The sequence below is a fragment of the Neomonachus schauinslandi genome, chromosome 7 (genome assembly GCF_002201575.2).
Source record: "Neomonachus schauinslandi chromosome 7, ASM220157v2, whole genome shotgun sequence".
Lineage (NCBI taxonomy): Eukaryota > Metazoa > Chordata > Mammalia > Carnivora > Phocidae > Neomonachus > Neomonachus schauinslandi.
The window spans coordinates 137,581,552-137,822,963 of record NC_058409.1 but is presented as its reverse complement, the minus strand read 5'-3'; the positions used below and the strand labels follow the sequence as shown (position 1 = coordinate 137,822,963).

At 44.0% G+C, this 241,412-nt stretch overlaps 3 protein-coding genes across 6 annotated transcripts in view; all 3 read right to left on the bottom strand.

Annotated features, from left to right (window-relative positions):
• Positions 1-59,224: 59,224 nt before the first annotated feature.
• On the bottom strand, positions 59,225-72,461 carry ZNF622 (zinc finger protein 622). Of its 2 annotated transcripts, XM_021702497.1 has the most exons (6): positions 71,689-72,461; positions 70,635-70,898; positions 70,243-70,405; positions 67,170-67,282; positions 60,729-60,872; positions 59,225-59,510 (listed from the first exon to the last, which is right to left on the bottom strand). In XM_021702497.1, exons 1-6 carry the CDS (start codon positions 72,305-72,307, stop codon positions 59,383-59,385), a joined length of 1,431 nt encoding a protein of 476 aa, XP_021558172.1. In that variant the 5' UTR covers positions 72,308-72,461; the 3' UTR covers positions 59,225-59,382. The 2 variants fall into 2 exon arrangements, with proteins under 2 accessions (XP_021558172.1, XP_021558173.1); XM_021702498.1 differs by lacking the exon at positions 60,729-60,872 and having other exon boundaries at positions 59,260-59,510.
• Positions 72,462-79,513: 7,052 nt separating this feature from the next.
• RETREG1 (reticulophagy regulator 1) lies at positions 79,514-205,523 on the bottom strand. 3 transcript variants are annotated; one of them, XM_021702540.2, is made up of 10 exons: positions 196,180-196,284; positions 183,464-183,691; positions 171,630-171,736; positions 165,517-165,547; positions 90,904-91,030; positions 88,320-88,404; positions 85,957-86,094; positions 85,081-85,145; positions 84,712-84,838; positions 79,514-82,001 (listed from the first exon to the last, which is right to left on the bottom strand). In XM_021702540.2, the coding sequence occupies exons 3-10, from the start codon at positions 171,688-171,690 to the stop codon at positions 81,508-81,510; spliced, it is 1,128 nt and encodes a 375-aa protein (XP_021558215.1). In that variant the 5' UTR covers positions 171,691-171,736; positions 183,464-183,691; positions 196,180-196,284; the 3' UTR covers positions 79,514-81,507. The 3 variants fall into 3 exon arrangements, with proteins under 3 accessions (XP_021558215.1, XP_021558214.1, XP_021558216.1); XM_021702539.2 differs by lacking the exons at positions 183,464-183,691; positions 196,180-196,284 and adding an exon at positions 205,102-205,523; XM_021702541.2 differs by lacking the exons at positions 183,464-183,691; positions 196,180-196,284 and adding an exon at positions 196,104-196,118.
• Positions 205,524-228,788: 23,265 nt separating this feature from the next.
• MYO10 (myosin X) overlaps positions 228,789-241,412 on the bottom strand; it is a 209,187-nt gene continuing 196,563 nt past the window's right edge. Inside the window, 9 exon segments of the mRNA XM_021702489.2 lie at positions 228,789-230,266; positions 231,557-231,748; positions 234,192-234,644; positions 235,027-235,147; positions 235,926-236,062; positions 236,854-237,061; positions 237,651-237,948; positions 238,435-238,558; positions 241,026-241,183. Coding sequence (XP_021558164.2) covers positions 230,165-230,266; positions 231,557-231,748; positions 234,192-234,644; positions 235,027-235,147; positions 235,926-236,062; positions 236,854-237,061; positions 237,651-237,948; positions 238,435-238,558; positions 241,026-241,183 — 1,793 coding nt within the window. The 3' untranslated portion in view covers positions 228,789-230,164.

The window sequence follows — 241,412 nt, the reverse complement described above, 5'->3', positions numbered from 1 at the left end:
GATGTCCCTCACTTCTTACTTAAGTGTTCTTGCTCCTCATACCACCACCATCAAGCTCCAGGATATTGTTTTTACCTTTGATTTTTTCCATGGGGAGAGTCAAGTCAGAGACTGCTGAAAAGTCTAATTCTACAAGTGAGCATCAGGAAAAGAAAAATTAATTGATTTTAAGTACATCCAGGTTTGGAATTGAAAAGGATTCCTAGTGGCAAAGCCAGAGTATTAGGAGAACTTTCCAACTGCCATATATAAAGACCCAGTAAATAAAGTGAAAGCCATATCAACTGGTGAAAAGAATTCTACATAATAGTAGTTTACAAGTTGGATTAGTGGGCACCTGGGTGGTGCAGTCAGTTAAGCATATGACTCTTGATTTTGGCTCCGGTCATGATCTCAGGGTCGTGGGATTGAGCCCCGTGTCAGGCTCCATGCCCAGCGGGGAGTCTGCTTGTCTCTCTTCTTCTGCTCCTCCCCCTACACACTCTCACTCTCTCAGATAAATACATAAAATGTTTTTTTTTAAAGTTGGACTGGCCATCCATGAGCTCTAAAGTCAACAAAGGGTGTTTTATTAAAACTCACATGGAAACACAAGAAACAAATGACACACCAAACCAGTGTGATGGAATTGTTCAAAGATGTGCGCAGAGTCCACAGGGAAATCAACAAGGGACAGTGTTGTATCATTCTAGGACTTAACTGGGCAAGAGGAAGCGTAGTTGTAAAATTCCTGACAGGAAGTGACAACGACCACCTGCTAGGCTGGTAGCCTTCAGTAGAGCAACACAGCAAATCTGTGGTGACTTTGCAGGGAGAAAGCTGAAGCAATAGATGCCTGGACCTCCCCCTCCTCCTGCTTCCCAATCTCCTAGCAAGGCCCCTACTCCTACTGGTCAAAATCACCTAGAAGCCAGAGGACAAGAGACTCACTGATGCGTCCACTCAGATCACCCACCAGGGCCCAGAGCAAGGTGGAGAGGGGGAGAATGAATCTAGAAGAAGATATCCATGTAGTTACTTTAATCCCCATTATCTCTATTTACACTTCCACTACTCATTTTTATTTTGTTTTTAAGTAATTTCTACACCCAACCAACATGGGGCTCGAACTCACAACCCTGAGATCAAGCGTCGTATGCTCTTCCAACTGAGCCAGCCAGATGCCCCCACATCCCCCACTCTTGACATGCAAAAAGAAATCTTGAGAGTTAATCTAGTCCAATCTCTTTAACTACAATGTAAACTCAAGGATGGCGAAGATTTCCAGTTTTGTTCACTGCTATAGTCCCACTCCCTAGATTAACACCTGGCACGTAACAAGTGCCTAGTAATTTTTTATTGAATGAATGAATGGTTAAGGTCATACTACCAGATAGTATCAACTGTAAGATCCAGATTTCCCAAATCTCAATCCTGCATTTCTTCCTTTATTCCCTTTGTGAACATAGCATAAGTTTCGAGCTGTTTCCCCACAAGTGGTGAAGGATTTGTGAAAATCCATTCATACTGTTTGTCCCAATTTCCTTTGAGACAATGACAGGTTTTTTTAAATTTCTTATTTACTCTCCCTAAGTGTTCTTGTCCAATCTCATAACATCAATTCTCACCTCTGTGCATGCTCCCAAGATATTTCTCTCTAGCTCTTAAATTTCTTGGGAGCATCTGAGCCTAGGGTTTCTTCCAGTGAAGGGTTCTCAGCCCTGACAGCACATTGGAATCACCTGCAGCTTTTACAAAATACCAGTATGCTGTCTCCACCCGAGAGAGTCTGAGTTAGCAGTCTGGCTGCAATCCATGCACCCAATTTTCTTTTTAACAACTCGGGGATTCCAGTGTGCCCCCAGAGGTAAGAAACACTGCTTCATCTCTTAAGCTGTACAGGCCCAATATCTTTTGGGTTTTTTGTGATGTCCTTGTTTCTGTTATAGATCCGTTATTTCCCAGTTGCCCATAACCAAAACCTTGGCGTTCTCCTGGACTTCTCCCATCCTCCTTTGGGTATTGGCTTGCCATATCAAGAAGCTTTAACACCAGGCATTTTCTCCAATCCTTTCCCTGCCTGCCATCAGTTCTGTTGCCCCTGAATTGGGGCCATCATTTCTTCTACCAACAGCAGCACAGAGCAGATGTTCTTGCAGCTTCTAGAAGTAAGGCTGCCACCACCAGTCATCTCAGCAGTGCCCTTTGCCAGCTCTGTGACCTCAACCGAATTACTTAACCTATCAGCAAGGATAAAAGAACCTGGAACTGAGTGGATGCGCCGCAGAATTTTAGTTTTCATGCTCACGAGCAGGTTCTAAACAGCTTTTCCTGCCTCTTGTGCCTCCCTACACTAGTCTACACCAGACATGCAATTCTTCTCCGTGGTTATTTTCTGGAGTCATCTACAGAAAACGACCATGGTTTCCCAGTGGCCATTAAATTCAGTTCAAACCATACCCCCCTTCTCTCCAGCAGGACCCCTGGGATTTCCTCCCTTCCTCTCGCCCACTGTCTTGTGGGACCTGTGCAGTCTCCTGAGAGGGTCCACACCTTCCTTTTGGGACTGCCAGTCCCTTCACCTGAAATGGGCTTCCCTCTCTTCTGTCGAAATCCTATTCCTATCTTCAGAATTGGTCCTCCTCCCTGAAGCCCACACTGCCTATGTGATCATATCATAGTGTGAAGCTTATCCTCATCATGTGATCATATGATCACGAACTCTTGGTTCCCCCATAGTCCTCTGTCTGTACTTTCTTTTTGTCACTTAACCTAGCCTTCAATTATACTCATGAGGGAACACTTAATCGTCGTCACAAATTAGTTATCAATCTGATGAAATGCCCATCCCTACCCCATAGAGGGGCTCAGCTACTGCACAATAAATATTTGTTGCTGTGAATTGTCCCTCATAGTCAATGAGTACCTTGGCAATGGCATTGGCTTCTGTTTAACTTAAAATATAAGAAGCAGAACATGGATAGAAGACTACGGACTTCCATTGTAATGAGCATCTTCTATGTGCTGGGCACATATGGTGTGGGTCACCTTTAATCATTATTTAATGGGACTCCCCAGGTCTCAATTAAATAAGCCTTGCAGGTATTCCAATGCCTTGCAAAGTCAGCTTCCCCTTTGGTGGCTTGTCCTCCCTCCTAGCAATGTGGCTGCAGTGGGACCTTCTTCGTCTGCCACACACACAGCTATTTATTCCTGAATCCCGATTGCAGACCTTGCTTGTCTTTCCACACGAGGGCCACCAGCCTCTGTAGCCATACATCCTGAGAAGGGGGTTTGTCGCCAGGACGCACCCTCCCCTTCACTGTCAAATGATATTTGTCTCATTATCAGCAACCTTGTAAGGAGATATTATTAGCCCCATTCTATTTAAAAGCTCCCAGTATGAAGTGTGGTAAAATCAAGATAATTATTTTGCTAAGGTGGCAGAATCATGGGTTATCTTTTCCTTTCATTTTTTCCCTATGTTGATGTTAAATTATTGTTTGCTCACCAAAAAAAAAAAAAAAAGAATAGGCCCAGTAGGAAACTCAAGGACTTATCCCACCTGTCACAGAATAGTATACCAAGTATTAAACACATAGAGGAACAATTTTTAATTATATCCCCAGGACTCTAAACCCTACGATTGTTATCGACAATCACCTCCAGGCTGTCACCTTTGCCAAGAAAGCGATCAGCTTATGGAGGCCAGGGGATCTTTCCATGTATTTGCTTTCACAGTGACTTGCAGGGCCCCAGGGGACCCATCTCCACCACTCTCTTCATTGTCATGTGCCCTTTTGCTCATTGCAGCCACATCGGCCTCTGGCTGGTTTTCTTTTTAATATTCCTGACTCCCTGGGAGCCAGGACCTTTGCCCTGGCAGCTTCCTCCACCTGGCAGACTCCTCCCCCAGGGGACCTCACGCTTCCCTCCCTGACCTCCTCAGGTCTTTGCTCTAGCAAGACCTTCCCTGAGCGCCCCGTGTGAAACATAACCCACCCGCCCCTCTTCATCCCTTTCAGATGCAGTCACTCTGGAATATTCACTGCCATGCAACAGGGACACCATGAGAGCAAACCCTTCTATGGGGCTCACTATATGTGGCCTCGTTCTGAGAGTCTTACAAACACTATCTCATCCAACCCTCACAGCAACGATGCAAGGGGGGCGGTCCCCTAGGGATTCCAATTCGCAGATGAGGAACCTGAGGTGCAGGGATATTAAGTGCTTTGCCCCACGTCACACAATATTCAGTGGTGGGGCCAGGGTTTGAGCCCTGGGAGGTTGGCTGGAGACACCAGTTTCACCTGCCATGCTCCTGTTACTTGACCTGTCTTTTGTTGATTTCGAGCCTCCTCCCACTCTAATGTAAGCTCCACGAGAGCAAGAATGTTGACTTTTTTTTAAATTGCTGTATCCCCAATGCTTGGCACAGTGCCTGACCCATAGTAGGTTTCAAATAGATATTTGTCTAATTTATCAGTTAATTGATATACATCTCTAATACCTACTTCAGTCACTGGTATATTCTTGCATATGTATTAAGTGCCTAGTAAATATTTTTTAACGTGAAGTAAATCCCTAAGGGACATTTCCCTAACCATATTCCCCCACTGCCCTGCCCAGGGAGGAAACATATGATTGAATGTTAGAACGAAACTCTATTTGACTTTTGACTGAGGCCCCAGAGACCAGAACACAACAGTAAGTGTCAAGGGCCCCCCACATTCCAAAGCAATGATTCAGGGCAAATGAAGAAGGTTTGAGATTCTTTTCCAAAGCCAGATGAGCAAGGGAAGGTCACAGAGAGAGGCTGGGTTCTACTCTGCTGTCTGGTATAACTCTCCTCGGCGACAGAAACCAAATCTGACAGCAACGGCTGGTTCCGAAGAGAGGCCTGTCAGCTTCCATCTCTTTCTCTGTGCCTGGCCTCCAATGCAGACAGGAGCCACTCCACAGCACCCAGCCTCAAAGACACGCACCTGCTCTCAGACTGTGCTCCCCAGCTCTCTCCCCAGGACAACACGGGACGCAGAGTGAGTCTGACGCTCCCTCTCAGCTATCTGCCTGTTCTGAAATATGCTTTCATCCACATTCACCCGATTCATTCATGCCCAGCCCCCCAGGTCAGACTCCCCATCCCCGATGAAGACAAGAATCACGATGAAGATCAGAACCATTTTACGGCAGTGCCTGCCAGCTCCGGGAACGAAGCAAGGTCAAAGCACGGAATCAGAATGCCTCCAGCCTCTTTATTAACAGGTTTGCTTAGTGACAAACTACTTGAGCTGGGCCTCCTCCAGGCTCTGCAGCAGAGCTCAGAGCTCGGACTGAATAACAGTTTCATTCACTGAAGCCGGGCAGCCTGCCCTTTCCCGGCACACCTCTCCAGATAACTGTCTCCATCTCTGGGCAGCTGCCGGCTCGCCTCACCATCTGCCAGGCTGGTCCTCGCCCACAAGGGAAAGGAGCCCATGGTACAACATCCAGCAAAGGCCCCCGGCAAGACGAGGATTTGCAGGATCAGCGGCGCTGTACTTCCACATCCCACACCTCTTGCTGGAAGCCCTTCCTGATCGCACCTGTTGACAACTGTCCTCGTGCAAGGCTCTGCACATCCCATGCATAAGGGAGCACCTGCCACCCAGCAGAGCTGGGACGCCAGTTACTGACTGCAGCCCCTATGGTCTCCCTCTGCCTGATGCCTTGCGAAAGGAAGGTCTCCACCAGCTCCGCTCTCTTTGGGTGGTCTACCCCGTCATGACGTGCCCCAGAATCACCTGGGAAGAATTTGCCACTAGGGGAAGAACTGGGCCAAACTGACTTGGTTGCACTCTGGTTGCATGTCTGCCTAACAGAAATAACTGGGACACGATGTCATCTACAGGATTGTGTGGTTACTTTAATTGCCAATTTGCTTCACGGTATGATTTCTCCAGTGAGGGAAAGTCGGTATAGAGAAATGATGCTGCCCCAGATACCCAATTAGCCAAATTCCTATCAACTTGGTATCTGTCATAGGGCAGAATGTCTGCCATTTGATGGAGAGATGGGGACGCAGGAGGTAGAATGGGGAAATAGGGATAAAGGTAGGATAATTAATTAAACAGACCAATTTGCAATCAAATCAAGGTTATGATGAACATGTTCCTAATGCACTGTTCAATAAAAAACAGAGAGAAATGTGCATTTTCTAGCATACTTTGGACTTCAATAGGACACCCAGAGAGGTGGCTACAACACTCTCGAGCTAGTCAGGTAGCGTTTAGAATGCTGAACAGAAACTTAAGTGTCTCCCACAGTGTGAGAGAAAGAGTCTAGCAACTTCAGTGCCATCCTTACAAAAACGCATAGGGCCAGTCTGGAGGCATTGGGACTGGAGCTGAGTAATGAAATCCCTCCCAGGCCTAGGCTACTGTTGAGGAACAAAATGCAATGAATCTGGTGTAGCTGAGTTACGATCCCACCCAGGAATCTATGGGGGTAGACTCTCCAAAAGGCCAGGAAGGCCAAGAGCACAAGACCAGGCGCCAAGGGAGCCCTTGGCCTTGCTCTATTCTGAGGCGGCAGGAAGTAACCCACACCCCAATCAGTGCTCTGTAAATTTCCCTTTTCACTGCAAAATGGAATGATAAAAAAGGACTGGCAGAAATAACTCCCAAGCCCCTGCTTCCCAAACGCTGGTGGGTCAGCAGAATCAGCGTCCGTGTGCAAGGAGCGAATTCTCTTTAGGGGCTCACCTGGGCAGGGGAAGCTCTGATTCAATATTTACATTATCCAAACCACTGCACTTTAGAGCACTCTTCTGACTCTGCGGCTACTCTCTACTTCCTTTTCCTGTTATGTACTTTCAAGATGCTAATTTATTTATTCATGCTTCGGTGAGACTTAAGTTTATGATGGTCAATAACCTGACATGGCTGTTCAGTGATGCAGGCTCTCTGCTGGGGAGCCCTGCCAAGCTGGGGAGAGAGGCTCTGCTCGCTGTGCTGGGGTTCTCTCTCCACTCCACGGACCACGGACGCGCCCCTGGCCACCAGCTTCCCTGTGTGTAGCACGGACTTCGGTCCGCAGCTCGCTGAGTTGAAACCATGCAAGGTACTTTCCTTCAGACAAGAAGACTGACTAAAGCCAAGACATTGGAGGCCATTAACGCTATCTCCATCCATTAAGTAGGCTAGGAAATTACGGATTCCTTTCATTGAACTTCTTTACATAAACTGAAATACTCACAAAATGGGCGTAATTGTAGATTACAAAGTACAACTGATTTTCCAGCTTCAGTTCACCCACTTTAAAACATGTTCGTGCTCAAACGTAAATGATGTATTATTGGAACATTATGTCACAGTCTTTTTCTAACCTTAAATAAAGTGCATCCTGCATCATTGGCAGAATTTCTAAATGGACTTAACATTTGTGATTAAACTATGATCTTCCATCTTGGAGATCAACGATATAAAAAGGAATATCCTGACCGGAAGCACATGGCTACCCAGATGTAGGGAATGGCTTGTTTCTGAACCACAAGCTTCCTCCTGACCCCTGATTCCCCTGGGAATTCTTCAAGCCAACTCGGGTATCTCCCCTGAGCAAACCCCTCAGAAGGAGCCGGTTCCAATAAGCCTTCTTTATTCTGATCACACTAACTGCTTTATTCCCTTGCACCCAGATCTTAAATAACCTTGCTTCTAAACATTGCTCCCATTCTCCTGTCTCGTTCTTATTTTTATCAGTAACACTTCCAGCTTCTAGGAAAGCATCTCAGACAAGTGCTTCCAGACTTGTCCCTCCTGCATCCTCTGCCCAAACGGAGCACGGATGCTGGGCACCACTTTGCTCACAGATGCGTATTGTGGATTTCTCTTGTGTCTGTACTTTGTGAGCACATGCATGTGTGCGTGATGGTCTCTATCTGATTCACAGATTCAGGACTCCCATTATTCACATCGATGTCTCTGCTCTCCTAGGGCCTCTAAGAGGGGGAATGATCAAGACGATGTGCTCATCAAATGAACTGAATGATGGAGAGACCCTCACGAAATCTTAAAACTCAACTCCAGAGCCATCCCTCTCCTGTTAGAATGAACAAGCTCATGTTAGAATGAAATTTTATTTCATTTGGGTCTTTAGAGCACTTGATTCCTCCTTTATTGTAGCATTTATCACCCCCTCGGTCTTGTAATATATCTAGTTGTGAATATTTCTCTCCTCTCTGGGCCAACTGTGTATGCCTGGGCTAGCTTTATGCATATTCTCCCTAATCCATGTAATGATCATTCCATGCAGGTATTACTGTCTCCATTTTAAAAACCAGAAAACTGTAGCTTATAGAAATTGAAGTAGTAATAGGTGCCTGGGTGGCTCAGTTGGTTAAGCAACTGCCTTCGGCTCAGGTCATGATCCCGGAGTCCTGGGATCGAGTCCCGCATCGGGCTCCCTGCTCAGCGGGGGGTCTGCTTCTCCCTCTGACCCTCTTCCCTCTCGTGCTGTTTCTCTCTCGCTTGCTCTCTAATAAATAAATAAAATTTCTTTAAAAAAAAGAAATTAAAGTAGTAACAACAAACAAATAGTGGGTAAGTGGAGGCAAGATGTTGCTTGCAAGGTCATACTTTTGCCCCTGTCCTAGTGTTTTCCATCAAAAGAAGCAAACCCCATTAAACACTCCAGACCTCTTTGTCCCCGACTCCTTCCTCGGGGGGAATTGAGTATTTCCATGTGATGGTTTATTTTTTTTATTTTTTTTATTTTTTTTAAAGATTTTATTTATTTATTTGACAGAGAGATAGAGCCAGAGAGCACAAGTGGAAAGAATGACAGAGGGAGAGGGAGAAGCAGGCTCCCCACTTGAGCAGGGAGCCCGATGCGGGGCTCGATCCCAGGACCCCGGGATCATGACCTGAGCCGAAGGCAGACGCTTAACCATCTGAGCCACCCAGGCGCCCCCCATGTGATGGTTTAGTTGGGAAGGGGAGGCACGCTTTTCTCTTCTCTCCCCTACCTTTCCCTTCCATTCCTTCTCTGCAAAGAACGCTGATCTCCTCTGCTCCTTATACCCTAAATCTTTTGGAAGTAGCCCCAGCTCCTGTGGCCAAAGGCATGCAGGCTTGTAGTTGGGGGGATATAACCTCAAATGTACCAATATCCGGCACCATAAGTCAGTTATCTTAGGAAGAAGACAAGGAGTAGAATTTTGGAGAAGTAGAATATATGTAGAATGATTGAGTCCAAGAAGTGGCTTTGAACCTCTGATTGTAGCACACAAGCAGGTATTTTGACCTCAGAAGTTTGTAGATGCTTCTACACAATGGTTAACGTAGTCGTGCAATTGGATTTTATGTACTACAGGCTGGGCAGATCTTTATGCCTCAGGCTACACAGTATTTGACCTTGGTACGTCACTGCAGCTTACGCCAGCTTTGTCCACAGGCCATTGACAGGCACGGTTGCTTGCATGGGGCCGGAAGTTGGTAAGGTCCACAGGCCTCAGCAAGGGAAGGCACAGAGCACCATAGCCGCCGAAAAGCGCAAGGCCTCCCATGGTGGTGGCGAGAGCATCTCAGCCAAACATGAGTCACACAGAAGCCCCCCCATAGATGTGCCTCATGGGAACTTTGTAAGCCAACCCTGGTGCTGCAGGTCTTGGCAAAGGTGTGGGCCATTAGCAGGTGAGGGAACCTCCAAGCACAAGTGCCTCAGCTTGTCCTTGACCTCTACCTAAGTAGAGGTCAGCCTTACCTAAGTAGGCACAGCCAAGGCAGCAATCCAACCGTAGAGAAAAGAGTGTCCTAGACATTAGAGGGCAGAACATATTTGCTGTTTGAAATGACTGTGCTAGAGAATCCCAACTGCATGGCAGAGCACTGAGTGCAGTTCCAGATTTAAATTGTTGGCGCCAGGCACCAGCAGGCAAAGCGAGTGGGAAATGTAGCTCGGTAGGTTAGGGATCTACGGGATGGCAAAAGCAGAAATGTCAACTAACGGTAATGGGATTTATAATAATTAAAAATCTCTAAACTTTGCAAGAAAGCCGCCATGCTTCAAATGCCGCTCTTACGCAGTCTATGTGGATTTTCCTTTGAGATGTGCCCTTGCTGGGAGGATTTTGTCCCCATCAAGCTTAAGTTCAAATCTCATGGATTTCAGACAATTAGCGTTTTCTAGAGAAGATGGAAGCCAGCGAACCTGCTCCCAAGTTTGTCTGATTCTCTGCTATTTCCTGGGGCAAATTACTTCTCTGGATTCTGGAAACCTGGTTTTGCTGGGAAGAGCTATCCTTGGAGTCAAGGATTGGCTGCTTTTCTCAATTTAGCAGGCATGGGGTCAGGGCTGTGATACCTGGGTATGTTCTATGAACTCTTTAAACTCTTTAAAAAGAAAGGTACTTGGGGATTTTCACTGAGCTAACACCACTCCTGAAGCTTAAAAGGAACGATACCCAATCCAGGTAGATAGAGCTCAGGCATCTCCCCAGAGCACAGACCTCAAAGGATGGCCAATGACACCCTCAGGGGGTCTGCCAGGGCAAAATGATTGTCCTTTCTTTTCTTTTCTGGAAACTATTCTTAATAAGGGTAAGATGGGACTTGCTGTTGTCATTTGCTGGCGCATGCACTGCTGGTGCCCGTGGCCACAGGCCACCCGGCCCTGCTTGTAGTCATGGAGTTCTTCACTACCCTGCACTCATGAAAGAAGTTTTAAGTCCACTTTCCCTTAAGAACATCCTTGACAAGGGGCTGCCGGGATGGCTCAGTTGGTTAAGCGTTCAACTCTTGATTTCGGCTCAGGTCATGATCTCAGGGTTGTGAGATCGTGCCCCCACCGGGCTCTCTGCAGGGTGTGGAGCCTGCTTAGGATTCTCTTTCTTTCCCCCACCCTTCCCCAACTTGCTCTCTCTCTCCTTAAAAAAAAAAAAGAAAAGAAAAAGAATGTCCTTGGCAAAACTGTAAAAATTATTAAATGTATTAAATTCCATCCCTTGAGTACACATCCTTTTAATATTCTATTTGACAAAATGGAAAAGCCACATAGAATTCTTTTGCTATGTACCAAAATACAAAGGTTGTCTCGAGGACAAGCACAAGGGCAATTGTTTCAATTCAGAGCTGAACTGGCCTTTTTTTTTTTTTTTTAAGACCTTATTTATTTGAGATGTGGGAAGGGGCAGAGGGAGAGAGAGAGAGAATCTCAAGCAGATTCTGCACTGAGCATGGAGCTAAAGCAGGACTTCCTCTCACAACCCTGAGATCATGACCTGAGCGCAAATCAAGAGTCAGACGCTTAACCGAGGGGGTCCAAAGGCTTTTTTTTTTTTAAGGAATATTTTTTTTTATTGAAAGGAACTCTTATGGTTATTCAACTTGGGTGATTGGCACCAATCACTCAAAAATGAGCAAAGAGCCTGTCAATTCAAGGAAAACAGTTGACAGTAATTGTCACCAATGATAAAAGTTAAGCTATCAGCAAAAATAAGAATTTTTAAAAATGTGTTATCCACCACCATGAGCTTAACCACTTCTAAACTTAATGATTTCTCTGATGAGATGGTGGTAATACTAACAAATGTGATTCTTTTAAGCTTACTTATTTATCTTAAGTAACCTCTACACTCAACATGGGGCTTGAACTCTCAACCCCGAGATCAAGAGTCACAGGCTCCTTCAACTGAGCCAGCCAGGCGCCCCACAAATATGATTTCTTGATACTGAATAATGAAACACGTCAACATTCAGGAGATCTGGCTAATTCAATGAACCAATATTTTCCAAATGACCAAAATATGATTTTAACAAAATTACACATGGGTAAAAAAAGATCCTTTCAAAATTCAAGATAGTCCAATGGATTAAAATGTAACAAAGTATGAAAAGTGCAAGGATAGGGTTTCAGATTCCACACTGAAACTGACCTTTAAGAAACTAGTGCTTACCAAGTATTAGTGTAATACCAAAGAAGAAATTCCACAGTTATCCCAAACAGGTATGAAAAATATACCTGTCTCTTCCAACTGTGTATCTGTATCAGGCTGGAGTTTCCCAGATTTTTCAACCAAAAGAACATATTGCAACAGATTGAACGCAGAAATGGCTGCAAGAACCCAGATGTCACCTATTAAACCAAACATTAAAAAAATCTGCAAACATGTAAAAAAAAAAGTCACTCTTTTTCACTATATATTTTTGTTTTAGAAAATAGAGTTGTTTTATAATAAATATATGTTAGCTATGTCAAATTGTAATGGGTTTCTTTTGTTATGTTTAAATGAATTTATGGGTATTTTTAAATGTCTCTGTTTTACTTTCCAATATAATTAACTTTGTTAAGTACTTCTGAGTTCTCAACAATTGTTCAAGGGACACTGAGATGAGAAATTTGAAAACCACTGTCCTAGGCAGTAAGAACCCTCCAGCTAAAACAGCCAAAATAAGAAATTGAGAGATGAGGGATCTGTATAATATCTTTCAATTTTTGACTCTCACAGAAAACAGAAGTGACTTCCAGATGTTAATTCAAACTTAATTAATTAATTTATTAATTAACTTTAACTTTAATTAAGTTAATTTGAACTTTAACTTGCAAGGGGATTTAATCTTTGGACTCTAATTTCCTACAGGGAAGTTTAGAATAGGAGAGGGTTTGGAGTCAGAAACGGGGCATCTACGTTGTTGTACTGTATTATTGTACCTTGTTAGGAATGTTGCCCTTGAACTTCATCTCAGAATCTCTGAGTTAGAGACACCAGAATAAGCTGAATGGGACAATGTACCTGGAATGGAAGATTGCATTTTCAGCCTGGGGTTCAGAGTAGCCTTGGCTTTCAGTTTATTAATACATCTCTCTAACTCATTCCAGAGGGTTCTGGGAGCAAAGTCTGCTGGGCGCGGAAAATCCAAGATGGTCCCCAAAATACAGTGGTTGGTACTGGGAGCAGCATTAGGAGGGTGCGAGCCTGCTAATCTCCTCCCAGATGGGGAATGACCACACCTTGAATGGACTCCAGGGCCAAATGCTCCTCCTCGGCTCCTAAAGTTGCTTTCATGCAGAGGGAACGTCCTTAGCATACACTCTGCCTTTCATCACCCTGGGATTCACTGTGCCTCGGGGCAGGTGGTCTGACAAATCTTGGTGGTTTGGGAGTAAGACATTTTTCTGCTGCTGCTTCTACTTCTTTCTTGGGAGTGCCCCAAGAGTGTGAGTTCTGTTCTATCCTAGCCCCACTGAGTGGTGTAAAAGTCTGCCTCATTTTGAAGTTCTGACTTAGGAGGTCGACTTGCTCACAGATAAAAGCTACGTTCCCCAAAGCCATCTCATCAGTTAAAGTGGCGATGTACTGTGTCTTCTTACTTTGTCTTCTCTCTCAGGTAGTTTAAAAGCCAGGCTAGGAAATGAAAGTTAAATATCGGGTCACCTCAGATACCACAAGAGACTGAACCTTTCCTTTGGTATCAGCTTCTCTGATTTTCCTATTTTGCCTGAGGAGAAGCCAGCCGAACAGGCGTACACTGGGAGACTAGGCATTCTTTCCAGGAGAGACGTACCTTCAACACCTCCTCTGAGCATCATTATTGTATTTTTCATATCAGGTAGTTCTGTTTGGTTCTTTCCAGATCTACCTGGTAAATTTTGATCTTTTATTTCTTCATTCTATTCTCAGACCTTTCTTTTATTAAAACATCAAACATACTGGTTCCACATTCTGCTTCTGACCATTTTCATGTCTAATGGCTTTGCAAATCTAATTCTGTGCTCTGTTTCTTACTGCTGACTTTTGTTTATAATGGATTGTTCCTGCTTTTTTTTTTTTTTTTTTAATTATGAACTCATGTTCTTGGAAGTTTATCTATGGGGCTTTCCTAGGCCATAGTTTAAATTGTTGCTCTTGAGAGTATTTGCATTTGCATCTGCCAGCCTCTGGGGGGCACTACCAAACCAAGACTACTCTATATTTTTCACGCCCAACCAGGCAGAAGGAATTTGCTCCCCAACTCTTCTGATAGCAGACTCCGGGTTGGAAATTATAAGTGGAAATTTCCTCTAATTCATTGAAAGCCAAGCTTGAGAAAGGATGTGTCTCCAGTATGTGTCTCTAACATCTTCATCAGCAGAGAAAATTTCTTCTACTTTAGAGGTATGCAAGAACTCCAGCTTGACCCCCTTTCCCTGTTTGGGGCTCAGGCTGTGTGTCCTGTTCCTGTGCATTGGTCCCATTAAAACCCAGGAAATCGGCACCAAGCTTTATCAGACACTCCCCGGGCACACGCTGGCTCCAGCCCTATGTTGCTCTTTGGGTTTGTACTTTCACAAAATTTCTAGAAAGATCCTGAGAAATTCTTTTACTTCTCCCGGCTTAACCATGCATTATTAAAGATGTGAGAGGTTGAGTTTTGATACAGCATTTTTAGGCACGCCGTCCCGGGAGAGGTCTCTCTGAACATCTAAACTGCCACAATGTACAAATTGGAAAAGCTATGGTCTTGTATCATGCCCCAAGGAAGATAAATCATTTACTTACGCCTTACGCTTGAGATGATCAGTCAAGAAAGAAGATCGGTGGAATAAAAGAGTTAAGAAGGTCAAGTTTTCATTTGTTCCACATGGTCTACCACAAAGGGACATAAAGGAGAGCTCAATGGTCTGGAGACAAGTCAATACTTTAGTGTTATTAGGAAGAAATAAAGTGTCAAATCTTAAACAAACAACAACAAACCACAAAGCTGAATGTATTACTTCCTTAAATAAGGGACAGTTATGCTGGATGGGCATCATCTCCGAGAAAAGTAGGTACCTGATCTGATGTAGGGTATTCCACAAGCAGGAACGTCAGGGATTGGTCGGGGGGAGGGGGGCGGCGGCTATCAGAGCCAGGAGTGGGGTACTGTCAGCTGGAGAAACATAGTTGCTTAGGTGAGACTTGGTGATGGATTCACTTTCAGAGGCCTGGTCACTGGAGCAAACCCAATGGTCCCTGTTGGCTGACTTTCCAAAGTGAAAGGCTAATGCTGATTGTTGGCTTTCAGAAGCACATCCACTGGGGTCAGTTGCTGGTTGATTAAAAATGTTTAAAACTAGTTCTGATAGCTCCATGGCTATAGAATTCTCTCCCCCTCTCTCTTTTATTTTTTAAAGATTTTATTTATTTATTTGAGAGGGAGAGAGCACGCACAAGTAGGTGCGCACACGGGTGGGGGGAGGGGCAGAGGGAGAGAGAGAGGCAGACACCCGCTGAGCAGGGAGCCCGATGCAGAACTCGATCCCAGGACCCTGAGATCATGACCTGAGCTGAAGGCAGACACTTAACTGACTGAGCCACCCAGGCACCCCTCTCTCTCTTTCCTTTATGAAACAGTTTAAATTTTGGTGGCGACTCGTTACTATTGCTATGGAATAGTCATTTCCTGGGAGTACGGGAATTTTTTGTTGGCAAAAGAAAATGATCAAGAAAATGATGCAATAATTTGTAGAACTAAATCTCAACACAATCTCTGTATTTTTAGATAGTACAAAAATCCTCAAATTGGAGTTAACAAACAGCCTCAATTAACCACACGTGTATGTATGTACTCATTCATTTTGTGAGAAAGAGGCAATGACAAGGAAATGTTATGTCCTTGGGTTGACTCAGTCTCTCATCTTCTGCAACATCACTGCATGATTCAAAGTGATACTTGGAAAACGCACCTTGTTCACAAATCATAAAACAAAATCCTCAAATCACAAAATAAGATTTCGATCATTGGAACAAAGTCTGTGTAGCAAAGGAAGAAAGGAGATGTGCATCCCAGAAGATTTTTAAATAAAGTCTCAAGTAAAAAATATTATGTTTAATACTTAATAAACTAGAAAAGTAATATATCTGACTCATAAATACAGAGAACAAACTGGTGGTTGCCAAAGGAAGGGCAGGTAGGGGTGCTGGAGGGGGATGGGCAAAATAGGTGAAGGGGATTAAGAGGCACAAACTTCCAGGTATTAAAATAATAAGTCACAACAATGAAAAGTACAACATAAGAAGTATAGTCAATAATATTGGAATAACTTTGGATGGTGACAGATGCTCACTACACTCATCATGGTGAGCCCTGTGTCGTGTATATAAATGACAAATCACGATGTGGTACACCTGAAATTAATATAATATTGTAGGTCAACTAAATTTCAATTTAAAAAATAACTAAAATATTTTAAAATATTAAAATTAATATTAGTAAAGCTAAAAAAGTATTTAAATTATTTTAAATGTACAATAATTTAAGAATTTTTTTTAAACTGACATATCTGCTAAATGGGATGATACTGAATCCACATTATGGCATAGCTGTGAGGACAAAATTAATCAATAAATGCAAAGTAATAATAGTGACTAACATTTCCCGACCACTTACTATATGCTCTGGCACAAAGATCAAAGCATGGTTGCTGCTTAGTCAATGCAATTGTGTATTTTTATTATTTAAAAAAAATAATTTTTTTTATTCTGACCATAATTTTGGATTTGATTTTAGATATTAACTATGGATAACCCACTTTGCTTCCCAACTAGGAAAAAAGTGTCATCCTCTGCTTTGAATGACGGTGATGTGAAGTTTCTGGCCAACACGTGGGTAAACTGTAGTTTGAAGACTTAAAATAATTCATTTATCCTCACCCAGTCCATTAGACCAGGTAAGAGCAGAGGAATTTATGCTATTTTATGTGTCAGGCAATAATTCACTGAATTAATTGAGATGATCACTTCTGACCCAGACTTCCTTTCTTTAGATGCCCTAACCTCTTTACTTGGAGTGGTAGGGGGTAGGATATACTTTTTTTTTAAGGACTGTCAGAAAAGACTTACTATTTCAATTGGGAGTCGAGACAGCTAGAATAAAAGCATTGTTTAAAAGGAGGCAAGAAAGAGGCTAGGGGAACAGCTAGTAAATTTGCCTGGATGGAGCGGGGAGTGAAGCAAGATAGATACTCTGAGTGCTTGGCAATGACTTGAGAAATTTAATGCGGGTTATGATAAAATGGTAAATAAGCATCTTTGCTGGAGTGATTTCAGCATTAATATGTACGAATAACTGAGAAGCAGATGGTCTAAGGTGATCCTGGAAAACCTAGACACTTCTTACAATGATAGTGAAGGGGTCACTTGGTAACTGATTTTTTTTTTTTTAAGATTTTATTTATTCATTTGAGACACAGAGGTACAGAGAGAGAGAGCGAGCATGAGCAGGGAGAGAGGCAGAAGGAGAGGGAGAAGCAGGCTCCCCACTGAACAGGGAGCCCGATGTAGTGCTCGATCCCAGGACCCGGAGATCATGACCTGAGCCAAAGGCAGACGCTTAACCGACTGAGCCACCCAGGCGCCCCGGTAACTGATCTTAAAAGGGAGTTTCCTCATAAACCCTCCTCAGGTCCTGTAGACAGAGTATGTGCCCTGGAGCCCAAACTCCATGGCAGTCAACCTAAAACACAGGTGCTGAGCTCCATTACACTCCAATCCTGGACCAGAGTAGAATTATTAAGGTAAAATTTATTCATAGATGAATGGCTGGGGTGCCTGAGTGGCTCAGTGAGCTAAGCCACCAGACTCTGGATTTCAGCTCATGTCACTATCTCAGGGTCGTGGGATTGAGCCCTGAGTGGGTCTCCATGCTGACTGTGGAGCCTGATTGAGATTCTCTCTCTCCATCTCCCTCTGCCCCTCCCCCTGCTTGCACACCCTCCCTCCCCCCACTTCAAATAAATGAAATCTTTTTTTAAATGTCTAATTTTAACAACTTAAACAGTTTCATGTTGTTTCCTATCTTAGTCAAATACTCTGTGATTAATATGTGAAGATAAACCTCAGCCCTGTTTCTTAACCAAATGATCATAAATTCTATATTTATTACATCAGGAAACTGAATTCTTGGACATTCTTTGTCTCACTGTCTGTCCTTGCTCATACCCCCCCCCCCAAGAGGACTGCCCCAGAAATTTACAATAAACTGTCTTCCAGGAACTAAACCAACTCCTTAGTCTGTGAATTATTTTCTGTATGTTGTTAAAGTATAACTTAGTTTAACTCAGTATGTTAATTCATTAGGTATGTGTCAGGCTCTGTTGACTTTTTCCCACAAAGGCCCAAGCTCCACAAAATTAAGAGGCAAAAATAAAGACAAAACCCTTCTCTCCCCTCCAAGTTAGCTAATGTGATATTAAATTACCCCAAAATAACATTTCCTGCTATGAGGTTTCTCAAGTATGTTAAGAATATAAAAATAGCCTTGCCTTCATCCTGCATGGAGTCATGGTGGGAGGGGAGCAGGGCCAAGGGCTGGAGTTTAAGTTAACTAGGAATATTCTGGATGGTACAGTTTGGTTTTACATACATACGATTGCTGGCTGAGTGCTGATTGCAGATTTATGAATAGAGCAACTGAAAAGACAGGGTTTCATTTGCCAAGCTGTTAATTGAGTTTACAATTGTCAAAGTAACTGTCATTTTGATTTGTACATAAAACCAAAATGATAAAGACATCACTGAAAAAACTTCTTGAGTTTGTGGTTACATAAAGAATAAGCTTGGTGATCTGCAGATTCGGTTGATTAGATTAGCTGAGGCAAACTTTATGATTCATCAAACCAGTTGTTTTACGGAATTTACTGCTGATTCATTTTAGAAAATGAGTATGTTACTCTGTACGTAGGACTTAAATTGCTACTCTGTATCCCACCTTTGCCTTCCAAGATAGGTAGGGAGCTATAGGCCTACTATTTGTTACCGGCTACAATTTCTATTTGCCTCCTGATCCACCTCTGACAACCCCAGGGAAACCACATTGAATCAACGGGGAATCATTATGTTGTAATCAGTAGTAATGTCATGAACGGCTATGAGACATTGCAAACAACCATCTCAGGATGGGAACAGAAATGGAAAGCAGGGAAATAAAAGTGTCAATTTCCAGATGGGTGAGAGAGGCCTCCCTATTGTTTCTGCCCAATGATGGAAACTGTTATTGGCTCAGATGGATATTAAGGAACATTGGGGAAGTAGACTTACATCACTACAAATTAATACACACAGTGACTGGGAGTGTTAATTTGTTATCAATGTAACTGCATGAAAGTTATCAACGTAATTTCCTCTGACAAGCGATTCATTCTGGAGGAAAACAAAACGAAACTATGAAGCCTCTGTGGTTAGTTACCAGGCATCTGCAAACTGGTTTTCTCCTTCTCCCACCCAATCTGCAGGTATTCTAGGCTAGCTTGATAACGCTAATGGTATGCAGAGGGAAGGCTGTGATTCGCTAAGACATATCCTCCTGTAGAAACACGGCAAGGTTCATTATCACTTATAGAAAGTGTCTCCAATGGGGTGACAACTCATGTTATAAATAGTGTTTCCAGAGATCCAGAAACAAAATGAGCTGGGCTTGGCATTTGAAAACACACTGCAGACAGACCAGGGTGAATTAGTATGCGCCACAGAGTTATCTCAGCCTCCTAATAGTGCTAACATTTATTTTCATTTAATTGAATGACATCTGGGAGAGGAAGACAATAAGTATAAAAGAAGGAAATTTGCCAGATAGAGAGAATTCAACATCCTGACCCATTTCAGCCTCTCCTGGGAGACCTTTGTGTTAGCACTTCAGGAAGAGAAGAGGGGAGGCACCATCTTCCTTCTGGTCTTTTGTTGATCCCTTGACTTGCTGTTTGGGCCACAGACTAAGGCGAGTCATTCTGCGTAGAGGGAGGTTTCAGTGGGGAGAGAAGCAGAAATGGAAGCTGTCCTCTCTTATCTATTTGCAAGGGCTTTATTTGAAAAAGGCTAAATATAATTGAAGCTAATATTATTAGTGTGCATCAACTCAGATTTTTTTAAAGATCCATTTGTTTGATACATTCATTTTCATAAAAGCTTTTGCATGAGTTTGATGCTTTTAACTTTCACTCTATTAACTGAAAGTGGTCAGGAAGAAAATGAATATTCTAGAGCAGCAATGGGTTCCTGTTTAAAGATCACTACCGATCTCTGACGTATATCCCCAGAGTCATGTTGTTTTTTTAGGGCTGTGTTTCGATACCAAAGAAAGGGGACTGAACTTCATTCTTAGAATGATGCCCCTCCCTGCAACACCCTACATTGAGAAATGCAAAGGAAATGGTTTGACAATTTTAAAAGTTCTTATTCCCTTCATCTACCAACAGTTAACAGTTTGTCTTAATGTTTCTGAAAACTTCTTTTATTATTATTTTTCTTTTCCCCCAGCCTTCCTGCATGCATGTCACTGAATTATGAAAATAGACATCAATGATAGCACAGAGCCCAGGACTCACAGAGCCTCAAGTATTGCTAGCTGTTCTCCTTAAGTGATCTTAGCTTATGTCTACCTAACTTGGCTCAGTTGTATGATTGAGGACTGACTTGCTTTGAGATCAGACCAGGAACTAGGGCCAAATGAATGAGGAAACAGTTGACTTGGCACCAGCATGGTGAATAATGAACAAAGACAGTGGATTCAGAGACTAGAACACCAGTTTGAATATTTAACAGCAACATGACTTTGGGCAAGTTATTCCAACTCCCTGAGTTTCTGTTTCATTCTCTCAACAAGGTAAATAATACATTGTAGGATATTTTTGAAGATTAAATAAATACATATGTATCAAAATGGAATTAAAAATATATAAAACCCTACTATAGTATCTGGCACATAGTAAGAACTTAATAAATATTTTAATTATTTATTTAAGAAAATCACACACTATAGTAATAAAATTACTAAAAAGAAAGAAAAACAGTGATGTTTTCAGTACACATGCCATGGAAACTTCTTTTTTTAAAGGCTGCAGGTGGTATGGCCCATCAGGAAAGCAATTGGATTTCATGCAAATAAATGTGTCCTGCCAATTTCACTATTTGAACAAAGTAGAAAAGAGAGGAAAAATGGCCATCTATTCAAGAAAGGAGGAAAGGAAAGGATTTTTAAGTGTTGAAATGTGTTCTCAAATAAGCCAAGTGCTTAGAACAGGTCAAATAAACTTAAGCTTGAGATACTGTGATTTATAAGAGGTATGTGTTTGGGCTTCTCCACAGTTCTTGGGCTCACAGCTCCCCAAACCCTTGGAATTTCCTAAGTGTTCAGAGTAATAAAGGTATCCTTTGTTAACAAGGTGACTTTTGGATCCCACCTAAGCATGGGGGCTGGATGCTGGGGGAACCAACCATGTGACTAGAGGGTTGGAACTTTCCAGGGAGGGGAGGGAAGCTGTTTGTTGGATCAGTCACCAATGGTCCATTACTTAGTCAATCATGACAATGCAGTGAAGCCTCCATAAAAACCCAGAAGGATGGGGTTGGAGAGCTTTCCAGTTGGTGAACACATGGAGATGTGGGGACCGTGGTGCCCTGGAGAGAACAAGGAAGCCCCTGTCTTTTCCCCATTCCTCTCCCTAGGAGTCTCTTCATCTGGTTGTTGATTCACAGTCTTTATTATATCCTTTAATAAATGGGTAAATATTAAGTAATTGTGTCCCTGAGTTCTGTGAGTCACTCTAACAAATTAATCAAACCTAAGGAGGTTATTGGAACCTCTGGTCTGTAACTGGTTGGCCAGACAGGCAACAGTCTGAGCTTGTGACTGGGGCCTGAAGTGGGGCGGAGGGGGGGTCGGGGGGAAGTCTTGAAGGACTGTGTCTTTAACCCATAGAATCTAATGCTATCTGTGAGTAGGTATTATCAGAATTCAGTTGAATTCTTGGACACCTTGCTGATGTCCAAGAATTTCTTCATGTTGTGTGTAGGGGAAATTGGAAATTGGGTCCAGGAACCCTAAAATGAAGCTATTTACAACTGCCCCTTTCTGAGTCAGAGTGTAGCTCGTTAGGGATAAAATCATGCCCTCTAAATTTCGTGCTTAAGCTATTCCTTACGTGGCTATGGATACAAGTAAAAAACAAGCTGACGGGAACTTGTAGTCCAAAAGCCTGCTGGATCATAAACATATTTTCCAAACAGCTGGAAAAGCTTCAATATTTCTAACCGTGTTTCACATCAGAATTACATCACCACCAGACTGATTCAAGGACATGTGACCTAACCTGCAATCCAATGTATGTAAACTAATACCGATTTAGTGGCTGGGCACCTTTACTCAAGGAGCAGATGTCCTTTTCCTAATTCAGCAACAAAACTCAAAAACATTTTGAATACTGGAATTAAATGAATTCAAATATGAATCTAGAAGTCCAAGTTCATATTTGGTCTCAGGGAACTGTTAAGATGAAGCCCATACCTGTTATTTGCCAAACGTTTGTACTCTCTGGCTGATTTCTAAGTTTGTCTATTAGCTACAGTGCCCTAAGAAAGAAGAGAGGGGTCTGAGCACAGGGATATCTTACCTATGTGCAGGCACTTCTGTGATTTCCAGTGGGTGTGCCACCCCCCCTCCTGCCGCTCCCTCGCCTTCTTCAGTGAATAATCATTAAGCACCTACTGTATGCCAGGCAATGCTAAGCAATCCAGGCTATCACCGTGAATAAAGGAAAGCTCTGGTCTGGGCCAAAGTTTAATTCTAGGAACCACACACCACTCATATATTTGGATACTATTACATCCTAAGAAAATCCCATTTTACCAAGCAGAGCCCAGACTCTCAGTGACAAGAATTCTGTCACTAGGTTTTGAGTTCCTCAAAGACAAAGACTATTGTCCAAACCAGCAGCTCAGTGCCTCTTACATAACATGGGCTCACACTATATCGTGGATAAAAACCTTAATTAATGTTTGAGTGGATATTTCAAGGTAGAATCTCAAAATATTTTAGAATTACAAAATATATCATAGGAGAGTACCTATAAGAAATTCTATGATTTATATTTATTTATTATATTTATTATTTAACGAATTACACTACCATAAATGGTCAAGGTTCAGCTAAGTAGAATATTTCCAAGTGATTGAACCCCTCTGTCAGCATTTCCTAAATTGCTTCCAACTCTCTCACTCCCACAACTGTAATAAGTGATATCGTTGCTTAAAATGCTGGTTTTACACCAGACTCTTACTTCTCCATTCCTCCCAAGTCCTGTTGGCTCCCCAACCTTGCCTTGATGGTGGAAATGTAGCTCCTTCCTCCAATAGACGATTCCCGGGCTTCATTTCTCTCCCCTATTATCTCTTCCAGATTACTGTTATTCACCCTCTTCAGTTAATTTTTTCTTCTTTACATTTTGCTAATTAAATGAATCCTTGCTATGCTTTTATTTTGTGAAAGAACAGCCTGAGCAGTAAGATAACTTTCGTGTTCCTTGAAATGCGTTTCCGGGATCTTGATATCATAGGAGCCTCCCTCTTTCAGGTGCTTACAGCACACACAAAGGAACTGTGACAACAGACCTCACATTTCTTTTCATTAATTTGTACAAATTGAAGCTGTTGGCAGTACCTCAACCGGTATTATTGATCATCTTCTTGTACGAGGCCCTGGGTGAGGAGCTGAGGGGCATATAAAGATGTGTAAACAAGAACCCTGTAGTCTAGAGTTTACACAATCAATTAATTCCATTGGTTGCAATCATGACTATTTGAAATCTTGGTTATGTTTATGGAGACCAGCCACCAGTATTGTTAATCCTCTATGGTTTCACTAGCCTTTAGCCCTTTAATTAACTGGACCCATGAATGTACTACACAGACCCACTTCATAAATCTTAGCCACAAATATAGTCATTTTAGAATCCTAGTTCAAAAAATATTTTGGTTCATCCCATCCTTAACCTTGAGGATAACAGGACAGAGAGCAAAGGCCATTGTCCTTGAGGACTCCCCTAAATGCTTCCCTGACCTCCTTAAGTCTATCATACATTTCCAGGGACCCTGATTTTACCAACAATTTAAGGAAAACTTTGAAATTTTGCCCTGAAAAGGTGTTGTGACACCATAGGCAAACAAAATGGGAAGAATCACAGTTTTCCATATTGGAAAATACATTGTGTTTTCCATATTGGAAAATACATTGTGTTTTCCATATTGGAAAATACATTGTGTTTTCCATGAGGCTGGATGAAAACACTTAGTATGCTGAGAGTGCTTTGGTCGTTTGGTTCTTGTGCATTACCAGGGACCTGGGTGAGATTATTATTGTCTTGGGAGACATCCTGGGGAGGGAATGAATTATGCAAATGTACCTGGAACAGAGGGCTGGTGCTAGCCTACTTGGACACAGGATCTGTCTGATTTCTCAGTGTGCAAGAGCTCAGTTATGTCACTTGAGAAAAACTTAGTTCTTGGTACTTCTTATTATATAGTCACAGAAAAAAGTCAGTCATCACTAATGCTTTGTCAACTAGAAAAACATAGTAAGGGGATATGAGAGCTGGAGGCTAATCTGAGCAGTAAAAATGTGGGTGTGCCATGGCGCATCCTAAAGGCCAGCAGCTACTGCATGTCTCCAAGACCTCCTTAAGGGGCTGCCTGCCTCTTCAGTTTTTTTCTACATTCAGTGGGATGACCAAAAAAGAGCAAATATTGTTGACTTGGAGACTCATTATTTCAGACTGATTCGTAATGAAAAAGAAAGGGTTTTGAGAACACAGTCTACTACAAAGAGATGTAAAGCGATTAAGTCTCAGTTTGCATGAAACTCTCCAGGTTCCAGCAGTAAAAATCCCATATTCTGGAAAACCCCAGTCCCAGGCAAACCCAGATGGTTATCATACTAGGAGGTGTAGATCAGAATTTAGAAACCCAGGGGTGAATGGATAGCTTTTCCTCTTGAGGTGAAAACAAGGGCTTCTTTAGAAAAGGTTAAAAAAAAAACCAAACTGGATTCATTAAATTAACTCAGTGTGTCTTCATTGGCTTTCTTAAAGTAGAAATGACTAGACTAGAATGACTTCTCTCAAACATCTAATCCAAGGCAAAGCTGTGATGAAGATGGGGTCTGCAAGCTGACAAGGAGTTCATCATGATGGATGGGATAAGACTTTTGTGACTTAGCTCACGAATGTGTGTTGAACATTCCAGCATTAATGAGGAATAGCATTGTCAGTCATTTTTCTTCTCTGAAAAAATTCCTTGATGACTATTTTCTTGATGACCAATGAATCAGTTACCCTTTCAGCCCACCACTTGACCTGTATGAGTCAGAGTTCTCCACAGAAACAAAACCCATAGGATGTGTGTGGGCGTGTGTGCATGCATGCATGTGTGTTTGTGTGTGTGTTGGTGGGCAGGAGAGAGGGAGAGAGAGAGAGAGAGAGAAACTGATTTTTAAGGAATTCACTCACTCAACTGTGGACGCTGGCATGTCCAAAATCTGTGGGGTAGGCAGGCAGGCTAGAGCGCCAGGAAGAGTTGCAGTTCGCCTCTGAGGACAGCTTGCTACTAGAATTCCCTCTTCCCCCAGGGACACGGCCTTCAACTACTTGCGTGAGACCCATCCATTGGCATCATGGAGTCTACCAATTTAAATGTTAATCTCTTCAAAAAAAACAAAAACAAAACAAAACTTGCCAGAAACATCTAGACTAATGTTTGAAGAAACATCTGGGTCCCATGGCCTAGGCAAGTTAACATAAAAAATTAACCATCACACGACACAAGTGGCTTCACCTCTCAGGAAGGAACACTTACCCAAGGTTGAACAAACTATGGCTGAAAACATGACATCATGCCATCTCTGTGACTGCATTCTAGGCATCTGTCGTTGGTGACTACCCAGATGTAGCTTGGCAAACAGAAGATGCACACATCATTTTTATGTGAGTCTATGTTTTCCAAATACTGTAAACCAAGTCAGAGAAGGACATTAATGGGTTCCAAATCTGATATTCAATGTCAGCTCTTTTCAGCTCAGGCCACTTTTCCAGAAATCACACTCAATTCAATTTTAACCAAAGATGCTCAGGAAGCTTCTGCTTTGCTCACTCTGTTTTATTTTATTATAACAAATAGGCCCATTATGGTTTGGAATGCAAACTTGCGTGTATTTTTAAGATAAAACAAGAGACTTCAAGGAAATGTTTTTCTTTCCACAAGCCCCATTGGGCTCTGTCTCCCAGAGACAATTCTTCTTAAACGTACATTTCTTTGCCATCAGATAGAAAAGTTGAAGAAGAATCTCTGTGGGAGCTCCAGCTCGGTCATCTTTGAGCTCTTGGCTGCCCTGAAATTTTCTGCTGGCTGCCTCAGTGAGGCTGAACCACAGGCCAAATGCTTGGTATTGCTAGGATGGAACAGTTTCAAACTCCCTTCAGCGAGGACAACAGGGACACAGTTGGGCTTATTCATTCTTAACCCAAGTAGGCAAAGGAGTCGGCCATGTCTGCTGAGCAGAGACCTGAGGTCAAGTTTGCCTTAGCACCTTGCCCTCTGCCTGAAGAGAACAGAGAGAGACAGGAAGTATGAAGCCTGTGTAGCAATCCATCACTGATAAATGAGCTTACAACACATGCACTTAGCAGGGGATATCTTTGACTTAGTGTTTCCAATAAAACAACAGCATATGAGAGGCGCCTGGGTGGCTCAGTGGGTTAAGCTTCTGCCTTCAGCTCAGGTCATGATCTCAGAGTCCTGGGATCGAGCCCTGCGTGGGGCTCCCTTCTCAGCAGAGAGTCTCCTTCTCCTGCTCCCTCTGCTCATCCCCCTCTGCACCCTCCCTGGTTGTGCTCGCTCTCTCTCTCTCAAATAAATAACTAAAATCTTAAAAAACAACAACAACAGCATATGACATTCATTCATCTGACAAACATTTTTGGAGCACTTCTTATGTAGGAATACTGCCCTACTCGGCACGTTGGTTAGGGTATGTATGGGTCATGCTCGGTCCTTGTCCTCAAGACTGTTTGTTGGAATCCAGACATAAAAGTATGAAGGAGAAACATCCGCAGTGGGCTTCATCCTAAGTGTGTTTGTTACATAATTGAATTTGATCATACATTTTAAGGCTTATTGAAAAACCAATTGTAGAAAGCCTTTAATTTAAAATGGCAAAACTCAGTGATTTCCTCCTACTGGAAATTTAGAGGGGGAAAAACCCTATTATCTAATAATTATCTGCATTAAAAATGCATCAGTAATCAATCTTCCTAACATCCGGTGACAGCTACACTGCTTATTTAAAAAGCAACACAGCCTCCTCTCCGCGAGCATGCTTTTTACAGTTCTTCTGAAAGAAACTCACGAAGCTCAACAAAGAAGAAAGTAAACTGCTTTACAATAAATTAGTATGTTATAAATACAGGAACGCTGGGTGCCTGGGTGGCTCAGTTGGTTAAGCGACTGCCTTCGGCTCAGGTCATGATCCTGGAGTCCCAGAATCGAGTCCCGCATCGGGCTCCCTGCTCAGCAGGGGGTCTGCTTCTCCCTCTGCCCTCTTCCCTCTCATGCTCTCTGTCTCTCATTCTCTCTCTCTCAAATAAATAAAATCTTAAAAAAAAAATTAAAAAATAAAAATAAATACAGGAACGCTTTGCATAATATTTTAATGGCTATTTTAATTTATGGCCTAATGCACTGCTGCCCAAAATATCTATTGCAGAAAAACCAAAGGAACATAGCTCTTGTCGTTGGCTGGTAAACTCTAGAAAGAACATCAGCCACAGCGGGCATGCCTCCTCCTTGAACCAAGGGACAGAGGTTTCTTGAGTCCCCGGCAAATGGCATGTTCCTCCTTCCTTGAAGTCACGCTGCCACGGTCAGGGGCAAACAAGAAAAACCTGGGCCTGCGTCCCAGGTCCAACCCTTCCTGGAGGTGTGACCTTGGGCAGATCTCCTCTGAACCTCAAGTTCTCTATCTGTAAAATAGAGGCATTAGCACATACCTCGAGCCGCGGGTTCACGCTCTCTCCCCAGGCTTGCGGGTGGCCCGCCCCTTGTTGGGTAATTCTGTAATTTCCCGGAGGGGAGAGCTTATCTCCTTGTCGGGATCCCCGAGGCCCGACCGTCTGCGCACCCTCAGTCCACCACTCCCTACTTCCCAGCCCCCGTGACAGCATCGTTACTGCTAATTTCTGAAGTTTCCAAACCTGTCTGATCATTGGGATCACCTGAAAGTCTTTCTCAAAATGTAAATCCAGGGACCAATTAATTAGGATCTCTGAAAAGTTTGAATCTGAATGCTGGATGGAAATGCGTGGGATTCAGCATGCATTTTTTTTTTTTTAACAAAATCTATCCCTCCGGTAATCCCCATGTGTCTTCAGCCTTATGTTCCATTCAAGTTCTGTTTCCCTGTGAGGAGCCCGGACCAAAGCCTGCTCTCTGCGGCCATGACTTTTGGTGACTAGTAATGTTCTAGAAACCCTGCTGTGTGGTTTTCCTCCCCGCCTGCAGTGGACTGAGTCCTCCTCCCCATGTCACAGCCTCACACCTGCTCCCAGCCCTGCCCTTCCCAGACTGTCCCATCCTCTGCACTAACTCTCCCAAGCCCTGCTTCTCCGTAAGCCAAGACAACCTTAGCCACTTACATATTCTTTCCCCTGGACCTTGGAGATCTCTGTTCCTAACATTTGGGTTCATGCTTGGCTAGTGCCCCCATGCTTGGTCCCATGCTTGGCTCTGACTCTGGGAAAGCACGGCTCCTGTCCCCCAAGGCACCGTCCTCTGCACCTTCACCCCACATGGCGTAATCCTTCTAATTAGCCGTGTAAATCCAGAGCAGCCCTTTGCCTTTCCCGACCCCACCCTAAATGCCTCCCATCCCTTACCAGGAGCCACTACTGGGGCACCTTAAGCCCCCAAAAGTAAATCCAGCCTGTCTTGAATTTTCCTGCTAGTGCTGAGTCAATGGAATATAAATGTCTCCTTGGCAGGAGCCTCGGGAAAAGCATGAGCAATCCTTGAATAGAGACGACCTGCCACTGCCCACATAGCTGAGGACCATCTCATTCAGTACCCAGACCATCTGTGACTCGGAGTCAGTCATCACTGTCACTTTACATTTGTGTACTTTCTTCCTTTCAGCAGTATTCCCTGGGCACTTGAAATACATCACACACACACATACACGCGCGCGTGCGCATGCTCTCTGAATTGACAGGAAGTGAATCAAGGCATCGTGTGTGTGTGTGTGTGTGTGTGTGTGTGTATACATATGCAACTCTTGTGCCAAAAGAAATAAGCCTGGAAACAGTGCATGTTTGTGAGGAGGGGGCTGCCTTAGGCACAGCTCCAAGGAGAATGAGTATGCAAGCAAGTAGGGGGCAAGAGTGTGGTGGGAGGTTTTCAGCTTCAGGTCCTAAGTCTTCAATGAGAAGTAGCTCAGGGCCGCCTGGGTGGCACAGTTGGTTGAGCGTCTGACTCTTGGTTCTGGCTCAGGTCATGATTTCTGGGTCTTGAGATCAAGCCCTGCATTGGGCTCTCTGCTCAGCATGGAGTCTGCCTGAGATTCTTTCCCTCTGCTCCTCCCCTCTCCTCTCTCTCTCTACCAAATAAATAAATACATTTTTTAAAAAGTAGCTCAAACAATACAAGCATTTATCCCATGAAGCAAGAAGACTCGAGAAAGGGTGATTCCCAGTTTGGTGTGAAAATTCAGCGATAACATCCAACACTCTCCCATCTTTTCACTCTTCACAATGTTGTAATGTTTACCCTCGGGGCTGCAAGGTGGCTGCCAAAGATCCAACCATCATATACAGTCGTAATAGCATTCAGTGAAAAACACTGGTGCTTCCTTCCACAAATCTCTTTTATTAGGGAATCAACTTTTCTTAAGATCCCCTCACATACACAGTCATATCACATCTGTTTCTCTTAGGTTCCATCAGCCAGGACTAGCTTCAAGAGTCTTCAGGAGAATCTAGTAATACATCTGGCATGTGAATACCATTGTGAGAAGCTGGATCTACCAGGAAATGAGAAGCCATGGGGCAGAGGTAGGGATAGCATGGCTTTTGAATAAACAGCCAGTGTTCTCTGTTCCAGGGGCTCAGGACTGGATGAGGAGGAGGATGGGAGGATTCTTCCTGCCTGAACCCTGGATGACCCCTCTTGGTACTACTTTGGAAATTACTGTCTTCACATATCTAGGCATACCTCAGAGGCAAAGGTCCAGACACTCAGGTGTCACTATTTTGGGTCATTATTTAAGGACATCAAAGGCATTTTGCATCTTTCTAGGCACGAGGAGAAACCTGGAAAGGCATTCTATTCTTAAGGGCCTACACCACATTGAACCACAAATTCTGCAAAGGCCTGTCCTATTCAGTGAGGGTGCTCTAACAAAAATACCACAGACTGGTAGCTTAAGCAACATAAATTGATTCCTCACACATATGGAGGCTGGGACGCCCCAGATCAGGGTGCCCGTATGGTCTGGTTCTGATGGAGAAGTCTCTTCTATCTTTTACAGATGGCCATCTTCTTGCTATGTCCTCACATGGCGGAGGACAGAGAGAGGAAGCAAGTTCTCTTGGGTCTCTTCTTATCAAAGCACTAGTCCCATTCATGAGGACTCCACCCTCATGCCCTAATCGCCTCCCAAATTCCCTACCATCACATTGGGGTTTAGGATTTCAGCATATGAGTTTTGCAGGGACACCAACATTCAGTCCATAGCAAGGCCAAAGTAAAAAGAGGAGAAATAGGTGCATGTCTAGACTCACAGCTCAACTGCTGGTTAACTGGGTAGAGACTACTGAGCATACCGAAGAATCTCTGAGATTCATCTCGGTTTCCACAGAGGGTAGTTGAACCAAAAAAAAGGGAATGAAGGCATCGACTACAGAAATTAATTTCACTCTGGAGCTTGTGAAGCCTGCAAATTTGTGGATAAGGAGAATTAACAAGGAATGTCAGCAAGTAATGGCTGAAGCAGGGGCTTAGAAGTCAGAATCTGGGCTTGAGTCCAAATCCTGGCTGTGGATCATGGTGTGACCTTGGACAAGGCCCTCTGGACTGCATGGGCCTCCCCAAGCACCGTTTAACAACACTGGGCATGTTCTGTGTCAGCCCTGAGAGGCAACGGGGATTATTCACAAACAGGGCACTAGCAAATTCAGGCGGAACAGAAATTAGCAACTGTAACACTCACAGACACACCAGTGAACATTAGGCAAGACACTGCAGCGTTTGGTGATTCTGCCAACTGTTGAGGCTACTTCCATAGAGAGAGGAAGGGGGCCCTCTGCACCCCTCTAACCCTCCTCGCACACTCCACTGCCCCTCCTTTCCTTCAGCTCTCCTGCACCTGCTTCATGGGGTCGGGGCATGCCCGTGCTTGCTCCCTGAACCCCCGATGCTCTTCACCTGCTTGGGGCTGTATGCTGTACCCGGACTCTTCTCTAATCTTTACACCTCATCAAGACTTACCTCCCCTCCACACCGTGACTTCCGGGACTGACAGCTCACCTAACCACTGTCAAGCTAAGGCACCACTAATTGATTCATGGTCAAGAAGTGCCCCCATCCTCTCCTCCCACCTCCCAGTAGCTACTTTCACTCTAGATCTGCATGCAGGAAATCAAGATGTGGGAGAATTTCTACTGTCCCTGAAATCATTACTGTGTCTGCCTGTAGCTTGAGCAAGATTTCTCTTGAGAAAAGATCATTCTTTTGCTTATGGGCAGTGTAGCAAGAGTGGATAAAAGTGTAGGCTCTGGGGGGCAGGCCACTGGGTTCAAATCCTGGTTCCATAACTTATTTACTGGGTGAACTTGGACAAGTTATTTAACATCTTTGTGCCCACATTTTCACACAAGAAATAGAAAAAGAGGCAGAGGGGGGAACAGGGATTATAGTAAATACCTTATACCGCCTGACACAAATTCATGTGTTAAAATCCAAACCCCCTACGTGATGGTTTTGGGAGGTGGAGTCTTTATTTAGGTGGTGATAAGGTGTAGACGAGGCATGAGGGTGGGCCCCCAATGATGGGATCAGTGTCCTTGTAAGAAGAGAAAGAAAGACCAGTGTTCCTGATCTTTCTCTCTCCCTCCCATACTCTTTCTCCTCCCGTCCCCTCTCTCTCTCTCTCTCTCATGTGAGGACACAGCAGGAGGGCAGCCACCTAAAAGCCAGGAAGAGTCCTCACAAGACCCCGACCATAGGGGCACCTTGATCTTGGACTTCTAGCCTCCAGAACTGTGGGAAATAAATGTCTGCTATTTAAAGCACCCCGTCCATGGTACTTCCTTACGGCAGCCCAGGCTAAGACGGGGAGTTAAAGCATGGTGATAGACTAGAAAGAAAGGCATTGATTATGGAAAGCACTTACAAGCATCAGTCAGATGCTAAAGCTTTATTGGCAATAAAAGGAGGCACGGAGTCTGCTGATTTGGGTTTTTTTTTTTAAATATTGCATATGAATATTACTTATCTTGATTACTAAGCTTGTTGATGCCCCTTCAAATTTTGTGCCCCAGGTGAGTGCTTTCTTCATCTCACCTAGTCCAGCTCTGGTTTCTATTCCTTGATACCTGGTAAGAGCTCATTGACAGTTGTTACTTATGGACTTAAAGACGCAAGACGGCAATTAAAGATACATTACAACACGCTTTGTTGGTGGGTATTTCCTAATTGGTCTGGGGAGGAAAGCCACTTACAGATCCCTATCCTGGTGTTTCTGGGTCATTTACTTCTCATTGCAAATGACAAACAGGTCAGAATGTGATGGAAATAGCATAAGTTGTGCCACAACCTGACCCAAAAAGATACATGACTTGTCGTGATGCAACCAGACTAAATTCAGATGGAAGGTTTGGCCAGATCATCAATCTCCATCCAAATCCTCATGGCAAATAGAGAGCAAGTTCATTATGGTCCTTTTTTTTTTTTCCCTCTGAGTCACCTGCCTCATTAGGGTTGACTCCTTGCCTGGTCTTCTGATCTGGGACCTACAGAAAAGATTCTCCCTTCATCCTACTCCCAGCCTCCCACAATAGACGTCAAGGCTGAATATGATGGGCATTGTGACAAACATCACCCAGGCTATTTCTCCAGATGATCCTCCTGAATTTATGCAGGCCTTTTCTTTCAGTGCGTTTAAATCACTTTCCAATACCCACATATCTTTACAACATCCCCTGCATTGGTCAAGAAAAGACATTTCTCATCTAAAACTAATGATGTAATGTATGGGGATTAACATAAGAATAAAAAAAAATTAAAAAAAAAAAGACATTTCTTCTACTTTATAAGTGAGAACACTGCGCAAAGCAAGCTTAAGCCTCATCTAATCAATGCATAATGGGGCAGTCCAAGCTATTCATGGAGGCCATGATTCTTGTCTTCTTTTAACTAATCCCCTAATCCACCTTCCTATCCTCACGGTGCTCTCGCCTCCAGGATTTGCATATGTAGAATCATAGTTCAAGCCGATTACAGTAATTCCTTTCAATATAATGATATGCATCCTTCAATTATATCTAAGAATGGATTTTAAAGACATGCGAATGTGCTTATATAGTATTAACTAAAACACACCTCAAAATTATAATATTATCTCAAATTAGTGAAATATATATCACATAAAAGATTAATTTCTAAGTAAGATTCATGATGATGATTGAAGGGTATATAATATTGTGGTTAAGAGGGCAGTTACTAGGGGCACCTGGGTGGCTCAGTCGGTTAAGCGTCTAACTCTTGGTTTTGGCTCAGGTCGTGATCTCAGGGTCATGAAATTGAGGCCCACATTGGGCTCTAAAATAAGTAAACAAATCTTTAAAAAAAAATAAAAGAGGGCAGTTTCTAGAGGGAGCTGGATCCTCAGCTTGGCCACATCCTAGCTATGACCTTGGGCATATTACTTCACCTTCATTTTCTAATCTCTTAAATGGCAATCATGAAGTACCTATCTTACAAGTTGTAAGAATTAACTAAATTGATATATTCAAAACACTTAAACCATAAATTGATTTATTTAAAACACCTATAACGATGCTGCCACGCAGTAAGCGCTTAATGTTGGCTATCACCGTTCACAGTATCGAGCATATCATAAATACTGAAAAGTGGTGGCCTGAAAATTGACCGTTTACGTGGCTCGTACTCATAATATCCCAACAGGCTGTTGCCACCCTATTGTATTGTATTCTTGTCACAACACAGCGAGATAAGAAGAAATCAAATGATAACTGTTTACAAAATGACGACTAAAACTCAGTGGCAAAGAAGTCAAAGGAATGTTCCCAAGGTGACCGTGATAATCTGCTGGTGGTCCTGAGTCACCTGCCTTGGCCTCCTGACTTTGGCTCTGCCCAGACTCTTTTCTGCGAACAAGAAACGTCACTGTGCGGCTCACTCCCAGCCACTGTCCACCACACCCAAACGTTATTTTTAATCCCTCTGCACTGATAGATAATGATTCCAAATTCCAGGACTGGAGCGATAAGGCCTCCCCACGCTGAGTGCTTGGGAGCCAGACGCCATTCAGTACACCTGGGGCGGCCGATAACCGAGAGCACTCTACTGTTCGAGTTAAATTTAATTTCTCCTGCCCAGGTTTGCCTGTCTGGGCACCTCCAGAAGGATGGGGTCCTGGCAGCCCATCTTGATTCTGATGAGCTTTATCTGCACTTCATGATTAGCATTCTATTTGTATGCAAATAAGAACTTGCCTTTGTGGATTAATCGCCACAATAAATTGGAGCTCTTCCGGATGGGGGGAGGGGGTTGTGGGATATAAGGAAGTGACTTTAGAGAAGAAATTGAATTTCTTCATTTTAAAGATGAGGAATGTAGGGTTCAGGGTGACCACGTGGATTCTGCCAGAGTCTGTTGCCAGTGAGAACCGCCCTCCTAAATGTTTTTATCCCTATGTCATAACCCAGGTGCAGGTGGAAAAAACCATCACAGGTGTGTGTGTGTGTGTGTGTGTGTGTGTGTGTGTGTGAGAGACTGAAAAGAGAGAGACTGAAAAACAGGTAGGGAGTGGGATTTTTATCCCCAAATCCTTGTTCCCAAAGTGTGGGATTCGCCCCCTTGAAGTGGACATTGTGCTCAGCTAATAAGAACTTTTCTCTTTTTTTTTTCCAGAGAGGGAGTGAGCACAAGCACCAGTGGGGGGAGGGGCAGAGGGAGAGGGAGAGAGAGAGAGAGAGAGAAGCTCAAGCAGGTGTGGTGCCCAGCATGGAGCCCCACCCAGGGATCGATCTCACCACCCTGAGATCACAAGCTGAGCCGAAACCAAGAGTAGGAAGTTTAACTGACTGTGCCACCCAGGTGCCCTGTGAACTTTTTTTTTAAGTATTTTCATTTTTTAAAAGAAATGTAGATAGTGAAATTATCGACCATTTGTATTTGGTGAACAGTTTCATTTAACTGACGCTGTTAAATTAATTAATCCAGGAGGCCATTGGACAGATGTGGAAATGATGCTGCGGTGCCCTCCGTAAGCAAACCAAATGGTAAGCCCGGAAATGTCTCGGGGTTCCGAAATCCAAATCCAAGAACAAGCAATCCCCAACAGCCGGCTAGGCTTTCAGCTGTGGCCCATTAATAATTTCCTTATTGAGCTTCCACCTTTTCTCTATAAAGGTTTCTCCCCGGCTCCTGTGGGGGAGGCGCTCCTGACTTCTATTTGGGTGCTGCCTGATTCAGGTAGATTTGTCCTCAAAAAATCCCAACATTTTTAATATACTTCAGTTTATTTTTTCTAACAATATTAGAAGTGCCAATACTAGCAAATGAATGCTCAATAAATATTTTCATGTAAAAGGAAAGGGAGCTTCACAATAAAAAAAAATTAAGTTTTCTTACTGCATACAAAAGTTGTGTGTTAGGAGAGGGGGCACCCCGGAAAATTTGGGAGGTGCTGGCTGTGTCTATTACCCTGATTGTGGCGATGGTATCAAGGGTGCTTACGAGTGTCCAAACTCATCAAATTGTCCTCATTAAGTATGTGCAGTTCTTTATCAATTGTACCTCAATAAAGCCAGTTTAAAAAAGGCTAAGGAAAGCAATTATAAGTCAAAGGGAAAGATGAAAGAGGAGGTAAAATAGTTATTTGGAGCTGAAATGGGAGGGAATAAGAATCACAACTGCTTAATAAAAAGGTAAATCATTATAATTGACATCATGCAAAAATAATTATATTTATTGATGTAGGAAGGATGTTGGGGTACGGAGCCGACGGCCAAGAAAGACTTCTTGAGATGTCTTCGGTGCAAAAATGTGGTTTTATTAAAGCACGGGTACAGGACCCGTCGGCAGAAAGATGTGCACTGGGGTCATGAGGAGTGGCCCATTATATACTTTCACGCTGGGAGGGGGTTAGGGATAGTGTAAGTCCGAGGAATTTGGAAGCAAGGTTTCCAGGACCTTGAGGGGACTAGCTATTGTTAGGAAAATGTCATTTATTACCATCTAATAAAACCTTAGTCATGAGACCCTTCAGATGTATACCGATGGGTCATATGCTTGGAGGATGATTGCCAACATGTATCTTGGGGGGGTAGAGATAAAGAAGTTCCCAGAGGAATTTCTGTATGTTAAAGTAGACTCACAGGATCCTGGGGGTTGGGCTAAGATTGCCTTTTGCCCTTAGCAAGGTATTAACGTTGAGGCAGCTGAGCTCCCAGAGGAATGTCACTCGGCCTGTTTCAAGGACTTGTCAGTGGACTGTAGCTAGTAAGGAAATCTAATTTTTCTTTTGCTTTTGTTTCCCACATCATTTATAATGGCAAATAAATCATGTCCATCATCCCCACCGACCCCAGCAGGGCTGGAAAAGGCCCTAGGTGGGGCGGGGGGAAGGGCCCAAGCCCAGCCAGGAGCTCAGAGAGAACACACTTTCCCACGGCTCTCTGCGACAAGAGGGAGGTTGGGAGGAGGGACTGTCCCTGAAAGCCCGGCGCCACCACCCAATCTAGAGAGGAACCCCTCGCAGCTGGTGTGCAGTTCTTCTGGAAGGGAAAGCCTTTAGGAGGCGTAGCCTTGGGGATAAGAATGTTTATAAATGCCTGTCTTCACCCAAAGTTCAGGAGTCGTTTGGTGATCATGGCAGATGAGCTGCACTGACTGGGCTTTAGGTGACCAGATAGGCAAGCAGGCCCGGGAGGGGCCTGCATACAACAGGGCCTCCGGAGGATGCCCCGAATGATCCAGGGGTTGTTGACAGGGGCCTAGTAAAGGCCAGACGGGGTTCACACCTGCCAGACTGGGTTCACACTGAGCAGTGACCCTGGTGGGCATCCAGTTCCTCTGTTGACAGACTTGGGACCTTTTACATTTTTCGGTACCAGAATGAGAGGGAAATTGCTTGTGCAAAGGCAAGAGATAAAGGGCAACAGGGCAGTGTCCCCCCACCTCCTGCCCGCCCCGCTGCTGTCCCAGCCAAACCCGGCGTGAGCCCCGGGAGAGAGGTCAAGATAAGGTCACCATGCTCAGGGGCTGGAGTGCTCCCTACACAGAAGGCACCATTCTAACTCCCTTACATGGTCTCTTTTAACTTTCACAACAGTCCTGTGAGGCAGGTACGATTGTTACCCACAGATCAGAGATACAGAAGCCAGGTGACAAAGAGGGTAAGTAGTTCCCCCGAAGACATACAGTAACAGGTGGAACCCAGATTCTAACTGGGATAATCAAATTCATAACCACGGAGAAACAGACAACGATGCTTTTTTAGGCCTAGAGGTCCTAAGACAATGTGCCCTAGTCCTTCCAGAAACCCAGAGAACTGGAGCAGAGCAGGATCTGGCCCAAGCCTTGGAACAGGGACTGCAGTGGCCCCTTGACCGGGATTACAGAGCAGACAGGGTGAGCCAAGGAGGTGTCCATGCCCAGACACGCCTGGGCCACACACCCGGAATCAAGCAGGTGCCTGGGGGTGCTCTGGGGACATGGGTGTTGGTGTCAACACTCAGGCTCCCAGCTCCTGCAGGAGATGGTCAAAAAGAGGGGAGAGAAACCCGCTTGTCCTGTCCTTTACTCTTCGTGCTACCAAATGGCAAAATGGAAACCACTTACTAATCAGTTTGATGTCGTTTATTCAGGCAAAGCACTCCATGGATGGACTGTGTGCCTGCCAAGCGGGGGAGCACGGTTCCCAGAGGATCTGGGGCAGGAGCAAGGGTGTGGAGCATGAGAAGAGGAAACAGGGCACGACTGGCCGGGAGGTCGGCCATTTCCTCCTGCGGCGGCAGGTCCTCGTGTCCAGGCTGAGGGGAGCGAGCGCCTGCTGGAGCGCCGATGTGTGTTAGGGTCCTTGGCAGGTGCCCCGGTGAGTGCCGGCTGACTCAGGTTTGGATGTGTGATGGGGGGGCTGGACCGCGGGGGGCAGCCTCCGCTTTGTGGGCCCCCACACACCCATTAACCTTATCAATGCCTAGACCTTACCCAGTCTTATCCTTCATGAACTAAAGCCCATGTCCTCGATAACTCAACTTTGCAGCATAAAATGAAGGGGCTTATGCTTTTTTTTTTAAAAAAGATTTTATTTATTTATTTGACAGAGAGAGAGAGCGAGAGCAGGAACACAAGCAGGGGGAGTGGGAGAGGGAGAAGCAGGCTTCCCTCAGAGCAGGGAGCCCGATGCGGGCCCCGATGCGATCCCAGGACCCTGGGATCATGACCTGAGCCGAAGGCAGACGCTTAACGACTGAGCCACCCAGGCGCCCCGGGGCTTATGCTTTTATTATAAGCCCGGCTGACTACACCATCTCACATATTCAGGATAACCACCAACTTCACTGAGCCCCAAAGACATAGAAATACTCTCTGGGCTCCCACAGTGGAGGAGGAAAAGTGGGCATTCGGTGGAATGGGAGCTGTAATGTGTGAAATAGTAGGTTGCATTTACGGTTAAAAAGAAGAAGCCAGACACCTCTTGCTTCCCCTGGAGTCGAGATTTCCCACCGGCTGTGTCCAATGCGCCTAACTGCCTCCATCAGTGGGCCATGGGGGTGCTGGCTGGGGCGCCGGGCGGGGAGGCTAGGCACCCCGAGCTCCAAATCCCACCCGACTCAGGAGAGACCGGCTTCCCCACCGGGGCCTTCCTCGCGCCCGCAGAGAAAAGCAGCACATTCTCATTCCCCAGTCGTCCTGCGAGTCGCTGAGCCCTGACCGCTCCGACCCAGGCAGCTGCTGGAACATGGCTGCAGGGGCAGCGCCATGTTTAATTGCTTCCCCCGCGGCTCCCAGTTTATGGGGCCTTTGCTCTGTAGTTAACGCGGCAGCCAGGGCTGGCCTCTCCCCGCCGGAGAGCCTGCGGCCCTTGGCACAGTGTTTTCTAACGGTTGGGGGAAGATGCCCTCTCATTTGGTAAATTCTATCTGGCCTTCCAGCCCAGCGGTAATTAGTGTTTGTTCTCGTTCAATGGGCAGAGTCAAAGAAATAGAGCTCTCATTAGCTCTTGCTCAATTAAGAAAAATGCTCATCTGCCCCCATGACTCAAATGCAGCCTCGGAGCTGGAACTGCCTGATTCCATGGCTGCAAGGACGAGGTGTGTGGGGGAGGGGAGGGGGAGGGGGGTGCGTCATGCAAGCCGTCTCTGGTGCTTCCCCTCCAGTCCCAGTGACTTCCAACTCCTCCCAGTCCCTCCAGTTCTCCACCACCCAGCCACCTGTGCCACACCCCCAAAAGCACCAGAATGTTTGCTTGAGCGCTCACTAGGTACCAGGCACTGTGCAAAACAATGCACAAGAACCAGCTTGTCAGCGATGTAGATAAATTAGCTCAGTTAGACACCGTCACAAATCTCTGCCCCTGAGGGTCACAGGAAATCAAGAGTCGAACAAGAACTTGAATGAGAGTTCGAGGTGTACTCCTGACACCTAAGAACCATGTGAGCTTGGGCAAGTCACCAAAAGGAGATGAATACTTTGGTACTTGATCAGAGCAAATGGTACTAGGTGAAGCTCCGGGCTGGTCCTCTCCATTGGCGAGTTGCCTTCACTTGGTTCCCTTTCTTCAGATTACACCCAGGCAGCCGACTTCCAGATGCTGGTGGTTGGCCACTGGGCAATGGGAGAAAAGGAGAGACTGGATCAGCCAGTATAATACCCTGATATCATGTATGTGATATGAAAATATCTCCTGTGATATCTTATTTATACATTTGTAAGTTGGAGCTGAAAACCACCAGTTGTAGGTGTGTTAACTGGCATGTCCTCTATGGAGGATAATTTGCTAATATGTCAATATTCCAAACACACATACCCTTTGACCTAGTAATTCTATCTCTAGGAATTTTTCTTAAAGAAAGGCAGGAGGTTGTGCCTGGAGGACTCAGCCAGTTAAGCGTCTGACTCTTGATTTTGGCTCGGGTCATGATCTCAGGGTCATGAGATAAAGCCCTGCGTTGGGCTCCTCGCTCAGCACAGGGTCTGCTTGGGATTCTCTCTCTCCTTCTCCCTCTGCCCCGCCCCCCCCCCCCCCCCGCCAACTCACGCACACTCTCTAAATAAAAAAATAAATAAACAAACAAACAAATAAATAAATAAAACCTTTTAGAAGAAAGAAAGAAATGCAGGGGAAATGTGTGTACAAGGATATTTACAACCAGATTGTCTTTACTACACAAGACTGGAAACAATCTAGATGAGGGACTAAGTAAATTACAGCATATTCGTACAACAGAATATTCTGCAGCCATACAAACACAAGGCAGCTTCAGCTTAATTCAGCTTCATTCAAATCTCCAGGATATTATGTTACCTGAAAAAAAACAATGTGCTATTAGTGGTATATTTTTAAAAAGTGTCTATACTCATTTGCTCATAAATGCATAGACCATCTCGACAAGGAAATCAATAATCTGGTTACAGGTACTGCCTCTGGGGAAGGACTTAAGGTGGCTCGAGGTCCAGAGTGAGAGGGATACTTACTTTGCCTCTATACCCTTTTGAATCTTGAGTTGGTGCCATGGGAATGAATCAGGTGAGCCTCATTCAATCAGCTGCAGGCCTTAAGAGGCAAAGATTGAGATGCCCCAAGGAAGAGGGAACTCTGCCTCAGTACTGCCTTCAGACTAGAGTCTGCGACATCAACTCTTCTGTAGGCCTCCAGCCTACCTGTTCCCAGCTGCCCACAATTGCATGAGCCAATTCCTTAAAATGAGACGGAGAGAGAGAGAGAGAGAGATGCTGTTGGTTCTGTTTCTCTGGAGAACCCTGACTGATACACCGTCCATAGGGATGGCTCCCTGTCATCACACATCACATATCACACTTGGCATGTCTCTGCTAATCTCTTATTTACTGGTATGTGTATATACAGTCCAGCTAGCGAGGCTGTAGGGCCTTTGTAAGCAGCACTGTCTTCATCACCAATGTATTTGTAACACTCAACAGCTAACCTACACCAGGAACAAATGTTCACTGAAGATGTGTTGTTGAATGAAGCAGCAATTTTAGGGACAATAATCCTGATGCTAAATGCTTGGGTTCAGCTCATCTATAGATCAGCATCCAAATCAGCTCATTGCTGAGGAGAAATAAGAAAGGAAAGTGAAAAAAAACACACAACCCTTACCAGTTGTCTGCAATTACCAGGACACTTTATTTTATGTGTTTCTTTTTACACAGCCACCTCAAGACTTATCAAAGGCAATTCATTGTTCGGAATTGATAGGGCAGGCCACCCTTGTCAAGTTTCCACAAAGGAGGACTTAGCCTACACTCTTTCAGAATTAAACTCAAGAACTCTCTTTTGAAATAAGATATATTTAAATAGAAAAAAAATGGAAGAAAAATGTTATCCGTGATTATCACCCTCCCTTAGGCCCCAAATGTCTATAGAATTTCACTGCACATTTTAAAAGAGGAAATTATGACCCTTGACTCCAACATCAAAATCTCATCCCCGAAAATCAGATTGAATCCTAGATTAGAAACCTCTGCAGATAACTTCCACAGAAATTTTTATTATTTGTCATAGTTTTTTTTTTTAAGATTTTATTTATTTATTTGAGAGAGAGAATGAGAGAGAGCACATGAGAGGGGGGAGAGTCAGAGGGAGAAGCAGACTCCTCGCCGAGCAGGGAGCCTGATGCGGGATGCGATCCCGGGACTCCAGGATCATGACCTGAGCCGAAGGCAGTTGCTTAACCAACTGAGCCACCCAGGCGCCCCATTTGTCATAGTTTTAAAGGATTACAGATGGATTCATGTTTTACAAGTCAACCTGAATCAATCTGAATCCTCAGGTGAATAAAAAACCAACTGGTTTAGGTTTCTGATCAATAAGACTATTTTCAGTGAGCACCAACACCAACAATTCTGTCCCGTAGGAAAATTGATTTATAAGCATGTCAAATGGAGATTTTAGTTTACTTCCTATTTTTACTGCTCTGCCTTCAGCTGCCAATCCAGAAATTAGAGACTCTCCCCTGGGAGCAAGAAGGCAAAATAGTATGAGGCCTTCAGAGGTCATCCTTGAAAGCAGGAAACACTCAGCTTTGACCTGGTCTATTGAAATCAATATGACATGGCATAGAGAAAGGAAGCAGATGACAGAGTATAGTTACATCAATATTTTTCTTTATTATACAATTTGCATTAAATTCTGTTAAAGGACAAGTAGATTAAATTGACCATGAGAGATATAAAAAGAGTATGCAATGAATCACATCCCAGATGAATTTTAATCAACACTATAGGATTTGTGGTAGAGGCTTATTTTTCTTTTAATAAAGTTATCCTATTTCTTCCCATTCTAGGTTATGTGGGAAAGTATAGTATGAGGCATAAAGAAGAGATCCTTGACCTGTAGTCCCACCATCAAAAGATACCACCATTACCACATTAGCCTGTTTGATCACAGTGGTTCCCATATGCATTTTGTATAGAAGTGTGAATCCTGCTTTTTCCACTTAACGTGTTATGATAAAATAACTTTCTATATTATTGTAACTTCCTCCTTACGGAGTCTCTTATCCTCATTTTGTGAGATAAAGCCTTTTTAAGAGTCCAGAACTAGTAAGCAATGGAGCTAAGATTCTAACCTTGATCTACCAAGCTCCAAAGCCCGCACTCTTTCCACCATGTCAAAACATCTTAAAAAGAGTTGACTCCTGGGGCACCTGGGTGGCTCAGTCGTTAAACGTCTGCCTTCGGCTCAGGTCATGATCCCGGGGTCCTGGGATCGAGCCCCGCATCGGGCTCCCTGCTCAGCGGGAAGCCTGCTTCTCCCTCTCCCGCTCCCCCTGCTTGTGTTCCCTCTCTTGCTGTGTCTCTCTCTGTCAAATAAATAAATAAAATTAAAAAAAAAAAAGTTGACTCCTGGGGTGCCTTGGTGGTGTAGTCAGTTGAGCAGCCCGTCTCTTGGTTTTGGCTCAAGTCGTGATTTCAGGGTCCTGAGATCGAACCCCATGTCGGGCTCTGTGCTCAGCATGGAGTCTGCTTTAGATTCTCTCTCCCTCTGCCCCTCCCACTCATTCTCTCTCTCTCTCTAAAATAAATAAATAAATCGTAAAAACAAAACAAAACAGTTAACTCCTCTCGTCCCAGTAAATCACCTTTTGGAATCTATATGGAATCTGAAACGTACAAGATAAACCTAGGACATCTTGAAATGCAGAAAGGCAAGAAACTATCAAAGACCAAATGGGTCATGTCAAAAGAAAGCTAACTTGAATGGGATCCCATGACTCTCAAAAAGAATAACCATGTTCAATTAAAATACTCGATATATAGAAATTCATGAGTTCATAATGATACTTTCTAAAAAACTTACTAGTTGCCATCGGAGGTCATGAGGGCACCAGTTCATTGGTCTGCTAATTGATAAATATACGGAAAGAATCAAGCATTTGTCCAGCCTTTCCTATATACACTGTATTTCTGGGCAGCCAAATAATTGAAGAGAATACATTCTTCTCTATAGAAGAATTGTGGCTCACTAATGCAGGAGGAATGACAGTAAGAAAATTGCCATTTCAAGCTTTAATGAAACACTGGCAATGGTGGCTGGGAAATGCTAAGCCGACAGGCTGGTGGAAGACGGAGCGTGCTGACGTCACCTGGACTGATGATTGGCATTACTGACTGTGAGGCCACCGGGCATCATGAGTTCATGGTCTGATTCCACAGGAAGTTCACAGAATAAGGAATATTACAGCCTAAAAAAAAATTGAACTTAAATCAACTCTCACGTCTAATTACCAGTTTATAAGAGGTACAGAGACAGAGGAACAAGTTAAAAACACCACAGAGAAACAATTGTGCAATTCTAGAATATGGAACATAAAGGATAAACCATTTGATTTTTCTAACAAATGCAAAGGCATGAGAGGGAAGATGGGATGATGTAGACTAAATACTTAAGAGAGACGGTGACCATTGCAGTTTATGGACTTTATTGTTTCTTAGTATTTGAATAGGCCAACTGTAAAAGAATGACTTTGGGGAAATTTGAATATGGGTTGGGTATTAGAATATTTAGGATATTGTTATATTGGAGGATGACAATACCCAGGTGGTTATTTTTTTAAATAAGTCTTACTATTTAAATGCATATAAAGTACTTTATGAGGAAAACGGCACAATATCTGGTGTTTCTTCAAATATTCGAGGAAGAAATTGTGTGTGTGTGTGTGCGCGCCCGCACGTGCATGTTTGTGTGTCACAGGATGGGGCAGAAGTAGACATAGGTAAATGAAACAAGATTTATGACATGTTGATAATTGTTGATGCTGAGCAATGGGTAAATGAAAGTTCATTAAACTATGCTCGGTACCATCGTGTATGTTTGGAAAGTTTCTTATTGATAAAATTTAACCCTAAAAAACGATGGTTAAGAGAAACATCAAAAAACATGTAGAAATGAAGAGATTCATCACTTTCCACGTTCTGTTGGCACCTAACACTATCACTAATTTAAATAGAAAGAACATTAAAACCCTTCAGCTTAAGAAAGAAATTCAGTGAATTAAAAGATCTATGATATATTCAGTGAACATGTCTTTCTTGTTGCAAAGAAATAATCTGGAGATGGAAAGAGAATATAGGTTCTGCAGATCAGTTGCTTGTGCTCTTCTCTAAAGAGGTTTAAGTAATGACTTGTTTCAAAGATCTGATGCTGGGGATCACAGAGTGGAGCCAAATGAATTTTGAGGAGGAGGAAAAGACCACTCCTAATGGCACTTCTTTCTCGGGATACAGTTAAGCAAGCTAATAGCATTCAGGGGTTAAAAATAAGTCCATTCACCATCTGCCCACACACATTCCACATAATGACAGATGGAGATCTAATTTTAAAAACATAGTACATTTTAAAAATACTTCAGACATATCTATCCAAACAACAGATTAGAACTTGATTAAAAAATAAATAATTGAAACATCAAAAGCTCACTGAAGGAAAGATTCTGTGCAGAGATGCCTTCTCGTAGAAACAAAGCCCTTTGTGTTCAGCAAAGAGTTTTCCACTGAGTGAAACTACTAAATATTTTAATTTTCAATTTGTAAGGGAAAAATTATTTACTCTAAATCCCTGGTGTGGTTTTTTTTCCAGAAAAATCACTTTATTAATGACACATTTTGTCTAATTGTTATGTGTGACTATTCCATTTTGATGTACCTTGATTGGAAGGATAATTGATTAGCAGCTTTTAAAATTGAAGTATAATTAACATACAGTGTTATATTAGTTTCAGGTGTACAACATAATAATTTGACAATTCCATACATTACTCAGTGCTCACCACAATAAGCATAGTAACCATCTGTCACCAAACAATGTTATTACAATCTTATTTTTTTTTTTTTGTTTAAAGATTTTATTTATTTTTTAGAGAGCGAGCGAGAGAGAAACAGCATGAGAGGGGAGAGGGTCAGAGGGAGAAGCAGGCTCTCTGCCAAGCCGGGAGCCCGATGTGGGACTCGATCCCAGGACCCTGGGATCATGACCTGAGCCGAAGGCAGACGCTTAACCATCTGAGCCACCCAGGTGCCCGTTATTACAATCTTATTGACTATATTCCCTCTGCTGTAGTTTTCATCTCTGTGACTTATTTATTTTGTAACAGGAATTTTGTACCTCTTAATCCCCTTTATCTATTTCACCCCATCCCCCTCCCCCTACCTCCCCTCTGGCAACCACCAGTTTGTTCTCTGTATTTAAAAGTCTGGTTTTGTTGTTGTTGTTGTTGTTTGTCTCTTTCTTTCTTTGCTTGTTCATTCATTTTGTTTTTTAGATTCCATATATGAGTGAAATCATGTGGTATTTGTCTTTTTTTGTCTGACTTATTTCACTTAGCATCATACCCTCTAGGTCCATCCATGTTGTTGCAAATGGCAAGATTTCATTCTTTTTATGGCTGAGTAATATTCCATTGTATATATACTACATATTCTTTATCCATTCATCTGTTGATGGACACTTGGGTTGTTTCCATCTCTTGGCTACTGGAAATAACGCTGCAATAAAGATAGGTGTGCATATACCTTTTTGAATAAGTGTTTTCTTTGGGTAAATAGCCAGTAGTGGAATTACTGGATTATAAGGTATTCCTATTTTTTATTTTTTGAGAAACCTCCATAATGTTTTCCACAGCGGCTGCACCAACTTGCATTTCCACCAACAGTGCACCATATTCTCACCAATACTTGTTATTTCTTGTCTTTTTTTATCCTAGCCACTCTGACAGGTGTAAAATGATATCTCACTGTATTTTCATTTGCATTTCCCTGATGATGAGTGATGTTGAGCATCTTTGCATGTGTTTGTTTGGCATCTGTATGTCGTCTTTGTCTATTCAGGTCATCTGCCCATTTTTTAACTAAACAAAACAGTATGGTACAGGCACAAAATTGACACAGAGATCAGTGGAACAAAATAGATTGCCCAGAAGTAAATCCATATTTATATGGTCAATTAACCGATGACAAAGGAAGTGAGAATATATATAGGAAAAAGGCAGCCTCTTTAACAAATGGTGCTGGGAAAACGGGACAGTTACATGCAAAAGAGTGAAACTTGACCACTTTCTTATACCATACACAAAAACAAACCCAGAATCGATTAAAAATCTAAACGTGAAAGCATAAAACTCCCAGAAGAAAACATAGGCTGCAATTTCTTTGACATCAGCCATAGAAACATTTTTCTAGATACATCTTCTCAGGCAAGCAAAACAAAAGCAAAAATAAACTATTGGTACCACACTAAAATATAAAGCTTTTGCATCAACAAAAGGATATGGGCCCATCGTAGCTCTTCTTTTGCTATAAAATGGGATCCTTGGCCCAGAGTCACATTACAATCTCATGTCAGTTTATCAACCTATCTCATAAGCTCATAGATGGTGGTACTGATGGAGTCCCTGTGGGTGGGAAAGGGAAAGTCACTTCTTGAATGTGTGCCAATTCCCGTCAAGATACATCATTGTCACTTCCTGATTGGAAAGGATCCTGTGTAATCAAGTTGCTAACAAGTAACTAGTTGATCTCCTCCAGAAGAGAGGAGCCTCAGTGTTGGTTTCTGTTGCTACAAGTTTGGATGTTCAGTAGTGGCAATAGACGCATGAGGTAATGAGTTGACTTCATGGTGGTCCACTCTCAATAACCAGGATCCCTGATTTTGAACAAGGAAGAATGGTGAACTAAATGAGGACATGGTGGAGACCACTACCCTTGCAGTGTTGAAGATGTGATATTGTTTATCTACTCTCTTGATCATAGTGGGGAAGTTTCAGAGGCTTCCATGTGGCCTTCTTCACTACAGTATCGTACTCTATAAACCGAGGGGCCAATAAGAAGATTCTGCCAACTACTAAAGACATTCAGTGCAATGGTATCTTCAGAGATTGAACAAACAATCACACAGGAGATTTATGGAGCCAAAGAACCCACTGTGAATTAGACTGGGCTTGGATTTCTTATTACTTCCCTCCCAGAAGCCCCCCCTTTAGCAAAGGGCCCTGATGAAATATAAAAATCCTTAAATATCAATGGAGATTGCCATGCCCAAGAGTCCTTGAAATATCTGGAATTGCCTTCCCCCCCACCCCCCGCACAATAATTACCCAAGGAAATGGCCACAGATCCCTCTGGGTAAAAGCTAGGGAAATTATTATCATATGCACCTGCCATGGTATAGCAGAATCCTTCCTCAAACCAGCCTTTCCTTCAGGCAACAGGTTCTGGGTCAAAGGACTGGCTCAGGTCTGGAAATTGGCCTTTACTTTTCAGTGGGGTGTTTGTTAGCATTACCCTTGTTAGCTACCCCTCTATCTTGCCCCTAAGAACACCACATTGTATCCATTGCTCTCCATGGCCAAGAGCCTCTTGCCACTCATTACAATGGCATCCTCCTTGCTCCTGATGTTCAAGTTTTGCCACCTGGGCTCTGTCAATCTGAGATCTTATCATCCCATTGCTTTCAGGGAGCCTAGTTCTATAATGCCATCTCTTATCATTTCAGCCCTGACCCGCAGAGGACAGTCCCCGTTGAGTTTCTCCTTGATGCTTACCCCGCTCACCAGCTCATTCCTTACAGCTCTGGTAAGGGGTATGCCCTCTGGATGACTCCATGAACACAGTGAACTGGTACATTTTCCAATTTTACAGAGTATATCCACTCTGGCATGCCCATTTCTTTGAGCCTTCTGATCTTTTTCTCCTCTGTCTGCCAAAGCATTGCTCACTTATCTCCTCCACTTAGTGTGGCGCTGCCTCTCTAAGTTTCTAAGAGCCAACCAAGAGAGTGTTAAATCCTGTATCTCAGAGGAGAGTGCTCTCGTGTGGGTAAACAGTCCATTATCTAACTAAATATTCCATCCCCCTTAATCCTTAAGTTGTTCAGAATTCATTCCCATAAATACTCTTCCACTCTTGCTAGTACTTGTTGGCTAGGTCCCACATCTTCTTTGGAGCATATTCCCTTTCTTCCCTTATCAGGACCGGCACTCTTCCTGCTAGGTTTTATTATGATTTGACTCCAGGTCAGAGGTCAGCAAACTTTTCGGGTAAAGAGCCAATGAAAAATATTTTAGGTTTTGTGAGCCATGCAGACTCTATCGCAACTATTCAAACTCTCCCACTGTAGCATGAAAGCAGCCACAGACAATATGTAATTGAATGGGCATGGCTGTGTTTCAATAAAACTTTATTTACAAAAGCAGACTGTGGGCCTAGATTTGGCCTGTAGGTTGTAGTTGCTGATCCTTATTCTTGTTACTGGTCTAGTGTCCGGGGATGGTACATCCTGAGTTGGGAGCATGCTGTCTTGCACAAGGCAGAGGCTTCTGCATCATCTTCATCATCATCACCCCTCAAGCAAGGGGGCAGCACTAGCTTTTTATAGGGAGGAGGGGGCTCAGAGAGCTCAGAGGCATTTGGGGATTCAAGATTTTAGTGCATGGACACAAATGTCTGCATTCCAAGTCTCAGCACCTCACTCCCTCCCAAACAGGGCCACGACCTTGACAAAGCAGACATGCTGGGGTTTGAAAATGTCACCTTCTCTGGAGCTGGGCTGGTCTGGTAATTAAGTCCTAGGCTTGATCCTGGCTTCTTTTCTGCCTCCTGCTGCAGGACATGAGTCTTTATAAAATACAAAAAGCCCTTTGGCTTTCACATGTAGCCTTAAATGGGTGATAAATCACACCAGCCTTTCTCTGCCTTTCTCTAATCCGCTTCATAGCATGAGCAACGAACATCCAATTCCCTCGTGCTTACAATGGCCACCTCCCTTAAACCTCTCAAATACCTGGATCCTGCCCCCACCGAGGCATGCCCTCCCAGCAGTCTGCGGCAAGTCTCAGCTGTGACAGTGAGAGTGACACGCTCCGCGTGTCGGGGGCTCTCCGTACTCCACCGGCCCCCCTCTCCTCAGGATGGGGTCCTCACCGACAGCAGGCCAGCTGGTGACCCAGTTAAGAATCTCCTTCCTTGGACCATTCCTGGCACCAGTAGTTCGTTATGCTTCTCTGGAGCACAAACTGAGATGGAGATCTACATGCAAGGCTTTCACTGGGGCGTGCTCTCGGGATCTCTACCTATAAGGAAGTAAGAGAAAAGGGGGTCCAAGGAGGGAGAAGCTGACCTACAATGCAGTCATGATAAAGGCCTCAGGCCATCCTGTGGAGCATTCCGGAGCTGGGAAAGCCATCAGAGTCATCCTCATCAAGCTGGAGGGGTGAGCTGCTGGAAGCAGGGAGGGTGTGGCTGTGGGCAGGGCAGCGTCCTTCCCCTAAGGGCCATTCTCAGAGACCGACTCCTGGGGAGACCCCAGAGGTCAGCGTTCCTGGCAGTGGGGTAGCGAGGGCCTCGGTCCTGAGGCGGGGATCCGGGCTGCTCAACTCGGCACCCACTCCCAGCACCCGCTGAGTGCCTGCATCCCTGCTACCGAGATCAGAGAGGCACCCCGAGCTCGGCTTTTACCATCACACACTCATTACTAGGAATCTTGGAGAAGCCCTGGGTCCAGCTACCTGTTGCGATTGTCATTGTTTTTCTGAAAGGAATTCTAGATAATGAAAGCGGAAAAGTAGCAATGGTTTACTGTCTATAGAAACCTTAAAATCCACTTTTCACAGGTAAAACAACAGGAAGGAAGGAAGGGAGGGAGGGAGGAAGAAAAAAAGGAAGGAAGGAAGGAAGGAAAGGGAGGGAGGGTTGAAGAGAGGGTAGAAGGGAGGGTGGAAGGGAAGATGAAGAAAAAAAGGAGGAAAATCATGTCTTCCTAAATCACTGCAGCAGTCATAACGACTTACCTAAAGATCGGTATTACAAAAAGGCAATCTTTGTACTTCCCTGTCTTTGACATTTGCTGTTTTTTGGCCTGGCCGGGGAGGGAACATTTTAATAGCAGGACACTGAATTAATGACAGCGGCAAACTTAAAGAGGTCTACCACAATTTAAAAATATGTATGTATTTAAGTTGGAATCAACAAAATAAAGTGCCTACCAATGTGTGTGTTATGTATCAATGTCCAAATACACGGAAAGCATTTCCCACTGAACTCTGAATCCTAATACAGGTAGAGGCAGAAAAAGTCCTTAAAAATTTTTTTTTTTATTTTTGAAGCTACAAATTCTTATAAAATCCCACAAAAGCCAGTGATGGAAATGGTTTCTCAAGATCCTTAAGCCTCATCATAAACTCGTGTAATTTCAAATTCTGATAAATTCTTCAGAAGTTTACTGGCAGGTGTTTCTGTGTGAGATTCTGTACCTTGGAGGTGATGAACACGAAGCATCAGTCTGGGGCCTTGTGTACAGATTTTCCCATGTGACTGTGTGTTCAGTTTCTATCCCTATCAGTGCAGCAGGTAATGGATTTTACTGGTACCCAAAATATATCATCTCACCTTATCTTTGTTCTTCAGGAAATTAGGTTCCTGGCCAGGGGGATTTTCAACAGACCAGATATGAACTTTCTACACGTTCATTAGGACATTTGTTTAAAAGAAATAAAGAAAATGACTGTTGATGCTGATCTGCTCATTTTCAAACACACACACACACTTCACACATCTCGTCCCCCTCCCCCCACCCAAATATAACAACATTTGGCCATAGATTGTGAGAGGCCACTGCTCCAATCCGGAGATCCTGTAAAGCTGGCTGAAAGGACAAAAGCAGCAGATGTTTCTGGATCCTGAGATGTCTGTTTCTTGCTCATGAAGTTGAGAGAATGAAATGAAATTGCATGGACACAGTCCCGAGCTTGGTGCTGATATGGGCCCACAATCCCTTACCTGTAATCCCCAAATCCCCAGAGCTCTGAACACTGAAAGGTTTTTTAAAAAATATTTATTTGAGAGAGAGAGGGAGAGAGAGAGATAGCATGCACATGCGAGTGGGGGGAGGGGCAGAGGGAGAGGGAGAGAATCTCAGGCAGACTCTATGCTGAGGGTGGAGCCAGATGCAGACCTTGATCTCACGACCCTAAGGTCATGACCTGAGCTGGAATCAAGAGTCAGATGCTTAACCGACTGAGCCACCGAGGTGTCCCTGAAAGATTTTTTTTTGTAAATCACTTGGCATTAACACCTGGCCTGCACAGACAGGAGTCTATTTCTAGGCCTTGGTGTGAATGGAGTATGTTCTTCTCTTGAAATAGTAATGTGTTCAATCATCACATTGAACCCTGGGATGTTCTAGATCCCAGGGAGATCTGACATTATACACAGTATATGCACCATATTAGCTTCCTAGAACCCCCAAATTTATGAATCCTTAAACACATGCAGCTTTTAATATGTATCTGGTCCTCAGATAAGGGTTTGTGTAGCTGCCTTTGTTGGCTCTCTTTTCCTTTCCTTTTTGCGGGCTGTGACCCCCTTCTTCTTTCCCTGGTCATCACTGGCCAGTTTGGAATAGAAGCTACCCTGGATCAGGTCTCCTCTGTGCTTTAGCTCCTGGTGAGCCCCTTGTTGCATATTGTTTGGAAGGCCTACAATGTCCCTGCAAGGGATCTGTAACTAGCCCGATTTTAGTTCAGGAATCTGAGACCGAGAGTAACAAGGTCACTTAGCGAAGGTCAAGAGCTACCAAGGCAGAACCAGAATTGCACCTTAGTCTCTGACTATGCAGCTGTGGTTCTGCGACACACCAGCCTGGAATTTAATTAAGGTGACACTATTTCTTCAGGAGTACTCAGTACTTGTCAAGACACTGCCCCTGTGTACTGAGAGCCAGTAAAATGTAGTGCAGTCGTTCTCAAAGGATGATCCGGGGACCCCTGGGTGGCCCTGAGACCTTTTCAGGGGGTTTGCAAAGTCGAAGCTTTTTTATAATAATGTTAAGATGGTATTTGCCTTTTCCACCCTTGTTCTCTCATCAGGTTTCAGTGGAGTTTCCAGTATCCACATGATGTGTGTTATACAACAGACAAAATGCAGAAGCAGATGTAACAATCCAGTTGTCTACTGTTAAGCTGGATTGTAAAAGATATTTGCAAAAATGTAAAATAAGTCCACCCTTTTCACTATGGTTTTTTAAAGGAAGCACAGTTATTTTTCACAAAAATACGGTAATGTTAACATGCAATGATTTTATTATTTTAAAATAAATTAATAAACATTTGAAAGTCTCTCGATCTTAATTTCTAATACAGTACATATCGATAGATGTAACCAACAAAAACAAAAGATCTACCGAGTTGTCGATACTTTTAAAAAGTGTAAATGGGTTCGGAGACCAAAAGATTTAAGAGCTGCTAGTGTAGTGGTTAAAAGCAGACTCTGGAACCTTACCACCTGGATTAAGTACCCCAACTGTGCCCCTTAGTAGCCAGGGCGACTTCTTTGTGCCTCAGTTTTCCACCGGGAAGATGGGGATATTTCCTATCTCAGAGATGACATTGTTGTGAGGACTAACTAAATTAATACCACTTAAAGTTGTACAACAAAACCTGGCTCTTAGTAAGTTCTTTGTTTTAGCTTTTATTCCAACTGAATTTTTACATATTTTTGTGTTTATTTCCAGGAAAAACTTCCCCAAGTTTTATAAGATGACTAAAAGGACTATGCTACCCAATTAACCAAATAAATTTCATTCAATTCAATTAGAAATAGGAAAGACATTTTGTAAGGAGAGTCATATTTCAAGCATAAATATTACAATAGTTTCCACTTACTGTCAATTTAATGTTCTCATCTTCTGGCACTAAGCATTATAAAAGTCTCTTCAGAAAAACTGAAATCCCTCACTTTTACAAATAGAACCTATTTTCCACATGTGCAGATGAGAGGTTTAGAAAATGGGTAATCTGGGGCAGGACAACATGTCTAAGATGCATTACCCCAGGTGAAAATGCTACTTGAGTACCAAATGTGATAGTAATAATGAAACATAAGGAAACAATATCATAACAAATGCCTTGAATCTAGGATTTAGAGGTCTTAGTCAATGTGGCCAAAATTGTAGATTTCTTTAAGAAACACAGAGTTGATGCTTTGGGTATAGTTTTAATGCTTTTAATATAGTTTTAGGTACACACTAAATATGGATGCATTCTTTTCCTCTAAAGACATGCATCATGTTTACTCTGCAAATAGTTTATATTAGAAGGGTTTTTTTTTTTTAATATTATAAGATATTTTGAAGGAGCTGATAAAGTTTGACTTTGTGGAATAGTAGAGGGACCAGCTCACACAATGTGGAGAAACAGGCTTTTCCATGCTCTTTCAATGATGAATGTATACCACAGGTGAGTCACCATTAGACTCTCCTGAGCATCCAGGTCCTAGCATGTAAGGGGGAGGGAAGAGATGGGATGGTGGGATTTACTGAAGCCAGTCCAATGTGTCACCAAAGTGTAAAATTCTATGATTCAAGCCGGCTTTCATTTTTCAGCAGACACAATTGAGTGATTAAGAGCAGCATGACCTTGGGCTATCATGCCTGAGATTCTTCAGCCGTTAAATGGGACTAATCATTGTATTATTTCTTATGGGTATTGTAAAAATTAGGTAATCCAATGGATATTAAGTCCTTGCCCTTAAACCGTATTGACAGGCAAACTCCCCCGTCAGGTGGTAAGGGGAAATCCAAAGTCATGTAGAACGTGTGATGTGTAACAGGGAGGCGCTCCAGTTACTACCGCTGGGTGAATGGAGTGGTGGAAGGCAACTATTTTCTTCTGTTCGTGGCTTCTGTGGGGCAGGAATCTGGAGAGGTCTCACCTGGGTCGGTTTTGCTTGGCACTTGCCAGATGGTTGCAATCAGCTGTCAGTGGGTACTGCAGTGGTCTGAAGACTCAACTGGACTGGATATGCAAGGTGGTGTCCTCGGACGCTGGTGACTGGTGCTGGCTGCTGACTGGGGCCTCAGCTGGGACCGTCAACCAGAGCACGTACAGTGACTTCTCCGCGCGGCCTGGGCTGTCTTATAGCGTGACCTCCTAGAGAAGTCAGAATTCTTAGATGGTCAAGTGTCCAAGGAAGCAGGGTGGGAGCCGGATTGCATTTTACAATGCTTCTCGGAAGTCAGTGGTGTCACTCCTGTTGCTTTTTTGTTGGTTATGAGCAAGTCACTAAGGCCAACCCAGCTTCAAGGAGAGGGAAGGTAGACCCCACCTCTCTGTGGGAGGAGGGCCAAATAATTAGCAGACGTGTTGTAAAGTTGCCACCTAAAACATTCGTTTTCAGTCTGTACTGTCTCCAAAAGAATAAGAAAAGAGAGTATTGAAAATATCATTCTGACTAAATTCCAGACGACCTTGAGGCACCCTTTCCCTGTCTCCCAACCCAACCGTGCATAAGAGAATTTAGCTCACCTCAGGTTAAGAACAGGGACGAGAGGGAAGATAAGAAACAGCAACTGCTAGGAGGCACCTGGGTGGCTCAGTCGGTTAAGCATCTGCCTTCGGCTCAGGTCATGATCTCAGGGTCCTGGGATCGAGTCCCGCGTTGTGCTCCGGCTCCGTGGGGAGTCTGCTTCTCCCTCTCTCTGTCCCTCCCCACTGCTTGTGCTCTCTCTGTCTCAAATAAATAAATAAATAAATAAATAAATAAATAAACAGCAACTGCTAATTGTAGCTAAAATAAATTTGCATCATGCCATGTCATATTAGTGTTATCATGGGGTTCGACACTATTATAAACTGCGCTCCTACAACAGAAACTCCACAGCACAGGGCCTTCAACTTCTTTCACCTAACAGTCCAGCCCGCATGGGTGTTCAGGGCAGCTCTTCTCCATGATGTAATTTTGTGACCCTGGTTTCTTCTCACACCATTGGTTGGCTGTCCCCTAAGGTGTTAGCCTCATCTGCATGGGCGACAGGGGCCAATCCGTCACTTCCAGCTGGTGAGAGGAAAAAGGGGCAGATTCTAAAAATGACTCTTGTCTCACAATTGGAGATGATCTGAACTTCGCTTGCATCCATCACCTCGGCTCACAACTGTTGGCCCAAATTCAGCCACATGACCATACCTTGGCCTCATGGGAGGCTGGAAGTAGTTTCTGGCTGGCAAGAAGGAAAACAGATTTGGTAATAACAGCTGGCCCACAAATGATCAATAAATTATATTCTAAAGTTCAAATGTTTGCAGCATTAACAAGCTAATCAAATCTTCATCTCCATCAATTTCAGCGTCATCATTAATGTACCGATTGCAAATGAGTCTAAATGAAATAACGTGTATTCTTCCAAGCACTTTTCAATTTCACTGGGACTACCAGCAATCCTCTTGCAAAAATGTCTGCACATTTAGAGTTAGCAATACAGCTCTTACCTGGTCTTCTCCAAATGAATTATTGTGAATTCCAAATAATATCCAATGGGATTTTTTTTTTTTTTTTTAGATTTTATTTATTTTTTTGACAGAGAGAGACACAGCGAGAGCAGGAACACAAGCAGGGGGAGCGGGAGAGGGAGAAGCAGGCTTCCCTCAGAGCAGGGAGCCCGATGTGGGACTCGATCCCAGGACCCTGGGATCACAACCTGAGCCGAAGGCAGACACTTAACGACTGAGCCACCCAGGCGCCCTCCAATGGGATCTTAACAGTTTAGAAATAACTAAGGTGGAGGAAAGCAGCTTAAATAAGAATCCACAAATAACCAAAATTGGTTGGGGGCCAAATTTGCTCACATTCTAGGAAAGAAAATGTGTTATTTTCTTTCATGTGTGTAACAGTTATGTTATTTATGCATGTATCATGTGTGTAACATTAAATTCTATGTATTTCTAGATTTAGAACAAGATTCTTTTCACGGGGGCGCCTGGGTGGCTCAGTCGTTGGGCATCTGCCTTCGGCTCGGGTTGTGATCCTGGCGTCCTGGGATCGAGCCCTGTATCAGGCTCCCTGCTCCGCGGGAAGCCTGCTTCTCCCTCTCCCACTCCCCCCTGCTTGTATTCCCTCTCTCGCTGTCTCTGTCAAATAAATAAATAAAATCTTTAAAACAAAACAAAGAAGATTCCATGGCTTGCTGCAAATTTAACACTTGCATGAACGTTTATAGCCCCACAGAGTGTGCTCCCTAGGATGGGATGTTGCTGAGGATTCTGATCGACGGTGTTGCAATAGTAAAAATGCTGTACCAGAGATCACCATTTCTGGTTTCCTTCTGGGTCTCCCTAAACAAGTTACTGAACTTCCCTGAATCGACTTTCTCATCTCTGAAATAGCAACACTACCCACACCTCACAGCCGAGAAACAAAATGGCACACGAAAGCACTTTGTCCTCCATGAAACACAAATTCACACTCCGCAAAGCAGAAAGAATACATCAAGCCTGTGGCTAGTCTGCAGATAGGAAGTGCAATCAGCAAAGCGGCCAGGGGCTTTGGTTACACGCAGAGAGAGAGAACAAGGTTACGCTCTCTCATTTTTGATCCCAGCCTTGATGTCTCAAGCTAAAGCAGACCAATCCACTTGCCAGGGCCATCTGGTCCTGGTAGAACTCCCAGCAGGAGAGTGCACACATGTCCTGGTCAGCCAGCCACAACAGTCAGTGCTGCCTTGGGACTGGTGAAGAACTTCGATATGATTATTCTGGCATTCTGGTGCCCAGTTAGTTCACACAACTGACTTAAGGGTAATGGGCGTTGAGGGGAACTATCTATAGGAATTTGATTGAACAGAGTTACTTTGGGGTTAATTTGGATTAATTCTAGATTTAATCAAAAGGAAATGTATGGGTAAAGTGGGTCCAAGTAGAAACTTGCAGTTTTAAGTCATGGGATGGGATAAACAGCATGGTGAATATAGTTAATAATACCGTACCGCATATTTGTAAGTTGCTAAGAAAGTAGTATTAAAAGTCCTCAGTGTAAGAAAAAAAAGTTTTTAACTATGTATGGGTGATGTTTAAATTTATTTTTTCCTTGCCCTCCTTCCCAAAGGCAAATAAACTGTATTTTATAAAATTATGATGTGGAGAGGGGCTCCTGGGTGGCTCAGTCGTTAGGTGTTTGCCTTCGGCTCAGGTCATGGTCCCAGGATCCTGGGATTGAGCCCCGCATCAGGCTCCCTGCTCGGCGGGAAGCCTGCTTCTCCCTCTCCCACTCCCCCTGCTTGTGTTCCCTCTCTCGCTGTGTCTCTGTCAAATAAATAAAATCTTTAAAACAAACAAAAAAAATTATGATGTGGAGAGAAGTGACATAGAATTGCTCCACAAACCCAAAACCAAACTAAGAAGGTAGCTCCTTAAGTCTGGAAGGAGATAAATGGAGGGAGTATTTTGTTGGTCAGCAAACATATAAACATACTGTCTTCATTACTCGCCACAGGTAAAACCCTTCAAAGTTAAAAGGGTATGTGTACGAATAAGGTACACAGACCGTGCTAGGCTGGTGTGGTAAACAGGGTGGTTGGAGACAGCAGGTGTCAGCGGTAATGATCTCAGCATATGTTGAGGGACAAAATGCTGAGTAAGAAACAAAACTGACAAGCTATAGCACAGAATCATGTACACTCAGTGAAGAACTTAAAAACCTACCCCATGTGAAGCATGACATCTTTTTCCTAGGATACAGATTTCAAGATGTGTCAAACACAAGAGAATGGGGACCTGTGTGAGAAGAATGTTAGAAACAGGCTGGAGGAGCAAAATTAAAACCAGGGAGTCCTTCACTGTTAGTGAGAGTGAACCTGTATACAGAGGAAATAGAATTAATTCAAGTCTGCATCCAAAGTTTACAGAAAAAGACCTATGTCTGCAAACGAGGGCCAGTGAGTAGCTGGTAAGGGCAGGCCCATTCTCCCGGCACCCACTACGGAGAGACCACCGCTCCAACTAGAACGTCAGCCTTCCTCAGTGGAGCAGGTTTGCTCTAGAAGGGAGAACTTCAACACTTACTTCGGCTGACTTATTTAACCCCCACAACAACCTGAGAGGTAACAAACATCTCATTTTACAGATTTAAGAAACCAAATCACTTTTCCAAAGTCACAAAATAGCTCAATGGGTTTGAGCTTCCTGTTTAAACTTCATTTCCCACATGACTGCCTCCCTGTCCCCCATCCCAAGGCACCTGAACGGAGAAGCTCTTCATGTTGAGCCCTGACGTCATTTTTTGTTTCTAAAACGAGATCTAAACATTTTACATTGATTTTTTCCCTCAACTAACTGCTCAACGGAAGGCAGCAGTGGAAATGGAGTGCACAGCGCTGTTGTGCCTCGTGTGGTCACATTTAGGTAAAGAGCCTTTCCAGCAAGCCCACGGCATGCTGCCTACCTTTGCCTGGGCGTAGTGAAAGTGCCTCGTGCCACCTCACGAGCCACAACACATTCAAATGAGTGACATTCCACTTCTCCCGCAGCTTCCGAGCCCCTTATGTAGGTGCCGGTGCCCGGGCGAGGTTAAACCCCGCTTGAGGGGACAAGTTACGCCGGAGTTTGGGTCCCAGAGCCCAGCAGACACAGCACTCACTTTGTGAAAACATAACCTTTGAACCCTGTCCAGAAATGACATTGAAAAGCCAACGAGATTCTGACTTTTATTCTTAGGTCAGAACAGATCAAGTACAGGGAGAGGAGCAGCAAGAAGGGTCCGACACACAATCCAGCTCCCGCTGGTCCGCAGGCGAGGGCACTGGTGCAAGAGGCGGATCGGATCCCTCAATCCTTGGCAGACCCTCAGAATCTCACTTGGGGCCTAAAGTGCATCTGCTTGGTGGCATTGTTCTTCATTCCTGTCTTCAGCATCCACTTGGATTTCATCCTCTGGACATACTGCATGTCCCGCTCACGCAGAAGAGCTGCTCCTGTGGTTGCAAAAGGGACAAGCAATGAGGCAAAGGTTTGTTATGGGGGATCAGAAAAAAAATCCAATCTTTACAGAGCATCTCAAGGCTAGTTACAGGGTCACTGGGTTCTTAGATTTAAAGAAGAGCTGCTAACCTGGGTCTCCGCCTAACAGGAGTGGGGGTCGTGTGCACCCAGAACCGCATACGACAACCTGTATTTGTACACATTTCTCTGGGAGAAGCCTCTCTGGTTTTCATTATCTGGAAGGGTCTATAAGCCCCAAAGGTAATGCCCCATTGATCAAGGGTGACAGAAAGGTGGAGACTATAAATTGAATCAGACAGTAGTTCCTGACAAGAGTAAGATGATGTCAGTGTCTGCTAGATTTAAGCGGCTTCACAGCTCACAGGCAGCCACAGGGAAGGAAGCCCCGGGTATATATATAAACACAGTGGCACTGAACACAGATTTTCTCTGTCTAGGGCTTTCCATGACATCCTAAGGGAGCTCTCCTTTGTCTACTCCACAGTCCTTTAGTGGCCTGATGTGCTCCCCGAAGATCTAAGGACTGAGCTGCATAGAGCAGACACATCAGAATAGATTTAAATAATTTTATATGGATGAGGTTTCAAAGCTTAGCAATTTCTAGGCCCGCTTTATTCCTCTAACTCTTGTTACGTTTTCTATGGGAAAACTACAAGGAGTGACAGCTAGCCTTTATTATGTCCACGTACTGTATCATACGTGCATTAGGACAGTGAGCCCACACAACTCTGCCAGGTGGGTCTTATTATTATCCCAATTTTATAAATGAGGAAACAGAGGCTTAGGTGACTTGAATTACGCTCATCATGTAAGAACCGCTTAGTATATCAAGTAAGTCATGTCTGACTCCATAGCTCAAGCTATTTGCCACAAGAACACTAGTTAATTCCTCTGTATAACCTCCAGGGTAATTTCAACCTTTGTTGACTACTCAGTACTTATTTCTGTAACTATTATCCATATGCCATTTTAGAAAGTTACTGTGCCAGGAATGTGAAGTTTTTAAGTAATGGAGCTTTGGGCTCATTGCCATAAACGTATCCAGTAGTAATGGAAGCTCCCAGAGCCAAGAAGTTAAGTTTCCTCTAGGGAGGATCCATAAGGACAACATAAATGGAAAGGACTTCACCCAAACCCCATCTTGTAATACGAGTTTCTGGGCTAGTCCACGGTTGTAAGTAACAACACACCTGTGCTGCCGGTCCATCCCAGGGCTCTGTACTGCTGGACTATCCGGCCCACGGCCTTCTGATTCTTAGCAATGGCCACAGCTCTTGACAAGCCAAATCGCTGTTTGTAGTATATCATCAAGGAGCGGTGACCCACTCTGGCACCTGTTTTTCAAAAAAGCAAGATGAAAACACTGAACTGGATAATTCTTCAGGGTAGAGCTACAGAGCAAGGACTTTCCCAACCAGACTTTTAAGGGTATCTAGCTGGAAAATGGATATGCCAGGAGAAACAATGCTCTACCCACTAAAAAAAAAAAAAGATATTAAAAAATGAAAGACAGAAAATCAAAACGTAAAGGAATTTTTTAAAGAGAATGGCAAGTCACTGTTACATGAAATACTCTGCATCTTGTACTTACTTATATAAAATATGCCTCTCTAGAAGTTCACACAGCAACACCTACTAACATGGATAATAGGGCCCGAGGAAGGAGATAAAGGACTTTAACTTTTTCTCCCCCTCTTAATACAAAGATAAAGCACACAATAATCCTGATGCTTAAAATCTTAAAAGTCACAGTCTGGGTCTAGAGTAAACCGATCCACCTTTCTTTTGCTTAAATTCTCTGTAGGGGTGGTTCCCAAACAGGGATCATCTTTTACCTCCAGGGACATTTGGCACTGAATGGAGACATTTTTGGTGTTAAACCTGGAGGGGGACTACCAGCAGCTAGTGGATAGAGGTCAAGAATATCGCTAAACATCCTACAATGCACAGGACAGTCCTCCACAACAAAGAATTACCTGGCCTAAAAGGTCAATACACTGAGAAACCCTACCCCGTTGTTCTCTACAGGATGGAAATCACCTGGTGAGCTAGAATTTTAAAGGATGATTAAGCTGACTTTCCTCTACAGCTTTTGCTTATCTAGGATCTGGTAAAACTATGCAAGTCAATCATGCTTTCAGAAATGAATTATTATGGGGGCGCCTGGGTGGCTCAGTCGTTAAGCATCTGCCTTCAGCTCAGGTCATAATTCCAGGGTCCTAGGATCGGGCCCCACATCGGGCTCCCTGCTCCGCCGGAAGCCTGCTTCTCCCTCTCCCACTCCCCCTGCTTGTGTTCCCTCTCTCTCTGTGTTGCTCTGTCAAATAAATATCTTAAAAAAAAAAATGAAATGAATTACTACGGACTACCTAGCCCTTTATAGGAAGAGTGTGCCAAGCCTCAGCTTCGCAGCAGGTGGAGGGGAAGGGGACAGGCTTCAGCGGTGACTAACTGCAGGCTCCATCAGAGCAGTGACTCTCACCAGGTGCTCCTGGCATAGTACTATCAGCATTACCCAAGAGCATTCGAAATACAACACTGAATACGACTCTCTCACAAGAATATTAACCAAATACCTTCCCAGACAGACATAAACACATAGCAATTCAACAACAGCATATATACAGGGGCGTGAAACAGCGACTTCCACTGAGTGTGAGTACAAGAACTATGGCTAGGCAGAACCACGTGTACGGCTTCTAGGAAGTTTTACACTTACGTATATAAAACTATTTCTTTCAGAATTTTTGTGTAGAAAGACCATGAACAGGAGACTATAAATATTACAGATGTATTTGCTTTTAGGATTTAGACTTTTCATTTACATGAAAAAGTTCTGTCGGGTTATTTTAAGTCCCTATACCTGGGGCAAGCCACCTAGGAAGTTTGCTTGTTACACAGACATGGGAAAGGAGTTACTTTCAGTCGGTTGTTTTTTGTGACAGGATGCAAGAGATGACCAAAAAAACCCTTTCAATTCAAAGATGATTTGGTTTTTGGATACAAGACGGATGAAACATGTTTCCTTGAACCTGATTCTTCTGGCAGCCTTAGAGGTACCAGAGCTCCTAGACCCCAGGAAATGCGTAAGATGGCAGCTGACGGACAGAGACTCAAGCTTAAATGAAGGCTGCTGTGGCAGGAGACCCCAGCACTATTTATTATCATTTTCTATGTATAATAGGTCAGGATGCTCCAGGTTTGCAATGCTCAAAATCATTACATGATACTGTTGGTGATTCGGACAAAGTAAACCGATGTATTTATATTCTTAAGCAGCATTTGGACATATGTATTATTGAGGAACATCCTTGAAAAGGTTTCATTACTCAAAGCCAAGGTTTCCGCAGCCAGCAGGGGAACTGAAGACACACGGTTGAGAGCTACCCTGCCCTGTGTCAATGACAGTGAGCCCCCGACAGAAAGCCCCAAGAATAATGTGCTTGTACAGCTCAACTTGAAGGCCCTCCTCAAGGAAAATGGGTAAGTCTTAGTTACGGTAAAGCCACAATCTGTCCATCTACCTTTCACCACAGCGAGAACTACGTGTAAAATGTCAGCTCCTACTTAAAAACTGTCCGCCCCTACTTAACAAACAGCCTTATAATCGAAGCCATTAGACAGTGGAAAAGAAATTACCTCCAACTGTAATTTTCCGAAGATTAATTACACATTCTCGTGGATCCATCAGTTTCACCCGGCTCCTCAGCGGCTAAGTGATGTTAGCTGGATGTGTCTTTCACACCAACTTACTCCACAGGAGCTGAGGAGCACGAAAGGAAACTCAAGGAACTGAGCCAGACCACAGCCTTCACAGTAAATGCTCACAGTGCCCTCTACTGAATGCTCTTTGTCACTGGCTCTGGGATCACCTACTGGATCTGAAATAACTAAATTTAAAACATCACAACTATCGCTTTTGAAACCAGCTGAAAGCAGGCCCTACTAAGTGTGGCTGATTAAATATCACCAAGCTCTCCACATGAGCATCCTTTTCAAATTAGCTTCATGCCGACATCCATGCTAATACAATCAAGTAACTGAGTCTAACTGAAAAGGTTTCCGAATGGTAAATTTGCTCAAAGCCATAAACAGGTGATTGAATACACAGCTGTAAGACTGTTCCTGTTTACTGTGCTTATTTAGAGACCTCCCATTCTCTTGGTTCATTAGAAAACCTCCCAAACCAGTACGGAGACATGAGAGCAAACCAATGGACTAGAAACCATCAGGTCTCATTATAATCAAGATTGACTAGTTTTTAATATAAGACGATGAAAGTATGGGTGACATGGAGAGAGGTACCAGTATAGCTGGAAGAAATTTCAGAATCCTAGCAGTGTTTGATTCACTAAGAAAGCTATGTTTTATTTAAATTCTATAATAAGGTCTCAGCAGTCAATCATCTGTGAAGACCCATGAATGTAGTGAATGACATGTATTTAGATATTTGTATTGGTGGCTCTTAATCTTCTCCACGTCACAGGTGCTTTTAAAAAACTACAGCATTTCCCCCAGAAAAAAACGTACTTATCCACAGCTAAAAAAAAAAAAAAAAATGCATGGCCACACAGGTGACTTTAAAGTTTTTTTTTTTATTTTTTTGAGAGTGGGAGAGAGTGTGCGTGTGCACTCACAACCAGAGGCGGGGGGGGGGGGGGGGGTGGGGTGAGCAGAGGCAGAAGCAGACTCCCTGCTGACCCTGATTCCAGACCCTCAATCCCAGGACCCAGAGACCATGACCTGAGCTGAAGGCAGACACTGAACTGACTGAGCCACCCCACAGGTGACCTTAATCACTATGGCCTTTCCCCAGGAAAATGCACATACAGAAAGAAAAAAAATTGTATGGCCTGGTTAAGAACCTGCGGGGTAAGGTAGTATCTGGCTGCTGGTAAGGTCTTCCCTGAGTCTGTCTAAAAGTTCAGTGTTACCATACTTACCATTCTTCACTACTTCTAAGTCTAATATAAAATAGCTGTCCTAAGGTTTATTATCTAATATTTTAAAATAACATGACTCAGTAGGGTGGACCAGCAGCAGTTAGCAAGGAAACCCAGGCTTTAAAAACCAGGGAAATTGGACCTTCAAGTTAATCTCATGCCACTTTCTTCTTTGACTGCATGAGGATGCAGAGACAAGCAATCGGCTCCCCAGTGTTTCAGGCCAATGATTACAAGCCCCTGAGGCCCCTTCTTAGCCCACAGTGGTTCCTTCTGCTCTGGGGCTCCTAGTCTGCAGCAGACCCAAGGGAATCAACCTTGCTTTCCTTTTAAAGTCACCTCTAACCTCTCAATCAGTCAACACACATTTATCTGAAGACCCTGTGCTGAGATGAAAGAAGCAATCTTTTTCTGAAAAGTAATGGGGGAAGCCAGGCAACCAAGCCAACAACTACAAAGGAGAGGAATGTTACCACAGATACGCAAGTGTCCCTGGAGCTGAGGAGACTCTCCACACTCAGCGCAGGAGCTGAGTTCAAAACAGCTAATGGAGGGGTGAGCCCAAGTCTTAAAGGAGGAGTAGCAGTAAGACAGAGAGACATCAGCTGTGCAGAGTCCCAGAGGGGGGGAAGTGCCCGTGGGCGGGTAGAGGAATAGCACGGGATGGGGGGCGGGCAGCTGGAGAAACTAACTTACTGGAAAAACAATGGCTCTCCCTGGGGGAATTCCAAAGGAAAAAGAAAATAGACTAGTGTTTTAGAAGAATGCTCTGGGTGGTGGAGTGCAAACCGGATTGGAGATGGACATAAAGTATTGGTAATGGAGACACAGACAAGTGTTAAAGAGAAGACAAAGAAAAAATATTCAGGGCACCTGGGTGGCTCAGTTGGTTAAGTGACTGCCTTCAGCTCAGGTCATGATTCTGGAGTCCCTGGATCGAGTCCCGTGTCGGGCTCCCTGTTCAGCAGGGAGTCTGCTTCTCCCTCTGACCCTCCCCCCTCTCATGTGCTCTCTTTCTCTCTCTCTCAAATAAATAAATAAAATCTTTAAAAAAAAAAATATTCAAAGGCTGTTTAGGATTCACACTTCGTAATTGTTCCGATGTGGGAGAGGAAGGGAGTATCCTAATAAGATGCCCATTTGGGGCTTTGGCTAATCTTAGAAAACTCAATCATCCTAGGAAAACGTGTTTTCTAGACAAAAAAAAAAACAACTCTTAATTTGCAAAATTTTATGTTTAGATGAAAATCTCTCTAATAGATTATACTTCTTAAATAGAATATGCTCATCGTTGCGCACATTTTGGTACAGAATATGCTGAAGTCGAGGCAAAGCGAAGCCCCCATTCACGAGGACGTGCAGGTACTGCTTTACAGGGTCATCTTATTCAGCTCACTCACAGTCTGGGTCATCTCACTCTACAGTCAAGGAAGTGGATGCTGATGAGCTAAGGGGCTAAAAAAGATCGTCTTAGAAATTAAGTTATTCAGCTTATTTCTGCCATAATGTATTGGTACTTTCGCCAGAGGAAGACTACAAGAGATTTTCTGTGATATATTTAGGTCTGTTTTGCTCCTGTGTCTCGCACAGGCCACAATATTGTGCCTGATATCTTTTTCTCATCACTGTAAGGAGAATTATATCTTCAGGACTGGTTCATCCTGCCCTTTCCTTCTACTGTCATACTCTAAAGCTGCCCTTAGACTTAAAAGGTAATTATTCCAAGTTAAAGAGGGCCATCTGTACCTAAGCAGTGATATTCTACATGAAAAGCAAGTAATATAAGATAGCTTCTTCATCACGGTCATCTCCACGAGCAGGATAGCTGCTCCTGCCCCCAGCGTTGCTGCAAATCTCCCAAAGCAGGGTAGGGAAGTGGAGAAAAAGGCTTCACTGACTATGACCGTGGGTCAATTATTCAACCTATCTAAGTTGCAGCTGGCTCACAGGTCAAATAAGGATATGAATCTAACCCACAGGCTTGTAAAGATAAAATAATATATCCACCCACCATGCTAACTGCTCAGTAAATACCACGTATTAGTAGGATCTTATTATCTCTACTGTTCCATTCCCTTTCCTTCTCACAGGTGTCTTTCATAGCTTCTCCCATTCTTATCAGCTAATCATAACACTGTAAACAATACTGGGTACTTCTCATACTCATGGCTTTTTTCCCCCCCACCTTTTCATACCTGGGATAAATTCCCCCATCAGTCAAATGTTCCCTAAAGTAGCAGGCACAATTCAAACTCCAAGCCTCCCTGCCATAATTAGAATACAAACAGGCAACTGCACACTGTCAATCAGCTGCTCCCAGGACAGACTACCAGCTGGAAGTCTGAGCAACATGAGCAAACAGGAATCAGTTCAAAGAATAAGAGTAGGGCCATGATTTACAAGAAAAACCTAAATGAGGCAATAATAATAAAGAACCAAAAGGAAAATGTCTATGTATTTGAAAGGAAATGACTGATCAAAGCATTTGGAATCATAACAGAAGCAAAAACACTGATTTAATTTCAACAAAACAGCTAACACAGAGCTAAGTGGCAACCTTTAGAGTTTACTGTGTATCCGAGAACATAAAACTTAATGTTTACTTCTCTCAGAATGGGATTGATGCGAACATGCCTCTCTAATAATCTCACCAGCATTAAGCTATTTATCTTTGACAAATACACTTACCAGAAGGTAGAATCAGCTCCATGGTTTCATCATCATATTCTAATGTCTTTTCTGAGGACAACTCCTCAGTCTCATCAGGGTGCCCCCCTTCCTTGTAATCTGGATAGCTACTCCTGTAATGGTGGCATTAAGAATGGCATTAATAAAAAGACCAATACCTCAAATTTAACTAAAAGACAAACTGTATTTGCAAAATGGCAAACCCACTAGCTACCTAAAAGCAGGGGATAAACAGTTGCAGGGATGGCAGGCTGAAAGGTTTAGGAGAAAAACCAACTTGGTAGCATCCTCTGTAATAAAAAGTACGCAAGTGACCTATAAACTCAAGATGGATCACAGACCTAAGTGTAAAACACGAAACTATAAGAATGCCTAGGACATAACATGAGAGAAAATCTAGATGACTTAGGGTTTGGTGAGGACTTTTTACATGCACCACCAAAGGAACAATCCATGAAAGGAATAACTGATAAGTTGGACTTCATTAAAATGAAAAACCTTCTGCTCTGGGAAAAACAATGTCAGAGAAGTAAAACAGAAGCCATAGGCTGAGAAAAAATATTTGCAGAAGACACAGCTGATAAAGGACCATTATTCAAAATACCCAAAGAACTCTTAAAACTCAACAATAAGAATACAAATCAGATTTTAAAATGGGGCAAAGACCTTATTGGGTACCTCATTAAGATATACAGATTGCAAATAAACATGTAAAAAGTTGCTTCACATCATGTCATCAGGGAAATGCAAAATCAAATGAGATACCACCACACACTTATTAAAATGGCCAAAATCCAGAACATGACAACACCAAATGAAGGTGAGAATGTGGAGCAATAAGAATTCTCATTCATTGCTGGTGGGAACACAAAATGGTGCAGCCATTTTGCAAGACAGTTGGGCATTCTTGCAAAACCAAACATACTTTTACCACAGGATACAGCAATGTTTAGTATTCATCTAAAGAAGCTGAAAACACGTCAACACAAAAACCTGCACACTGATGGTTACAGCAGCTTTATTCATAATTGCCCAAACTTGAAACAACCAAAACATCCTTCAGTAGGTGTGAGTGGATAAACTGTGGTATATCTGGACAATGGAACAGAATTCAGTACTAAAAAGAAATGAACTATCAAGCTATGAAAAGACACAGGGAAAACTTAAATGCATATTACTAAGTGAAAGAAGCCAGTCTGAAAAGACAAGAAGAGAAGAATAGGTGGACTCCACATGACTTTCAGGGCAGTGACACTACTCTGTACGATACTATGATGGTAGACACATGTCATTACGCATTTGTCCAAACCTACAAAATGCACAACACTAACAGTGAGCGCTAACGTAAACCAGACACTTGGTGATGATGAGGTCTTAATGTAAGTTCATCAATTATAACAAATGTACCACTAATGAGGGATGTCCACAATGAGGGAGGGTATGCATGTGTGGATGTGGGGGGGCAGGGGTTATATGGGAAATCTCTGTAACCTTCTGCTCAAATTTGCTGTTAACATAAAATTGTGCTTAAAAAAAAAAGACTGAGAAAATGACCTATAACTAAATTCTTTCACCTATTTTTTTCTCCCTAAAAGGGTTGCCAGCTAGGAAGAGGAGAATGTAGAGCTGGAAATGCAGCTCTCCTCAATTTAACCATTCTAAAAACAAGTTTTAGGACAGCGCCATCCAATAGAATTCTGTGATCACAGAAACTTTCTATACCTGTGTGTCCAATATAGGAGCTACTAGTCACATGTGCTTTTAAGCACTGAGCTTTGAAATCTAGGTAGTGCAACTAAAGAACTGAATTTTTAAGATTTTAAACTTCATTTCTAATTAACTTAAATAGCCGCATGAATACACAAAGTATTTGCCATATTGGACAGTGCGATTCTAGAAGAATCTCTATGTTCCTAGAAATAGTCTCAAATATATACAGAAAATAATTGGAGAATTACACATTAAAATGTTAACAGTAAGACAGATAACCCAATCCCTTGGGCGCGTGGGTGGCTCAGTCGTTAAGCGTCTGCCTTCGGCTCAGGTCATGATCCCAGGGTCCTGGGATCGAGTCCCACATCGGGCTCCCTGCTCGGCGGGAAGCCTGCTTCTCCCTCTCCCACTCCCCCTGCTTGTGTTCCTGCTCTTGCTCTCTCTCTGTCAAATAAATAAATAAAATCTTTAAAAAAAAAAGACAGATAACCCAATCCCAATAAAGAAACAGACAAAAGACTTGATCAGACACTTCACAAGAGATATCCAAATGACCAATTAATATAAAAAGGTTTTCAACTACATTACTTATCATCAGGGAAATGCTAATTAAAACCACAACCCAGCCACCAAAATGGCTGAAATGAAAAACTTTTCCTCAATGCAAAAGAAGAATGAGACATCAGGAGGAAAATGCAAAAGGATGATTTAAGAGACTGGGACTTTTCTGAACACACATATCTGGAGACTATGCATGCTTGGCATGGTAATTACACACAATTGCTTGTGCAGCACACCTGTGCTAGGTCATAGGCATCATGGCACTAGTAATTGTTCAAAAGCGCCTGGCACAGATTCCTTGCATCATGGACGAATTATCCAACTTTCTAGTTAAGGGTGAACCACCCATGGGATAATGTCACCATCAAATACCTGGGACTGGCCTAGTTCAGCAACCACCTCAATTCCCTTGGGAGACAGTCTGTGATTCAAGGACTCTCAGGGAAACCAAGATATGAAATCTATTTTCAGTCCCTCTGTTCACAAGGAAACTGGCAAAACTGAGCTCCTCACCATTTAAACCACAAAAAAAGAAAAATGAGTTTTCAAGTCAGAAACTTCAGTGTGGGCCTGAGATCGTCTCTTTATCAGATCTCTTTTATTAAATGTGTGTGCTCAACTCTCACAGTTTCTTATCCACAAAATGAGAGCGAACAATCACCCACACGGAAGTTTTACAAGAGTCATAAAGCATATATTGTACTGTGCCGGACACATGTCCGGCACCCACACACCTAGTACCAATTCAATGCAAATATGATGACCTCACTTTGCCTCACATTACAAACCACAGACTTACCTAAAATCATAGAAGTCTGCGAATTCCAAAGCAGCATCGCCATCTGTGAAGAGCTTACAGTGGCTTTTGTCATTCATGTGTGCCTGTACAGCTTCCGTGGAGTAGAAGGACTTCCCTTTCTCATTGCACCACAAGCAAATCTTCCCAACACCAACTTTCTCTCCTGGAAAAATAATTTGAGGACAAAACGTAACAGGAGCTTTCTGCAGCCAGATTAAGGCTCACAATTTATCTCCACAATTCAAAAAACATGCACCAAGTTTTTGATCTTTACAAAATAAGCACATAATTAAATCAAAGACTGATGACAAGCAAAAAAACGAATGTTCCCTTAAAATTTGTCCCCCAATAATGTGATATTTCCTCATTAAAAGGAAAACTATTGTACTTACCCAAATATTTAATCAGTCCTTTAAGATCCGAAAGATACTCTATATCAGGAATAAAGAAGCTGTGGACTTTAGTCATATGAGCCACATTCTTCATAAGAGAGCTTGAATGATGGGGACAAAATAAGCAGTCTGTTATGGGGATGGCACCAATGAGGGGGCCTCCCCCAGTCTCCTCCTCTGCATCCTGCTCCTCTGCTTCGTCCATGTCCATGGCATCAGCATCCTCACATTCTAACTCTTCATCAAAATCAATATCTTCCCAATCTTCAAGCCAGAGATTTGAAAAACAGTTAGTTTAAGAAAGTGGTAACTGCAGTTGAAGAAACCGCAAAGATTCACAAACATGAGATGGTACAGTCTTATATCTGGGGGGAGAGAATGCCAGTTACATCCAAGGACAAACCCTGTTATAAGATCTCAATTTTAGCTGGTCCATTTACACAGACAAGTTTGTATTGCTAAAAAATTCCTTAATCTTTCTTTTCCAGCGTACAGTAAACCCCTTGAGGGAGTCGTCTTTCTTTCCTAAGCCTATAATGAACACAATCAGTCTAACTGGATGTGGGATGAGGGCAGGAAGGAATAAAAAGCTCATAAAATTAAGGAGGCTTGGTGGCTGGCTCCAGCTCCACATTTCAGGTTAGTTAGCTCATTCTGAAGCCCTCATTTTGTGTTTTAATCAACTAAATTAAGTGCAAAGCCATGATAACTAGAAACCCAGTAGAATTACAAATCCTACATAAATGGGTATGGACAGTAGCATGCCCTCCTATGCGTATGTCAAATGCCTCCTCATTCAAAATAGAAGTCATCAATTCATTCTGTAACTATTAATAAGAACCTATTCCTCCCCGCCCTCGCCCCAGAATAGGCCCTGAATCTACAACAATTAACTAAGCAGAATTAACTAAAATTCCCCGTGGGGATGATGGCCAGACAGGTCACTCCAGAAAGGAACTAAAACGGCCCGCACACGTCACTTTCACTTAAAAACGAGCACCTCCTCCCCTCCAACTTCGAGTATAAATCTGGAAACTTAAGGGGAGGGCATTACCTTCTTCATCCAGGTCCTCCTCACTCTCCTCCTCCTCCTGCTGCTTTGCCAACCTCTTCGCCTGCTGTTCAAACCACTGGAGCCGGGGAGGCTTCTCGGCCGGGTCCCGCTCGTGAGCCGCACGTCCTCCATGGGCCACCGCCGCGGGACTCCTGGACTCCTCCTCGGGCGCCGCGGGGGCCTTCTTGGGAGACATGGACGGCTGAGCCTTGATGGCCTGCTGGATGGCCGCGTTCATGGCATCCTTGTCCACGCTGTCCACGCCCAGCCCTTTCTCCAAGTTCTTTTCATTCATCATCTCCACTTTCCGATTCACGGCGCGCACGGCCTTCTTCTCCAGCTCCACGTGCCGCCGGGACTTGAGATGGTTTTCGTAGGCGTTGAAAGAGGCAAACTTCTTACTGCAGACGGTGCAGTAGGTGGCCGTGCCCTTGCTCTCCTGCTCCGCCACCGCCCGCTGCGCCCGCACCCGCTCCTGGAACCCCTCGGCGGTGACCGGGGCCATGTCGGCCACTTTGCGCTTCAGGTTGTAGCGGTGCCAATCCGTCTTGTAGTGGGCCCGCTGCACGTCCGCGTCGCCGAACGCCACCCGGCAGGTAATGCAGGTGTACGTCGCCATCGCCAGGGCCGAAATAGGAGGCGGCCAGGACAAAATTCTAGCGACGAGAGTGAACGCCACCAGACGGTCAAACCTCTACTCGCCTCAGAGCCCACCAAACGCCCAACCCCACGCTGCCTTCCAGGCCGGATCTGTGAGAAGTTCCGGCACACTAGGGAAGTTATGCTCAGCTGGACAGGAAGTCCCGCCTCTCGATCTGTAGCTACGTCCTACGCCGCCGATCCGGGAGGGCGAGGGAAGGCCTGTAGCTAACCAGGCCCCGCCCAGTCGGCCTGAAGTGGGTGTTGATTGCGTTATTCTGAGGTGGGTGTTGATCCGAGCGGCATGAGGTGGGCGTTGATTGGGCCAGCCTGAGGTCGATGTAGAGGGTGTCGGCCTGAGGAGAGTGCTGATTGGACCAGCCTGAAATGGGTGTTGACCGGACCAGCCTGAGGTGGGTATTGATTGGACCAGCCAGAGGAGGGTGTTGACTGGGTCCGTGGCGGAAGGTGTTGATTACCCGGCGCCGCGCCCACCGGGTTACTTTCCCCGGTGCTTGTGCGGTGTGAGGTGACGCGCTGAAGGGGTTGCTGCCCCGGAGGAGGGGTCTGGTGGCCGAGCGAAGGTCGGGGCCTCTCCGAGAACCTAGCGCAGCGCTCCGGGAGCCCAGTGAACGGGTGTGGCGAAAGCCAGGCCCGCTGTTCAGACCACCCGAGTGCCCCCCGTGCCGGCGGGAGTCCCGGCAAGCCGGAGCCTCGGGCGGGAGGCTGCGGGAATTCGCGGGAAAACCGGCGAGGCCAGGCCAGAGCCTCGGCTTTTCTGGGGCAAGCCCTTCCAGCGGAGGGCGCACCGCTTGAATGAAAAGTTTGCCAGCTAAGAGCACAGCCATGCCGCGGGCCGGAGACGTGTAATCCGAGCCACGTAGGTCCTCCTCAGTCGAATAGCAGACCCGTTTTTAAAAATGCAAAAAGAAAAAGGTAAGACGTATGTTTTATCTAACTCAATATAAACAAATATTGTCATTTGAACTTGTTATCAATCCAGAAGATGTAATGAGAAGTTTGACCCTCGCTTGTTGGTACCGGATCTTGGGACTTTGGTGTGTATCACGCAGTAGCGGCACATGGCAGTTAAGGTCAGCCGCATTTCAGGTGAGCAGTTAACCGCGCGGCCTCACGGGGGACAGCGCAGGTGGAGAAGGCATGAGTGTTGAGTTGTAGGCAGCTCTTCGGCTCATCGGCACAGCCTAGCCCAACCTGCCAGCCCTGGTACAGAACTGAACTTTGCACGCTCAGAATCCAAGCGGCCCGTGGCAGCCAAGAAGACAGACGTTTTTTGGTACGTAGGTCAAGCCCCTTGCTCTTGTGTGAACCCTCCAGTGGCTTCCCCAGACCCAGAATAAAATTCAAACACCTTACTTCTTTTGGTCTGAATGTGTGTGTCTCCCCCTGCCTTCCATTCATATGTTGAAAACCTAATGCCCACGTGGGGCGTCTGGGAGGCGGTTAGGACTGAATACTGGGATCTCACCCTGAGATTAGTGCTCTTTTAAAAGACCCCTCCCCCCACCCCCGCGGGGGTTACAATGAGAAGTCTGTGAGTAGGAAGAGGGCTCTCGCTGGAGCATGCTGGCACCCTGATCTTGGACTTCCAGCCTCCAGAAGAGATACTATTTTGTTGCTTATAAGCCACGCAGTCTGTGGTATTTTGTTACAGCAGCGGGAACAGACTGAGATATTTACTCTTTATTCCAGAAGGCTCTGTATGATCTGCCATCACCCCTACACCTACCTGTGATCTCCTGCCACACTCCCTTCCCCACTTTGTTCACCCCACTTCAGTCACATTTTTGTCACATTTCAGACCCTTTTTATGTTCCTGTTTAAATAAGGCTAAACAAGCATCTATTGTTGCTAGTAAGTCTTAGAAATTCTTTAATCCATCTCTTTGAAAAGTTCTTTTGCTGGCTTGCTCCCTTACTTTTAAGGTTCCTGCCCAAATGCCTTTGTAAGAGAGGCCTATCCATAGCCTCTTGTCAAAAATACTGCCTATGCCCAAACTCTTAACTCTTTATTAAGCATAACTTTTCTCTATAGCACTGTATTAATTATCATTACTCCATATCAAATTACCCCAAAATCTAGCAGCTTAAAACAACAAGCCTGGAAAATTCCTATAAGTCAGAAATTTGAGTGGCTCAGGGTCTCAAGAAGTTGCAGTAACATGAGGAACAGGACTCAAGTCATGTGAAGGTTTGACTGGCTAGAGGATTGCTTGGAAGATGGCTCATTGACATGCTGATGGCAAGAGATTTGGTTCCTCACCAGGTGGACTGTTCCATAGAGTCACTTGATTGTCCTCCTAACATGGCAGCTGGTTTCCCCAGAAAGAGCAAAGTGAAAGCCACTATGTCTTTTATGACCTAGCCTTGGAAGTCATACACAGTCATTTCTACAATGTGAAGGTCAGCCCTATTTAATGTGGGAGGGGACTACACAGGGGCATGAATGGGGTGTCTGAGGAACATTATGGGAGATTGGCTACCACTAGCATTTGTTGTTTTGTCAGTGATTTCCCAGTTTTTAACCCTTGAAGTCCCATATCCCGGGAAACCCAACCATCCTGGGCAAACCAGACTCCTTTCATTGCTCTATACCCCAGTGCTAGAACAGTGCTGGCACATAGATTGTTCAGTATTTGAAAATAATTTTCTTACTGCAAAAGTTGTCTGAGGGTGATTTTTATTTCAGACAACTTGCTTTTGAGATGATCAAAATCTTTTAAAATAGGTAAGCCCTCTGGAGAGGGTACCCACTTTAAGAAATGTACCTAGTACTAGTCATCAATGGGGATAAGCAAAAACAATGTATATGTTCAAGCTTCTCTAAAAAGGAAAGCAAATATGGCTATATAAAGAAATTTTGGTTTTACTTTTTTCTTATTCTTCTATGAGTCTTCCAGCATCTATTCATTCTTCGTGTGCTTTTTCCTCCTTGCCTCCTTCAATTCATTTTCATGACCCTCCCATGTCAGCATCTTTGAACCCTTCAAAGTTCAAAACTCTCTTTACTTTTCCTCTTCCCAGGGCCATTGTTTTCTCCATACTTCCCAATGTACTGCTCTTCTTCTGCAGTCTTCTAGATAGCCTTCCTCTGTCTTCTTGGTCTGCACTAAGTACATACAGATCATCAGACTAATTTTTCTAAGCCATTTTGCCTCATAGGTCACTGTTTATGTTCAAGAATGGTTGTCAGTTGCCCAGAGAATGCAGTTTAAAGTCCTTTGCCTGGCTTTCAGTATCTCCCACTTCCTGTCCCCCATGCTACCAATCTCCAATATGTGTGTTTTTTCCACACCACCAAGCAATTCTCAGACACCAGCTGGGAGTCCTACAAGTCAGCTCAACTCTGACACTATCTACCTGGAGACAGGGTCAGATCCCACAGGTTAAGGGCTCCGTCCCACAAGACTGACCCCACTTCAGATGCCAATAGCAGGTCCAGGTTGTTACCTGTGCTTCTGACCAACTGGCTACAAGCTGGACAACCCTCTCTGGTTTGATTTATTTGCTAGAGTAGCTCACAAAACTCAGGAAACCAGTTTACTTACTAGATTACTGGTTTATTACAAAGGATATTAAAGGATACAGATCAATAGCCAGATGAAGAGATACATGGGGTGAGGTCCAGAAGGGTCCCAAACACAGGAGCTTCTGTCCCCATGGAGTTTGGGGTGCACCACCCACCTGGCACATGGATTTGTTCTGGTTCACTGACCTAAAAGTTCTCTGAACCCCATTCTTTTGAGGTTTTATGGCGGTTTCATTACATTGGCATGATTGATTAAATCTTTGGTGACTGAACTCAACCTCCAGCTCCTTTCTCCTCCCCAGAGGTGTGAGGGGGTGGGACTGAAAATTGCAACCCTCTAATCACATCGTTAGGTCCCATGGCAACCAGCTCTCATCCGTAGGTCATCTATGGGCTTTCCAAAAGTCACTTCATTAACATAACCCAAAACACTGTTACCCTCTTAACACTTTGATTTTTTTGTGAGCTCTGTGCCAGGAATGGACAAAGACCAAGTGTATATTTATTATGAATCACATCACACTATCCTTTAAAATACTCTACTAGTTTTAAATTAAGACATCCCTACCCTCAAGGAGTTTCTTATAATTTGATAAGGATGGTAAGAAATACACAACGAACACATTACAGACTGGGTCATATACAACAAAATATAAAGGTGCAATGGGTATTTAGAATAGAGAAATCTTATCCAAGTAGATCCGAAAAGTTTTCATTAAGGAGCTGACATTTCAGATGGGTGGTGAAAGAGGGAGAAGATGGTGGACTTCATCTGCAAGTGAAGGAGGGAGGTGGAAGGTAGAAGAAATACTAGGGAGGGAGGAAACTAAGGGACATATTTAGGAAGAACAGAAGTCTAGTTTGTGTTGAAGCATAAGATACAGGTAAAGACAAAATAAGACTAGAGAGGATTAAAGTATTGGGTAAAGGGTTGAATTCTACACTTTGTTGTTCATTCTTCATTTGGTAAACAGTAGGAAGTCAAAGAGTTTCAGTTCATATGGGCGTAAGGAATAGGAGTGGTCCTTGAGGTCCAGCAGCAGTATCTGGAATGGATTGGAAAAACACTAGAAAGGAGCAGGTCTATAGCCAGTAGCTCCTTGGTAAATGCAAGATGACTGACCAAGGGACCTTGTGTTAAACTTCTCTGCAGTATATTCGGAGTATTAAATTAATGTGTCTAATCTCTGCTGACAATGCTATAAAAAATGTTTCTTACCAAATTAATCATTTTACTGAAGAATTTAAACTGAGACTGCCCATGTAAAAAATTTAGATTTGAAAATATTAAAAATTAGAATTTTTTTCTGGATACTGTGACATAGCCCTTAAGATAGTTCACTTAATTGCCGAACTACTGAGGTTATGTTACACACTATAAAAGTGACAGTATCCGTGAAGATGTGGTTCCTTTTCAATCCTAAAAGATGTTGGGATGTTGATTTTTGATTATTACAAAGTTTAAAATAAGAGGAAATAAGCTCATCTTCAAGTCAGTTGAGATACTGGTATTGATATACAGTAGTCTCTTGTGATAGGCTTACTACTTTTCACATACCTATATCGCAGTAGCAACTTGTTTTTGTTTTTCTTTTTTTAAGATTTTATTTATTTATTTGACAGAGAGAGACACAGCGAGAGAGGGAACACAAGCAGGGAGAGTGGGAGAGGGAGAAGCAGGCTTCCCACCGAGCAGGGAGCCCGATGCGGGGTCGATGCGGGGCTCCATCCCAGGACCCTGGGATCATGACCTGAGCCAAAGGCAGACGCTTAATGACTGAGCCACCCAGCACCCCAGCAACTTGGTTTTTAAAAGGAAAACTTAAAAGGCTTGGTTGGGATTAACTTTTGGGGGCGTGACCAAGAATATATAACTAACATTTATTAAATGGTTTACTTATTTGAATTCTGTGTTCATAAAAAAAGTTAAGTAAAGAATTATGATTTTCAATAAACAATTTTAAAACATTTTAACTAAAACTATAGGCCTTTTGCAACCGTTTTCATCTTTTTATTCCACAGCATTTATTGGATTATGAGGCCAATATAGTGCTAGTCCCACTGAAAGAACTTTAGAGTTTTCTTATAAGCAGGTACTTGTTGACTGGCTTTGTTTTAATGTTTGAAAAGATGGCTTAGTTGAAACACAGGCAGGGGAAAAAAAAATCACTATCTTGGTTATATATAGCCTTTTTTTCTCCTGAAAGACCTTCAGACACTTTTTTCCATTCCCTCTAAAAACATCCCTGTGTGAGAGAATAATTAGTTTCCTAATTTTATGTTTGGGGAAATTGAAGTGATATTCTGGGGATGTTATGTGACTTTAACATTGTATCTTAGGAGGCCATAATATTAACATCAGAACTAGAACTCATATTTATGACATCCCATCCTAACTTAAATGCTGCAGTGGAAATGGAGGAATAATACCCAAAAATATAGTTCTGAGACTTTCTAACTTCATCATGATACAAATGACCTAGGACAACAGTAGTTTAGTAAGGGGTTTTCAGAATAATTTCCTATCTTGTAACTAATATAGCTGGAGCAGTATAAAGAACTACATCAACCTAAATTATAAACAGAAAAGGAAAATGTTTAAGTCACTTATTTCTTAAATGTAAGAATTTGCTTAATTTGCTTCTTGCCTAAAATCAGTAGTATACTGGAATTTGCTATTTTTACAGGAAAAAAAAGTTGCACTTATTTCAAATATAAGAGATGCCTAAATATGTTGAGGATGTTTGCCAATTGCAAAGCCTTATAAATATTTGTTTTCCTAGTATTCTACTACATGGGGGGGGGCAGTTTTTTAAAAATCACTTTTGAAGATTTTTAGGGTAAGAAAAGCAATGATGATTCAGAATGAGAATATAAACACCGCTTTAAGCCTGGATTGACCTTCCAAAGCAAGCTTGAACTTTTTGAGCCCTGCTTTATTGTTTCAGGTCAAAATGCATGATCAATGTATGCTATTCCCATTGTCTCATTTTGCTTAGCATTTTCTATAGGAAGAGAGCAAAATATTTTCTATACCTCCTTTACAATTAAAAAAAAAATCCATGTTTCACACTTTAATGAATGCATACATTCTCATGGTTAAGGGATATATAGTCCCCCTCTGTACTGGATCAATCATTGGGGTTTATTGTTACTCTATCTTAAAACCCGAAATAGAATTATATACAGTATATCCACCAACACACACATACACACACACACCATCCTCAACATCCCTGTTTGTCTGAATTGAGTACTGCTATTGCATTATGTAAATCTGTAACGACATATGTTCTTGAGTAAATATTGAAGTACATGTATGGTTATAATGCTACTATCCATAGAGAGCTGGTACGTCTCCTCCATATTGCTAGTAACACATTTTTCTACCCTAACAACCTCGCCATCCCCAAACCATTTTTAATTTATAGTTTGTAATATTTGATCCTTGCTTTATTGTTCCTACCACCAACTCTTTTTTTTTTTTTTTTTAAAGATTTTATTTATTTATTTGAGACAGAGAGAATGAGAGAGAGAGAGCACATGAGAGGGGGGAGGGTCAGAGGGAGAAGCAGGCATCCCGCCGAGCAGGGAGCCCGATGCGGGACCCGATCCAGGGACTCCAGGATCATGACCTGAGCCGAAGGCAGTCGCTTAACCAACTGAGCCACCCAGGCGCCCCCTACCACCAACTCTTGAGTTTATCTTTTTGTAAGCTTGTCCAGTGACTTTTAACACATTCTTTAGTTACTTGGATCAACTTCTTGTTTTCCCCTCAATGAAAAAATTGAAATGACCTGTAAACTTTTTGACTTCATGGCCAAGAACATTTTTTAAAAGCAGAAGCATACACATAAAAAAAAAAAAGAATCCTGGTGACAACTATTTTATAAATATGTGACTGTATTTTTCTTTATGTCCAGAAACTTGTATTGAATGGAATTCAGGTATATTCCTCCCTAACCCACACAGTTCATAGATCTAACACCAGGTTTTTGTACCAAAATGGGCAAGAAAATGAAGGCACAGGCTCACTTTGTATCAATAAAAGACATCAAACACAGTCATGAGGCACTAATGACATATTAAGCATAGTCAACTCACAAAAAGCAAGTGTTCAAAGTCCTCGATAACTTTTCTCCCTTTAACATTTGGCAAAATCCAGTCTAGATATTTTAATACCTCAGAAAGAAAAAATAAATAAGAGATGCCAAGTTAAAACATCAGATTATCTATATAGTCTTTTAGAAATATAAGGAAAGGAATAAAATGAAGGGAAGGGACCACAGATTCCCTATATTCTTGGATTATCCTTCCTTTCTGAGGGTCTCAGATGTCTGTACACATCTGTAGAAATGCCAGCTGTACCTGAAGATTGAAGGGATTGTTGGTAGTTGGCTGACATGGTCCCTCAACACTATTAAAAGTTTGTATCACAAAAACAAAATTGGCTTGATTTCTGCTAAACCTTTGTTAAAAGCCTAAGTCAAATTTGGTTATTTGAAGGTGATCTAAAAAGTTTAAAATAAAGGAAAAATATATTCTGGCTTCCCAGTAGAAACAGATGATATATTTAGACTTCAGGAGCAAATAAATACACCTTAAAGCCAAGCAAATTTCTCCCGTTGGAGACTCTCTACAGACCACGACAACAGTCACTGTTTTTCTACTGCTGATGACAGCATCACTCCTAGAACATACCAGGGACTAGTTTCCAAACCCTAAGAGACGTTTTCTATGACATAACATGAAAGATGAGGGTTTAACTTAGGTCTGAGCAGGCAGAATAGACCCGCACTTTACAACATCTCTATTACAAATATATGACAGTTGAACAACAAAACACAGCCCAGTCTCTGTTTACGTCAAAACCACTGTCTATGTGATATATAATTACTTGCTTTCTATGGGTTAATATCACCCATTGCCAAGACCAGAGCTGGCAGTCCATGGAGCATGCCATTTACTACAGGTAAGCCTAAGTCTATAACTGCAGAAGTAACATGGAAATGTATCAGCCTATCCAGAGTAGTTAAATCTATTTTAAAAATTTTTCCTAGGAAATTAATTTTGATAATATTTCCCAAGTCCTTCAACTAAAGATACCTTGATAATTTTTGGTGTTTTTTTTTTTTTTTTTTTACATCAGAATCTACCAAAATGTTTTAACTGTTTCCAAGTATCAGTAACAAAGGAGCTGATACTCCTTGTATTCACAACTAATTGTTACTATATCAGTGAGTTACAATAAACTGCTTTTGCATGCTTGAAAAATTAATTGTAAAGAAAAAAATAAGGAATACTTATAGGAGGATCCCCAAATTTGGTGTTTTTGCTTTAAAAACAACCTCTAATATTCATCTCTGACAACACAGTATGTATATATATGTATATAAAGTTCATTTCCATGCTTATTACATAAAAATAACTATAGGAAATATCAGTGTCAGCTGATATATATCCAATTAATTCACTGCAGAAGGGAAAATAAGAAAAAAAAATCTGAAGTAATCAGTAAAGCTCACAGTTCAAAAATTTTTTTCCTTTTCTTTTTTCTTCTTCTTCTTTTTTTTTTTGCTTGTTTGAATTTTTTTGGTGGTTTCATCTGTGTTGAACAAGTTGATTCCCACACTAAGGGCCTCCAAGTAGATTTGAAAGGAAGCCCGAAGACTTCTTATTTTGCTGTGCTTCTGCTTCTTGGTCTTGTGAAAGTCCCAATTCACTCTCAATTTGATCAAGCTCTGACTGGTCAAGTAGTTCAAAGTCATCACCTTCCTCAGGGTCTGTGTCGTCGCCTGGGCTGGGGGCAGCCTGAGAAAGGGCTTGCTGCGCGCCCTCCAACTGCTCTTTGATGGCCGCTGTCACTGCGGCCGCGATGGCGTCCCCAGCCAGGTTGCGCATCAAGTGAAAGGTTTGGTCACTGCTCAAAGGAAGGGTGAGACCAGCTACTGACTGCCTCTCTCCGCTCGCTCTGAGACCGCTGTCCAACTGCTCTTTTTTTCTCCTTTGCTCAGTGGGCAAGCCAAGGCTGAATTCATCTTCATCATTTGTTCCCATGCCATTTTCTACCGATGGAAAATCGGAAAGGTCTCGAGAGAAAACTTCTTCACTCGGTCGGTCAAGATCTGTGGAATGTATAATACAAGTTCATGCTAGAGCACCGCGATGAATTTGAAAGAAAAGAACTGTCTAAATGATAATCTGACTTCAATCCGAACCCTCCAGGCAAACTTGACATTCACCTAGCCTCCTGGTTCAGCTTAAATCAACTTAAGCACATACTGGACCCCTTTCAAATCTGGGACACTATCACTCTACAAATACACAAATACCGCATGTCCCTGCGACTTTAGTTTTCCTCTTAAGTACCAAACAGTATATGTAATGGCTTAATATTGAACCTAACGTTAGCTTGAGGTTTGACTTAACTTTTTTTTTAAAGTTTTTATTTAAATTCCAGCAAGTTAACATACAGTGTATTAATTTCAGGTATACAGTATAGTGATAACGCTTCCATACAACACCTGGTGCTCATCACAAGTGCTCTCCTTAATCCCCATCACCCATTCTGCCCATCCCCCACCCACCTCCCCTCTGGTAACCACAGGCTATTCACTATTTTAAAGAGTCTGTTTTTTGGTTTGCCTCTCTCTTTTTTTCCCTTTGCTTATTTGTCTTGTTTCTTAAATTCCACATACGAATGAAATCATATGGTATTTCTCTTTCTCTGACTTATTTTGCTTGGCGTAATACTCTCTAGCTCCATCCACATCGTTGCAAATGGCAAGATTTCATTCTTTTTAGGGCTGAGTAATATTCCATTGTATATGTGTACTGAAGTTTAAATGTTCATCATAAACAAAAGTTTCATCCTGCCCCAGGGAGGGTATTAACTTTAAGCCAATGTGGATATGCATGATCACAAGTTAAAAAAAATATTTCAATTGGAGGTTTTCACGGATTCTGGTATAACAAATGGTGAGTATTATCCTGCCTCAGCATTATTCATCCATAGAGATGTGTATCTCAGCATCTGTAACCTATGTTTGTTTAAAGCAATGAATTAAAAGAAAGTATTGCTCCTTCTATCCCATATTCAACTTAAGAGCTTATGGAGACATTTGGCTTTCCATAAGTATCGCTGAAAATGATCATGCCCTATTTACCAAACTTGTGTCCAGAATACATACAGGAACACTTTAGGATTTGGGACATTTGAAAGCAATGTCAGGTTAGTAGGCAGACAGTGATTTTATTGTTTTTCACTTTCCATAGAAAATTTTTCAGTACAACAGTTAACTCTTTACAACAAAGAGTTAAAGGGCGCCTGCGTGGCTCAGTTGGTTAAGCAACTGCCTTCGGCTCAGGTCACGGTCCTGGAGTCCCGGGATCGAGTCCCGCATCGGGCTCCCTGCTCGGCGAGGAGCCTGCTTCTCCCTCTGACCCTCCCCCTCTCATGTACTCTCTCTCATTCTCGCTCTCTCAAATAAATAAATAAATTAAAAAAAAAAAAACAAAGAGTTAAAGCCTTCTTTGTGGGTTGGATTATTGCTGCCGCTTTTGTTGTGTAATGCTTAAGAACAAAGGGTTTGCTATCCTTATCTTGATAATGTTGGGCTTGTACAGCTTGAGTTTTTTTTTTTTTTAAAGTAGACTCTTAAGTCCAATGTGGGGCTTGATCTCACAAACCCCATGATCAAGAGTCACATGTTCTACCAACTGAGCCACCAGGTTGCCCCATGAATATTCTAATACACTTTAAAGGTGAGGAAATTGAAGCCCACAGAAATTATGTCACCCGTTCAAAGTCACACAGGTAGCTAATGACAAAAGCAAGACTACACTGGGTGTTCCAGTCTCCAAGCCTGTCTTTCACACATTGCACAGCCTCCCTCCTTCCTCTAGGAAAAGAAAGTGTGTTCTTGCTTGTAAAAACACATATAAAGCAATTCATAATCTTCCATTATAACCTCATATTTTCAGTATATGGCTAAAATGACTTGAAATAATCCAATGAGGCTAGTAAATGTTAAGTTACTGCACAAGACTATTTTGAATTATATTTATCCTAATTATAAAAAAATTTTTTTTTTAAAACTAACTTTGAAGAAAAACGTGAGTGGAGTCAGCTTTAGACTTGGGGAACTGGTCCTTTGCACTTCAATCCTTTTTAATGAGGACTAGCCCTGGATGTATGGGATGAGTGTCTCTCTTCCGCTCCTTCCATTGTTGCCAAAAGTAACAGATATTTGCCACCAGACATTTCAGAAATTGTTTTCACTGTCAATTATTTATTTGTTTTCAAAATAAAGGCAGATTTGTATCTTGACTGTCTTAGATCTTTTTCTCATACTTTTAAAAAAGTAATAGCTTTTGAGATACGATTCATATACCATAAAATTTGCCCTTTTAAAGTGTACACTCAGTGGTTTTTTAATATACTCACAAAGCTTTACAACCACCACCAATACCTAATTTCATCATTACAAAAAACTCATACTAATTACCAATCACTCACCACCATTCCTCTTCCCTCAGCCCCTAGCAGCCACTAATCTACTTTCTGTCCAAATGGATTTGCCTCTTCTGGGTGTTTCATATAAATGGACTGATACAATAGGTGGACTTGTGTGTTTGACTTCTTTCACTCAGCGTAATGTTCTCAAGGTTCATCCAAGTCATGGCATGTATCAGCACTTTGTTTTTATAGCCAAGTGGTATTCCGCTGTATAGATACGCCATATTTTGTGTATCCATTCAGCAGTTGACAGAGGTAAATATTTTTGCAGATACTCATAATATTAAAAAGAAGAATATGTAGAAATGTGAGCATACCATCAGAAGTGTCTGTCTGTGGAGTGTATCCTTCTGACAGGTTGAAGGTCCCATTGTCAGTCCAGGAGACCTCGGACACGTCCGTGTCAGACACAGACAACTCTTTGGCCGCAACCGTGAGGCTAATCTGTTAACATAGAGAGCAGGGGCACATTGGAAACTTCTGGCAGAAATCTTCTTGAAAACTCCATACGAACCCCCAAACTATCAGAATAATAAAAACCAGGTGAGTAATTCTCCTTTTGAAACTGTTCAATCATCTTAGAGAAATAGGAGGAGTCCATTAGGCAAATCATTCAGCTTCAGGGCATGTAAGTAAATTTACAGTCAAACCACACAGCAACAAATGGAAAACCAAACAAAAAATACCTTAGGACAAAGAGCTGAAAGGTCTAATTCACTGTCATCTTTGTGACTTTTTTCTTTATCTGCTTCTGTTGAGAAAAAATTTAGAGGCTTTCAGTGTCCTGGTCAGCTTAGACATAGTGTACTTTATCCATTCTACAGTGATATCCTGACCCCACATTCCTCGTAGTCTCCGGTGCTTCCATTTAATTAAATGTGTGCACTCAACAAGCTTCACATATCTGCAAATGTTTGAGTTCCAAGGGTATGGTCCATATCAGTGATTCTAGTAGGGACTGGCCCAGCAGCAGCACCGCTAATGGGAACTTTTTAGAAATGCAAATTCTCAGGCCTTACCCTACACCAACTAAATCAGAAACTCTGGGGTGGGGCCCAGGACTCTATGCTTTAATAATCCCTCCAGGCGATTCTGATGCTTGCTATAGTTTGAGAACCTATAAGGTGATAGGCCAAGTTAAACAGTGAAAAAATGATCACTTTGAGTTTTCCTCTGTTTTCTTTGCCTCCCCTTGTTCTCTCCATCTCCTCTTACACGGCTCCCACGCTCGCTCTTAGCCCTAGCGTGGTTTTTTATTTGCAACTGTCCACCCCAAAATAATACAAATGAAACAAAGGAAATCATAAATAGCAAATATAGAATTATTAAATTCTTTTCTCCTTCCCCTGACAATTTGGATTAAAAAGTGAATTTCTTACGTGTTTGAGAAAAGCATAAAAGCCTAAATAAATAGGCAAAGGCTACATTACTTTGGGGGGATTAGCTTCGATATGTAATAAAAGGCTAAAAGCACTTTGAGACATATTCAAAGTGATTTCATAATAAACAGCCAGCTGACATCCCATTCCATGCATGGAATCTAAAACTCAAACTTTACCTACCAGATCTCTTACGTCTCTTCTGATTAATATATTCTCCAATTCCAAAATCTAGCTTCAGCAGAACTGACTTGATTTTGCTGTATATTTTTTGTCCAATATCATTACACTTAAACAGGGGACACAAAAATGCACACAGCACTGAAACATAAAAAGGAAGAGTGCGTCAGTAAGATGACCTTCCTTTCAAAAGGCTACCTCTGAGTATCTCACAAAAACAGTTCAGTCAGTAAGACAAATACAAGTTTTTTTCTTAGAGAAGTGCCTCTGTGAAATAAGTTCATAATTTCTATTCTTCCTCCTGTAATGAAAACATTTTCCCCTATACAACACATGCACACACACACACACGCATGCATGCACACACTATGCTTACAGTCACTGTTTTCAAAGACTTGCTATTAAATCAACTTTCTCCCTTTTATTCTTTCACCCTCAACACTGACACAAAGATTACATGCTTTTTTGACAACAGTCCTGGATTAAAATCTGCACTCTTCTTATTTGTTGAATAAGCCATTTCGCTATAGGAAAGTTATTATCTATTAGCCTCTCATCAGTAATATTGGGATAATAATATTATCTCTTGGGGTTTTGTGAAGAATAAATGAAGTGAATGCAAACCATCTGAATAATGCCTGGCCTATATCAGACTATCCCCTGGCTCTCTTCTCCTTTAGTTCCTAAACAAGGCAATCAAGGGCTGATACTCTATATGAGTTCCATCTGAGAGAATGGATTTGCGCTTTGATCATCTGCCATGGATGTTACGCATTAGGAATACATAAAGAAATGAAGCCTGACCTAGAGAATGTATTGTATTCCCTAGTGTTTACTTCTTTGTTTTTGTTAGAAAATGTGCCCATTTACCTTTTAAATAGGAGTTACAACCTCAAATATCATTAGAAGCCAAGGAAGCATATGTACATTTTAAAAGCTGGTGTAAGAAAAATGGGGAAATAACCAGGGTTAGTTCAGTGGAGAGTGCCTGTCCCATCTCAAGGTGGCAGCACCAGACCATATTTTTCAGGAGAAGATGGCAATCTATACTTTTTTTTTTTTACAGCATTTTGGAGTTATATTTGACATATAATAAATTGCACATATTTAAAGTATACAATTTGATAAGTTCTGACATATGCATACAACTAAGAAACCATCACCACAATGAAGATAGTGAACATATCCATCACCCCCTAGATTTTTCCCATCTTCCTATTAATCCTTCTCTCTTGCCTTTCCCTGCTCCTACCCACCTCATCCTTAGGCAACCATTTGTGTGCTTTGCTATTAGCTAAAGATGAATTTGAATGATGTATAAATGGAATCACACAGTGTATGTTCTTTTTTACATGGCTTTTCCCATTCAATCTAATTATTTGGAGATTTATCCAGACTGTTGCATACATCAATTTCTTTCATGCTGAGTAGTGATTGTATGGATATACCCCAGTTTGTTTACCGGTATGTCTATGGATGGACAGACAGACTGTGTTCTGTTTTTGGTTACTACAAATAAAGTTGCTGTGAACATTTGCAGACAAGTCTTTGTGTAGATATATACTTTCATTTCCCTTGGGTAAATACCTAGCTGTGGAATAGCTGGGTCATATATAGTTTTTTTTTATTTTATTTTTTATTTTATTTTTTAAAGATTTTATTTATTTATTTGAAAGAGAGAGAATGAGAGAGAGAGAGAGCACATGAGAGGGGGGAGGGTCAGAGGGAGAAGCAGACTCCCCGCCAAGGAGGGAGCCCGATGCGGGACTCGATCCCGGGACTCCAGGATCATGACCTGAGCCGAAGGCAGTTGCTTAACCAACTGAGCCACCCAGGCGCCCCGGTCATATATAGTTTTTAAGAAACTGCCAAACGGTTATCCAAAGTGTTTTTACCATTCTACCTACCCACCAACAGTATGTGAGAATTTCTAGTTGCTCTGTATCCTTGCCAATACTTGCTATGGTCAGTATTTTAAATTTTAGTCATTCTGGTGGGGGTGTAATGGTATGACATTGTGGTTTTAATTATTTTTTGAGCCACAGAACATACACAAGGGCAAAGGGATTAGTGTGTTTGTGGGGGATGGGAAATATAGCTTACTTATGGTTTTACTGACATAATTTAAAATCAAATCAAATCACTTATAACCAACCCTGCCTTTTGGCAGCCGTTCCTCCAACTTTAAAATATAAACATGTCTCTAGGAAAAGGAGAAACTTTGTACAGCAGGAAATTAAAGGATAACCAATATGCTGTATAGTTAAGGACTCATCCCTCCTCTTCCAAACTATGGAAGGCCATGTTGACCATTAAATGATACCATATGCATCACATAAATTAGCCAAATGTTCTACCATACTTACACAGTAGATAGCTGAGTATAACTCCAGGAATGTAACTTCCCAAGACTGTAAAAAATGTGCACACACTGCAGACCAGGAGACAAAACTAGAGATAACAGAAACAAGATGTGACATTATATATAACTCCAAGACATTTTCGGGCACAGGATACACAGACAATTATTTATCTATATGTGATCTATCACGTTATGGCAAATGTTTTTCAGTGTTCTTTTGTATTTGGGTCTGCCTGATGACTGCTGTGTTCAGCCAGCCTTAGTCCACTCTAACACTTAGTAATAATCATTGTGAGGTTCCAGAAGCTAATTTCTGGCATGGAGAACATCTCCCATTAATCATGCCTGTGGCTATATTACTGTCAGATGCAAGAGAACTGAAGACTAGTATGTCCCCAGAAACTTCTTTTCCTCAGTATTAGTCACTGAAAATAATGCGGCCTGGTCAATAAACCTGCAAGTTCAAACTACTTCTATAAACACATCAAAATTCATAAACACAGCAAAGCAGAAATTAGAGGCATTTATATAAATAGAATGGCAATTTGCACAGCTGATAAACTGCTGGGATGAATCCACTGGCCATTACCATCCTCCTTCCTAACCATATCCATCCCTCAAATTGACCTCACTTCTAGGTCACTTAGGAACCAAATGGGAATGAAATGAAATTCCTACAGTGAAATGTGCTTATTTTCCTTCTGTCAGTTATGACCAAAAAAATCTTGGTTGTTTCAAGAAATTTAAACATCATGACAAAAAAATCTCCCATAAAGCCTTCACTTGTTTTCCACATCCTAGTCTTAAAAATAAACTATTTTTTTCTTTTGATTTATCTTTAAATTATGTATTAAATTGGCAAGCAAAGAAAATTCATTAAGGGAATTTCAAAAAGACATATGAGGAAAGAATACATAACTCTGATCAGTAACTGATTAACGCTGTCAGATGAACTTTGATTTTCCATTCTTTGGCACAGGGTTAATAAGTTAACTAGTCAAAAGGAGAACAGATGAACTTACAGAACAAACTTAAGAGCTGTTTCTGAAATAGCAGAGGCCCTTAAAGAATATGCAATTCGAATAGCAAAATGGAAGAGGAAAGACCATAAGCGTTGAAAGAGTAAGTGTAGGAAAGCATTACCGTGTCCGGAATTCAGTTTCACAAAGAGATTTCATATTATCCACTAAATCTGTAACATCATCTTAAGCCAGTTGACTTGGACTACATTAATGCAGTCCAATGCAGAAGTTTTAAGTTCAGAATCTTCTAAAAATGTGTTTAATCATTTCAGTAAAATAGGCATCAAAAATGCAACTCTCCCTCTCCACCATATGGGTATCTATGCTAAGAATTACCTTCGGGGATTAAAAAAAAAATCCACACATATACAACGTTGCCACTTTAATATGCTCAAAATGTGTCCAAGCACAGTTCTATTATCAGTACTACTGGAGTTAAGCGATGGCCTGTATATGGTGCAACCAGAGGGATTTTCAGTGTCGACATTCCTAGGCCCTTCCAACTACAGGTGGAGGTTCAAGGAACTTGAACACAACACTGGTGATGGCTCCACCCTTAAACCCACATTCTCACAATCACAGCTGAAGCCACCTCTACACATCCAAGTACTCCAAGGGTGTGCACTGTGCAATCCCTTTCAGACCACTTGCGACCCTTCTCCTCGGGTTTTCATCTTAATTGGAAAAATACACATTCCATTTATAGAGAGACTATGAGTGTCTTTGCCAAAGGTTTTCTTTACTAGATAGATGATCTAGGAATCTCTACTTTTTAGACCGACTCTATTATCTCCAAAAGCACCCTCAAAGGACTGTATGTTCATTTCATCTCCCTTTGACTTCAGAACCAGCCTAAGTAATAGAAACAAATTCTTTTTTTATTGAATTGTAATTGACATACAAGGTTATGAGTTTTCGGTGTACAACACAGCAAGTCAACATTTACATACATTATGGATAATGACAAGTCTAGTTACTATCTGTCACCTACATACTTAACATGATATTATTGACGACATTCCTTATGCTGTACTTTACATCCCTGTGACTTACTTATTTTTTTAAATTGAAGTGTAGTTGACCTATAATGTTATATTAGTTTCCGGTGTACAACATAGTGGTGACTTTCATAACTGGAAGTTTGTACTTCTTAATCCCTTTCCCCTGTTTTGCCCACTGCCCTGCCACTCTTCTCTCTGGAAACCACCAGTCTGTTCTCTGCATGTATGTGTCTGTTTTTAAACTGAGATTCTTCATAAGGTATTTTTTTTTTCTTGGTCTGGCTGATAGCAAGACCAGTCACCATTTTTGTTAATGAGTTAGATAAACATGTATAAAATAGAGAACCCATCCAATCTTGAAATATAAGTTTGAGGATTTTCTAGTGCTAACACCCTCACATTTCTGAACCTCACTAATACCAGCTTTTATGGCATTTGCTCCTAGTATATTATATCCAGGACTGGAGAACCCTTATAAGCTGATAAAATAGGTTAATTCATTTGTTTCCAATTTATTGCACGTTCTAAAGCACGCACGATAATTCTCCTATGCTGGAAAACTTGCCTTGCCAGGGCTCTGCTGTTTAAAAAGAGACATTTCTTGAAGAAATATGCTGAAATTCATCCATGATTCTGCAATACAGTGGCTGAACCTGGATCTTTCATCTGGTTTGGAATTGATAACTTCCCAGCTAAAGAGAGAAAAAGAAAACAAAAAATTTTAGCTGCACTTTTGATGATTCCCTTCAACATTCACTGCTTTAGCAAATATTTATTGAGCACCTGCTCTTGGCCACACTCTCTGGAAAAGCCCTGTGAATTCAGAGATGAACAAGCCCGATACCTGCCTAATGAAGCTCGTGCCAAGAGAAGAGATACAGGCTAAGCACTTTGCTGCACAACTATCCCATTACAATTAAAGAAAGAGGGTGAAGTATAGGGTGGGGCTTTTGAGACGTCTCTGAAGAAGTTACTTTTATGCCAAAATCTGGATTAGCAGTCTATCACGAGGGCTTGGAAGAGTTCCAAACAGAACAGTGTACAACATAGGCAGAGGGCCTGGAGCCAGAAGGAGCTACCAGCACTATTCTACAGAGCCCCACGTGTGGCTCCAGCAGAGGCAAAGTCAGCCAGAGGAGTAATGCTGCAGGAAGCTTGGAAGGTGGGACAGGACCTAATCATACCGGGTCTGGAGGGACTTTTTAGAAACGTTTAAAACCTTAAGGATAGGGAAGCCACAGTGTTTTTAGAGAAACCTTGGCATTGATCTTCTAATCATCATCATCATCATCAATGACAATGCCTTCTCAATATATATTATAGTCTGTCAACTCAATAGAAACTGTTAAACTCAACAGGGTCTCAAAATACCTTGTATTTTTCTACTATACCTTCCCCCACATGTTGAATGTGATGCATTTGTTATGCATGTGCCCTGTGTCCCTGACCTCATTTTCCCACAGGAACCTCAATAAGCTAAAACCAGTAACCATCTCTCCAGGAAGAAGACATGCAAACACAGGGCATTCCCCTAAAATCACAATGACATCGAGTTCAAATCCCACTCTTGCAATACTAACTCATCACAGAAATATACCAGTTCAAACAAGCTCTATCAAGGGCCCCCAAATTCTTTCATTTAATAGATAATTTTTAGTGCCTACCACGTGGAAGGCACTGCCATAGAGCTAAGGATACGGCAATAAATGGATGTTTCTAGTAGAAGACAAAGATTATTAGTGAACTATCATCTGAGCTACAACTGCAAGGGAATCAGAGTAAGATGATCTCTGGATTCAAATCCAGTAGTCCTAACACAAATCAAAGCTACTTTGGCCCTTTGGTGCTCAGCTCCCCAGAGACTGTGTATACGTGGATTCTATTTTTTTTAAGGATTTAAATATAACTTAAAATAATATTTAAAAAGGAAATTTAATCAAATTTTAATTGATTTGAGGGAGCATGTGGTGGGGGGTGTAGGGAAGGGCAAACGGAGAGGGAGAGAGAGAATCCCAAGCAGACTCCATAAGCCTGGAGCTCATGGGGCTTGACACATCTTAATCCCTTTCCCCTGTTTTGCCCACTGCCCTGCCACTCTTCTCTCTGGAAACCACCAGTCTGTTCTCTGCATGTATGTGTCTGTTTTTAAACTGAGATTCTTCATAACGTATTTTTTTTCTCCTTGGTCTGGCTGATAGCAAGACCAGTCACCATTTTTGTTAATAAGTTAGATAAACATGTATAAAATAGAGAACCCATCCAATCTTGAAATATAAGTTTGAGGATTTTCTAGTGCTAACACCCTCACATTTCACAGAATGTGAAATCACAGAATACATACACTATGATTTCATTTATATAAAGCTCAAAGTCATGCTAGGCCAACAGATTATTTATGCAAAGAAATGATTTAAAAACAAAACAAAACAAAACACCCAAGATTCAGGAAAAGGGTTACCTAAGGCAGGGATGGTGTGGGGGTATGTAGGGAGTACGGCCAGCAAGGCATGTTACAGCGAGGCTTCTTGAGTACTGGTCATGTTTTATTTCTTAACTTAGATGATGGAAACATGCAAATTGACTTATTAGTGTTCTTAAAGCTACACACACACACACACACACACGGCCTTTATTTAAAAATTTACTGAGGGGCGCCTGGGTGGCTCAGTCAGTTAAGCATCTGCCTTCGGCTCAGGTCATGATCCTGGGGTCCTGGGATCGAGGCCTGTGTGGGACTCCCTGCTCAGTGGGGAACCTGCTTCTCCCTCTTCTTCTGCCCCTCCCCCTGCTCATGCTCTCTCTCTCTCTCTCTTGAATAAATTAAATCTTTTTAAAAAATTAAATTAAAAAAATTTCTTGATACTTAAACATATAATCATGCTTTTTATTTAATAACAGTTTTACATGAGTATATCTCACTTCACATTCTATATATAAATGTTACTTAAGTTTTTGCCTCAGTTTATTTATTTGTGAAGCAAACAGTATTTCTGCTAGCTAGAGCCATGAAACATAGTTTCTGAGTAAGCTGTACCTTATAGATGCTGAAACCTTGTTCTAATACTACCTTTAGGATTCCTATCTCAGAAGTGACACAACATTTGTATACATATTTACTATTCTAGTAAGTAAATACCCTTAAATCAGAAAGGAGCCTACTCTAATACTAAATTATCTAAAATTACCTAACTTATCTCTACAGAGATAATGTCATGGTGAAGTCTTCATACAGTTTAAGGTGCTTAATACATATCACAATGAATTAACTAAAAATCTCGTTTCATATTTAAGGATCTTACCTATTTTCATAGTGGGATTCAAGTGGATATGAAGAAACCTCAGCATCCATCCATCCTTATTCATTTATGCAATAAAAAGTTACCCAGTTCCCCTTTTGTGTCTCACATTATACTCAGTGTGTTTCCTAGTGTTATTTCCAACCAGCACAAACTGAATGCCTGTAGCACTGTCCCTGTGTCTACAGACACCACCGCTTGGTGGGAAGGAGAAACGAGAATATTCAATTGGTGAATATTTTCCATGGCCATACAAGGACACTCTTATTTATATTAAATTCCTCCCCTTTGGAAAAGGCCCTTATTTGACAGTATCGTGGGACAATAAATTCCATGGTTACTTATATTAACACAATAACCTTAAATAAATCTAATTGATATTTGAATTATTGTTACAGTCACAAACAGAAATGAGGAATCCATTGTGTAAAACATGAAAATATTATCTAACCAGATGGGTTTTGGAAAGAATAGTAAATGTTTAAAAACATAGTAAATGAGAAAAAAATGTATAGATTGTGCTGAATAAAATTTAAAGGAAATATGTACAGCTAAAAAAAAATTCAAATCAAAAGCAAAGAAGAGATCCCACTCTACACTTCAAATGAAACATGGATCTGGGGCACCTGGGTGGCTTAGTCAGTTAAGCATCAGACTCTTGGTTTCAGCTCAGGTCATGATCTCAGGGTCCTGAGTTCAAGCCCTGCGACAAACCCTGCACTCAGCGTGAGTCCACTTGAGACTCCCTCTCTCTCTCTGCCCCCCTGCTCATGCTCTCGCACATGTGTGCACGCATGCTCTCTCTCTCAAATAAATAAATACATCTTTAAAAAATACATGAAACATGGATTCAGAAGAGTCACTCTCTGGGAGTTTCATAATAGTTTTAAACTGCCCAGCAAGTAATTCTGAGTCCCACCGGGACATACATTTCTACAGTCTTCCATTGTATACAGTCTACCATTAATGTATATCATGTCATCACATTTCAATTCAGGTAACATAGGTGTATAACATATAATTGAATAACATCTAATATAGTTGTATAATTCAGAATGAAATAGGACATTTGATGTCAACTTTTCAGAAGTTGTACGTGAGGAAAGTGAAACCCAAGTTTTCTGAGCTAGTTCAGGGCAGAGCCAAGACCTGAGGCCAAGAGTCCTGGTTTCCAGCCGTTCTCTTTGTTTAAAACATGTGCCCTCTTCAAAGAATGGATAAATTCAATGACCTCTTTTGAAGAGTCTACATATAATTTACGACAAGGAAGAACATTCCATGTTCCTTCTTACTCCTTTCCAGAGTCAGGAGGATTGAGGTGTGACTGACCAATACCAACATGGCATCAGTTAGTACCCACCCTTTCCAAGAACAAGAGAGTGCTTCGTGGGCAGAATCTAAATACTCAGCGGAAACTAAGATTCACGCTTGGTGTCTGGTTGATGTTTTAATACAGATGACGTACACATACACACACACAGTTGCTCTGTCATGAAACTCTAGGTTTTCCTGGAGAGCCTTGTCTGAAGAACACATAACCAGAGAAAGGATCTCCTGTGAATATTGGATGATGCTGGGGAGACAGATGGTGTGTGGCTATCTTCCCACCATCCTTGGCCCTGATCAACAGGCAATGTAAGGCCCAACTAACACAAAAGGAGGCTTAAAAACAGTTTGAAGCTTCACTGAGTTCGTAACCAAAGAGTCTAAGTCTTCTGTGATTGAAGCTCATCCAAGGGAGAAAATTACCAATGGCTTCAGTATAATATTCCAGGGTTTATCTCTTTCTTCTTTAGTTTCAGAGAGAAAACTGCATTTTCCAGTAAGGATCTTCGGTCCTTCCCCCTCACCCCCTCCCCGGTTCCAGCTTTCTCTGTCACTCATGCCCTCATTAAGGAATGAACCTCTGCACACTCCAGCCACAAGATAAGGACCAGTTAAAAGTCCCTCCCTCATGACTGTTATCCCCAACTTCCCACACTCTTGGTGAATCCAGTTCAAGTTCACAACTCCCTGCCCCCTTGTGGCTTTCAAATGGGCTTTGCCCAAGGATCTGCAGACATGCAGCGCTTTCCAAAAAAGCTCTCGAAACTAAAGGCCTTGGCAGATTCCATTTTGTTACCATCATCTTCTCAACAAAAACTAAGGGACAGATTTTTAGCAAAGGACACGCTGCATGGTCAAGGTAAGCAATTATTTACCAAAGAAACCTGAGCTCAATGAAGTGCTTTTTCAGCAGCTGAGGAATTTATGGTTTCACCTGCCTGTGACAGTCCAAGGGGAATAAAAATGAGGAGGATGGCTCCTTAGACAAGCAGCCTCACTTCATCACAGAAGGGAGCTGAGGCTTCCTAGTGGAATTGGAAACCAACATCCCTTCTTCTGCCTCCATATCCCTATTAGAATACAATTAAGTATACACAGTAGGTGATGTGGCCAAATGAAGCCCTTTAGGCTGTTCCCAAATTGAGTGTGTGTGACACCCCCCCACCCCGGGCACTGTTTAAACAGGAGCTTTCTTCTTTCTTTTTTTTTTTAATTTAATTTAATTTTATTTTTAAGATTTATTTATTTATTTGAGAGAGCGAGAATGAGAGAGAGAGAGAGAGTACATGAGAGGGGGGAGGGTCAGAGGGAGAAGCAGGCTCCTCACTGAGCAGGGAGCCCGATGTGGGACTCGATCCCGGGACTCCGGGATCATGACCTGAGCCGAAGGCAGTCGCCCAACCAACTGAGCCACCCAGGCGCCCTAAACAGCAGCCTTCTGGACCTCACTCCAGAGATTCTGATGGAACAGGTCTGGGGTAAAGCTCAGAAACCTGCATTTTTAATGACCGTCCCAAGTGATTCTGAGGCAGGTATTTTTTTTTTACCCAGAGTCACTGCAAGAAACACCCCATGAGAAAGTTACATAGAATTCCTGGTTCAAAACAGAGACAAGAGGAGAATTGGCTTTAGGCAAGATGATATATGGGGGATCCAATCTGCCCTCCCATTGAAAACAACAACAATGGAAGGAAGGAAGGAAGGAAGGAAGGGAGGGAGGGAGAGAGGAATGGCAGGAATGGAAGGAATGGTGTCTGCCTTCAGCTTGGGTGATGATCCCAGTGTCCAGGGATCGAGTCCCGAGGGGCTCTCCGCTCAGCGGGGAGTGTGCATCTCCCTCTGCCCCTCCCCCTGCTCGTGCTTGCTCTCACTCTCTCACAAAAATAAATAAAAAAGGAAAGGAAGGAAGACAAAATATAGGAAACAATGATTTTCAAGATCCTGGGCCTGAAGGAAGGATGTTGATCTCTGAAAGGTGGTGAGTCCTATGATCGTCCAGTGGCCTTGAGTTTCCAGGCCACAGAGTAGGGAAGGGCAACCCAGCGCATCCAGGGACTGCCTGAGCCGAGGAGACAAAACTCGGGGTTCAAACTGAAGACCAAAGAGGCTGGAGATGGCAGGACAGAGTGTGGGAGCAGTTGGGCCTGCAGAGAGACCACTGGCCATGTGCTGGGGTCTGGGTCTTCAGCCGAGGGCCAAGGTAAAAGTGCATGAGGGACCTGGGGGCCAGGAACAAGCCAGCAGAAGGGATGACGGGGAGGAGTCCTGCACTCATGCAGGACTGAGAATGATGCCTGGTCTCACCAACCAGACTGGAAAACCTCAGAATTCACAGACATTGGACAGAATTCTCAGAAGGGTCTTGCCTTAGTAGGAGAATAATTAGTCCTCGACTAAATGCTGCTTTGATCGCAAAAGTCTTAAAAGCAAGCTCCAAAAGGATCAATCTGATTTAAAGCAATCTCGCTGTGTCATTTGTAGGAATACAGAGTGGGGAGTTTTGTTAAGAACCAAGGAACTCACACGTTCAAACTGGGGTCTGAATGATTTTATGTTACTTTCGCGGCTGGCTTTAAAATTATTGTGTAACTTTTTCCTTAAAAAAAAAAGCCATATTAATAAATCATGTCTAAATTTTATATTATAAGTCAAATTTGTCTATACAGTTTAGTGGCCACAGAGATGAAATTTGAAGGCACTTTAGTTTCAGAACGCAGCACACAGCCTCCTCCATTAGGGGGTTCTGTAAGACCAAGAAATGGGGACACTCCCGTGCTCTTTAAAAATAGACTGTAATTCAGTAAGAGCATGTGCTAGCTGCCTGCTTCATCTCCTTTGCCCAAAGAGTCTTTGAGCACTAGAAAATATCAGGCTGAACAAATGAATCTTGGCAGAGCACAAAAAACCTCTCTCCAGGGGCGCCTGGGTGGCTCAGATGGTTAAGCATCTGCCTTTGGCTCAGGTCATGATCCCGGGGTCCTGGGATCAAACCCGCATCGGGCTCCTTGCTCGGCGGGGAGTCTGCTTTTCCCTCTGCCTCTGCCTCTCCCCCTGCTCATGCTCTCTCTCTCTCTGTATCTCTATGTCTTGAATAAATAAAAAAATCTTAAAAAAAACAAAAAACAAAAAACCTCTCTGTACCATTTCCCTTCCGTTCATGTCAATAAACCCGCACCGAGTACAGAGAACTTGCTGTCAGGTACCCTTCCTGGCTCCAGGTTTTTAGCGATGCCTCCACCAGTATGTGAAGGTTTACACGTGACCCCAAAATAATGACACACACACACTCGTGGTACATGAAACTCACCTTTATAAAATGACATGTACTTGTATCTAGGGCTATTGGGGAAAAAACAGAACTTAAAACAAAGTTGGGGACTGGATGTGCAAGGAGAAGCCAAGACTGCCTTTACATTATTGTAATGCTTTACAGGACAACGGATCTTTTTAGCATATACTCGGGAATTTAAGTCAAAAAGTATTTTTTATAACTGAAAGTTATTTTTCTAAACCAAAAAAAAAAAAACCAGAATTTTAAAATATATCCAAACTCCAATCTTTTTGCATATTTCTGGAGCTTTAGATGCCATCCATGGACATCCCTTTGTGGAAGCCAACTTCAGTTTGGCTTCTGGCATTTCCAACACAACATAAAGTGCTATATTTTTCAGTAGGTGCAGTGGAGAAGTATATTTTAAATTATGAGGCAGAAACAACTATTTAAAAAGAGTTATGGAATAAGATTACAGAGTTCAGTATGACAGTTTTTTTTTTAAGATTTTTTATTTATTTTTGTGAGAGAGAGTGAGAGCGATCACGAGCAGGGGGAGGGGCAGAGGGAGATGCAGACTCCCCGCTGAGCAGAGAGCCCGACTTGGGACTCGATCCCTGGACGCTGGGATCATCACCCAAGCTGAAGGCAGACACCCAACCAACTGAGCCACCCAGGCGCCCAAGTATGACATAGTTTTATTCAGGTGACAATGTTCAGTAAAATGGAAAGATGCAAACAGGGTGAATAATTCCCGTCAAGGCAGCTGAGTAATCATTCAAGTCAAGGGGGGTAATATGGAACATGAAATAAGAGTCCTCGCTAACAGCAGGGGCGAAGTGCTGTTCCACTTGCTGTAAGCTTACGATCCTATTCAGTCCTTACGGTCCCCCTATATGTGAGATGCTATCTATCATTCCTGTCTTACAGAAGAGGAAATGGAGGTCCTTGCTCAAGGTCGCGATGGAACAGGGCTATACCAAATGGGACTGCGAACGCTCATCATGCGCGGTGAGATACAGGAAGAAGACTCTGGATTGGAACACAGGGATCACTTCAGAGATGAGCAGGAGAACACAGTGGAGCGGTAACAAGGGAAGGATTATGGAATCCCTCAACGCCAAGCAACAGAAATAAAAATTCTAAAAAGCAGCTCTGGTTCCCAGGTGCAACGGAGGACCAAGGAGTTCAGAAGCCTGTCTTCCGTCTCCACGACCCCAGCTGTTTCTAAGGCAGGCTCCACACGGTGACCCCACAGCGTGTGGCAATGACAGTCATGACCGTAGCTCCTGCTGGGGGAGCATTCCTGCGCGGACACTCAGTGTTAAGCACTCTGTGCATTTTCTCACTGAGTCCTCGCCACTGGAGCCCCACCCTGCCCCCCATGAGCACCACACCTGCAAGGCCGGGCCTGGAGCACCTCCAGTTTACCCATGAGAAAGCAGGGTGAGAAGGAGCTGTTGCTGACAGCCACGGGCATCTTCTCATTTTCTTTTGTAGCAATTATCAATTGTCGTTAATTTCTGTCTGTCATGTTGACTTCCCCATTAGACTTTAAATTCGGTAAAGGAATTCATGGGCACAGACAGCTCTGTCTTCAGCAGCTGACAGAGCTTGATATCTATGAGGCAATAAAATACTGAATAAGTGCAAGCGACAAAGGATATTAAAGGAGGAAAGTATCAGAAGGAGTGAGCAGTGGTTATTTAGTGACACCATGCATGATTTTTATTGACTTATCTGAATGTTTCTGTCCCATTACAGATCAGCAATAATTAGCATGTATTCATTTCGAAGTATAAACATATACAAAATAACAGACAAAAAGCCCTGAAAATTTGGAGACCAACTTTCATTTGTATGGAATAGTTTCAATTTTTTTCTTCTTGCAAACGGAGAGTTAAACTGCCTTCAAAGTTAGGCAATTACGGTAAATACGTCTCATTTATTCCAAGAAGCCTTCTGAACTGGTAATCAGTATTTTGTGTGAAATTCCTTCTGGCAAAACTTGGGTCCTAACGTTTGACTTCTCCATGGGGGATCCCCGAATCCTCGAGTACCTTCTGCAGACATGACCCTCACAGGACGAGAGAGCATTTGTGACACCCAGGGAGAACAGGACAGGGCCTCCGCCAAGTCGAGTGGGCCAGAAGGCAAAGATCAACGAATGTCCCACCTTCACAGGGATAGAGAAGAAGGAGTCCCATTTTGTTTTTGTCAGGCAACCTCAATTCACTGGAAAACATGTTCAGATATTGTTTCCTCTCAAACACACACACACACACACACATGCACGCATGCACATTTCTAATCACTTTTCAGATTTTCCGTATCTCCAGGAAGTCCTATTACAATACTCATTTCCAAAGAGGTTTAGGAGTCTGTCATACTACCCCTACCCTCAGAGAATATACCTTATGTCACACTGTTTGTTTTTATTTTTATTTATAGGAGTTGGAAATAGAAACCAAACAATAGTTTTCAGAAAGTTAACTATGTCAACATCCCATACTGATAAGCTTTCACAAAAAAGGGATCAGTTGTAACCTAAGTTGTCCCCTAGCAACCGTGACATACAGCTCCTTCAATCATCACACCTATAAATACACCTTGGCTTGGAGTCCCATGTAGTGCTTCATTCTCGGCTAGTGACTAACGGTCTCATGCTCTCTGCTGGGAGAGAACATCTGTTCATGTTAATTCCTGTCGAATTTTTCTTAGAAAGGTCAGTCAATATCCAGTTACAGATTTTAGCATTTCTTAGTGCAACGTGTTAGAATTTTTCTTAATCCTCCGGATACATAATACGTCCCTCCACATGCATGCGTGTTTGCGTGAGTGTGTGTAGGCAGAGAAACAAAATAAAAACAGAGATCTGTTTCTCTGCACAAACACTCACAGAATTAGAACCATGACAAAGCAAATAAGATGTGTCAACTGGAGGATTAAATAAGCAAACACCAGATTAAGAAATTACATAGCACTCAACTCGAAACCTTCACTTTCTCAGACCGATTAGCCACGTGAGCAAGTCCTCCCAAGGCCACGGACGGGGAGGCACCCCCTGAGCTCCAGCTTCTGCTGGCCTGGGAAGCTGAGCCTTGCCTTCCTCGGGGCAACTCGGTGTTCTATTTGGGGCTCTCTTTTTATACTAAGTTTCAAAGGAATCAAACATCAGTTGCTTTGTGAAACGGCTCCCTTCCCCTTCCAGCTCAATCTAAGCGCTCTCTCTTCCTTCCCCTAGGGTGGAGACCGTCAGGGCACCCAATCCACCGAGACAATCTGGAAGCCTGGCACTCAACCACCATCACGAAACTTCTTGCATTATTCGAATTTCCATAAACACATGCCAGTTAGACATTATTTTTCAGCGTTTTCAATGTTGCTAACTTTTCAACAAGCAGACTTTCAGCAGCCCGGGCATGAAGAATTTAAATTCCATTACTGGCTGGGAACAAGCACCTACTTGAGACAAGCAGGAGATTAAACACCCTTTCTTTGGGAATGCCAAGATATGCTTTGGTCATGATCCTTGAGGGAAGAAAAGGTTTCTACTTTGTCCCTAAAGCATGAATCATATCTGAGAGTCAAGACACACTCCTCAGGGAAATAGAAATTGTGACTGAGAGGAAAGTTTGCTAAGTTGGAGATAAGCCTTTCTTTGCATTCTACTCGGGACTCACCATTTCCAATGAAGTACAATCCAGAATTCACTGTATTTGGAGTCAAGAGTAAATGTCCCTTCCCTCTTTCTTTCACCTTTGGCCTAGTTACAGGAAACTGAAATTTCTGTGACAATACTGAAGAATTTATTTCTTACAGTGCAAACATTGTCATTAACAATACAGTTCCTAATTTTGTTTTCTAGAGACCGTACCCACTGCACTGGGCCTGAATACATAGATACAAGCCAGACTGAATGATCAAGTTCCTCCCGAGGGCTCTTATTATGAAGGCTAATTAAAATTAATTTTGCTTGGAGAACTTGTTGTGATCAAGGCACACCATGGAGTGGCAAGCTGGAGTGACTATCTGTCCTTTTAAAGACTACATCTTTCCCGCTCATATATAAGCCGGTCACTGAATGACATCAGTGGCTTTTAAAGGAACACACCCTTACCAATGGGATCATTCTTATCAGTCATAGAAAATATAAGAATCTCATTATGATGTCTTAATGCTTGCTAAACTTGCCATCAGCTTCCCTCAAAAGCAGATTTTGAGAATAAGCTATTGTATGACTACAGCATGCCGTCACGGTAAATGAGTATCATGCAGTACTCAAAAGCAGAATGCAAGGGAGATGGCGATGGATCTGGGTGTGGGGAGGCACAAGCTAGAAGGAGGATGGGGGCACCCTGGGGGGCTCAGTCAGTTAAGCATCTTACTCTTGATTTCAGCTCAGGTCATGATTTCAGGGTCGTGAGATTGAGCCCCGTGTGGGCTCTGCGCTCAGTGGGGGGGGGGGGGTATGCTTTTCTTTCTCTCTCTCTTTCTCTCTCTTTCTTGTCCTTTGTCCCTCCCCCCACTTATGCTCTTTCTAAAATAAACAAATCTTTAATAAAAGAAAGAAAGAAAGAAAGAGGATGGTGGAGGTTACCTTCCTGACATGCTGTGGGATCTGGAAAAAATATCCGTGAGGCAAAGGGGTGTGTGAGAGAGAAGGTAGAAGCGGACATGGCGCCTGAAATGTGTTCCTCTGAAGGTGTCTTTGCCTCAGGAGGTGTGCAGTGGCTGAGAGTATGGAGTGAGGACAAATGCCAAAGAAGTTATTTCTCCTACTGGTAGGTCCTCTGGGAAAACAAAATTATAAAAATGAATCCATCCAACCTGATTTAAGAGAGAGTTTCCACAGGAAAGCATTTCCCCCCACTTCTTCATATGCATGTAAGAGCAACAGGAATTTGGCAAATAACAAGCTGAAAAGGAGGTGCCCTGCGATGTATTTCTAATGAACGGTCATTAGATAAGAGGCTTTGTGTAGTTTATGTAGAAAGATTCAAGGAGTTCCTCCAATACTTGGTTTTCATTCACATTATTAATTTCCTCAGGAAACCTTATTTTTAAAAATTAGCATTCTCCCATGAAATGTAATTCGGTGCAAACCAATGAGATATGAATGATCTGGGCTGAACCTTATTAGGCCAGTGAGATGCCCACCCATCGGCTCTGTCCGCCTTCATTTTTACCTGTGGCAGATACTCAGCCCTGCCTCTACACTTGAAGGCTCTGTCGAAGAACCGGACGGCTGCCACACGTGCTTTCTGCGTGGGTTAATGGCCAAGCCAGCATGCTGGAGGTCAGCTACTTGCCCAATATTCTCGCCATTTCTAGGACGTCATCTTCACCCCATCAGATATCACAGCAAAGTGACGCACATGTTCACACCTAGCACGCATCCCTCTGGCACGAGGTTCTCTCTGTGCCTCTTACTCGTCTCACTGCAGGTCCTTGTTTACTGGATTTGCTAGTCAGCAAAATGTGGTGCATAGTTTATCATGATTCCATGTTCTTTTTTAGTATTATTCCATTTTCTGCTTGTACTTCATAATTTAGGTCTATGAAGCAGACTTGCTAAGATCCTTTAGCAAGATCAATAACTCTTCATCAACACCACAGTCATGTGCTGTTCCCACCGGAGAACTACCCAGAACCACAAGGACAGAACTACTGGGAAATTGCATGTAACTGGGCCTGGACATTCCAAGGGTTGTCTCCACCCAGCTAAGTAGATCAATTAAGCGGTGCTAAACATTTCATCCTGACCTACTTGGGAGCTCATAACCTTAAGGGAGAGCCATAAAGGTAATGAGTCCTCAGGGAAGTGGCCACAGCCAAAATGGAACCAATAGAACCAGACAGCCAAAGAAAATCACCTGTTACTATGAACAACACAAAGACTATTTTATTTTATTTTATTTATTTTTTTTTTTAAAGATTTTATTTATCTATCTGAGAGAGAGAGAATGAGATACAGACAGCATGAGAGGGAGGAGGGTCAGAGGGAGAAGCAGACTCCCTGCCGAGCAGGGAGCCCGATGCGGGACTCGATCCAGGGACTCCAGGATCATGACCTGAGCCGAAGGCAGTCGCTTAAACAACTGAGCCACCCAGGCGCCCCCACAAAGACTATTTTAAACAAACATGCAATGAAAGACACAGACATAGATGTATCCTTTAATCACTGCCTTGAAAGATAGTCTATGCTTCCTGTATTTTCATCAGAATTGAATCTACCGTGCACATTTCTTCTCTTTATTTTCTAGCTTGTGTTACCATAATGCATTTTCAAGAAATGGAAAAAATGGCTCATCAAAATGTTGGGTTCTATAAAAATTGTTTTTTTTTTTTTTTAAGATTTTTATTTATTTATTTGAGAGAGAGAATGAGAGACAGAGAGCATGAGAGGGGGGAGGGTCAGAGGGAGAAGCAGGCTCCTCGCTGAGCAGGGAGCCCGATGCGGGACTCGATCCCGGGACTCCAGGATCATGACCTGAGCCGAAGGCAGTCGCTTAACCAACTGAGCCACCCAGGCGCCCAAAAATTAATTGTTTTTAAAGAAGGATATGCCTTTGTTCCTCGTGTTATACACAAAAAAGGCCTTGTACTTTCGAATCTATGTCATCTTTAACAAAGTTTTCCAGGTCCAGCATGGTCTGGATGACCTGTCTACACAGCATAGCCAGCACACACCTCAGATGCTAAGTACATGGTTTGGTTCACACAAAAATTAAGTTCACTTTGAATATATAGCCAGCAGGGCCAGGAATGAATCAACTCTGTGAATCCTGTTAGGAATCGACTCTTCAGAACCACAAGAGCAAATGAAATTAACATTCTTTTAACAAATTATGGCTAAGGAATGGAGGGGTTATAACAACACGCAGACCAGTGGCGCGGCGACCACAGAAGTCCCGGGGAGGCTACTCAGAGGTCCGACTCCTTCACAGAAGGAACTCGGGTTGCTTGGGATCCCTTTTGGGATCATGCCAACCTTTGAATACCTCAGGAAATCAGAGGGTCCTAATGGACATGAAGTGGAGTGCTGCTGGATGAGATAATCAACACCTTCTGCTCAAGGATTTTAAACTCTGGAAGGGGTCTGTCCCTTCCCATGTTTACGTGCAAAGCTGACTTTACAGAAACTCTGAATAAGTCCTCTACTGCTATTAAATAAACAACATTTACTTTCTTACATCAAGAACATGCCTAGAAATTTGTATTAACTTGAGAGAGGATTCTTTAAAGCTAGCAATGTCCCTTAAAACATCCCTGGAGATATTGATGGGAAAGAGAATCTTTGACAGACAGTGGTTATCAGGGACACGTCCAGTACTGAAGTCCAAGTGCTAAATCTCAAGCCAGAGGGGTTCCCAGCAAACAGGCCTCCTAGGCAGCTGAGACAGGCCCAGTCTACTTCCATGTCCGAGGTGGAGAGGGCATGTGAAATGCTTATGGTCTTGCCATGGAAAAACTGAAAGCCACGTAAGGAATTCCGTCCCTCCTTTACAGGGATTGCTGACTTCCAGGCACTCAGGTGCCCTGCCAGCCTGCCCTTCTGCAGGCTCCATCACTGGACCTGGGAAGGTGGCTGACACGCCACAGCTTCATTTGCTTTTGTACAGTCAGTAAATCACACAACTAGGAATTCTGTGTTTGGTCCAAGCAGGAACCTAGGACTGACTTCACCGGAAACATGTTGCTGGAGATCCCAGAGGTGGGGGTAGGACGTAAGGGCATATTTTCCCAAATCAGTGGGCGCTGTAAATGTCAGGGCCTAATTACCTGGGAGTGCTTCAATCTTCCTTTCTCACATTTGCACCATGGGGTTTAAAAGAGCTATCATATCCCACCCTTATTTATTGCAATAACAGTGGTCACTGTTAAGCTCCTCTTTCAGGATTAGATAACGTCTTCCTCCCCTTCCCTAGGATGGTATAGATCACCTATTAATTCTAAACCGTATTAATGAGAAGTTGGTATGACTATTCTTAGACTCAGGGTATAATCTGAATGCTGGCTGGCAACACGCTTGGGGCATTCCGCTCAGTCCAGTAAAGATGAGCTTACCTATATGTGCCGGGGGAGTTATGAAATTGCCAAATGACTTCAGGCTTGGAACACAGACTGGTGTTCTTGCATAAAACATACCCCCGTGAATTAGCTGTGATTTCTAGTCTCATTTCTTTAAAGAGAAGCAAGAATTTAATGACAAATCAAACACTTCACATAAGGATCTTTCTAAATTTTTATCCCCCACCAACCTTTTTAGTTGTTTGTCCACTTTTTTTTTTTTAAAGCAGTATTAGGAATTTCCTCTCTCCAATACATTCCACTTAGTTTTCACAGAGGTAAACAGCTATCTCAGGATATAAGTCTACCTATTCTACCAAATGTCAAAGTGACTGATTTAAACAAGAGCAGTTCATTTCTCCCTCACGGACAGCAGAGCGTAGTGGCCCAGGGCTGACATGGGATCTCTGTAATGTAGTAGACCTAAGCTCTTTGTATCTTTTGGCTCAGATACTCTCCACATCGCACTTCACTGCATGGGCCAGGACAGTCACTGCAGCTCCTGCCACGCCATCCACGTGGCCATCCACGTGGCCATCCACGTGGCCATCCAGGTGGTAATCAGCAGGAAGGGAAAAGGGAAGCAGAGAGCACTCCTTTCCCAAAGGTCATGCCTACGAGAGGCGTGCAAAGCTTCCATCCACCTCTTGCTGGTTGGAACAGAGTGCCGGGGCCATGCATAGCTGCAAGAGAGCCTAGGAAATGAAATTCAATGACTGGTGGTCGTCATCCAGCTAAAACTTGGGACGCTGTTACCAGAGGAAGGGAAACTGAGTGTTTGGGAACAACCAGCAGAATCTCCCACAATGATACCCCTTTGATCTCTTATTTCATCCATTTACATAATTTATCGTTAAAAATGATACAATTACTGTGGCAACCACAATGCGCATTGAGAGACTGGCAAATACGAACGCTGACTTGGTAGGAACACAACCCAAATGGGGGAAGCAGATAGAGACCAGAGGAGACATTTTCTGTAAAGGATGAGATAGCAACTCAGTCATTACAGCAGGGGTGCAGCCAAAAACAATATGAAAATGAAAGAGCATGGTTGTGCTCTGATAACATCTGACCTACAAAAACAGGCTGCAGGGTAGATGCGGCATCTGAGCTACTCTAGTTGGCTGGGTTCTGGGCTTCATGGGCCTGAGCCATGTGGCTATACACGGCAGTGAGGGGAGCCACTGATTAACTCAGCCAGCTAAGTGGGAGCTGGTCAAAGAACATCTGCTATTCGAACACCTCTCCCCGCCTTATGTACTGCGCATGTACCAAATGCTAGGAACTGCATTAGGAGTTTTATTACATTATCTCTAATCCTCACTTCTATCTGACACAGCGGGTAAAATGCCCCCATTTTCCAGATTAGAAAGCCGACACAGCCAAGAGCCAACCACACCAGGATCAAAACCCAGGTCTCGCTGGCTCCAGCCCACTGGACGGTGGTCAGATGAAAGAGAGCCCCACTGCCAATAACACGTGAGATCTAAGCACACAAGTTCTTATCCTATTACTGGTGAAGCTGTTATATCTGCCGGATTTGACTGAAAGTATTACAGTGAGAAAGGTTTCCTTCTGATCTCAAAATAAACCTTGCTCTAGAAATTTATCCAGATTTCAGCCAAGAGGCATCTCACCCTCACATTTTTCCTGGGTAAAGCTGCTAAGGTCTCAAGCCCTAGAACACCGATAACTAACGGAAAGGAAAAAGTTAAGGCGCTATCGATAGCCTTGAAAGCTTTTCAAGTCTTTCCAAGTTTATCTAAATTAATAAAGATTATCGCTGCAGTCCTACTCTCATCCTTGCCCTGACGCCCTTACGATTCACTCACACAACTGGTCCGTCCTCCCCGAGCACGGTAGACCACACTGATGTGTCATAACACTCTTTCCAGGACCTTCTCGACAAGGACTCACAATCCTTCTCAGAGCTCCAGGCGCCATTTCTAGTTTACAGGAGCCGGCATGAGAGAATAAAGCCATTTGCCCTCAAACTCTCAACAGTAGCCTCATGGAACACAACAGCGGTGCATTTTTCCCTCTGCTGTGCCCAAAATGGAACGATCAGTTCCTTCTCTTATTGTTGGTGCCGTGTTTGCTATGTCTTACTTTACTAAGCAAATCTCTTCTTGTTTCAGCAAGCAAACAGACTCACCCTAGGCTTATAGTTTATCTCCGTGTGTGTTCCTTTTATAACGACATCTACATCTCAAAGTCTTCCTTAGCACAAACAAATATGCTTCTAAAGGGAAGTTTTCAAAATATTTCAGAATGGGGAAACTACGACTATTTACAATTCATGTTCAGTTTAATTACTTTGGAAGGAAAGTTATCTGCTACAAGCTACTCTAAAAACATTCTGTTAACTTTTTAGAAAGAGGGAGCCACGTTTAGACATACATATGCCACAGAATCTGTGATTTCTGCATACAAGAGTATGTATGCTCTAGGAAGTAGACACTGGGAATTTCTGAAAAACATAAACTCATTTGCAATCCCTTCACCTTATCCAAAAATGGAGTTTATAGGTATAATGTTTTTTAAGATTTGTGAGAGAGCACATGAGAGAGAGAGAGAGAGAGAGAGAGAGAGAGAGAGAGCGCGCGCAAGTGCGCACGCGCACAAATGGGGGGAGGGGCAGAGGCAGAGGGAGAAGCAGACTCCCTGCTGAGCCGGGAGCCTGGAGGGAGGGTCGGTCCCAGGACCCCAGGGTCATGCCCTGAGCAGGAAGGCAGACGCTTCACCGACTGAGCTGCCCAGGCGCCCCGTAGGTATAATTTTTATAGGCATAATTTGAAGATGCTTCACTGACAGATGAGTTTGTTTTCTTTTTTTTTTTAAAAAAAGCATTCACCTACATTCCAACTAAAACATCACCATGAGATGTCACTTCCTGAGTCCCAGAGCAGTATCTGTGCATAGCTGCTTGCTCTGTTTACAGCTAGCAAGGAGGCCACGTCACGCTGATAATTACACCGTGCCACTCCTTAGGCACCACCAGGGTGGGGGGGCCCAACTCTGGAGCACCAGGCTCCACCCTCGGGACACAGCAACCCTTCATAAATCAGTTACCAGGGAGAAGGGACTTTGGGGGTTCAAGTCTTTCCCTAACCTCTTCCCACACCAGGCACTTACAACGGCAGCCCACCCCCCACCCCCAACCCCTTGCAAGGCAAGGAATTCACAGTCTGGTGATTCCCCCCCAAAGCCTGCTAACAGCCACAGAGCAACATCCTTCATAGCCCTCGGTGGCATTTACCCAGTGGGTGATAATCACGCCCAGGGCAGGCCCACCTTGCAAAAATGAGGCTGAAGGAGGGAAGAGAGCTTGGCCTGGCTTGGAAGGCTCCCAGGAGGCTCCTTCCAAGACCGTCATTTCATCTGTCTCCCTAATAAGGGGATTAGCTCGCCCATGTGAGGCACAGCCATGCACCTGTCCTCCCGACCGCCCCCTAACTTGTGCTTTCTTCCAGGGGCATCCGGGACACTCTCTACCCCACTGTTTCCCAACTTCGGCATCAGAACACTGTGACCTGGACGGACGGCCATGTGTCACTACGTCCAGGGACTCAGAGAGACAGCAGGCCGCTCACCGTGTGAAGGTCCACGGGGAGCCCAGGGATTCGAGGGTGAGTGGAGGAGAGAGAAGTAGAAAACATTCAGGGAAAGGCAGATCCGGGGTAGAACTGTCGTGCCCGATTTCATCTCACTCGCAGAAGACACTGTGAACGAAGTAATAGGACTCTGGCCGAAGAACCAGAAGCCAATATGCTCCCCCAGGAAGTCATTTTTATTTTTCCATTTGGAGTTTACTGGTGGTTCCACAAGAACAGTTAGAAAAAAGGAAACACAGCTTTAACTCACGTCTGCCTGGTGGTCCTTCCTCTTGAGTTTAGGCTCGTTCCGGTTACACATTCTTACTGGGCTGCCAAGTGGCCAACTGGCCCCAGAAACAAACTGAAATCCCTGGGTTTTAGTTGAAAGAGAAGTTTTCTGAAGAAAATTACTGATTTTCAAAGCAGGCTTTCTTTAAGCCCTGCCAGCTGATGCCCTATTTTCTTGGACACAGAACTGAGGCATTGTGTTTCCTTCACCCTGTCTCCGTCCCTTAACTAGCCTCCTCTGGAAATGAATAGCTTTTTGTCTCCTAGTCCAAGTTTAAAATGAGGTGGACAGAACTCTTAATTTTCTGTTTCTTCATATATGTGTATCTATGGAATCTGTGTGTGCCACAGGCGACCCTCTTGGTAACTGCTGCACCTCACTCTCGTCCACAAAGGACATTTATAGGTCACTTATAAAAGTACACAGAAGGGGCGCCTGGGTGGCTCAGTCGGTTGAGCATCTGATTCTTGATTTCAGCTCAGGTCTTGATCTCAGGGTGGTGAGATCGAGCCCCACATCAGGCTCCATGCTCAGTGTGGAGTCTGCTTGAGATTCTCTCTCTCTCCCTTTCTCTCTGCCCTCCCCCCACTCATGTTCTCTCTCTAAATAAATTTTGAAAATCTTAAAAAAAAAAAAAAGGACATAGAGAAATAAGAGATGTATTTGGACAAAATGGTGCACCTTCATTCAGGAGATGCAGCCCCACACCAGGCACACAGCTTGGGGCCCGAGCCAGGGATGGAGTCCAGCTCCCCACAGGTTCTCTCAGCTGGATGCCTTAGTACCCAGCCTATGCAGTCATGGTGGGGGTGGCCCTCCAAGGGAATGGGGCTAAAAGACTCAGGGGAAGAAGAACATAGGGAAATGCATTCCAGAGGGCCCCATATACTTGTTAGAGATGAGCTATAATTTTACCTCCAATTGACTAAATCCGAGATGGAAATATGATCGTTTACAAGATTCACCGTGCTCACAAGATTAAAACACACCACTTGGACAAGAGACACGTGCATGTCTTCTTGAACCTGAACTTCCTCCTACTCTGCTCACTGACAGTGTTGGGCAGACATCCTTGCTTCCCCAAAAGAGGTAAATACTTTCACTCAACGCAGGTCTGCAGCATAGTACCCATGCTCACTCGGGCTAAAGGGTCAAAACACTGCGAATCAAACATACAACCCCCATGGCCCTATTCCAAACAGAAAGAACACACAGACCACCTAGACCTGACCAGCTAGGAAGGCAGTGGGAAATTCTGCATCTCCCCTGGCCCGGGGCCACGCCTTGGAGAAAGTGGATGGTCTGTTGCGTATCTTCCACACAGGTCATGACTGTGATCAGGATATTCACAAGGATCAGACCACACATGGTTGAGGTGTTTCCACTCAAAAGTAAAAGTTTTGTACTGCTCCAGGCAATGTTTAACCTATGTAAGTACTATTGTTATTAACTACTTTCTGAAGCCTTACCATGAGTGATTCACTATACTAAATATTTAGTATGGATTACCATATTTGATCTATAAAACAAACCTACAGAGTAAGTATTATCATCCCCATTTTACTGATAAAGTGAGAGGTTAAGACACTTGCCCGAGGTCACCAAGCTAGTAAATGGTGAGGCTGATACCTGCAGCCAGGATTGAAAAAAGCTTTGCATAATTCTAAGACCATGCCTGTAGTCACTCCACAGATGGTTAAAATAGCTAACTGTTTATGCCTAAAGATATGAGCTTCAGTTGACTGGAAAGTTATTCTATACAAGTAAGTATAGTCATCAAGAAACTAGACCCCTGGAGTATTCCTCTGTTAGGAAGAGAGATGTCATTGGTCTGTGATTCTAAGGGCAGGAATAGGAGCCAGATCAAAACTTTCACCATAGATATCTTCTCAAATGAAAAATGATAAACATTTTATAAAAACATAGATTAAGTAAACATTTTTTTCTCTTTTTAGAAGCTTTAAAATAAAGCCCCCAAATTCTCTGACATTCTTCCCAAGAAAAAGTGAGGTCCATTTTTCTCTCTCTTGAAATCTAGATTTCTTGGTTGTTTGACCAACAGGACATGGTAGACATGATTCTGGGCCCAGTCCTCAGGAAACCCGCAGCTCATATCTCACACCCTTTGATCAATCATTCCCCAAATGAGAAAAATTAAAGCGGTATATCTCATTCACATATACACGACAAAAACAAAACAATGTTCAATAATATAGTAATAATAGATATGGGAAAATCTAAAGATGAGACTATTTTGTAGGCATTAAAAAATGCTTCCAAAGTGTTTATATGCCATTGGGAAAATGCTCATGAGAAAAAAAAAAAACCCAACATACAAACTTGTATGTATCATATACAGTTACTGTAATTTTGCCAAGAAAACCTGTCCAAAGCACTAGAAGATAAAACATAACAGGATTTTTTTAGGGTCATAAGATTACAGATGATCCTTTCTTCTTTATATTCCTTTCTCCCCCATACTGTTTTCATTTCCCCAAAGGAAAAGTTATCACATTTCGTGGAAAACAACATTGCGTCTGAGATTTCCCCTCAGCAATGCCCTGCATGCAACATACCTTCGATGGGACCCAGATTTACACAGTGAAGAAAGACAGCAAGATAACCGAATGGCCTTTGGCACAGGCTCGCTCAGGAGGGGACAAAAGGCTGGGATAAGGTAAACTAACACAATGCGCTCTCCCTCTGTCAGGCCAGCCCGGGGACACACCTCTCGGTGGCCCACCACGCAGTAGCTGCAGGCTTCCTCTGGCATTTGAAACCCAAAAGACCTTTATCACATTTTAGGGATGGCAAAGAATTGTCACCCTGTGTTTGCAAAATAGAAATCAGCTTTACCAGGAGCTTGATTAGCGGAAGCTTTGGGGGACTGTGAGGTTCGGAGAAGTGTGCTGCTGGTTAACTGGAGATTAAGAGATCTCATACAAAACCAACTCGCTTGCTACAAGGACAGACTGTATTGTTCTCCATGTCTTTAATCAATTTCAAATATTAGCCCAGCTGGGTCGAAGTAGGATTTCAAAAGTGGTAAACACGTTCTATGCCCGAGAGACATTTTCTAAGACTATGCCGGAGGGTGGAAGAGAAATGAATCATTAATTCCTTCCACAAACCTTTACTGAACGCCTGGCCTGGCCTGGGGACTATAAATGAAGAGGAGATAGTACGGTTAGAACTCAACACTAACTCTTGCATCCGACCACAATCCCTCTGTGTGCTGGTGTTGACCCCCGCCAGCTTGCGAGAACCAATTTTGTGCATCTTTTCCCATCTCCACTTTCGGTGACCTCCTATGGGTGGCCTGAAAAGCAATCAACGAATGCTAAAGGTCAGGGGAGGCTGGGTGGCGTGGTTGGTTAAGTGTCCGACTCTTGGTTTCTGCTCAGGTTCTGATCTTAGGGTCCGTGAGTTTGAGCCCCACGTCGGGCTTCATGCTCAGCTTGGAGTCTGCCTAAGGCTCTCCCTCCTTCTCTCTGCGCCTCCTGCCTTCTGCTCTTTCTTTAAATAAATCTTAACAAGATGCTACAAACCAGAGCTTCCCCTCCCCGAGAGAGCTGGCTGTTAAACCTTTACCAGCACAGCATCGCCAACAAGGCCCGTTGAGGGGCTCCTTCATCTTTCTCTCACTCACTTCCAGCTACTCTGTCCTTCCTCCTTGTGTGCCAAGCATCCGGCCACCATCTAACTCTGCCTCACTGCACCCTTCAAAGGGCAACTCCTTCATTTCATGGCTGTGTGAGCCGCTCCAGAACAGGGCAGTATGATCTGTGAGCGAGCGAAATTGCTATTACACTTACAGTTTTAGAGGCTCAGTGGCTTTCCTCAACCAAAATTTTAAGTCTTAACTGTGTAGTACGACAGGTCAAAGAACAGCACTTTTCAGAGTCCTGTATTAGCAGTCAACATGTTGTTTCTTAATCGCTACAAATGCACATTGTCCTTTTGATGATACTCCATTTATCGGTGAAGTATTAGATCTGAGTAAAACATAAGCAGATGAGTCTGCACAATCGAAAAACAATTGCAACCTGGAATTTCCAAGGGGGCATCCTGTCAGCGCCCTCTTCCTGTCCCGTGGTTAGCAAGACATCAAATCACCCTTCCTTACCCAGGATTTACGAGACACTTGTCCAAACAAAATGAAAAGTGGAGCCTGTCGCACACTCAGGGCCCGCCCCACTGGGTCAGACTCTCTGTCTAAAGTTGCTATCTTTCTGTAGGAGGTAAGGTTCCCAACAATAAGCCCAAGCACCTGGGATGGGTCTGTAGCACCACATGGGGGACCCAGTTATCTGCCCCCCGATGGAGATCACAACCTACTCTGTCAAAAACAGTGCTGTCGTTAACTCCAACATATCAACCGGCAGCCTCGGATTTTCTCGATATCTAATTTATAATGATTTCTGAAATACCTATCCAGCTGATTCCCAACTTATGAACTTATTATATTCCAAAAGTTAGTGTTTTTACCCTTTAGAATCCATGCTCCACGAGAAGTTATAAATGCCAGGCCAATTGACAAATGTGTATTTCCTCATAATGTCTCTGAAGAACGTGGGTGGCCCTGTAGCCCCAAGCCCCCTGCTTCAGACCCTCTAATGAATTCTCACTTCTGAATAACATCCAGCCTCCTACCCTGGCCTCTAACCCTGGGAGCCTTGGCCTCCCTCCTGTGCATTGCCCTCCATCCCTGCCTCTCTGTTCCTAGCAGGCATCACTGTGTACCCCTCTCGGGGTCTGAGCCCATGCTGGGTCCCCCTCCCAGAGTGTACCCTCCCCACACCCCCACATGGCCGACTCCTTCAAATCTCAGCTCAAGGACACCTCCTTGGAGAGGCCTTCCTATCACACACTTCACGTATTCTGCCACATTACTTTTAGCCCTTATTATCTAAGATATTGGTGTGCTACACAACAGATGGGTCACTTAACACAGCAACAAAAAATATTTTTAAAAAATTATTTAAAACTAAATAAAAAATAAAATAAAATAATTCTTTCCTTATTTTTTAACTTGTGAAGTGTCTGTGTGCCCCGTTCCGATAGTATGACCTGTGAAAGCAGGGGCGTAAGCCGTCCCCCTGTCGCCCAGGGCACAGCACAGGGCTTCGATGCCTCACCTGATAAACACGTACAGAGTCACCCAGTGGGTGTGTGGACGGGAGGATGTCCTGTGGATGTGCTTCTACGAGAGGACATGTTCAGAGCTCCATCGCGGTAGCCTAGGGTCCATCCCCTTCCTGGCAGCTGGACCAGGAACTGTCCCACCTGCTCAGGCCTCCCTGACTCCCCGCTCCTAGAGACACCTGAGGGCCACCCTGCTGCCTCTGAGGTGGGGACTGAAGTGGGGCAGGGGACCATGTGGAGCCAGGCCTCTGGCCCATGGCTAATTTTCCTCACCTCTCTCTCCGTGGTTACCGCCCCCACATTTTTCCTTCTCCTCAGGGGCCCAGTGCTTCCTGCTTGGGTCTCTGCCTTCCATGCCCTGCTTCAGAATGGCATCTTTCACACCCTCTCCCCTCATATCCTGAACTTGACACTGGCCCGGAGTCTGTGGAAGTTCTTACCAAGAGTGTCTATTTCTGGCAACGCCGTAAACAACAAGGAGGAGGAGGGTCTCTCCCCTGCCCGCTCCCCTCCCAGGCAGTTGCACTCATGTTGGTCCATTTGGTGAGTATAAAATGGTGCCTTGGAGCCCCGGGTCCCTTGGTGCATACAGCAGTCAGGCATGGTGTGCCTGGAGCTTCCCAGCATTTGGTTTCTACCGACTTCCAACACTAAATTCGGAGTTAGCTCCCTGTCTGTTACAGAACAATCCAGGTCACCAAATTGCAAAATGGGACTAAAGTAACATGAAGAAGCCTGAATGTGAAATTCAACCAGAACCTGCTGAATGTGAGTGCTAACAACAAGTTTTGTCAGCAGACCCAAGACTATAATAATTATTTCTCTTTCAGACATGGCACCAGAGGAGTGATCCAATGGCATCTGATCTCAAATTTAGTAAGAGTAAAATTCCCTCTCAAAAAAAAAAAAAAAAAAAAAAAGAGGCAAAACAAAGTATATTGTATAGAAAACCACCAACTGTTAAAAGCTGGCATTTATCTCATCAAAATAAAAAGTGGGGGCAGGGGTCTACCACTTCAAAGGAGTGAGAAATAGTTTCCCATTTTCAGAAAATATATTACTAGTCCTTGGTAATAACTATCATTAGATATATGTATATTATATATACTTAGTCTTCTTCTTGTCTGTTTATCCTTAGTAACCAGTAAAACATTCTGAGAAAAAGATCTTTGTTTACTTAAATCTAAAACAGTTAAATCAAAATATTTATAATTACCAGAAATTACTTACTATTTAATTGTGATAATGTTACATTTCATTAAAGTCATCTTTATTACATTTCTGCCAAATCTCTCCCTTCAGTTTCTAAAATGATCAGGTTCCCTAGATATTTACTGCAGGTACTAAAACGCTTTATAAATACATTCAACAAGTATTTATTAAAAATACTTATCCTGTGCAAAATTCTATGCAGAGAGTTGGCAGAATGCCAGGACGCAAAGAGAAAAAGAGAAAGTCCTGCTTTCAGAAATGTTCAAATTGGGGGGGAAACACAATTATCAGTAGATCAACCCATCATCTCAAACCTAAACTGGCATTTATATTTCTCTGAAAATGTTTTCTTAACTGGTTAGTCCATGTCGTCCCAAGTCTAGGCACTTTTATAAACGTCTTCAAGTACTTGATTTAATGTCTCATTTTATATAGAAAGTTGTTTCATTATTAAATTAAATGTCAACTGAATGTCCCCTTTAATGTACTGGGAGGGAATCTGGAAGAAAATAAAGACTAAAAACCTAAAAAGAATCCTTTAAGGAGACGAGTACAACTGATTATAGTCAACACACACACACACACACACACCACGTAGCCATGGCTGAAAAGGGATGCATTTCTTTTTTTCTTTTTTTGGAGGGAGTATAATTGACACCAATACTACATGAGTTCCAGGTGTACAACACAGTGATTGGACAGTCTATACATTATGCTGTGCTCACCACAGGTGTAGCTGCCATCTTTCACCACACAACACTAAGACAATACCATTGATTATATTCCCTATGCTGTGCCTTTAAGGGATGCTTATCTTTAATAGAAGGACAAAACAATATTTGGGCATTCCTGTTCCTAAAGAGTTACCAGTTTCTACTTTTTCTGGCAATAAGACTGTCATTTAACCCCTTTTCCTTTTTTTTTTTTTTTAAGATCATTTATTTGACAGAGCGAGCACGCCTGTGGGCTCATGGGGGTGGGGAGGGGCAGAGGGGGAGAGAGAGAGAGAATCCCACACAGACTCCCCACTGAGCATGGAGCTCCACAGGGGGCTTGATCCCAGGACCCCAAGATCATGACCTGAGCCACCGAGGCACCACCCCCCCCCTTTTCCAACAGCTCTCTTCCTCCTTCCAATCTGAATCTCAATGACCCTACTTAGAATTCCAGTGAAACTGATTCATACAAATTTTGTGCAGACAGCCACTGGGCCAGAAATGGAGACTTTCCCAATAGGCACATGCTCTGCCCACGTTAGCAGGACTAACTGTTTGCTTCTCTTCCTGGCTCTATCCCTCTTCTTAGAGCTCAGTGTTAACAAAAACACTGATAGAATTAATATACCACATGTGGGGGCCCAACAGATCACACTGCCAAAGATAAGAACTGTGGCAGAAAAAAAGTGTAGTTAGGTCAAAATTGGCTTATTGGCCTAATGTTTAACCTTTAGGAGTGTTCAAACATTTGACAAAATATTCACTGGCTTAGATTTCCAACAACCGTCATGTCAAGTTAACAATCAAACACCAAAAAATTCAATGAGATTCTATGTGGTACAGGGAGAAACACTTCTGTAAAAATTCAGGCCATCCCCCTCCTTGTTGCAGAAAAACACTTATTTGCCTATGTTTCTAAGTATCTATTAAGTGAATTTTATGTTTCTCTCTTCGTGCCCAAGAAAATTCTGTCCCGGAACTGAGGGAAGGCATTCCTCTTCGTTTTAATTTTAAGCTACTTTCGAAATTAGTGATAATGTTTTCAAAAAGACAACTAGCACATGAAATAGACTCAAGAAAAAGTAAATACATATCAGAATTACCTTTGGCCTGGTCCAAAGTTGTCAGCTTCAGGCATTTCTGCCCTGTAAAAACACTGACCGAGTGGACGGGGCTGCAGACCTCGTGTGCTAGAAAGTCTTGTTCTCCACTCACCAGCAAGTAGCAGGAGGGAAGATCCCCCGTCGTCAAGTCCCCTCCTCTGGGGAAAAAAGCTCTCCTCCCTTACTCAGAAGGTAGGTGTTTAAAAACTTCCAAAGCACCTGCCTGCCTTGAATGAAGCTAAGAGCCAGGTTATGATGACTGTCCCCTTCTAAAAATAAATAGGTCACCTCTTACTCCCTGTGCCGTGACAGGCGGCTGGGGGCAACCATTTTCTCTTCAGTGGTGTGAGAAGGTGTCACCGCCCAGCTATTAACCTTTATTGGGATGACTTCACCTAGACCTGCCCACTCCTTCTCTTTCCTTTTTTTTTTTTTTTTCCTGGCACAACAAGGCACCCATCAAAGGGCAGCGTGGCCACAGGGAGCCTAAAACTTCAGGCTGGGCTATCAGATCTCCAACTCATAGGGGGAGGGTGGGGGCGGAGAGTGAAATTGGCCGAGCTTGCCAGAGCTGAGAGCCTTGTTTGTTCTGAAAATGCTTAGCCTCTCAGCAAAAGATCTTTTACTGGAAAGAAAAACAACACAAGGAACAACTGTGTTTTGAGGGACGCTGTTTTGCCAGAAAATCTTCCTTTGGGTCATCTAGATTTCTCAACTCAGAAGGAGTTTGCACACGAATGAGCCCACATGTTCCTCTGGGCGGCAGGACGTCTCCGGCAGACTTCCCTCTGTCATCGGGGAGCAGCCTGACATTGGCGCACGGCCCGGCTGTGTGCCTGAGATATTTTTATAGCTTGGCTCATCACCCTGGAGGAGTACTCAATCACCAAGTACCCTCATTGGTTGCAGCTTCTAAGAGCAGGACAAAAATCACTTCAAGTTTTCTTGCTTCCGAAGTGGCTAGAAGAAAAGGTTGGACCAAGGTGGTCAAAAGGTACAAACTTGCAGTTATAACATAAGTCAGTCCTGAGGATGTAATGTACAGCATGCTCATGATAGCTAACAACACTGTATCACCTGTTTGAAAGGTGCTGAGAAAGTAGATCTTCAAAGTCCTCATCACAAGAAAAAAATTTGTAACTGTGTGTGCTGACCGATGTTAACTAGACTTATCGTGGTCATCATTTCCCAATACATGCGAATATCAAATCATTATGCTGCCTACCTGAAACTAATAGGTTATATGTTAATTATATCTCAATTAAAAAAATAAAGTATAGACCCTTTGTCATTAAAAAAAAAAAGGCTGGGAGAAATATTGCTGAGATTCTTTTAGGAATAGACTCTAAAGGCTTTGTGTAAAAGGTTAAAATAATTTTTTTTTCCTGATTGGGAACGTCAGGTAAAGCAGTAAGCAAGATCTAATTATTAAGCAACAATATGCTTTTCTTTTAAAAATGCGTGTGTTCCCTCGTCACTACATAGCAATATATATTTACTGTACATTTTACATTTACATGTGTCATTTCTAGAACATCAAAGAATTGAAAAGTTGAAATGGATTACATGTGAACCTACATGTGAACTGTGAGCTATTTTGTGCCACAATTCTGACTATTCCTTAATATCTCACAAAAGATCTAAAGTTCTAGACTTCAAATTCTAAGATTAAGTCGGTGCAGGTACTCAAACATATAACTCAAATACTGTTGACCTTGAAGGCAAACGGTCCTAGCAGAATTCTGAGGATCAGATTGTGCAGGTGCTTCTCAGACCCAAAGCAATGGGTGCTGTTGTGAGAAATTCCATGTTTAAAGAACTGAAAAGTTCAAACACTGAAACCATCATCAGTGAGACTATTTCAACACTTTTATTTAAAGTTCTCAACCACAAAAAGCTAATTCTAGGATCTAACTCTCTGTTTTAACAGTTCTATCCTGTTAATTCTACCTTTTGTTCTCCTAAACTCCTGTTTTACTATTTTTTTTTTAATATCTGAGCGCAGTGTTGTCAAACTTAAGTTGCTGTTTAAAACAGAACTGAATACGTTTCTGAAATCTGTCTCTCGGTGTTAGAGGACAATTACATGATTAGTGTTGTAACAGATGAACCGCTCGTTACTACCATGAAATATTTATTAAAATACTTCCTTTAAGGACTCCTTCACGCATTTTTAAATGACTTGCTCCAACCATGGATTCCCCCTTCAGGTATATTTGTGTTAATTTCTGAAATTCACAAGGGCAAGGAGGGGAAACAGGGATGTGGCAGGTAACAGAAACCAGAGTGAAGCTTCGTGGCTGACATGGCAGGGGGCTTCCTGGCATTGGGGACACCTTCAGCCCTGTGGGGGGGGGGGTGTTGTGGTTACAAGGGTTCCCCATAACTGCTGACCTGAAATCCACTGGACATCCTGAATGTAAGGCTCACGGCACACACACATGGGAGAGACCCTGAGGGCCCCAGAAGCTTTCCAACATTCTCAGACTCTGGAAAAGGGACCCCGCAAAGTTAGGTGACCCACTGTGGACAGATCGGGAGAGACTGCAGTGCAGAGTATCCTTGTCACTCCTCCACCTGAAGAGACAGCAGAGCCCATACATTCTGGGAAAAGCTCCTGTGGCCAGACACTTCCATCGTTCAAATTTTCTTGTATCCATACTTTTCCAAAATATGTATGCATCTTTAGTAATATACGTTAAATAAACATTTTTTTTGCAGTTTAATCATATAGTATACGAGCTAAGAAAATCATTGCCATATCAAAGGTAATTGTCTACTTTTCTTGATACTCTTTTTTCTTTTCACATAATCATTGGTTTCAGTTTTTTCTTCCCACTCTTCTGTAACAGCTTTGACTAAGGCTCTGGAACTTTCTATCAGAGACAATAGGAGGGACTCTCCCTCTCTTGGAGATAACAGGGCAATGTTAGCATGAATGGCCAAGTAGTGGGTGTGAGTACGGGAGTGGGGGAGTCATCGGTGGACAGAAAATTACTAAGACAGGAAGGGTAATTGTTTGCTAAGCTGGCCTAACAGAATTCTTGCTGAAGGCAGGCCAGGCTGATGGAAAATTACCTGGGGGTGTTGGGAGATGAGGAATTTGGTCAGAGATGGAGGGTCATCAGATATCAAGGGGGAGGGATTCTCGCTAAAATGACCTGACAGGATTCTTGCTAAAACTGGGTCCTTGAGGGGGCACCTGGCTGCTCAGTCAGAGGAGCAGGCGACTATTGATTTTGGGGTTGTGAGTTCGAGCCCCATGTTGGGTATAGAGATTACTTAAATAAAAATTTAAGAAAAATAAACCAAAAACTGGGTTCTTAAGAACATACCGAAGGATACAACCTAGCTGCAAGAAAGCTCAGAGGAAGCCTTCTAGAGTTTGATCTTAAGACTAGGCACATTTTAATTTCTTCTCTCAGCATTCAGTGCTACAAACCGTGTGGACCCTCCAGAGCCACACCATCCAATATGGCGCCACCGAGCACAGGAAATGTGGCTGGTACAGACTGTGAAGACGCAGTAGGAAAAAAACGAATGTAAAATATCTCGTTACTAATTTTTATATTGACTACATGTTGAAATGATAATATTTTGGGCATATTGATCAAATAAAATAAATTCTTAAAATTAATTTCACTTCTTTTTTATTTAACATGGCTTCTAGAAATTTTAATTTATATATGTAGCTTGCATTATATTTCTAGTGGTCTGTACAGCTCTAGAGCTTTAATTCTCTACTTCTCTGCCAAAATTGGTTTAAGTTAGATATAAAACAAAAGTTATTGTGAGAACAGACTGGCTAACACAATCTTACCAACTGTTTCAGAAACATTTCCAGAATTGCTATTTTGGGGGGGGGGGGGGGCAGAGAGACAGGGAGAGAGAGAACCTTAAGCAGACTCTACGCCCAGCATGGACCCAGACACGGGACTCGATCTCACGACACTTAGATCATGACCCAAGCCAAAATCAAGAGTCAGACGCGTAACCGACTGAACCACCCAGGCGCCCCCAGAATTGCTTTTAATCAAAAGGATAAAGGGTAGAGATTTACAAAAGACAATGAATAGGATAGTACTAGAGGAGTCCAGGAAACATTTAGTCCATATGCTAATATCTTCTCCATCCCTCCTTCCCTCCAGCCTCTGAAGACAAGAATAAGATCCCATAAGTAACTTCTCCAAGGCCAGGCTGGGTCCCAAGTTCTTGATCCCCTCCCCTCCTCACTTCTCCAATTTATGCCACCAATTATCCCATCTCCTTTTTTCTTTTTTTTTTTTTAAAGATTTTATTTATTTATTTGGGAGAGATGACGAGAGGGGGAGGGGCAGAGGGAAAGCAGACTCCCCACTGAGCAGGGAGCCCGACACAACGTGGGGCTCAATCCCAGGACCCCGGCATCATGACCTGAGCTGAAGGCAGATACTTACACAACTGAGCCACCCAGGCGCCCCTATCCCATCTCCAACTTGCTGGTTCAGGACCCTCCCGAATTCTACTGGCTCTTTCCTTCAGCCACAAGTATATCCGGGCCTCTCCCAGAAACCACATCACTGACCACACATCTCCTTCTAGTTACTAAGCTCTGTCTTCTGTTCTTTACAGCCGAAGGTCCTAACCAGTGGTCTGTGGTCATCACTCCTCACCAATTACAACCTACCTTCTACCCCCACCATGACCCTGGCACTGCTGTCCCTCTGTCCTGCTGCTGTCCCTCTGTCCTGCCACTGTCCCCACACCTGGCTCAAAGACTCCACTTTCTGTGTGCAACTCCAGCTTCTCTCAACATTCCTTCTCAGTCTCTCTAGATGCCCCTCTTCTAACTGGCTTTCCAACACTGGTGATCTTGAGGGTAGGGCTTCCCCACCCTTGGCCACTCTAATTCTGCAGACCAGAGATGTGCCATGAATCTGCTCCCAGATGCTGCTGATGTTGCTGGCAGGGGACCCACACACTTTGCGAGCACAGTCCTAGTGCTCTAACACTGCCCACCTCCCCTTCCATGCTATACAATCTGCCTAGAAATCTCTTTCTTCCCAGATCTTAACCCCTACCTCAATGCCCAAACCTATATCCCCCACCAGAAACACTCCAGAATTCCAAGCCCATAGGTCCTACCACCCACTAGCTGTGGTGTACAGGAGCTGCCTCTAACTAGCTTACGGAAACTGTTCCTACCTCTTCCCTCTCCTGTTCAGTGATATAAAGTAGGTAGTTTGAGTCAGCCATGGTGGGAACATTTACGCCATGGAAATTAGCAAATGCTACAAATCAGCCACCTCATCCCTACCCATTGTGAGCCAGTTGTTCAAAATTTACCCGCACACCACTGATGACTAACCATCTTAATTAACCTGTGCTGTGTGAAGCAAGGAGACCTTTAGATTGAGAGGGTTCTCAGGCTTTAGCATCGTGCGTTAGCAAACCAAAATATAAGTCTATAAGTGCCTCAAGGTTAACCTAAGGATGACCAATTGCAAGCATCCAATAGGCTTTCCGAGTAAGGCAACCACTTGAGTGACAGTCAATCAAATAATTGCCTTGCTTTGTTTCCAGTAGTCTCTCCCAAAGTCTTTCCCCTGGCTCCTGTTGGGGGAATGCTCCTAATCACTTCCAGCTTGGTGCCACCTGATTCAGACTGATTTTTGCACATATAAACTCTTAAAATTTATAATGTGCCTTGGCTTATCTTTTAATTCATGGAAGTCCCACACGTATCTCCAAAAAAGACCCACCATCTCTGCAATCTGCCCCTCCCTGAAGTTTTTCTATTTCTTCTCCCATTTTCTTTTTTTTAGAAAAGTAATCCCTCATATCATTCTCAAGTCCATTACTCTGATGCATTTTCTCCATAAAATTTAACAACATCTCATCTAACTATCTGTTTACATATCTGCTATCTGAATCCCTCCCTCCCAGAGCAGGCAATGAAACTTCCTGTTCATTACTGTTTCTCAGCAATAGTACAAAGCATAGTAGAGCTAGCTCCTAGAACACAACAAACTAGTATTTTTAAGTGATATTATTAGTGAATATAAGTTATGTAAGTGAAGAAATGTTCCAAATGGTCAACAGGGGCAGAGAAATGGGAGCTGTATGCTCTCTTCCTCTCCCTTATGCACAGGGAAGACTCACCATCAGCTTGAACACACTGAGCTATGTTTGTAAGCCACCCTGAGATTCTGTGCTCGCTCTGTTTTTTGTCTTAGTTCAGTCTGGTCTCCTCTGCTGCCTAGGTTAAGGGCAACCAAATGCTTGTGATCAAATATTCTGAGCAGTATATGCCCTGCAAATATATGGTGCGATTATAAGTTATAAGCATATATATATATATATATATATATATATTTTACATTTTTTAAAAAGACTTATTTATTTTAGGGAGAAAGAGGGAGAGAGAGAGAATGTGCTGCACGAGCTGAGGGAGAGAAACAATCCCAAGCTGACTCCACACTGAGCACGGAGCTGACATGGGGCTGGATCCCACAGCCTCGAGATCATGACCCAAGCCGAAACCAAGAGTCAGGCACCTAACCTACTGAGCCACCCGGGCACCCTGAGCATATATATTTTCAATGTCATATGTATTTTCAATGTCATGTCATGTTTTTTGTAAATATTTTATGTACCTTATAAATCACACAAAAATTTTAAAATGTAGAGATAAAATAAATATAAGCATCCTCATAACTGCAAAAAACCCAAACAACCTAGAGGCCTATCAATAAGGGATTAATTGAATTTTGGTGCAATGAGATTCCATGCTGCTGCTAAAAAGGATGAGAGTGTTATTAAAATCTTTCCATGATATGGTTAGCTAAAAAAGAGAAAATGGAAAAGGTGTATAGCCCCATTTATGTAAAAAATGTACATTTTTTTTTGTAAAAATATATATTTATCTATTGATGAAAACACCTGGAAAGGTATGTATGAAGAAAGGGAAACTAAGAAGACAAGGAAGGAAGGAAGTGAAAAAGGAAGGAAAAACATTTCAAAGGATCTACACTGAGGTGTTATCCACGGTTTTCTTCAGTGGCTTAAGGAAATAATGAATATTTTTCATTTTATTCTTTTTGCTCATCTGTGTTTCATAGTTTTCAGTAACAAGTACATACAAGTTGCTCTTATAAGAAAAAAGTTTGTTTTTAAAGACAAAAAAGAAAAAATTGACTTTTAAATGGAAGGGGAATTTTTCTCTGGCTTCTATCACTAATGAAAAATATCTTTAAAAAAAAATAATAATCTAAAAAAAAAATCCCTGCTCTTTCACCTGGGAAACAAGGCCTTCCAAAGCACATCCCCAACACACCTCTCAGGCTTCAGGATTTTCTCTCAAGCCAGACAAGTAACAGTCCCTATCTTTGAGGAGTTAACTCTTTGGTAACAGAAAGGTATTGGTTGAAAGGAGGAGGAAAAGAAAACCTACGTGAGCCTTCCCTTCACCCATTGACTCAAAAATGTATGAATCCCCTTTCCCCACCTTCCTCATCTCCCACCAAAGACCTCCAGGGTTGCCAACAGAGAATGTTTGCTACTATCAAAGACAGTATATTTTTGGAATAAAGTGAAAAAAAGAACATTTTTTTCTTAGATTAAAAAAAAAAAACCAAGGGAAAAAAATCAAGGGATTAAGTGACCCTATGTGTATGTGGTGTCAATCACACCACTCAGCAATGACGAAAAATCTGATGAACAATCACAACATGCATAGTAATGAGAAAGATGGTAGCCTCTCTCTTGCTTTCTGGTTGGCGGAATCATACTGAGACTTGTCCTAGATCGGTGACTTTCAGAGCAATAAAAACTTTTTTTCCCCAGATGTTATAACAAACTTTAGTATATGAAAGATACAGCCACCAAAAAGAGTTACTCAGGTTTAAGGGGGGGGGCAGGGCACTGAAACATGGCCTCCACCCTCCCCCCAAAGGCAACCCCTGAATCGAGTCCTTGAAAATCCAGAGTTGCTCAAGATACAGTGGAAAAACTGTGACCTAGATCCTCTGGACAGCCCAGCCTGGAAGAGAAAGTGGGAACCTTTTTCCTCAGTCTCTTTTCATAATAATGAGAACAGAATCAACCCAGTTACCCATTTTATCTTTATACTTTTTTTAAGCTTAGCACACGGAGTGTTTTCTTCAAATTTCTTTTCATCCAAAAATAGCTGGCACTCTAAAACCAAGACATGGAGCCCCTGAAGTCCCTGCCCTCCAGCTTTCTGTTCGACCTTCACCCTTTTCTGGGGGTATCACTGTAGTCAACCTACCTCCCAGCCTAGGAGAGTCCTCAGCTGCACCTCACATCCTGGTATGATAAATAACAGACCCCTTCACGTTCATCCGTGCACCTGTTCAGGCCACCAACTGGACCCAATACCTCACCATTTCTTACCCCTATTTGTTGGAACTTCAATTTGGTAATTTGTGCTGGATTGTCACATAATTTATTTTGGTCTCAATAGGGACCCCAGCTGGACCCAACTTTGCCACAGACACTCAGGTTGGTCAGTGAGGGCCGCTCACACCTTTCCAAAGTGGTCCATGCTACACCCACCATCTGACCTTGCCATGGGTGGAATTGTGCCCCACCCCCAAAGTGGTATGATGAAGCAAAGCTATCTGGAAAGTATGGTTTAGATATGACAGAGTGCAGCTACCCAAGGGATGCTAGAGAAGCCAGCCAGCCTGGGAGGGACGAAAAGGGCAGGAGTGGAAGGATAGAAATCTGGGAGAAGAGTCAGCAAATGGCAGGAGCGGAAAGGGGGTCAAGGAGTGAAGAGAAGCTGGGGGGTAGAAGGGCTAATAGGGAACACGGTAAAGACTCAAGAGCCTTCAAGAGTTGTGTCCTGTGCCAGCTAGATCTTTGTCATGCTGACCTCTATGAGGGCATACTGATGTCCTAACTTCTTTTTTTTTTTAAAGATTTTAGTTATTTATTTGAGACAGAGAGAATGAGAGAGAGAGAGCACATGAGAGGGGGGAGGGTCAGAGGGAGAAGCAGACTCCCCGCCGAGCAGGGAGCCCGATGCGGGACTCGATCCCGGGACTCCAGGATCATGACCTGAGCCGAAGGCAGTCGCTTAACCAACTGAGCCACCCAGGCGCCCTGATGTCCTAACTTTTTGATCAAATATGTTTCTTTAAAAAAGTTCATTATACAGTCGACCCTTGAACAACATGGGTCCACTTATATGTGAATTTTTTTCTGATAAACACAGTTCAGGATTGTAAATGTATTTTGTTATAATTTTTTTTTTTTTTTTTTTTTGGAGAGACGGTGCAAGGGGGGAGGGGCAGAGGGAGAGGGTGAGAGAATCTCAAGCAGACTCCATGCTGAACATGGAGCCCGATGCAGAGCTCGATCCCATGACCCTGAGATCACAATGTGCGCTGAAGTCAAGAGTTGGACACTTAACCAACTGGGCCACCCAGGCATCCCTTATGATTTTCTTAATAACATTTTCTTTTCTCTAGCACTTCATTGTAAGAATAGAACATATATATAACATACAAGGTATGTGTTAATCAACTGTTCATGTTATTGGTAAGGCTTCTGGTCAACAGTATGCTATGAGTAACGTTTCTGAAGAGTTAAAAGTTATACCTGGATTTATCAACTGTGTAGGTGATTGGTGCCCCTAAAACATTGTTCAAGTGTCCACCATAGGTTGCTGATTTCTAAACTATGATATTTAGGAGTTAGTGACCATTGGAATCCAAGAAGCAAAGTGTAAACACTGCAAGTAACCCTTTTGAGTAGTCAGTGGGTTCACAACAGCAAGGGTGGGGTAAGGGAAGATGGGGGAGAAGAGCAGGAAATGGTGGTGAACAGAGTACAGGAGTAGCCTCGGGAAACACTGACAGGAGGAAGAAGAGGCAGTCTGGCTATGGCTCAAGGAAGCCCCGAGAAGACTGTGAAACAGGGCAGGTGCTAGGACCTCCTGCGTCACAGCACCCTATGGCACTGGCTTGTTTTTCTGTTGTGTCCTGCATGTCTTGAGACCCACTTCACTGCGCTAAACATGGCTTCTAAAAACTCTGGTGTGGGATCCCCTCTCTGAGGGCCTGTTGGTCACTTGTAACCGGTTTCCTTCCTACTTACTCCCACACTCCTCTCCTTAAAACAGTGGACATATCTCTGTATCAAGCCGATTTCTTTCTCTCTGGCTCCTCCCATCCATCCCCAACCTCCCCTACAGAAAAAACAAAAACAAACAAACAAACAAAACACCCTTCTAAAACTCCAGGAGGAATATACACGCTGGTAAAAATCAAAGCCAAATGTTCTCATTGGTTCAAGCGCCCCTCGCACAACACACCCATCCTGAATAGTCTTGCTTGCTTTCTTCTTTAGAGCTCTCTTCTAAGTCCGCATATGTATTTCAGGGGTGAAGTTCCTCAACAGAGAATCTCTGGTTCCAAGAAATTTAGAACAAATAGCCATAGGAGAGAAAGAACTCTGGCAGGTCCCAATGCTCTTAGCAAACATCAGGAAATGGAAAATTTCTAAGCCCACAAGTTGCAGAGACAGAGGTCTGTGTGGATGGTAAGAATCGGAGGGATTCTCCAAGAGTGGCCCACAGCTCAAAACAAACATCCTCTCTTGAGCTTAAACATATAACGCTAGACAAAGCACTCATAAGCTGTTTAACTATGGATTGCATAAGACTTATATGTTGATCCTCTTTATCACATTTTGCTTATGTCAGTGTTAAAACTTATGTTTCATTCCTTAACTGATAAGATGCTTCCTGGCTATACATTCACCCAGTATTTTGTGGAGAAGCCAAGCTGAAATGAAGACTTTTCAGCTTAACAGTCCTACAATAGTTAATCATCATTTCCATATTGGTTTTGTGGTTATGGGCTGGGTGACCAGAAAGCCTCCTCATCCCTTTTCACCATGTGCCATCTGGCTCCACTGTGGCCTTGGCTGGGTGAGTTCCACCTGCTGACCCAGCCTGAGGGATGAGAGATCTCTCAGACACTGAAAGAACCTCTCCTCCAGGCAATGGGGTTTGGGGAAATGTGCTCCCGGGCCAATATCCTACAGCCTTAAGGCATTTCTGACGAGGAACCAGCCCCTTTAGAAGCAGATGCAACAAGAAAGGCTGAACATCTGCTGGTATTGATAAGTGGGAAAGAAGAAGGCCCTAAGAGACCTCACAACCGCTTCTTGTAGAGGGCAGATTCCTCCAGTAACCTAACAGGACGGCGTCTCCTTAGTGCCTCAACCACTGTCGGACTGATAATAAACCCGGACTCTCGGAAATGTGGTTTGCCTCCTTTCGGCCACCACATGGTTCCAAATGATCTGCTCATAGCAACTTTAAGGCATCCTATAGTGATTTCATGTCTATCAGGTCATGAGTAGAACCCCGTCCGTGACTAGCAAAACCATGAGCTTTAAAAATAGAGAGAGACAAATCCAAATGTGAACTGTAAAGGACCTCGGAAGAGAAACCAGGTCCAGTGAGGCTCTGATGGTGTTCATCCCCGACTTCCTGTCTCTAGGAATTCCTTATGATGGGTTTCCTCCAGCATCCAGAGCTTGTCTCCCATAAGCATACCCCAACTTGTTTTATTTTAATACATTTTAAGTTTTGGAAGAATTTTAGATTTGTAGAAGAGAGACAAAGACAATACAGAGAACTCCCATACACCCCCTCCCCCCACCTAGTTGCTCTGAGTGAACAACTTTTATGACCCCAGTACATTTGTCACAACTAAACCCTAGCATTGCAACGTCCCTAGGAACGGAACTCCAGACTTCATTTGAATCTCACCAATTCCCACCCCCACCCACCTGCTTTTCCTCTTCCAGGATCCCAATTGAGACACCACACTGCATTCAGTTGTCCTACCTTCTTAGCCTCCTGTGGTCTGAGACCTGCTCAGACTTGCCTTGGTTTCCCCACCTTTGCAGTTCTGAGGAGTATTTTGGAGGTATCAAGTATTCCGGAGAATGCCCCTCAATTCGGATTTGTCTGATGCTTTTCTCACCATTAGACCGAGGTTGTGGGTTTTAGGGGAAAAAGGTCACGACATGAAGGGCCCTTCTCCTCACAGCATGTCAGAGGTTCATAACATCCACATGACTGCTCCCTGGTGATGTGAACTTGCTCACTTGGAAAAGGCAGTGTTTGCCAGGATTCTCCATTATAAAGGTATTGTTTTTCCCTTTCCATGCTGCAGTCTGAAAGCAACTCTAAGTCCAATTCCCATTCACGGGGACAGGGGGGACGCACAGGGACACAGCTCTACCTCCTGAATGGGGGAGTGGTGACTAGAGAATTTGGAATTCCTCCCTCAAGTAGATTAGTCCCCCTCCCTCATTCACTTATTTATTCAATCATTTGTATCGGTGAAGACTCAGCTGGACTCATAAGAACTTATCATTTGGGTTATAATCCAGCGCCCTGTTATTGATTGCGTTGCTCCCATTGTTCCAGCCGCAAACTGGTTTCTGCCCACCTGCTCCTTCCGATGACTCCTCTTCCCACCCCTTCAGAGACCTGGAGGGACCACCTCATTGCCCTCGTGGCACCGCTCCACTCAACCTGCCCAACCTTGGCCCGCACTCTGCCACTGAGCCTGGGGTTACCCGCAGTGTACCCAGTACCCCGCAAGGTTATTTTTTTTCCTTCTCCCTCTGCGCCCCATCAGCCAAGAGGCGACACCAGGACCAAACCCAGTGGTCCGAGGTGGCCTGACCCAGGGTAACGAAAGCCTGTGCACCCATCTCCATGGACATATGCAAGACAGGGTGCTGTGTATGCTCCTTCTTGGTGTGAGTGGCATCACTGGAGGTGAGCGGAGTGCGCGTGTGAGCTACTTCCAACGTGTTCTCATCAAAGCCGGGAACAACCTGCCATTTTTTTTTTTTCCTTACGCTGATAAAACTTCCAGGATCGAAACCAACTTCAGGTTTCCTTTCCACGTGTGCCATTTGTCCTTACCTTTCATGTTCCTTTCCTATTTTGAGTACTAGAGGAAGCTCACGGTTTAAAAATGGAAATGAGACACTTGGCTTCTTTTACCTGCACCTCTTTTTAGCATCAAACCATGGCAACGCCACACACACAGTCCACCATAAATTTCCATAGTGGATTCACATGGCCAGATGCTGCTTTCCAGCCTCTTATTTATAACCAATGCCAACTGTTTATATCAAACTTGACTTCATGAGACAATGAAACCACGAGTCGTATGGAAAACTGTGGAGGGTAGGGACTTGGGTAAGACTCCTCCTGATCCGGTATCTGGGTCCATCACGAGCAAGTTAAAATTTAAAATCTCCTCAAGTCCTAAATATAAGTGAAGAGCAAGGACAGGCCGTGTCTGAAGCCGTAACAGAGGACAGGAAGCACCATCTGCGGAGAGATGTGCAAGAGAGGACACTATGTGTACGTAACGTTTTCCAGGATGATGAGTCCCCTTCTCAGACCCCATGAAAGCACCACTGCCCTCAAGTAAGGAGATGGACAGGGAGTCTCGCCAAAATGAGAAACAGGGTTCCCAGGCTCTTCCCTGTTTATAAACCCTCAACACTAGAGTGAGGCTCCTCCTAGGAGAGGCATTAATCAGGGTTCTTCCCAAAGGGGGACCTAGCGGTACCCCTCAGGGTCCCCCACGGGGTAAGAGTCATCCCTTTAAAACATGCTTTGCTTGGTTTTACTTGAAATTATCCCTGAAAAAGAGGATGTGGCCACATGCTTGTGCTCTAACTAAATCTGTCATACTAGGGCTGTACGTTCAATTTCTCTACTGTGAACAGAAAAGTGCTCGGGGAAGAAGGATGGCAGAAATGACTTCCATCAGTGCTAACTGGAGAAGCTTTTAGATGTCATAGATGTCACCTGATAGAATTGGTAAAAAAAAAAAAAACAAGTAACAGTATAAAGTGAAAGAAAAAGGTATTTATCCAATTTCATAATTATTTGTGGAGACGTGACCTCACAATCGAAGGGGCTAAGTGTTATTGTAATACGCTTTTCAGACATTGATTTTAAAAGGGGCTGGGGGATGGGTGAAATAGGTGATGGGGATGAAGGAGGGCACTTGTTGTGATGAGCACCAGGTGTTGAATGGAGTGCTGAATCACTATATTGTGCACCTGCAACTAATATATAACAACTATACTGGAATGAAAATATTTTAAAAAAGAAATTGAAAAAGTAATACAGTAACTGGTCACATGGTTTAAAGACTGATGGACAGACAGGTGGTTGCCAGAGGCAGCGGGTGGAGAGATTGGGTGAAGGTGGTCAAAGTACACAAATTTCCAGTTATAGGACAAATAAGTCCTGGGGACATAATGCACAGCATAATGACTATAGTTAACAATACTATATTGTAAATTTGTGGAGAGAGGAGATTTTGAAAGTTCTCACCCCATGGAAGAAAAATTTGTAACTATAGCAGGTGATTTGTGGTCATCATTTTGCAAAAATACGTATCTCTAACCATTATGTTGTATATCTTCAACTTATACAATGTTATAGCTCAGTTCTATCTCAGTAAGACTGGAGAAAAAAAGATAAAACTAAAAAAAAAACAAAAAAAACAAAAAACTGATCCAAATAGTTGTTTATAGCTTGGTTGGTACGATTTCCAGTGACTGATTTTTTAAAGTGCTCCATCACAACTTAGGAGTGACAACTTGTTCTGCAAATATGTTACTCTCAGAAAGTGGCCCTAGTTTCAATAAAATGGACATGAAGCGAGAACAGGAAAAGGAGCATTTTCAGGCTAACATGGGATGTAAATAAGATGTGATTTTATATGCTGAACATAACTAAATTAGCAAACAGTGATTTTACAGTGGTTACAATTAGTATGAGTAGAAAACTGGACCCTTCATTTTTTTTTAAGATTTATTTATTTGACAAAGAAAGCATGCACACATGTGCATGAGCGGGGGGTGGGGGGGAGGCAAGGAGAGGGAGAAGCAGGCTCCCCGCTGAGCGGGAAGCCCGGTGTGGAGCTCGATCCTAGGACCCCAGGATCATGACCTGAGCCAAAGGCAGACGTCCAACCACCTGAGCGACCCAGGCACCCCAAACTGGACCTTTTAAATTTATATGCCTGGAAGCTCATAAATTCCAGGTGGCCAAAAGCTTTCGCGGGATCCTGGCAGCTAGGCGGGCATCACATCTGAGGTCCCCCAGTGTTGGCGCATGCTGCATTCTGGGTGGAATGGGAAATCATCAAAACAGCTAGCTCTAGCTGGTGTGTGGAGACCAGCTCTTTGTGATCAAGGGAGGAGAGGCAGCCAGTGAGGGATGAGAGCGGGCACAGGTTCAAGGGGATGATGGGGGCAAGGGGTGTCTAGGACACATCCTAGAAGTGGAGCCAAGCAGGTTTACTGATGGACTGAATGTGTCCATCAGGAATAAGGGACAAGGGGAAACAAGGAAAACTTCCATCTACTCACTAGAACACACAGTTCTAAAGGCAACAGGATGCCCGACATAGTAAACCAGGTGAAAAACCTTTCTGTCATCGGTCAGATAGTAAATATTTTCAGGTTTGTGGGCCATATGGTCTCTTCACAGCTACTCAACTCCCCTGTTGTAATACAGACAATAAATGAGAATGACTGCAAGCCATCGTTTGCCAACTCCTGTATTTTATACACAGGCACAGCCCCACAAATTATAAAAGAATATGTGTCTGTCTATAATCAATCAAAGAAAACTACCTGGAAGGAACTATTACTCCAATATTACTAGTGATTATTATATTTATTGTATATTATAGTAAATATAGTATATTATACTAGGCTTCTCTTCTTTTGTCTGCTTTCTTTTGTGTATTTGCAAAACTTTTCCCATGTATGCATTCCTTTTGTAATCAGATAAAATCCACAAAAGAAATAAAGTCTGAAATTCTACTTTTAAAGTACACAAAAGAAAGCAAAGATTTCTGGGGTTCTGTGTTTTGGTGACCTGTCACTGATCAGACTTTTTAAATGGTGATTATTTCATATAAAAATACTTATTAAAAAGGTCATCAGTAAATACGTTTTACATCGGTAGCTGACAAGAAATAACCTGTGGTTGTATTTCCGAGAAACAGCGGGTGCCTGTGTGAGGAATGGGGAAAGTTGTTTTTTATTGCATTGGCTGAGTCCCTGGAAAAGATTGCATCTTGAATTAGCAGCTTGACTGTCTGCTGTCCAGATAAATATTGTGTTGCTATGACTGAGATCGTCCCCTGCCCTGTGGGTCACCCTGCTATATAATTAGCCTCTTATCATTTCAGGTGCAAATCAAACCAGCCACCCTCCCTGTCAGTGTGGTAATTTAACAAACCAGAAACACTCTTTTCACGGATCAACATCTGATTTAATAACATCACCATCCCACTGAAGACACCTGAGGACTATTTGGCGGCAACGTTCAACAGCAAGCCGAACCTCAGAGCACCAGCATCTTGATGAGTTCCCAGCTATTGCAGCTACTTGAGCGAATCTTTTTTCATGCCCTTAACTGCATCACTGCACATTCTGTCGGTCCACCCGGAGGTGGCACAAGGTAGAGAGTGCAGTTTAACCTTAAGTGTCCTTCGGAAGGACAGGCGCTACCCTCAGGCTCCCCCATTCATGTTTATCCCGCATGGTGGTCAGGTTCATCTTCGGCCTCAATCAAGTCCAAGCACAGCCTAATGTAGCTCGACCTGCGTCCAGAGGGCTGTGCTCTGTATTCCCCTCCCCTGCCCCGCCATCACTTGAGATGGTGCCCCTGCCCCAGAAGGCCAGGCCGCCTGGCAGCTCCATGGCCCCTCTGCCCACTCCTCTTCATCCTCCCTTCCCGGGTGATCCTCACAAACACGCTGTACTTTCATGTCCACTGCACCGACTGCTTCCAGGAAACCCACCCCGGCTAGAGTCCTCGGCTCTGTTTCTCAATCTCATTTACTTCACAAAGGGGGTTGTAACTCCTTGCCTGAGCAGTGAACCACTAAAGGGCAGTCTCTGGTGTCCGATCCTCTCACTGTGCCGGGCACGGTGCACGTGGTCCGAGGGGCACTTTTGCCACTTTTGCCCTGGAGCCAGCCTGCCTTGGTCTGCCGCTGGCCCTACCACCTGCTGGCTGTGCGAGCTCAGGCAAGCCCCTTAACATTTCTGTGCCTGTCTCCTTATCTGTAATGTGGGATAACAGTAGTACTTCATACGGTTGTGAAGACTCCGTGCATACATAATGTTGCAAAGTGGACTGGATTCGGATTTGGTATAGCAGATTGAGTGAGAATACAATCATATGCATAACACTGGGAAGAGTGTGGGCATTTTGACTGTCCCACTTAAGTGTTTGCTTTAAAACAACACCCAAGAGATGAAGAGTTTCAATCTCACATTTTCCACATTGCTCTCTCCAATCACTATGATCTTTCCTTTCTCTGACTTTCATCAGAATATCAACACAAGGAATGGATGAATGAATGAATGAATGATGAATGAAAGAAACAATCTTTCAGATCTCCTGTTCCTTCATTTTGGGTCCCTCAATCCTGCTAGCCAGCCCACCCTTTGATGACAGATGATAATAACAGCAGCTAAGGAATGTTTACTATGTACCGAGTGCTTTCAGTTAATTGTTTCTTATAATCCTTAAAATGTCTTGAGGAAGGTACACTGTTACAGAGACTGAGGTTGAGCGGCAAAGTACCTTGCCCAGGGCCACAGAGCTTGTCAATGGCTGAGCCAGGGCTGTTTTCCTTCTCTTGAACCACCCATTGCTCATACCACAGTTCTAGACTCATCATAGATCTTATTAATTACATAGTTTGGTTAAATGGCTGATTCATTTACTAATGCCAATTGCAGGCCAAGCACTAGGAGGGCAAAGATTAGAAATGGTCCTTATCATCCCCAACTGTAAGTGAGACAAATCAACAAGAGATTACAGAGCAATGTGATCAGTGGTATTGGAACAGGAAAGTGTAGAGTGATATGGAATCACAAGGTGAGCATGAGAGATAGGCCTGGAGGGTGTGGTGAGCAGAAAGGCTTCCCTGGAAAGTGATGTCTCAGTGACAGCGAAGGAAGTGCTGGGGTTGGGGGCGAGAAGGGGAACTCCAGGCAGAAACAAGACAATCTGATGGCCACGGAGGAGGCGTCATCAGCAGGGACTGAAGGGGTTGTGAATAGAAGTTCCATTCACCAAGCATCAAACAGGTTTCTCTTAACAAATTAGGCAGTGCGCAGCTCTGAGTTGGGCTTCTCTTTCCCAGCACAAGCAGTGAGCAACCTGATTAAGAAGGCTTCCCCCAGCTGTAAGTCTCCTTGCCACCTGAGGAAGTGCCATTGGTTAGGAGAGCATCAGGGAATGTGTCAGACCCTGTTCCAGTACATGGATTGCTGGGAGGAAGGGAATGGACCCATGTCCTCCTTGGCCTTGGAAATCTCCCTTAAAAAATAGACACAGATCACACAAGGTGCCCTGATAGCCAATGGAGACCCAATGACATTAAATGTCACTGGCTTGTCACTTGAGTCTCTGGGTGTCAAGGTGATAATGCAGTTTTCTAGAACATCAGGGGTTTCATCTCAATTTACTTGTTAGTGTTTAAAAGGTTTTTTTTTTTTTTTCCCTTTTATTTCTTCATGCTGGGTCTCCATGCAGACAATAAAGGAAAGGTTAAAGCAGTTACCTAGATACCACTTAAAATATTTTACAGGGGTGCCTGGGTGGCTCAGTTGGTTGAGTGTCCGACTCTTGGTTTCAGCTCAGGTCATGATCTTGGAGTTGTGAGATCAATGCCCAGGGTCAGGCTCTGTGCTCAGCGTGGAGTCTGCTTGAGATTCTCTCCCCCTTCCTCTTCCTCCCACTCTGCTCCTCCTCTAGCTCACACTCTAAATCTCTCTCTAATAAATAAAATCTTAAAAAAACTTTTTTACACAGTGTACCTGTATGATTTGCATATTTCTCAAGAAATTCTGCAAATTATCTGAACATGAAGATAACTGCATGAATTCTCTGTGCAGTTATAGTTGGAGTGACCACAGTGTAAGTCAGCCTTGAATAAGCGATAGGGGTTCCTTGTTCATCAGTATCATGGTTTTGTAAACTATTCAAGCTCATACAACATAGCTCATGGAAGAGACTGTAGTAAAATTTAAAATAATGTAATTCTGAAGATAGATAATTTAGAATCATTTTATCCCATAAAATTAATAGCAAATCCCAACAGAAACACAAACATGAATTTATACAATATGTTATCTGAATTCATTGCATGTGGCACTTTGGAAAGATCTGGAAAAAGGTGAAGGAATTTTAGAAAGATGCTCATCCTGGATTTTAGACTTTAGAGTTGAAAGGAATTTGCAAAAGACTGAAATGTATACTTTAGCGGCTAACAAGATGAACACCAAAAGTCCAAGATTCTCTTAACTGTTTAACCCAAGAGTATGATCGTTACCCCATTCCTCCCCACCTCCCAGGACAAATGCCAAATTTCAACTGGGGAGGAACTAACACAAAGGCAGAACAACCTAGATGTCTCTAGGTCTAAGCCTTTCTTGACTGATGCTCAGAAAGGAAGGAGAACTGTCTATATGGTAATCGGCAGATGTCTAACAGGGAGCCCAAGGTGATTATGGTGATATTTCACACCCTCATGGTCTAGGACTTGAATGACCCACAGAATCATCCAGGGTTCCTGATGGCAAGTAAGGCTGACTTATTCTCACCTGTTTGAACAGAAAAGGAATTCACAAAAGGGTATCCCAGGGAGACTAGACGGGCCAGAAAACCAGGTCACAAATGCCACCAAAATCTCACCACAGAACTGCTCCATCAGAAATACCAGTGGATGCACCTGGGCAGCCCACATAACACTGGACACTCTAGAACTCTCACCACCACAACCTTGTAGAAAGCGTGTCTTGACTGCCACCCTCACCAGAATGGATTCCATTAAGCCTGCTTTCTTCATTACCAGCTTCATAATTCAAAATGGCGTCCATGCATCTGGCTGGTAGAGCTGGGTGACATGGTTACCTCCTAGCTTCAAGGAAGCCTGAGAAAGTGAGCTCCAGCTTCTGCTGTGGGAAGGCAGGGTCTCCCAAGGCAGAAAATTTCTCTTCATGGGAAAGTCCTTCAAAAAGGTCTGGGCAGCCAAAAAGAAGGACATAGTTTCCCTACACCCACTGATTTACAATAAAGAACATTTTATCAACAGCAACAGCAACAACAAAAAATGAGCATCAGAGTATGTTCAGAGTAGCTGAGACTTCGATTATGTGTGAGAACTACGCTGTCTACACATACTCTAAGAACCGAGACACCAGCTACCTGCTGGTTTGAAGCCGTGTGGAGTGAGGCTCCCCAAGGTTATCATCTGAAGTGCAGACCGCTCCACGCTGGGCCAGCCCTGCTGAAGAGCGATGATGTATAGAGCGGGTGGAGAGGAGAGATTACCCTGCGTATTCTAGCCAACCTTATCAAGGCCAAGGCAATCATGTGATAATGTGTGAATGAATCAGAAGGGGGTAGCCCGGGGAATTTCTGTACTCAGAGCAACATTCACACTTCAATTCCAGCCAGCTCTCATTTCCCTCTTCTGAGTTTTTACTAGTCACTTTTCACACAAGACTCAGAAGCTCCATTGTATTACTTTGCTAAGAGTAGAAGCCCCCTCCAAATTATATGCTGTACCAGGGATTGCCTCGTTGATAAAATATCCCTGCCAAAAGTCCAGAAGGCAATGTCTTCTGCTATCATCTTTCTTCTGGAAATGATGGTCTCTTTAAGGGAGACAGATGGCTCATTCATTCACCAGGCATTTTTACTGAGCACTTATTAAGTGCCAGGCACGGTGCTGGGTCCTGGGCATACAGTAGTGGAAAAGGAGGCATGGTCTCAGCTTCATGGAGCTCCCAGGGTGTTAGAGAAGCTGGATATTAAACAAGTGAGCCTAGAAAGACCCATTCTGTTAGAGGCTATGAGAAGCTGGGTCCTAAGGAAGGAGCATTTAAACTAGAGAGCCTATATGTTTTTTTCTTTCTCGCTCTCTCCCTTGAATGTACACAAGTGTATTTACCATCAGCATCAGTCCTTACAAGATCTGAATGCTCTACTTGATCTCAGTGACTCCACGTGCAGAGAGAGAGCCTTCCACCAAACGGGGTTGTCGTTTCTGAATGTACACTGCATTGGCGCTGACGGAAGTGCTAGCTGCCATGTGTGACTGATTTAAAACTGCACGGTGGCGAACATCCTTTTATCTCCTTTGGAGCCCCCCTCTCCTGCCCACCCATTTCACTTCTCTTGCTCGAAATGGACCATCCAAAGGCTGGGATGGATGGATATTTGCAGGCCAGCTTTCAAGAAGAAACCTGTCTCTCCCCAGAGGTGGCCTTGACATCAGTGAACCACTCGTCGGTTTACAGAGAGAAGCTCTCACAAAACGCCCCGAAGCTGGACAGTGTTGACAGATCCCAAATCGCTCCTTTCGCCTTCAAATATGAAGAATCTGATTACTCACGGTGGTGACAAGGGTGACAAGATTATGAGTACAAGAGATCGCCTCACAAAACCTAAAATCACCAAGCTGGTTCAACCCCTGGGACCTGGGCTCACCAACACTCCAACACATTCAACTTCTCTCCCAAGGCGCCACCAAGACACCCAGGTCTCAGGACACATGTGTCCCATTTCACGTCCTTTATTCCCTCATCCCCGTGGAAAACACCAACTCCACAGACGTGTCAGGGTATGCTGCGTGGAAAACACGCGGATCATCACGGGGTCCTACAGCTCTCTGCTTTCTCTCTCTCCAGAAGCCTGGAGATCCATGCACAGTGTTGAAGGTGCCAAACCAAAGAAGGGTACCTGAGATGGTGTTTTATACAAATTAGAGCTGGACTCTCTTGTAACTATGGGCTTCTGAGTTCACCTCAGGCTCTTGTTTTGGGAGAGCATTCTGGCAGACTGAAAGGATATTTTTTAAATATGGATTTGCCTGGGGGCCCCCCAAGATGAGCCCTTGGAGTAGGGGAGAGCATATCCGTGGTCAGAAAAGGGGCTCTACTTTGCACCTCACGCCACAATAGTCCAAAATGGCAAGAGGCCTGATCTCAACTGACAGCCCTTCTGGATCCTTCCCTACTCTTCCTCTGACCAGCCCCATGCCAATCTCACTCTGCCTGTCTTGTCCCTTAGAACATGAGGGCACGCCCTGAGCAGGACTGACCAGCTGGCCTCAGACAGCCGGACAAACACAGGAACCACTCTTACTCCCGGAGCCCTTATCGAGGGGCCAGGCACCCTGCAGCTCTCCCCGTGCTTTAATCCTCACCGCGACGCCCAAATTAAATAGCATTTCCCACGGATTAAAAGTGACGAAATGAGGCTTGGAGGTTTTGTGACTGGCCCAGGGCCGGGTACCTGTTAAAAGAGCTGGGTGAAGCGACAGGCAGGGAGCCTCGGAGCCTGTTCCGGAAATGCCTCCTCTCCTCTGCCGGAAGCTGCCAGCCTGGGGCGTCCAGGCTGCATCAGCCAAGCGGAGAGCTGCCAACCACTGCAGCAGCTACAACGTGGGGCGTAGGCGACAATGGGGCACGGTGTGCGGTTAGGACCACGGATCAAACAAAGGCTGTATTTCTTTAAAGCTTTGGAAAGGATGTGTGAGGCACGGATGTGGGGGGCGGTGGTTGTGCAGAGAGCAGGAGGAGCGGGTTGCAGCCTGCAGCAGAGTGCATTCCCACGGCCCGGCCTTTACCTGCGCAGGCCAAGGAGAGAGTGACACCCCTGCCTGGGGACGGCTCTCTCAGACTGCAGGCAGGGGCTGCTGCTTTTGGACCAAATGTCAGGTGGACAAAGCACAGGAACCCTCAGTCCTCAGGATAGTCCCAGAATATAGAGGAATTCAGCTCTCTGGTAGATTCCAGTATGTTCTCGGGAAAGAGCACAGGATCAACTCAGCCCCTTCATTTTAACTGATGTGTGTGAGGTCAGACACAGGGTTCAAGCAGGGCCCAGATCAGGACCAGATGCCCACGCTGCGCAGCCCCTGGCCTTGGAGCAGACTCAGAAACTCAGTACCACCCCACCCGCCTTACCCAAAACCCAGCAGATGGCGCCTGGCTCCAACTCCAAAGACCAAGCCGCCAGGCTCCGGGCGTCTGGGAGGTGACTGCTCTGGGCAGCTGGGGGATTAGTGTGCCTCCTGGCTCCCCTGGGGAGTCCTGCTGTGAGCATGGAAGTGGCTGCAAATCAGGGGCTTTTTCAGTTCTCCCAGAAGATGAAGATAACCAGTGACAGAGACAGTGACAGTCCAGATGAACCGCACACGTGCCATCCTGGGTTAACTGCTGGACATGCTGGGTTCATTCTAGCCTCCCCAAGACTCTGGGAAGGGGTTCCTATTATTACACCCATTTTATAGGTGAGCACAGTAATGTAGAGAAAGGTGTGAACTCCAGTCTATCTAACCAGGATGCCCCAACTCGCAGTACCTCACCCCAGAACTGAAAACGGAATGAAAGCACCCTTCTTCAAAGCAAAGCTGAGGACTCTTTGTAAGAATCTGTTACAGGCTCATTTTTTTTTTTTTCCAAGATTTTTCAGAGGTGACTGAAATCATCTCTTCAGACATAAAGCTTGAAATTCCACCACGAGGAGACTCAGAGAGCTCTGCTGAAAGAGCATTGTTCTGGGAAGGGCCCCAGCATTTCACTTCCACGGGGCTGCAGACATCCATAAAGGGGGACCCCAGACCTGAAGGCAGGGTCTGTTAGAAGGAGCCTGGGGGAAATCAACAAGTTTCTTTCCTCCTGTGCTCATGTGCTCTGACCCTAAGCCAGCCGGGAGAGTCCTTGGCATTCAGTGACTAATCAGATGATGGGCCATGAAACACACCCCTGAATGTCATCAGAGGCCAGGCATTTGCACCAGGAATCCAGAAATAAGCTGTCACCACAGAGATGTGTGCCCTCTGGAAACAATTTCCAGAACATGTTTCATAATCTAGGGCGGGGACTTAGTGAGCCAGACAGGAAAGGTCAAAAGGCAGCCCCTGGTCCTGCAGTGCCCAGCCTCACCTCCTCCTGCTTGCTGCCCTGTCCCCGGGCCCCCTGGTCCCCTCCTAACAACCACCAAGAAAGACAACTGTCCTGTACCAGTGTCCTGTCACGTCCCTTCATTATCACTTAAGGCAGGTTCCATCTCTTCATTGCCTTGAACATGTTTTGAGTAACTGTCAAAATTTTATGAGTATTTTATTCACCGTTTAGATGTCAAATAATCACTGGTACCAGATTCTCCACTTATCAAATATGCCTGAATTGAATGGCATGTTTTAAAATAACTTTTCTTTTTTTTTTTTTTTTAAAGATTTTACTTATTTATTTGACAGAGAGAGACACAGCGAGAGAGGGAACACAAGCAGGGGGAGTGGGAGAGGGAGAAGCAGGCTTTCCACGGAGCAAGGAGCCCGATGCGGGGCTCGATCCCAGGACCCTGGGATCATGACCTGAGCCGAAGGCAGACGCCTAACGACTGAGCCACCCAGGAGCCCCTAACATAACTTTTCTCTTCAAAGTAACATTTGCTCAGGGTAGAAATGTGTAGGACACTTTTAAATGAACGGATAAGAATTCTGCCCAAGGGAAGTACACATTCAAATGATTTTTTTAAGATGTAAAATGCATTATAAATTATATTCCTGACTGCTTCATTGGTTAGGACAGGCATTCAGGGAGTAAATTTACAAAAATCGGTTCTTTGGGGCCCTTTTTAGTGGGAATCTAGGGACCCAAAGTGAACAGCTTTCTCAATCTGGCCTGGATCTCCCAACTAAATTAAATTACCAACACAGTTTTATTTCCTATGGCAATGACTGCTGTCTTATTGGTGCATTTTAAGCCCCTTCTTAGGAGCAAGTCAATTACCTCATTATGCTTGTTTATTGAGCAGTCATTTATGAAGTCAAGAATTGATCAAACTTGAGAGGACAGAGTGTACCTGCCTAAAGGGGCAGAGGTGATGAGGCTTGACTCAGAGCTCAGGATTAATGTTTCTGTCACCTGGAGACACAGGGCTAATAATGCATTCACTTCTACCACGATCTCAATTATTATGGGAAGAATCTAAAAATTGAGAAGAGGAAACTCTTTGGTTCCCATCCATTCAGGAAATTCGCACACATACAGGTGAGTAAGTCACTCCTTCACTGTAGGAAGATTAGATCTGGGAAAGATTTAGGCTTGTTAGTAAATAATTTGGAGCTAACTGATGATTAAATGCAAGAGATAGGGAGAAGAGAGACAGCAGTATGCCTGTTCCAGACAAGCCATGGGTGCTGGGCACCCCGCATCTATCAGCTCATCCACATTCCACGGAACCAAGCAGGGATGACCCTGGTGTCAGCTGGGGGATCAGGGAGGAGAGGATTGTCTAACAGGGGTGATTCAGAACTAAAGGGGGGAAAAACATCAATTCAGTCAAGTGACAAGTAAACAAGTATCTTTTATATGGCATCCCTGTGCTTGAGCGATTCCAGGATAGACCACCACCCTGGTCCGTGCCCTGCCCCAGAGCTAGCATGTTTGAAGGGACAGAACTAATAATCACACTCTTGTGTAGTTCATTAGCTAAAACAAACTGCCTCAATTTCACCTTGACTTTGCCCTTAGAAACAAGATATAAACAAACAGTATCCAAGCTTAACAAAAAACCCTAATCTATGGGTCTATGGCTGAAACAGCAACTACAAGGATTTCTTTCTTTCCTAAGAAGAAATGATTCAGGGAGGCAACAACAGGATTATTTTATTAAGACATAATTGGGGGGTGCGTGTGTCGGGTCCACTGTTTTCTGAAGCCGTGGGTGGAGAGCTGAAGGCAGAAATGTATGGAGTTCCTAAAATAACAACTTTATCAAGATATGATTTACAGAGAATAAACTGTATGCATTTTTAAAGCACAAAATCTGGTGAGTTTTAACAGCTGTTTACACCCTTGAAACCACCATCGGAAGCAAGATACAGAACATTTCCAATGCCCACCTGAAAACGCCTACCCACCTACGTGGTCACCTTCTTTGAAATCCAGCCCAGCCCAGGGCGACCATCACTCTGCTGTCACAGTGGATTAGTAAAAGGTACTAGGAAAAAACCAAAACAAAACACCCTACCTGACTCATCCTACTTGAAGGCTTTTCGGGGGTGGGTGGGGGTGTTAAAGCACATGGATTTTTCATTTTGCTCATCTCCATATACCGAAGCAGGCTCAGAGCCTGTGAAAGACAGAAGGCTGGCCTGGGGGTGGGGAGACCTTTGTCTTAGAGTCAGTGGAACCTGTTGTCCCAAGCATCCAGTCATCTTTGGTTTCTGTTTTTATGACATACAAACAAGAAGGCCAAAAACCATCTCACAGGAAACTCAGCTCAGAAGTCAGGTCCATGCTTGTCCACCTTTGCACTGTGCCTCCCTAAGGCATTTTTCTAAAATGAGAAATACATTATTCTCAGAAGTCAAAGGACCTTTTAATTATTTCAACTAAAAGAAATACATGCTGCACAACACACATGAAAGGGATATCTCAGCAATATGGAACGATGTCAGAACAAGTTCTGGAATTATCTGCAGAAAACAATGCAATTCCTGCTGGCTTCTGAACAGAACAGCTCCTACTTCTATTTGTGCTCTCATTCAAGTATTACTGTTGATTGCTGTACCCACTGGCTTTTATTCTAAGTAGCTTTAAAACGTGTAATTGACATACAATCAACTGCATACTTGAAGTGCATTATTTGATAACTTTTGACATACGTATACACCCATGAAACCATCACCAAAATCACTATAATGAAGAATGCCATCAGCCTTCTAAAGTTCTGGGTGCCCTTCTGAATCCTTCCTTCCTGCCTGCCCTTCCTGGCACCACCCCCGTCCCTTCCAAGGCAAGGACTGATTTGCTTCCTGTGACAATACATTAGTTTGCATTTTAAGATTTTTACACAAATGGAGTCATACAGCATGACTATTCTTTGTCTGGTTTCTTTAATTCAGCATAATTATTTCAAGATTCATCCAGGTTGTTTTACTTGCTAGTGTATCAATAACTCATTCCTTTTTATTCTAGAGCAGTGATCCACTCTGTGGATACACCACAATTTACTTATCTATGCACCTGATGATGGGCAGGTTTTAGCTCTTACCAATAAAGCTCCTATGAACATTCTTACACAAGACTTTGTACGGACATATGCTCTCATTTCTCTTGGGTAAATACCTAGGAGTGGAATGGCTGAATCACATGGTGGTGTATGTTTACCTTTTCAAAAACCTGCGCCCATCTGTTTTAGCAAATGGTTGTAACCATCTGACATTGCTTCCCACCAGCAGAATATGAGAGTTGCTATTGCTCGACATCTTCACAACACCTGGTATGGTCTTTTTAAATGTTGGCTGTTCCAGTAAGTGTCGTGGTATCTCACTGTGGCTATAATTTGCAGTTCAAACAACTAACAATGGTGGGCATCTTTTTATGTGTTTATCTTTGTTGAAGTATCTGTTCAAATCCTTTGGACTTTTAAAACTTGGGCTGCTTGGTTTCTTATTAAGTTTTAAGAGTTCTTTCTATACTCGGGATACAGATCTTTTCAGATATACGGTTTGTAAGTATTTTCTTCCAGTCTATGCCTTGACTTTTCATTCCCTCAATACTGTCTGCTACAGACCAAAGGTTTTTCAATCTTGATGAAGTCCAATTTGTTAAAATTTTCTTTCATGGGGGCACCTGGGTGGCTCAGTCAGTTAAGCGGCTGCCTTCGGCTCAGGTCATGATCCTGGGGTCGTGGGATCGAGCCCCATGTCCGGCTCCCTGCTCAGTGGGGAGCCTGCTTCTCCCTCTCCCTCTGCCAGCCACTCTGCCTACTTGTGTTGTCTCTCTATCTCTCTGTCAAATAAATAAATAAAATATTTTTAAAAAAATTTTTTCTTTTATGGATGATGCCTATAGTCTTATATCCCAGAAATCTTTCCTTAATTTAGGGTTATAAAGATTTTCTCCTGTGTTCTCTTCTGGAAATTTTATAGATTTCAGTTTACATTTGGGCCTGTTTAAATGCCCTTGGAGTTAATTTTTATATATGATGCAAGGTATGCATCTAAGTTTATATTTTTGCATATGGATATTCAACTTTTCTGCACTACCTGTTAAAAAGCCATCTTCTCTCCGCTGAACTGCCTCTGAACCTATGTTGAAAACTGGTTGTCACATACATGTGAGTCTGATTTCTGGACTCTACTCTGTTCCACTGATTTATCACCAGACAGTCTTGGATTAGCCCAGCTGTAAAGTAAGCCTACTCACTTCCTTTAGCCAGTAAGGAAACAGGCCTACAAGATGAACTGGTGTGCTCAAAGTCCATTGTTTCTTCCAGTGGTGCCATATTATCTCCTAAGATTTAATTCTTTTACATATAAAGAGGAACTCTCTGCCAAGAAAAAAATTAGTTGATATGACAGAGATGAACATATTTTTACTAAAAATACAGCCTCATTTTTTGTGATGAAAACAAGCTTTAGCAATATTAAAAGTAAACTTTTAATAAGAGAAAAGAAACACATTTCAGTCACAAAAAGCCTAACTTGTCTCTTCAACATGGAGACCGTCCCTCCTACCACATTGAGTTAGGGCTCTGACCATCTCGCAGCCTTGCACCGTGGGGACACCAAAGTCCTGTTTCCTTCCTCATTATTGGCATGTGATGAAACATTTTTAAATTCTTACTTTAAATTCTAACTGTACCTTTCTTTGCCTATGTACAAGGTCATGTTCTAGAAAAGGAAATAGAACCTGGCTGACAGAGGATGCAGTAGAATATGGAGATCAGCCTGCTGGCTCTGGGGAGGGATGGGCACGGAAATCTTTCCTCCATCACTTTGGTCTAGTAACTTACCCAGGTTTTGGTGTCCTTGTCTCATAAATGGGGCTACGACTTCCTGCCTCGTGAACTGTCATGAAGACACATTAGGTGACACTGAAAGCGTCCAGCACAATGACCAGCAATATTAAGCAGTAATAGATGATGGTTATTAACAGGTTATCAGCACCATCATCCAGGCTCCTTCCACTTCCTCAACTGCCCTTCACCGCACTCCAAGCTCCCTATCTGCTCCCTCTGATTCCTGGGGAGCCCTCAAAAGCTGCTTCCGTTCCTTGTAACTTTCTAGCCTCTGGTTCCTTGCATTTCTTGGTTCCAGCTTCCATGTGATACTCTTGAGTCCAAATAGTAATTCCTCCATTATTAATGCTAGATTGAGGGGTTTCTGTTTGTTGTCACCACAGAAGCTTCCTTGGAAAGACAGGTCAGTTAGAGACTCATGGTTCTCCCCGTCCACAATGCCACCCCAGGTTCATTTGGAGCACAGTCACTGCAGGGGGCCAAGGCGAAGGTCCTGGACCAGATGCACTGCTGGGTTAGGACAAAACGTAACACACAGGCGGGGCGCTAAAACCTGTATCCTGTAATGGGAGAATCTAAACAAGTCCAGTCTTGACAGGTCATGAAAAACCAAGCTAGGAGATTCAATGACCAAAATCATAAGGTAAAACAAAACCAAACAAAACACTAAAAAGAAAATTTCCTTTGGTACTTCTGTTTTTTCATTGCGCAAATCTTGAAATTTCATATTCTTGATAAAGAAACATTCAACCTTTGGGGGCGCCTGGGTGGCTCAATCAGGTAAGCAGCCGACTCTTGATTTCAGCTCAGGTCATGATCTCCGGGTCCTGGGGTCGGGCCCCATGTCCGGCTCCATGTTCAGCATGGACTCTGCTTGAGGATTCTCTCTCTCTCCATCTCTGCCCCTCCCCCCATCTCCCTTTCTCTCTAAAATAAATAAATCTTAAAAAAAAAGAGAAATATTCAACCTTTGAAAAGAGGTACATTGTTAGGTGCAACACATTACCACAAAGATGCTTCTATAATTTAAATATGAGACACCTATTATTACAGCTGATTGGAAAACATAAAATAGGATGCTGATATACGTGAAAATACCAGACCCCAATTTTGAAACATTAATCGATGTGTATACAACAAATCTGGTGGCCTTCGAATATCCTGCCTCTTCCTGTTTCTTACATTGTCTTAAGGTTATCATTTCAGTGAGCAAAACAGAATCAATCTAAATATAATCATGGACTTCCTCCTGTCAAGGCATGATGTACCAATGAAAATGTTTTCTGATGATGTAATACTTCTAGCTCTTTTTATCCTGGTGCCCGCAGGCTCTCTTTATGTAGAAGAAACAGCAATGGAATCTCTTAGGAATCGTCTGAAAAGTGAATGGACACAGCTTTGACCATGCCTGACAAGGTACAAGTCTTTTGTTATTTCTACCACCTCTCTGACATTTGAGACCTTCTCCCTTGTTCCAACATCAAGGGAAATACAATAAAATCCTGACATAATAGGAGGTCCTATGCTAGATGTCCCACAGAGTGCCTTCCACACAGCAGGCGTTTACTAAATCTTGGAAGAATGGAGCCATTGACTTGTGCTCGAGACACTGACAGGGAAAGTGGCCCCAAAGTTTAAGCAGGAATCCAAAAAAGCAAAGCTCCATCAGAGACCTCACTCTAGGGTGACCATGGGAACTGTCACCTCACTTTCTCTATTCACAACCAAAAAATTGACATTGGTCAAGTGTTTCATTCCTTGACAAATATCACAAGAAGTTCAAGTGAAGCATTTCAGAGTCAGGCCCGGGATAAGAGATATTTTATTGCAAGAAAATGTAGCTGGCTAATGAGTTCCTGAACAGCTAACAGGAGAATTTGGTTCCTTCCAAATACATGGACATTTTTAATACATTCTACCTACCTTCACTTTCCCCCTCTCACAGAGCCTAGCACACAGCTGCGTCTCTAGTTAATTTTGCTGAATAACCATGAGTGTGTTACCAACGGGAATTTATGATCCCAAAACAGTAACTCTTGTTTTAGCAACATTAATTTAGGCTCCAGATAGGTGGATGATATTGTCAAAGAATGGACCTGGTTCTTCTAAGTTCCCCTTTCAATAAGTATAATGAGACCCTTCTGTATAATATGTTCAGTGTTCAGTCCTATAATAACAGTAGCTTTTAGAAAATCCTTCAGCTCTAGGAGCGCCTGGGTGGCTCAGTTGATTAAGCATCCGACTCTTGATTTCAGCTCAGGTCATGATTTCAGGGTTGTGAGATCGAGCCACATGTTGGTCTCTGCAGTGGTCAGGGAGCCTGCTTAAGATTCTCTCTCTCCTTCTCCCCTGTCCCTCCCCGCCCTACTTACACTTGCATGTGCTCGCTCGCTCTCTAAAACAAAACAGAACAAGCCCTTCAGCTCTGAATATATGAACACACACACAGATGTGCCACTATAATGTGAAATTTGCCAATAATTTCATACCCTCCAATTATTAGTAGGTAAAATGGTTCTGGTTTGGAAAGATATAAGAATAATAAGGAATTGAGTAAATTCCTTAAAATTAGTGCTGGGTAAAACTAGTAATTATGGCCCCAAATCCAAGAAGCACCTATAAATACTAAGGGTTAAGAAAAGGTGGTTAAAGTAGCTATCTTCATAAATAAATACGGAAACTGGACTTAGAAGTTTTTATCCCATAAATGAAAAAAATATACAACATCAAAAAAAAATTCTGAACATAGAATAAAAACCAATATAATCATATGAAAAATTTCCTAACCTAATAATAAAAAACCCTAATGCCTGATCAAATTATGAGTCCCAATTCTTCACTCCCTGTAGTAGTATTACATGTCCCCACCCTTGTCATGGCCTATGGTAACTGGATGTATTTTCCCCTTTTTGGCTTCGGAGTTGGTCATGTCACTTCCTTCGGCCAACTGGAAATTAATAGGCAGAAGCTTGAAATGTGCATGAATGACTGGGTTTGCCCTTTTAGGTTCCTACAGTCTTTGTCCGTAAGAACAATTTGCCTTGGATAGCCTCTAGTCCAACAAGGCTGAAAGACTGAAGAGCAGGCCTGGATACACCCAAAGCTTGGAGCCATGTCCAGCCCAAACCAGATGAACCCCAGCTGGTCTACAGATAGAAAGCAAGAAGTAAATGCTGACTGTATGCCCTGAGATCTGTATGCTTATTACACAGCAATACCTGATCATGATAGGTCCTTACTCAATAAAGAGAAAAGTATGGCAATCAGGGAATCATGACATATATTCATTATCCTGTTTCTGTTTAGCTTCATGTGAACTGCTGATTAAAAAAAATTTAGAAGATCTTGAGAATACTGTATTATATTATAGCCTTTTTGACCAAAAATATTTTATATGGATCCACTTTTATATTTTGTCTGGATTCTTTCCTTCTATATAACATGGAAAAGGAGCCAGGATCTATCAGACTTGAGGGTTGGGAGAGGGGAGGGTGATCAAGATTGGTTAATGACTCTGCTCTTGATACTGTCTTGATGTTAGGTGACCCAGCCATGTGACCCCCACTTCTTCTCAGACCTTACCACAATGTCAGACCCATGGTAGTGGCTGTCAAGTTATCTTTCAAAGGTGTCAAAATATGAGTGAAGGTAGTATGTGCCTGAAAATAGCTCAGTCCACCATGACCCACACCCCAGTATTTACAACTCCCTTGAAATAACTACTGGAATTCAGGAGTCCCAGAGCACAATGGTAACAGACAGGAAAGAGTGTCCAAAAAGAATATGAAAGGGAACATTTCTTCTTTGTATCTAAAAAGAAGGAGGGTCATGAGATGCTAGAACTATTTAACCAAAAGGGACTAGCAAATAATCCCCCTGGACTGAGAACTCTGAGTGCTGGACAGCTTATCTTTATGATTTTGTTTCATTAAGATCTTTCCCAGGCTTGGATTACCTGTAGCTTCATCCTACTAATTCTGTATTCCTATGAATTGTATCAACCAATGAATGCCCTCTATTTCCCCTCATTATTAAATTCAAAAGGGCAAAATGAGGGCGAGGGGCAGAAAGAGAAGCTCAGGCCAAGAGTTCACACAAAGTCTAGGTGGTGAGCTCAGACAAAGGCAGAGACGCAACGTCAGAGTCTCAACTCCGGTAAATGCAACAGCGTCAACTTTTCACTGGCCTCTCTCTACTTTTCTAAAGCACTTGCTTAGCAAAAAGCAGCTTTTCTTCTATTCCAGAAATCAGCTGGAAGTACCAAAAGAAAGAGTTTTCTCCAAAGTTTTAGCTAACAACCTTCTTGCTTTTATCGATCCCATATTCTAACCAGCATGAGAAAAGTTGTTACCAGCCACGTTGTCTTTCACAGTTGAGGACTTTTGTGCCTTGAACAAGGAACAGAGTCAAACTTCTAAGTCGATCTCTAACTTCCCATGTGCCCTCACAAAGAGCACAAACAGATTCCTCAAACCAGGATCCCTTCCCCCCTTGCATTAGGCAAGTAGAAATGGTCCAACTCAATCACCTAGGTATATGTAAGCAAGACTGTGGAGAAGGGCAGTCTTTTCTATTCCAGTTTAATGAGGACCTAGATTAGGTACCCCTGTTTTGACCTCAAATCCATTTCAGATCAATTTCTCAATTTAAAAATACATGTTTCAGGGGGTCTGAGTGGCTCAGTCAGTTAAGCAGCTGCCTTCAGCTCAGGTCATGATCCTGGGGTCCTGGGATGGAGTCCCACATCGGGCTCCTTGCTCAGCAGGGACCTTGCTTCTCCCTCTGCCTCTGCCTCTCTCTCTCATGAATAAATAAATAAAATCTTTAAAAAAAAATAAATAAAAATACAAGTTTCTTTTCTTTCAATTACTGAGTCTTAATTTAAAAATTTTCTCAATTACTGAGTCTTCATTACATATTCCAAGCCTGGTAGAGCCACAAAAAGCCTTTTTTTATTTTTTATTTTTTATTTTATTTTATTTTATTTTTTGCCACAAAAAGCCTTTAAAGCAAGATGATTTCATTTGAATTTAGCCTCCAGAAAGAAAAAAAAAAAAGGTATTTTAAATGCGCAATTTATTCAAAATACACATCCATTTCTGACTTGAGGATGTTTAGCTTGATAAGCTTTAGAATTCAGACAGTTTTCTTTCCATAGCAGATGACTCTTGAGTCATGACTGAAAATATCATCACTCATTTTAATAAAGATAATGACAACTGACCAAAAAAATTTAGGCAAACATCAAGAAAGAGATCTGGGGGGGAAATGTGTTTTCAGTGGAAGTAAAAATACTATTCACAATCTAAAACCTGCAGATCAGGAGAAATGAATACTGGAAGCACTTCTTGTGTTTTAAGTGACATTAGATGGCTCTGAAAGTTAGCGTTTAAAAATACTCTCTAAGAATACAAGCCAAATGACTACAGGATTATAAGTTCTCTCTCCCAGTTGTTCAGGTTTTAAAAACAGGCACAAGTAAGAATAGCCTTCAAAAAAAAAAAACCTAATAAATAGCACACGAGCAACGCAATCTACCCAATAAGGATACCGTATCATGCACTTTTGCCTCCTTCTACCAGATACCTCTAAATAATAACATCGCCCCTCTCATTTCCCTCCTTCCTGCATGCTTTCTCCATGATGAAAATGACAAGTGAAGGGCACACTCTTGGGCTCTTCCTTTGGAACCAGTCCTCTCACTGCTGGAGGCATGAGTGCTGCCTAAAATCCGCTTCCATGCTGGCATCCGGCATTTACCTAGTTCCCTAACGCTACCTTCCGTTCTCCTGTAGGATTCCTGGACGATGAGCAAAGCCCACCACTTGCCCAGGTTCCCCTCTCTCCCCAGACAGAATCCTGCCCCCTCAAGACAGTGCAGACTGGCCCCAGCAGCCAGGAACCAGGTCCGAGGTGCTGTCTGCTGGATGGAAGTGGTCCTGCCCGGCCACAGGCCTCTCCTTCCCCCACAGGGTCGCACCTCCTTGTTCTGAAAACAAAACCAAGCAAGAGAAAACCAAGCTGCTCGCTCGTCACAGCAGCCTAAAGGCAGAACCAACGTAAATGTCCATCCACAGGTGACCAGACCAGCAAAATGTGATATATCCAAGTAATGGAATATTTTTCAGCCATAAAAAAGAATGAAGTAATAACACCCGCTACAAAGTGGATGAGCCTTAAAAATATGATGCTAAGTGAAAGAAGCCAGACACAACAAGGCCACGTATTGTATGGTTTGTGGGAAATATCTGGAAGAAGGCAAATCCGTGGAGACGGAAAGCAGATTCGTAGTTGCCAAGGAGCTAGAGGGAAGGGGGATGGGGCTTCCTTTTCGGGTGAGGAAATATTCTGGAACTCAACAGTGGTGATGGCTGCCAGATACCGTGAAGGGACTAAAGGTCACTCATGGTCAATTATGGCTCTTCTACCACAGTAAAAATAAATTAACAAAAAAATCACAGATTCATTTCTCTCCACACGCCCACTGCCAATATTTTCAAATCTGTGGTTCACACGACCCACCTCCATTTTCTCAGCCCTGGTTTTATCCGTAAGCCCCTTCGTTTGGTTTTTTACTCCAAAAAGTCTCTGCCTCCTCCACATGTATAAACAAAAGTATGGGGAACTATTTATAAAGTTCTCCACAAACACTCATATTTTTATACAATCCGGTCGCCTTCCTCAGTACCCTGAGAACATCACGTACAGCCTCCTCCTTGAAACACTCCTTGCCCCTGACCTCCAACCATGGCATCTTCAAGACCCTTCTTGACCATCTTGACCACGTGTTCCCTTTCCAAGCTCTTATTCCTATTTGCCCAGTAGGAACACTCTGGGCTCCCTGTCCGGTCTGGTGCTTCGTTGGCTTGACCACTCTGGCTGGCACCTCAAGCCTCCTTGTTTCCTGCCACAAATCAGGGTCACACTGCATTTCTTCAGTGGACGGAGATGTAAGTTGGCAAGCACACCCTCAACGCTTTCTAACAAAGGTGGTTCTTTCACACATAAGGAACACGGTTTCGTATTCCTGCTGTAATGAATTACCACATTCGGTGGCGGAAAATCACACATTTGTCATCCTACTGCTCCGGTGATCAGAATCTAAAGTGGGTCTGCTGGGCCACATTCTTTCTAGAAGCTTTGGGGGAGAATCTGTTTCCTGGCCTCTTCCACTTTCCAGAGGCGGCTTGCAATGCTTGACTTGTGGCCCTGGGCTCCATCCTCAAAGCCAAAAGCATGTGTCTCTCTCCTCTCTGGCCACCTGTCTCCCTCTTAAAAAGACGCTTGTGAATACACTGGCCTACCTGGGTCACCCAGGATCCTCCCCCCATCCTAGAGACCCTTAACTTAATCACATCTGCAAAGTCCCCTTTGCCGTGTGAGGCACACAGTCACCCACAAGCTCTGGGCGCTAGGGGGTGGACGGTAGTTGTGGGGAAAGAGGGCGGCATGCAGTCCACCACAAACATTCCCAGGTTCTGAGGACAACCTTTGGCAGCCACTTCTTCTGTACGCTTCCGGACCAAGCAGGGACCTTCACCCTCAGTGGTGTACGGGGCAGTTCATGCCTAGCGGCCAACCACGCAGCAAGAAGTCTTCTCTCCTCAGAAGAGCAAATGAAGCAAATTTCTGGGGTTCCCTATTCAAGGTTATTTAGAGCTGGGGGTGAGGGGGTGGGGGGAGGAAGGAAGGAATCCATGCATTTCACTTCCAAGAGAGGAGAAAGTTCTAAGTCAAGGACAGGTGAGGGAAGCACCTTTTTAAAAAGATCATGTAGAAGACTTTGTGAGTCGTTAGAAATAAGCAGTAAAAGGGTGATGAACTCAAAGTAGTTTGGGCTGGTTTGTATGTGAATGTCCTCCCCACCCAGTCTGTCCTACCCCCATGAGTGTCCCTGTCACTACTCTTTACCCTTATATATATATTTTTAAAGATTTTATTTATTTATTTATTTGAGAGAGAGAAACAGCATGAGAGAGGGGAGGGTCGGAGGGAGAAGCAGGCTCCCCGCTGAGCCGGGAGCCTGACGCGGGACTCGATCCCAGGACTCCGGGATCATGACCCGAGCCCAAGGCAGTCGCTTAACCAACTGAGCCACCCAGGCACCCTACCCTTATATTTTAATATAGGTGGGAGAGGAAGCAAGGAACACATGTGTCTATCCACGTGTATACGTGTACACATACAGACATCATCTTTCACTGGATTTTCTTCCTGTAACTGGAGCGACGCAAATGTTTTTGCCCTGAAATGCGCGAGTACTGGAAACACTGCAGCCACACACATCCAAGTTCCAGCAGCAACCACGTTATTCTTAGCTTCTGGGACACACAGATGTCCCCGCCCTCCCACGCCCTCTAGTGGCGGCCAGCATGTGAACCGTGCCACGTGGCGGGAACTTTATTCTACACTAGGTCTCAGCCCAGGTTTTGGTACAGATTTTACACACGCTTGCAAACATACAGCATTCTGGCCTAAGAAACTATTCACTTTATGTGTTAGGCATTTACCTTTTTTCTTGTGATTTTTAGTAGTGCCCTATAGTAAGCTCAGAAACTCAAAAGAAGTAGTGGACAGTCTGGTAAAAGAAAGTGCCCAAAGTCCAGTAAAAAGACAATAGGTAAATAAATATGGTATAGTCACATGGTGGAATATTATACAGCAACAACCCAGAAGGAACCACAGCCATACACGGCAGCATGGATTAATCTTTTTGAAAAAGACATTAGTTCTAATGTAAATAAATATGGTACCATTTTTATAGACTCCCCCCCCCAAAAAATCTTAGGAGTACATGTATATGTAATTTCAATATAGATATACACACACACACACACACACACACACACACACACATATATATATATATATATATATAATTTTTTTAAAGCAATGGAATGAAGACCACAAAATTCAGGATCATTCTTGCCTTGGGCATGAGGAGGCAGCAGGAGAAGGTAAGGGAGAGACAGCAGCACCAGTCCTGTCTGGGGGAAAGGCTCATGTGTATTCATTTTATTATAATGTCTACAACTTACAAGTATGTTATATTCTTCAATATATCAAATACTATCATTAAAATATAATTAAGGAATATGTGCAGGTAAGTAGATTGATAGATTGATAACTGATAGATGGACAGCTAGACAGAGGGACCAACCCAGGGGTGGGTTGTTCAGAAGAGAACATGAGGTCTTCTCAGCTCCATTCTTGTTTGAATTGCCTAAAGTCCTCCTATAGTTTGGAGCTATCAATCCTAGTCTGAGTGATACAATGAGTTTCTAAATTTTACTTAAGTAAAAACTCATGGATCATGTGTCAATCAGGAGAAGATGCAGTTAGGCCCTTCCCCTGTATGTGGAGGCTCAACCTTGGGCCTGTAGCAGAACCTCAGAAAGGAAGAATTCAAGAATTTTATCCCACCCCTCAGACACCACCTGACCTTGGAAATGAATAATTTTCATTTTTTAAAAAGATTTTATTTATTTATTTGATAGAGAGAGACACAGCGAGAGAAGGAACACAAGCAGGGGGAGTGGAAGAGGGGGAAGCAGGGACCCCGATGCGGGGCTCCATCCCAGGACCCTGGGATCATGACCTGAGCCGAAGGCAGACGCTTAAAGACTGAGCCACCCAGGCGCCCCATAATTTTCATTTATTACTTAATAATGCATTAATACTTGTCTTCACTCCAGTCCTAAGAGGCTTAATGTCAAGTGGCACTTGGCCTGGTCAGCTCCCATGCCCCCCCCCCCCCCCAGTAATGCCTCTGACTTATTTCTGAGGCTCCATCCTTCCGTAGAGCCCAGCTGTTTCTCTGGACATCGGCCCTGACCTTTGTTTCCAATGACGGGGCCACGCCAGTCTCTCTCCTTGTAACCAGAGCCCCGTCTCTGGACGGCAGCTAGGCAGTCAGGGCCCTTAGGCACTTGGAGACACACTACCTGCAGACTTCCGTGTGTCACCTCCAACAGCCACAGTCACACACCTCATCCTGCCTGAAGGGACGCACCCCCCCCTTCACGGTCTCTCTTCCCGATAAAAGCTACCATGTTCATTACAGAAAGGGAAATGTAATGCGGGTAAACAAAATCAAGAAAACGAAAACCACCTGGATTCCCCTAACAGAGTGATACCACATGTGTACCAACGTATCATTATAATATCATACATTATACCTTCCTGCACTTATTTAAACCTACAGTTTTTTTCTTAACACAGTTAGCAATAAAGGGTAAATTTTCAGATTGCTAAATACTCTTATAACATGATCTTAATGAACTGCATAATACTCCATTTATTCCAGTTACTATGGCTGCATTAAAAAAAAACCTTACCAGTATAAAATAAAAAATATATACATATATCATATACAGCTCCTGCCTCAGGGCCTTTGCACTTGCTGTTCCCTCTGCCTAGAAGCTCTTTACCCAGACATGCTTCACAACCTCATTTCCTAGGCTTTGCTCAAAATCTTCAGTCAAGTCTTTCCTGAGCACTTTATTAAAACCTGGTCCTCCCCACCCACGCCTACACACCCTCATCCCTCATCCTACACATAATATTGAGGGCTTTTCACTTAAGGAGCCTTGAGTTTTAAGTCATTTAGGGCTCATCTAAGGGCTACTGCTCCCAGACCCAGAAAGCCTGGCCCCTGGCTTTCTGTCCATGTTCTGACTTGATAAATCTGCTTGGATAGAAGGAGACTATGTTACTCATGAAAGGAACATGCAGCCAGAAACAGGTCTAACCACTGATTGCCCTGATTCTCAATGGAGCTGGTGGGCTATGAAACGCACTTCCTGTTTGGTTTTATTTTTAATGCTTCAGGAAATGTATCCCGTTGGTGGTGAGGATCCATGTCAATTTCAGGGTGAAATTTTTCTCTTGAACGCTCCTTCTAGCCATGTTTCAATTTGACAGGCTCCTGAGAGACAAAGACAGCCCCTAAATGTCTAGCAGGGGGCATTTTCAAAAACCCGTAAGTAATCTTCTATGTAGGTCCACCACTCATGGTGAAGAGAGAAGCAGCAGAATTCTGCTAGTCCTCCACACTAGCTTTAAAAACTGCTTAGAGTCCTTTGTTCCCTACTTGTCTTCAAACTGGTCTACTTTTCAAAGCACAACTTTAAAAAGTGAATACAACAGATTGGAATCCGGATGAAGAACTTAGAGAAACTTTCAGACCAAGTCTCAGCAGCTCTGGCTGAGAGCTCGCCATCTATCAGTCACTGAATGGGGTTGGCTGTTCTTCCCTGACAGAGAGGAAGAAAGGGGCTTTGACTCTCCATTGTGCAATATAGGACTACAGAATAGAGCTCAATTATTATTTTTGGGGAAAAAAGGGAATAAAGGCCTATGTGGATTTTTATTTGGGCAGGATAGAGATTTGAATAGTGTTTCGCTCCCAGGCCAGCCCAGATATCTTCAGCCAAAGACTTATTCAAGTTCAGATATGCTTATGCTAAAATCCAGCAGACTCCAATTTTAAGGGAATATTTTCTCTAAAAGTAAATAATTTTTACCAAATTTAATTCAATCAAATGTATCCTTCACAGCAAAATTTTCTTTTAAAACTCATGGAGATGTGGTTCCCTGTCTACAGTTCTGGCTGAAATTAAATTGAAAAAAAAAATACAGCTTTCAAATATAATGCCTTATGAGAAAGGTACAGGGACAAGATTATAAAACACAAGTTACAAGGTGACTTTTAGACACATTAAAAAATGCTCAAACTGTAAAAATCGACTAGTTTCAATGGGCAAGTCAAAAATCATTGCTGTGCTTAACAGCAAAGAAAGGATACTTTTTAAAATACCATGTGACTATGCAAGGCTTTTTACTTAGTAATTCACCTTGTCAATGTAATTTTGATGAGTAAGGATGATCCATAAATACTGAAAATGCAGTTTTCACACTAAATTCTATTCCTCAGAGGGACAATTTAGCAAATGCTAGATGACTTTTCACTTTTAACAGAGACATAAAGTCGTGCTCAAAGATTTAATTAATTAGACATCCCCTACTTAAATGCTCCAGTCTGTTCTGGGCATATGAGCTGGGACAAGCTTGGGACTTGGGTTTTACAACCAAAGATTCTTGGCTCCTTTCCCCGAAAAAAAATAGAACCAGCTAGAATGCTCTGACTGGCAGTTATCAGGAAGCTGACAAGGCAGAAGGGCATTTTATCCCATGAAGTGGGGCCACACAGCTATTTCTCCTGAGAGCATGAGACGGAAACACGCCGACACCCCCACCATCTGACCAAGGTAGAGGCAAAAAGCTCACGACTCTTGCTAATCCCTGCTGGCTCTAGAAATACTGACTGTTAATTCTCTGCTATGCCTCTGAAGAGTCAACTCCAGGTAAGGCAAAGTAGATCTGATGTCCTCATGAATCACTGGAAAGCCACTCTCTGATTCTTGTGAAGGGTACCCTGCTAGAGGCATCGAGATTCCAGGGACACCTGTTAGAAAATCCTAGAGTTCTCAGCCATAATTTCCAAACTCTTTAGCTGCCATGAAAAAAAAAATGGTATTTTCTGTAAATTGGCACTGAATGATAAAACAAGATTTTTGATGAGAATTTTGAGAATAGCTCATCTGGTTATAATGTACCCAACTATTGAAGAAGTCTGTAAAGAAATTTTGAATGATCAGGATATATGCAAGTGAAGTTATTCCTGTCAAATTTATACTTAGAAAAACCTGGCCAAAATGAAAACAAATTTATGTTTTTAAAAGGCAGTGTGCACAATGTCTCCTTTGTTAACATGAGATTTTATTCCGTCAGCTGCCAGAGTCACGTGCAGAAATAAAAAGCTCTTAGGACACTAAAGGTCAGGTTGCGTTTCAATACTCAGAATGAGCCATAAGAGATGTTAATTTGGTTCAGTTGACAGACTGCTCTGTATACACCCTGTGCAGGTTGTAGAGTTAGTGACTTAGTTTATTAAAAAATAGGTCAAGCAGGAGCCCTTCTCAGAGCTTACCCACTGTGAACCACAGTTTCACAAAATCAACTTTCCATGTACAAAAGTCTATATATGAGTAGCATCTGATTAAAATTATCCAACTTTTATTACTGATGACCACATGAGAAATTAGATGCTGGCTTTATTGTTATTTACCAGTATAACCCATGTGAACTTTATGAATAGCCTTTAAATGCCCAGAGAAACTACACATATACATAAGGGTACAATACCATCTTCATGCTAAATTTTGAGGGAAATACTTTCAGCTAAGCCAACAGAAGCAAATTTTCCCGAAGAGTAAATAACATTCTGGGAAATAAGCCATCAGACTACAGAGAAGGAAGATCCTTTTTCTTCTCCAGCTTTACTGAGACATAGTTGACATATAACATTGTATAAGTTTACCGTGTACAATATGAGGGTTTGATACACACATAAATTGTGACATGATTCCCACATAGATAGTTGACACATCCTCCACCTCACATAATTCCCATTTTGTTGGGGTGGTGGTGACAACACAGAAGGTCTACTCTCTTAGCAACGTGCAAGTGTACAATATTATATTGTTCACTAGAGCGGCCATGTTGTACGTTAGATCCCCAGGACTCATCGGTCTTATCACTGCAAGTGTATGTGTGCCCTTTGGCCAACTTCTCCTCATTTCCCTTCCCTCCCAGCCCCTGGCAACTACCAGTCTCCTCTCCTGTTTTTATCAGCAGCTTTTTTAGATGCCACATATAAGTGAGATCATACAGTTTTTGTCTTTCTCTGACTTATGTTACTTAGCACAATGCCCTCCGGGGTTCATCCATATTGTCACAAATAGAAGAATTTCCTTCTTTTTGTATGGCTAAGTAATATTCTCTTGTATATATGTCCCTAGGTATCCATTCGTCCACCATTGGACACTTAGGCTCTTTCCGTGTCTTGGCTGTTCTGAATGACGTTGCAGTAAACATGCTGCTACAGGCTTCTGTTTGTGGCACTGATGTCCTTTCCTTCGGGGTATACCCAGCGGTGGGATCGCTGGGTCATAGGGTAGTTCTATTTTCAAGTTTTAGGGAACCTCCACCCTGTTTTGCATAGTGGCTACACCAATTTACATTCCCACCAACAGTGCACAACGGTTCCCTTTGCAAGGAGCTCCTTTGTAATTAAAAAGCTTTACAATGGCATTATGAAGAGAGAATGGTCCATTATTTGCCTCACCTTTTTATAGTGAACGTAATGATCTTTAATGAAGCAATTAAAGCCCCACAGAGAGAAGGCCTGGCTCGTTCTGAGAGTGAGACAGCAAACCAACCATGGAAGTGGAAAGATCCTAATCCCACAATGCTCCTGTGAGCAAAACCGCGCCTCTCTGACTCAGAAGAGCCTCTCATACAGCACTGCATTTTGTCCTTCAAATAAAGTGGTTCTGAATTTTTCAATGTGAAAAACACAAGCACTACCCAGTATCAGACACTAAGAATCACCGTAAGCAACATACTGAATCAAAGAAATTAGAGGAATAAATATTGTAATTTCATATCTCCATGATGAATAGAGAACAATACAATTACACAGGAGAAACTGTGAACTCAGCCATCGAAAAGAATGAAATCTTGCCATTTGCAACGACACGGATGGGGCTAGAGAGTATTATGTTAAGCGAAATAAGGCAGTCAGAGAAAGACAGATACCATGATTTCACTCAAATGTGGGATTTAAGAAACAAAACAGATGAACACAGGGGAAGGGGAATAAAGAGAGAGGGAGGCAAACCATAAGAGACTCTCTATTTAAGGGAGGTGGGTGGGGGATGGGTTAGATGGGTGATGGGTATTAAGGGCACTTGTTTTGATGAACACTTACATGTAAGTGATAAATCACTAAATTCTATTCCTGAAACCCACATCACACTATATTTTAACTAGCTAGAATTTAAATAAAAATCTGGGGGAAAAAAACCAGTGTAAAAATACCGGAAAGTAGCCCTTCTACTGTGGATTAAATCCCTTTGAAGGAGTCACTGGCCAAACAGAAACGTAACAAGATAACAAAATGAAAGAAATGGAAATGATTCTTTGATCCCACTTCTGATCACCAGCTACAATTTTGGTCCCACAGCTGATGATCTTGCCAAGTTCATTCCTCTCTTGGCCTCAGTTTTTCTCATCTGCTGAGTAGGTGAGAGAGGGAATCATTTCAGATATCCCTTCCAGCCCTAAAAAGTCTGTAATGCAGTCTGAGGTATTTGCGTGTTTGAGATATTGTGATTCATAATAAGAAATATAGATTTGGCCTTTGTCCCCAAGTTTCTGGGGGGGGACCGGAGGGGGACCTTCTCCACACCACCTAGCGATTCTAGGTCACCAGCTGAGGGTTCTACAACTCAACTTGATTCTGACATTATCTACCTGGAGACAGAGTCAGACCCCCCCCAGGTTAAGGCTCTGTCCGACAAGGCTGTCCCCTCCCCCACTTCAGATGCCATTTGCAACCCAGGCTGTCACTTGTGCTTCTGACCACCCTGCTATATACTGGAGGTTCCAACAATCCCCTCCCTTGAGTTCCATTACTTGCCTCCAGCAGCTCCCAGCACTCACACATTTTACTTACTACATTACAGGTTTGTTACAAAAGATGTACCTAAGAAACATCCAGCTGCAAGAGAAGCCTAGGGCAAGGCAAGGGGAAAGAGTGGGGAGCTTTCATGGCCTCCCCAAATGTGCTGCTCCCCCATAAATCACGTGGTCACCCACTTGGAAGCTCTCCAAACACTGTCCTTTTGGGTTTTTATGGAGGCTTCATTCCACAGGCACGACTGATTAAATCACTGGCCATTGGTGATTGGTTCAACCTCCAGCTCCTCTCCCTTCCCCAGAGAAGAGGAGGAGGACTGAAAGTTCCAACCTCCCAATCAAGCCTCTAATCAATTTCCATGCCAACCAGCCCCGTCCTTAGGTGCCATAGAAAAGCCACCTCATTAACATAACAAAAGACACCTTTCTCTCAACAATTAGGAAAGTGCAAAAGTTTTAGTGATTTGGTGCCAGAACCTTGGGGACAAAGGCCAAATCTATATTTCTTATTATGAATCACAATAACTCAAACACGCAAATACCTCAAATTGCATTACAGACTTTTTAGGGCTGGAAGGGATATCTGAAATAATTCTCTCTCTCACCTCAGCAGATGAGAAAAACTGAGGCCAAGAGAGGAATGAACTTGGCAAGATCATCAGCTGTGGGGCTGGGACCAGGATGAACCTGAATATGTATCTAGGTAATTGTGAAGTGAATGAGATCCTCCCTCAAAAAGCTTATTTCCAAGGCACCTGGGTAGCGCAGTTGGTTAAGTGACCGACTCTTGGTTTTGGCTCAGGTTGTAATCTCAGGGTTGTGAGAAGGAGCCCTGCATCAGGCTCCTCGCTCAGCGGGAGTCTGCTTGAGATTTTTCTCTCCCACTCCTTTGCCCCTCCCCCCGTCCTGTGCTCACTCCCTCTGCCCCTCCTCCTGCTTGCTCTCTCTCTCACTGATATATATAAATCTAAAAAAAAAGGGGGGGGGGGGCGCCTGGGTGGCTCAGTTGTTAAGCGTCTGCCTTCAGCTCAGGTCATGATCCCAGGGTCCTGGGATCAAGCCCCGCATCGGGCTCCCTGCTCCATGGGAAGCCTGCTTCTCCCTCTCCCACTTCCCCTGCTTGTGATCCCTCTCTCACTGTGTTTCTCTCTGTCAAATAAATAAATAAAATCTTAAAAAAATAAATAAATAAAATTAAAAAAAGGTTATTTTCATTATCATGCCTTCTCTGGAGGCACATGAGCACTTTCCCAAAGTGGTGAAATATTATAGATCTAAAAAAAAGCCATATTATAAGCTGCTTACCCCCTGACCAAACCCGGCATTGGCAGAGTTCCTTGGTCCTGCTCACTATTTTATTTTTTCCAAATCATTATCAAACACTCAAACAGCTTTTTTTTTTTTTAAGATTTTATGTATTTGACAGAGAGAGAGACAGCGAAAGAGGGAACACAAGCAGGGGGAGTGAGAGAGGGAGAAGCAGGCTTCCCGCCGAGCAGGGAGCCCGATGCGGGGCTCGATCCCAGGACCCTGGGACCATGACCTGAGCCGAAGGCAGATGCTTAACCGACTGAGCCACCCAGGCGCCCCTCAAACAGCTTCTAAACAGGGCTTGGACAGCAAGGGCTCTAGAAAAAGCAGGCAATTGATAACTTCACCAGTCAAAATAAGGACCAGTAAATCACAAAGTGCTTTTTTAAAATTCCCTTGAAATCACACTAGCTCACTGGGTCGCATCGTCCCCCTAACCAAAATTAAAGAGCAAGCTCAATTTCTTTACTTGCACGGGAAGCTTAGACACTTGCCCGAGGAGGCCCAGTGTGTCTGCGGTGGGCAGGACTAGAGCCCAAGGCCCATACTGCCAGGCCCGCCAGGGATGGGTTCATGCCTAAAGGGGCCTGCACGCCACAAGGGCAGCATCGTTAACCAATTTCAAATCACTCTCTCTGATGCTGTTCTTATCAACAGCCTTCTGATCTTAATTTGATCTCCCAAGCAGACTCCCCCGCTTAAAATAACCAACTTGGAGAAACCTGGACAAACATTACTTTGGCCAGGTGGTCAAGGTTAAAACCGTAATGACAAATCACATCAATGAGACGTACCCTTGATACCATGTGATGACAATGGCACTTTACCTCTGCGCTCTTCTTCCCCAAACCCATAACCGCAGTCTAGTCATAAGAAAAACACCAAATTCTAATAAAGGGACATCCTACAATGTATCTGACTAGTACTCCTCAAAACTGTCAAGGTCAACGAAAATAAGACAAGTCTGAGAAACTATCACAGCCAAGAGGAGCCTAAGGAGGTATGTCTATGAAATGCATTGTGGAATCCTGGATGGGATCCTAGAACAAAAAAAAGACATCAGGCGAAAACTAGGGAAATCTGCACACAGCATGGACTTTTAGCTAATAAGAAGATATTAATTGTGACAATGTATGGCGGTAATGTAATATTACTATGTGAAGAGAAGAAAGGTAGGCGATGTACTATCTCTGTATGGAAACTCTGCACTATCTTCTCAATTTTTCTGTAAATCTCAACTGTTCTAAAACAAAGTCAATTTTAAAGAAGGAGAGAACCAACTGATGGATCTGAATCCACTGGACATCTTGGAGGCTCAGTCACCTACCCTCTTGTTAGCAATAACATTGAAAAAAAACCAAGTTCCTTACCTTTCGCTGAGGCTTCTCCATAACTGTGCACCTGTAACAAGGAGAGGCAAAAAGCAAGACATTAATGGAGGTGTTTTTCTCTTGAGGCATTTCTCAACTTAGAAATATTCTGAGCTATTTAACATGAAATGCTTAGGGGCGCCTGGGTGGCTCAGTCGGTTAAGCGTCTGCCTTTGGCTCAGGTCATGATCCCGGGGTCCTGGGACTGAGTCCCGCATCGGGCTCCCTGCTCAGCAGGGAGTCTGCTTTCCCTCTCTTTCTGCCCCTCCCCCAGGCTTGTGCTTGTGCGCACACACACACTCTCGCTCTCTCTCTCAAATAAAAAAATAAAATCTAAAAAAAAAATGAAATGCTTAAATATTTAAACTCTAGGAATTATCGAACCATTCAGTGTATACCTCTGGTACCATAATTAATTCAGGCGATTAGTCCATGAATATTTGAGATCCTACTACATGTAAAACACTTGGACAGGTGCCATGAGAGATCCTACATCACACGTGGTCCTGCCTCAGGGACTTGACTGTTCAGTGAGGCAGTCCTAGCATGCACTCAAGTACATACGAACCGAGGCAGGTGGTGTAGGAACTACACAAAAAGCCCAATCCACGAGAGTTCAGGGAAGAGAGAAGAAAATCAGGCTGCTCAAGGAAGCACCAATAACCGAGGTGGCATTTAAGGTGGGTTCTGAAATGGTGCTGACGGAAGGAGAACTAAGACAACTGTTACTTGAGAAAGGGGATTTTTATCTCTTCCTTCCTTAGGTGTTTTGAGCTTATACCTAGGCTCAAATGAAATCAACAGAAAAAAATGTATACTTAGATCAATCACTTGCTTTCTTGATTGGCTTGCTTTCTTCACTGTGCTATATCTTAATATTATACTCTCAGCTACCAGCTTTAATGAAGTGCAATATTAGAAACACCACGAGGCTGTTTCTGCATTTTCCCATGAAACGAATGCCAACGATGTTGTCCCTTTTGTTCTGCAGTCTCCCCTACCAAAGATCTAGGTAATAAATTCTTAAAATTGAGTCCCAGGAAAAAAAGTTTCTCAAAATTGCTTGCATTCTTTCATCAGACTATTAGAAGAATTGTTCAGTTGGTCTAGTTTCCCTTTTTCCCTTGGCTGCCGGTAAGCCCAGGGACGACTCTGTCACTCAGTTATGGTCACATTAGAATCCTGTTCCTCTACTACACCTTTTTAAATGAGTCTCATTTTTTATGATCCTTATAAGCTTTTGGGGTTAGATGGCATATATTTGGGGGTTAGAGGGCATGTCAAACAAAGCAAATGAACTATTCAAAAGAATCCAAGGAATTCTGAGCACTAGTGAGGCCTCAAGGTGATGTTGGAAAGTGGGATAAAGTTGAGCACTTACAACCCACCTGTCAGAGGACATTTCTCTGTTAACACTGGATCCAAGAGTGGAGAAAGCAGGTAACACTAAGGGGTGTTTGCTTGTTTGGTCTGTCATTAAAAGTGAGGAAAAGGAGAATGATTGCTGGCTAAGGGGACAAGGACATTTAGAATGGCAGGGACAGGAGCACCACAGTCATGGAGCACAGAGCAGGCTGGGGCTGTGCGGAGCTGGGGGGCAGTGCGGGGGGAAGAGGCTGAGCAGGGCAGCACTTACACGGAAAGGAGAGAGCGGGTTCCCGAGGAGCAAGGGGCTGGCAGAACATGGCATAAATGGGCAGTGCAGATTTCGCAGGAGGAAGGGTATAAAGAGACAGGGGTGGAAATACTCCACAGGTGGCCACGTGGGGACCCGCTGAGCCCCCCCCCCCACCACACAGGGCGGTTCTTGAATAGGATATTAAAGGGGGCCAGTGTGGAAATTCTGGGCTCTTCTGTCATGAGAGAGAGGGGTAGGTGATGGAGGAAGAGCCTATGGCTGCAGAAAAGTTCCCCAGGGCCTGGATGAAGAGAAGTGTGCACTCAAGGTAGGCTCCAGCAAGAGTGAGCGAGAAATCCACCGCAGCTGGAGGCTGCTCACGCTGCTGACTCGCAACAGACACGTGGGCTCTGGTAGGTTCCACAAAGATTAATTTACCTGAAAGGATCTCCATACTCAGGCCTCACCTACTTCATAGGAAGCATCTAAGATGGCTTTAAAGATCAGTGTTGGGGGGCGCCTGGGTGGCTCAGTCGGTGAAGCGTCTGCCTTTGGCTCAGGTCATGATCTTGGGTCCTGGGATCGAGCCCTGCATCGGGCTCCCTGCTCAGTGGGGAGTCTGCTTATCTCCCTCTGCCCCTCCCCCACTCATGCTTGCTCTCGCTCATGCTCTCTCTCAAATAAATAAAATCTTGAAGGAAAAAAGACAACCATGGGAGAAGAGGAGGAATAAAACTAAATTCTTAACAATGGAAGTGTGCTATCTTCAGGCAGGAATGCGGCGGTGGAGAGCGGAGACCCCGAGATGGGAGGGGAGAGAACAGCCCCGTGAGCCTGAGGACTTGCTCACGCTTTCCCAGCTGCTGTGGCAAAGCCAAGGTGTCCGGCCCGAGTGGCTGGCAGGTCTGGTGGAAGCCATGGAGTTTCCATAACTGCATCTGGCTCGAACTGGGCGCCTCCCAGAGACCCATTCATCACAGCAGGGCCCTGGGCTGAAAGGTCTGCAGAGGCGGGCTCCTGCCATCTATGTGCAGGGCTCACACGGACTTTGTCTATGTGCTTTGTCTGCACAGACTCCACTGAAGGAGGCCGGGGCGGACACCAGTGTTCCTTCGGTCATAGGCTGAGGAGTGCTGGGAAAGCACAGTGGTTAATCCCGTTCTCCTTTCCTCTTGGTGCGTAGCAAGCTACCCAGTTAAAACCCTGACGTAAAGCTTGGCCTGGGACACAGCCTGCCCTACAGGATGCGGGCATGAGAGCTCCCCCGGGGGGCAGAGAGGCCTGTGGGGGTGGGGTATCTGGAAGCCCCTGGAAGCCCCTTGCTGAGGCAGGCCCTGCACAGAAAGGCGCTCCACACAGACTGCCTGATGGGCCAACAAACCCCGTGTTGTTCAGATTCTGCATCAGAGCTGCAGGGGGCAGAGGGTCACTGCGCCCGAGGCACTTCTAGTCGACGCTCTTAGGTGGCCCTCGCACAACTGCGTGGTTGCGGGTCAGTTTCTGCCATTTTGTGGGATAAGGAGACCGAGTGGCGGTGGGCTTTTCTGCCCCGAACCGTGCAAAATCTTACTTTATATGGAAAAAGCGAGGCACCATATGGGATTCAGTCAAGGATCAAGAGGTGGGGAGACTGTCCTGGGTTATCCAGGTTGGGCCCCAAATGCAGTCACAATGATCCCTGTAAAAGGCAGGCAGAGGGAGATCTGGTGAGGATGGAAGAGGAGAAGGGGCCACGAGCACCGAGGCAGAGTGGAGTGTTGAGGCTGCAAGCCAATACACCAACCAACCACCCGAGGCCGAGGCCAGGAGAAGAAAAGAATGCTTCCCTAGAGCCTCCGGAGGGGGCACAGCCCTGCCAGCACCTTGATTTTGGCCCCATGCTATACTGATTTTGCACAACTGGCCTCCAGAACAGTGAGAGAAGAGATTTCTGTCGTTTTGAGCCACCACGCCAATGATGATTTGTTACTGCAGCCCCAGGACACGAACACAGTCCAGGATGGGTGCCCTCCACGGCTGGGGAGTGGAGTGAATGAGCTCAAGGACTAGACCCGTCAGGCTCATATTCTTCCAACTCTCCCGGCTTAGTTTGGTAAAGGACTGAACCTTTGCAAGCAGAGGTGTCCCACCCTTTAGGAATATGAAAGTCCTGTCTTTGCAAGAACATCAGGCCAACGAGTCAAGGCTGAGAATGACCTCTGCGTGACCGGCCAAGAGTGAGAAATGAGCAGTTGCAGAGTTTTCCAGCTCCATCCTGGCCTTCAGTGCTTGTCTGCTCCTTATAACATGTGCCCAGATGTGACCCACTTTGATGCAACACCAACACTGCTGAGATGCTCATCTACAATGGCCGCTGACAGACTTTTTAAGCAGTTCTTTTCTTCTAAGATTCCCCTGAGGAAGGTCCTGGAGGGTGAAGATGTTACAAAGTCTAGTGGAGAAAAATGGGCTCTCCTCTATCCATTAGGAATCAGGGCAGAAACAAGGCATCGCCATGCGTGGACTGGAGCGGCCCTGGGCAAAACCCCACGGTGTGAGTTGCTCTACCTCCGGGCATCCTTACTACATCTGGGGTGAACAGAAAGTACTGAGGCGGGTGCCTGATAGGGTTAAAAGTTAGGGAGTCGGTGGGGCGCCTGGGTGGCTCAGTCGGTTAAACATCTGACTCTTGATTTCAGCTCAGGTCATGATCTCAGGGTCCTGGATGGAGCCCTGTGCTGGGAATCCACACTCAGCGGGGGTCTGCTTGAGGATTCTCTCTCTCCCTCTGCCCCTCCCCCCGCTTGCATTTTCTCTCTGTCTCTCTCTCTCTCTCTCAAATAAATAAATAAATCTTAAAAACAGAAGTGAGGGAGCTGGGTGACTGTTCTCTGAAACACAAAATGTTGGGGCGGGGAGAGAGAGGAGAGAAGGAACACTGCATACAAGAACATAATCTTAGAGATTCATGAAATGCAGTAACTGCACACAAACGCATTCGTGGGAGGTCTCCTAACCAAGCCTCCAGTTTGGAGCTGCCCCCTTCCAGGAGATTGATTCTCCACATAAACTCTTTAAATTCACAAGTTTTCTGTCACCTTCCTAGATCACTAGAATGAAGGAATTCCCTTCAAACCTTGAAACACAGCAATGTGAAACCATCTTTCGAAAAATGGTTTACACACGATTTGCTCTAAAACTGTAAAGACTTAAAAGATAAACCGGAGTGGGCGCCTGGGTGGCTCAGTTGGTTAAGCGACTGCCTTCGGCTCAGGTCAAGATCCTGGAGTCCCGGGATCGAGTCCCGCATCGGGCTCCCTGCTTGGCAGGGAGTCTGCTTCTCCCTCTGACCCTCCTCCCTCTCATGCTCTCTGTCTCTCATTCTCTCTCAAATAAATAAATAAAATCTTTAAAAAAAAAAAAAAAAAAAGATAAACCGGAGTTAAGGCACATTGTAGAACATGATGACGGTAAATCGGTAACAGCTTCTATCACCAGTCTCAGAGTTGGCTTTAGGGAGAACAAGGCTGCTTCCCACAAGGCAGGCCTTGGGATTCCTGTTAGAGCAAGAACTTTGGGAAGTCCTTATATGCACTCATCCATATGGACCCCAACCAGCATTATCCCTCCGTGTGGGGGTTACGCTTAATGAAAATAAATGTCTCACCGTAACCTCTTCCTCTTTGCTGTTTTTTGATCAAATCCATCTTACCACATTTAGGTTCCCAGGGCTCAATTATTCCAAGGACGGAGTTTTTGCTCATTCACAAAAACTAGCTGGTAGAAGAGGCCTCTCCGAGTGCAGAAAAGCTTGACTCAGATTTATAACACAAATTACTCAGAAAACACCTTAAGCAAATTTCAAAAGTAATTCAACTTCTCACTTCTAAGCAATGTTTAAAATCAGTTCATTTTTTGTCAGTGTGAACTCATCTGTTAAAATTTATTTAACTGTTACTTGTTTTTTGGGGTTTTGTTTTTAAGTACTCTCTACCCCCAACATGGGGCTTGAACTCATGACCCCAAGATCAAGAGTCAGACCTTTACTGACAGAGCCAGCCAGGCACCCCAACTATTACCTGTTTTTAAGCCCTGAATTGTTTTTTTCTTCACTGAGGCAGAGAAAGTTTTCATATAAATGAGGCCATCTTCCAGTGGTCCAAGTTTCATCATGTGGGATGTAATAAATATTTCACTGTTACCTTCACTGCAGCTTACCTACATTTCAAAATGATATTTAAGTAGTGCTTAGAGCCAAAGAGAAACCAGCACACACAAACCTTTCGCTCAGGAGCAGTAGCTATGACTAGAGACAACATCAGGTAAGTAATTAATAAGTATTAAATATTTACCAAATACATAAATATTCAATAAACAATAATACCAAAGTCAATGCCTACATAATTTGTTATTTTGTTCCCTTTTAAAACTACTTGGTTAATATGCTTACACAAAGATCAGACATTCAGGGTCTAGAAAATTACATACCATAAAAATGAATTCTCAGTTTTCTTACCTCTAGCTCTAGATAAAACCATATCCTTTATTATTTGCATAATAACACGCCCAAGTATCATGACAGAAATCAGGTGATACACTCTCCATGGAGTCAGTGCAAGGAACCTGTAACAGCAAAAACAGACAAATCATTATTTCAATTTGAGGATTTTTATCCTTTTTTTAAAAATTAGGTTTACTTTCACAGCCCCTGGGCGGCTCAGTCGGTTAAGCGTCTGCCTTCGGCTCAGGTCCTGATCCCAGAGTCCTGGGATCGGATAGAGTCCCGCACCCTACCCCCTTCGTGGTTAGGCTCCCTGCTCAGCGGGGAGTCTGCTTCTCCTCTGCCCCTCCCCCTAGTCCTACTCTCGCATTCCCTCTCCCACACCCTCTCTCAAATGAAGAAAAAAGAAATGAGGTTTAGTTTCACCATAGAAACAACAATCCAAATTTCAGTTTTCAGAATCACTCCAATGAGACCACATCAAATTTATTTCATGGGCATCAAAGTCAGCAAAATAAAAGCGCTTGAGCCAGTACGCTTTTGTGCGGGGCTTTCTGCTGTAACCTCTAATCTGGGCAAGGATTTGCTATGTCGGGTGTGGCCCAAATGTCACTCTGCTAACAGATGGAGACTGGAACTGACCTGCAACCGAATCATGAGGCTCTAGAAAGGCAGGGCTGCAGGGCTTTCCAACATGCGGAGGAGCTACTGCAGATGGCCTTTACTCACTGTTCTCTATGTGCTGCTTTTATGCCACATTTACTTATTTAACTATTACCCCCTCCCTCCAATCTCTCGAAAATAGCAATTAAGGAATCCAAGGTGCTAGCCTCTTCTCTTTAAGGTCACTATTCTTTGGTCTATCTGGCCCCTTCCTCTCCAGAGGGAAACAAAGAATTCTTTATCATGAACAGCACACGAACACTGCGGTACTTTTTTAAAATTGGGCTGATAAAGAAATGGAATGGCTGATTAAGTCGCAAGCTCTGAGGCTTTGTACAGAGGGTGACCTGTTCTATATAGGTTAATTGGCCAAACTGCCAATTAATATTAATTTTGATGTAATCAAAATCACAGAAACACTAACTTAACATATATGTCATTTAATACTAGTTGCAAGGCACTGTAAGCTTTATAGAGAAAAACACAAACTACAAAGAAAGAATCCCGTCTTCCAGGAACTTACTTCCTCATCAGAGAGGAACACAGGCCAAGCTAACAAAATCCAAGACAATGAGTCTTAGGTACTCTAATAAAACATGAGCAAAGAACCACGCCACCCAGCAGGGGCACTACTGGGTATTTACCCCAAAGATACAAATGTAGGGATCCGAAGGGGCATGTGCACCCCGATGTTTATAGCAGCAATGTCCACAATAGCCAAACTGTGGAAAGAGCCAAGATGTCCATCGACAGATGAATGGATAAAGAAGATGTGGTATATATATACAATGGAATATTATGCAGCCATCAAAAGGAATGAGATCTTGTCATTTGCAACAACGTGGATGGAACTGGAGGGTATTATGCTGAGCGAAATAAGTCAATCAGAGAAGGACATGTATCATATGACCTCACTGATATGAGGAATTCTTAATCTCAGGAAACAAACTGAGGGTTGCTGGAGTGGTGGGGGTTGGTAGGGATGGGGTGCCTGGGTGATAGACATTGGGGAGGCTTTGTGCTATGGTGAGCGCTGTGAATTGTGTAAGACTGATGAATCACAGACCTGTACCTCTGAAACAAATAATACATTATATGTTAAAAAAAGAAGAAGAAGAAGAAGATAGCAGGAAGGGAAAAATGAAGGGGGGGATATCTGAGGGGGGAGAAGAACCACGAGAGACTATAGACTCTGAGAAACAAAGTGAGGGTTCCAGAGGGGAGGGGGGTAGGGGGATGGGTTAGCCTGGTGATGGGTATTAAAGAGGGCACGTATTGAATGGAGCACTGGGTGTTATGCACGAACAATGAATCATGGAACACGACATCAAAAACTAATGATGTAAGGTATAGTGATAAATTTTTTAAAAAGACAAAAAAAAAAAAACCATGAGCAAAGAACAAAGAGAAGCAAAGGAGGGATGATTAACTCACTGAGGAAAGATTTTATAGACATGGCCCTTGAACTTGGCCTGGCAGGATGGATGTAATTCAGAGGAAAACGGGCTGTTCCACTTGGAGGATACAGCGTATACAGAAGATCAGAGTCAGGGAAGGGGAGGGTGTGCTTGGGGCATGCCGAGTGTTCTGGGGTCCCCTGGCAGAAGGAGATGGATATAGGAGAGATTTGGGAGACTGGCAGAGAAAGAAGATATTGAGGGGGCAGCCTGGGGGCACACTGTGGCAGGCCCTGAATGATATGCTAGGGCATTTGGTCTCAATGTTACCGGCAATAAAGAGAAAGCCAAAGGTATAGGGTAGGAAAATGGAATGATGGGCGATTTAGGAAAACGCCTGAGTGCAACTGAGAGGATGAGGTGGGACAGTGAAAAAGCATGGAGTTCGGGATTTATTAGAAGGTTGTGCAATGTGTTTGGTGAGAAGTGGTCAATGTGAGATGCTGGTGAAGTTATGGGTAAAGTCCTCCAGCAGAAGGAGGGCAACCCAGGTTCCAGCTCTGGTTCTAATGTTAGCTGTGTGTGTGTCCTGGGTCAGGAGAATGTGCAGGTAGAATAAGTCCGTGTTTCTTAAATACTGGTCTGCCACAGCCACAGGCTGCTGCCTGGAAAGCTTGTTAAAATACAAATTCCCAGACCTTAGGTTCCTCCCCCCAGATCCTCTGAAACAGGTGGTCTAGTTACTAGTATTTACGTTCAATAAATACTTCTTTGGAAGGTGTCTACATTGGGCCAGCCACTGTACTACCAAAAGGAAATAAATAGTCAACAAGAAGCACAGAGGGAAGGAGCAGACATACCAGAGAATCCATAATGCCAACTATGCTTTTTAGTAACACTAGTTTGTCCTTCTACTCCAGGACTGCTGCTGGCTCTATTCTTTGAGCTCATATATGTTTGTATTAACCAAGGCTGTTTTTTGGTATTTGTTTTCTTCTTGCTCACCTCCTCCTATCAGTTTATGATCACTGCTTGCTGTTGTGTGTGTGCCAGGCTCGCTCCATTTTCCCCACCTGACCCTGACATGGCAGTTTTCAAAATTTTTGATAGTGACCCACGGTAAGAAATTCATGGACATCTAAATACATACATATGAAACCGAAGTCTCAAAAATAATATTTATCCTTTTTTTTTTTTTCAGAGAGAGAGAGCAGGGGCAGAGGGAGAGGGCGAATCTCAAGAAGACTCTGTGTTCAGCATGGAGCCCGATACAGGGCTCGATCTCACTATCCCGAGATCATGACCTGAGCTGAAATCAAGAGTTGAATGCTTAACAAACTGAGCCACCCCCAAGCACCCCAATTTATCCCTTTTTTAAAGATATTTTAAGTAATCTTTATACCCAACGAGGGGCTTGAACTCAAAACCCTGCAATCAAGAGTTGTACACTCTACTGACTGAGATAGCAGTCGCCCCCATTGTAATGCCTTCTGATATTTTCCATTTAATTCTATTATATTTTTAAATGTTGACTATAATTCTAAGGTGATTCAAGGCTCATAAATGAGTTGTAACTCACAGTTCCATTCACTGCATCAGAGAAAATCTACAGATATTAAATTAGTATGGTTTGTTAGAATAACCTGCTTTGCAGAGTCAGGCAAAGCCTTAGGAAAGTTCTCTCAAAAGTGTCCACTTAGCCAGGAGACCAGTTAAATGTCTTTAAAAAAATAAAGACATGCAAAACCAACCCAAGCAGTGAAGGTCATTAGTTATTTTCTTAATGGAAGTTACGATCTTCCAGGAATAGAAAAATCAGGTAATGACAGGACTTTAACCCTCAGCCCTGGCTCCTGGAAGACTTCACTTAGAGGGCACCAACTGCCATAGCAACTCCAGTTAGGGGTCCAGGGCAAGGGTCCAGGGGGCATTTTGGCTAAGGGTCTCACTGGTCATTGAGAATCCTCAATCATAAAGGCTGGACTATTTAATAAATGATGCTGTGATCATTTGTAATCCATCTGGAAGAAAGGAAAATTGTATGTCTATTGCCAAACACATTAAAGTGAATGAAAAAGGAATAATAATATTTTGCAACCAGGTCAGCACATTTCCCCCAAAGGGCCAGATAGAACATATTTTCAGCTTCGTGGGTCATATGGTCTGCCACAACTGTTAACTCTGTCACTGTGAAAACAGCATAGATATTATATAAAAGAATGTGTATGGTTGTGTTCCAATAAACTTTATTTACCAACACACACACACACACACACACACACACACAAATCCTTGGTCAGGTGCAAAGGCAATCACAACAACCACTTAGGAAGGGAATGCTGAAATTATATGGGATTCCATGATTGCCGCCTTGGTAGGTTAGCATCCTCGAACCTAAGACTTAAGTACAGAAAAGTTTGCAAAGCAAATCCCTAATACTAATCATTCATACTTAGAAAAACCTATACATATTTGGTATTTTAATTATTTACACTGTTTAAGATGATTCACTCATGGTTCCAATTTAAAGTATGTGGCTGTACAGAATTGTGATTTGAAAATAAAACCTTAGGAACACTTGAGTTTAATTTCTTCATTTTCTAGGAATTGCCTAATATTCGGGAGAGCTTGGGTTGTTACAGTTTTTTCTTGAAAACTTCTACTTTAGTAAATTTCAAGCAGGTCAAGAGAGACCAAAGTATAATAAAGAAGTTGCAACAATTTTGCATCCATGGCCCCATTCTACCTGACATCCCCATTGCCCAAGGTTACTTGAAGCAAATTGCAGATATCATATAATTATCGTAATATTGTAATATTTATTGACAATTAAAATGTACAAATATTGCCACATATCTTCCCCAAAAGGACTTTTTAGCCTAACAATAAAAACACTATCTCCCCTTAAAAAATTGTTTTAATTCCTTAACGCCATCAGGTATCCATCCCACCAGCACGCACATTTACCCAATCACCTTTTGTACACACATGTGCCGTACACACACAGACTGAAACAAGATGTGAAGAAGTCATACATTGAAATTGATTGAGTTTTGAGTTTCTTTTAATTTATACGTCTCCTGCTCTCTCTCTGTCCCTCTTGCTTGAAGTTCTTTGTGGAGGAAACAGACTCATTTGTCCAGTAAAATTTTCCAGAGTCTGAGACTTGTTCATGGAATCCTGCGCTTTAGTTTATTTTCCTCCATGCCTTGAGCAGACTATAAAAACTGGTAGTTAGATCTAGAGACTTGACCGGATTTAGGTTCAAAATTCCAACTACATGAGAGGTGGTGGTGTGCATTTCTGTCAGGAGGCACATACTGTCTGGGCGTCTGGTGTCTCTATTTCTGTGATATCAGCAGCCGCTGATGAGGACTACCTGACTATCTGTTCCTTAGGAGATTCACAAGAGTGAGCGCCCTTCATTCTTGCTTCAGGTATGAGCTGGATCAGATCTATACAGAGGGGAGATCTTTAAAGATCTATAAAGAGAAACTTCCCCTGTCGATGTTTGGTACCCTGAGAGATGGATGTCACAAGAGAGACAGGATTATTTTTCTTTTTTTTTTAATTAACATATAATGTGTTATTTATTTCAGGGGTACAGGTCTGTGATTCATCAGTCTTACACAGTTCACAGTGCTCACCATAGCACATACCCTCCCCTGCCGGAGTCCAGCTCCAGCCGGGGTGGGTCTCTCGAGGGAAAGGACGGCGTCGGCGAATGAGGAGACACAGACACAGGATCAGGTTGCAAGCATCTCCTCCTGACAGCCTTGGAGGAACTTTATTTATATGTTAGGATTTTTCTGTTTTTCCATACTTTCGTAACATATGATTATGTTTTTTCACAATTGATTGAGATAATCTTAGATCATTTTTTTTTTGATTACAGACATAGTCTTCTTTTAGATTACAGACATAGTCTTCTTTTATTTTTCCTTTGTAATGATTAACATGACCTTTATTGATTTCCGCTTATTGACTTTTGCTAAAACTAAAAAACAATACGCAAAGAGAAAGGTGCTAGACAGAGCGTGACCGTCTTGCTATTTTGTTCTATAGCGCAGGAAATATAGTGAACTGTGGAACAGCCTGAGCTGTTCCTTTCTTAGAATCTTGCCGCTTCTGAGGCGCCTGGGGGGCCTCGTGGAATTAGTTTCATTATGATTGCTTAGATAGGCATAACTAAGATGAGTAGTAACTTTATCATGAAACCCCGGAAATATTCCCACAATTATAAAGATTGCCATAAACAAAATGAAAGAGAATAGCAGGAGCCAGCTGTGGAGTCTCCTGTTTTCAGGATCGTCCCCCATACTTGGACTTTGTCAAACAGCATGAGTAGCTTGGCTCACACCACTCCCCAATGTCCATCACCCAGCCACCCCATCCCTCCCACCCACCTCCACTCCAGCAACCCTGTTTGTTTCCTGAGATTAAGAGTCTCTTATGGTTTGTCTTCCTCTCTGATTTCGTCTTGTTTCATTTTTCCCTCCCTTCCCCTATGGTCCTCTATCTTGTTTCTCAAATTCCTCATATCAGTGAGATCATATGATACTTGTCTTTCTCTGATTGACTTATTTCGCTTAGCATAATACCCTCTAGTTCCATCCACATCATTACAAATGGCAAGATTTCATTTTTTTGATGGCTGCATAATAATCCATTGTGTGTGTGTGTGTGTGTGTGTGTACCACATCTTCTTTATCCATTCATCTGTTGATGGACATCTAGGCTCTTTCCATAGTTTGGCTATTGTGGACATTGCTGCTATAAACACTGGGGTGCACGTACCCCTTCGGATCACTACATTTTTATCTTTGGGGTAAATACCCAGTAGCACAATTGCTGGGTTGTAGGGTAGCTCTAGTTTCAACTTTTTGAGGAACCTCCATACTGTTTTCCAGAGTGGCTGCACCAGCTTGCATTCCCACCAACAGTGTAGGAGGGTTCACCTTTCTCCACATCCCGGCCAACATCTGTCATTTCCTGACTTGTTAATTTTAGCCATTCTGACTGGTGTGAGGTGGTATCTCACTGAGGTTTTGATTTGGATTTCCCTGATGCCGACCGATGTTGAGCACTTTTTCATGTGTCTGTTGGCCATTTGGATGTCTTCTTTGGAAAAATGTCTGTTCATGTCTTCTGCCCATTTCTTGATTGGATTATTTGTTGTTTGGGTGTTGAGTTTGATAAGTTCTTTATAGATTTTGGATACTAGCCCTTTATCTGATATGTCATTTGCAAATATCTTCTCCCATTCTGTTGGTTGTCTTTTGGTTTTGTTGACTGTTTCCTTTGCTGTGCAAAAGCTTTTTATCTTGATGAAGTCCCAATAGTTCCTTTTTGCCCTTGCTTCCCTTGCCTTTGGCAATGTTTCTAGGAAGAAGTTGCTGCTGCTGAGGTTGAAGAGGTTGCTGCCTGTGTTCTCAAGGATTGTGATGGATTCCTGTCTCACATTTAGGTCTTTCATCCATTTTGAGTCTATTTCTGTGTGTGGTGTAAGGAGATGGTCCAGTTTCATTCTTCTGCATGTGGCTGTCCAATTTTCCCAACACCATTTGTTGAAGAGACTGTCTTTTTTCCATTGGACATTCTTTCCTGCTTTGTCGAAGATTAGTTGACCATAGAGTTGAGGGTCCATTTGTGGGCTCTCTATTCTGTTCCATTGATCTATGTGTCTGTTTTTATGGAGAGACAGGATTAATACTTGATTCTTTCTCTTTATTTACCAGCTGTCAAGATAATGAGGCAATTCCTTAGTATCCTCTAAAGGTAACTAAGCTGGTTTTCTTCATTCCTTTCTTTAGTGTTATGAACATATTTGATGTACTTCAGTGAACAGCAATGTAATTCCTACTGATCCCCGAGTGTCCCATCTTGGCTGGTGGGAGCTTATTTCTGCAGGATCCTGAGTTCTTCGGTACAACTTTGTCTTTTTTTTTTTTAAGATTTTATTTATTTATTTGAGGGAGAGAGAGCACGAGCAGGGGGAGGGGCAGAGGGAGAGGGAGAAGCTGACTCCACACTGAGCAGGGAGCCCAACATGGGGCTCGATCCCAGGACCCCGGGATCATGACCTGAGCCAAAGGCAGATACTTAACCCACTGAGCCACCCAGGCACCCCAGTTCATTTCTTTTCATTACTGAATAATATTCTGTTGTATGATGGACCACTGCTTCTTCATTCACCTACTGAAGGACATCTTGTTTGCTTCCTATTTTTGGCAATTGTGAATAAAATTGCTATTGTGTGCAGGATTTTGTGTGGTCACAAGTTTTCAATTCTTTGGGAACAGCCTCTTTTTTTTTTTTAAAACAGGCCCATCCACATGCTAGCTTATTTTGGATTTATAGACAGTTAAAACCTCCACAGATTCTATTTTTTAGATGCAACTTCTGACTCTAAGTTATGTCCTATTAAATATGTTCTTATTTGACACAGCCCATCATTCAAATCTACAGACCTGAATGGTGTCATCAATCCCATTTGTTCTCTTGTCCAGCTTCATAGCACCCACCCAGACCAGCTATCTGCTGGTCATTGGTCCTCATCCACACTATTGATCAAAGTTATCAATCAGTGCTGGTGTCCTGTCACACCCCATTAGCGACTGCTCCCAGAGTGACCTAGATTTATTAATCAGCACTTTATGAATACGATAGGCCAGTCTGCTACTACATTTTTGTCCATATTACTCCATCTTATTCACAAAGACATAATAATAGATTTTCTTAAACACACTGCTGAAACCTAATGCATTCCTAAAGTCTAAGTGTAAGTGTCAATCTGCTTGACTATGCTGAGAATTACTTTGAGGTATGAAACAGTTCTCAGTTGCAGGACTAAACACCATTAGAACCTGCCACAGAGTATCACGGGGCGCAGCCTGATCCGAGCCCCAGAGTGATCTTGCTGTTCTGCCCATTCACAGAATTCACATGCGGTCATCACATCTCCCATGGTGGAATTTTAAGGCTAAGATGGCCATACACAGGTGATCAGAGGATTCCTGAATGCTGTTCGACAATAATTGAGAGATAGGTGGTGTTCAAAATGCAGGATGTCCAAGAAATCATGAGAAGCAGAGTGATAAAGTACAGATTGTGAAGAGGGAGGTCTGGGGTGCCTGGGTGGCTCAATTGTTAAGTGTCTGCCTTTGGCTCAGGTCACGATCCCAGAGTCCTGGGATCGAGCCCCGCATCAGGCTCCCTGCTCAGCGGGAAGCCTGCTTCTCCCTCTCCCACTCCCCCTGCTTGTGTTCCTGCTCTCGCTATCTCTCTGTCAAATAAATAAATAAAATCTTAAAAAAAAAAAAAAAGAAGAAGAGGGAGGTCTGGGGATATACATCACCCTCATTCAGGGGGTACATAATTCTCCGGGTCCACTGCAAGGTGAAAATGCTGGGGGTGGAGAAGTCAATACCCCCTTCCCACCAGTCCATAACCCCAACCTGTATGGCAAATGGGTCCCCAAGATATTTCAACCTCCACTCCAGGGCATATTTGGGACCTGGATCCAGGGTGGGTGCAATGCCCATGACCAGTCACCCCTGAACGCACTGTGGCATTGATAGCTGGGGCAAGGGCAGCAACCACAGAGGCTGCAGGGCACATGCCTGATGAGGACCCTCCACACCCTTGTGCTCAGGCCTCCCCATGAGGGGCAGATGGCCCTCGTGGAACACAAGCCTCCCCCTACTGATACAACCTGCCCACTGCCCTGGGCAGAGGACCCTGGGCAGTCCTGCAGAGCAGCTGGGTGGGGAGGGGGGGCTGGGCAGGATGGCTGACGAGTGGCAGCAGGGAATGAGCTGAAGCTCCACACACCCCCAACGCCTGTTCCACTGTCCCCATCGGACTTCACCTACAAAACATACATTCAAAGACAAAAGAACTCAGAATCGCAGGGCACCTGGGTGGCTCAGTCGTTAAGCGTCTGCCTTCCGCTCTAGTCATGATCCCAGGGTCCTGGGATCAAGCCCCGCATCGGGATCCCTGCTCAGTGGGAAGCCTGCTTCTCCCTCTCCCACTCCCCCTGCTTATGTTCCCTCTCTCGCTGTGTCTCTCTCTGTCAAATAAATAAAATCTTTAAAAAAAAGAAGAAGAATACAGAATTGCAAGGCAGCATCTGCAGAGCATTAATCCCCAAGTGTGGGGCCTTCTGAACCTTATCTTAGAGGGGGGTCCCCAAAGCTGACCAATAAAGGCTTTTTTTCTCCTTAAAATAATTTTTGATTCAATAAAAAAGGCCACCAACCCTTGCCTTTATCCAAATTAGCCTAGGAACCTGTGAGGACATCCGTGGATCCCAAAATGGAGAAAGCACCACTAATCCCTAAGTCTCTGGCTATCCGAAACATCTTTCTATAGATGGATGGGCTTTCCTATACCTAATTCACAGGAAAAAACAAAAACAAAAAAACTTTTTTTTTTTTAAAGATTTTATTTATTTATTTGACAGAGAGAGACACAGCGAGAGAGGGAACAGCAGCAGGGGGAGGGGGAGAGGGAGAAGCAGGCTCCCCGCAGAGCAGGGAGCCCGATGTGGGACTTGATCCCAGGACCCTGGGATCGTGACCTGAGCCGAAGGTAGTCGCTTAACCGACTGAGCCACCCAGGCGCCCAAAAAACTACATCTTTTTAAAATTAAAATATCAGTCTGATACAGGTACTTCTTTTAGCTGACATCAGATATAATTTCTATCTGATAAAGGATATTCCGGATTTTGGAAACCAAGGCAAGCAAACATTATATATGATAACTACAATATACATAGACATATCATGATAGGTAAACATTGCAAATGACAATTCCATACTATATGTGTGTGTGTGTGTATATGTATATATATATATATAAATTTTACAAACATATAAAATTGTATTTATATAATAATAACCCCATTTGTTGTTTTTTTTTTTTAAGATTTTATTTATTCATTTGACAGAAAGAGAGCACAAGCAAGGGGGATGGCAGGCAGGGGGAGAGGGAGAAGCAGGGAGCCCGATGCGGGGCTCAATCCCAGCACCCCGGGATCATGACCTGAGCCGAAGGCAGATGCTTAACCGACTAAGTCACCCAGGCACCCCATATCCCATTTGTTTTTATAAAAACATACTATATGGTTTAGCTGCTATGGAAAGGTAAAGTTCCAAATCAGTACGTGCCCTTTTCCTTTAGCAAACTGTATCCAATTTCTATACCTCAATGTGATGACTGCTTTAAAAAATCCCATACTGCCCAGGTGACTCATGTTTAGCTTGTGATTATTAGGGCCCATGGATGACTGCTAGCCATGCTTGCATAGCATCATTTCTGATTCACTTCTAGGTTGCCTACATTTTTTTCCCTTGCTGTTTTCTTGCTAAGTGCTTTTTTTCTGTTTTCTAATTTTTTCTACACTTTCTGCCTTTTATCCTCTGATTCGGCAACACTATTCTAAATTTTCATCTGGTTTTCAAATAACCTACTGCCATAGCCCACTTGACATTGGGATGGTTTACTAGTTCTACTCGTAGGACTGGTCTCTACTCTGCTATCTGGGTCAGCTATGAAATATTACTCAATCCCTATGTTCAGAGATCAAGGAGAGTGTAAGGACAATAGCTAGAGATCCAGAGAAAGCCTAAAAGATTGTTAAGGGTCTAATGGTTATATATATATAAAAAAAAAAAAAAAAAAAAAAAGAGGTGTGGTATCTCTAAATCATGTCCACGATTTTAAATAGAAAATTTCCTATCAAATGATGGGCTCTGGCCACTGTCCAGTTAGTCCACACTCACTGCTCATCGCCATGTTGAAAGTCCTGCACTCCACGACTCTCAGGTAACCCATCATTTTAGCTTTCTGTTCATGGATCATTCAGGAACACCGCTTTTCCTTGTCCCTTTACGGATCTGCAAGCAACCCGCATGCATGCAGGACCCCGGAGGTGCCCGCTCAGCCTCGGCAGTGGAGAAAGTCCCAGCACGGTGGCCAGACTGGCGGGAGGGCAGGACAGGCCCTGGGTTCTGTGGACAACATGATGGAAAAGGATGCAAAGGTATCAGAGCTACCTTCTGTGGACTCTACTCCGTGACTAACTACAAATCTCTAAAAAAGAAAAAAAATTGTTTTACTAGTTGTGTATCCATTTGACAAGGAAAAGCTAACTAAATTTTCCATTTCTTCATGATGAGTGTTCAAGGCCAAATTAAATGTCTCAATGGGCTAAATTTGTCATAAAGCAAATAAAAGGATAACTTACAAAACAAACAAAAAACTTCTCTGGTTATGGGGGCACTGGGGTGGCGCAGTTGGTTAAGTGTCCAACTCTTGGTTTTGGCTCCGGTTTGATCTTGGGGTCATGAGACTGAGCCCCGCCTCAGGCTCCGTGCTCAGGGGGGAGTCTGCTGGAGATTCTCTCTCCCTTGCCCTGTGCCCCCTCCTCTCTAAAATAAATAAATAAATCTTTAAAAAAAAACCTTCTCTTGTTATGAACAAAAAGGATAATATTTAGTGTGTCCCATGTGTGAAACCCTAACCCTCACTTCTGGGTATAGCATAACCCACTTTGTCTTATGAAATGAAATGATGTCAACAGCAAAGATACAATTTTTTTGTCTTTAAGGAAAGGAAATCTATGGACAAAAGCACTGGAACCCTCCAATAATTATAAGGTGGGAATTAATCTGTAGTATTTGCTTTGTAACTTTTTTTAGCTAGAGATCCAAAAAGCGGGTTCTGTTTTCCTTTACTGAAATATATACAACCATAGACTTTGCCTAGACAGAGTCCTTTATGTATGTTGGCTTTATGTAATATTACAGTACCTCATATCACAGAAAAAGGGCTTCATAAGGCATAATGATTTATCCAACATTATTCAAAGTCCAGATTATCACATTTTGCTGGAAGATAGTTCTGTCATCTTCTTGAGAGTCAGCCATCTTCCCTAACATGACAAAATTCTGAATCTCAACTAAAGTTGGCTTTCATTTTTCCTGGCCTTTTATATAGACTGTGTAAAAACAGTGTCTGAAGATGCTTTATGAAATTAAACTATGCACCATTAAGGGAAAAAGAAAAAGCTGCCAAAAACCATAATGCTCTGAATTGTAAGATGAAAATATCTCCCAATTTCAGATCTGTTTAAACATGCATATATATTGGAGAGAGGGAGATGTGTTTCTCAAAAGTCAATAAAATGTATGGTTTTAAATACTTTGGAAAGAAAGAGGGTGATCATGAAGTGAAGTAAGTAATGACTCTATTAATTTCAAATCGAAGACTAAATAAAACTGAGAAACCTTTTCTTCTAGAGAAGTATTTCTTTAGTTGTGATGACCAAAAAAGTGAATTAGAAGCAAGAGAGAAGAGAAAAATGAAGAAAAAAAAAATAGATGAGAGAATTTCTACAGGGAGATGAGACATTTTGGAAGGCACCCATGGGCAGGGAAAAGTTGGTTCACAGCCATCAGAAAGAGCACACTGCCGTGGAGGAGGGAAACCGGCTGCCTCTAGTAGAAAAGGGTGGTGATAATCCAGTGAATTCAAGGAATGTGCCCAGGTCAGCAAGGCCTGGTGATGAAACACAAAGACAGTGGTGTGGAGCAGCAGGGAGTCTGTGTTCTTGAGCCCAGGGAATGGGAGAAGCCAAAGGCATGGCTGGAGTGGAACCAAATTCATGTGAGGTCAAGGCAAAGTGAAATCAGGCCTGCTCTCCTCTGGCTTTAATGAAAAAAGCCATGAGCAAATCAACAAGGAGGACCCCAGGGGCAATGCAATGGGTACTTTACCTCCACCTAGTGTATGATATCTGCCAATCCATCTTGCCTTGCCCCTACTCGAGGTGGTCAGTGCTGCTCAGTAGAAGCAGGCTCTCCAGCAGGGTGGGTGAGTCAATCTCTGCAGCCCACTCCAGCTGAGTTACCAGCAAGCTACATACTAACTACCAGATTTGGCTATAGAAAGGAGCTAGAAGAAGAAAAGAGAGATCTGATGAAAGTCATGCACTGCAATGCAGCATCGCAGGGTTAAGAGGGAAGAAGGGAAGATCTCTCGAGGTGTTTCCCATTCAAACACTTTCTGAATCCATAACTCTAAACATAGAGGCTGTCCACATTATTGATCCAAATATCAAGCTCCTTCATAAATAAATCAATGCATATACTGGGTACAAGCATAGGGCTGGTAGGTGCTGAAGATGCTTCAAAGAAGAATAGTTCTTAAGTGAGTGGGACACCCACTAATGAATTCAGTGAACCTTTGCGGGCACACCTAAGAAATGAACTGACGTGTAATGAGAACCTACCATGTGCTGGATATTGTCATTTCTCCATATCGTTTTATGCTCCTCAACAACCCAATGAAGTAAGATATATGGCAATATATTCATAAATAGAGTAGGCTGGAGCAATATGTTTAAAACCATGCAGCCTATAAGTGAAAGAATTGGGTCTTATTGACTCCTGTTCACAAATTCTATTTACATGCCATTTATAGAGGCCCTTGGCATCTCACTTTAATCATGTTCTAGAGAGCAGAGTTGAAAGAACAATTGTCATATCAGCTCCTGCTTTTTAAATGCCCATTCAGGGGACGCCTGGCTGGCTCAGTTGGAAGAACATATGACTCGTGATCTCGGGGTCATGAGCTTGAACCCCATGTTGGGTGTAGAGATTACATACATGCATACATACATAAACTTTTTTTTAAAAAAAATAACAAATGCCCATTAAGTTAAGGTCAACCACTCATCGGCTCATGTCCACATTCCATTCAAGAGCCCACCCCAATGTACCTGAACCCGTCCACGGTCCCAAAAGGAATCCAGCCACTCTGCAGTTCTAAGACTGATGGCATTACCACAGGTGCAACTGATCCTTTTGTTTCTCCATCTCCTTTACTCCAAAAACTCAAGGGCGCAAATAGCTGGACTTCAGCCCCATGTCTCCGTGTGGCCCCCACCCAGACTTGGTTCTGTTCTGTAGGTTGGCCTGGTTCTCCAGCCCATCTCCTGCACCCTCTCCTCTCCATCCTCACAGGAAGCCCCTGCCTGGGCTTCTGCCTCCCTAGTTCCAACCAATCCCTTTTTGGGCAAATGAATCTTGATCAGACCCTAATAGCCTATTATAAGAATTTAATACTTCATCATTAGGGCACCCCCTTTTTACCCCCATAAGAGAAGACAACTAACACAGTGAACATTTCCATATCTTCTTAATGTGGAAAGAATCAATCAATAAAACACAGCAAGTGAGTAAAATAAGTGGACATTGCAGACGACCATCCCAAGCTCAGTTTGAGAGCCCAAGAGCCACCATAAGGAGCTGAACAGCAATAATGAACTGAACCATCCCAACTTGTTAAAAGTGAAATTCTGGGTATGTCTCTTTGTTTTTAATGCTTCTCACTCTTTACCAAAAGGGAGCTATAAAATAGGAAGAACAAGAGAAACAGTGATGGGTAATGTTCTAGAAGCCACCTCCTCCAACACACAGTGTAAAGACTCACATGGGTGACCTAGAAGGTGTTACCTTTATAGATGTGTCCATTCCCTATCCCCTCAGTGTGCACACATGGGCAGTACACAGTGGTAGAAGCAACCCTAACAACTTTCTCTAATTAAACAAGGGAGACAAACCCTTAATACAGCCCTCACCAAGCTCTACTGGAAAACATAAGTCTCTCCTGATAATTCCACCAGAGATTCCCAGGGCCATAGTAACTCTCCAAACAAGACAGCCAGTCCCAATGCAGGGGAGAAGAATACAATAATATGTAACAAGGAAAGATGATAGTCTCTCATTAAGCTCCCCTCAGTGAGCGACTCAGTGTCTGTGTTTATAACATTTGATGTTAAACATGAGCAATAAAAGGAAACACCTTTGTTCAACCACAGACATAGTCAGCAAGCACCATGAGCCCGGAGTAGAACACGATCTACATTTTAATCATGAGCTTGCATTTCAATCGGATGACCCTTGAATGGGAGGGAAACTGTGCCTACAAATGATAGAGATGCCCTCTGTGAGTCAATAACCCATCTTCTAAAAACCACCCCAACCGCGTAGTCAGGGACCTCAGAACTTCAAATTTGCCATGCCCAAAAGGAACTGGCTATTCTGATCCAGGAGAACATAAGTTCTTTAGCAAAAGGTGTCTGTTTTCAGAAGCCTGGCAAAGGCACAAGAATGAATCAAGACATCACCCTGTGGACCGTGGTCACACACAGTCAAGATGGTGCTGAAAAGTCGTCTCCTGGGGAGCCTGCAATCAAATTAGTCCACTCCATGGCTCTTCCAGGGGAGTCTTTTCCGTTCATAGTACTCATCTTGATTTCTACTTGTATATTTATTTGCTTGTTCATTTGTTTACCATCTGCCCTTCCTGACACCAAAGTGCAGGTTACATAGGAGAAGGGCCCACCTCTCCTGCTCGCTGGTGACACTCCAGCACTAGATTATTACCTGGCTGACAGCAGGTACTCAATATTTTTTTTTGCATTGTTACTCATTCGATATTTGCTGAATAAATAAGTCAATTAACATAATTAAGTAATCAGGCATGTAATTAATGTAATCATTAATCATGAATTCCCAAAAGCACACTATCATAACAGTAACAACTTGCCAACATTGAAAAAAAAAAATGTATGGGAAGCATCAGAATTTCTTGACAATTTTTGAAGACCTTTTGGGGAGCAACCAATAACATGAATGGCCCTTGGATCTCTGCTTAGATCAATTTTTATTTCTTTAAGGGAAGATGTGGCGTCTTACAACCTACTGGAAGTCACTGTGGCAAACCTATTATGCCACTGTGCCTAAGGCCTATTGCAATGATGTGGCTGCTCAGGTCAAAGAGGACAAAGGGAATGGTGCCCTGGCCAACTCACACATCCTCATATCCGGAGGAGGGGTAGCAGGTGTACCCCCCTCAAGCCCAGCAGACATACTTATAATGAAAGCCATACCAATGCCCGGTATGGGCCCGGGCTTCTTACGAGGCATCTGGGAGTTCTAACTAGAAGCCAAAGATCAGCACTGACATTCTAGGGATTACAGCCCAAGACTGGTTCTTTTGCTAACAGTCATGCTCCTGAATGCCATAGGTACGTGTCAACCACGGGCTCATAAGCCAAAAGACATGCACCTGTTTGCAGCAGGTAAACCCCTGACACAGCAGAGATTCATGGGCAGCACCAAAGAGAGCTGGCACATACACAGAATCCAGGGTTTTAATCATACATGACATCAATATACTAACGTGGGGGCATCTGCGGGGCTCAGGCAGTTAAGCGTCCGACTCTTGATTTCAGTTCAGGTCATGATCTCAGGGTCGTGGGATCCAGCCCCATGTCGGGCTCTGTGTTCAGCACGGCATCTGCTTGAGATTCTCTCCCTCTGCCCCTCCCCCCACTTGTGCTCACATTCTCTCTCTAAAATAAGTCTTAAAAAAATATACAAACATGTCAGCTTTTCAGCTATATTTAGTGATATTATTTAAAGTGAAAAATTTTAATGGAAATGATCAGTATCCATTTTGATAAAGGAAAGCTAGTGTTCACTAATACTAGTGAATTAAAAAAAAAAAAGCAATTTTAAATCATTTTCCATTTCCATTGGATTATATTTTAAAATCTATCCTAACACACAAAACTAGAGATAAAGATGAAACTTTGTTGTTAAATATCTTTAACTAATTAGATATCATTTTTAAGAAAAAGTTGAAAATTTATTATACCATTTTCTCATAAACTACAATAATAAAACTGTTGAAAGTATCTCACTAAAACTTTTTGATGTTATACACATCAATGCAGTTGTTTTGAATTTACTGAGAAGATATCTGGAAGTTAAATTTAAAAGGTAGACCAAGAAAATATGTATTCCTAAAAAGATGAATTTGTAGATGAAATAAGGTTTCCATCCTATAGTCAGCACCCCAGGATATACCCATTCAAGGTACAGGAACTCAACTGCAGAAAGAGTTTCTTATAATGTCCCTCCTCCAGCTTACGGGCCATTTCTTCCACATACAAAGATGGACTTGGGTTTTATGCACTTGTGAGCCACAGAGCCCCAGACGAGTGACCAACCGCCTTCTGACTCATGGTGGAATCTCCTTTCATACTCCCTAAACCATGCTGTTCTTTTTTTTTTTTTTTCCTTACTTATTTGTCAGAGAGAGAGAAAGAGAGAGCACACAAGCAGGGGGAGGGGCAGGCAGAGGGAGAAGCAGACTCCCCACTGAGCAGGGAGCCCCATGCGGGGCTCAATCCCAGGACCCTGGGATTATGACTTGAGCCAAAGGCAGACGCTTAACCAACTGAGCCACCCAGGCGTCCCTCCCCTCATGCTGTTCTAAAGGACAACTCTGATCTTTATTTTACTTTTTTTTATTTCCCATGAAACCTTCAGTTTTTTAAAACACTGAGTGCATGCATGTTTTTTGTGAACAAACAGGAGAGCTTGAGGAGAAAAGGTCAGCAGCTCTTTTAGAGATTTTATTAATAACAACAACAACAAAAGCACTTAAGTTGTGTTTGATAACTAACTATGATATTGATAACTATGAAAGTGACTCTATTTTGACAGGTCTTGTTATTGTTTTAGTAAACACAAGTATCAGTTTGTAATTCAGGAACATAAAAATGTTTCTCTTTTGAATGGCAAATGTATTTTTACATGACAAGAATTCTTCTTAGAAAAGGTTTTCCAGAATGGACTTACCCTCATCATTTGAAAGAAGTTGTGTTGCCATTAGTCGGATGTTTCAAATAGAGGTAGTCAAACGCAAGCCATTACTACAGAGAGCGAGAGAAAGTCTCCTTTTGCCAAAAGTGACTTCTAACAGACTCTGGCTCATTTGATGGTGGGCAAGAAGGGAAGGTGAAGTCAGAAGCAAATGCCTGAGGCACACTGCTGGGAGTTTTTGAGGGTCCCTGCAAATCGCGGGGAGGTCGGTCAATCACTTGCTCCAGATTCTCAAGCCCCCTAAAGACGTGGTTGGATCAACAGAGTATAACCTCCACGCTGACCTGCAAACTATCGTCAGTGATTTCCGCACTTGGGAGCATTATTATTTTGCTTCCTAGGTTTCATCATCCTCACTCTTTCAACATTCAGTGGCATGCAGTTTTGAGAAAAAGGGGTCAGGAGGCACTGATACGGGTCATGCTGCCACCAGGTCACTGTGGAGCCTTGGGACTCAGTTTCTTCATCTGTACAATGAGGTGATTAAACTAGAAAGGCTTTAGCTGCTAACAAAATAAATGACGTGGTTTACTAGGTCAGAGCTAGCTCAACGTGATCACAGACAGAAGCATCTTCTTTTAAATACCGAACACAGGTTAGTACTTCCAAAGAACCAGGAACTCAGGGTCCTCGATGATTCCGACAGATTCGTTCCTTTCATTCTTTCGCTGAAATCAGTTACTCTGGATGCACATTGCTTTCAGTGCTACATAGCCCAGCAAAACACAAGCAAAAGTGCCAGGGTGGCTTTTTGGAAGCTGACAAGCAGAAATTGGCACCTAGGTAGCGTTAAGCTCCAATCCAAATCTAAAATGCAAATCGCACTGATGCTTTCTCAACTCAGCACCTCCTGTCTGTGGCAGGTTAAGATACTTGCTTTGAGCTCTGTGCTGACAAGGTCAAGGCATGAATTCTCTCTGCCTTTTGTTTGGTTTAGGCGCAGTGTCTTTTAGGATCTTCTGTGTTCACTCAAAGCCAGGCCATGTGCCAGGCCTGACACCCAGCCCCCCCCAGGGTTCAGCTCAGCAAAGCCTACAGCATCCAGCCAGGAAAGACTCCCTGAACAACTCTGGCGGGGACGGCGGGGGGGCACTCATGCTGTTTTCTGAGTGAATACCCTTGGGATGCACATAGAAGCCCTGTGTTCAACTCCATCCACGTAGAGAACAGACTACAAAAGTCATATGCCCCTTTTATACTGCAAGGAAATACTGGGTCCTTAAGGCACAAAAGCCAAAAAGAACTGCTTTAAGCTTGCCTGGAATACCTAAAGCATGAACAATAATAACACAGCAGCATGGTCTGTTCCCCGCTTACCTGAACACCATAAATCATAAATCAAAAGCCAGACCAACTCTAGATCATCTATAAGAGGTGAGGCTTTGGAAAGGCATGCGTCTGCTCAAAAGCAACATTGGACACAAGCAAGCAGACGGGGACAGGCAATGCTTCCAAACTTTAAGGAGAAATTATTCCCAACCCAGAACTCTAAACCAAGCCAAACTAGCAATCAACTGGAAGGGTTGGGATCAAGATGTTTTCTGCATGCAAGTTCTCAAAACATGGGTTTCCTTTGTGCTCTCTCAAAGCTAGGGAATGTGCTCTCTGGATAATGAAGAGTTCACCGAGAAAGAGTCTAGTAACAGAGAAAAAAACAAATGAACTCAAATTAACATCAGAAAATCTTAAGCTACAATTGGGGCACCTGGGTGGCTCAGTCGGTTAAGCATCTGTCTTCAGCTCAGGTCCTGAGATTGAGCCCCACATTGGCTCCCTGCTCAGTGGGGAGCCTGCTTCTCCCTCTCCCTCTGCTGCTCCCCCTGCTTGTGCTCTCCTGCTCTCCCATTCTCCATCAAATAAATAAATAAAATCTTAAAAAAAAAAAAAAAAAAGAAAATCTTAAGCTACCATGAAAATTCTCAAGGAAAAATGGGAGCTCCCCCATTCAGGCTGCTAACTTTCCCCTGACCCCATTTTCATCATAGATCCAGTAACAGAGGCTCTACCACAGGCGAGAAGGTGATGGTGTGGATGTCCTCTGAGGACAGTAGGGACGAGACTAGACTGGGACAGGGGGGTGGGCGCTCCAGCAGGGATGGCTCCAAGGGAAAGGTAAAAAGGAGAGAGACTTAAGTGTCAGCCTGATGTTCGCCCTTTATCGAAGGGAGTTTTCTAGAAATGTTGGAGAGTTAAAATGATCAAATAGAAAAAACATGCTAAGAGTAACAGCAAAATAAAGTTAGACCAGGAAGGAACTGCAAATGGGGCATTCTCCTTAGCTCCTGTATGAACAATGCTTACACAGTCAGTGACTGAGCCCCAAATTATGACATCATTAGAGTGGTTGGAGGAGGGAAGGGTGTATATGTGGGTCAGGGCGGGAGGGAAAAAATAATATCTCTGATAGCTAAGTCAAGAAATGGCGTTTAAAAAAATAAACTTGTAACTAAGTCTGGTGACAGTAATTAGACGTACTGTGGTGATCATTTTGCATTATATACCAATATCAAATCTTTATGTTGATTACCTGAAACCATTTGTTTGACATTATATATCAATTACACCTCAAAAAATTTCAAGAAATTGCTTATAATTGTCAAAAAGAAAAAAAAAAGGGAATGGCATTTTGAGGATATTATTTAGAAAAGCCTAAAAACGACCTAAAAAGCAGAAACATAACAATAGTTGCTTTGAGAAACAGGACTGAGACCTGGGGAGAGGCAGGGCAAGAGACAGCTGTTTTTTATTAAAAGTCGGGTGGAATTAGTTGATCTGAGAGAGAGAGAAAGTCTGTTTGTGTGTACATAAAGAGAGACAGTGATTGCATTTCATGTGTAGGATTCTCAACATCATTTACTACATATTCTGTCACTGTAGGGTTTTTTCTTTGACCCAGGTGGTAGTCAACAAAGGTTTCCTAAGTTTCTAAGAATCAGAAAAATAAAATACCTTCAAATTGCGCCCGGCATCGTGGAAGACAGGCAGAGCCACAACTGAAATTAACAGGAAGCCCCAGGGGGAGGACTCCCAATACGAGGGCCCTGGGGCCCCGAACAGCTGCAGAGCACGATGGCTTTGCACACGAGCCAGGGGAGAAGCAGGATGATCTGGGCTCTCCCGACTGCCTCTTGTGCTCCTCCCATAAAGGCACCGCCATCAGTGTCAGCCCCACCCCACCCAGGGTGCGGCGGAGTGCTCCTTAAAGACAAGACGTCATGTCCCAAACACCAAGCAAGATGTCACATCCCAAAGTACACGGGGTGGAGCCATCTGAGAACATGCAAGAGTCCGCTTGACATTTTACCTGCGGAGAAAGGGCCATCCCTGAGTCTAGAGGGCCCGCCCAAAAGGGACCCGAAATAGGATGAAGCTGGACCATTTGGCATCTTGGACCGATGCACATCCAGTTTGGGTAATTAATGCCTAAAATGGAATACCGAGGTGGCAGAGTGGAGCTGTGGGTGAAGGCCGTGGTAGGTGCTGAAATTTTACTGGGAAAAAGAAATTCACTTCCTTCCCTACAGCAGACATACCCAGCTATGTGGGAGGCAGCTGATATTTTAATTTGAGAATTAACTTGTCCTAGAAGACAGACGGGATAAGCCGTATAAAATCTTGCCTCATTTTATGTAGTAATCTCCCCTTGCAGGAGAGTCTAGTTTATTGAGGGAAGAACATACAAGAAGCCTGGTTGGAATGGCAGCTCTGCATCTTGGGGCAAGCGACTCAAAATCCCTGAGCATCAGTATCCCTCCTGCAAAACGGGGCTATGATCCCTTGCTGGGTGGGAGGAGAATTCAGTAAGACAGTAACTATACCCAGTGCCCAGCAGAGTCCAGTAAATGGTCGCTGTTAAAATCGATGACCACTGCAGGCACCATGAAGTGAAATCATGCAAGGCTACAACACTGTGCATCCAAATCTGTCCCGTGAAACCTGCCTTGTTACACAGTAGCCAGATCAGTTTATCTAGAAACCCAGTGAACCTGGGTGGTCACAGCAAGAGTGAGCTTTCTGCTTAACCTTTCACTGGAAAGGTTCGGTCAGTTGGCTGCCCCATGCGTGGCTCCTGCTCTTTCCCTGGTTCTAAGATTCCTTCTACCTGGACCATGCAAGTGGCCACACCAGGCCCAATGTGTTTCACTTAGGTACTGCCCCCTTCGTTCCCAGACAGGAAGATTTCCTTCCCAAATACATGGAAATCTGCAGAGAACAAAAAGCACTCTAGAGAACACTTCAGAAGAGTCTTTGATGATAGTGAAGCATTTTATGCTTCTAAAAGCATGTCTGTAATGATATATGGATACCATGGACACATTTGATCTCACTTCTTTAAGCAAATGGGAAATGCCCCTCAAAATATTGACTATTAAACTAATATAGACTAAAATGCACCTTGAAAAAAATTGGTCTATGAGGGCAAAGATGAAAATACAGGAACCTGATAAAAATGGATTTGCTGAAGAAATGGCTAAACATACATAAAGCCAAGAAAACAATGTACCTGAGAGTTTTCCCCCCAGTCATGTGTGATTTCCTGCTCTCCTTCCCGGGAAAGCTGTAGCCAGCCTCCCCGTCCATCAATGCCTTCAACAGATCCTCCTCCTTCCTGGGAAAGCTGTAGCCAGCCCCCCAGGTCCCAGTGTCCTCTGGAGGACCCACCCAGAGGTCTCACAGCACCTGGAGAATGGCATGGAAGGGGACAGGGGGAGGACTCTATAGGAAGGCAAATAGGAACAGCTTTAAAACGCACCTTCTGACATTCAAATAGGTTATCTCAACGGGCGTGAAAGCTAGGCATTAGCGTGAATCTTGGCCAAGTCGGGAGCTAGCCAAATCGCAAAGTGGCCAGGAGGACATGGCTGGGAGGACGGAACTGAGAATCCGTCCCTTCTGCTAGGCCCTTGCAGACACTGCTCTCACCAAGGCCAGGAAGGAGCACTTGCACGTGGAATGCTCGCTGACGCCCTAGAGAGTTAGCTGACCTGGCTTCTCCCCGGCACCTCCCTCTGGGACCCACCATGCTCCAACGCTCCTGCAAAGGGGGCTTTTGGGGGGGCACCCACCTTGGTAATGACAGTTTCCTCAACATTGTCCTCCAGGCCCTCCTCTTGTCACCCAGTCAGTGCTCCCCCGGGCATTCCCCAACCGCCCACGCCTGCACCCCCAGATACCCAAGTCTGTACTGCAACCATCTATCCCCTGAACATCAGCCCATGGAGCTAACCCGGCAGGGACTTACTCGGACAACTACTTGGTGGCCCACAGGCACATCAAATTCAACCTCCCTGACGATTGGACAGGTCACCCTCCTTCCGCATGGCCCCAACCTGCTGAACCTCAGGGACCCTCACCTGGTTAATGCAGTGCAGAAAGAGAGGAGAGGCTCCTCGTAGACCCTCCACCTCTTTCTTCCCACCCCCCAAGTCATTCGAGACTCCCGATTTTACCTCAAGTCCCCCCTGAATCCATCTCCTCTTCCCCACCCCCACTGCCTCTCTTTACCACCCCCATGCTCCTGCGATGCTCCTAAGTGGTCTCTGGTCCCAGGCTCTCACTTCCCTCCTTCATCCGGGCGCGGGGCGGGGGGGGGGGGGGGCGAGAAAAAAGCGAAAAAGCAGAATTTGGCACAGTGGCTGCGTGGGCTTCTGGGCTAACCTAAAGGTGCCTCCCCCTTGCTCACCCAGCTGCAGCCGCGCTGTGCTCCTCGCGATGCCCTTCACACCCAAGCCTCCTCCACTCAGGGCCTCTGCACACACCATTTCCTCTGGCACATTCCACCACAGAGGGAGCTGCATGGACCATTCCCCAGCTCGATCTTCAGGTGTCTGTTCAAGGTCACTCCCTGAGATGCCAGCAATGACCACTTCAGCAAAGTAGCACCTCCTTGCCACTCCCTGTCTGCTGTCCCGGCTTGTTTCCTCCAGAGCATCCAGCTGCTTCTAGACTTCTGTGTATTTGTTTGTTGTCTTTCTTCTGCCATTTCCACCACTGGAATACGAGCTCCATGAAAAAAGGGATCCTATATACACATTTTGTGTCCACTGTTACATCTCTAGCACCTAAAACAACATTGGTAGACACTCAATAAATATTTGTTGAATTTTCCTGAATGGAGGCTTCAGAAGGAAGGGTCTAACACAGTGCTATTTGTATTGGGTGACAGATGGAAACTGCTGTGTTGATGTAGTCCAAATTCCTTTGCACAGCCCAATGGTAACCCCTTCATAAATTGGCCCCAACGTTTCTCTTTTCAACCTCACCTCTGGATATTCCCCGGAGCACATAAAACAACTCTCCCCCTCCCCTCCTCCTTTTCTGTCTCTTCATCCATCTGTAGAAGCGAGTTATGTATGAGTGCTACTGTTCAAGCTTCCATGAATTAACTGAGTACCTAGTACATAAACCGCTACTCAATATGTATTAGCTCTCTTTGACTTTTCACATACTGATCGTCTTGTCTCCTGCCCAGTCCCCATAGGCTCTTGTTTGATATCTAAGGAAATTCTATTGCTTCTTCCTGGCCCATGTGTGATAATTTAGTGTGTACAGCATAACCTTGCATTAGAATTATTTGCTTACTAATCTGTTTCTATCACCAGGAATCAGAATGTCTTTGTCATCACTGTATTCCCAGCAGCTAGTAATAATGATACACCTCATTTATTTGTACTCATTTGAATCCATCCAGCAATTTAAAAACAGTCATGCACAACAGGATAAAATGAAAAAAAAAGTAGGAAAAAGAAGCTGAGGTAAAGTTATTATCCAAATAACATAATCAAAATTGTGCAAAATCACTAAAGAAGAGCTTTGTAGTTATTAGAGAGGAAAACCTGATGGGTTTCTAGAATGAGAATTAATCTGGTAAAAACAACCCTGTCTTTTAGGTCCAACCAGAAATTCCTGGTGCTAAGATACTGAGGTCTGAGAGAACAGCTTTACATGGGAACTCATGAAAGAGACACTGTGTCTAATAATAGGCACATGAGACCACCGCTCAAGAAATGTCTGCTAAATGCTGAATACAAAAAAGTCCATAACTATTTTCAGTGAACTGTAGCCTTTCTGTTTCGCAAGACTTTTCTTAACTAGCCCCACCCTATTCAGGCGGGGGGAATATCCTCTAGTCCAGCTCAGTTCACCAAACCTTTTGAATATCTTACAGTGTTTCAGATCCCATGCTGGTTCCAGGCATCCAAGAATAATAACTTCTATTCCACGCTCTCCAGAATGTACCCTCAGCATGAGGCAGGTGAGTCTCCCCATGCTGACAAAATCTGGCTCTTACCCCCATTTATTCCTGGGTTTGTCCCTCATTGTTAATCTTGCTTTTACAATTGTATCTTCTCTTTTGGGTCTGTACGATTGTTAATTCACACAGAGCTTTCATTAACTATTCCAGCCCTCCTGATCTCCACTATTCCAAAATTGTAAGGCTCTAGGGACTGTGGCATACAATTTAGAATTGTGGTGTACTGTTTGAATCAGTTCGCTGAACCAGCCATGCCTCATAAACCAGAGTGTAAGCCCTCAGAGCCAAGGACAGACCTGGGGCTTCTGGTATACTCTCTAGGCCCAGCACCACGTGGGCCTGGAGCAGACGCTCATCTACAGCTGCTGATTGCCGAGTTGGAGCAGAGATAAGGTGAGGAACATGGACTAGACTAGCTATCAAGCTAAAAAAAAAATCCTTCCTAATGCAGAAGCAACATTCTTCCAACATAATTATTTTTGCACTATGCTGAAATCATTAAGTATAATTCTATAATGCTGCAAAATGTAAGCCCTAATCATTGGCTGCCATAATCTATCTTCTCTTTAGAGTGACACAGTAAAACAAAACAACAAAACAACACTAAATTTGTGGAAAGAGGGCATGGCTTCATGACCCAGCCCTGTGACTATGGTCTAGCACTGTGCTACTCAATCTGGTAGCCACTAGCCACATGTGGCTATTTAAATTTAACTTTAAATAAAATTTAAAATACAGTTCCTGCGTCAGACTAGCCACATTTCATATGCTCAACAGCCACAAGAGGCTACCATACCAGACAGTACAAATGTAGACTATTTCCATCACTGCACATATTCTATTGAATGGTACAGGTCAATGTCATCCTTTGATAATTTGATTGAACTCCTACAAGCCTCAGTTTCCTCTTGTGTAAAAAGGGAATAACTGCTTTACTGAGTTGCTGTAAGATTTAAATAAGGTGCTGAATATGAATGTCCTTAGTAATTTTAGTATAGCTTGACAAATTATAATTGTATAGTTATATATATATATATGTATGTATGGCTTTAAGTATATATATAAAATAAGAGTCTAACAACTGTCAATAATAGCGTCTGTCAAAGGGAGTTACTATCAGAGTAAAATTCTATTTCAGGCTATGTGAATGCTGTCCAGGAGGAGGGGCGAGAGTACACACTGGTGAGACCATCTAAGGAATGCTGCATTCAGGAAGAATACAGATAAAACTGAAGCAAGTCCGGAAGAGTCTGGAAAACAGTGAGGGAAGAAGCCCAGGAGTTCTCAACTGGGGGAAAAGGATGCAGCAGGAGCAAGAAGAAAATGCATCTTGAAACAAAGGATTGTCCTAGAAAGGGGGTGTGGATCTTGGGCAGCTGCCGAGATAATCAAGAGGTGGGCTTAACTCATTGTAGGAAAATATTTACTATTTTGTTGTCACCAATGAAAATGCTGCCTTATGGAGAACTGGGTTTGTGATCCCAGGAAGTGCGATCAAATGCAGTGGTTCTCAAACTTGTGTGTGTATTGAGTTACCCAGGGAGCTGGAGAAAATTCAGATGCTTTGGTCCCACCTCCAGGGATCTCGGTACAGTAGGCGTGGTGGAGTGGAGCCCATGATCTTTCTAACAAGTGCCCAGGTGGTGCCCTTGACCGTGCTGGTCAGAGACCACTCTTTGAGGGCCACTATTCCAATGCAAGCTGGAAGAACCCATCAGTGGCAGTATAGTGGGGGCTCTTGAAACCAAGTGAGAGTTGGACTTTGCAACCTTCCAAACCAGCTCTTGAGGACGGTGCAGCAAGGACTCCCGGTGGGTCCCGGGCATGGCAGACGGCACAGATGCCCAGAAGGCAGAGTCCCACGGGTCTCTTCAGGTACACCCTTGTGTAGTCACCTCAAGCCAACCACTTTCTTGCAGTTTTATTATTTACACAAATGGTGGGGAATGTCATCGTGCAACGCTACATGCCCTGAAGGAAACAGCCTATGCTAAGACTGTTCTGTAGGCCATGGTCTCTAACTGCAGGTTCAAAACTAAATCACACCAGAGTGGCTTTCTAGGCTGCGGGGGGCAATCTGACCCGAGCGGGTGGCTGTATCATAAGGCATTCAACGTCAGTACTCTGACCAGCAAGGAGACTAAGAAGAGGGGCATTTGTCTCCATTGCTTGCCTATCTGAGACAACGGCCACGTGGCCAGACAACACACAGGTCCGAGCTTGCCACTACTCTCACCATAAACAGACATTTCACACAAAGATCTGTGCCTGAAGTTTTTAATAGTTTTATTCATAATAGCCAACCCTGAAAAGAAGCCAAATGAACATCATCTAGCAAATGGATAAACAAATTGTGGCATATCCCTTAAATGGCGTACTAGGTAACAATAAAAAGGAACAAACCATGGATATACACAACAGGGATGAATCTCAAAACTTTATGCTGAGCAAAGCCAGACACAAAAGACATCATATTAATATGGTATCACCTATATGAAACTTTAGGGAAGACAGATCTAATCTATAGTGATGTAAAGCAGATTAATCCCCGGAGGTGAGTACTGACAGATAAGGGACTCGAAGAAATCTTGTGGAGTGATGGAGTGTTCTAGATCTTGATTGCTGTATGGTTATACAAGAGCATATATTTGGCTGTACACTTGAAGTGTGTGCATTTTATTGACAGTATACTGCAAGTTAATCCCTTAAAAACAAAAATAAATGGTGTTTTCTGCTTCATTGGGTCCATCCTATTTTATGTTGTGCTTAAAAGTGGTATCCCTGATTGCATCTGAAAGGAAACTGGGTAGCCAGGGACAGGCGTGGGAAAGAGTTCTTCAAGCTGTTTACCCTTTTGTACTTTTAAACTTTTGAACTGTGAGGCGGTATTAGCGATTTCTTAAAATAAGTAAAATTTAAAAATAAGAAAAAGAATTTTAAAAACATGTTCTTTGTTGGTAAGATGAAAAAGACACAGCCCTAAGACTATTGGGCCATTGCTCAATCTATTTCAGGTTGTGGAAATCCTGCTACTTGAGACAGGCACTATCTGTGGTCTGTGTTTTATCAAATTCCTTGGAGCTATGAGTGAATGCCATTTTTTTAGTATTATTTAGTATTCCAGCATTTTTCATAAAATATATCATAGATAAGAACACATACATACAGACACAGAGTTTTAAAATAATCAGAACTTGAATGTCATGTAACTATCACCAGAGCCAAAAAAACAGAACACTGCCTACACCCCAGAACTTTCTATGTGCCTCTCTGTGGTCATACCTTCTCACTCCTCCCAGAGATAAACACTTTCTTGATTTTAGGGATAAGAATGTCTTTCTAGGGGTGCCTGGGTGGCTCAGTCAGTTAAGCGTCTGACTCTTGATTTTGGCTCAGGTCATGATCGAGGCCCATGTGGGGCTCTACACTGAACGTAGAGCCTGCTTAGGATTCTCTCTCTCCCTCTCCTTCTGCCCCTCGCCCACCTTTCTCGCCCTCTCTTAAAAAAAAAAAAAAAAAAGAAGTCTTTCTAATCTCCCATGTCTATAGCCCTAATTGATACCGTTTAATGTGTTCGAAAACTTTTAAAAAACTGGATCATTCTACACATATTGTGTGTTTTGCCCAAAGTTACATTTGTAAAATTCATCTATGTTTGTACAATTCATTGTTGCCTATAGCTGCAGTTTATTTTCACTGTGATATAGTATTTTTTTAAAGATTTTATTTATTTGAGAGAGAGAGAGAGAGAGAGCACGAGCTGGGGGAGGGGCAGAGAGAGAGGGAGAAGCAGACTCCCCACGGAGCAGGGAGCCGCACACCAGGCTCAATCCCAGGACCCTGAGATCGTGATCTGAGCCGAAGGCAGACACCCAACCGACTGAGCCACCCAGGTGCCCTTCACTGTGATATAGTATTTTATGGTAGGAATGCATGTACCACAATTTACTTACCCATTAAAAGATTCATGGACACTTTGACATTTTTTTGTCCCCACTGCCTATAAAAAAAAAACAAGTCCAAACACATGGTCTGACATTCAAGGTGACCACACTGTCCCCAACTATGTGTCCAAAACACCTAGCCAGTCTCCTCTTCCTATTTTTCTCTACCAACCACTATCTGACTGCACCTGTTCAGTATATTGGTCAAAATATTAAGAACAATGTCTTAGGGCTGGAATGCTGTTGACCTTATATTAGATCTACCCAAATCGTCCTGTCCACCCAGGTCTTGTTCAAGCACAATCACCTTAGGAAGACCCCACGATCTCTTCCAGCCACTATGCTGTCACTCCCCCAAAACTCCATCAAATGAATGATGCTTTCTCTGTTTCTTCCACCACACCTGCTTCATGCTGCCTTATGTTATACCCATTTGTTATGGCTGTGTCTCAGATTTTGTGCTTCTAGTGCACAACACTAAAATCTTGCTGATAAAGGACAGGTGAAAAATGTTAGAGCTTTTGAACCCCAACTCAAAGTCTTGAAAGCTACTGCTGGGATCAGGTACTAAATCATTCAAAAAAGGTTTAAAAAGTTAATTTCCACAAAAATGCAGTAACACCAATTAAAGATAAAACATCATCACTTTTGCTTAAGATTTGGGTTCCTTATATTTTTAACATTGATCATTTTTTCTCATTAAAAAAATACAGTTTTAGAGTCCCTGGGACAGAGAATGCTAGAGTGTCACAAAATTTAAGATCACTTGATAAGAAGCACATTATTTAAAGAAAATGATGACCTTGAAAATCATTTTAATGAAATTAATAAATGGATCAGAAATTACAACTAGTAAGTATTTCAGAATTTTAAAAGCAGGACTCTTATCTTTTTGTCAAAGAAAATACATGCATGGAATGTAGATACTGCAAAGAGGAGAAGAAATAAAACAGATAAGCAGAAAGTTATAGCTGGACTGAATGCCTGGCCATTGTTTGCCTCTCCATCAGACTCATTAAAAAAAAAAAAAAAAAATGGATGGGGGTGCTCTGCTGGCTCAGTCAGTAGAGCGTGTGACTCTTGATCTCAGGGTCATGAGTTCAAGCTGTACACTGGGCGCAGAGCTTACTTTAAAAAAAAAGAAAAGAGTTTAAAAAAATGGATGGAAGACATCACTCCAAAATAATACCAAATATGCCTTTCAATTATTTTATGCAAAAATCCTTCTTTAATGGATGTTATTAAAAATACATCACAGAAAAAATGTTTGTAATTTACATGACAGAAATTAGGCTAAAGTTGTTAATATAAAAAGAGTTCCTACAAATCAACAGGGAAAAAGCCCAATGGCACAACTAAAAACATGGACAAAGTTATTTATAAATAGATAATGCAAAGAAAATTATAGTGGCTCTTGAACTTAAGAAAAAATGCCCCAACCCAGAGAACTATAAATTAAAACCAAACTGGGATGCTTTTTTCACCTACCTGATAATGCAAGGTCAAAAAGTCTGGTAAAACACTGTTGGCAAGGGAATAGAGAAACAGGCAGTCATACACATTGCTGGCTGGAGTATAAATTTATAGACCGCCAAGGAAATTCTATAATGATATCCATCAAAATAACATGTGCACAGGGGCGGTTAAACACCCAACTCTTGATTTCAGCTCAGGTCATGATCTCAGGGTCTTAGGATTGAGCTTGGGATGAAGGCTCCCTGCTCAGTGGGGAGCCTGCTTGGGGATTTTCTCTCTCTCCCTCTCCTCTGCCCCTCCCCCTGCTCACATGCGCTCCGTCTCTCAAATAAATAAATCTTAAAAAAAATTACACATGCACATTCTCTTGGACCCAGTAATTCCACTTCTGGGAAACTATCCTACAGAAATGCTTTCATATATGCAAAATAATGCATGTCCAAGGCCATTAGCTAGAACACTCAAATAGCAGAAGTTTAGAAAATATCTTAGCCCATCAGTAGGAGAAAGGTTAAATAATTTTTGACATCCTTATGATGGAATTCTATGCAACTGAAAAAGATCAAGGAAGTGATCGCCAAGACATACAAGAAGAGGAATAACCCAAATAGTATCCTACAATTTGCATAGAATATTGCCTATTTTTAAAAATATGCACAGTCTGGAACAATACAGAGGAGACTGGTGACATTGGTTGTCTCTGGGAGAAGACCGCATGGCCAGAGACAGGCATGGGAAAGAGATCTCCGAAATGTGTATCATTTTTTTACCTTTAAACGTTTGAACTCTGAGGCTATTAACTGTTTTTTAAGTAAACACAATTTAAAATTAAGAGAATTTTAAAAACATGTCCCTCACTGGTAAAATGAGGGAAACACAGTCCTAAGATTATTGTACTGTGGCTTGATCTAGTACAATGCAATACATCCTCCTTATCTGAGGGCTCACATAACTTCAGAACAGGATAAAGAAATTTGGAATAAACACTAGAAACACATACAGCTAAAATATCCAAAATAAATTCACATTCAGCGACACTGACAAGATACAGCTCACTTTTAAAGAGAAATCAAGACTAGCACAGATCAGCAGAAAAATTTTCAAGTTGCTCCAGGTAGCCTAGAAAATAGCAAGCTGTATATGTTTTGCATACTTTCTTACTTCCTAACTTTATGGTTAATAAGTCCATGTCCTGTAACAAGGTATCTCCTGCTGAACCCCTGCTTATTCTGCACTGTGGGGATCATGCTTATTATGAGGACACAGTTGCAAAAAAGAAGCTTTTCTTTACCCTCCATCAGACTCCTAACAGATGACAGGGCACGTCCTTGAATGAAGGAGCCACTTTCCCTGCCCTTACTGGTGAGGAGAGCTTTTTGGAGAGACAAACCTGTTGATCAGGGGCTTTTCAGAGAACATTCCTGTAGATTCTATCTTGTACTTCACCTGAAAGTATGACTGTTTATCACACTGTGCACACACCTGGGAGGGGGGGCGGGCAGCGGGGCGATGTACATAATCCACCTGTTTGCCTCCTGGTGAGAAACCAGGGAGTAAAGACAGTAAACCTAACCCTCCAGGGAATGGAAAAACAAATCATTCAGTGCCCATCTGAGGTGGCTGATGAAGGCGGCGCAGTCTTGAGCGTGTACCTAAGCTGGTCCAGATGTCTGCTCGGGGTGAAAGAGCGAATACAAGTACGTTTGCACTGGCATGATTTGGGGAAGCAGGTCAAGACCTGTGAGTTTTCGAAAGCAAAAGCCAAAGTTTCCAAGCACGCTGGGCACACCTGTAAGTACAGGTGCATGCGGATCAGCCGACCGGCTGAAGTGTGCGTCTACCTGTCCGAGAAAGATGGCCCAGAAAGTGGGGTAGGGCTGACACTTCCTCCGCGGGGTTCAGGGTGCACCCCCCCACACCGGTCCCGGGGCGAGCCCTCCGCCCGCTCCTGGGCGCCCCAAGGTCACCTGCCCTCCTGGGCGTCCCCACCCACCCCGAGCTCTCACCAGAATAGTAGGTTGGCCGCGACGAAGCCGAGCAGGCTGCGCAGCGGCCTCTTCCAGCTCAGGAGCTCGTCCGCGCGGCAGCCCAACCACAGCACGGGCTCCCCCAGCAGCCAGGTCACGGCGGCGGCCACCCCGCCGGCGGCCTCCTCCACCTGCCGCCCCGCGCTGGCCGCCACCGCTCCTTTCTCCTGCGCTTCCTCCCCCTGCTCCTCGGTGGGAGCCCGGGGCGGCGGCGGCGGCCGCAGCGCCTGCTCCCCGACCGCCGGAGCCGGGTATCCCTCGGCGGCGTGCTCCGAAGGCGCGGGGCTCGCCATCTTCAGCCGCGCTTGCAGGCGGGAACGGGCACGCGCGCGGCGCGCCTCGCTGTCGGCGCCGAGAGGGCGGCGGGTCCCCGCGCGGGGCGCGCACCGCGGGGCGCTGGCGGCTGGGTGCCTTGTGACGTCAGCCCCCGCGGCGGCGGCGGCGGCGGCAGGGGCGCCTCCCGGGGGAGGTGGGTGCGGCCAAGTTCGCGCAGGGGCGGGGCGCTGGGCGCCGAGGGGCTGGGCGGCGTCCCGGGGAGCGCGCGCCCCCTCGCTGGCCGCGCCCGGAACCCGGCCAAGTCACCCGCACATCTTCCCTTTTTGGGGCTCGGGCCCCCGCTCGCCCAGACGCCCCTTCCGCTGGCAGCAGATTTGAGCCCCGCGCCCTGGCGGGGGCCGCCTGTACAACCACAGCAGAGGTCTTTCGTCCTCTGGAAGTAACGTGATGCTATAAATGCTGGATTGAGAAACGAAGGGGAAAAAAAAAAACAAAAACGTTTCAGTCAATTAAGGAGCGTCAGGCCGCAGCGATGGGGGAGGGCGCTCCCCCTCCCCGACCTGTGGGCAGAGTTAGCGGGCTCCCGAACGCACGCTGGTCTGCGGGAGGTGCAGGTGAGCGGGAGCTGAGGAGTCAGATCCCTGCGGAGACCCGACGCTTGGCGCGTGTCACGTAAGGTTTGGCAAGCCTTGACCACGGTTACTTCTGAGTCACTCTGGTCTCCGTGTCTCAACAGCCATCAGGACATGGGTAAGGCGTCCGGGAGGGGGGTGACAGGGACTCCTGAGACCGCCCACACCGGGTCTCACTGGCCCTGGTATTTCTGGGAGAGCGTGAGGGGGGAGGGAAGAAGGATAATTGCTATGCTCACTTTTCACTATTTGCATTTTTAAAAAATGTTCTAGTCTTTAATCCCCCTGTTCTTAACTTTTCTCTAGAATAAAATGCCCCTGCCCCCACCCCGGGCATTCTACCTGCAAGGAATTGGGCTTCTTATATCCTCTTGGCTTTCATACTGGCAACCAGGCGGCTTTCACAAGATGGATGGGGCTCATTCCCAGAGCAATTAAAGCCTGTTGTTCCAAAGGAGCCTCTGGGCAATGCCCTGTAATGCTCACCTGGGTGGTCATTGTATGTTTATACCTCTGTGTATCGTTGATGTGTACATTGCAGACGTGTGCACTTGGCTGTATGTATGATATATCTCAAGAGGGTATATTCCTAGAGTTCACTCGAGGGTTTTTTGAACACCTACTGTGCGCCCAAATGCTTTGCCAAGCCCAGTGGATATGGCTTGCACCCACGGGAAGCTCCCAGGCCAAGGAGGGGCTAATTACAACGTGATAACTGCTGTCATGGAAATAATTGCTCTATGCTAAGAGTCTTAACTTAAATCACCCAAATTAGGGAAAGAGTGGAAGAGTCAGGTTTCAGGAGGCTTTTTGTAATAATGGTAACTGGTCTGAATTGTGAGGAGGAGGGAAGTAAAGTGGTGGTTGGAGGAGGGGCAATAATTTCTGTTGGGAGATCAACATGAGAGAAGGTATGGAGTTACACACGGGGATGCACAGTTCCTTATGTGTATTTGCAGCAGACCGCCAAGGCCCTGAATGATCCACTAGCCATACAGAGTTCGGGGGTTTTCCTGAAGGCAATGTCCGACGTGCCCCCAGGAGAATCTGACCACCTGATAGAAAGTGGCCAGGGAGGCAATGAAAAAGCACGTGGAAACAATTCAGGTATTTTTTTCCACAAAATAGACTCTCTTTTCCCAGGTGTTTGTTCCCTCCCTTGGCCCTACTGCAGAAGCTTCTGAAAGGTAAAAAGGGCTTTACTTTGTCATCTGGCCTTTGTTTAGGATTGGACACAGCCCCCAGGGGTACGATATTCTACCATTTTCACTAGACTCTGCAGCTGGAGGGGAGAATGCAGGGCAGAGGAGATGAGGAACCAGGTCATCCCGATTGTCCAAACCAATGTGCATGTGCTTCTAGAAACATGTTCATAAGATTCATGTTCCTTCCTCTCCTCCTGAATTCTAATTATTGTCCTCAGGGTCTGTGGAAGTAGTAAAAGGTGTGGACAAGAAGACCCATAAAAGCTAAACTTGAGTTGCTACATGTGGTTTGCAACGCTTTTTATCTCTATTTGAGAGAGGTTATCTCTTATCTTTTATCCCTACCCATAGCTATGTGAGTCCACTCACCTTTCTCTTCCAAAAGTAGCTAGTAAGCTTGTAATAGGAGAAAAAATGATGAATAATTAAATCTCATTCCAGAAGGCCACATGGACAACATCAAGCTAAGCCTTAGAATGAGATGGAAATACCCCAATAGTGCTTTTATTTTCCTTAAATAGGTTTTCTTTTTTTTTTTTTTTTTTAAGATTTTATTTATTTGAGAGAGAGAGAGTGAGAAACAGCATGAGAGGGGAGAGGATCAGAGGGAAAACAGGCTCCCCGCTGAGCTGGGAGCCCTATGTGGGACTCCATCCCAGGACTCCGGGATCATGAGCAGAAGGCAGTTGCTTAACCAACTGAGCCACCCAGGTACCCCATTAAATAGGTTTTCTATTAGAATCCTACAGTAGGTCCATGACTCCCACATGAAAGGAGTTGTGTACACATATTGTATTATTTATTAGTCCCTCACATAGATGTTTTTGTGCTGATAATTTTATTGAAGCAATTTTTACCTTCCTGTTCTCACCATATCTTCTACTCCTTATTCCTAATTTCCCCTCATTTCCTTGTCACTGAGCCAAGAGAACTAGATAGTTCACTAAGCCCAGATAAACAGGAACATCACACCACAATAGCAACACGCAGGAAATGGAAAAGAAGATCAGACCCTGTTTCCAAGGCCCAGCTTGTAGAAGGAATTGGTTATTTCTGCTTTGGGTTGACTGTTGTGCTTGCGAGAATTGGAATGTCCAAACTAGTCTCCATTTGAGAAGCATTGTGTCAGGGTGGTGCTTACCAGAGATGAACAACCTCACAACAAGATGGTGGCCATCCATACACTAGTTGGGGCTCCCAGTTTAGGGATCACTCCCTGATATTACACAAAAGAGGTTCTTAAGGCTTCAGAATGGTTAAAGAGAACGAGGTCATATGACAACAAGAGTATATCCTGAAAAGGTACTCTTCATTTATCCCATGCGCGCACACACTCCGCAAGGATGACTGCAGAACATTAACTTCCAACCCCTTCCCACTGGGCTAGCGGTCACACCCAAGTCCGCAGACTAGCCACTGCGCTGGTCCTATGTTGGAGTTGATCGTCCAGAGGACGTGACTGCCAGTTGACCCATAAGCAGAACCTGGGCAACTGGAAGCTCCTTACCCCCTCCCCTGTTCTTGGAACGTCTGTTTTGTAGCGGTGGTTCCCACAGTGGGAGCCGTTTCAAGGATGCAGCCTTGAGAGAGTGAAGTGTTGTTGCTTATCGCCTCTGTATAAACTTTTAAGATTCTGGCCGGCAGGTGTGGAGATCTTGCCCAAGACAAGCCTCGTCTGTAAGTTCTCTTGCTTATTCAGCCTGCCACCTGCCACTCTGGAGTGGCCTGCCTCCTCCTCCTTCAGTCTCTCCTTGCCCTCCCTGTAGGGTGGGGGTAGGTGAGGGGGTGTTCAGATTTCACCTGGGAAGCTGCCAAAGTTGTGAACCATCATCCTGGTCTGCAACCTCTCCTTGTTTCCCCAACCCCCCACCATGGTCCTGGTTCTGTCTCATTGCAATTTTGTATCATTCCTTATTTCTTCGTTTATTGATCATTAAACATTCATTAAAGGCTGGCTGTGGGCTTACAGTAAGACAAACAGGGCTGCTTATTTCCCTCCTGGCGCTAGGTCATGGGCAAGGGAACCTGAAGAAGGTGATCAGTGAAGGGAATGGGGAGGCGTGGTATATGCAAGCCTGAAAGCAGGAGGGGAGCCAGCCTGGCCCAGGGAGCAAACCATGAGCAGTTCCGAGCCAGAGGACAGAGTGAGAGGAGCTGGTAGTTGCTCAAAGGGCCTCCTCCCGGGTGCTGCTAAGGAGTCTGAGCTTGGTGGGCTTTCAGCAGGAGGGTGAAGTGGCTTGGTTTGTGTTTTAGAAAGGTATCTCTGGGAAGTGGATTAAATAGAGCCTGGCAGAGCCACTGGAAGAAACGTCCTCCTTGTCATTCATTCAGGTGAGGAGTGCCTCGAGGGGGACAAGGAGGTTCATCAGTGTCACATTGCGGGCTACAGAGGTCTGGAGCTTAGGGAGCAGCAGGGGTCCTGGCCAAGAGGTAGATCCAGGCAGAGGGAATGATCAGGAAAAGAAAGGCCCAGATGAGTTCAGAAGCACCGGCCAGAGCAGGTGGCCTGCCTGGGACAGGATATGTTGAGGCTTTTGGATAAACAGACCAGATGGAGGAGAGTTTTGAGGACCATTCTCCAAGTTTAGTGGCAGTCCTGTGAGCAATGGAGAGTTCCTGAAGTTCATGGGTTTCTTTCTGTTGTTTGTTCTTAACCAAGAAAGTGGTAGACTCAAAACGCCAGTCCCCTGAGGTCCCAGGCAAGCCACCTCGACTTCGATTATCAAAGCAAAACTGCCGTGTGATTGACTTTAAACCCAGGTCTGCGAATCCCGCCTGCAGTCCCCAGGGGTATTCTCTAAGTTAAAATTAGATGCGTGGAATGTAATGAAATAGCTACGAGAGTTACATGCCACAGACATCCCTTCAAAATATGGTTTTGGCTTGTCACCTGTTACTAATTTTAGTTCATTAGAAATTAGGCACAAAACCTGGAGCCTGGGAGAGTGGCCCAGCCCGCGTTGAGAACACGTAGGCGGGCCGTGTCACCTGAATCCTTTAGACCATGCATGAGTGGGCACAGCTGGGTGTTTACTGAGCAGCGAGGGGTGTTCCTGGGGACCCTGAAGCTTTACAAGACTCACGTGTTTTCTGAACCATCAAAGGAATCTTAAGATTCTATTTAATACAGTTTGGAGTTCAGTATATTTGCTTGCAGGCCAGTTCATTGAAACTTGATGGTTTCTCTCTACCCCATTTGCACTCTCCTGCCCCCTTCCCCTGCCCTAAACCAGAACTACCCCAAAAATAGCTTTAGAGGCTTACTCTGGGTTACCGGGACAAGGGCCTGGCTGGGACTGAAGGCCTTTCTCCAGGGAGAAGATACATGTCAACCCAGGGTCCCACAGGCTCACTGGCCTCTGCTTCCAAAGCCAGATTTCCTGTGGACCCTCAAATTCCCCTGGTGCTGGGCAGCTGGATTTCTCAAAGAACCCCTGCCACCTGCTAGCATCCAGTGTTCCTATAGACAGTTTGTTCTCTCATGGATGAGGTTGTTCTTGCTCTTGCCCTATAAGAAAGGGAGGTGAGACAGAGTTGGAGGGGAGAGGTTCCTTTTCTAGGAGTGTCCACCCCAGGAGCTCCTGAGTGGCTCAGTCCGTTAAGCATCTGTCTTTGGCTCAGGTCATGATCCCAGGGTCCTGGGATTGAGCCCCACGTCAGGCTCCCTACTCAGCGGGGAGTCTGCTGCTCCCTCTGCTGCTCCCCCTGGCCTGTGCTGTGTCTCTCATTCTCTCTCTCAAATAAATTAAAAAAAAAAAAAAAAAAACCTTAAAAAAACAAAAGGAATGTCCACCCCAGTGGGTTTCAGAGACCACCCTGGTCACACACCTTGTAAGTTAAGCCTGTTCCTTCACGCTGTCTGATTCTTCATAAGCCCTGTTGGGAAGGACAAGTAGAGGTCACAAAGACACGACCACCACCCCCCAGAACCGGAAACAGCATTTACAACTGCCTTGTCAACTATAGCAACCCATAGTCCCCCAGACAGGAAATATTGGAGTAAGTTTTGATTCTGGTCTTTCCTTTATTCCCTCTGTTGAAGTAACCATATGTCAGGTTAGCTGGTTTATGTCTGCTAACTAGCATGGTTATTAATACCACTTCGCTTTCTTTCTCAAAAAATGTGTTGGTTTAGCTGATAAATTATATGGACTCCCCATCCATCTCCAGTCTTTCAACAATCGCTGAGAACCTTTTAAAAGCTCCCATGTCCATATACCTCATTCTCTGGTCTCAGGGCCGCCATGCCTGCTCAAGCTTCATCACTTGGTGCCTGTCTGAACCAGAGCAGCCTCATACCCCCTTCTCTTCCAAATCCAGATCGCCTAGGGCTGCTGTGTTCCTCGTTCTTAGAACTAATGAGGGTTTTCAATGAAAGCCAAAGAACATGGAATTGGGGGAAGATTTGAATTGGATCTATCAATAAATATGAGTTCATGATGTGATATTCTAGCTATGTCCACAGAAAGAGCCTAGAATCCATGACACCCCATGGTGGTGAGCTCAGTTACAGACCAGGTGTTGTTTTCTATTTCCTGCCAGAAAAGAGCTGAAGCTCCTTAGAGAATTGGCTGATACTAGGTCTGAGTTAGGAACATCTTGTGTACCAGAAAGCAAGACATGTTCAAAGACTATTTTAAAATCTATGTCAAAAGGACACAGAAGTCAGCTTTGAATGGGATCCCACTTACCGAATCTGGGAAACTTTGAGGATCAAAAATAATAATAATAATAATCCTGCTAAATGATTATATTGAGTTAAAAAAAATTCATGACTCCATCATGATACTCAAAAGGGGTGGGTGGGAAGCTCTGCTTTACAAGAGATGAGTTAATAAGTATAGACTGTAGATTTAGAAAAGTACCATTTTGTTAACTCTCAATGTAATCAGTGATTCAGGCAATGATCATTGACCCACTCGGAAAAAGACTAGGGAGGAAATATTTACATTATCTCACAGGTTAGTTATTAATTGCAAAGTGTGTCTTTGCATTGGAGAGATCTCCACCTTATCTGCTTCTCATCATGCTTGGCATCTCCAGGAGTGGGACTGTCTGACCTTACGGGCCCCCTGACCTGATGCTGTGGCAGGGACACAACAGAACTTGCTGGAAACATTTTGCCTGAATCAAATCCTAGCAAAACCATGTCCTGCATTCTACAGGTCAGTTGACTTGGATCTTCAAGTGTTTGATATCAAGAACAGAGGAACACTTTGAGGAGAAGAGAGAGAACAGCCAAATCAATGTGTGAAATTTGATTGGATTCTGGATCCAAAAAAAAAAAAAAAAAAGCTATCAACGACATTTGGAGGGAAAATTAGGGAAATTTGAGTCCAGAGTCTATGCTAGATGATTTGTTGAATTAATACTGCTTTTCTTAGATAGGATAATGATGTTAGGATGATGTAAGAGAATGTCTTCCTTCTGAGTGCTGTCACATGCAGTATTTAGGGGTGAAGTGCCATGACAGCAATGTTTGCTTTTAGCAAAAGGAAGTATTGTGTATATATAGAGAGAGGGGGGAAATGGGTGTGGCAAGATGTTGGTGAATCTGTGTGAGGGGTATCTAGCTGTTCATTGTACTGTTCTTTCTACTTTCTTGTGGTTTTGAAAATTGCCAAAAGAAAAAAAAATGTTTTTTAGAAGACTGTAGAAAATAGAAAATAGAGAAAGTTCTTATAGTTCTTTTAAAAAAAGACAGTCCCTTTCTCTTTCCGTTTCCTCAAGACTATGACCTTCAGTGATTTTTCCTTTCCACAAACACTTGCTTGACTTAAAATCATTGTGACAGCCCCGAGTGTGGGAATCCAAGGATGGCTGACATAGTGTAGCAACAGGAAATGAAATATTTGTTTTCTCCAGAGAACTGAAGCTTTTCTTTAATTCAATCTTCTTATATTGAGCAAGATCCTATGTATTAGGCACTAAATCTGTGTACTATGTACATAGTACTGTGTACTTGATCCTTGTACTGTGTACAAGATCCTATGAGAGGCACCGTGAGTGATAGAAAGATGAACAGCAATATGGTTTCTGCCTTCAAAGGGCTCAAAATCTAGTACACAAAAATCGACTCAGCAAACATTTTTTGAGTGGCTATGATGAGCTAAACAGAAGACCAGGACCAGAGATCTAATTATTATTACTATTACTATCTATTAGTATCCATTATTACACACAGTCCCTGCCATCAAAGAGCCTCCTGTCTTTGAGAAATACAGACACATACATTAATTTTAAGACAATAAGACTAATGAAAAGATCTTTATCATTGTCTAAATATTATGACCAAGCATGCAGGGACCGCTTAAGAACAAACAGTACATCTGAGTTAGAACTTGAAGAGCAGGTTAGAATGTTCTCAAGACAAATCAGTAGGCATTCCAAGTAAATAGAATACAGTATGCAAAAGCGGGGCACCTGCGTGGCTCAGTCGGTTAAGCATCTAATTATTGATTTCAGCTCACGTCATGATCTCAGCATCATGAGATCAAGCCCCGCAAGATCTTACGAACCCGTAAGACCAAGCTCCATTCAGCATGGAGCCTGCTTAAGATTTTCTTTCTCCTCCCTCTGCCCCTTCCTGCGTGCGCACGCGCGCACACACACTCTCTCTCTCTTTCTCTTCCTAAATGAAAAGAAATCTTAAACTATACAAAAGCATGAAGATATGAAATGAACATGAGATGTTTGGGGATCCACAGGTGCTAAATATACATAGAATTTAGGGGTTTGAGAGAGGAGTATGAGATACGGAGCTGGGAATAAAACTTGAACTTGTTGATAAGAAGTTTTCATGTTATACTGAGGAGTTTGCACTGTATTCTGTAGGTGATTGGAGACTTTGGAGTTAAGTGTCATAATCAGATTCTTAGAAAGGTAACCCTGGTGGTGGAATAGCATGCGGATGGGAAGGAGATGAGGCAGAGAGACTGGTTAGGAGACTTTTATAATAGTCCAGGTGAGAGATGCTGAGAGTCTAAACCAAGACAAGGGACATGGAGGTAGAGAAAGGGTAGCCACAGGAGACATCTTGTACACTGTACCAGTAGGGCTTTGGTGACCGAATGGCTGTTGGGAAAAGGGGGGGAGGCAATTGTCAAAGATAACCCCAGTATTGGTTCTCCAGAGAAACAGAACCAATGGGTGGGTGGGTGTGTGTGTGGGTGGGTGTGGGTGTGGGTGGGTGGGTGGTGTAGCTGGGGAGGAGGGATTTAAAGAATTGGTTCTCCAGAGAAACAGAACCAATGGGGGGGGTGTGGGGGTGTGTGGGTGTGGTGTAGCTGGGGAGGAGGGATTTAAAGAATTGGCTCCTGCAATTGTGTGCACAGGCAAATCCAAAACCTCCTGGGTAGGCTTGAGGCCGGAAATTCAGGCAGGAGTTAATGTTGTAGTCTGGAGTCTGAAGGCAGTCTGGAGACAGAATTCCTTCCTGTTCAAGGGACTTTAGGCTTTTCTGGTAAAGTCTTCAACTGATTGGATGAGGCTCACCCATATTATGGAGGGTAATGTGCTTTTCTCAGTCTACTGATTAAATGTCAATCACATCTAAAAAATAACTTCACAGTGACATCTAGACAGGTGTTTGACAAAAAAAAAAAGAGGCACCATCACCTAGCCAAGTTGACACATAAAATTAAGTGTCATCACCATTGTGCCATAACTAAAATATGAAATAGAGGAGAAAAGCTGGGGACAAATTTGGAGAGAAAAAAAACCCCATCAATTTAGAAGGTTTTGAATGTCCGTTGGTCATGTCTAGTGGTCAGTCAGAAGACAGGAGACCGATCTTTCTTTATTTTTAAGTAATCTTTACACCCAACGTGGGGTTTGAACTTACAACCCTGAGATCAAGAGTCACGTGCCCTACCAACTGAGCCAGCCAGGCACTCGATGAAGACAGATCTGTCTCATGGGCCAAATTTAGAGATCCAGAGGATCATATGAGGCTGCTCCATAAGAGACTGTTCATTCAACAACAAATGTCTTCTGTGTGTCTCTGTGGGCCAGACAGTGTTCTAGGCTGGAGGACCACAGTGTACTCAAGGTAATGTTCCTATCCTCAGAGAGCTTCCATTTTAGGAGTCATGGCAGACAGTGAGCAAATATGCATATAGGCATAACATTTTAGGCTAGGATGTGTATCATTTACTGCTGTAGATAACAAACCATCCCCAAACTTGGTGGCCTAAAACAACTTTTATTTGCTCATGATTCCACGGATAGGCAGTTGGGGCGAGGTCAGCTGGAATGGCACATCTCAGATCCACATGGTATCGCTGGGTTCACTTACGCATTTACCACCAGTTAGAAGATGCTGGGTAGCCACTGGCCGTGGCTGTCAGCGGATGTGTCTCAGCAGGCCGGCTTCACGCTTCTCCACTTGGCAGCTGGAGTTCCATGAAGGCGTCCCCTAATGTGCAGACACTTAGCAAGCCTCTGCTTGGGTCACATTTTCTAATGTCCTGGTGGCTAAAGCAAGTCATATGGCTAAGCTCAGAGTCCACATGAGAGGTAATAGCCCAGAGCAGGAAGACCATTAACATAACAATCTAACACAGGGCGCAGTGAAGAAAAAGGGAACAGAGTGAAAAGGGGAAGTGTTTTGGACGAGATGGGGAGGTGAGAGAAGTGACTTTTGAGCAGACTTAAATGAAGTAAGGCAGCCAGTCATGTGGAGTTCTGGAGGGAAGGGCATGCCAAACAAAGGGGATGGCAAGTGCGGGTGAGGACCATGAAGTTAGAACTAGCTGGACCTGGCCAAGGTACAAGAAAGCTAAAATGAGAGAGCAGAGTGAGGGGAGATCAGGTGAGAAAGGAGAGGAAGATGGGGCATCACAAAGGACGCAGCAGACCACGCATGGTTGAGATTTCATTCTAAAAGATGGTGGAAAATCAGTGAAGGATGTGGTGCAAAACTCCATTCAGTTTTCCTCTTGAAAAGATTGTTCTGGTCACTGATGAAGAGACAAGCATGAAACAAGGACATCAACTAGGGATCACTGCACTAGTCACAGAGATATTGGTAGTGGTGGACTTGGTGAGAAATGACCGGATTTGGAATACATCTGGGAAGTCCAGCCAACCAGAATTGCTAAGGGATCAGATGTAAAGTGTTAGGGACAGAGAGGAATTACAGATGACATCCAACACCTGTAGAGATAGGGAAGATTTGGGAGAGAAAATTCTCTCTTAGGAGAGGAATCCTCTCTTGGACATACTGTACTTCATATGCCTAATACAGATCCACGTGCAGACAAGTAGGAAACTGGATATAAAAACCGTGAGCTCAGGGGACAGAAGGTCAGCATCTAAATGACATGAAGGCCGAAGCAATCCATGGGATAAATTGGAAGATGTGGTAGAGGCCGCAGTGTTTCCTGCTTCGCCTGGGGTTTTCACAATGAAATAAGTTGGGGGATGGGAGGAATAGTGATATGAAGTTTAAAAAGGAATTTTGGGATAGTGGCCTTGGGACACGGGAGACCATGGGAGACAGTTCACTAGGGAAGGGTGGGAGGGAGGATGTGACAGGCCAGCCTTGGAGAACTGTGCTCATAAGCTTACAGTGAGAGTCAGCATATTTGGGAGTTTCTCCAGCAACATTTATCTGCTCAAATACAGACTTAGAGAATTGGGTTTACTGTGGATGCGGTTTTTCAAGACAAGTGGAGAAGAAGAAGGGATGAGGAAGGAGTTGAGGGTGTATATAATTGAATGATTAGAGTGATGGACCAGAGATTCTAATCTGGCAGAGAAGGGGAGTGAAGGCACGAGTGAAGTGATGGGTATTGAAGGAAATGGTGGCTTCATGGTTGGGAGGCCCCGATGAGGTAACTGTTGAAGTGCTCCTCGCAGGAGGACGCCGAAAAGAGGTAGAAAGGAGTCAGTGGAGGCTAGAGTTTAGAGGGGGAAGAGGACATAAGGTCAAAGAAGCAAGAAGCCAGGGCACTGGATGGATTGTTTATGTGAAGGAAGTCTGCAGAATAATGGTGCAGAGAAAAGCAGCCGGGAACTTGGATGAGGAGGGAGTGTGGATGGTCTGGTCCAATAGCATTCTCCAAAGATCCTGAGGATTTCATCAGGGGAGGAAGAGAAATGGTCTGGAAGTACCAAGGGGACAGTTACTGCATAGTAGGCCCAGTGGTACAGGGCTGGGGATCAAAGAGTCCTCACTTGAGAGGGTTGCAGGGAACACTCCAACTCTGAGTTAGAACTAGCAGGTGGAACGTAAGAAGAGATGGTAATTATGGGTGGTTTGCAGATGACCAATCATGAGCTGCAGAGAGCACAGGGTGGGGGTGGGGAGAGAGGAAGGTACCTGTTGTGGTGGTGAAAGGGAAGATAGGTTCTTCAGGGCCTCTTCAAGGATAAGCAGAGTCAGCAAAGCTCACATGGACTTAGCCATTGTTACTTATTTACATGAAGCCAGGTTTTGCTTCTCTGCAGATCCTTGGCCATGTTCTGAATTAATGAGTTTGCCAAATAAGTACTATATGAATAATTTATTATTATAGGCAATATTTATTTATTTAATATTTATTTATTTGAGAGAGAGAGAGAGAGAGAGCACAAGCACAAGCAGGGACGGGGAGGGACAGAGGGAGAGGAGAGGGCAAGAAGCAGACTCCCAGTTGAGTGGGGAGCCCACTGTGGGGCTTGATCTCATGACCCTGAGATCATGACTTGAGCCGAAATCAAAAGTCAGAGGCTTAACCGACTGAGCCACCCAGGCGCCCCTATTATTATAGGTAATATTTATTTACCTTTAATTATGTAACTCTCTTTGAAGAAATAAATCTTATCCTATATAACTCGTGTATCTTCAGACAAAATTATACATTCTGATTTACATTTACTTGAAATTAATGGATAAAAACAGGATTCCAAGGAAGAATGAATGTGAAATCGTATAGCGCATGCACTAAGACCAAGTGCTTCTCACCTAGGAACAGGACAGCATTTGGCGTGGCAGCTGCAATTGGGACTACTACTTGGTTGACTCTGCTGTTGTTCACTGGATCTGTTTGGTTTTTGCAGGTTCCATACTTGTGCATTAAAAGGCAACATGATGGGAGCCTCACCCAGAATCCTCTAGTTCTTTAGTGAGGACACTAATTCCTGCCATTCCTCCTGGGATGCCATATTAGTTTTGATTCACTGTCCTTTTCATGGAGGGGATTCATTTCATAACATGCTCCTCGATGTCTACACTATGGTACTCTTACCCTAAGCCAAGGAACCAATGTAAGTTTGCAACTACCAAGCATGTCTAGTTCCATTTTACATTTGGGATCTAGGAAAATGACCTCCAGATGGGATCACAGACTCAGTGGGCCCATTGTAAGTTGATCTGGGCCAAGTATCCATTTATTACCTTGCCCCAATATTCCTGCACCCTAACAGAGGCCCCTGATGATGATTAGTGTCTCTAGGTGTTAAGACCCTGTCCAACAGTCATCAAAATGCTTGGGTATTCCTCAGAGTTACCCTTAGGTGAAGGACTGGGAGATCAGGGTCACATAGTGGTGTTGCAGGGGGCTGGAGATATAGTCTTGCCTTCAACCAATGGGCTTTGAAACCAGGCAAGGACTCGGAGTCGTGTCCCCTTAGCTTCCTGGTCATCCATCCTTGACTTCTTTCGATTGTATAGATTGAGCAGTCTCTTGTTGGTTATCCATCTGTTTTGCCCCCAGGGATGCAGTAGTAACTATTAGCGTTTTTGAGTTAATCCCCTTGAATGTTCCTTTTCGACTGGGAGAAGAGTCTTCCATATTTGGAGGAAAGAGTCCACATGAATACTTCTTGGCCCAAGGAATAGACCGTGGCAAGGGACAGCCAGTTGTCCACCAGAGTTTCATTCTCCCCTTATGTAGTGCAGAGTGTAACTGAAAAGGTAGTTGCCCAGCCTGGAGCTACATTTCCCAGCATCCCTCGCATAGAAGTGATGTCATGTGACATCACTTCCAGGCCAAGGAGGTCAAAAGGTGTATGTTCTTATCTGGTCAACTGCTCCCTGTCTGCCACTTTGTTTGTGCCTAGGGCAACCTTGGAAGATAAATGTTGAAGAAGGCAGAGCCCCTGTCCACTGGGCTCCTGAATAGCCACAGGAGCAGATCCAACTCCCTTCTAACATTTTACCCATATCGGTCAGTTATGGAAGCAAGAAGTCATCTTTAACAATGGTAGGTAATTGACGGGCGCCCGGGTGGCTCAGTTGGTTAAGTGTCTGACTCTTGATTTTGGCTCAGGTCATGATTTCAGGGTCATAAGATTGAGCCCTGCATTGGGCTCTGTGCTGATTATGGCACCTGCTTGAGATGCTCTCTCTCCCTCTGCCCCTTCGCCCCCACCCCGACTCATGCACATTCTCTCTCTAAAAAAATAAAATAATGGTAGGTAATTGAAATGTAGGTATTTGCTAAAGCAGCTAGAGTTACCCTAATACATGCTGTGCTCTCTATCCATTCTATATCAAAGCTACATAAAATAAAGTAGTTTCTGTACAAATGGATTTTTACCAGATTTTAAGCTGTGTGATGGTCTGATTTGGAGTATAGGTTATGTGACATATATAAAAGTCATCTGTGGGGGCACCTGGGTGGCTCAGTCGGCTAAGCGTCTGCCTTTGGCTCAGGTCATGATCTTGGGGTCCTGGGATCGAGCCCCGCATGGGCCTCCCTGCTCAGCAAGGAGTCTGCTTCTCCCTCTGTCCCTCCCCACCACTTGTGTGCTCACTCTCTCTGCTCTCTGTCTCTCTCAAATAAAATCTTTGTTAAAAAGAAGTCATCCGTGAGGCCCAGGGATATTTTTCAGAGCAGGAAGTTATTCACAACTGAAAATGAAGTAGGATAAAAGACCATGTTAATACAATCATCACACATTTTCTCTGTCCTTAGCTTCTTAATATAAGCGGTCATACAGGTCCTTGTATTGGGTACATCTTATGTACCTCAGGTTCTCTGGCCTTGCTTATCTGGGGGGGGGGGTCTCTCCACCCTCCCGCCACAGAGTTAGAGGAAATGCTCCCCTTGTTTATCCGTTTGTGTGCGTATCTGTTTCCTGTTGCTGCTGTAACAAGTTACCACAAACTCGTAGTTTAAAACAATGTGAGTTTATTTCCTTACAGTTCTGGAGGTCAACAGTCTGAAATGAGACTCACAGGCTAAGACCAAGGTGTCCGCAGGGCTGGTTCCTCCGGAAGGTTCCAAGGGAGAATCCATTCGGTGTGTCTCCTGGCTCCTGGAGGTGGCCTGCCTGCCTTGGCCTATGGCGGCTTCTCGACACCACTGTAACCTCTGCCTTCTGTCACATCTTCTACTGCTGACTCCAGTCTCCTGCTTCCGTCTTAGAAGGACACATGACTACACTGGATGCACGTGGATGATCTCAGAATCCTCAGGGTAATCACCTCTGCAATGTTTGTTTTGCCATACAAGGTAACACAGGTCCTGGGGGTAGGGTGTGGCTGTCTTTCAGCCTGCCACAGTGTGGGGTCTGGCATCCATGTGGCTTTGAGAGATGCCGGATGACATGGAAGTGGGAGGGGACTGACTCCCCACGCCCCCAGTGGGGAACAGGAGACAGGACCAACCCAGGAAGTGTCTTTTCTTCCTTCTCTTGAAGGGCTGCTCTGAGGCAGGATTTCCCTCTACAACCTGTGCAGAGACATCCCGTGTGGCCCCATTCCTGCTGAGCAACTGCGGGGTCTCCCGATGGCTCACGGGAAGCCATGGCCGGCATGACAACACATGACTTTGCATCGCTTCTCATCCCTCTCTGCCTCATTCCCTTATTCCCTCTGCCCTGGTGCTGCACGTCCCAAAGCACTGGCGGTTAACCTCTGCCCTGGGCTCTTGTCCCTGGGGACTCTCAGCTGGGGTGGCCCCCAAATTGAAAGTTGCAGTTTACACTTCCACTTGTTTAAGAATTAATTGCTGAGGGGCACCTGGGTGGCTCAGTCAGTTAAGCGTCCAACTCTTGGTTTCGGCTTGGGTCATGACCTCAGGGTCCTGGGATCCAGTCCTGCATCGAGCTCTGTGCTCAGTGGGGAGTCTGCTTGAGGACCCCCTCCCCCCACTTGCACATGCTCTCTAAAATAAATCTTAAAAAAAAAAAAATTACTAAGTATCCACCATGTTCAGACATGGTCTGGTTAAGAGTGACAATAACAAATACAAAAAGATTGCTGTTCTCACGGAGACCATCTTTTTTTTTTTTTTTTTTAGACTTTATTTTTTGGTTATGTATTACATGAGCAGGGGGAGGGGCAGAGGGAGAGAGAGAATCCCAAGCCGGCTCCATCCTCAGCCTGGAGCCAATGCGGGGCTCGATCTTATGACCCTGAGATCATTACCTGAGCTGAAATCAAGAGTCAGATGTATAACCGACTGAGCCACCCAGGCGGGTCCTGGGATCGAGCCCCCGAGATTAACTTCTAATTAAGGAAGATGTACAGTAAGCAATTGAACAAGAAATACTATTTAGTGCTACTTACAACATGGTGATGCAGTGAAGACTAGCTATTTTATATTTGGTGGTGAGGAAAAGCCTTTCTGGAGAGGTGACACTTAAGCTGAGGCCTGGATGACAGAGTCATGTGTACGGAACCAGGGGAAGGAGAAGTGGGCTTAATGGCAGGCATCAATTTGCATTCGATGTGCTTCTCACATGGATGATTCTAGGTAGCATGCTCTGGTTGAATGACTGCAGAAATTTACTTTTAAAAAATTCATGATTCTCCCAAGCAACAGAAAGGCCAGATGGTTTATTTTTTAAAGATTTTATTTATTTATTTGACAGACAGCGAGAGCAGGAACACAAGCAGGGGGAGTGGGAGAGGGAGAAGCAGGCCCCCCGATGAGGAGGGAGCCCGACGCGGGGCTCGATCCCAGGACACCGGGATCATGACCTGAGCGGAAGGCAGACGCCCAACGACTGAGCCACCCAGGTGCCCTAGGCCAGATGGTTTAAAATACAAAATAAACATTTCAAGCAGGAGCTCTCTACTAACCAAGACATGGAACCTTCACTTTGTCGTGAAGGGATGTATTTTATTTTAGAATTTAGATCTCTTCTGTGTTTTAAGTTCAGCCTCATTTAAGAGAAAGGACCATGAAACTAGAAGTTATGAGTCTTTTAGCTTCCTCACCTGTATGAGAAATAAATTGGGTTATAAACCCATTTCCTTGTATCTCCAACATATTTTTGTTTTTAATGGTGAGACTTGTATCATAGTACTTTCTGCTTCACCTCGTTTCAAATGCTTTTGCAGATCAATTTACATGTCAACTCAAGAGTGTAGCATAAAGGAGATGTCCTGAGCTTTGGCATCAGAGGACACATATTTCTTTACATTTTCTCTTAGATATTAAATGTTTTTGGTAACATTGTAGGAGATATTTTTAAAAATTTATAATTGGTTGCTGTTGCTATATAGAAATACATTTGGTTTTCAAAATACTGCCCTTTTATCTAGTGATCTTGCTACATTCACTCATTAATTCTAATAGAAAATCCAGCATGATCCGTTAAACTGAGTGCTTTATCACATCAGCTGTAAATAGTGACAGTTTTTTTTTTTAAGATTTTATTTAGTTTAGAGAGAGCATGCATGAGTGAGCACAAGTGTGGGGGGGAGGGGCAGAAGGAGAAGCAGACCCTGCTGAGCAGGGACCCAGATGCGACGCGGGCCTCCATCCCAGGACCCTGGGATCATGACCTGAACTGAAGGCAGACGCTTAAGCGACTGAGCCGCCCAGGCGCTCCCCAATAGTGACAGTTTTAAATCTCATCCATTCCTCATACTTTTTTCATTCGTTTTTTGGCTCGCTGGCATGGCTGGCGCCTCCTCAGCAGGGTCACCATATCCCTGTCTCCCTTGGCATCAGCTGAGTCGCCTTGCAGGCTGGGGGCTGGACTCATTTGCAGGCTCACCATTTGCATGTCTGGTGGTTGACGCTGGGAAGACCTCAAGAGCTGGGGGTTGGCACAGCTGGGACCCTTCTGGCATCTTTGTTTACCTAGCTTCTCTACGTGGTCTCCCCGGCATGGTGGCTCCAGGGCTCCAGTAGCACGTGTCCCGAGAGCCTCGCAAATGTTCTAGTGTCCCTTCTACGACCTAGCTTTGGGACTCAGGTGGTAGCCTTCCTGTCACACTCTAGCTGTTAGGAGGAGGAGAGGAGAATTAGACTCCACCTTTTCGTGGGAGGATTGTCAAAGAAATTTGTGGATATGTTTAAAGCCACCCCAATGGGTCCCCTGGCCCAAATGATTTACTTTTCTCCTTCATACATTTCTGAAATCCAGCTGAGTACATGACGCCAGTCCCATGACTGGGACTCTGTTCCACTAACTGGGAATCCTTCCCCCTGGGTTCTTGGAGTTATCCTGAGTCATCCTCCTTTTTCCACAAATGCCACAGACTTGTGACTGTTCCGTGCCCCCCCGCCCCCCATTTTCCCCTTTGTGAACGACAGTCTCTGCAGCAGTTAGCTTCTGGAGGACAGGAAACTTGTCTCCACGGCACACAAATCTTCCAGTCAGTGTTAATGAGCTGTACTTGAGGAACTACACCCAAGAGCCTCATTCACACCAGAACTTGATCTACATGACAAGATCCTGGGCCCCAAGATGTCTTAATAAGACTTTGATGGGTCTGGAGAGGGAGGGAGTGTCTTTTGCATAGAGCTAGTGGCTGGAGTAATCTGAAGACACCCATGTGTTGAGGTTGAGAAGACAAACCAGTTGGGGGACGGTACCTGTGGGGCTTGGCGAGCTCTGCATGGCCTCCTTACCTAGTTCTTTCAGCATGGCGGCTTCAGGTTGATGAGATTTCTGTCATGTCGGGTCAGAGCTCCTAAGGTGCGTGTCCCAAGAGAAAGAGCAAGTAAAGATGTGTCACCTTTTATGACCTGGCCTTGTAAGCTATGTGGTTTCACTTCTACCACATTCTATTTATTAGAAGTGGACTCACGATGGCTGGCCCATATTCATGGGGATGAGACTTCACCTTTTTATAGGAAGGGTTATCAAGAAGTTACTTTTTTTTTTGAAAAGATTTTGAGAGCGCACGAGTGAGCACAAGCAGGGGGAGCAGGAGCAGGAGAAGTAGAGCTAGGCTCCCCACCAAGCAGGGAGCCTGACTCGAGGCTCGATCCCAAGACCCTGGGATCAAGACCTGAGCTGAAGGCAGATGCTTAACTGACTGGCCATCCAGGCATCCCAGTTGTAACGTTTTTTTTTAAAAGCACCACACAAAGTGGCAGGGGAAGCTGGGGAATGGATTCTGTAGCTTAGCATCCACCGCAAGCTAAAACGTAAGGGAATTCTATTATGAAAGGCAAAAGGGAAGAAAGGACAAATGGTAAAATGGCAGATCACTGAGGGATGGGAAGCAGTCTCTGCTGCAGGCAGCTTTGCAGAGAAATTAAAATCTAAGCCAGGTTGTCATGGATGAAGAGGTAAGAACGGGGAGAAAGATCATTTCCGGCAAGAGAAGATTCCGAGGGAAAACCTGGAAAAGGGACGACGGTGGGCATCTGTGTCTGGTGACATTAGAAGTGTGCAATCAGAGGAAGCTGGTGATCGGGTGGTGGTAAGCTAGGGGCGTGGCCATGTAAAGGAAAATAGAGAAAGTGGTTGGATTTTAGGATAGCTTTATGAGAAGAGCACGATTTCACTCAAACCTGGTATGAATTCTTTGTCCACTGTAGTTTTGTCATTTTTCAGCCAAATGTGGTTAGATTATAAAAAGGCCACAGTTCTCCAACCTCTCGAGTGACTTTGCAGCAACTTCCATCAAGATATGGAGTTTGTTTCCCCACCTCTTGGCTCTGGTCTGGCATTGGGTCTGGCTTTGGCCAATAAAATATGGTGGACTCGCCAGTGTGCCAGTTTAAAGCTAAGCCTTGAGAGGCCCTGCCTGTACCTACTAGTTTTTGCAAGACCTTGCCAAATGCCGTGAATCAGCCAAGGCTAGCTAACTGGAGAACAAGAGATCACATGGAGCAGAGCTCAGCCTTCTCATCTGAGGCTCCAGACAGATGAGAAAGCCAAGGCAAGATCAACAAAGTTGACCTGGATACCGCTGAACTTAGTCATGAATGAGATGAGCAGGGAGACTGCCCAGCTCCAACAGATGACCTATAGAATCGTGACCTAAGTAAATGCTTATTGTTTTAGCCACTGAATCTGGAGTTACTTGTTGCACAGCAAAGATATTGCTTAAATAATTTGCTTTCTAAATCTCAATATCCCCAATGTAAAAATGGGTTTGCTAGCACCTACTCCTACTGGAAGGACACAATGACAGGATGATGCATCTTGCACCAAGCCTGAAACATGTACTGAGCAAATGGTAACTAACGCCATTGATCACATCAGAGAGAGATGGTCAAGGGGAAAACACAAGGAGAGCATAAGAAGGACATACTTAGAAACGTACTCCCCATTCTGCTCATTTTTGCCTCATGGATTTTCTTCAGTAATTTGTTCCATTGGCATGTGCTCACATTACACATCAGAAATCTTCATTTTTTGGCTCCACATTTTTTTTTTTAAATTTAAATTCAATTAACATTGTGTATTGTTAGTTTCAGAGGTAGAGTTCAGTGATTCATCAGTTACATATAACACCCCTTGCTCATTGTATCAAGTGCCCTCCTTAATGCCCATCACCCAGTGACCCCATCCCCCCACCCACCTCCTCTCTAGCAACCCTACCACATTCTCCTTTGAAAACTCTCTCCCTTGCACTCTTGTTTTCTGGACCCCTTCAACACATATGCAGATGGCCCAATTACTGTTGCTGTTACAGTCAACTGATTTCATACATTTTTATCTTGTACCCCCAACTAGGCTCTAAGCAACTTAAGACAATTCTTATACTTCCTTTGCAAACCCCACTGAGATAGTGTGGACAGCGTGTGGGTTTTTTTTTTCCCCGATCCAAACAATTTAGTAAATTAAAGTCAACTAAATTATGTTATGGTTGATGTTGATCATTGGGGTTATCTTTTTTCTAATCAAGAGGCCTATTGCATTTCCTCAATGTCAAGTCAGTAAGTCAACTTATGGAGAACAGTTCCCCCAAGAGATCAGAGTTACCAGAATTACTCATTTTCTTTTCTGGCAGGTCATGAGGGAATGATGAGAACACTGATCTGGAAACTAATTCCCACCAACCAAATGTCTGGATGCCTCGGGTAGGAGACCCTGTTTATGTCTCAAACTGCTAATCAACTATAATCCTGTTATTACTTGAAAGGGAAAAGAAATCTCTGGGAAAACTAAAGATAGGAGCAGATTATATACTTTGCAAACGTCTGTACTTTTCCCACAGTAACTTTCCCCTGTACAAAGTGCTTAAAGCTTTCTAAGTGTCTTTTTTACTTCCTTTAGAGGTTTTCTTATGAATAGGAAACAAATTTCTTATGGAAAAATTGTTTATTGGTATGTCTTTTCCGTGTGGTGTGCAGGACCAAGCTTTCGGGAGCCAACTATGCATCCCATCCAACTCCACATTCAGTGATGTCACCTTGGAGCTCGAAATTAGCCCTGGTGGAAATACGGACACCATGACAATCAGCCAACCGCACATGGCAGGACTGCCCCCCTACCCCCACCCTGGAGAGCCCGCGGATAAACATTCACCAGAACATCTCTGCCAAAGCCCCAGGTACCTGGGAATTACAGCTCGCGTCTTCTTGAGTACAGACACTCAGTTTCACCAGGAAGACATCAGAGTCCCTTTGCTCACTGCTGGGCATAACACCCTAAGTTGGGGGCTGATAAAATTGGGACGGAACGAAAGCCGAGATCTGTGCTGAGTGGGGAGGAGAGCCACGAGACAAGGTTAGAGGCAGGCAGGGCAGAGGACACAGCGCTATAGTAGAGGGTGATATTTTGGTTGGATAAAATTATAGGAGAGCTTTTCGTAGGAGAGGGATATAGTTGGATTTAGATTTTATAAAGATCCCTCCATGTATTTGGTTTGTCAACAGCATATACAGGTGGGGGGTGCAGGGGAGGGTGCCAGAGGTGGTAAAGCATGGAGGCCAATGGGGCTAGGACAGGGGAGCCATAGCATGGCTTCTGACCTTTGCCCTAACACCTGCTGCACACCTGTGCTCATGCCAGTTCTGGGACCCTCCCCTAGGAAGAATTTGTTCCCCTCTGCCATATTGCAAGACCAGCTCAAGACACTACCCCCCCCCCCAGAATCCTCCCAGCCATCCCAGTCCCATCTCTGCCTGCTTTGGGGACACATGAGGCTGGATTTGGGGGGGGGGGGAGCGGGGGAGGGCATGTGAAGGGAAGACAGTGTTTCGGTCCTGGAGAGACTTTTGTCAATATGCTGATTGATCAAGTAGAAGTGAGAGGTGATGCTGAGCCAGTCTGTGTTGATGAGGAAATGCAGGGAGGGAAGGAAATCCCAGAGCTCATTCAAAATAGCAGACAAGAAATGTTTAAAGCAACAATCTCCCAAGTACTAACCAGGCCCGACCCTGCTTAGCTTCCGAGATCAGACGAGATCGGGCGCGTTCAGAGTGGTATGGCCGTAGACTGGGGACTATAGTCCTTGTCTAACATGGGGAAGCAAAATCCTAATTACAATGGACAATTGTGATACTGTTCTGTGGTTTTGCAAAATGTCACCATAGGGGAAACCAGGTGAAGGGTATATGGTTCTCCCTGTACGTGCTATTGCAACTTCTTCTGAACCTATATATTTCTAAATAAAACATTAAAACATCCCAGCCGTGGGCACATAAAGGCCCAAGTGCAGAGAGACCTAGGTTCTGGTGTTGGTGCTGCTGTGATGTCTCAGATGAGGCACTCTGCCTCACTTTGCCTACCTCTTCATATGCAACTGGGGGAGAGGCAGCCTTTTGGGGTACAACTCATGGAGGGAAGAGGCCCTTCTGCCAACTTCCCTCTGGGCTAGAAATGAAAACAAAGACAGCAGTAGAACACAGAGTCTAGCTCACCTTCCTTCTCATCACCTGCAGCCCACAGGTGCTCAGCAGCACCTGCCTTTACTTACTTCCAGTCCCCGGGGAGGGTGGGTGGGGGGGCAGCACTCTGAACACAAGCAGTGGTGGGATTCAGTGGAAGAGAAAGGGACATCCGGGGGACTGGCACCGCTCACGTCCCAGGTCAGACCCCATGTCCTGAGTTTTTGGGTAAATCAATGGCCAAAGAGCCTACCTGTGTATTCTCCCCAGTGAGCACGGCTGCAAGCAGGTTGTAGGATCATGATTTCACGATTAGACAGGTTTTGGGGCTCCGAGACCATTTGACATAAACACACATTTCAAGGCCTTAGATTTCTGGGTTTCATGGAATCCTTTCTTTTATCTTCTCTGCTTCCTTGGAGTCGTGCTGTGTGTCTACATGTCCACTTTAAGACCTAGTGATCAACTTATGAAACACACAGTTTCGACACTGAGGCCAAAAGCATTAAAACCAAACCAACAACAAAAACCCCAACCCCATGATGTATTTCAGGTCCCCCTGCTCAAGAAAACACACTGCAAGATAGCTAATATCTTTTATTGTCAGACTTACTTTGAGCCAACAAACAAGGATTTCGCAGGGCTGTCCAGGAAAGATAAGGCAATTTTTTTTTTTTCTTTGTGGGCAGACTCAGTTGGCCTAAGTCTTTACAACTTTTTTCCATATAAAAATAAAAGTCCAGGACCAGATTATTTTTCTTCTGGTCATAAATGCTGATTTATTTACAGGCACCTTATTGGACTATCATTATAAACTTGGGATAAAATGTATTTTCTTAAAGCCTCGGCATTTATATGGTCAGGGTCCTTTCAAGATTCACTCGCACATTATACCCCTGGCGAATGAAGCTTCTTTCCACCATACCCAATGTGGTCATATGGTCATCTACCTGGAGCGATACAAACTCACCTTCAAAGAAATTTTTTAACTTAAATCTTTTAGAAACTAAAGACTCCAAAATGACTTCATATAGTTCTAAAAACAGCATTGGAGTCAGAGTGGTTTATAAATACCATTATCTGTATGGGCTGCATATCTGTTTATAATACAGCAGACACAGAGTGCAGACTTTGCTACACGTAAAACAAAACGGAGTCAAAACGTGGTTTTCGAAATACAGCAAAGACAGGAAAATCCAAGATTCTGGTCTGTTAATAAAACCACCTTATAAAGTAACGATTGAAGACTAGAACTCTCAACTATTAAAATATACAGACAGACTGTTTACACCATTGCACATCCTCTTTTCCCTTTGCTTTTAATGCTCATGAGACCATGATTAAAGTGATGAGTTTATGAACACATGCATGCACAGGCAAGCACAGAGACGTGAAAGAGGAAACAAAGAAGTTAATCTACGTCCACAGGGAAGGCTGCCAGCAGCGCTCCGACTAAAATATCCTGTCCCCTTGTGCTCCCTCTGTCCCCCTCCCCGCTCCCTCACCTTCCCTCAAAGTAGGGAAATCAGGCCGGGAGGCTAGTGCAGAATTGATGGATAAACGCCCCTCCCCGTCCAAGCTTTCTAAGTCTCCCCCAAGATGGCCGGAGGGGGCATCTCCCTTCAGTAGCACAGTTAAGGTCAGTTAGTGTTGGGTCCACACGTTAAGGCACTTCTGGCTGCTTTGGCGGGGGCGGGGGGGGGGAGGCGGAGGGGGGGTTTGTCCTCTCTCTCTTAAGGCATGTGACATCTAAGAGTAGTAAAGCTTTCCAAACGGGGCTGGCTGTTAAGGTTGACCGCTTAATACAGGCTCCCGGAAGTTGAGAGGGCGGAAGGACCCTCGGAGACCCCTCCCTCCGGCGAGGGGCTTCCGGGAGGCGGGGCGGCTCCGCCCGGCTGTGCGCCGGCGCCGGCCCAGGCCAGAGGGCTGCCGCTTGGGAAGCTGGAGACGCGGGGGTTCCCTCCTGCCTTCACCTGGAGCTGCCCTGGCTGCTCACGGAGCGCGACGTGCTGTAGCGTTTCTTCACGATCATGCTGATGTAGGCTTTCATGAGCTTGGCCACGTCCACCACCTGCCCGGGGGAAGCAGAACGGGCGCACGGTCAGCGGGGGCGCAGGGAGGGGAGGGCCGGTCGCCGGGCCGAAGCCAGCCGCCCGCCGCGCGACTCCACGGCTCCGGTTCTGTCCCGGACCGAACCTTCAGCGGCTTTTCCCTCTTCCCAGTCAGCGGGCAGGGGAAGCGTGGCTTTTCCGAGTACGGTGGGCACCACCTGGTGGTTCTTTCACACGAAAACGACAATTCTGCCTGATGTACACTTGTCAGATTTTACACATTAAAACAAACAAACCCCACCTGAGGACACTGTTGGTGTCACCAGGGCTGGGATTACTATCCCCGCTTAAAATACTGGCGAACGACCGAGCCCACGATCACAGCTGGTAAACACTGGCTCCTCAGTGTCGTCCCCGCCCCATGATGCAGCTGCAGCACAGAGCGAGGCTGGGGGCGGGGGGCTGCCCCCCTCATGCTGGCCTGCATCCCTCTTAAGGCGTTCTGTTTCCCTCATCTCTCCTCCCTCTTAGTCCCACCCCCGTCACTTAGCACAGTCACGGGCATCACACCAGGCACCATCAGAGACCCCCACGGTGGCTCCCTCTGTGTACTAGCGTTGGCCAAGCCTGGCAGCTGGCAGCCGGGCGCCTGGGACCCTCTGGTCAAAGGCCCAGCCCCTTCCTTGTCCCTGCTCCCCTCCCGTTAGCCTAGTCCGCCTCCCGCATCGCAGCCTCCGTGAGACTGCCGCCTCCCCAGGACTTTACAGCAATAGCCAAGCTGGTGGGTCATTCATTTCCATTTTCTAACTCTGCTTGCCGGAAGCTCCCTAAGTGGAGCCCTCACTAGGCTTTTTGGTTTATCAAGATGATGATTACATTTTAAGCTTTGGAGCAGAGGGCACACACATTGAGGCTTTTTTTTGGGTGACTTTGTGAGCCAGAATTCGCTACGCCCCAGGCGGTCATGCCCCTTGCTCCCTCCAGCTGCAATTCTCTGCCGTCATCATCTGCTGATTGGCACAAGGCTTCCTTGCCACGCTATATATATTTTGGACATCTAAATCATTTCCTTTCCTCCGTGGGTAAGACCCACTGGTAGAACGGAACCAAATTTCTCAGCTGCAAAGGTAGAGAAGAAATTTGGGAGGATTTGATTTTGGCCCTCAGGGCACTGACAGCTGGGAAGCGACCACCATGCTGTATTTTCATGTTTTAAAGCAAAACAGCCAAAATTACTCAAAGGCATCAGGAAATGGGGCGTTTCTCTCTCTTGTCAAGGCCACAAATGACTTCCGTGGCTGGCTTCTTACCTCACTGGTTTCAAAGAGCAGCTCCCTCTCGTCGACCACGATTTTGTACGTGTTTGCCAGCGGTGCCCCGAAAGAGAGGATGTGCTCGTATTGGAAGACTTCCAACGGTCTTCCCTCCCCACGCTTGTACACAGACACAGCATCCGCGCTGACGCCCAGCCAGAGGTCCTGGGGGAAGCCGCCTTCCCTGCACTGTGGACCAGAGGCCCATCAGCAAGCAGTAAGAAACAGAGAACGTGGGAGAGGCTGAGTCAGGCACTCTGTGCAGAACACCGTATGCATCCAACACGTGCATGTGCCCAGGGAACCGAAAGAGGACATGTCGTCTCCCCATGGAGGCCTGATTGATTTCTGACTGGCTGACCCATATTGGGCATTTGGAAAACCCAATCTGTGAATCCTGACATCGGGCTTTGACTCCACCCTTTGATAACCTTACTCCGGGGGAAGTTGACAACGGCTGCCCCAGCAAACCCAGCAACGGAAGCCAGTCTCCTATTCCTAGCTCTGCCTCCGATCCTTTTTTTTTTTTGGATCATTATTCTTCCAATACAAAATCTAGTATCAGAGGAAAATTCTCAGAGAGAATCACTCTCTGCTGAGCGGTTTGGCTCCTCTTGGAAAACAGGAATCTTTTTTTTTTAAAGATTTTTGTCAGAGAAGGAGAGAGAGAGCACAAGCAGGGGAAGAGGCAGGCAGAGGGAGAAGCAGGCTCCCTGCTGAGCAGGGAGCCCGATGTGGGATTTGATCCCAGGACCCTGGGACCATGACCTGAGCCAAGGCAGACGCTTCACCGACTGAGCCGCTCACGATTCTTGACAAGAGGCAGTAATGACCTCTTGTGTGCACGGAGGTTAACAGGAATGTCACTGGTTTAATGACGGGCTTCCCTGCATGGATTGGTGCTGGGAAACAAGAGCCCCAATTCAGGGATGAGAAGTGGGTACGAGGGATGTACATTAGTGACACTGAGAAGAAGAGGTGTTGTATAAAGCCCCTGATTTACACCTAGAAACAAACCTAACTGAACCAACCCAGCAACCAAACATAGCATCCAATGAAAATCCACGAAGGGATCTTGGAATATATAATCAATACTTAGATTTTTAGAGAGCCTCATTTAAAAGGCATCAGATACCAAACACGCTGAATGGGATTGTGAGAAAAAAACTGAAAGCTCATCTAGACCAGGGGCTGGCAAACTTACCCGTTAAGGGGCAGGGAGGCAATATTTTAGGTGTCACGGGCCATGGACGGGGTCTGTCACGGCTACACAATGCCGCTATGTTAGTGTGAAAGCAGCTGGAGGAGGCAGAGATGGGAAGGAATATTGCTGTGTTCCAATAAATCGTGATAAAAGAAGGCAGGCAGGATGTGGCACACAGATTGCCAAGCCTAGAGCACTGGTAAGACTTCCTTTCAGTAAATGGTTTACTTAAGGGGCGCCTGGGCGGCTCAGTCGGTGAAGCGTCTGCCTTCGGCTCAGGTCATGGTCCCAGGGTCCTGGGATGAGTCCCGCATCGGGCTCCCTGCTCGGCGGGAAGCCTGCTTCTCCCTTTCCCTCTGCTCCTCCCGATTGTGCTGACAGATGAATAAATAAAACCTTTAACAATAAATAAATGGTCTACTTAAAAAAAAAGGGGGATATGAATCAGTATGGGTTACCGCTAATGGCTAAATTCCATTCGCGAAAAAAATTCTTCCCTGCAAACAGATATTCATGGGGAAAGAACTAAATGTAAAATCCAGGTATAGCTGACCCTTGACAACATGGGTTTGAACTTCGAGGGTCCACTGACAGGTGGATTTCTTTTTTTAATACAGTAGAGGGCTGTAAATGTATTTTCTCTTCCTTAGGATTCTCTCAATATTCTTTTCTCTAGCTCTAGTGTAAGAATACAGTATGTATGTAACATGCAAAATATGAGTTGAGTGTTTACGTTATTGGTCAGGCTTTCGGTCAAGAGCAGGCTATTCGTAGTTACACTTTAGGAAGTCAAAAGTTATTCACGGATTTTCAACTGCATTGTTCAAGGGTCAACTGTATCCGAAGTTTCTAATTTCATGTACATAATTCTAAAAAAAATTTTTTTTTTTAATTTTAAATGCTGATTTTTACCAGCACTTGTTAATTGGATCGATCTGTGGCTTCCGTAAGAAAGAAGTTACTTAAGAATAGGTGACCTCTTGGGGCGCCTGGGTGGCTCAGTTGGTTAAGCGACTGCCTTCAGCTCAGGTCATGATCTTGGAGTCCCTGGATCGAGTCCCGCATCGGGCTCCCTGCTTGTCAGGGAGTCTGCTTCTCCCTCTGACCCTCCCCCCTCTCATGTGCTTTCTCTCTCTCTCATTCTCTCTCTCTCTCAAATAAATAAATAAAAAATCTTAAAAAAAAAAAAAAAAAAAAAAAAAGAATAGGTGACCTCTTAATTTTCCATTCACTCCTAATACAGTGGAAGCATTTACTACAAGAGAGGAAAAAACTTTTGGTGGGTGAGAGGGTGTGCTAATGGTAAAGCATGGGGGGTGGGGGTGTTGCTCTAACAAAAGGGGCTAGAGAGCAAAGGTTCTATCTTGTCGTCCCGCCCTATGTACTTGGCCATGGCCGCACTAACGAGAAGCAGCCGTCAGTCCTCACCTCCACATCAAAGAGCGTCGACCCGTAGCCTGGCCACTCCTTGATCAAGGCCATGTACTTGGCCATGGCCTGTTCTTGGCCCATTCCCTGTAGCTTCTTCCATTTGTCAATGATACTGGCCCGAGCCGAGGAGACCTCCTCCTTGATCCACATGTCCAGCATCTGTTCCTCCTCGACCTTCTGCCGGACGACAGACCCTGTCCGGAAGCTGCGCCTCAGCGTCCCCTCCAGGAAGCTCGTCCGCCTCTTCTCCAGCCGCTCGCACGGGGTGAAGCTTTTGGTGGACTGGCTAATGCGGGCCTTCAGTCTCTGCAGGGAGTAGACATCCTCGAGGGGCGGCATGGAGGCGTGCAGCGAGTAGTCCCCCTGCAGGTACTGGAGCCGCAGGGCAGCAAGGACCTGCAGGTTCTCTTCGGGGGCCGGGTAGTGGCCACGGATAACCGCTTCGTGGGCCTGAAAGGAGGCAGGCAGCAACGTTAGGGGTGTGTGACCCAAAATCCATCAGCATCTCCCTCCAAATGTCACCTTCCCTGACAACTGTACCCTCCCCTGCTTTGCTGCTTGAAATCTCTCCCCAGCACAGACGGCATCTAACACATATTTTATCCCTTAATGTCTCTCTCCTCCCAGCTAGAACAGGTCTTGGCACAGGACCTCAGACAGCATGTGTTGTGGTTTCGTTCTAGAGATGCATGAAGGAGCAGCCGCCTCGGGCATGCTGGGAAATGTACTGTCATGCCTCACCCCTCCGGATCAACCACGAACTTAAGAAGAGTGTGAACAGGTTTCACCCCTGTTCCCCAGCAGAGGAATCCGTTTCTGAAAGTTCTTCTACCTGTTCAAACATAAACGCAAATTCCACGCTGTCTTTTGGCACGTTGTCTGTGTCCAGGAAGCAGTAAAGTTTGAAGTAGAATTTCCAGGGCAGGTCCCCCACCTCTGATGTGGCAGCCAGCCTACGGACAGAAGGCAAGGGAGGTTCAGAAAGCAAAAGGAGAAATGGCCTTTCGGTGCCACAAGGAATTGACTTTAGATGACTCATTCTTTACTAACTGTATTTAGCCAGAAGTGAAAAACACGCTTTCATTTTGGTCTCACTTTAAGACAACAAATGGGCAGCCTTCAATTACACTGTGCTAACAAGGATTTTCTGCAGGCCCCAGGCAAATTAGTACCGGCTAAACATTATGCTGAATCCATAACAACAAAAGAAACAAAGGCTCTATCTTCATTCCCTTTACTAACCCTCAAATAAACGACAATATTTACAAAAATCAGCACGAATATTATGGAGGCTGTGTTTATATTGAACAGGAATATCTTTTGTGCTACTTAGGGGATAAGAAAGTCCTAGATCGAATATCACAGGTGCGTGAGATATAAAATGCAGTTTGAAGAGTGTATGAGTTTGCTTGTGTCTGCTGGCCCCGTTTCGAAGCCAATGACGAGTGAAAAGCCTAGAATCAGGAAATTCCAAGGCAGTGTGTACAACAGGGGATTGAACGAATGGGGTAAAAAAACAATGGCGAGCTGAATCTTACTTGAGACGGGCTTTATCTAGGAATTAAGAAAAACAGGCAGCAGGGGGAGATGAAAAATTAAACATGCTTCAACACAAGTAAAAGAATAGAAACTCAAATGCACATTGAAGCCAAAAACGAATGGAAATTCAGATCCTCAACTCCTGCTCTTAATTTATTTCATCTGCTGGCACTCCAGGGAGAAGGAACTTACTTTTCAAACTTTGCTAACACGTCCGCTACGATGGTTCGGCTTTCAATGGCTTTATCGACGCTTCCGTTGTACTCAAACAAGGCAAACATGTTTCTGCTGTCCTCCATGGCCAGGCCTCTGATCAGCTTCTCCACCACCTGCAAGATACACCCCAAGGTCTTCAGCTTCCAGCACGTGGTTCTGGAATGTGCCTTCTCACCAGAGCCCCCAGCGAGCTGCCGACACGCGAGGGTCCAAGCAGCTCCCCCCACTGTCATGTGTGGTCACACAGAATTTCAAAAGTGCTGTTTTTCCATTGTTCCCTAGAAATAAGATTTCTCTTGTCTTTGTATAAAAAAAAAAAAAAATGCAGAGCATTTTGCCCACTGGTAGAGACAGACGCCAGGCAAAGTTCTCGCAAACCCATACTAGCAGGAAAGGCACACAAAAACTGAAGCCCTCTCTTTCATCGGATACATTCATCAACTTCCAAGAAACAATGGCTTCCACCGATGTTTCTCCTTTCCATGCCAGAAGCTTCTCTGGATTTTATTGCCCTACTCCTTTTAGCCAATTGGTTTTAGAATGCTAAATTTCAATTTTAAAAAAGGAAAAAAAAATGTGCTCATCTGACACATTATTGTAGATATTTGCATGGCAAACAGAGACCCCTTATTGGAGAGATGCTATGATAAATCCACACGCACCTGCTTCTTACATTAGCAGGATTAGGTCTCAGCTATTTTGGCACCAGCTTAATTTTTGTGTTTCTACTCATTTTTGATACATATTTTTATCTCGATACGTGAGTTTGGGTGTAGGTTCCATCTTGTTTATTGAGCTCCTACACTATGCACGTCACAACTACGCGGTAGCCCCCCTAACCGTGTACAACTTTCCTGACTTGTGTGCATCGCAGTTAGGTATCAGACAGGGGCTTCTCCCTCACCTCCCCGGCTGTGGTGTGGGAGTTGATGGTAATCTTGCAGGAGCCTCCCCCGTGGCAATACACCGTGGACGTCATTTCCTGCCTATGGATCAGAGCTTCTATTTCATCTCGGGAAGGCACAAACTCTCTGCATTTGGTTTTCTTGAGAGATTCATAAATGAAGAGGGAGTATTTTTCCATCTCGGTTCCTGGAAACTGTTCCCGTATCCTAGGAGACAAACACTTCACTGTTAATTGCTAGACTGAGGCTGGCTGGCGTCTGGGAGCCCGATGCTTTCAGCGCGCTGCCCACGAAGGCACCGAGGGGGCCCCCCATGGTGCAGAGCAAACACCAGCCACTTTCTGTGCAGGTTTTGTTTAAATGCAAACAATAAAAAAAAAAAAAATCCCAGTGAGCCAGGGTTGGATGGGGAGCAGCTGCAGGCTTGCTGAGAGCCATGTCTCATACCGTTGGATGAAAATCTTTTTTCCATGGGTCGTCAGTCTGAATCAGAACGTTTCTACCTATTTGATCTGGATCCAAATATCCAGGCTTCCCCCCTGCCCGCCGCCATTTATACAGGTGGTGGTAATTAAATGGACTCCACATCTTAGACGTTAGGACACTACACTGAAAGGGACCCGGTCCCCGCCACAGCCTTGTGTGGTTTGGCTTAGAGAGGACACCGCCCCTGTGTTGGCTGGTTCAAGGGACCCACGAGTGCGACCACACTAGGCGTCTTGTTTCCCGTCCTCTTCCTCCGAGCCACGGGGCCGCACAGCACCTGAGTGAGCGCCTGGATCGGGCTGTCTCGTACCTTCTCAGATGGAAGCGGAGGTACTTCAGGATCCCCCGGCTCGGCAAGAAGGTGCAGCTCAGACATGTCAGGATCTGCCAGCTGCAGAGGTTGCCCACGCTGCCCGGATGGGGCACTTTGTTGGTCTGCTTGATGAGCTGGCAGAACAGCTCGTCCCGCAGAGGGCGGAGGTCATGCCCTGTCTGCAGGATGCCCTGGATTATGGGGATGGGGTCAGACATGGCTTCCAGCTGCTGGAGGGAATTGAAGATCTTGATGGCTTCATCCTGAAGGGTGGTGTAGCCTTTGTCTTTGAGCACTAGGAGAAGAACACACACAGAAGCCTTTAGATGCAGGGCCTGGACATGCTACAATCTGAGCAGCACACACCCAAGGGGAAGGAATGGGGACAGACGGCAGCTTCGTGACGCGGTGCTCGCCACGTTCCCTGAACCTTCGAATCAGGCGAACAACGCTGTCAAAACACAGAGGTGGGCAAGTTATGTTGTTTTGTTATATAACTGAACTATTTTATTCTACAAAATGCTTGCTTAAAAAGTTGGTCGGTTGCCAAACAGGTTCCCGATTTATAATGTAAGACTCTCAGGATCTGGTTCTCTAGTAAATTCAGGCGACTCTGAGTTTGCAGGAGGGCTGGCATTTCCTGCCTCCCTCTAAAATTGTTCTTTTAGTTCAACAATGCGTGCATCACCACAGACAACAACGCTATGTGACCGAGCTAAGGAGTGACGAGGGCGAACAGAATCGTGTCCACCGCGGAGTATGGGAGGGGCCGGGCACTCACAGTTCAGGTTTATGTCTCCGTAGGGCAGGGGCAGCAGCGGGGAGTGCAGGGGGTGGTGCGTGTGGCGGAGGATGGGGTTCCGCTTGTAAATCTGCTCCACCACATCGGAGTTCAGGCAGTTCTCCTTGAAAACAGAGGACCCGGTCAAGCAAGCAAGCTTATCTAAAACACACATGTGTACAAGAACAAAAGCATCTGTATTTTTTCCTAAAATTTTTCTAGAGCACGAGCAGGTGGGGAGGGGCGGAGGAAGAGAATCTCAAGCTGACTCCATGCCCAGAGCGGAGCCAACATGGGCTCGATCTCACAACCCTGAGGTCATGACCTGAGCTGAAATCAAGAGAGTAGGAGCTTAACCGACTGAGCCACCCAGGTGCCCCAGCATCTGTGTTCTCCCACACATGAACATTTTCCAGCGTCTAAAGCATCCATGAGATACTAGAGAATCTAGCATTAATAATTTCAAGCACGGAGGCACCTGGGTGGTTGGTTAAGCATCCTACTCTTCATCTCAGCTCAGGTCTTGATCTCAGCGTCATGAGTTCAAGCCCCGTGTTGGGTTCCATGCTGGGCATCATGCTGGGCATGCAGCCTCCTTAAAAATAATAATAATTTTGGGGGACCTGGGTGGCTCCGTTGGTTAAGCATCCGTCTCTTGGTTTCGGCTCAGGTCATGATCTCAAAGTTGTGAGCTCGACCCCAGAGTCTGGCTCCGTACTCAGTGGGGAGTCTGCTTCTCCCTCTCCTTTTCCCCCTCCCTCTGCCCATGCAGTCTCTCTCTCAAATAAATCTTAAAAAAAAAAAATTTCAAGCACAAAGATACCCATAATCCGTTTGAAGACAAATCACAAATCACATTTTTCTCACACACAGCTCATTCTCTTCATTTCATGTGTATATATTTTCTCCTGGAGATTATATATACTTCAAAGAATTAAAGTTCTTTTGCTATTTAGCCATCAAACATTTAGCAAACCATGTATTTTCATCTATAATTTGCTTAATACATTGTTTTCATTCTTTACTTGATCTTCTGTATTTTCTCTACATCTGAAAATTACACATGTTGATATGTTATTAGAGAGACTGTTCAACATGTCTAACCTCTTTCCTGAAATTTAAGAGATCCCTTCGTAGAAATTCATCATGTATTTATGCTCCTAAAATGTTAATTTGGGATTCGAAAAAGGCAAAGTCCTTTTAGAACGTTAAACAATCAGAAAAGTTGGAGGAGAGGTAACGAATCATTCTCTTACGGTAATTTTCACTATGAAACTTTTTTAATAACGCCCAATTGAAAGCCAGGAAAAAAAAAACAACTTTATTTCAACAATTCTGTATGGGTTTAATTAGGGCAACCTAATTTTTTAAAAAGGACTGTTTCATATTTGGAAAATTCTATTACTCTTTTAATGACAGATTTCAAATTAGAGAACACAGGAATAGATAAGACACAGCTTTGAAGAGAAAGTTCAGTGATGTGTTTTCGCTTTTTCAAAAAAAAACCTTCAAATTTTTTTTAATGCTAGAAATGAAATTGCTAGTATTTAGCATCCTGGGTTTCATGGAAAGCTCTGCAGAGTTTTGGAGAATATCTGATTTCATGGAATTTAGCTCCAAATACCCAGAAAAAACATCACTTTGGAATCCACAGGCAGACTTGAATTCAGTGGGAAATGATATCCTATGGACATATTAGACCCTCTCCCACCTCCGTGAAATCTAGCTGGCCTCCTGGATCTGATGAGCTAATTTCCTTTGATGTAGATCAGTAAACACCTGTCTTGCTAGCATTCTCAAATCTTTTCTGTCACTATTCCAGCTCTTTGCTTGGTATTGGGAATCTATCTGATGGTAACTAAGAGGAACAGCAGTAAAAATAATCCCCTTGACCTGGTTCTGCATCAGGGACTGATCAGCTACGTGAACAATGCAACCAGAATATTCCACGTCTCTGTTTCCATTCCTGAAAAATGAGTGTGGCATCTCTGTGCATGGCTGCCATGTAATTATCCGTTCAATGTATACTCCCTGAGCAATTCATCTTTATGAAAAGGAAATTACAATTTAACAATGTCAGTGTTGGTCCAGAGACTTGGAAGCTTCCTGTGAGTTTGGAGGTGCCTATAAAGATTCCAAGTTTTCTAGACCAATCCAGGCTGCTGGTGACCCCCGCTGTGTGGTCCGGTCACTGTACAGTAAGAGGAGAATTACTGTGTTGCTCCGAGAAGGTCCCCACCCCAGGGCTCAAGGGCATCCTGTGGCAGCAGGTCATCCCCACACAGATCACACCATGTCCCTGGGATGGGGAGCCCTACACCCCAAACCACAAACCATCTAACATCCGGGTTTGCCTCGGCAGCAACATCTGACGCCTCCCTGAAGACAAAGTACTTTTAGTGTCAAATTTCACCTAAGCACTACATTTCAATTTCTAAAAGCCGTGATATTCTAACAGAAAATTAATCAAAAGTTAGTTTTGATGACGGAATAAAAATGGAGCTTGACCGACGTCCCAATGTTCCAAGGGGGGTTGGGGGGGGAATCCGCGAGCTACCGTGACCCAGCCCTTGAGCTCGGGTCCGCCGTACCTTGATGTCCTGAATCAGTTGCTGGGTGGGAGTGTCGATCGGGGCCTTGGTGTCCGTCACATTCTGGATGGCGCTGGACCACCTGGTGGCCTCGTTGAGCAGCTTGGTATAGAGCCGGTAGCAGTGCTTGCGACCGTACACGGTGACGTTCCAGTAGCCTGCGGTAGAGCGCACGCGCAGCGCGTCACCCTCCGCACGGGGGCGCGCCCCCCGGCCACCCCGCAACCGGGCAACCCGGCAACCCCGCAACCGGGCAACCCCTCAACCCGGCAACCCCGCAACCGGGCAACCCGGCAACCGGGCAACCCGGCAACCCCGCAACCGAGCAACCCCTCAACCCGGCAACCCCGCAACCCGGCAACCCCTCAACCCGGCAACCCCGCAACC

Coding starts and splice junctions, on each gene's coding strand:
- ZNF622 (XM_021702497.1), bottom strand. CDS start 72,307: ATGGCGACGTACACCTGCATTACCTGCCGGGTGGCGTTCGGCGACGCG. Junction 70,899..71,688: donor GGAGGACCTGGATGAAGAAG/GTAATGCCCTCC, acceptor TCTGGCTTGAAG/ATTGGGAAGATATTGATTTT. Junction 59,511..60,728: donor GGGATGGACCGGCAGCACAG/GTGTGTTGTTAC, acceptor TTGCAACCACAG/GAGCAGCTCTTCTGCGTGAG.
- RETREG1 (XM_021702539.2), bottom strand. CDS start 205,415: ATGGCGAGCCCCGCGCCTTCGGAGCACGCCGCCGAGGGATACCCGGCT. Junction 88,405..90,903: donor AACAGCAGAGCCCTGGCAAG/GCAAGTTTTCCA, acceptor TGTTATCTCTAG/TTTTGTCTCCTGGTCTGCAG. Junction 86,095..88,319: donor TATACTCAGCTATCTACTGT/GTAAGTATGGTA, acceptor TTTATGTTTCAG/TGCTGTGTGCATTTTTGTGT.